This window comes from Pempheris klunzingeri, chromosome 8 (genome assembly GCF_042242105.1).
Source record: "Pempheris klunzingeri isolate RE-2024b chromosome 8, fPemKlu1.hap1, whole genome shotgun sequence".
NCBI lineage: Eukaryota > Metazoa > Chordata > Actinopteri > Acropomatiformes > Pempheridae > Pempheris > Pempheris klunzingeri.
The window spans coordinates 19,531,561-19,819,918 of NC_092019.1; the positions used below are offsets into that span (position 1 = coordinate 19,531,561).

At 42.7% G+C, this 288,358-nt stretch overlaps 9 protein-coding genes across 16 annotated transcripts; 3 read left to right on the plus strand and 6 right to left on the minus strand.

Moving 5' to 3' along the window:
• Positions 1 to 9,295: 9,295 nt before the first annotated feature.
• Positions 9,296 to 14,541, minus strand: rps19 (ribosomal protein S19). The gene is made up of 6 exons (XM_070835921.1): positions 14,519 to 14,541; positions 13,380 to 13,450; positions 13,053 to 13,153; positions 12,047 to 12,230; positions 11,291 to 11,345; positions 9,296 to 9,350 (listed from the first exon to the last, which is right to left on the minus strand). The coding sequence occupies exons 2-6, from the start codon at positions 13,448 to 13,450 to the stop codon at positions 9,321 to 9,323; spliced, it is 441 nt and encodes a 146-aa protein (XP_070692022.1). The 5' UTR covers positions 14,519 to 14,541; the 3' UTR covers positions 9,296 to 9,320.
• A 1,541-nt stretch (positions 14,542 to 16,082) lies between these two features.
• LOC139204674 (adenosine receptor A1-like) lies at positions 16,083 to 19,738 on the plus strand. Its single transcript, XM_070834628.1, has 4 exons — positions 16,083 to 16,147; positions 17,437 to 17,806; positions 18,883 to 19,624; positions 19,679 to 19,738. The coding sequence occupies exons 2-4, from the start codon at positions 17,439 to 17,441 to the stop codon at positions 19,736 to 19,738; spliced, it is 1,170 nt and encodes a 389-aa protein (XP_070690729.1). The 5' UTR covers positions 16,083 to 16,147; positions 17,437 to 17,438.
• A 3,897-nt stretch (positions 19,739 to 23,635) lies between these two features.
• Positions 23,636 to 164,185, minus strand: cadm4 (cell adhesion molecule 4). 5 transcript variants are annotated; one of them, XM_070835675.1, is made up of 10 exons: positions 59,698 to 59,843; positions 52,230 to 52,376; positions 45,933 to 46,220; positions 43,042 to 43,203; positions 41,268 to 41,358; positions 35,468 to 35,640; positions 28,419 to 28,529; positions 25,550 to 25,678; positions 24,500 to 24,578; positions 24,254 to 24,325 (listed from the first exon to the last, which is right to left on the minus strand). In XM_070835675.1, exons 1-9 carry the CDS (start codon positions 59,792 to 59,794, stop codon positions 24,538 to 24,540), a joined length of 1,239 nt encoding a protein of 412 aa, XP_070691776.1. In that variant the 5' UTR covers positions 59,795 to 59,843; the 3' UTR covers positions 24,254 to 24,325; positions 24,500 to 24,537. The 5 variants fall into 5 exon arrangements, with proteins under 5 accessions (XP_070691775.1, XP_070691774.1, XP_070691777.1 ...); XM_070835674.1 differs by lacking the exons at positions 24,500 to 24,578; positions 59,698 to 59,843 and adding an exon at positions 164,020 to 164,185 and having other exon boundaries at positions 23,636 to 24,325; XM_070835673.1 differs by lacking the exon at positions 24,500 to 24,578 and having other exon boundaries at positions 23,636 to 24,325.
• A 3,347-nt stretch (positions 164,186 to 167,532) lies between these two features.
• On the minus strand, positions 167,533 to 176,561 carry LOC139205368 (advanced glycosylation end product-specific receptor). Its single transcript, XM_070835559.1, has 7 exons — positions 176,439 to 176,561; positions 175,572 to 175,693; positions 174,806 to 175,004; positions 173,532 to 173,677; positions 171,278 to 171,422; positions 169,316 to 169,460; positions 167,533 to 168,308 (listed from the first exon to the last, which is right to left on the minus strand). Exons 1-7 carry the CDS (start codon positions 176,488 to 176,490, stop codon positions 168,221 to 168,223), a joined length of 897 nt encoding a protein of 298 aa, XP_070691660.1. The 5' UTR covers positions 176,491 to 176,561; the 3' UTR covers positions 167,533 to 168,220.
• Positions 176,562 to 177,916: 1,355 nt separating this feature from the next.
• taf12 (TAF12 RNA polymerase II, TATA box binding protein (TBP)-associated factor) lies at positions 177,917 to 181,430 on the plus strand. Its single transcript, XM_070835643.1, has 6 exons — positions 177,917 to 178,054; positions 178,679 to 178,910; positions 179,521 to 179,598; positions 179,758 to 179,872; positions 180,789 to 180,877; positions 181,056 to 181,430. Exons 2-6 carry the CDS (start codon positions 178,833 to 178,835, stop codon positions 181,089 to 181,091), a joined length of 396 nt encoding a protein of 131 aa, XP_070691744.1. The 5' UTR covers positions 177,917 to 178,054; positions 178,679 to 178,832; the 3' UTR covers positions 181,092 to 181,430.
• Positions 181,431 to 181,636: 206 nt separating this feature from the next.
• rab42b (RAB42, member RAS oncogene family) lies at positions 181,637 to 185,671 on the minus strand. Its single transcript, XM_070835642.1, has 3 exons — positions 185,339 to 185,671; positions 184,918 to 185,180; positions 181,637 to 183,944 (listed from the first exon to the last, which is right to left on the minus strand). The coding sequence occupies exons 1-3, from the start codon at positions 185,486 to 185,488 to the stop codon at positions 183,491 to 183,493; spliced, it is 867 nt and encodes a 288-aa protein (XP_070691743.1). The 5' UTR covers positions 185,489 to 185,671; the 3' UTR covers positions 181,637 to 183,490.
• A 1,346-nt stretch (positions 185,672 to 187,017) lies between these two features.
• Positions 187,018 to 197,854, minus strand: LOC139205543 (CTP synthase 1-like). Its single transcript, XM_070835793.1, has 18 exons — positions 197,750 to 197,854; positions 196,601 to 196,789; positions 196,167 to 196,337; positions 195,834 to 195,934; positions 194,340 to 194,456; positions 194,166 to 194,249; positions 193,821 to 193,901; positions 193,393 to 193,544; positions 192,809 to 192,941; positions 192,537 to 192,625; positions 191,884 to 191,978; positions 190,153 to 190,215; positions 189,970 to 190,013; positions 189,794 to 189,890; positions 189,644 to 189,699; positions 189,378 to 189,474; positions 188,993 to 189,137; positions 187,018 to 188,462 (listed from the first exon to the last, which is right to left on the minus strand). The coding sequence occupies exons 2-18, from the start codon at positions 196,764 to 196,766 to the stop codon at positions 188,384 to 188,386; spliced, it is 1,770 nt and encodes a 589-aa protein (XP_070691894.1). The 5' UTR covers positions 196,767 to 196,789; positions 197,750 to 197,854; the 3' UTR covers positions 187,018 to 188,383.
• Positions 197,855 to 238,957: 41,103 nt separating this feature from the next.
• Positions 238,958 to 241,923, plus strand: cited4b (Cbp/p300-interacting transactivator, with Glu/Asp-rich carboxy-terminal domain, 4b). The gene is made up of 2 exons (XM_070835367.1): positions 238,958 to 239,132; positions 240,139 to 241,923. Exon 2 carries the CDS (start codon positions 240,148 to 240,150, stop codon positions 241,000 to 241,002), a length of 855 nt encoding a protein of 284 aa, XP_070691468.1. The 5' UTR covers positions 238,958 to 239,132; positions 240,139 to 240,147; the 3' UTR covers positions 241,003 to 241,923.
• A 6,570-nt stretch (positions 241,924 to 248,493) lies between these two features.
• LOC139205617 (polycomb protein SCMH1-like) lies at positions 248,494 to 266,159 on the minus strand. 4 transcript variants are annotated; one of them, XM_070835887.1, is made up of 17 exons: positions 266,109 to 266,159; positions 265,310 to 265,442; positions 263,687 to 263,758; positions 263,310 to 263,387; positions 262,974 to 263,044; positions 262,592 to 262,826; positions 261,776 to 261,864; positions 261,272 to 261,515; positions 256,023 to 256,267; positions 255,660 to 255,851; positions 254,720 to 254,846; positions 254,346 to 254,546; positions 253,154 to 253,324; positions 252,239 to 252,361; positions 251,388 to 251,519; positions 249,504 to 249,637; positions 248,494 to 249,336 (listed from the first exon to the last, which is right to left on the minus strand). In XM_070835887.1, exons 3-17 carry the CDS (start codon positions 263,709 to 263,711, stop codon positions 249,217 to 249,219), a joined length of 2,187 nt encoding a protein of 728 aa, XP_070691988.1. In that variant the 5' UTR covers positions 263,712 to 263,758; positions 265,310 to 265,442; positions 266,109 to 266,159; the 3' UTR covers positions 248,494 to 249,216. The 4 variants fall into 4 exon arrangements, with proteins under 4 accessions (XP_070691988.1, XP_070691985.1, XP_070691987.1 ...); XM_070835884.1 differs by having other exon boundaries at positions 261,257 to 261,515; XM_070835886.1 differs by having other exon boundaries at positions 261,272 to 261,518.
• Between the last annotated feature and the right edge of the window lie 22,199 nt (positions 266,160 to 288,358).

The window sequence follows — 288,358 nt, forward strand, 5'->3', positions numbered from 1 at the left end:
CTGTTGCTTTGCTTCATCATGTTTCATTCTTCTACATCCGGTGCCTCTCTCTCTCTCTCTCTCACCCCCTTCTCCTGCCCATCTTGTCTAAATGTACATTCTAGAAAAAGTCAACTCCTGCTCATCTGCATGCAGAGCGCCTTGGTTCCAGCTGTGAACAGAGGATTGAAATGGAAATGGGAAGGAGAGAAAGAGCAGATTACGCTCCTCAAACGCATGCACTGCCTCCTGGCAGGCCCACCAGCTGAGTAGAGAGAGACAGAGCAAGAAAAAGGCACATAGCTGGGTGGGTGGATAATGGGGGCTAAGAGGGAAAATGCAGGAATCGGGGTTAGACAGCAAGAAGATCGAGAGATCGTGAGTAAATGCGCGGAGAAGTGAGGAGGAGAAAGGTCTGTATGGGATTCAAGGATTCGGTCGTTTGACTGTCATTTGCATGGATAAAACAAGTTTCACCGCACAATGAAATTCTTGCTTCGCCCTTTTGCCTTCAATGCCGCTTCAGGATTTAAAAAAAATAGATAAATAGAAAAAGAAAGGAGCTAAATAAACAGCACCTATACGTAATAAGACCTGTGAATATGGTCTCATGTTGTTGCTTGTCGTATGTCAGCAGGGCCTGACATTTTAGAAAGCTGCTTAATACAAAAAAGATAAATAAGTAAAAACACGGCTTTGAAGAGCGGAGCGAGCAAACATGTCTGCTACAGTGGGCGCCATCTTGCCATCTTATAATACATAATCATTTGGTGCAAAAGTAATAGTTAGAAAACAGACGATGTGGAATTATTGACTTTGGTAGCGGTGCAAAATGATGTAAAACTAGATCGAGACTGTCTCAAAGACAGAGTTCTTGCTAGGACAAAAAAAGTGCCCCCCTCACACACACACACACACAAGCTCTAATGGACCAGACAAGATTTGTGGTATAAACTCAGGCTGACTTTTCAGATGGCCAGACCTTGAACTTGAGTTGCTGGTTTGGAAAGGCAGGCAGACAGTGGCTGACAGAGATGATTAACTGTGTGTGTGTGTGTGTGTATCATACTGTGATACAAAAAGCACAGATAGACCTCACTGCATGCAAGGTTTATCTGATTGATAGAAAGTTACAGGACACTTGTTGCATTAAACTGGTGTTTAGGAAAGTCATTCATTTACCAGCTGAAAATTATTACATAATGCCGGGAAAATATGTTATTAATTTTTTTTAATCAAGTTCTTCACCGAACTGATTGATTACCGAGCATTCACAAGGTTCCACTTTACATTACAATCAAAATATTGAAATGAACTTCAATTTTAAACCTACTTTCCAAATGTCAGGGGGCCTGCCAGTTTGGTACATTGCTATTCATGAGATTCCTGTGTCCTGGTGCTACAGCGGAGTAGTGGGTAACTATTGACCTCAGCTGGAACAGCCAGATGGGAAAAAGAGGGAGAGGGGTGGGAAAAAAACTGTATAATGGAAACTGAAAGATGAAATAATAAGAAGGGAAAATGAGACAGAGAAACCATGAGAACAATCTCTCTATCAGGACCCAGAGAAACATGACCCTGTGCTTTGCTGCCTGCACATATGCGCCAGGCCCGGAGGCTAGTACATAATTTTAGCCCAGAGTTGTACCAAACCTCGGCCACAGCAGGACCCGGCCGTCAAATTAAACGCTCTCTCAGAAGATGGGTCTCTGTTGAGTGCCTGGACATCCATGGGGGAAGAGTGTGATTTCTGTGATTGTCGTCAGATGTCAAATACAGCGCTTGGTCTCAGTTTCTCTCTCACCCTGAAGCCATGAATCCAACAGGTCCCAAATGGTGCCTAAATCATGGCTCACAAACCAGCACGACTGCAAAATACTGTATCCGGAGTTATTATGTGAAATTGGAAAATAGTGTTTATTTTTTTGTGTGAAATGTGCAGAAATGTGCACAGTTTGCATTTGCGGGTGCTTTAACAGGAAAAGCACCATTTATTTCTGGCAGGGGCAGAGCAGAGAGGTTTCTCAGAAGATGTTTTGACGGAGAACTGTGGGTAAAAAGGACAGGAAGCTTTGAAAGCAGATCAGCAGTTAATTAAATTTCTGCTAACACAACCTCACCTCTCTCTGTCACAGTATTTCTTCTTCACACACATTTCCACAGTCAGTGTCTGTGGCTTTTTTTTTTTACTTCTCACTCTCACACTTTTTCTGTCTATCCTCGCGCTCTCTGACACACACACACACACACACACACACACACACACACACACACACACACACACACACACACACACACACACACACACACACACGACTGCACAAGGAAGACAGTAGCCCATTGACAACAGTGGAGGATAGGAAAGTTTATCTATCTCTGTTCAGAGAGTTAAGATACACAAACAAAAGCCCATTGACAGAGACTGAAGGTTTCCTGAGTCCAAGGACACATTTTTTTAAATAATTGTGTGCTTGGAATGAGCGGGCGGTAAGGGACAAAAAAGGAGTCCCATAGCAAGTATAGAGAATGAATACAGAAGTGGTACAGTAGGGGTGGGAATGTGGAGAGGAAAATGGGGAGAGGGAGGAAGAGACAGGAGGCAGGCAGAGGAAGAAGAAGTAAGACAGCGCGGATATCGAGAAAAAATCAGGAGCATGTTGGAATCTGTCCAGGGGGGAGGGGAGAGGACCGTCATATTGGGTTGAGGAGGTCACTGTGTGTAAAAGTATAGCAGGCAATTTCGCGACAGCCGTCTGAAATGAGTTCCGTGACCTCTGCAGCCCCTGCACCACAAACCCGTACGCACACTCACATGCGTGCGCACGTAAAGCACAACACACCTGGGTTGGTTGTCACGAAGGAAAAGTCCAGCTAAATAGTACATGTGCAGCAACTACAGCCAGTCTTGTACAATGCTGTGGCATGCAGCCGAATCTGTGCAGCTCAACAGCTTCATCTAGTTACTCCTCCAAAATTCAATTGAGAAACATGTTAGAAAGTCACAAGATAATCACACTGAAGCTATACACGCAAGGCTGCATGTGAGGAGTCAGTGTCTAGGGTTGTGGAAATACTGCTAAGGCAAAAAAGGACAGGTAAATCCCCCCCAGCCCCCCTAAAGTTAGCCATAGAGCAAAAGCAAATGGTATAAAAAAAAAAGACTCAAACTGTAAATTTCAAAAGTAAAAAACGTTAAAGCTTGACTTTCTGGTAGGTGTTGGAGCTACTCTACAAAGCTTTACATCATAGTTGTATATATAGAGTTTTCATATGCAGTGAGGGATTAATAGACACATTTAGGTTTCACTTTCCATATAAAGTGATTTAGATAATCTGGCTCAACTGTTGGCAGTGGCGGACAAAGTAGTCAGATAAATCTAGTGAATAGTAAAAAATGTGCCTCTGAAATGTAATAGGGTAGAAGCACAGAGGATAACCATAAAATGAAACAACTGAAGTAAAAGTAACAAGAATTGGAAGTCACTGACTGTTACTTTGTCAGGTCATGTTTCTTGTCCTGCTAGACATCACTACAGGTGCAATGCCAGATCTCAGCCATTACTTTGGTGAGTACAATGTTCATAACCAAGAGAAAATATGGACATGAAACTCCGGATTTAATTAAATTATTGCTTGAAACACTTCAAAACATTTGCAGCAATTTTGTCAGCAATCAATCACGGCTTCTTATTCTCTACCTCGAAGGAAAATGTCCACTCTGGAAGCTCATTTCTTAATCACACTTTACAACTAATTTACAAATTTACTACTATTTGGTTTTTGCTAACTGTTCCTTGTTTTGCTGTTGATGCATTCAGGAAATCTATTCCCGTCAAAGTTACGACAGGATTTGTCTGCATCCTTTGATTCAATAAAAACATCTTCACGCAAAAACTTCAATGAACTTTTCCCTCAAAATAACAGAAAAGGCTGCATTAGATTCCACTTTGATATGACTTAAAGAGGTGCGGGCACTTGCAGAACACATGGGATCTTTGTAGAAGAAAAGCATGACACAGTGGCAATGCAAGGAGCGGAGGCGCTTTTACTCCTGATGAGGTGAGGCTGATTGGTGAGGCCGGGGGAAGGGGTAATAGGGTAGTAATGGTGGTAAAAGGATAACAGCAAAAGGCTGATAGGGGAGAGAAGATAGGAGGAAGGGAGGGGGGGTCACACAGGCATACAAAAGGTAGGATGAAAACGAAAGATCATTAGAGCGATAAAGTGAGAGTCTGAGGGATTGTTTAGATTGGGGGGTGTAGGAGAAGAATAGGGCATGGATTCGGTGGAAACAGGAGGAAATGAGGGTTAGAAGTCAGAAAAAGTTTTCTTGCTTGACTGAAGCTTCTCTTCAGTCACGCTAGCACCTCTGTGAGTCTGCACTGGAGCTAAATGCTCACATCAGCGCGCTGCCATGCTTAAAATGAAACTTTGACCACACTGTGGTGCTGGATCAAAAATTGGGAGATCAAAGTTATTACAAACCATCCTCTGGGGGCCATGAATGTGTGCACCATATTTCACTGCAAACCATCCAGTGGGCAAAGTCAGAGGATGAAATATTACACAGGTATAGTGAAAACTCTGACGTGTTTATGGCACTGGAGGAAAGCTCCGGGGATCACCTGTCTTTACAAATAGTATGAGTATCTGAGATATTAACTCCCTAAGACGTCAGGTAGGATTCATCCTCTGGGGACCACGAATGTATGCGCAAAATGCCACGGCAATCCATTGAATAGTTGAATCAAAGTGGTGCACAGGGCAGCATTGCCATGTAGCCATGACACCAGCACGGATACAAACACAGCATGTCTGTATTTGTTATATCTGTGGAAGTAACAGAACGACATGAGCTATTTTACTAAATTTAAATTGTGCAAAGGTAAATTGCAGCAGACATCACCTGCTTTGCTTTTTGTTGTAGATTTATAGTGGTAGCTGATTTTCATTTTGATCATTCAGTTATTATTATATATATATATATACTATATATACAGTTTGGAGATATCTTGGCCCAGAATCAGTTTCCTCCAGATTGTCACTGCCATGAACCTGAAGTGAACAGTTTTCCAGTCAAGTGCTTGTGTTTACAGTAAATCCAACATAACATGAAACTCTGCATGAGGCCACAGAGTGACAGGTTACCATAACCAATCACTGTAACTGCGGGTGGTGAGAAATCTGGCTTGTTATATACTGAGCCTGGTAACTCACAACTAAGTTCATTCACTGCTTGGTCAGTTTCTGACACCTCTGCTTGGCATTTCTTTGGAGATTTTTCCTTCCTCCCACCCCCCACCCCACAGACACACGGGGGGAGGGGGGGGCAGTGAAAGAGATAGAGATGATGAAGCACAACAGAACTACAAACACACACTTCTTCCTATCTCAGTCTGTCAATGTGTCAACTATCTCCGCAGCCAGTGTTGGTGTCACACTGCTGTCTCCCTCTGTCACTCTTTTGTTCTGTCCTGAAGAAAGCGCAGGGCCGCCGCATCAAAGAACGGAGGACTTGAAAGCTCTGATCTCAATGTAGGCGTACACAAGCACAGCCACAACATAGATATAACACACACACACACAGAGAGAGAGAGAGGACACACTGTGCAAGTCAGTCAGTTCGACTGGCTTTGTAGACAGCATCTGTTCTGCGTCCTGTCATCCTCCCTTCGCACCCCACCCTCTATGACAGGTGGAAGGGATTCTGATTCACAATCTGACACACACACACACACTCAGCTCACAGAGACCCAAAAGTCACTGACACATGGTGAGTTTTTTTTTCTTGCCTTCACACACACACACTCTCTCGTGTATACACACCTGCTGTGGGGCAGTGCTGCAGTGCCCTATGGTGCCAGGCAGGCTGAGCGGCACGTTGCATGTTTACACCACCTGCTCGCGGGGCCAAACACAGGATGAGGGATTAGAGCTGACAGCACACAGAAGAACAGCAACACATACAGTAGACAGATGTATATGAAACTATCCAGGAAGTCAGCAAGGTCAAACTTATTCTTTCTTCCACACACACACACACAAAAACCCATCCATCAATCAGCTTTAACATACCCACTGGGACAGATAAATGTGAAAACCAGGCTTCTTGTAGCCGAGGAGTCTTCTCACTTACAGGCCTGTAATGCAGAGGGCAGCGGCTCAGCTCTCTACTAAAACAACATCGACCTTTTGGCCTTAGACTAATTTCTATAAACACACTCTCGCATAGTAGGGCCGACCCTCGCCACACACCATCAACACACCATACGTGGCCTCTGCAACTGCATGTGCTGTGTTGGTGTAACCACTGGCTCGTACAATAAGACTTTAGTAAGACTTTGCTACAGAATTATTACTACAGATTTTAGCGCACTCACACATGAGATGGAGGTTTTGAGAGCACAAAAGCTGAACGGGGGGGGGGGATCATGCTTTTGATAAGAAAGCAATGTAGTTTATGAAAAAAGCATTGTGTTCCGCGACAGGAAGGGCTGATGGTATCATGGCAGCGCGAGAAGCGTATTCTATGGGATCTCTGTCAGCTTTCCCAAGAAAACTCAGTATGCCAAAGACTAGGAATGCTGGGAAACTTTTGGAGGTATGTCTTGTCTTTTGAGGAGAACATGCCACAGGGCATGAAGCTGTGGGTTGACAATGTGTGTGTGTGTGTGTGTGTGTGTGTGTGTGTGTGTGTGTATATAACAGCCCTCCTGATAGTGGTGCTATTTTAGAAAGACTTATGCGGCAGAGACATTTCTTAGTTATCTGCTGTTTCCAGCCCCGAGGAGGTGAGAGGCAGGTCTGCATCCGTTCTCACTGCGATCAAGCCGAGCTGCCAAAGAACTGGGAGAGTGAGTAGGTGCAGCCACCTCCACACACACACACACACACACACCCACAAATAGCATGACAAACCACTTGGACGTGCATTCGTTGAAGTGGTAATTGTTCCACAGCGCTAATTGCTATAGTGACGCCTGCTGATAATTATATGACACACAATGACAAATCGGCACACAAACAAATCGACTGAGCAGACCTGAAATTGCCTTTAAAAACAGTGCACGTCAACACCAAATATGCATGCACAGAGTACACATACGTGACCATGCACACACTGTATCAAGTGAACAAACATGGCAGACCTCCTCTGGTGGATTCCAAACATTTCTTTCTACCACTCAAGGACATGTTTATCCTTCTCTTTTCTACCAAATTACAGGGTAGACGGGGTGAGAGAGAGAGAGGGAGGGATGGGCCATGAGAGGGAGAGACGGCGAGTTCAGGTGTTCAGAAACAGCTGGTCTTCAAATAAAAAAGCAGGGAGTGGGCGGGCAGGCAGAGGACAGAAAGATGGAGGACATGAGTGAGAGAGAATAAGGGTGTATCAAAAGACAAGATTAATATTTCCTGAGAGATGTGCGGAGTAATTGTTGGAGACTGCTCATGATGACGGACATCACACAAAAAGATGAGGCGGCCGTGTGCACAGGAAGGGTCAGCACACACTGCATAGCGTGTACTACGCTGTGTACTGTACACACGGATACAGTGGATGACAGATTGGCAAACACAGCAGGCACTCTGTCCAGGGATCTACAGCACACGCTATCTTGCAAACACAGGACCAAGCAAGAGCTCGTCCCCCACGCACACAGTGGGCTGTGTACAACAGCTCAGCTTTGTCAGCAAACAACGCCTTCTGGTTATTGTTCTTCAAATCTGGAAATGAATTGAGTTAATATAGAAGCAATCTGTATTATCTTAGAGGGGACACAGATATACATGAAAGCCGCACTGCACTCTTTTGCTCCTCTTCTCATTTAGTCGTGCTTGTAGTTTTGATGCCTCGAGGCTGGTTGAGGAAGGAAAAAAGCCGGCACATGAAGACCCACTTGGACAAATTAAAAATAATGAAAACACACGTTTTAAAGCGAACTGACTCTGCATGTAACATTTCTCTGTGAAGAGCTCCAGAAACTGCGGCACATATTATGCAGAATGCTAAAACAAATTTAGGAAAAACTGCTGGTAACTGCAGTTGAAGTAACCCTTACAAAAGACCTGCACCTCACATTTGACTTTTTTTAAATACTGCATCTGTTTGTAACAAGGCAAACTCAAACTATTCTTTGGGAACAGTGATGCTATTAGATGAGTAAATGCTAGTTCTTTGTATGTGTGAAGGCACTTCAGAGGCAATCACCCCCATGTGCATGTATAGCCATGATAGATATTCTATAGGCTTTGGCACCCTCTGCAGGATTTCAGAAGCACCGCCAAATTAAATCAGTCAAGTTGTCTCACTGATTGGGGCTTTGTGCAACAGACTGTGCAGGCCTCCCTCCTCAGGGAGGAGCAAGAAATATAAATTGTTAAATGGCAACAAAATATTCAAAATTTAAGCACTTTTGATTAGACAGATTTTAGATTCGGTCATAAACTCAAATTCACTACTTAGGCTGCTTTGATAAGACAAATTGGGCACATCTGAAGAAGCAGTAAAGCCTTGTTTTGAATAAGCGTCCCATTCACCCCCCCCCCCACACCATGAACAACTGTTAGGGCTCATTTCTTATGACACTGCTTTCAAATAGCACAATAACCTTGGTGGCATCAAGTGGTTAACATTCAATATTTGTTCAATGCCATGTCATTAAGTTGATTTAAGTAGCTGTTGTTAGCTGTTTAAGTCTCTAGGTGGCACTGTGGCCCTGAATGAAACCGCTAAATCATGACATCATACCTTACCAACTATTGAACTGCCAACTGTGTAGCTCGCGGAAATATAATCAGCCTTTATTAACTGAACAATTTTCTTTGGTCGTCATGGTATTAAGGTATTGTGGATCAGCCAGGATAAACTACATCTGATGCATGAACGCAGGAGAGAGAAAAAAAAAGTGCAAGTGGTATTGTGACAGAGCTTTGCCCACTGGATCGCTCCCAGCAAGCCTTTTCAAACTGCGTAATGAAACTGCACCCTGTAGCGAGCTTTTGCTGGTTAGACGATATGAGGATCTGAAAACACTACAACTAATGGCCATTTGCTGCCCTTTAGACTAAATGACATTTACACCAGGCAGCCAGAAACCAGCTTGGGATGATTTTTCGCAGCTGCCCGTTTTCCTGTAGCAGGCTTAATACCTAGTATTCCTTTTGTGAATTTGGTCAACACCTTTAACACCAGTGAAATATGAGTACAGCCTCATCTTTGTCAGATAAGGGTGTGCAGTGTACTTAAAATACTGAGCAGACCATAATGTCCTCACGTTCGTCATTGTTCACAAGTTAAAAATGAAAGCACACAGTGTTTGACTTTCTCCAAAAAAGATTTATTAAACAGTTTTCTTGTTTGCAGCTGCAACCTGTGGAAAAGACAAACAACAACATAAGGCATATTTGGAAGTCCTGCAGCACGTGTTGGAGTGCATCGTCTTCAAAGTCCAATTATTAGGTAGGAGATAAAATTGTATTTCATTGTTTGCATCATGCTGCTAGATTTGGTGCAAATGTTCCCAACTATTTAAAACCATTTATAATCAATCTCAAATAAAACTTCCCATAAGCTTAATATTCTGTTGGTTTACCGTTTACATTTCTCAATACATTAAGGTCCACCGCAATATTGTGTCCATCAAAATGCAATTTTATGGGGAAATTGTAGTGAACAGTTTGGAAGACTGTTCAAGTTGCTGCCAAAAACACCATGAATAGTCTACTGTTGGTACACGCAGAAATTTCCCTTTCAAGGGAGAGACCAATCTATTAAAAAGTCATCAGAAACTACAACACAAGGGGGACTCGTGAGAAGGTAGCAGAGCCACACATACATGCTTCCTGCCACTTTAGCGCAGCAGGTAGGCGGGGCTGGGCCCAGGTCTGCTCATCTGCATACTGCTCATTAGCATGGGTAAACAAGGAGAAAACTGGTGCCATACGGTGGACTTGCCAAGCATGAAATTCCCTCCTTGTGTTTACCCCTTTTACCCTTGGATTATCACAGTGCTGCTTCCTCTCTCTCTTGATTTTTGACAAGGCCCAACGCCGATTTGTTTTAGTGAAAGCGAACAAACAATTCCAGCAGTGTGCCACACAAGACAACATGTCCTTCGGCAAATTTCTCTGCCAGCCAAACAAGTGCTTTTAAAAAGCCTTGTATGCTGAAATGACACTGGGGCCGTGTACTCCCACTGCAGACGAGGTGTCGCATCAAAGCAGAGGGATGGTATTTCTGTGATCACACACGCTTAAGGCACCATCCTGAGTGGGTCTGAATGCCATATAAAATGCCGGAGTCTATCATACAGTCCCTGAAAACAATCTTTGCCTGGCCAGTAGGAGGTTGCAGTGATGTTCATGTAGCAGCTGTGGGGCCTGATATTGGATCATTTAAATTCTAGCAGGTTAGACAAGGGCTCTTAATGCAACTGTCATGCTAACACCTCACCCAAGGCCACAGTCAGACTACAAATAATTCGCTTCAGACCTGCATTAATTGCTTTAACGTGCTGTATAAGGCTTAGTGTGGATCAGTCTTTTACGTGACTGTTGATTCTGTACACAGGTCAAAGTTGAACCCCACATAAAGCAGCGTTCAGAATTCAAGAACGTCAAGGTGGAGGCAGCGAAACATCGAGGTACTGTGAGGGTGTTTAACAGGGATCAGCAAATCAGTATCATGTTACAACCAACATCACTAGTACAACAATGTCTTTGTATAGGGATTAGAGGCAAGATACTGTGTAGCCAAGAGTATCAGAGCGGATACTGTTCATTAGTATTCAAACACAACATCAGCAAGTGATTTGTCCATTTCAGATACAAACACTCATACTCAGACAAGGGCAATGTCATTCTAATGAACACTTTCCACTGAGTAAAGATGTCTGTTACAGCGCACTTCTGCTCCCGCCCATTGTCCTGTCAACACTAATCGTTTCAGTTTGTACGGCCTGGCCCCGTGTGCATCACAAGCCACGAGTGCTCAATCTCAGACAAAACTGACTAAATGCACGTAGTAATTGACACCTCAGTTTTTGGATGAACTACGGATAGTAGCATTTACCTATCCCTGTACTTTGATCGGCACAGTGCATCAGCTGATCTACTCAACAGTACGACACTGAAATACTGTCTGCAAAACACTGAAGTAAATGCTACCCGGGACTCACGCAATAACCGAAGTATTGAACTAAAATTGGGAAAGTTATGAAACTCTGCACGCATTTGCTCAGTCTTACTAAAATTCAAGCACTCAAGTTGCTTGTATACATGTCAACATAATTACTGAAGAGCCATTACTCACCTGGCCAGCGATTCTATCCAGGTCTCTGGTTCCCTGGGCGGTTAGTCTGCGACCACTGAGGGAAACAGAGAACAATTAAAAAGAGGAACACAAAATAGAATACATCAACCTACATTAATGACAAATCAATACACAAATTGCTTGTCTTCAAGAACCACTATTTTACACCACATTGACCAGTGTTACAGTCAGGGAAAGCCACATATACATTCTCCATCCATACAAAGGCAAAAATCCCTCATTATCCAGCCTGAAACAAGACAATTCAAAGTGGAATTTCATTTTCTTGCCCACTTGAAACTGAATAAAAACCCAGCCAATCAATTGGTCCTCTCAATATAGTGTGATTAAATATTTATTGCAGAAGAAAATTCAAGCTTTACATTAATGGATCTCTATAGATGAAAATGCAGACGGGGAAATCGAGGACTGTGTGTGGCAGTATTATGAGAATGAGTGACAGTGTAGAGTAGTTTTAACTACTCAGTGACAACATTCGCTAAAGAACGGACCACATCATGCATATGCCAGCTAACGGATGCAGGTAGCCTTGATTGGATGTACAAAGATTATGCAAACAAAACTCAGATTAACAATCCACATAGTACCTCTTCAAAAGTTACCTGCTGGGTAATTTCTTTTTAACCTAGTTGCATAAAGCGTGACACTTGAGTCAAACAGATTAGCTTGAACAAATTAAACATTTCTGGCTCTAAATGGGAGATGATACCCGGTACATATAATAGATGCACTCACCCATTGGGATCCTTCTCAATCATCTTAAGAAGCTCCAGCGCCTGCAGCACCTTACGAGCCACATTTTTGGACCCGACACTGTAGTGAGCAGGGCATACGCCGTTCCTCTGGCGACTTCCATAGATCTTGGTCATGGAGCCAACACCAGCACCTCCACGGAGATACAGGTGGCGGACTGTGGATGCTGAGGGAGCAGAAGAGGGGCAGTTTTATACGATGACCCCCAACAAGTTAAAATTGATGTTTGGATAAGTGAGCTTGTTGCCTCAGTAAGAAATCAAGACAGGAAATTGAGGTGATAGTGCTTTCATAATTCACGATCAAAACACTGAGGCCAGAGATCAAAAGTGCAAAAAATGTATGCATCACCACCAAGCAGTAAGAGTTTAACCCCACTTGCACCTTTAAGCTGGGGCATTGAAAGAATACATTTGACTCTTAGCTGAACTGGAAACCAAAGTCAATTGACTCAAACATTCCGTCCCTTTTATTTGGATTTCAAGGACTTTTCCATATATTGACCCTGATATTCTATCAAGAGTCGTCATTACATGTAAGGTCTCAATGACAACAACAAAAAAAGTTCAAATAATAAATTAACCAACTTCCATGACATGGGGGAGTATTTTTGAGGGATTCGGACGAACCAATATACTGTGCACTTCCTACACAGGCAGTCATTCTTGAGATTGCAAAAACCTTTAGTGAGCTACTTGAAGGCTTATTCAGTTTTGTATCAAATCACTGCAGCCTTCAGTGCTGACATTTGAGGTCAAGGAAGCTCCCACAGCATTCATGGCTGCTTTTCATAGCATGAGATATCTACAAATGTTTATACATCCTTTAGTGGTGGCTACATCTGCTTCCCACACCAGCATGCAGTTAAGTTATACTGTTGATATATAAATATCGTTCTCAACTTGAGGTAGTTAACATTTTATCTTTCTAATATACAGACACTATAGCCAGCGCTAACCAAGAATGAATACAAATATTTCTGACTTACCGGCTCTGATGTAGAACCAGTTCTCATCACTGGGGGCCAGCTCCTTGTGCTTACCCAGCTTAACAAGGTCCACCCAGTCAGGCACCTTCAGCTTTCCTGACCTGAGGACAGGCAAAGTGTCACCATGAAACCATAATAGGATCCCACAAAGGTGCTTTGTGGGGATATCCTATTTGTTTCTGTAAAACTGCAGTGTTTTAGCACCGCACACAACAAAACCAGAGGTACGTTGTGGTACAAAAAGGATGAAATCAAGTCAACTGGAAGCCACATTTACTAAACACTAATACCAAGACTAATACATGCATGGACAATCATAACACTCACTTCTTCAGGAAGGCCGCCAGGGCACGGACAAATTCCTGCTGGTTGACGTCCTTTACTGTGACACCTGGCATCTGTATAAGAGATGGAAGACACATCAGTATTAACATTACAATACACAAAACTACAGACATACTGGGAATAGACTGAGTTCAACTCCTGAATACAACTCTGTGTTCGCCATCCACTGAAAACCCTACCCCATCTCTAAAGAACAGTTTCTCACCACTATCTGATGAACAGATAGTCATGTAGTGTCAATGCCTCCAAGATAAAACACCACTTACTTCCTTTCTATGCACTTTAAGTTTGAATAGCACACCGTTTCAACATGCACTTAGCTTGCATGTTTACACACAGTGAACAGTTCTCTACTCCATGAATATCCATCCAGTACTTATTTCCTTATATCATTTGTGCTGCTTGTAATTTACAAGAAATCCTGAAAGGCCAGTGCCAGTTTAACTGTATGTCTTCACGTACTTTGCCAATAAAACAGATTTAGAAATAAGTGACCACACGAGTAAGTATTACTGACATCAGTTGACTGGGATCAACTTGTGAATTGCGGCTGTAATAAGTGGACGTGACTGACCAGCTCGTCTTTTCTCGTGATGCAGTTGCATAAACCTATAGCCTCATTAACTTCATACAGCAAACCAACAGTTTAAGGCTGATTTATATGTTGGTGTTCTCGGTTACACGCTCTCAACCGGCATTAGCTTCCCTTGCAGCGGGAGACTACGAGCTTATCAACTAGTTAGCTACCGTATCCGCATGTGGGCAAACACAAACCATTTAGGGACAGACAGTTCACGGAGATCACAATACCCTTCAAGTAATGTGTGTAGTAAATTCCCACATCAGCAACAGAAAAGCTACATCGGGACAGCTAGCCATCAGCTAGCAGGCCTCAACGAGGCAGCATGGGGGCAGCCATTACTAACAGACCTACTGTATGAGCGTAGCATTCAAGTAAAATCTTTATAGAAACAAATTAACACGTATGATAACCTCACGCAAGCCTAAACCATTTTGTTAACCTGTGCGTTACATGCTGCCTGGACACATTTCGAGTGTTAAGGGTAAAGATTTTAGGCTATTTAATGTCATATAAAGGAGGACCGCAGACAGCGCTTTACCTTGCTTGTGGACAGCGAAGGGAAGAGGGTGAAACGGGGTTTCCAACTCCTGTTAAAACGGGCAGATCTCGCTCAATCACGCGAGACTGAAGCGTTGTTTTTTCCACCGATGTCTGTCATCGCAGTCTGCCGACCACATTATTATTGTGATGGAGGAAATAATGGAGAAGCTTACACCTCGTTTGTTAATAGTTTATTTAGTCTCAGATATCCACCGACATACAGCTATTTATTTTAGTGGTTATATGCATATGAGCTTTGTTGAACTATAGGGTAGACATGCTGAATTTTAAAATGCAGAGAATGCACATGCCCTCTTGCTCTGTCACTACAAAGATAGATAGATTTGTGAACAGGCCTATACTCCAACAAAAGGAGAGAGGCGAACATATTGAGATACATGAGATTCTGCCACAAGGATTGTCTTTGAATTGAGATCACGCAGGAAGTATACATTTATTATAATAGCGTTGACTTATTATGATTCTACTTGTGCAATCTGTATTATCCCTGCAAACATACTGTGCATTTAGACTTGCAGCAGGCAAAAGTTACTTCGTGCACCTCTGTTTTTGATTGGTGTTGTGGTTATGATTTGTGTGCCCCTGGCTGGAGCCCGGCCCTTTTGGCAGATAGTTGGAGAATGATTTGTACAAACACTGAAACGCTTCGGTGATTTTTTTTGGAAATGCAGGCACATTTTCCACGCCTCAACCGTCTGCCCTACAGTTTAATGAAGGTCATTTGCATGTAAAAACTAAAGTAAACATTTATAAGAAACAAAACTGTTGTCGACCAATTTTCAGTGCAGTAGCTCCAGGCTGTGTCTCCTGGTTGTCAGTACAGCTTTATACTGTTTCTCATTTGCTGGAGAGTATTATGTATTATTGAATGAACTGTATAAGATCACAAGAACAACATGCATAATGTAAAGTAGAAGCCTAAAGGTATATTCTTTATTGAGTACATGCATTCCCTTTGTGTAGGTACACTATCCTATAGCAATACAGTTAATAGTGTGTTGTATGGTTTGTTTTTTTTTGTTGATGGAACAATCCTTTTAGATAAGACTGTGTAAAATGTCTTTGATATCTCTGCTCATCTCTATCACCTCCAACTCATGCTCACTCAAAAAGCACATTTCCTTCGGAATGAAGGGCCACTTCTTATTTTCCTTTGTCTTTTTGCAAAATTAAGAGACAATTGGAATAATCAAGGAAAAAATTGTTTGCTGTAAGAACGAAGAATAAACCTGTTATCTGTGTATGTGTGTGCGTCCATGCTCACATATGTGCGAGTGAGTGTGTGTGTACCTTATTTACATTTCTCCCCGGCTGGCAGAGGTGGTGTTGCCCTTTGCACATCTCAGTTGGAAAGGGCAACCATGCTCCAACATTGACACAATTGATATGTTTGCAGAGACAGGAGAGAGAGAAAGAAGGCAGGTGGATAAGCAGAGGTTTATGAATGAGGTTTATACTCTGTCAGCGGGGGCAGACAGTTTAGAGTGAGAGGTGAGAGGGAGAGATAGACATCCTGGAGGAAAATAAAAAGGCATCTGAGTCATAGAGAGGATAGATTATAGAGCTTTGTATAAACTATCTGTGTCATCGCAGGGCGTCACACCAGGTAACTGTACCTTTTTGTCCTAATTTACTTCTTTGACACCGTATCACCATCCAGGCACCACTGACTTTTCAACTCTCTAAAAAGCTGTGACCATACTGGCAGGGATGGCCCCATAGCTTGAATGTTATTCTAAAGAGATTAATTGATTCATTAAGGCAATTAATTTCACTGGAAGTGACCAGCCGCCAATTTGAATTGAAAACTCACACAAGGTGGATTAAACTCCATTAATTATTGCAGTAAATCAAATTTTCTGTGGCTCCTGAAGTGGCGAGACAGGAGACAACTGTGTAAAGTGATTATGAAGTTGTATAAAGAGGTTATTTCAGCCAGTTGTGATTATTAAGGAAAAGTGCAGACTAACACCAAATGTTATGAAAAGGTCAAACCAATTACGTGGAATGGACAGGTGTCATATTGCTGCAGCAATTCTGCTATTTCAATATTCATCCACTTCGCTTTATGTGAGACTATTGTTTGGAAACGCACTGAAATTAGCTGCCAATCATTTTTGAATGCATTTGCTAGAAATTACTCGTCAGGGGAGTGTTCGCTTGTACGAGTGTTCATGTATTCGAGCATAAATGCCTCGGCCTGTTTGTGTTTCACAGCGCATGAGTGTGCGAATGATGCATGGTGGGCCGGAGGGAGTGGAGAAGCAAAACAAAGACCAGAAAAAGAAAAGAGAAAAGAGAGTGTCAACAGTATGTTGCCACCTATCTTTGTGCGTGTTGCTCTGTGTTTGCATGGTGCTCACATCCTCAGCGGAGAAGTTCTGTCAAGTCTGGTCTGGCCTGACCTTTTCACTCTCCAGGCACGTTTACAGCTCTCCAATACCTATCAAAATATCTACTCTTTCCTTGCCCGTCTCCCTGCCCCGAGCACAAACTTGCATCGCATTCTCTATTTTTCCACATCTGTGCGATCTCCCCCTCTTGCTGATTGCATATTCTGACCTACACCCGCATGCTTAACCTAAAAATTTCCTCAACCCTTTGTCACTCTGTTCTCATTTGTATTCTCTCTATTCTTTGTCTTTCTGTATGTTTGACCATTCCTTTGACAATGCAAGTTAGCGCTGCAGGGGCAGTCTTTGCTGGAGGAACCATGTGGGAACATAGGGCAGGGGTGGCAACCAGAGTGGGAGTGAAGGAGTCTGTATTTGCATAACATTTTCCTTTAATTTTAGCTCTTTCACATCATTATCAGCAATGACTTTTTCCAACTGTGGCCGAATATGTTCTCTGCCCTTATCGGTCTCTCTGTCTGTCTCATTTTATCTCCACCAGACATGGAAGTGATGTGGTTGTACTCTCTGTGCGAGTGCATCCTGTCTGTGTCTGTAATTGTGGTGAGTGTGAGGTTGTGCATGGCGGTCAGTGGCAGCAATACAGTGGCTGACGTCGAGGAGAGAACCGGGAGTGCGCGGCCCCAACCCGGGAGTGTCTCATGCTGTCTTCGACTGTGCCTGGGCTGGGTGGGGGCCGTGGGGGGTGCAGTAGGCGTCCCTGTGACCGTGTTTCTCAACCTGCGAACCCCCCAGTGTCTGTACACCTGCATAACCTTGGTGTGTTGCCCTTTGCTGGTCAGGCAGTTTACTATGTTCCTGTTAATGCTGCTCACACTGGACGTCCACCTGCAGCATCGCTTGGCAGACAGGTGAGTGTAGAAGAGGGTTAAATCGTTTTTAGCATTACAAAAATAAGTATACGAATCCTCAGTGTGAGCTGAAGTGGAAAAGCGTCTCACTAAAACGACCATGGTGCAGAAAACAATGTCACACCTTACTTAAGATACATATTTACATCTCAGAAATACAATAAAGCATCACACACTGTAAATGACCATTATACAATGCTTTAATGCTTTCTTGCGTGTGTGTGGGAGAGGGTGAAAATGTGGGTGGCAAAAGTCAACCAACACTCTCAAGTGCGCTTTCAACAGTAAAGGAAGAAAATCAATATGAGGGTAAAAGAAAAAAGTAACAAACATGTCAAGATGTGTCATGGAATATTGTTACATCAAAACAGGCTGTTTGTCCAGTGCTCTTAAGGCTGTTTTTATCACATACAGCTTACAGTGCCATCCGAGAGACGGGGGTGACTAAATAACGATAGGCTCTGGGGCTGTTTAATGTGTGATTGACAGTGACATACAAATCCAGTCTCTCAGTGGAAGAGAGGCAGTATTATGTCTTTTTTTTCCTTAAAGGTCTCCAATTGTTTTACGCCAGACACTCGCAACGTTGGAGAAACTCGCAAGAAGAGCTAGATTTTGACAGTAACCAAAAATATCCCAGCTCCTCCCATAAGGCTTTTCCTCCCCCATAGCACACGAATGTGCTGCTGTAGCCTTGTTGCAGTCCTGTGACACCCACAGACAACTGTTTTTAAATTGATTGCTGCCAGGCTGAGAATTTCAACCAATGTAGTAAAAAGCGCTTCTAAACCTGTAAACCAAAATGGGGTTTTTGTGCACCTCATTCAGAAGTATTTTCAAGAGCAATTGTGACCAATTAAAGAGCTCACTTACATCTAGTAGACATTACAGCTGTCAGAAATAAATTCCTAATAGCATTTTGGTGTTAACGACGGATAAGTGTTGGTGCAGTGTAGGGCTGCAAAAACGTAATAACTACCCGTGCTCATTTCTTTCTTTAGTTTAGGGCATATTAGTGCAGTTTTAGTATTAACAGAATTCAAACATATCCACATCCACATGTTTGTGAATGCCAGGTACTCCTCAGTGATGACCCGTCAACGAGCTCTGTGTGTGGTTCTGCTGTGCTGGATGGGCTCTGTTCTGTCCTCCTTCGCCCAGTTCATCGGCTCAGACGTCCTCGACACCTGGACGAGTGGTGGGACTGGTCAGGGCACGGCTGGCCTCGGGCTGCATGGCAACTGGACAACCTCTTTACCCCATCTTACCCCTTCCTTTCCCCCCAAGTACCACCATGGCCGCAAAGTCATCGCAAAATACCTTCCATATGGAGGCTTCCTGTCAAAGTTTTATGTGGAAGACATGCATAACTTCACCTACGCTGAGATTCATAGCAGCCATTGGGCAGTGTGCGCCCCTGATGCCATTCTCAGTCCCCAGTTCTTAGTTTATGTCCAAGGGATGTCAGCGTTCATCCTCCCCTTGCTTTGCCTACTGACCATTTACCTTGACCTGCTATGCAAGTCCAAGAAGACTTCTTTTAGTCACGCCGACCCCCCTAAGCATGACTCCTGCCGGATCCGCTCCCTGGCTCTGTCCCTCTCCCTTTTAGTTCTGCTGTGCCTGCCGCTCCACATTATCCACGCTCTCGTGCTCTTCGCCCCCAAAACCAATCTTCCTGCCTGGGTTCATGCAGTTGCCATGTTCCTCTTCCAGCTATACAGCCTAGTGCCCCAGATCCTCTTCACTCCTCCTAAGGAACAAGTGGTGGAAGAACAGGCATCCTTTCCTCTTTCTGTCCCCCATCTTCCACCTGCAGTAGCCTCATCCAGAGGAAAATCTGTGGGGATGGCCCTGTGTGAGGCAGTGCAGGCAGCTCCATGGTTTTCAGCCAAACACTCCCTTAAAGCCAAAGTGTGCCCAGAGGTCTGAATTCATCATAAAATGGAATGGGCTGTTGGTTTCAAAACGAAACATTTGCCATCATCCTCAAGCAGTTACATTATTTTTTTTCAAACAATCTTCCTTCCATGTTTTGTTTAGGGGGGGAAAAGGCAGGATTTAAAACAAATGCAAACTAATAGAGAATAAATGGCATGCTCCTGTTTGTTTTTGGCTTTTTGACTAATCAGCAACCTTGTACACAGAAGTTATGAATAACTTGCAAATGAAAAAGGGCAGTTAATTATCAGGTCCCACACCAAATGTCAGTGAGAAAATGAAGTCTCCAGATGATGCCTACTATCCAGATCACAGATGTCTGTTTTCTTTGACTGCTCTTCCTGTGGGTCTCATTCTAAGCCTGTTCTAAGTCTCTGCTAAGCCAACCACGAGTAATGTTGATATATGAGTGACAGCGTTTAATTAAACATTCAGTAATAACATAGTGGTCCAGTGAGGACGCAGCATTGTAGTGAAAACATCATTAACCTGGTTATGACACAATCTTCATGGCTGTTCTGATTAAACTTGTAAATACAATGTGATGCACTCCTGTAATAAAAAGAGCCTTGCTAACACTAATTGGATTGCTCATCTTGAACCGCGCTGGTGTAAGAAATCACTGATGGAGCTGGAGACGAGAAATCCATCTTGCTCTGCATGGAACATGGCCATGTCAGCGCACTTTCTCTCTTCTTTTCTTCTGTTTCTCGTGAATCTAGACCAGCTCTTTCTGTCCATTCCTCTCTGGGTTTTCGATTTGTTGTTTGCTCATTTCGCTAGTAGATCATTTTCTAGCCTTTCACGTAGATCTTGTATTTATATTTCATTCATCCTCTCACCTGCCCTGTCTTTCCCTGCTTTCCATCTTCTCTATAAGTATTCAGAGAATACACACACAGAGCACAGTATGTCCTCCATCACTACAAAGAAATCCCTAAATGGAACTCATTATTGATAAAGAAAATTAGGTAAAAGGAAAAGGAAAGATTTCCCCAGCTTCCCTGGTGCAGCTGCCCATTCAGTTCTTCTGTGTGCCTGTCTGCCTCCTGATTATGTTCGGTCTCAACACTCAGGCACCTCAATCAATGCCTCATGCTACGCTGCCACTCTGTACACACCTCCTTGCCTCGCTAAGGTCACACTGCCAAGACCAGTGCAACATAAGCTGCGTTCACCATCCTAGCGTCATCACGGTTGGCTTTACAACTGGAAAGAACTGTGTCTAATCCACCATGTAGCCGCCAGAAATATAAAGAGTTTGTGTTTGGATGGACTGCGATATCTACTGCAACTCGTAGAAATGAAATATGACTGCCATAAATGGGTCATAAACGGGGTATTCTCTGATGTGAACCCGTTCCAGGATGTTAATCGTTGAAACTAGCATCAGGGTGATGCTGCGTGAGTTATTCATAGACTTCCTGCTGTCATTACTGGCTAGATTATGCTCCATTCACTGCATGTCATAAACTCAGGGAGGAATACAACTGGCTGTCGTCTGGCTTGTCCTGATCTCATTTTTGCTTATGTCTATTGATTTGATAATCACCCTCTGTGATCACAGTGGTGGTCTGATTGTCATCAGGTTTACAGCAGCTGAATTGTATCATTGTTATGGTCATATAATGGCCGCTTTCCCAGGATGCACCAGAGCACGCAGTAGCAACATTAGCAATAATTCCCGTGAATTTGAATGTGATTAAACTCTTTCTTTATGAAAAAAATACAAAGCAGTGTTTGAGCTAAAAAGTTTACTTTTGTCTTGAATTTTCTGTCAGAAGAAGCAGAAATACTGGTATCAAACGAGCGGCAGACACGACTAGACAGAGTGCTGTGAATCCCACAGGAAAACAGCAGATGAAACCTTTGTTTGAAGGACATTCACTTCTGTTCTGAAGGCATATAAAGGGACAATATTCTCTGTTTTATTAGCCATCGACCAGGCTCGTCTGATAGCAGGAGCTACCTGCGCTACCTTTGCGTCATCATAAACTGAAGATATGTCTGGTGTCGACTTGTGTATATGTGTGTGTGAATTGTTTGTTGGCCGGAGTGTCAACTCATGCTGGTAGCGCCTGGCAAGTCCATTACTTTGATTGCCGTTTGACAATCTGTCTTTATGACAGGCGACCGTGGAGCCTTGCCATCGATGGAAGAGAAACACATCGATCTATCACCCGGCGACCTCCGGCGGCTTTCAAATCCAGCCCTGCACACAGATGGACATGTTGAGTGCTTCTCAACAGAATCGGGTATTGATTGCATGGAAGTTAATGGCAGAGTCATATTTTTTCTGTGTGCATCTGACTCAACCCTCCTGTCACCCTTTCTTTCCCGCTATCTGTTCTTATGATTCATTAGCCGTGCCGCAGAACCTTCTGTTTTGTTTATTCTACTCATTCAGATTGAGCTGCCAGTTATATCTGGCTCCACAGCCTTCATCTTTATCTTCCCACCTATAACTCCACAATTCCCCATTGATCTAATCATATGCTCCGTCTCCTGTTCTCTTTTCACAGGATTTGAAAAACAGCACCTGCTAATTACACAGTAAACACATCCAAAAACCAGTCTGATCCAGAGGGTTATTTTTGGAGTCTTTTTTTATTTTGTCGTGCTTTGTATCTTTCCCCTATAAAGAAATAGTTAGCTATATATCAACAATGACACATGGACTCTAAAATAAACAAGAGTGAAAGACAGGAGAAGAGACGACTAGGCACAGGAGACGAAGAGAGAGAAAGATTGGGAAAGAGAGGAAAGGTAAGAGTGAAAAAAGACAGCAATTTCCCTACAGTAGAACCAAAAACAAACCATGGGAAGTGTACATTTCTTTAACATTTACAATTATAATAACAACGGCAATAATAATAACATTAACAACAATCATAATTGTTCAAATAATAACAATAATTAATAAAAAAATCAATAAGACCTCTGGTTTCTCATAAAGACAAATGAGTTTTTTTTTATTCTTTTGTTTATTTTCTTTAAAGATCACTGGACAGTAGTTTGTTCGGCTTTGCGCCTCTATAGGCTAATATTCTGTGTTAGTATAGTTGCTTCATAATGCATTTCAATAGTAAACTGTTTTCTTATTTCTTAAAAGTTTCCTTTAATTTATGTTGCTGTTCTTTTTTTATACAAATAAGGAGTTCAGAGATATGTATACTTGTTCTGTCAACATGTTTACTGTACGTATGAATGTGAGCATGTATCTGCATATGTGTGGTAGCATCCAGAGAAAAATATCCATCCATTTTATGTTGTCATTCACTCCTTTTGCTATCACTCCCTTTGCCCTTCTTATTAAGACTTTAGAACCTTTTTATCCTCTTAATGACATTCTAAAATAATTAAGCTTTTCGCTAATGCCTTAGCAAGTCATATTCATTTCTTCTTTGTCGGGAACGCAGCCCAACACTAATCCTTTCATTATTAGGAGCCAACAAAGGAGGAGCGATAGAGGGGGACAGACAGAGAAAGAGAGATATAAGGGAGAGGGGGGAGGATGGTAACAGGTGAACGGAGAGGAACGAGGAGATGGAGAGTAAATTAAAAGACAGTAGAACCATCTTTCTCTCAATGTTGCAGCGAGACGAAATATAAATACATAAAAGTAGATTTTTTTTCACAAATTATTGGCAGGACCCCAACAGGGAAAACAGGACAGTTGATGATAAACTTGTTCATAAAGTCTGGATACTTCCTGCAACTCTGGACTTATACTCTCCAGTGTTGTTAAGGAATTATATATGAGTTGCGCTCTGCAAGCAAGATGCTTTGGCAATCTTAAAAATTTAAATTTCCTAACATCTAGCGCTCAATATCTCCTGGTCAACACCCCCCCCCCCCCCCCCAACCCCACTCCCACCCCCCCACTGCTCCTGATGATGCTGCTAGTTAAAGATTGAGCTTTGTGAAATGGATGGTTTTCTCCGGGTATGGAATTACAGCAGTCATCTGCCGCTAATTCCCCTTCCACTTTGGCGGCTGCACGGGCGGAGTGCCACTTTTCTTTGTGCTCCCCGCTTCCCTCTCGATCAAAATAATTATGGCATCATTTCGTTTTTGTCTACATTCACCTCACCCTCTCCTCCCCCTCTCTCGCTCTCTCCATTTTCCCCGGTTTCTCCGACTTACAGTATATGGCACAATCAATAATGGCTGGTGGGTCTATAGGCTCTCTTTTTCCGCGTCTGTCTCTGGGTATGCGTGTGTGTGTGTGTGTGTGTGTGTGTGTTGGAGGAGGTGGAGTGGAATGGAGTGGGATGGATTGGCTGTGTGCAGTATCTGTATACAGCTGTTTTCAGAAGGCTGCCTGTTATGGCGTGTTGTGTAGAAGTGTGCGTGTGTGTTTGTGTGCGTGTGTGTGTGTGTGTATACTGTATGTGAGGTGGGAGATGGGGAGAGGAAGAGATAGAGGGATGAGGTCAGAAGAGAGGGGGATAGGGAAGGAGAGGGGCTACAGTAGGTACTCCTTCTTGCCCTGGCTGGCGTCGTTCCCATTGAGAAAGGCCTCCTGCACCTCACCGTGTTCATCCAACCCACTGGCCTCATGGGTAAGATAGGAACCTGAATGAAAAGAGATGGAGAGACAGAGAGACAGAGAGAGAGAGAGAGAGAGAGACAGAGAGAGACCAAGAGGGAGATTGGAGGGGGAAGGTTAGGTGGCAAAGCGTCATGATCATTTGCGGCGCCATGCAGCATTATCAAACCAATCAGCACTAATATTATTGAGTACCATACCTGTCACTGATTAATTCATTAGTTAACTGATTGTTAGGTCAATACCAAGCAAGAATAGGCTCTCGGGTACGGTACGAGCCTACCGGCGGAAATTAAAGGTAGGGAATGGATGTGTGAATAGAAGAGGCAGAAGAGGAGGGACAAGTGGAGAAGATAACAGCGAATAAAAGACAGGGAGGGAGGAGAGATTGGCAGAAAAGGGTGGAGGGAAGGTTAGGTGCAAGAGAACAATGGCACGTTTGTGTCATTCAGAAAACCTATTAAACACATTTTAACACCCCTCAGGTCTGTATGATTAATGATTCGGAGCAGTACAGGTTACAGAGAGCAAGAGCTGCTCAAGTCATCTTCCTGCATGAGTGTCCCCTCACTCCAGGGGTGAGTGACACTCTCATTCTCCTTACTGCAGAGGGTGACTGGCATGCTGACAGTCATGGCAAGTCGAAGACAAAGGCCTAATGGCCCTGTCTCAACACGGTATGGTTGTAATGGTCCCGTCTCCGTGCTGATTGGCGGTCAAGCCATACTGAATGTTGACTGACGGCTTGTCTAACCATAGGGTAAGTAATGGTTGGTTGCTGCCGGCTACACTGTTCCCGGATCATTTGTTGGCAGCTGTGGTGCACGGGCTAAGGCTGCCAACACGGGGGCACTTAAAAAGATAGGGAACGCGGAGAGGCTGCTTTTAATAGATGAGCCTTGATACACTAACATATAGTCATAAAACATGGGGACCACACCTACATTTCCCACCCCATCCTATCTCTTCCGCTGGCCAAGGTCGTCCATCATGGACAGTGCCTGCCTGGAGAGGAGTATCCCATCCTGTCTGCTTTGTGCTGACGATTTTACACCTCAGTTTAAAAGATTATTTTCTACGAATCTGGGTGTAACTGGCCAGCAATGATTTTTTTTTTTTTTACAGTATGTTACACCAGAAAGTGATGTAACATAGCAACAGTGAAAATGCAATTTAAAAAAATGGTTGCTAAAATATGTTCTCTGCATCTGAAAGAAACTTTTGTGCTACTTGGTGTGATTGTGTGTTACCTTTCTGTCGGACAGAGCACCAGATGGTGACAATAAGGACGCAGATGACGGTGAAAACCAGCAGTGCCAGAACGCCACCTATCACTGCATATGGTACTGCACTGTGAGTCTCTACCACTGCACCAGGATCTGAAACACAACAAGAGAGACAAATAGTGTGTGTGGGTGGAGTGTGGGGTGTATTAAGGAAGGAAATATAGAGATAAAGGGTGAGAAAAGTGCCGGCAAAGAAATGGAGACAAAGAGAGAGATGGATCAAAAATTAAAGCAGGTGAGATGTTGAAGGTTAAAAAAGACATTTAAAAGTGAGAGAAAGAAAGCACATTAAAACGGCAGTAAGACAGTACAGAGAGTGAGACGGGAGAAAAGAGAAGTCGATATCTTCCACCCAACTTGCATTATCACCTTTCATCACCCACCACTTCACAAAGAGCCAGAAAACAGTGAGAATGGGTGAGAAAGAGGTGGAGAAATGAGGAGAGTGAATAAAGAAATAAGTACGTCAGCCTCTAAAAATCCACTCCAGCTAAGCACCTGTCAAAACCACAATGCATTTGGAATGAGTGAAACTTTGAGTGTGTTTACACCCTGAGTAGTGCGGCTCTGGGAAATAAAATCAAACACTTCACCACCAGATGAGTAAAGAGAGATAGAAAGGTGACATTTTTGTAATATAAAACTGCAATAGTGGGAAGAAATTATTCATGTCAACCTCACCTTTTACCAACTTTACACGGATTTAAAGTAAAGGGGAAACACTAAAACAAAGACAGGGGAATAATAAAAAGTGCAGGTTGCAATGATTAGTCAATGAAGCAATTAGTAAGCTGACAGAAAAATTGACTGATGACAATTTTAATAATTGATTAATTGTTGAAGTCATTTATCAAGCAAAAATGCTAAATATTCATTGGTTCCGCGAATGTGGAAACAATCCATTGGCTTCTCAAATGTGGGGATTTGCTGCTTTTTTTTTTTTTTTGTTCTATATCAATTTATATTGAGTATTGGGACTGCTGGTCAGACAAGACAACCAATCTGAAGACGTGACTTAGGAGCTCTGGTAAATTGGGACGTTCATGTTTCAGAACTGACATTTTGTAGACTAAACAATTAATCAATTAGTCGGAAAAAAAAATCATTAATGTAGATCATTATGCAAACTTAAGACCAAGCATGTGTCTGGAAAGACTTTCAGTAAATACTGGCTGACAACAATGAAAGCAAGCAATTTGTAGAGTGCAGGGATGTGGTGAAAGACACAGAAATGGTTGGTTCGAACTAAGGTTATCTGTGCTGCAAAAAAAACTCTTTCACTTGGGACTTAAATACCAAGACAGCACCTCAGTCAGTGACAATAACAAGCTTTTTCATTTTATATTTGATGGCACTGAGGGGGTGTAGTGTAAGATCTGGTAAGGCCAATGGGAGGCAAGGACAAAGAGTTATTGATGCAGCTCTTGGACCTTGACAGAGCGGAATTAAAACATGAATCATTAATCGAGTGCTAACACATAGCGATCAGGAGAGAAAGAGAGACTGACAGAGGAGGTGAAGGAAAGAAAGAGGAGCAGGGATTGACAGCTGAAGGAAAGTGCATTAATTTCTTGGAGTACTGAAAGTGCATCGCATCCCTGCTTATGTGTATAACCGATCACTGGCAAGCGTATGATGAAATGAATATCGGCGCATCTGCAGGCACGCAGGACGTGTGTGACTTCACAGGGGATGAAGAATCAAAGATTCAAGGGGTGATACTTTTGCTACACATGCCACCCTGTTGTTAAACCACCGCAGCCCAAAGCTCCACAGGAAATGAATGACAGTAGTACAAAGCGTGTTGCTTCTCAAGAGCTCCTCAGATGATACATCGGCATCAACCAAACGTTCACCACACTTTTCAAGCCGCAGCTTTTCCTCTGACTCTTCATGACATTTCCACACATGCCCAGCAAGTGAACAGCGCCTACAACCACAGATGGCGGCAGCTGCAACAGAAGAACAAGAAGGCTGCCCCTGTTCCCTTTGCTTCATCTCTCCTTTTAAGTAACAGAGGACACAGAGAGCATCCAAAGGTATGGGAAGAAAGATACCAGTGAGCATGTGTTTGTGTGAGTGTATGTATGAGATAAATAGATTCTCTAGATAAAAAGAGAGGGGAAGTAGTGAAAGAGTGTGTAGTTTTACGCACTCACACACGTACACACACTAAGGGTTGCAGAGTAGTGCCAAGCAGTCTTTCTTTCTCCTGCTGTGTAACATTCATCTGGGAGAATACGATTAGACAACCACCTGGATCCCTGATCTTTCTTTCTTTCTTTCTCTCCCTCCCTCCCTCCCTCCTCCCCTCTGTCTCTCTCAGTATATGTGTGTGTTTGTGAATGTGTGTGTAGGCAGATAAATGTGTTTGTGTAGCATCTCCCAAGCCCTCCAGAGGCCAGCGTCAGTCAGCGAAAGGCTGGGTGCATTGCCAGTTCCTTAAACTCTTAACGCAGATTCATCAACAGTACCCACCAAGCACCAAGAGACCCACCCTAGACCATGCACACACACACACACACACACACACACACACAAGTGCTGACTGGGCAATGTGTGTGTGGGGAGCATCAAACAGCCAGTGATAAGGAAGAGGGAGAGAGTGGGTGGTTGCGCACGGTGCACATTCAAACGTAGATGCAGGGCAAAGGAAGGTTGCAGCAGAAAAAGTGAGTGTGTGTGTGTGTGTGTGTGTGTGTGTGTGTGTGTGAGGGCCACCTGAGAGTGATCAAATGGGTAAGGGAGTGAAAGACACCAAAGGAGAGCAGGGAAGGACGAGGAGAGAGATGAAGGGTAGCAGAGGCAGAATAGTAAAGTGTGTGTGTGTTACCTTTTGGGTCCAGGGCGAGGCTGGGTGTTAGGAGGGTTGGGGTGGCGGGATGGGAGGTGATTGGTTGGGTGGTAGGAGTGGGAGGGACCGTGGTAATGACTGACACATTATCTACAGACAGACAGGGAATGGGATAACACTTACAGACACAACCGCTATTATCTACAACATGCAGTGACATTTCAACAAAGACGTTGCAGGGTTTTACGGCGAGGTTACTACTGCCTATAAAACATGACACACGCTACATTATTGCTGAATATTAATTGAGCTTCCTGGATGCGCTCCCTCTGCATCCTGCTTGATAACCATTGGACGGTATTCTGAAAGACCGCTCGTCTCCTCTAATGACTTTTGAGAAGGAGAAACAGATGTAGAAAACAAGAGCTGGAGGAAAGACTTATTTCAAACATGCTGATCAGCAGTTGAGGCCGATACCACTTCGATACCAGAGACAAATGCTACTAATTATTTTCCCAAACTGAGTGTGTGTGCGAAATGGAATCGATCTTGACCCCTGACTAGTGAAAAGGACATGGACAAATGATATTCTCTGGCAGGCGTCAATGCTAGCTAAGGGGCAAAGAAGACGTTTTCAATGTGAAAGATATTCTTTAAAGCAAGGGCTGAAGAGAATTACACCTGGCAGACTGACATTCATTTACTTGGCAATTGGAATATATAGGAACACATTCTCTATCACTGACACATTTTCTATGGTACAATGGCAGGAGAGACAGAGACATTGTCTGTGACAGATGCATTCCCAATGGAACAGTGCCATGCTGGGACTGTCTCATTCAGTGCAGAACAATAGCTTGGATCTTGACACATTCTTTGAATCAATGGCAGAGACACAATGGTAGGCAGAGAGGTGGAAAGAGACAAGTTCATATTGGCGGTAAAGACAAAAATAATGGCCGACAAGACCTAAAAGGGAGATGGAGCAGCCGGTGTGTCTGCAGCACTTTAAGAGTGAATAACATGCCACTTCATCAAACAATCTCTATAAAACTGCAATGTAGTCTATGAGCTAGTCTTAATGTCTCAAGACACTTGCAGATACACGTGCACGCACGCACACACACACACACACACACACATAGACACGTACAGCTTGTGTTGAAATACATGCAGGTTTGTGTGCACACATAAACCCAGACCACATGTTCATGTTCATGCACACTTGTGTGCTCACTCAAATGCATAATTGGTCATGCGCATGCATGCACACACACACACACACACACACACACACACACACACACACACACACACACACACACACACTGCCCTTTCTGCTCGGGAGTAATTTATTGGTAAGTATTCCTCTGTCTCTTCTCTTCCTTTCTCCCACTGGCCCTGAGATCATCAATCTCTTTTTGCACTCTTCTTATGTCAGCACTATACCTCCCCCGTTCTGCTTTTTTCTGTCTTCAAGCCCAGTAAAGCCCTTTTCTCTTTTCTCCGTAAAGAAATGTACATGATGCGTAGTGTGTTTTGTAAGACAGACAAAGAGATGAGCAGAGTTTTCTGTTAAGTGAAGAGAGAGAGAGAGAGAAGGGGAATTGAAGACTTGACCAGAGAGAAAGAGAAATGATAGTTACAGAGTAACAATTATCTTAGCGTGTGTCCTCCGCAGCTCTTCTCTGTGAGTGCATATAGGTTGCATGTGTGTGTGGATACATGCATGTGTACATGTGGTTGTCACTTCAGCCTGAGGATTAATGGCTGAGGTTGCTTCACAAATTAACTGGACGCTGATTAATTTCTCTTGACTATCATAATTGACCTAAAAAATGTTCTTTCTCACCATTTCCAACTTTCTCTTATCTTACTACCAACATCTCTCACTTTTTCACTGTAAAAACTCTCTCCCCCTCATTTACAACACCTCCCCCCCTTCACTTTCCTTCGTTCGGCTGTGTCTCTGGTTTTATTCCTCGGTGACTACGTTCCCTCACCGCCTCTCTTCAACTTAATTAAGGAGAATGCCATACAGCTGTCGCTCTCTTGGCCGATAGCGTCCCTTTTTTCCCCACATCATATTGTTATTCATTAACACTATATGGCTGCCAATCAGGCGCACAGCCCATGTTATTTCCAGGGATGGATGTGGTGGCACTTGCGACAATGATGTTTCTCCTCGTATCTCATTCTCGCAGAAGTATGCCTGAGGATACTGTGCCACCATTTTGGACAAGCCCTGTTATTCTTTCATGTTCAGTGTTCCTGATTACACAAAGCCTGCCCAGAGCAGCGGTGGGCTGAGCTGTCAATCAGTACACTGAATGTTGGGCATTGGTCAGAGGTCCACTGCTGAGGCCGTTAAGGCCAACGTTGATTGGCTGAAGACTCATTCAAAATGTACTCGGACGTCAAAAGCGGTGCATTGTCATGTGTGGAGAAAAACAGTGCTCAAAACATTTTGTTCAAACTAAATTGACTCTGCATTATCTCTGTCTGGCTTCCTCTGCCACAAGCCCCAAACCTTTCTCCACTTTCATTCTCATTCTATGTTTTTTCAAAGTCTCACTTCATTAAATGGAGGTCTATGTTTTTCATTCCAATTATCCTGACGGCTCATTACAACAGCAGAAGAGACACAGACTAATCCCTGGTCACCTGGTATCCTTCTACATTTCAATATGTACCCATCCTTTCATCTTTTTATCACTCTCCTCTGACTTCCTTGAATCTTTCTATGAAACCATTAGTCTCTCTCTATTCTTCCCTTTGCTCACTTCGGGGTTCTATTTTGCAGAAATGTACAAGCACACTTACATAAACACGCATATAAGTATGTTGCATATATGCAAACTAACAGTTCTTATCTCCCCATCTCTCTCTCTTTTTCTTTCTCTCTCCATCTCCCACACTCTCTCATGCAATTCAATTCTAATGGGTTTTATTGGCTTGGCGATTCATCTGAGTGCAGCAGCTCAGTTCAATTACATAAGGGAGCCCTCCGGGCTTTCACCAGACAATCTGCAACATTCTCCTCCCTGTCACACGCACACGCATTCACGTGCACGTTTGCATACGCACACTCACACACACACACATACACACACACAAGAAATCCAATTTCTCCTTAACAATGGTGGCGCAGAGATGGAACAACCAACAGAGGCCACGTCCTTTACACATTCCACAGATACTTGCTCTGTGTGTGTGTGTGTGTGTGTGTGTGTGTAATGTCTAAGGCTTGTGTGCTCCAAGTTTCATTTGAAACAATTTCTCACATTTATATCATTAGTAACTTTCTGAAAGTTGCAGAAAGTTAATTTCATCATATTAAGTTGTGCACACACACATACATGCACGCAAATGAGAAATATCTCCCTCTCTCTCTCAATCATAAACACATTAAAGCACATGGGCGCACACACACACACACACTTACACACAATTCCATGTACACACAAGTGTGACCAGTCAAATAAAGCTCAGCTTCAATACATCACGTCTTTGCCACAGCCCAGGCTCCCTGGAGAGTTTCCCACCTCTCGCACTCTGTTCTCCCTTGCCAGTATTAAGCCTTCTTCCTTCATAAAGTGGCAGCACCTAAAGCACCTGCGACAAATTTGGCAGCCACTTTTGCTTGAATTTGTACCCAGCGTACAGACCCTGATGGCAGATAACTCTCACAGAGGGAAGGTTGACACGAAATGAGAGGTAGAGAGAGACAAGAGAGAGCACTGGTAGTTTTTCTGCACCTGCAATAAAATGGTTTATTTTCTGCTGACTCATCCTTTACAACACACATCCCTCCAGCGCTCCCTCTCTCCCCCCCTACCTCCTCCAGTGCACCCTGGGATTCCCCCTGGGAATGCTGGGAGCCAACTAAACTGACAGTCCGTTTATCTGACAGGCTGTGGTACTGAATGTTAACCTGCGTCTGACCTCCATCGTCCTTCCTCTCTCCCTTCCTTCCTTCCTCCCTCCCTCCATCTATCCCTCCCCAACTCCTCACTCAGTTACACTCACTTCTCTCCGTGCCATATTCTCGGAAACCGAGGCCTCCTTTGAGCTAAGAGACTGAACTGCAACTGAACCGAGAACAGAGGGCAAACTGGTGGCAAGGTGAAAAACAGTTGAAAGGGTGTGGGGCGAGTGGAGAGAGGAAGAGGAGGTGGACAGGTGGTGCAAAAGAGGTGCGAACAGCAGGCAGAGGAAAAGAAAGGAAGGATGTCGATGAAAGAACTGGGGGGGAGAAAAAGAAAAAAGACAAAGAGGAAAAAAAGAGGTGGCAGAGGACAGAGAATAACAGAAGAGTGTGGAGGAAGGTGGAGTGTGGAGGAGGCGAGTGGTAAGAAGAAAGAAAGAGTTGGAGAGGGTGAAATAATAACTCAAACAAAAAAATAAGATTACAGAGAATAAAAAAAGTCGACGAGACGAGCAAGAGAGAGAGAGAGAGAGATGAGAATGTATCGTTTTTCTATCACCTTTAATTCTTTAGGAAGAGTTGAAGAGCTCTGTTACAAAACACTATTTGAGAAAAAACAAAAATATGTGGGTGAAAAGCACACTGTGGATAAGTGTTAGAGTTTAGTCATCTTAACATATTTTCCAAAGCGGAGTCATATTTATTTTCAATACTGACTGAGGAACTTTGTATTTAATCACCAGAAATTAGCACTAACACCATATTAAATCATCCATGGTGGTTTATTTAAATTTCCAGTGATGTATAACAAACACACTGTCTCACAGTTATGTAGCATTTACAAAGACGCTCGTATCACTGAAAACATTACAGCCCGAATGCAAGGGGTTCGTCTGACATAGTTTGGGAGAGAATTAAGACCACGTTAGTCTGATTATTAGTTGTGACATACAAGAAAATCAAGAGTGACTTTCAGTCGTCTGCAGATTAATATGATGGCTGAATCAACATCCCTGAGCTCTTTGAGATAAGGTTTGAAACAATTTGCCCAGTGGGCGAGCACATATTTTTTTGAAGTACAGCAAACCACCACTGATGTGAGGCTGCAGCAAGAGGATTTAAGGAGCTGATTGCTGGAAATCCGTGGCGCAGAGCGGAGGAGCTGAAGCTTGGCTTATGTTGGTTATGTGGATTTCTGCTCTTTTATGGATCTTGGGCAAGATTCCTTAATTTAAACATACCCTTTATACACAATAAGAGAGGATAAGGGAAAAAAAAAAAGGGGGGGGGGGGGGGGGGGGGGGGCTTGGGTAAATCAAATTAATGACCAGCACAGAGCAACTGCATAAATTAAAGATGATGAAATGTAGGAAAGAAGAAATCGCACAGAGAAAAACAAATGAACAAGACAGCTGAAAAACAGAGAGCAAAAGGATGTTGAGGAGGAGGGAGAAAGACAGAACATTTTTCTACTGAGGTGGCTTTGCACATCAAAGCTCGACATGTCTAACCTTCTAGGATAGTGAGAGAGAGAGAGAGAGAAAGAGAAAGAGGTGGGAAGAGAGGGAGGGAAGTGGGTGGGGATGTCACCTTTCATCTTGCCACTGTTGCCACCCATGATGCCTGTGGAACGCCGCGTGGCGTTTGATGCCTGGCATGCTTGTACAAGAGTGCGCGACTGCTCATTGTGAGTGTACGTGCATGTAGGGGGAGACAGAGTGTTAATGTGATGGATAGATGAGGGGGCGCGAACCAAAAGCAGCCTAAAAACGTTACATAACATATCATGTCTCTATTCCCTCCATCCCTGCTTATGTTTCTCATCTCCAAATCAGGTGCTCGGGTGTGTTGACAGGAGCAGCCAGCAGGGGGGCGGGGGGGCCAGATCAAAAGGGCAAACCTGCTGAGTGACAGTAGTGTGCAAGTAATTAGGCCAAACCACAAACGTACTGGATGTGAAACCATAGAAACCTCTAATGACTAGCCGGCTTTGCGAATTAGCTTTGCTGCTGTCCCATTAAAAACTCACAATTCCAATTTTGGCCTTATTTGACAGCAAGTTTACTCAGTTGTTTCATGTGTGGATTACACATTACACGCATCAAAACCTTCTCTTCAAATGTGCTTCAAACACAGAGAGAAAGCTGGCCAATTTGTCACATTTCATGAAAAATAGCTTTGCGGTGATATAAGATTTTAATGTGTTATTGCAAGGCTCCACCGTCTTCCTCTTTGAGCCAGGGTGTTCAGTTTATCTGGGTCAACCTTCATTAAGAATTTACCACCCACCAGTGAATGTAGGTGCAACATCTTGGAAAACTTGTAGAATCTGACAACAGAATCTTCCATCCCCTCCGACACCTCTTCTCCAGAAACAAGCTAAGCTTATTTACCTGAATTTTAAATGCAACAGATGTTCCGCTGTTGTTTTTGCCAAGTGTGACCATGTCAAATTCAGCGTTCCAACAGAATCAACGTTGCAATAATACTTTGTATTGTGGGTTAACTTCTGCTGTCTTTGCCTCCTTGGTGTCTGTTTGTATCGTGAAATTCATTTTCGTGTCACAAGCTTGTACCTTTATTTATTGCACCTGAAGATTTAAGTTACTCTGAAATCCTTGATGAGAGGATTGGGTCACCGAGGACAAGATAAATGGGTTCTTTTCAAGGAAAGTCTGAATAATGATGTTGGTGACTAGTATCTCAGCACGGTTGCCCACATCTTCTTGTGGGATCAATATCTCTGTTGAATCAATTGCACAGGAGGTTTAGCAGAGGTTTCCTGCTGTGTGCCGAATCAGAAAAACAAATAAAGCTGAGAGACAGATGAGACAAGCATCACGATTTAATGGGTCTGTTGCCCAGTGCCAGAATAGCCAGACTCCAAAGACACTGGGAAGATAAAAGGATCAATAAAATTTAAAAGCTTTCTCAAAAAAAAAAAAACCCATCAAAACACAAGAACAAGAATGGTAACAAACAAAAGATTCATTGAACATAAAATTATTCCAAGCAGTTAACAATTGCCTGCGAAACTGAGACTGGAAGTAGAAAACAATAGAGGAAAAAAAAAAAAAATCGATGGAGCAAACTTTTCAAGCACTTGGAAATGTGAAGAAAACTTGCAACATATAATTAACTGTAAGCCATGTTTACTCACCATACACCAGCAGGGTGTAGTGATCGGCAGCACGTCCGTAGTTGTTCTGGGCCTGGCACAAGTACGTCCCGTTGTGTGATTGGCTGAGACGGGAAATCTGAAAAGTTGGGCCAGAAATCTCTGCCCTCTCAGGTAAGGTGTCATTGATCTTGGACCACTGAATGTTCCTGGGCCTGAAAGGAAGGGGACAGAGAGAGATTTCACATTACTTGAGTGGTCCACTGGCATAAAATTAACTTCGATCGATTAGTTGTTTAAGTCATTGATCAATAGAACAGGACAAACATGTAGTGAACTGCATTATTTGATAATGTTTTGACACTAGTTCATTCATTGAATAATAATCAATAGATTCATTGATAAATAAAATGCAGCCATATGATTGATATATTATTAGCCTCTGACTTGCATGCACACATAGATATCCAAATATAATATTGTTTGGAAAACCTGCACCACCATAACTTTTACCCTCTATAGTATGCTATTGAAACACTGATTGTAGATTTGCACATACTGTCGTTACAAAGGTTACATTAATAATTTGAAAGACCCACTAACGCTTTGAGGCGTTGACAATTTTGGGGTCGGCTAGTTCTCTGTTTTACCGAGAGTTTCAAGGAGGGGTGATCATTTGCATGGGAAGGATGGTGGTGGGGGGGGTATAGGGGCTGTAAGGGCTGCAGCCCCCCCCGCTGGTAAGAGTGGAACACAGTGGAAATAACATTTTACCCTTAAAATAATGTTACCGGTTTCCTTTCGAGTGCTTGTGGATGCATTATTCTGCTGTGCTAAAACAAGAGGAGCTGCTGAATCCTTAATTTTGAATTCCTGAATCCTGAATCTTAATTAAAGAGTTTGGTCAAGACCTGCTCTTTATGGAGAGCGTCTTGAGATAACGCTGTTATGAATTGACGCTATATAAATAAAGATTGATTGATTGATTGATTGATTGATTGATTGAACATCACTGGCTGTAGCAAATTAATGGCACAGAAAATAGGACAAAATAATTGCTTCAAATAGTCCATACCCAATCAAAAAATAGGCTCTATTGAAACGCGTCTAGTTGTGAGAGTGAGTCTGCATGTTATCTGTACGTTCAGCTGCATTTATTTAGAATTTACCCTGGCTTTACTCTGCCCCGAGGCTTTTTGCCTGTAAATCCAGTATTTTCTTGTTTTGTTGATACAGTTTGTTTGTGTCCTGTCCTGCACACAGAGCAGCAACTAGCCTACAATGAACCTGGGGAGGACATTTACACTACATTTTTCGAGTTACTTGCCAAGCATTGATAACCAAACCAACAGCTACCGCTCTCTCCAACTGATACCACTATTCGACTATGAGCCTTAAATACATTTAGTAAAAACTGAGGTGTTAACGGGTATTAAAAATGAAAAAGTGAAAGGAGACAAGGGATTAAAGCACAGGCACCGGGGGCTTCCATAAAAAGAGGTGAAAAAGGAGGGTAAAGAAGCCCACAGGGGGACACTGACATGAGAAGAAACTATAAAAGGAGTTTGGAGAGCGAGCCAATGGCAACAGAGGGCTGCATCCTGACAAATAATGAGGAGATGGATGGTCAGAGGGCAACAATGGTGTGAAAGGGTTGGCAGGAGGGAAAGGAGGGCAGATGAGAGAGAAATAGGCTGTCAGATGCGCAGAGCAGAAAAAAAGCAAGAGAACAGGCAGGCCTAGAAAGAAGGTTACTACAGGTAGAGGAAAGAGGGAGAAGAAGAGATGGGGTGGAGGGAGATGAAGAGAAGGAGCAGGCAGGCAAAATGAATTGGTCATGAAAGACGAGCAGGCAGAGCAGACAGGAGGTGCGAGGATTACAGAGACATCCTGGCGAACAAAACTGTGTGTGTATATGTGTGCGAGTGTGTGTGTGTGTCTGTGTCTGGCTGAGTGTCATAGCTCATGCCACCCTGGCCAGATTACAATCCTGACTCATCTGGGTTCTATAATCCCTCAGGACGTCTAATTAAACCTCTTTTTTGCTTAGTTACACGCACTCCCTCACTTATACTACACACACCAAACGTGCACAAACAAAGTGTCCCTCCGTTCCTCTCTCTCTCTCTCCAACACACATGTATACATACTTGAGCTCCCACACACGGTCATTCGCTCAAATGCTAACTCACAAATAAGCAGACAATTACGCAAACTGACACAACGTTGTCTCCATCTCTCCTCCTAATAACAGACAACAATGAGCGTACCCCTCCACCAAAAGGAAGTGGCATATAATTGGTCATTAATACTTAACAGGCAGTTAACAAGGCCAGGGAGCAAGCGGGAGGATGACAAGAGGACAATGATGTGTATGTGTGTGCAAGCATGTGCAGTCCAGTGTGAGATGAGGGTCAGAGTCCAGAGTGGCCTGCTCTGCCCATCTCTCACTGTCACATACGCGTGCATGCACCACACACACAGACACACACACACACACACACACTGAGTGTCCCCAACCAGCCGTTGCAAAGCTTTTGTGGGGCTATGGCCAATACGCTTCTCAGCCAGTCCTCACTGTGGGATTTCACTTAAATTATCACACACACACACAAACACACGCATGCACACCCTTTGGCTGCATGAAGCTTTACTGGGGAGATTTAGTGGACTTGATGCCCACAGACAGACGGAACATCTAGGGGAGGGTTTAGAAGCTTAGGATCCAATACCCTTCTGGAAAGTGCACAAAGGGCTGTGAACACACTAGGAAAAGGCTTTGTTTCAAAGCTGGCTCTTAAAAGTGTTGACTGTCGATTGGGTTTAGTAGCTCTACACACATAGTCACATAAAAGTTTATGATATGTCTACGCTTACACTCTTACAATTTCTGGTTTTCTTTTACACTCCTCTGCCTCCATCTGAAGCTCTTTTTCTTCATGTCCTTCATGTGATTAAATATGTATCAGTTTTACCCGTACGTCAAACATTAAATGTCAGGTGGTACCACAGGTACCGAACAGCTCTTCAGGTTTTCATTAAGCTTCGAAGCACAATGTGTCTCTGGGCACCATGCTCTCATGATTACAGAAACATCTTGATTGATCTTTCTTGACGGTGGTAATATTGTAAATTTACATGTGATATATTTAGCACCCCTGGTTTAACTTCCACTGTAGTTCAAGGGATTATGCATTTGGAATTGATCGGTACAAAGTGCGCCCGCACCATTTGTGGAGGACAGCATGTGATCGTATATTCAATTTTGATCCTATTAATTTCCTAGAAATTAGTTTATAGGAAGATGACGTTCATTTCTAAGGATAGTTCCTAGAGAGAAACAAGAGATCTTGCAGTAATTATAGGGGATATATTGAAGTTGGTGGAGATTGTAAGTACTTGGTAATTACTTGAGGTTTCAAAGAAAGAACCGTGGAATTATATGGGATGGTAATTACATAGAAAGAGGTCAACTTAGTAGTCATTTCAGAAACACACAATAAAGAGAAAAAGGGTAAGATCTCTAGCAGCTGGCTATTTAAGCTACTCGGGGTAGAAGCCCTGGCAGATTTGTCTCCGTTTTATTTATTTATTTATTTTTTTGGAACCTGTATTGAGGACCGATAAAGCGCACATGTTCTCCTTTCAGTGGTGCCCTGTTTTACTCTCATACATTTGGTAGCAGTCCAGGAAAACCACTGTTTTCTGCTGCAGCCAGTGAAAAGCTCCACTGGAGCAGGTAGAGGTTACTCAAGGACATTTCCACAGTAGCTATTAAAGAAGGAGAGTATCTCTGTGTGTAAGATGGGAAGTCATTATTTGGAATATAAACACTATACACGTTAAAGCTGATTCTGATTAATCTCTATAGCCCATTACTCAAATTTCAGGTAAACAACCCTTTGGTTGGTAACTTGCCAACTCATTGCTGTATGAGGGTGTTCATCTGTGTTTTTAGGCTCATCCAGACTGACCTGCTGCAGGTTTCTCACATTACTGGTATTATTTCCATTGTTTTTTAAACATTTCCAGATACTCATCAGTTTAACTGCTGCACTACTTCTCCACCTTGGGATGTGACTTTTGCAATCATTCTAGGATGCTCTATTCAAGCTTAGTCCAAATTTACCCTCAGAAAATGTGCTCTGGGTGAATGTGTGAACTGAACTAATCAAAGCCAGCATTAGTTTTACCCTCTAAACAGATGCCAGAATGAAAGTAGGGCCCCTTAGGCTTGTGGCTGTCTTCGTAGCTGCTACCTGCAGCAACCAGCTGTTTGGTGATGTTATGACCTTAATGTCATTGTCATAGCAGCTCCAAACAATTTTCCAAAACAGTTTTAACATGTACACCAGCTGTCCCGTCTTACCATTTTATGAAATTTAGTGTTTGTAAAGGGTTGTTGCTGAACTTGGCAACCTCCTATATGCTGTCTTCAAATGCTTTCTGTGCATTCTTAAGCTGATTTGTCAAGACTCACTGCAGCTTTTCAAGCACAAATGCTTTGTTGAGAGAAACCTTTTATACTTTCTGATTATTTTCTCAGGAATTCATTATGGAATGAGAGAAAAGGCATGAACACACTGCTACAGCGACCCAAAAAAGCTTCACAAGCAGTGTTTTGTGCCAGCTGGTAAATGTGCCAGTTTCATATCTCATGCAGCTGAATGCATGTATGATTCAATATCTTATTCAAACAACTTTTTCAAGTGTGATGACTAGGAGAAGTCATCATACCCCCTTAAACCATGACAAATATTCTTTGAACTATTTTTTATAATAGCAAAACAGGCCGCCATTGTAAAGTCGACAGTGGTGGAGGAAGTTCGGAGATCTGTTAAGCACTAATACAGCATTGTTAAAATAAAAGTATGGAGGTATATTCTGGAAAATAAACTTAAAACATAAAAGAAAAAGTACTTAATGCATAGAAGTGTCCCCTTTGACTGATATACTGTTATAATATTATATCACTAGATTCTAATTATAATTCCAATTAATTACTGATTATACATTAGTGTGTAAGCAGTACTTTACTCCATTGTAGTTGGTTGAGGTGGGGCAAGCTTTAACTAATCTCAACAGGACTGCAACTAATTATTTTGCTTATGGATTATTTTCTTGAGTAATCGTTTCAATTGATCGTTTGGTTTGTAAAATTTGAGAAGATGGCGACACCTTCACCGTGCTCATTTTGTCCAACCTAACCTCAAAATGATTCAAAGTAAATTAGAATAATTAAAAGGATTAAAACATAAAGTAGTAAATCCTCACATTTGAAAAGCTGGAGCCATGAAATGTTTTTTTCATGTAAAATGATCCTAATAGTTGCCATTCATTTCCCTTCAGTCAACTAATCAATTAATAAACTACTCACCTGTACTTGTATGTAGTGCTGGTAGTTTAATTTATTCTAAAACCTTATAGTTTATTAGTTCTTTGTATGTTCTGTTTTTGAAAATCATTATTTGTAAAGTAACCACTAACTGAAGGTGACAAATACACAAAAAAGTACAATATTTCCCTGAAATGTTGTCAAGTAAAGTAGTAGTGAAGTGGCATTGAAAGAAAAGACTGAAGTACTAATACCTCAAATTTGTATTTAAATACAATGCTAAAGTAAATGTACTTTCCTCCACTGAAGGTCGGTGACCTGGAGTCCAGTGCAGCCACGTTTCTCCATTGGCTTTTCTTTGTTACCTTCATTACAGTGAGCAGCACTGGTACATATGTTGTGCTGGATGAACTTTGTGTGTGTGTGTGTGTGCATGTCTTGTTTACCACCTTATCAGCTGTCATTATGTTATGTAAAAGTAGGGCGCAGAGACACGCAGAGACTTACAGAGGGTTCCCGGTGACAGAGCAGGTGAGGCTGAGCGAGTCGCCCTCTCGCAAAATGCCAGAAGGAGGAACAATTCTCACTGTGGGCGCAACTGTGTGGAGAGAGAGAGAGAGAGAGAGAGATGAGGGGGTTGATAAATGAATATTTATGTGAGAGAGAAAACAAGAAAGGCACATAGAGAAAAAAAAAACGGATCAAAATGGAGCACCAATCTGAGAGAACAGGAAAAAAAAACAGAGAGACAGCGAGGGAACAAAAAGGAAGAAAAGAGGAACAAGGAAAAAGTGAAAAAGTGGCAGGAGGAAGGGTCTTTAACATCTGTTTCCAAGGCAACCAGCCGACAATCCCACGGTTGAAACACCTGTTATCATAAGCAGCCCACCGCTCCAGCAGCTGCCGTACTACACTTACTTCAGTAACAGAGCGATGGGAAGCCAAATCTGCACTGACAGTTGGTCATTATTACCAGTTCTTTGGCTGGAGGAAGAACCAGCACACAGATTGACAAAACTGTTAAATATTAATCACTCTGACAAACATTAGTATACACGCGGCAAATTAATTGTACCCGAAGACTGATGCAGAAGTACTGTCTAAATATGAATAATGTCACAGACTGTAAATATCTCTATATATGCCTGTGAAATGCTTGCCTATCCAAATTATTGATATATTGTGGGATAGGAATTATATTAAATTGTCAGGAATAGTAATATGAGTAGAGAACAAATGCAGTAATTGAATACTGACTTGTTGAATAGCGTCAGAGTCACACTGGAGGAGGAAAATGTGTTTTTCTGAATTTAAAAAAAGGATTTGCAAACAAAATTATACAAATGAATACCATTATTAAATAGCAATTATGCTGAATTTTGAGCAAGTGACAGTTTCTTACAGTGACATCAAAATATAGAAGACAGAAATGTCAAAATATGTGTAGTGAGAGCAAACTTACCATGTTTGATAGGATTAGAAGCAAACAAAATGGATTTACATTTCATAGATATTAAATGATGAATCTCAGACTTTTTCAAAAGGGATATAGATTATAACTGTCTGACATTTTCCTGATTAATCCCTCTGAACCATTTACAGATTTGTGAGAATATTGAGAATTCATCTTAACATTAAAATGTGTTTCTCTCTGAACTCGTTGCCCTGAGTGAATTCTAGGCTTAAGCCAATTATAAATTCAAATCTCCTGCAGTATTTTTATGATTTGCTTATGCCTGCCTCAAATGGACATATGTGCAGAGATTTCAGAGCACAACAACTTGTGCAGACAGGGCAGCAAAGATCCACCGACCCCTGAACAGTGATGGGATCATTGCATACACTAAAACGACCCAGGTTTTCTCAGCTGATGCTGGTTAGGTCCTTAGACCACAGGCCAGGACCCTGAACTGGCTGCAGGCCTGATTCTGCCAGCTCCCCGCACGACAAGATTTGTATATATTAGGTTTTAATGAGAGCAGGTCTCACACAGGGCAGCTCTGAATATCACTCATCACAATATCACAAATACCGGTCTGTGTATAAATGAGCCTCATTCTGAAATGAGATACCTAGCATTTGAAAAATGAGGCTGCAGCTCTGATAAAAGTGTTGCTGGCATTAAAGTAAAACACTAATGAATAGCACTAAAGTAGCAACCTAAGTCTTTGAAATATTTGGCGATGAATGTTATGTTACTTCTCTTGTTTCCAGGACAAGTAAGTGTTTTGTTATTTAAGTGCACACACACAAACACACTTTGCCTGGAGGAGAGACTTACAATACACATCCAGCCGGTAGTGTCGAATCCTCTTCTGCCCGCCTAGTGCCGGGTGGAATGCCTCGCAGCTCAGCGCCGCCCCGTTGTCTTTCCTTTCCACCGGGATCCGGATGGTGCTGGACACGCTGAACGTCTTCCCGTTGTCCTGCTGGGATACCACACCTGGAGAGAGACAGAGGGGATGAGATGATGGAAAGAAAGAAGACAGGTGGAGCGACCAAGAAACAAGTTAGCAGGCAAAACACGCCTGCTCTTCCTTTTTCCCTGCCGAGACATCACACCTATGGGGGGAGAGGGAAAGAGACAGCGAGGAGGGAGGGAGGTAAAAGAAGAGGAGACTTTTAGAGGAGATCACAGAGGCGGACAGAAGAGGTGAGCACACTGAAAGGAAAAAGAAGTTAGAGGAAGTTAGTGACTGATGAATAAGCTTTTTACAGCAGCAGCAGGTACCTGTGGAGGGGAGGATGATAGGATGGTGGAGGACAGAGTGAGAGAGAGAAAAGAGAAAGCAATTTGCATCTATATTTCATGGCAATTATGAGCAGCAGAACTGTTTGTTTGCAGATGGCAAATCAACTGAATATTTTGTGTGGGTGCCTGAATGAAAGAAAGAGAGAAAGAGAGAGAGATGGGGAGAGCAAAGGATAAAAGAGAGAATATGCATAACCGAATTGAGATTTTAACTGAGCCAGACATGCAGAGAGTGGGGCGTCAAAGGACCAGGGTGAGAGAAGAAAGGCAGAGGAGAGAGGGACTCACAGACAGAGAGAGAGAAAGAGGGGGTGGGGGGGGAGATGGGGGGGCAGGAAAACGGGTGTGATTGATGGGGGGGGGGCGAGGAGAGCTGTGGCGAGACAAGCTCAGACATGAAAGAAGATGATAAGAGAGCCAAGCCAGATGCAGAGTGGAAGAAAGATGCAAGAAGAGGGGAGATGCAGAGACAGAGGGAGGGAGGAGGAACAGCGAGGTGACATGGTCACGTATTGGGAGTGTGTGCGCTTGTTGAGGCAGAATACAACAATGTTACTTAGATCGCACTGGGTTTTCAATTATTGCCGACCATCAAATGAAAGCAGGCCCATTCGAGGCGTGAGAGGAGAAGGCGGTGGGAAAAAGATGAGCAGGAATAAAGAAGCGGTGGGAAGATAGTGTCTTAATTACAGAGTGCTTTCCCATATCTGCTGGAATCTGCCTCTAACCTTTAGTGTCACAGTTCATTTAACTCAGGGCCAAAAGAGAGAGAAGAGGGGAGGGGAGAGGAGGGGAAACAGGAGAAGAGGAGAAGAGGAGAAAGGAGTAAACAGCAGGAGAAGAGAGGAAGCAGAAGAAGAGCGTAAGGAAATGAATGCGATAAGAGGACAGAAGAAGAAGAAGAAGAGAAAAGAAGCAATCGTAATCAAGATGAGATGAGAGAGACAAAGACGCGGCCCTCTTAAAGCCAGCCACCAATAACTACGCGGAGGTGCGTCACATCTTTGTCACCAGAGAAATGTAAAGAAAAAAAAAGGAGATTAGATGAAAAGAAAGGCAAGAGTATAGGGGAAGGACAGAGAAGGGAGAGAGACAGAATGACAGGCCTGTTCTGACGGAGAGAAAAAAAGGGGAAGAGACTGGATAAAAGAGACGTTAAGTGTCAGACAAAAATAGAGAGTAAAAGAGACAATGGCTGACATGAAGTTGGAAAGGGCAAAATATTCCTCCATGCATGTCCCAAAAACTGCAGACACCACATGATCTCACATCGTATGAACGGGTCCGTGCGAGTTATTTGAAGACTATAACTTAATGAATACAAATAACACATTTGACAGCCAAAAAATATTAGCCATAAGCTTGAGTCAGAGACGCTTTGCATAACTTGGTGTCTTTTTTTTTTAATTCTTTCTCAGTCAATTGAAAAAGGCTTTTGAGGAAATCAAAATGTAGCACATGATTAACGGCAAACAAGCGCAAAAAAGAAAAAAAAAAAATCTCAGGGGTCAAATAGACTGAAGACGAGGGGAAGACAGGTCTCAGATGTATTATTGAGTGAATTGTCCCTTTAACTGAGAGAAGCCAAGGGAGACAGGGAGTTAGAAAGAAGGATAGATCAAGGTAACAGGCTGATGGAGGCCTCATAGGTTTTTGCAGAAGCAGAGCCGGAGAGTTAGATGATGGTAATTTAAAAAAAAAGTGTGCCTTTGTGAGTGTGTGAAAGAGAGGTAGAGGGAGAAAAGCATAAAAATGTGGAGCGTAGGTGGCATCTGTGCTTTCATGCAATGGTGTGTTTGTCAGATTATGCGCAAATAACACACATTTGAATTAGAATGTTCGAGAGAGAGCGCAGAGAGTGATATACATGAGGAGGAAATGTGCATCTGTTTTGACAGGGAAAGACAGGGACTGACTGGTGGCCATGCTGGAAAGACAGAAAAGCACTGAAATCTTTTTAATACTTGCTCACTTCCCTTTAACGCACAGATCAAGACACATAGATATACACTTTTTTGAACTTATGCCTCTCCTTAACTGGAATGGAAACAGAAAAGTTATTGCTATTCACATCTTAAAAAGCTGGTTTGATCACTTGAAACTAGATCGTCGCCTATAAATATTGCAAAGAGCACTTGATCAAAATCAAGGAAACAAGAGGAAAAGAGAGATTTTGGCAGCCCTGCCGGCTAAACCTTCATATTCTCCATCCATCTTAACCTGCTCCCATCAACTGATCCATCTGCCATTCCCTCTGTCAAGCCATCAATCACCCATCCATTCATCCTTCTCTTCTTCAGCACTTGGTCTGTGATATCATCCACCCATTCCACTTTACCTGCCCTATATTTCCCCTTTAGTTTCCACATCTACTCTCATAATCATCTAACCATCAGTCCATCTGTCAATCAGGTAAGTACCTGGTATCTCCCGGCCGCTACGCATCCAGCGTAGGGTTGCGGCCGGCTTGCTGCGCGGCGACACACAGGTGAGCTCCACCTCACCGCCCTCCACGGCCTCCTGCTTCACCTCCACCGTGGGCGTCTCCGGGGGCACGGAAACCGAGAGAGTCGCCACCTGGTGGTGCGTGGCGTCCGTGTAGAGCTGGCAGAAGTAGCCGCCCTCATCCGAGACGCTGACGTTGGTCAACGTGATGCGCACCAGCCGTGGCGTGAAGAGCACCATCTGGAAACGGTCGTCCTTCAGGGCTGGAGGTGGACGAAGACAGTTGGAGGGAGTGGAAGTGGGATGGAGGTGAGACAGCATGGGATGGTGTTGTCGAGGAGGAGGGGAGTGGAGAGAGGAGGCAGGGGTGGGAAGGAAAACAGGGGGAGGTGTGATGGGAATGAAGATGGGGGGGTGAGTGACAGGAAGAGTGGCAAGACCAAGGAGAGATAAGGTCATCAGTCACTGGTAAAAATCACAATCTGTCTGTGAAGTGAGACTGAATTCTAATAAACACTAAATATTGTAGGCATGTAAGTAAGTAGTAAAAGTAAAAACAAAGGAGGAAAAATAGCAGCATTAATTCTTTATTTTCCAATACTTCAGAGTCAGACAGAGCATTTTTGTCATGGTGCTTTGCTTGCTTGAAATATACACCACACACACACACACACACACACACACACACACACACACACACACACACACACACACACACACACACACACACACACACACACACACACACACACACACACACACACACACGAAGACGGCCAAAGTAAATGTCACATTAAAGAACTTTAAAGAGGATTTAGCTTGGTTTATTTTAAATTTGTCTTTAGATGAAAAGCACCTTGGAGAGCAGGTTTGTACGTCACTGACAATCGTACGTTTTCACTGGCAGGTTGCAGGTTCTTGTCAGGGTGGAGCTGTTTGCTCATTAACAGACTACATCTACCCGTGCAAAGCTCCCCGAGATAATCTGACTGGATTGCCACGATATTGTTCTCACGTTAGCCCTTTTTACTTTTTGGAAGCCTGGTATTTTGCCTTAACCAATCAATCATATGTGATGTATCCTCCCTGCTAGTCATTTTCAAGTCATTTTCAGTCAACATGGAAAGCAGTAGCTATTTCTTCTTATTTTTCAGCTTTTTTTTTACATTCTTAATATCTGCTTTGTTGACTTGCATGCTACAATCAGGAAGTCAGTTACATACCCAGTGGGTTGTCGAGGGAGGAATCGGAGCCTCCCGCAACGTAATTTTGATTATGGGCCAAGTCAGTTACCAGGATGCCAAGGTAAGTGGCTTGGCAAATTAATAGCCTAGCTGGGAGAGTGAGTAGCTCACCTTGGAGAGTGATAAAGAAGAGTTGCTTTCTGTCTCTCATTTACCACTGCTGGTTTCACTTATCGGTGACTAAATCAGTTGTCGGCTACAGCACAGACTCCTCCGCCCTCTCTGTAGTCTTATTTTTGGTGTCATAGTAATTGGCTTGGTTCTTTTTTCCCACGGGGGGAATAACTGTCAGTGATCACAATGTCAGACATATTTGAATGATTGGAAAACTCTTCCGTGTGGCCACCAATTCGGACATCCGGAACCAGGCTAATGCAAACCTGCACCCCCTGCAGAGAAGTGAAGTAAGTAAAGCAGTTCAGACCTGTAGATGTAGGTACACTGATCTTGCCACTTACAGGCCACGAAAGTGACATTTGCTGCAATTGCTTGCACTTTTCTTGCAGATAAGAGCGCTGGTTAGATTGGAACTGCAGGTCCAGAGTTGTAGGGCTGAAAGTGCTTGCGCTGTGGCTCTGCAGTTGAATGACATTGCCCATTCATGGATGCAGGCACTTTGCATCAATAACACCATGTACTCTTGTTAATTAAAGTCTCTAATATATTTTATTCTTTTTATCTTTGAAAATGCATTACATTCACTTTTGTGGAAGCAGTAATTGGCAAGTATGTGAAACGGCACAAGAGAAGCAAGGCCTGCTTTAATTGAGTGGTTTGACATTTTCAGCTTCAGAATCGGTTGTTCCTCAAGATAGTTTGCTCTATATTAGCAAACACTCAGTTCTGTCTCCCACAGTCAAGTTTTTACCACCTTCTTATTTGTGATGTCACTCCCATGGACAGCTCTGCAGAGGAAAAAAATTGCAAAACATGGGAGAAATAGTGGCTGTGACAGCAACCCAGATGATTTTCTGCACTGGAATTGATAGTGCGGCGAAATCTTAAGCTCAGTTTGATATAAAAAGTTCAGAGGGAGTTTGCAAAGTCAGTCTCGATTGAGCAGCTCCAGGCTGTACATTGATACAACATAACAGATGTCTTGGTTCTCTCATTTCCAGCTTTGAGGGAAACTGTTGTTCATTTTCCCAAGCACAGATTGGACTATCCTAAACTAGAATGTGTTATTCATTCTCTTTGTAACCACTTGCTTTACTCCCCTGTAAGCCCATTTCTGATTAGTGTCTGGCATTTTTAGTGCTCATCTTATTAGGTTTTAATGATTATTATTTTACTTGCTGTGATCACTTGATTGAAGCACTTGGCAACTCTTTTAAAAAGTGCTATGCTAATAAAGCTTGTTGCACAACCAAAGATTATTTTGGGAAACCTATTAAACTGAGTGGTGCTGCCCTTTGAGTCAGTGAAAGATAGGTTAAATAGTACAATTGCACAAAGTGCAAACACTGCTTTCAGACTATGGAAAATAACCAAAGACTGAGAAGGAAGAGTAAAAATATATCAGCTTTTTAAACACTTAATTCTTCAACCAATCCTGGACCCCTGACCAGGGGCGCTACAACCACTAAGCCCATAATGCACAATGGAGAAAGAGATGACAGCACAGTGACAGGGAGGATAAAAAGAGGTGAACATGCAACAATTTTCCTTTTGTTACCAAAGAAAGAGCAGAATCAATGCCAAGAAAAACACTGCTAATAACAAATAACGCTAATAACAGTCTGTGGGTGACAGTGGCTCAATGTCCATAGATTCTCATTCAAGACTCACTTTGTATCGACTGTGAAACCTCTCCCTCACTCTCCATCTCTATTTTCTGCCCCTTCTCCCTCCTTTGTGCTGGCTTTGGTTCACAGCAGACACTTCCCTGATGTAACAACCAGCCATCTCGCAGCATAATTCATCGCAACACATACACTACAGTAAAGATATTGCCTTTGTGTGTGAGAGTGGAGGAGGAAGAGAGAATGAGACAAATAGTCTAATATAGTGCCATAACGCAGCAGGCGGGGGAAAAAAATAATATAGATGCGGACAAAAATCCACAAGGGACAGAGAGAGCGCGGCCTGGAGCAATAGAGTTAGTCCACTCTTCCTGGAAGTGCACCACACTAATCACTCCACCCGACCCCCAAAATTTCCCCCTGTACCGGATGGCAGCGAGAGCATTGTTAGAGAACTATTCCCCACTGATAGGTAAATCTTTTTTTTCCCCTCTCTGCACTAAATGGCAACTAAATGTCAGACTTCTGTTCATGTCCAAGTTCACCTTTATTGTCCTATCTCATTTGCATGCTGAGAAGAGTTGGCAATGGGGGGAGAAAAAGAGATATGGAGCAGTGAGGAGAAAGGGTCCATTTGGTTAGTTCTACCGCTCTATTATAGCTATCAGTCCCCACAATCTCATAAAACACACCCCTGGCTGGTTGTTCACTTGCAAAACAGGCAGCCTAATTCAGAGCACTTACTGCAGCGGCTCTATCTGGGCAGTTAGTGTGGAATGGCTCGGCACAGAAAGGCCTCAGTTTGTTAGTCTGATATCTGGGTGGCAGATGGGCAATAGGCAGAAATGGAAGAGCCCTACAGCGAGTGATGGAGCAAACATAGAGGCAGAGAGAGCCAGAGTAAGATGTAATGTCCCCAACGAGGCTTTACAGTGCTTACGGGAGCCAAATTAGTTATGGGAAGTCATCTATTCTTTATACCTTGCCTAACCTTTGGATCATTTCCCGGTGCTGTCTTTCTCCATCGCCTGACACTCCCTTTCCTTATTCTCTCTGTTGCTGTGTCTTTCTTAACCCTTCGCCCCTTTGTCTCGTTCTCCCGCACTCTTTTCCTTATTCTGTCTCATTTTCTCTTTCATTCTACCTTTCACACCCAGTCTTCTCCTCACTATGATTAGTCTTTGTCGTGCTTTCTGAAGGGTGCAAGTCCATGTCTCGTGGGAGAGCAGACAGGCGGCTCTGTTTAAATACTTAATGGAACTTAGAGGTAGTGCTGATCTGGTAGAATTGGGGGGAAAGTTGAAAGTGAGGTTTCCCAAAGCAGCGACCCCCAATTAAGGCTGCTCCGCGATGGAGGTGACTAACAAGTACGGAAACGTGTGTAGAACAAAAGTTTTTGAATGCTGTTTCAGTGAGCAGCGAAAGCAGCTCTTTGTGTTCAGTATTTTAGTCTAATCTTGGGTTGCTATTCAAATCTTCAGTGACTGTTAACTGTTGACGGCGCAGCAACTGTTCCCGAGAGGATTGTGGGAGTCATGATTATCAAATCAATGTAATTACAAGTGCCGAAAGACGCAATCATTAAAAATGTAAAAAGGTGTTCAAGTGCAAACTTTCACATACATAAAATATCATGCCATATGTTTGCTACCATGAAATATACCCTTGAGTTACAGGAGTTTTTTTTTTCTATTTTCTGCAGTTAAAAACACAGGTTCGAGTATATTCTAGCAGTTCTTAGATCTTTTGATCGTAGATGGTTTTCCTTCATTAGGCTAATGATGTGAAAGTATTGCTGGAGGTGTCCTCTTAACCCCTCCTCATCATGTGGAGGCTTAAATGCAGGGTCATCATCAGAAAACCTGCTCTGAATCTGGCAGCCATTCATTTCCTTGACACTTCCAACAAATAATTTCTTTAACCACAGTACTACAGTTGAAGATGTCTACCTACTTACTACAACACACTACTAGCACTTTAATGATTTACTTGCGGCCATTTAAAAAATTTTGCTGTCTGATGCTGTGGTCAGTTAAACTCAGGTCATATTTTTTAACTGTCATTCAAAAATTCTTGAATTCAATCTAACTAAGTAACCGTAGTAGATTAAAACTACCGCTAGCATACAAAACAATGTCACCTCACCTACATCCTGCACGCACGTGCAAACTTTGTGCTGCTCCTCTGTTAATGAGTAGCCTCAGTTTACTTAGAATAGATAGGATTTTGTTACCGTTTGCTGATTTTGTGCCTATTTGTGTTAGTTACTGGTTTGAACATGAGCCAAGTCTACTTAATCCAAACAATTTGTGTTACAAATATGCCATTTTTTTTTATCATGCAGTGCTTTGTGTATGCTTGTTTGCATATGCCTTGGTGGAAAGGAAGGCTCATTCACAAATTTTGCACAGCCAATTACTGGCGTACTGTATAAATGATTTCAAACCTCAACCAAAGCATTCATTGGGTTGTTAGCATGGTGTCTTAAGCTTGAACAACCAAAACTGATTGAATATATTCAAATTTACCCTCTTTCCCTTAACTCTAAACAGTTACAAACCACAGTTTTACACTGTAGCCTTAAACCCTGGCTCACATTTTAAGAGATTTATCACATATTTAACGTAGGGCATACATAACTATTGCTAGACCGCAAACCATAGCGTAAAATTTTGCTCCAATTAGGCTGCCCCACACAAATTTCAAAGGCAAAGTTTAATATCCTTGATTATTGTTCTTTTGCTCATGGGGTTCCTAGCAGCACTAGTGGAAAATCTGGCTAAGGTGGCAGCTTTTTTCACTTAATTAGTTAAGAAAAAACATGCAATGTTTGCCTACCCTGAGGCCTTCAATGAAATCTGCCTTCATTATAATATTGGTTACAATGATAATGTGCCATAAAGCTGCCTTTAAAAAAACATGTGATTGCCAAGGCCGTGCTCTAATGAGGAGTTGTAATAAGTTCTGATCTCATCACAGGGGTTAGCAGTGGATTACGCAGAGAGCTTCGAACTATGCTTTTAAAACCGTTAAGGCAGCCCCACAGTTGGGGCAGAGAATAAAACCATCTCCTAAATTAACTCTGGGGTTATCTGACTTTTTAATGTGGAATCGCTTCAAAGGCAAAGTGAGGACATCTGCAATAAGAAAAATGTAAAAGTGCAAGCGTTGGCGAGTCATTGCTAATGTGTTTAAAAGGCTGGTTTCAAATGTCACTGAGGGCAGATACATAGACACTGATAGATTAAGTTTGTCTGCAGAGCCAAGTGTGCACACACATACACACCTCGCGTTCCATTGAAGAAGAGGGTCTGCCGGCGAGGATTCTGAATGACCACGATTGATCCATCGTAGTTCTGAAGGCGGCAGGAGATCTGGGCCGTACCTCCCTCCAAGACTGTCACATTCTCCGCCTGCACCGCCTGACAATGGGCTGAGGGAGAGAAAGATGGACGTCAATTTGATGATACAGAGGATAGATGATGGAGAGGAAGAAAAACAGGGAGAGAAGAGGAGAGTGACACGTAAGAGGAACAGACGTGGAGAAGAAGAGATGTTCAATTTTCACCTCACTTGAGATAGAACCTTTCAAAATAAGGTACTTAAGGCATCCTTCATTTACTCGCAATTCATCATATGGACACAATGAGGGAGAAATGGAGAGGGGGAGGAAAAGAGAGGAGGAGACAGAGTGATAGAGATAAAGACATGGAAAGCTACAGAAACACACTGAAATAAAAGTGGGTCCTTATGAACAATGTGTTCTTATGATTATAATGGGGATGATTATAATTACTGCCATTCATCTTTTTACGTGCACAAACACACATACAGCCCCGTTGCCTCTGGCTAGTCTAACAGAATGCATCAACACACACATATGAATACATAATGCCTTATTAAATCTCTAAGTGGCTGTCGGTCTTGCATAAACACACACCCAGTAGACCCACATAGACCAACCATGGCCACATATGCACCAACACACTCACACAAACAGATCATGGGTCGGACTGCAGCCCTGCCACCACCTGTGTGTATATTGATAGTTTAAACTCCAGTCTTGTCGTATGGGTCCGTGATCGTCTGACCATACAGTGCAGAGCAGTGAGACACCGGTGGCAGCCTCGAATGCACCTCATGCATTCTTAGTGCCATTTCTCATCCAGGTGCAAGCTAAACCAATTGATTACACTCCATTATCCCGATGTAATGATTCTTATTACAGGTATTTGGAAAGTGCTAAAGAGCTAGGGGGGATTGTGCACCAGTTTCGACTCTTGTGAATGAATATGCCGATACACACAGACACCTGCACATGCACACACACACAGATATGCATGCATGCAGAGTTACGCACAGACAGCGAAACTTTCGCACGTTATTTTTCAAACAAACTTGTCTGGCCTGTAAACCCAATATTTTTAGATAAGGGGGCTGAGAAACAGCAGGGAGACGCTTTGATGTTGCTGACAGCCCAAGAGTCAGTAATGAGGAGGTTGATTATGCTCTGATTGGAGCGCCCTCCCTGTTTTTGGGTCGGGCTGTTGACACGGCTCGGCTGAGTCACACCTCCCGTTGAGCACAATGGACACAGATCCCCACCGCTTGAATTCAAATGATTTATACGCAATTAGCCATAAGGCTCCAGCCAAGAGTGGAATGTGATTGCCTTGAAGAGTGTACCAGCTTGCTGGGCTCCCCAAACTAGTATTTACCCATTTGCATTTCCATTTGCATTCCCTCTCACCCTGGCAAAGTGTTGGCCGTGGGGAGGATTTAGAGAAAGAACGACACCAGTATTGAAGCATGATGATGAAGCGGGCAATCAGGTGTGCCGATAAAGACGACAGGACTATATATATATATTAAACTGCTGGGTCTAGCAGTGTCTCTAAGCTCTGTAAGACACCTTCAGAAGCCAGGAAATGTTGTGAGACAAACAGATGGTGGCTGCCATAGCAGTTGCTGACTTGACTGCTTTGGGCCAAAATGAATGTCTATATCTGCAGCTGAGCGTGTCCTAAGTTTCAGTGTATGTGCATGTGTGCGCGTGTGTGTGTGTGCACACGTGCACAATAGGTGGGCATGTGGATTGGGTGCACATATGAGGCAGTTGGCATATTGCAATTAAGCTACTTTGACATCATCTGATCCCACCAACTTCATCCAAATTTAATTCTCCCCCCGATTTTAATCTCTTTTAATGAAATACTCAAAGCCTACATATTCATCACATCAGGGGAAACAGAGAGACACAGGGGAAATTGAACCAAGGACTGAAAGAATCCAAGAGGGGATAAAGACAAAGGGGACTCTAACTAATACTCTATAGAACAGAGAAAAAAAATCTTGACAATTACCACTAATTGTAGTCATTATTGCTCCCATTCTCTACATCAATATTGTGATTCATATCGGGGGCCATCAGGGCCTGCCACCACCATCCCAATTATTTTTCTAATGGCTGTTATTACTCATCACCGTGGCAACCGGGCTAGGCCGCCATTGTTTTAAACAGTGTTAATTGTAAGAGTGTTGCTGTGCATCCTGACATAGTCAGTGTAGCGTCTGTGTGTGATTAGTGACCCATCAGAACCAGCAGTGAAGGAGGGCTGCAAGTGGGAGAGCTCCGAAAGCGAGCGGTCAAAAGTTGGCTTCTGGGAGGAGGCCAGAAAACTAATTAGCTGTCCATTTGTACACCCACTTCTCCTGACAGCTGTCACCCCTTCAAAGGAAATTAGCTGCAGTGGCATGAATGTAAAGCTCAAAGAAAAGCGACAAAGAAAAATAAAAATAAAACACTGTTAACCGCTGTTATGAGTGGAATGGCTGGCATCCGCTGTCGCCTGCTGAGAAATGCTACGCAGAAACACCTGCTGGCTGCTGGTGGATGATCAATCTGGGCAAAGAGAACAGAGGGATGGAGAGACGGTGGGGTATTGAGGGCTCTAACCAGGAAATGATAGCAGGGAGTTAGGAAGTGATGGTTTGGGTATAATAATGCAGCTGGCAGGGGCTGGACAAAATATACGAGAGATGACGCATATTCTGCCTCTCCCGCTCATAACGCAGCTGGGTACAGCACTTTAGTTTGACTGTAGGTTTTTATAGGCTTCACATCAAGGCCATGAGCCTGTGCCTCTGATCCCCAGTATAGTACAGAGCAGAGAGGGAATGAGAAGGAGGGGGAGGGAATCAACATCTGTGACAGAGGTATTAATCTGGCCCCCATTAAAATCTGTGGCCATAATAAAATACTCCGTAAGCGTCAAATCATATTAAGAGAAAATGCTGAGAGCAATCGATACCATGGTAGTGCAGTGACGGCTGTGATGAACGCATAAGTAAAAAAGGAAGGAGAACAAAAGCAATCACTTCTTTCTCCAACCAAGCGGGGGCAGTATTTTACAGCAGTGAATTGGTGCTCCTCATCATTTGAAATGCCTCTACCCCCGCTGTCAAAGCCCCTTAAAAGAAGGAGCTTTTATTTACTACGGCAATAGAGATCCAAGAAGGGCCATCATTTCAAAATACATACACAAATAAATAAATAATAGGCGTGCAAATTCATAAGACAAGGCTGTTCAGGGGCCCCTCCTAATGGTCCAGCAATGGGGTTGAGTTATAAGCCAAGGGAGGCAGGGGATAGAGGGACAGAGGGAGAGGATGAAGGGAGGTGTGGAGAGTTAAAAGGGGGGGATTTGGGAGGCAGCCAGGTGGACTGCTGGCTCACCCTTGGTCACGGTAAATTCTAGAAACTGCCTCACTGGTGCAGGGTTAGCGGGCTGAATTACCGCCTTGCTGCGTCTGTCTCCCTCATCTTCACTCTCCCCTTATTTCTCTCTCTCCATGTCTCTGAGAGTGAAGAGAGGAAAAGATAGAACAAAAAGACAAGCCATATAAGAGATGAGCTGTCTCCATTTACCCCCAACAAGCCCTCATGTATCCTTGAAGCAGTGCAGTCACTGTCTCCCTATTCATTATCTCTCATTATCTTTCAATTGGAAGTGGGCCAAGAGCTTGTGTTTTCTTTGCATGCCGGCCACGGATTTACAAGGGAATCGATGCAGGAGAGCACAATGCACAACCCCTTGTGTTATTACTGCTCTAATTAAAACAATAACAGCAGCTCATAGTTTCCAATCTTATGGGGTCGTCCGTTGGCAACTTCTCCATCTCTCTTCCCATCTGGATGTACATTTTTTCCGTTATCCCCCGAGTCTGCGAAGCGAGCCTGATTCCACAGTATGTATGCAAATGAAGTTTGCAATGTTTACGTGTGTGAGGGTGTGTGTGTGTGTGTATGCACACTTGCTCCAGGTTAATCACAGAGTTTTGTGGTGTACTAACTCTATGAAATAGCTGACTTTGAGGTTCTTCTCTTCCATACCTCCCTCTGCAGACCCACAAGTCTCCCCCTTTTCTCTTCCCAGTCTAAAATTATCACTCCATCTCTCTCAGGGAGCCAGAACTCTGCCAATCATATCCAGTGCAAAGAAAAAATGATGCTCCCTCTATAAATAATACATAATCCTTTACAAATCTCGCTCTCGTCTCTCTCATTACCTTCTTGCTGTCGCTTTCTCCTGTCCTCCTTTTCTTCCCTCTCCTCCACTCAGCCTTTCTTCTCATTTTCTAGTGAACCCCCCTGCTTCCACTTAGTCCACAAGTCATAATTCTCTACTCCCTCTGCCTTCATGTCTAATCTCATTCTCACCATCTCCCTCTTTCTCCTTTTATATAAACCTGCAGTCTCCCATCCCTCTCCCTCCCCATCTTCTACCTGAGCTGGTCCTTGATTCCTCCCCCCCTCCTCCAGTTCCCTTCCATTTCTTCTTGTCTTCATCCTCCCTCTCTTCTCCCTTATCTTTTATTGCATCGTTTATCATTCATCTCCCTCATCAGCGCTGTCCTAAAGATCCCCTCTCCTCTCTTTCTCTCCTGGGCCTCAGGAGGAGAATTGTTGCAACTCTTTCTTTCTCTCTCCCATTAGCTGCCGTCTCTTCACTCCCGTCCCTACTTCTTTTTCTTTCTTCGTGCAGCAACCCCCCCCCCCCCCCCCCCCTCTCCCCATAGTTTCCTTCCGAGCAGCAATAGGCTTTCATTCCCCTTGCAATCTCTCCCTCGTTCTTTCTCTTTTTGTGACTCAGTGGGAATCTTTTCCTGCCTCTCCACTGGTTCCATCTCCACACTCTCCTTTGCTAAATGTGATTTGTTCTGCAGCTCAAGTCTGCAGCATAATCGCGCTGTTTTTATAGTGTGCCGGGAGAGCGGAAGAGAGGGAGCAAGGGGAAGACAGCAAAAAGGGAGAGGAGCGAATGGGACAAGAGGACAAAACAAATGAGTGGAGCGAGAGACTGAATATCTCAGTTTTTCCTCCCTCTTTCATCTTCTTCTGTACTTTCACTTCTTTTAATTGCCAGTCTTATAGCTCAGCTCTTTCTCCACTTTTTATCCCACTCTTTTTCTCTCTCTGTCTGTCTTAATCTCTCTCTCTCTCTCTCTCTCTCTCTCTTTGGCAGGAACTTCAGACCCGCTCTCATCCGACTCTCCCGCTCCATCACCCACTGGTGCACTGTGAGCACTGCACGGCTAATCAGCAAAATCAGCATAAAATTGTCTTTCTTCACTCTTGACCTCTCATTAGAAACATTTACTTTCATTCATATACTTTATTTATATCATTCACATCCTGTTTTTAACACTCTCTCTGTCTTTGCTCCCCAGTCAAAGTGCCTCCACCCTCGGCACTGAAATCCATTGTCTTCTTCCTCTCGTCACCTCTACCCTTCTTTTCCTATTACCTCCTCCTGTCCTCTCCCTGCTCCCACACCTCTCATTCTGACCTTTGTATCTTTATGTCTCTCCAGCCCTGGTGTATTTCAATCACCTCGTCCCTGTCCTGCCCCATCCCCTCTTCTTCCCTCTCCTGCTACATTGCATCTCCCTAAGCGCTCTCTTCTTGTCCACCCATGCCATCACTCTCTCTGCTCTCTCATTCACCTCTTCTTACCCTTCACAAAGCAACATATTTCTCCCTCTTTCCCTTCTCCTCTCTAGTTAAAGCTAGTTAGCTTTATCTACTGTGCAACATTTTATGGCCCGGATCTGTCACAGCACCAACAACACTTCAACAATGGCCACCACACACACCCCTACTGCGGCTTAAACGAAATTTAGAGGGTTATTATGCGACGGCTAACACACTGGAGATTCACCACAGCCAAAAGCACTGGTCCTAACACCCCTTCAAAATCCACCACATGGTGTGCATCTGTGGTGCCCTTGCATGTGTGATACTGATGAATGTGTATACAGGTGGGAGGAAATGTGCATGCATGCATTTCAAATGCATGCGCTTGTGTGACATCGCGATAATGTGCACAAAAGAGTATATGTGTGTGCAAACTGAAGCCTCAAGACAAAACTGCCCTACTGGCACTGAATCACATAACCATGCTGACTGCCAAGTCACAAACTCATTCTTTCTCTGTATCCTTCACTCCCCTATTGTCACCCCCCACCCGGCATTCCCCTCAACACACCACAAAACACAATGTCCTTCTGTTGATCTAATATGTAAATAAAAAAGATTTTGAGATGCTGGCTGGCACAGAGGAGAAGGTACTGTGCATAGTGGCACAACACTTGTTTGCCAATGAGCAGCACTTCATTAAAAGGGTAAAAATAATGACAGGAGGTATTGATAGCACCTAGCAGCTCTGCTATTGTTCCCACTCCACTTCACGTACTGCTTTTTCCTTACAATCTTTGCCTTTGCAGTCTTTGTTCAATCAATCTTATGACTCTTGGTTTCAAAATCTCGACCTCATGCAGGTCTTTTTTGGGCCTCGTCTCTTGTTTTATCTTCGTACCCTTCCCCTCCATCTCTGTCTTTCTTGCGCACACACAGGCGTTGTTCTCCATCTCTGTCTCACTATTTCTTATTTTCTGCCTCTGCTGCTCCCTCCCTCCCTCCCTCCCTCCCTCCCCCTCTTACGTACAGTACAAGTTTCTATCTGGCCAGGTCCTTCTTTTCTTTTGTCAGTCTGTCTCCCTCTCAATATGTATTGGTCTCTTGCACTGCACTTTTCCTTCCCCATTCTCTTTCTATTCAACAACCTCTCCATTTGGCTCACTATATCTCTCCCACTCTGGGGTCCAACTTTCTTTTATTAGCTTCTTCAGAGGGAAGCTGAGAAAAAGGCTTCAGCTTTCTGTTTTCATTTGTGACTGGTTCCCTTTAAGTCTTTTGGTCCATCCGTCCACTCTCTTTCACTGCCTTGTCTCTCGTTCCCTGGTACTTTCACCTCCCGGGCATATACTTCTGTCTTCTTATTCTCTCTAGTCTTAATCTTAATTACCAATTCTAGCTTAATTACCAGAATTTTGAACAAATCACCCGACACTCTCAACTCATGATTCCGTCGTGCTATTTCTCCCTTGGTTGTGTGCTCGCCAATGCAGCAGATCTCATTCTGTATCAATTTACACCAGTTAGTATCGCATTCAAAATCACGTTTTCTTCTTATTTAACAGAGGCAGGGACTTTACATTAAAAGAACAAAGAGCTTGTGCCACATCCTGGCTATTATATGAAATGAGTGTGTACATGTGAAAATTATGTGCTTGGTTTCCCCGACTTATTTGATGTGTAATGACACCTGTGTCTCCCTATAGAATCAATATTGCACGTCTCATTTAATCTGTGTGTGCATGTGCAGGTGAGCGTTGTTGCATGCATGACTTACGAGTGATGCAGAGCAGGACCAGGACCAGGCTGCGCAGGGCCAGAGAGAAGGGGGCAGGGAGGAGGCGGCAGAGGACAGAGCTCCGGACAGGCCTCATTGTGTATTGAGAAGCTGTGCGTGAACGTGTGTGTGTGCGGATGTGCACGTTTGATCAATGGCTCCTCTGTGACCCCGCTTGCACTGCTATACACACATTCACACTCTGATTTGTTTTCAACTGCAATGCTGCAGACACGTGCACACGCTAACAACCCAGCTTTACTTCAGTGCAATCAGACAGAAGTTGTTGTTTGAGGACAACACTTAAAGAAAGGACTCTTATGTTCTACGCTGCATCACAACACATGCAAAGAAACTGCTTTAGCTGCTAAGTCACACAGAACTGAATTGTAGCCAAGGCTTGCACGCAATACACAGAAGTTTGGCCAGAGCTCAGGGCACTAACAGAGCTAGCGATTTAGACACTATATCACAATGCTCACAGAGATGAGCTTAGAGCAACAACAAGTTCCACTGTTGACTTCTCTTGACATCTTGTGCCTACGCCATGCATTGTCTTAAATCCATACAGTGCAGAAGCTTTGCTACTACAAAGTAGTGCAGGAGTGCAGTCCCAGCTGAGCAAAACAACAACAGAGCCAACACTGCTGGGCTAGCTATTTTCTACCACAGTGCTCCAAGCCTCCTGAGACCAAAGCCCATGACTCTCAGATCAATAAGCCACAAAAACCAATACCAAAAATGACCAAAGCAGTCCTATGATACTGTATTATTTACCAGCAAGTGCATTCAGTAATGGCTCCTATGCAATTAACCAAAGGAGAAATAATTTAATTAGCTCATCAGCAACTGTACCCTGGAGTGTCAAACTCAGAGGTAAGCTAGTTGTGAGCACCAGGCGCCCCAACAATCAGCCACACAATTAACCACAACAATAGACTTCTTGTCTTCTGTAGGTCAAACCACAGTGCTCCAAGTAACAGAGAACATCGATAAAACCATATTTCTGCCAGATACAGGCTGAGAAACTAACATCCAAAGCAAATCAAGTTTACCTCTACTGATTTTGAGCGAATGCTTACTTTTGAAATAGAGGCACCTACATTGCCTTGCCCTCGAGGACAGTGAAATCTAGGACAACTATGTTCGTTCGTGAAAAGATTGTATTTTAATGAGTCAAACAAGGTTTTCTGTACTTCTCACCGGACAAATTGGCAGCCAGAAGTCAATGTTCCTTTGAGCTATAACTGTACTGGCCAGGCCACTGGAGACAAGGAGACACTATCTTACAACTCATCTAGAGATAGCTAAGGTTAAATAAAATCCATTGAGCTGGAGTGCTGCTCTATAAAGACTAAGAGTAGAAGTGCTGGCCTTGTGTAGAATAACCAACTTGCAAGAGGTGGAGCAAACTGCAGTCAAACACTTTAGTTTCAGATATTACACTTTCTGGTAGGCTATTTTACCCCAGAGACTTGCATATTATTCTCACAAGGTATCTACCATTATTCGCTTGAATGCTACAACTCTTTTGATACGCTATCATGTATACACTGTAGCGTAAATGGACAGTGATTTTACATGGTAAATTTAGACTCCTCCGAATAATCACAGGCTATCAGACAGTATAATCGTGCAGCATCGACCTGCCTAACTCTTCCTTTCCAACATGCTCCACTGGGTGCAGTCGGGGCCTGGGAGCACTCCAAATACACACTCACTCATACACACTGATCTGAAAGCCTGCTGTGTTTAAGGTCTGTACAGAGTTCTGCTGATTGTCAGGACCTAATGCATCGTCGGTTTCTGGGAGTGTGTAGCTCTCATGTGTTTGTAAGTGTAAGTATGTGTGCTTAATATGAGTGTGTGTTTGTAGTGCAGAGACAAAGCGTGACGAGCTGTGCTACACACCTCACTGAGCACTATCTGATGGAATAAAGTGCGGGTGTCATCCTTAGATTACTACACACTGCCCGCTCTCTCTCACTCTCTGTGCCACTGCAAACACAATGAGCTCTAACTGCGATGGCCCTGACACTTCTGGCAAAGACGAAAGCGGATCATCGCCAATCTTCCCCTACGGCGCTGACTTCACCGGTCAACTGGCTGATGCTGAGAAAATTACTCTGTGTTGGTGTGCACCGGCAGCTCTACTCTGGCAGGTCTGGGACCTGGCAGCAGACGGACGGAAACAAAGTCTATTCACTTGTTCAAATTGATCTCCTCAAATTGTGTTTAGTTTATCCGTTCTGCCCTATTTCTCTCGCCTCTTCCTTCAATCCTCTGGTCAGTCCGTAGTAGCTAGTTAGTTCCCGCAAGTTTTGGCTCCTTTCGTTTCACTTCTTTCCTGTTGATCTATGAAAATTGCTATAATCCCAATGTGGTATCGTTGTTGATCACATCCATCTGTCTATCCGTTTCCTGTCTTCCACATGTTTATATAACCCTGACCACCCTCCCCCTGCTTAAAATGTGTGTGTGTCAGTGTGGGATCAGTGTCTGCATGTTTTGCATACTATTTTGTGGAGGTTAGAGATGAGTGTGTGTGGATGGAAGCAACGACAATGGTCGTCTTTCAGGTCAACAAACAGTGGCGGTGTGTGTGTCTGAATGTGCTTGTCTGTCCAGTGTTGACTGAAGCAGAGTGTACATTTGGCTGTCTGTTTGGCCCTTTCACTATCCACTACCCATTAATTTATCCATGCAGGCACACACAGAGGCATCATAGGGCCTCTTTATGTTAACTGGCTGTTTTTATGGCTGTGGGGATGTGCGCGGCTGTCTGCTGACAAGAACATGTTTGTGTGTGGTATTTGTATTTTGAAGCAGATGTAGATAAAGCAGAAATGAGTGTGGCCATGACTGTCTTATGAGTTATGCTGATGTGAACCTGGCTCCATGTTTTTACACTGATGAAACAGTCATTGCAAATAGCTAGTCCAACCTGTCCTTATATATTGCATCAACACATTGTGCATAATGCGATTCCTTTGTTCATGCCCATTGCCACATGTACTATCATTACTGCTATTGGCAATAAAACTGGCAATGCAAAGCCAATTGTGGAAGCTAACTACACTAGACCCTGCGTCCATGACTTTCATTGTCCTGTAAAATGCGAAAGGCAACACAGTTTTGCTTTTATAATTGCACCTCTACTTGTTCCTAATCAACTGATCATAAACTATCAGTTCTAATCTGCCACAAGCTGTATTTACAAACATCTTTATGCATTCAATTTGATACATGTTGTTCCCTATTATCTCGTCAAATAAAGTCAAATTCATTTATCAAGTGCTTTTAACAAAATAGGGTCATCACAAAGTGCTTTATAGAGCAACAAAGGACATAATTACAGACAAAAAGAGGAACACATTGCAAACATTGCACTACTTGTAAGTGTGTGTGTGTGTGTGCGTGTGTGTGTGTGTGTGTGTGTGTGTGCGCGCGTTTGTGTGTCTACAAAGTCCCTGTGTGGGTAACCCCCTGATGGGTGTATTTGTTTTTATCACAGTATGTGTGGAAGGAAAGGAGGTAATGGCAAATTGTGTCCCCTATCCCCCTTTCCTCTTTTTTCTCTTCTTCTCTCTCTCTCTCATCCAAATCAAATTTTTAATGGGCTTCATTGGTGCCACCGTGGAATAAGTGTTGCCAAAGCACTTAAGGGGCTTAAGTCAGCGGCGTGCTGAAAATATTAAGCACTCAAACAGCCTTACAAGGATCCCTGCCTGCTTAAGTATGCCGAGGAGGTCGTGCCAGCATTTAATACCAATGGTATTAAAGCGCTCCGACAAGGGAGAGGAACAGAAATATAGATATATACAGTATGTACCTCAACTGGGAAGAGATGGAGCGATGGAAGCTGGTGGGAAGAATTGGAGGAGGCAGTGGAGACAAGGCATGGTCTGAGGAATAGAAGGACTAAAACGGGGGTAGGAGTAGTAGCGAGGTGAAGAAAACAGCGCGTAAAAAGGACAAAAGAAAGCGAAGAGAAGCGGTGAGGCAGTTGCAGAGAGGCAAAGTAGGGTAGGAGAGAAGAAGAAATAAAGAAAAAAAACAAGCAGTGTAGAGGAGGAGAGATGCAAGGGAATCGGGCCAAGGTGTGGGAGGTAAGGGTTGATGGGATAGCTGTGAACCAGCAGCAGAGGGCTAATGCAGAGATTCTATCAGGAGGCTTATCCAAGATTAAATTTCTCTTTGTCCTTAAGGCGCTTCTTGGGTAAGCGGAAGTGTCGAATTTATTTCTTATGTCTCCCTGGAGGTTGTGCAGGCGAGTGGGTGGGGGAGAATGCGCGTGTATATGTGTGTATGTGTGTGTGTGTGCACGTGCGTTGTGGGGGGTACATGTATATGTGCCTGTGTAGGCGTGAATCTTGAGGGTTTATTAGCTGGCAAAGTGTGAAGGAGGGCATGTGTTCCTGAAAGGTAAAGATAAATCACATGAACATCTCCCCAAGGGTGTTTCAGCGCAAGGGAGCCACCAAGTGTGGTTACATTAATGTAGTCATGGGAACACATACATACATATAGACATTCATGAATATAGATTGTTTATATTCTGTAATGCAATTCAAATAGTATTTTCAAGTTTTCTGTTGTTGTTTTTTTTATATACGAAGTTTATGGAGCTGCCACAAAGTCCCAGATTACTAGAAAGTTTAATCACTCACAGGAAGGTATTATCTGAACTGTCCTGATTGAGTAATTTCCTCTGGGATTCTCTCCAGTGTAAACAAAATACACAATATTATGCAACTACTGTTGGAGGTGCTGAAATACCAATGGGCTTCATTCCTTATCCTATCACGTTTTTATCTGCAACTTTTACAAGGAAAACAGCACAAATACCAAATTATAGGACATTTTCTTATCAAAAACACCCATTTTCACCCAGGTTTGAGTACATTGGCCAGGGTCGGCATGCTTAGCCCCACCATGGCTCTCTGCTCTCCTTCTCCTCCATCTTTACTGCTTCTTGTTTGTCTTGCTGACTTAGTGTTAATAGCTAGCCTAGAGCCATGCACTAGCTAATCCAACTGGGTTTTCTCTGAACTCTCTAATTAGAAAAGTCACAGCTCCTCGATCTATGGACACTATCAGTGACTGCATTTTCTGGCAGGCACGGTTCAGGCTACTTCCTGCTCACCTCACGCTCCTGGGGCCAAGGGATCAATACCGCTTGATCATTTGGGTACATTTCGAGTGACACCACACGTCTTTCTTCTCACAATTTAGGATTACAAAGTTTTGATTTGCTTTATTTTTCGCAGTCTGTTGACAGTGAGGCCTGAGAAATAAATACAAGTCAATATGGCTCGCATCATGACAAGCCAACAAGAATACAAATCAGATATTAGGTTCTGAATCACTGCCTGTCTGAAATTACATGGCTTGGATGTGAATGCATGAGCAGGCAGCGTGTTTTTCCATATACCTCTACTTTGCCTCACCTTTCTCTGTGTATTAAACCAGGAGATTAAACTCACTTTCTGGCAGACAACAGACTTGGCACTGTCTTTTCACTGGCTTTACGGAGTGGAAGGAAAGACATAAAGGCACTGTGGTAACCACTGTAGACATTCTATTATTAGTCTCATCCTATTATGCATTTACCATGCATCAACTGTGCATTAAAGGGGACAATTTTAGCTAATTCTTTTCAAGCCTGGCAAGGAACTGAGCATGCATTTTGAACAAAACACTTTCAAATGACAGACTGCAAGAACTAAAGATGGAGAATGCTATTGCTACTGAAGCTGAATAAGCCAGTTGAGCCTCACTACTTCAGGAGAAATGCTCTCCTTTTGTTTAATTCACTGTGTTGAATTCACTTAATCAGATAGAGCTGTTATTTATCGAACACAGGACTCTCATATTCACATGCTCTGAAGACTGTCAAGAATGCTTCTCTCTTGGGGCCATACATAAAATTGAGCCAAATTAGCAATTACATTTTTTTAAGGTTAAACACACTAAAAGGAGACACCTGCTCACACGAGGAGAGGTCTGAAAATGTACCACTTTGGTAAAAATAAGCTTCCAAGCATAGTATCAGATATTATTATATTCTTAGAGTATATTATTGTACTACAGTAGGACCGATATCCTTAAAGGATAACTCTGGTATTTTTAAACCTGGGACCTATTTTTACATATTTTGGGTTTAAGATGACTGGTGGACACTAAAACCTTTGAAATTAGTCCAACAGACCGCCTCCGCCGGCAGCTGAAATACATCTGGTGCACGGGCTGATGGCTGCAATGTAATGCTTGAGGGCAATTGTGCCTGATGAAAATGTGTGCTCTAAAAGTGTGTGTTTTTGCTACTGACAGGCTCAGATTGTTATCTGAAGTGTCTGACAACATTATTGAAAGGATCCCCACAGATATAGATCTGTAAGATCCTTTTTGATTAACCAGAAACAGGCAGTGTGTTGTGCTACTCAAACCCACCAGACTCCACTGACAGAAAAATGTATTTTATTTTGCAGGGCAAAAGATTGGCTGGTCTACTCCTGCCTCAATCACTTAGTTTGGATGTTGGATCCAACTAACCCAGTAAAACATCACACGATAAAACAAACAAACTGATTGAGACAGTAGAAAACCAGCAACTCCCATGTAAAACTACCCTTTTTTGTTAATGGAGTCTGTGGGCTTTGAACAGAGTCATAAAACAACCATTTCTCATGAAAGAAAAAGGATCTTACAGGTCTATCTCTGTGGGGACGCTTCAAACAACAGTCTAAACCTGTCATTAGCAAAAACAAGCACTTTTAGTGGATATACTTTGATTGGAGACAATTGCCCCAAAGGATTACATTACAACCATTGTAGATTGTTCGCCACCTGTTCTCAGCTGCTGGCAGAGGCAGATCTGCTGGACCAATTCCAAAAGTTTTTGTACCTACCACTCATTTTGAAACCAAAATATGTAAAATTGGGATCCAGGTTTTAAAAAAACATCCAGGCATTGTTGTTATTATATTGAACACATTTGAAAACTCTTTACAGAAAATGCAAAAAGTTCAAAATGTTTTCACACAAAATACTTACAGGTATAATTACTGGTCTGGGTTTAATACTGAAAAAGTCGACAGTGTTTATACAAACACAAGATGGTATGCATAAACTTTACCCGTATTTAACCAAAACCATAATCCTGCCCTAACCTATTCTAAACCTACCAGCACGACAATGTCTTCTGTGCTATACAATAAAGTCAAACTTACTTGACTGGAAAAACCTCGTCAGTAAACGCAATTCGGCAGCAATTACTTTCCCTACAAAATGTAATTGGCAAAGCAAATGAGTATATGTAATTTGCAGGAGACAGGGTTGCATTGTGAATGACTGAGTATGCCCAGACAGGGGCCATGGAATTATACTATGCCAAAGCTACTGTCCAGGGACCCAATGACATTTTATGAGATGGGATGAACATAAAAAACGAAGCAGCACAGCTATTGTACAGGTTGTGTATGAAGGTGACAGTCCTTGCCAGTGTGAATAACTAAATTCCAGCAGGATTCAATTTAGCAGCAGGTTGTCTGTTTTTCTCAGATAACGAGTGCATATGGTAACATGGCTGAAAGATCTTTAATGCAGACATGACACTTAAATGTGCTCCTGGCCCTTACTGTCTCCATACATGCATTCATATAAAGATACACAGTTTAAGTATGAGCAGCCACTACAGGCATATTTTATGCATAACCGTGCAACAGCCCCCTGTTGGGATGTAGCAGAATGCTAAGCTCAGTCATCCCTTATTCAGTAAGATAAATGCAAACAGTGTTACCTGCCAAGTTGAGAGCGTACTGTCTGAGCTTCCTAACAAGTGTTTCTGTGTGTGCTGTGAGCCACATGCTACACAGCTTCCTGCTGGGAGTAACTCTCATTATCCATGTGGCATCATACCTCCCAGTGACAGGCTGCGACTCTGCTCACTGTTTCCCCGGCTGCAGTGCATGTGTCAGTCTTTCTTCTTTGTCTTTTTTTTCTTCCTATTTTATGTGTGTGTTGTAGTGAGGTTGCCAATGTGCCCACATGTGCGCGCACTGGTTCATTATCGTGCTCTTTACGTTCCAGGTATACGTGCATGATGCGTTATTGATGTGCATATCAGCCTGTCAAGGCCGCCGCTCAAGATGTTTCATTTTTGTGCGCTCAGCAGGAGGATGGTTTGTATGTTTGAATGTGTTTGGAGGTGGAAGCCAGGTCTGGACCAGGTTAGCTGTGCGCTGTCGTAGCATAGTGTGGGTAATTAGAATTGAGCAGCTATGAGTCCCCTCGCTGAGGGGTACCTTGCCAACCGCCTTGCCCCCATTCCGCCAATTCACAAGCGCCTAACAAAGGGATAATTTCTCCCTCGCATGATATAATCTTTCCTTTCACCCAGTGCCTCAATGGAACCCTTTATGGCTTTTTATCACATCTCTCTTTACCCTCCCTCCCTCCCTCTCTCCCTTCCTCTATCTCCGTCTGTCTCTCTCTCTCTGTCTGTTGCATTCCTGACCCCTCCCTGCTCGCCTGTCTCTCTCCCTGCTTGCCCTCTCTGCCTCTGTTGCTTTTTTTCCAATCCTTTTCTTGCTCTACTCTTCTCTCACTCTGACCTTACAGAGGGTCTTTGCACTGAAGTCACTCTTGTTACTCTCTCTCTCTCTCTCTCTCTCTCTCTCTCTCTCTCTATCTCTCTCTCTCTGGAGGAAAATCACACACTCATCAGTTTGCCGGCTCTGTTCCTGACGAGCAGGCTTGCAAGGAGAATATTAACGAAGCTCCTCAGCCAATTAACACCTAAAGCACATAACAACCTTTTATGCCAGCAGACACAGCCGCATGCATGGGCGTGCACACTCACACACACACACACACACACACATATATGTGCTGCATGCAAACACTTGAAGGAAAACACACACATTGGCTGCTATACACAATACACCCTAAGCACGCATACCCATACAAGCAAATCACATAAACAGAAACACACACAGGCCTCAAAGCAAGGATATGCCATCAAACACACACACACACACACACTCACACGCGCGCACACACTAATAGATTGTGCTGATGAGTGTGGGTGTAGAAGGAGGGGGACATTTATAGGAGCAAGGGGAAGTAATGTAGAGAGGAAAGAGAAGCAAACAAAGTGATGAGCAGCAAAGAGGCAGAGGAGAGGAGAGAGGGAGGGAAGGAAAGAGAGAGTGAGGAGAAAGACAGATTTATGGAGTGTGAAGAAAGGCATAAAGGAAAGGGGGAAAATCAGTGATAGAAGGTTAACGTGGCTTGGCTGCTCCTGACATGGTTCATGCTAATTTGAAGGGTTTAATAGTGGGTGGGTGCACACATGCGCGCACTCACACACACACACTCACACACACACACACACGCGCGCGCGTATTGGACATTGTCGTAGACATACTTGCCTTCGACAGGACAACACGATGCATAAAACATGGTGGTAGAAAGGGCATTAGCGGTGAACCTTTTACACACACTCACACACATTTCTGGACACATGTGGGGCAGTATCCTCGTATGCATAAAACATGGCGAGAGGCAGCAGGAGCAGAGGGCGTGAGGGAGATAGGGAGAACAAGTGCGAATGGACAAAAAGCGTATGGTAATGACCCGGATAACGAAAAGACGGCTGCAAGGGGTAGAGAGTCAGCGATAGAGTGAGAGTGGGACAAGTGTGAATGTGTTAAAGTCACGGTGAGGAGGGAGAGGGAGAAACTTTCCTCACGGCCTGCTGCTTTTGGATTGAACAGCGTGCAAATGAAAAATGGAGATGAAATAATTAGACAGGCTGACTAGAAGCGCTCATCTAAATATGTAAATGCACTTAATTTTACTTTGATTTGCTCCACTGCTTCCGTATCACTCTCCCACTTCTATCTCTCCCACTTTTCTTCCTTCCATTCTTTCCCTCTCATCTGTTCCCATTCTACTCTCTCTTTATTTTTTTCTCCCCCCTCTCTCGGTCTCCCTGTCACATGCTTCTTCTCCCTCTCCGTCCTTCCACTCTGTTCTCTCTCTGCATATAAATTTACAGTATGTTAATATGCTGTAGGTAAGTCGGTTCAATTATTCACTGTTTTATGGACTTGCAGCAGTCAGATAAAGCGAGCGTGTTTAGTTAGTTCATTCACGCCTGTCTGACCCTGTGATGATGTGTGCATACCTGTGCACGGTTGCACATACAGTACAGAGACATGCATTTGCAAATGTTTGTGTAAAAGGATACCTTTGGATTTTGAAGCCCATCCTATTACAGCACTCCACATTCCATATACATATATATAAAAATGATTAGTTATTGGTCTCTAGAATAATTTTCTGCCCTCATTAATTTTAGGATTCCTAAGGTGTCTGCAGGCAGCGAGTGAAGCCGATTTTCGCTTCGCTTCATTCTTGTGCATTCGATTGCTGGACTGTTTGTGCTTGTTTGTTGCCTCTCTACATTGATAAAGCAGATTCATAAAGCCCACTGCAAATTTTGGTCATGTGGACGCGTCTTGGCCTCAGTTTGTGCCGCCACAAGCCAATTTGCGGCTAATCGTGTCCACTCACGCCTTCAAAACGACTTTATATGCAAACAAGCTGGCTCTAAAATTCACCTCACATTCTGTCCGAGCACACCTAACACAGCGAAGGAGGGCAGAGCCATACTATTACAATGGAGAAGAGGATTTTATACAGTGATCAATAACTCTGTCAATATACATACATTACATTATAGCACGTGAGTGTCACTGCTGCATGCCTGTGTGTCTGCATGTGTGAAATAAATGGAGGTAATGTGACACCAATGTTGTGACTCATAAAAAGTTGGCTCTTGTAGCCCAGTGATAGGAGGATAAAGCACAGTTTATTTCATCTATCTTGTTTTGAGCTTTTCTCTCGAAGCTGCCCATGTAGTTCACATCTCTACTGTCTTTTTTAAGCCCAATAATTATGGTAACAGTTCACAGATCCTGTTCTAATTAAATACATTGTGCATAAATTCAAAACATGGCTGGCTTCTGCACCTTGTAAACAAAACCGTCTGCAAAGCACTGTGAAATTAAAATCTCCCATCCTCTCATATTTTCCAAGAATTTCAATAATTGCTTTTTTAAGTGTATGTAGACTGAACACGTTATTAAATTAGATTGTGCATTTTCTTTGTCACTTCTATTTGTAAAAGTTTCTCTTGAAACAGAGATCTCCACTTTAATGAGACTGCTGTACCTGGAAGCAAAGCCGAAAAATGAAAATGCGAGCAAGTTTGTGGTTATGTATGTGTGTGTGTGAGTGTGTGTGTGGAGTATAGATTAGAAGAGTCACCACAGAAAAAGGCAGCTGTCCCTCTTAATGACAATCTGTCAGACCTCTCTCTAACTGCTCCCCCTCTTTCATCTGTCTTCTCTTTCTCCAATCCCGTCCTCGTCTCTTTAGTCCGACTTGTACCAAACATCCCTCCCTGGGACACACTCTCTTCCTGTTCCTACAAGGTGACTCTGACAGCAGTCCTCCTCGTTTTACTTCTCTGAGTTTTCCTTTTTTCCCTCTGCCTACTGTTGTCTCTCTATGGCAGTTCGCATATGTTTGTTTTTTTTGACTGGAATGATCTGACATGTTAAAGCTCTGATCTTGACACTTGCTGAACACTTGCTTTTACATCTTTTTAGTCTGAGCACCTTGATCAGTGATCTGTTCAGTAAATTTGATGTATACATAAGAATAACCACTGTTATACTATTGTTGAATTATCAATGATGATGCTTTATGGTTTTATGACGAGAAAGGGCTAAAACACACTCATATTGCTGGCTAATTCCCTCATGATCAATGAACTGTAGGATGTTTTTGTTGTTGGCGGAGTGGGTATGTTTGGTATGTTTTAACTTATTTTCTTTTGTTTTATCACTCCGTTCATCATTTTAAATTGCCTTTGTATGGCATCGTGCTCTAGAAAAATAAAGTTGCACTCATCTACCCACATTCTAACTTCCTATACATCACAGTTAAATGATCAATGCTGATAAATGAGGATCTCGCTAAGTGTGACACATGACGAGGCTGCTAATTGTGGTTTAAGAGGCACTTGTTTTTAAAGGCATTAAAGTAATGATTACTGATATAATAAGCAAGTATGATTTATTGGATCAGAACATTACCTCTTTTCTTCAGGCTATAACTTTGCTCTGCTCTCAAGTCCAGAAACACAAACTGTCTTAAGGGTTTTGATTTAATTTGATTTCCAGTCCTTTGCTGTTGCTGTTGTTTTCAAGGCTTTGTTTTTTCACTATTTTCATGTTTTTTTTCCCTCTGAGGAGAAAAAAGGGTGACATTCTTTGATTGAAGTTTGTTTCTTTTGCTGACATCAGATAGCTAAAGGTATCCAATGCAGCCTATTTCTTTCTCTGTCCCTCCTTCACTAACACTCACCACACTGCCCACATGTACTGAACAACCAGTTGGCATGTTCAAGGTACCTATCGCTGCCTCCACACAAGTGACCCTGACACAGCGCTGTTTTTATTCATGAGCCCTTTACTCCTCTTCTTCACGTCCTCCAGCTCTAACTACCCTCAGGCTGTGTTTGTTCATTTAAAATGCACCGCCACTGTTTTTACCTTCATAATCAGTAGCAGCGCTCTCTCGCTCTGGATTAAGCAATGAACATATGGTCACACAAACACACACATACACAAATAAATCAGTTGCTACTGTTCGGGAATAATTAACTTGACATATCTACAATATATTAATCATGCTTTTAATAAGAACGGGACAAACTCATATGCATGTCAGCCAAGCCTTTGCAAAGGAACTTGTCTCCAATCTGCTAATTGTTTTTCAGCTGGACTTTTGATTAGTTATTTTATGAGTTTTTGGTTAAAAAAGAAAATGCACGTGAAAAGATGACAAATTTTGACTTCGCCCTACCTTTTATGAGGGCTGTCAATCACACTCAGCATTCAGCGGATCACAGCCAAGGCCAATAGGAGCAAACTCTATTTCAGCCTCCATCCTTCTCGTGCCAAGTGAAAGAAAACATTTATCTATTCATCTAAGAGATTCTTTCCCTCATTTATTGTACAGAGGGCTACTGGGCGCCGTTTGCCTTTTACAAGCAAACACTTGTTCAAACCGCTCGCTTTAACGAGCTGATAGCACACCGTGCCCCTCAGAACACAGCGCACTGTGGATTTGACACACAAACACACACACACACACACACACACACACACACACACACACACACACACACACTCCTCTATTTATTCCTGGACGACTCAAAGTGGACGCAGAGTCTGCCAAGCCAGAGCAGAGGGATCCACCAAATGAGCTGAAGTAGCTCACAGCAATTAAACAGCGTAAATTTTATATACCTCTCGCCTCTTTCAAAAAATGTCAGATTTCACATTTCACTCAGCTTGAGGAGCTCGGTTGGTTAACAAGCTTCATGGGACTTGGGGGATTTGAGACTTTTCAGAGTCCAGCCACAAGAAGAAGTATTAAACCCCGACTAGCATGACCACCACTTGCAATACTGCTGCTATCAGGCAGTATTTTATCTGTGAGGCCCCACTACACCTGTTGATAATTCTAATGAAGAGAATAACATCCCCAGCAGGGATCCAAATTAAGCTGCAGCAGTCACAAACAGTCCTAATAAGGCACTATATGAGGCCTGCACACCAATACATAGATTCCAAGGGTGTGTGTGTGTGTGGGTGGGTGTGTTTGTGTGTGTGTGTGTGTGTGTGTGTGTGTGTGTGTGTGTGTGTGTGTGTGTGTGTGTGTGTGTGTGTGTGTGTGTGTGTGTGTGTGTGTGTGTTTGTGTGTGTGTGTGTGTGTGTGAGAGATAGATGGAGAGGTTCCAGTTATTACATGACCTGGGGAAACCCCTCATAACTGAGAGCATGTTTGCGTGAGTGTTTTATATATATTCATATGAGTACACTATGTACAGACACACACACACACACACACACACACACACACAGATGGACACACACAGTGTTTTATGATTGCTATGGGTCTGACAGCAGCCCTTCTTTAATTTCCTTTCAGTCTTAAATGAGAGCTTGAGCCCATGGTTTGGTAATGATAGTTATTACATTGCTCTATCTGCAGGAGGCTATCACACACACACACACACACACACACACACACACACCCACACACAATTTAATTGATACATGTACAACTGTGCAGTTCAATCATGGAGTTATTATGGAAGGAACGAATGCAGTAAGTGAACACACTCATGCATGCAAACAAACACACACAACCCCACAGCATCTCTGTCCCACACACCCACACACATAAAGATAACTACACACAATCATCCATTGCAGCTGGTCCTTCCTCCACACCCAGCTCCTCATACTAACATCCATTGCCTAGCAACCACCTATCAGGAAACACGCTCACCTCCGGACCCGAGTTGGCCGCCCCTGAAAGGCAGCCAATCAGGTGAGTTTCTCCCGTGGGACAAACTACTGTGATCAAGAGGAGGGGGGGGGGAGGGGAAGTGTGAAGGGTTAGACAATAAGGTTTCGGTGTCACCAGCACGAACCTCCCTCTCTTTTTCTCTGTCAAGCCTTTCACTCCATTTTTATGTTCTTTTGACACAGTTATTGATGTCAAAGCACTCGAGCTTCATCCTCCCCAGCTCTGCTCCTGCCCCCCGCCCTGTGTCTGTGTGTAGGAGGCGCTCTATGACTTAAACACCCAAACCTATTTTGTAAATATGGTGCATCAGATATATATAGTGACTGTGTCAGTATGCTCATAGACAGATCTGGATTTAAGAAAGATGAGGCACTGCTAACTCAAAAATGATTACTGGTGTCATTTACAGGTTAAAGATATTCACGTATTTCTATCAATATATTTTATTTGTTATATTGTTATATTATTTATTTGCAGAGAATTTGACTTTCTTGACATTTTCTCTTTTCTGTCATCGTCTTTCAGACGTTATCTTGTCAAATCTGGCTTGAAACTTGCTTCTATCCTGGCTAACAAAGATGCCTCAAACAACAAGACATGGCTGTGACGATATTTTAGATAGTGACAGTGTTTGTAATGCAACATGTTTTGAGAGGGATTATGTCCCGCCAGAGAATTTCATTTCTCCTCGTAGCTGTCAGGTGATTGACAGTAAGTGGAGCACAATGTAGCGCCATGATATGAAAGCACTCAACCTGGGGACTCTCTGGCACAATGAGATAATGATAAAACAGAACTCTAACAAGACCAAATCAAGGCTTCATTTTTTACTGTGATGGATTTTCTGTCTTAGGCAATTTTCAAGTCTGTGCAAGTTGTTTGTCAAGCGGAATAAAAATGGCAGCAAAAATGGTTTCATCTGAAAATCTCAAAATGAACTATTTTGTCTCCAGTTTTGTTTAAACACCACTGGGAACAATACAAAGAAGAGAGGCACAAACTTAAACAAACAGCAATATTATCTGTTAACAATAAAACTGAGATGATTCCGCTGGCTCCTTATATAGCGCTGACTTTAGGACCCCTAATCTCACAAGAACTCACTCCATCCAATGAAACCCCAGTCAAAACAACAATGGAGGCAGAGGATCAGACTGAGCTGTCTGTCCTCACACAATAATAAACTCTGCTCTCACTGGCTACTGTCTGATCTGCTGCTGGACTGATCCCTGTGCGGTACAGGATTTGGTCATACAGATGCTGGGTTATAATAATCGGACATGTTTGACATTGTTGGAGTATTTCAGATCAATTGGCAAGTTCACAGCGTTGGCTGAAATTGAATGTTAAAGCCCCTCACTCGACTGGATAATTTTAGGCTGACCACTGGTCCAGATCAAGCCTTTGATCTAATTGTCCGGGTGAGAAAATCTGCTGTAAATCAGCCTGATAATCCTCTGACATACCACCAGCTTTACTCTCTCTTACACGTTGCCTGACTTTTATTCTGCACCACACCTATATTCTTCTTCTGCTCCCGTGTTGTTAAATAAAGAGTTATTTTGGGCATACAGGCCCTGTTGTCTTCCTGCAGAGACTCTCTTACTGCAAGTGTTAGGGGCTCTGTTCCCATTGTGGGCCCTAATGCTAATAAAAAATGTACAGCATATGCAAATGTGTGAGGAATTCCAGCTACCAGCATCTGTCAAAGTGTTATTTTGTTACCTTGCCATCACTTTAGGCAGGAGACACTAAAAACCTCCTGCTTTTTGTCTCACTCCATCCCGCCCTCTGCCCTCCTCTACCACTGTGCCTCTATCTGTCTGTCCCTGCGCCTCAGCTGCGATCCCTCCATCATTTCTATCTCTCCCTAGTGTGCTGTGCTTTTTCGCCTCATCGCTTCACCAGCCCCCTTCCTCTCCAGCCCCCCTTTTCTCTCTTTCACCCTGCAGTTCTCGTTCAATACCCTACAGTACATCCCCTTCCTGTGCCACCCCCCATCGCACCCCGACCTCCATCATGCTACCTCTCCTTGACTCCATCGTTTCTCTCCCACTGCCACTCCCTCCTCCATCCCCCTTGTCCTTCTTCATGTCATCATGCATCATACCAGTTCTTATCAGTTTGTCACATTCTGTCTTGCTGGGTATTCATAATCCGTTACACTATCTCTCTCTCTCTGTTGTTCTGTCTTTGTGTCCTGTGTTTCATCTTCTCTACATGAAGCAATTATCTGGCTTTCATCTCTGTCCCTGTCTCTCTCTCTGTTACACGTTTGTAACAGAGACTGTATGTGCAGTGTCCACATCCAACACGTGTCTATACACTCACTGCTTGTTGAGGATACATTATCTTCCATTTTTGTTATTTCTCAAAGTCAACAATTTTTTCCACATTCCTTTTTTTTTTAAATGAGAGAAAATACCCAGAATGCAAAACTCTTGGTGAATACTTGAGTTTAAAGACAGCAATTGCAGAATCAATATTTCTCATATTATTGTTTATTACTTCCAGGGGCTCTTCGAGGGCTGAATTGCAGCAAAAATCAGCAGCTTCTTCATTTTTTGCTCATTTTTACTTCTCCATCTATTAGCAGAAACATCTTCGGAGTTGTCTTTGCCACAGGAGGATCTTAGTTTGCTGTAAACAGCTTCATCTGGCAGCGAGATATAGTGTATGTTTTTCATACACGGGAGCACAAAACTCAACTGAATATGAGTTTGAACAGATCTGTTGTGTTCCTTTCAATAAAACTCTGGCTGGATTTTTGGTGAAATCATTAAGGACTTAAAGTGATGAGCCTTGAGCATGTGTATGTGTGTGCGCTGTGTGTGTGTGTGTGTGTATGTGTGTGTGTTTGCAGAATCTGATTGGTATGGTCCTTGTGTCTGGCACTTGCTGTGGTGAGCACTGGGGCAGAGTTCAAAGAGAGGACAGGAGGGGGGAGAAGCTAAATAGGATACGCACACACAACCACACAAAGAGGAACCACGATTTTAAGTTATGGCTATATAAAATTGGAGCATGGGGACACAGACATACACACATTATAGCCGCACACAGATGCGATGTGAAGTAGTGGCTGCTGGTATCCTACAATATATTAGAGCATAGGGAGCAGACAAATGCAAATTAAAATAGCTAATATCTCTGTGTGGAGTCATAGCGTGGACACACCCTCACACACACACACACATACAAAATAACAAGCTTACTTCATTCAAGGGAGCACTTAATGTCACACCCCTTAGGCCAGAATTATCCCTAAAAGATCAACACCCTGCTGCTAAGAGTCAGCATCTTAAATTTGCGTGTGAGCATGCAAGTGTGTGTGTGTGTGTGTGTGTGTGTGTGTGTGTGTGTGTGTTTGGTTGCTCCTAAGACCGACGGTGATGAATGCTGCCTGCAGCGACAAGACAAGCTTCACCATGACACCAAACATACCCTTGAGGACTGTAGACACCCTGCTGCTCATAGGGGAGAGAAAGAGGGATAGAGGAACAGATAAGGAGGAGAAGAAAAGAAAAAGAGTATAGTAATGGTAGGCATATGAAAGTGCTGCGCTGAGAAGACGGACTGAGAAGACAGGTAATTTGTGATGACAGAATGAGAAAGAGAAAACAAAGAGGCAGCAAGAGGCAGAGAGAGGGAGGAAGCAGGAGATACGCGATGTGATAGATAAAAAACAGAAACAAGAAAAGATGAAAGGCGTCAGAGAGAGATGGAAGGAATCTTCATCAGGGAAGAGAAAGAGGTAGAAAGAGTATTTATCTAAGCCCTGAGGGGAGGAGAGAAAAGCTGAGGGAGTGGGAGACGCAGTATACAAGAGAGAAAGCAAAGAGAGGAGCGAGGGATGAACATGAGCAATGAGAAAAGCTGAAGAGGAGCTGCTTTTTGAAAGCTATTTGGTCCTGAGCCCCCATTAATTCTGCCTGCATTTAGCTCTCTCTGTGAAGTGCTTTGGTAACAATGGATTCATCAAGCAGCCTGCACGATTTGAATTTAACTTCAGGAAGGGAGACAGGGATGGGAGAGGGTTGGGGGGAGTCATAGTGGTGGCAGAGATTCGGTTAGGGAAGGGAGAGGAAGAACGGGCCAAGTGTGTGGCGCTCCTTCATTGTGTTGAGGGCTATTCATCTAGAATAGATGCTCATGGGAAGGATGAAGTGTCAACTTTTATTGTCACAAAGATGAGTTATTGTTTATTCACCAGGACACACACAAAAGGAGTCAGGGAGGATAACAGCGCTTTTGTGCGCATTTACGCACGAGTGTGTGAGAAAGTGCATGATGTAATGATAGATTTATGCAAGTATGTGTGTAAGTATGTGTGTGTGTGTGTGTGTGTGTGTGTGTGTGTGTGTGTGTGTGTGTGTGTGTGTGTGTGTGTGTGAACCAGTGGCAAGAAAATGCAGCGTTATTTAAAATTTAAACAATAACATGCAATTTATTCCTTTATTGGGATGTTTCTGTGTCCATGTGCAGTGTGGGTTACTATGCTGCCTTTTCAGGAGGCCACACATTTTTGACATTCCCCATTCCATACATAGTTGTCTTCCCACTCCTCTCTCCTCCCCTCCACTGTACCCTTTCTTTTATTCCTGACCCCACCTTTCCCTTGCTCATCTCCCTCTGGTGGGATTATTTACCATTTACAGTACGCTGCGGCATCATCTGTCACTTCTGTCGCCTGCTCATCTCTCTTTCCCTCCCTCCCATCTCGCTTGTCAAACACAGAGGTCATTGTGAGCTGTAAAATGACAGCGGACAAAAACGTTAAATCTTTTCTCTCCCCCATTGTCTTTCCCTTTCCTACTTTCTCTGCTCCCATACTTATCTACTAAATTTGAAACCTAGTACGGGACAATGGGGGCCAAATTAGCACCATAATCTCCCCTTTTATTCCCCTCTCTCTTGCTGACCCCCAAGGAATGAGATAACCACACTCAGCTAATGTGGGGACCAATAAACAACACACAGTAAACACTCTGCAGAGTTGTTTGTCCTGATTAACACTCAGAGCTTCCATAAAGTCACACAGTTTATCACGTCTGTGGTGCCACTATTTTACACACCAACTGAAGAAAGTCAGATATGCAAAGCTGATACATTTCAAAGAAAAACACCCAGATTTTTTCAAAGAAGAGTTCACACTGACTTTTGTCCATGCTTTGTGCACATTCACAAAAGTGCGTCCGGCAGCAAGAAGAGTTTGATCATTGCTGTTTACAGTAAATGAGATGCTTTTGTGAGGAGACAGCTCAGAGAATGTTACGGTAATAGAAAGTGAAGAGACAAATGGGGATAAAATGCTAATGAGCTACTGATTATGCACCAGAGTCCCTCTAAGTCATAGACGGATTATGAGATGATGGTCCCTTGGGCACTGGTGTGTGAAAAGCAGCCCCCTCCCCCGGCCTAACTTTGGTTTTCAAGTGACCACACACGTGTACACTTTTTTTTTTTAAATTTCTTCTTGCAGAGTCAAAGCACCCATATTGCCTGGTGTCACTACGGAGCAGAATACCTACTGTAACCATCCTACAGAAAACCTGAAGGGACTAGCACACACTAACCCTTTGAAGGTGTCACAATGGTTTCCTTTAGAAACTTCAAAGTGGATATTTGGGGCATTTCTTCAGTATGTCAGACAGACTTTTTGCTTTTTCACTCTGCAAAGTGAAATCTTAATGTCACTTCAGACAGAACCTCGGGCTTATAGAGGCCCCCTGCCCCTTTGGGCCTTGGGCCTGTGCACAGTCAGCCTGACTGACAATCACTCCATGGTCTAAATAAGTGAAAAAGAACAATGAATAGTTAAAGAACGAAAGCAGCAAACGTTGTTTTTGTCCTTCGATTTCAACAGGATTTTATATTACTGATTTCTTTGTCAGATATGCGATGATTTGTTAATACTTTCTATTACACAATTAAAGATTTCTCAACTCTCAGATGTTTTGTTGTTTTTAAATCAAGAATAAAAATGATGATCCTTGCAGATGTTTGGCTGTGGCAGGTGCTGTGAAAGAAATAACGTACTACACGACCAGTTTAAGTATACAGCACATGGACAGACACATGTACGGGTGCACACAGACACGCATGCGCACACCACTATCACTATCCGCAACGACGACAACAACAACAACAACATCAATGGAGCTTCTGTCCATTAATTGAAGCTGATTTGACAGTCAGTCCAACCTCCTGTTTTTTCTGAGCATTGGGCCCTGTTACGTCAGCCTATCATCACTCTTTGTTGACCATACACACACGTACACACACGTACACACACATATACACAGACACAGACACAGTCACATACACAGTCACAGACACTGCATGTCTCTGTGACACAAAAAGAATTCAGAAAACCCCAGAGACAGAGTCAGTGCATGAAAAGGCTCTCCACCAAATAGCTCATGTATTCAGCCTGGTCCCCCTGTGGATCTGCCCTATATTGACAGAGCAGAATGGAGAAGGCCCCTGTCAAAGGATGAGACAGAACAGTGTGACACAGTTCTCACACTACCTGAATGACACACCAAATAGAACAACATCAGATGCTTCCCTTTAAAAAGGGCATTTTCACTCAATTGTGGCAATAATCTCATTGTGTGGCCTAAAGGTGAATAAACCGGCTATAATTTGAGGGAATCAAGCAATATCTGAAATATGGATGTGTTTTGAAACTATAACCAATGCAGATAACATGACAAACGTGAAAAAAACAGAAGGAGCAGTGAGGTGTTATTCTTACTAAAAGCTTTAATCTAACTTGTCAACCTTGAGAGTCATACACAATGTCTCTCTATGTGTGATTCTTTTTCTTTGAATAAATAAAAGTCTGCCCTTACTTATTGATGAAACAGCAATACACCCCCACGCGGCACTTCATGAGAAAGGTTTTCATTTGTTGTTGAGTACCGTTAAAGGTAAAATGTATTTGTGTAGTACCTTTACATGGCGAGTGTCACAAAGTGCCTCATAAATCAACAAAGCTAAACAAAAGACAGACCTCATGCAGTAAAACACAATCAACAATAAAAGGCCCCTTTTGAACAATCCGGTGCTCAGACGTACTTTAAAACAGTCCTACCAACTGAAAGGTGATAGGGAAGCTCCTGCAGACCCTGAGAGCCACAACACAATGGATCACTCTATCGCTTATACTGAAAATTAACAGAGAAATGAGCATTGTCCATTATGTAACGTGAGGGGTCAAAAGTTCACCGCTATAACAGGGGATTCGCTGCACAGACTTTTAAATAGACTCCTTAAATCAACATTTCATGACACCAGCATTCAGTGACATAAAATCAAGAATAGAGGTGATATGTGCCCTGCGGCTGATTCTACATGAAATATCTTGCTGGTGCATTCTCAACCAGCTGTAATTTCTGCAGCATCGACAGCCAGCAGAGACCGAAGCATAGATAATCAATTGCAGTAGTTGTTTTGAAGCACAATAGGCTTTAATTTGGAAATATTTCTGGGATAAAAAAAAAAAAAAAAAAAAGGCAGCAGTGGGACAGAAGTGACTGGATGTGCTGTTCAAAGTTAAAGGTTATATTAATCATAACCAACATTGACGTTTCAACAACATTATTTTGAATTATCAATACTTAGGCTCAGTACTCATTAGCAGCTGCACAGTCGTGTACCACCGCTGATGTGGTTGTAATGAATTCTACAGCAGATAGCTGCATACCATCCATGTAAAAACTATTGGCAGGTGCCTGAAATTGTCGGGGTGGCACCAGTTTTATTGCATCAACAAATAAAATGGCAAATATTACAAAAACATAAAAGTAACCTGTCGACAACTGGTGGCATTTTAGAGCTGCGTTGGTTTCACACTATTACATAGTTGGAGGGTGTTTATACGCCAAAAAACATAGTATAGTGCCGACAATAGGTGCAAACTGCTAGCTGGCCAAAGGGGATGCAAATCATGCAGGGTTAAAAATATTCCAAAAATGAATTATGAAGAGGGAAATGACTGAGGTCTGCAGACCTGATGGGGATGCATTAAATATATTTTGGTGAGAAAGACTAAGAGTAAATATATATGTGTTTGCTTGCATGGTGCATTTCCTTACATAAATATAGATATAGCATGAGCAGGCCAAGAAAGATGAGAAAATAAAATCAATAAATACAAAAATAACAAACTCAGGGATAACCACTGTCACCATTCATTAGGCTCAGTAACTCCTTTCTTAATTTTAAAGTGTTATTGGAGTTAAATTGCCAGGGAGGAGGACATTTTTCCCGTTCTGTTTACAGTCTTCTTCATCATTTGCTGCTGATGGCCTGAGTGAACTGGAGTGGAGCGGTGAGGCTGCGAGATGGGAGGGAAGGACAGTGGGTGGGGAAAGAAAGGTGGTGCTGTGCTGATGGGACTTTTATGATGTCCTGTGCTGTTGGAGCGTGGAGCTGGAAGAGAGGAGGGATAAGGGCCAAGGGAAAAGAGCGTCAGCAGGGCCTCTGGAAGGATACGCTCCAGAGTGAGCGCCTGGTGGGTTTGGAAGGCTTAACAGAGTGGGACAAAGATGGTGAGAGTGTCTTTTACTGTGTGGGAGCATGTGTGATAGTTCTCCTACTGTATACTGTTATTTTTTGGGCATACAGAGTGAGAAAGTTTTTTCAAAAATATCTCTCCATAAGTTTCACTTGGGTTTTGGCTTCAGGTTACAATTACCAGGTTAGTCATGTACAAAGTTATGTTCTAAGACAAAAGTGAACAGCATTGCAATCAGTAATGCACTGCAGTTCTAGCTGAAACAGATGTTGGAGCTGAACATAAGGCAGGAAGGAGCACAGATGAACAAAACATTTCCAAAAACAAAAACAGCTCTTTGCATGAAATTGACTTCTTACACATTCAGATAAAGTTATTCAAGACACTCATTTGCGTAATTGGAAGAAATGGAAAGATGTCTCAAGACTTTTGACGCACGACAGTGTCAACGGTTGCCAAAATAATGGACAGTACCATAAGTCTGCTTGGAGAAAGAGAAATTACGAAGAGTGGAGATCGCCAACCTCTTCCAACCTCTGGAAAGAATGTTGTCACTCCACTCGTGGATGAGAGTAGAAATAAACAGAAATTAAATGTACAATTTATATTTATGTAAATGAGTCACTTAAGACACGATAGTTTCTCATTTCTCTCTCGTTGAGGGAAGTGGCCATTATTACAATGGTGACAAACTATCCAATCACACTGTGCAGCAGTCCTTGACACTGCAGACACATAATGAAATTCTACATGTACAAAAGGAGCAAAAACCATGCCCTGTGACACTGTTTTTCCTTAATCGGAAATGTGTCATTTCTGTCAAGACACATCTGTGTCAATCAATCACGCGTTCACAAATGATGTTTCGGGAAAGCCAGATGATCTATTGTTGGCTGGGTTCAGGTTAACGTAAGGGGAAAACACGGATTGATGAGAAAACGTCTCATGAAAGCAGCAAAACTCCACTTTTATGTCTTTTCTTTTATTTCCGTGACTTTAAAGTTGGTTAGGGCTTAGAGGTGGGTCAAGAGTCAGAGCTAGAAAGAAAAATTCTCTCTCAGTCACATGGGAGTTTCACACACGGTATGTGTAGGGGTCAGTAAATAAGGGTAATCAGCGAGAGGCATGGATGATTTCGCAGATACAACAATAAGTGTGCAACTCCAATTTACCCATCAAGTCATATTTGTGTGTATTTGTGCTTTCTGTCTACCTGTATCTGAATCATTTGTTTTTGTGTGCATGTGTGTTCATCCATGTGTGCATAAAACAGTGTTTGGAGGTGCCTGAGTACATCTCTCGCTGTGTGCAATCTGGAGCCGGTCTGTGGTTGTTGTATTTTTTTTCCCCCCCTCATCTCTCCGTTGGCTCCTCTCAAATGGCAATTTGTAAAACACGGCCCTCTGTTAGCCCTCTCCCTCGCCTCACAGCCCTTCCCTGCACGGCTGCTCCCCTCTCTCATCTGTCCTCCCCCTCTCCTCTTCGCATCACTCGTTTTACTTCCTTCCCTCACTTTCCTGTCTCTCTCCTCTCATTTCCATACCTCCTGTGCACTCTGCATCCTCGGCTATCTCCCTCTCTCTGCCTGTTTATCTCTCTCTCTGTCATTCGGTCTCTCTCTCTCCCTCTCATTTGCCCTTCTGAGTCCATGTTATTTTTCTTCTTCATTATCTCTACCTCTTTTTTTTCCTTTGTCCATAGTTGCTACGGCACTCATTATCTCCTCCATCTCGACCTCCTGTACTTTTAAAGGTGTTTTTTAGAGATCTCAATCGCTTCTCTCACATAATGTAATTAAGGGTTTGTTGCTCTGCATGCAGTGTCGTATTGATATGCACATAAAGATCCAGCCATTGTTGAATCTCCACTTTAAACTGCATACTTTATGAACTACTGCTCACTCTGGCTCCGGTCCCAAGGGGAAGTAGTTGGGAACAATAAAAAATTTGTGCTGCTTTCACTGTCACTCAAAGTTAAAAGAAACGACCTGCAGACTGGTTGGTTGAGTTGTTGTCAGTATAATACTTTGGCAGTATTTGAAGAGAACACTCAAGGAAAAAATACTGCTTGTAATGTCGCTGTAAGACTGATTCAGGGACTTGGACACGGCTACCGGTGTGCATGGGGGCTTTCCACTCAACAGTTATAGTAGCCTACCTGTCTTGCTTAATCGTGCATAGAAGACTGAGAAATGGCTGAGGGTCATTAAGCGTGGAGGGAGAGACAATGAAGGCTAATAACTGATGCATAAATGGAGGAGATGAAGAAAACCTCAAGGCCAACGGAGTAAAAGGTAATGTACAGACGACATTCTCAGCCTCGTCTGCTTCATATTACTTCCCTTCTCTCCACTTGTCTTGTCTCATTTTCCACCAATAATGTCAATTGTTTAGCCTTGCCTATTATTCAGTTCACCTCTATTAAATTTGTTCCAGGATTCTCGGGTATTTTGCATTGTTGGCCAGCTGCAGTTCTCCGTCCTCTCTCTCTCTCCTCAACTCTGAGGTAAACACTCCCTCACTCTTTCATCTTCATTAACTGTCCGTCCACCCCTCTTTTATATCCCTCTCTTCCCCCTTGACCAATCCATCCATCTAGCCACATCCCAGCACAAACACACACACGTGCGCTTGTGTGTGGCACTGGGCATTTCCATGACAACGTCAACATGAAAACCGCCCCTCTCCTACCGAGGTTCCGCTCATTTGCATTTCATTTGCATGTTTCTCGAGCAACCGGCGGCATTTGACTTTGACAATGGCGGGGAAACTGGCATGACCCTGTCCGTCTCTCTCTCGCCCTCTTTCTCTTAGTGTGTGCATTTCTCTCTCGCATTACCCTTTCACCCGGCAATTTTGTCATTTAACCTCTAAACTCAATCTCCACTCACCATTCTTCTTCTTTTTTTTCTCCCCTCTTTCTGTCCACTGCCATAATAATGTCAATCAGTGTAGCATTCCCTTTTTCCCCTCCCCTCATCCTTCTTTAGCTGCTGTTTTGGAAACAGATCACTTTCACTTTGTCAAATTACGCTACTACCTCCTCCTACTCTGTTTCTCTCATTTGTAAACATTTTTCATCTGAAAGGAGATGCAACTGTAAGTCTTTCATTCCTTCTCTGAATAAGAGTCACTCTTGCAGCCTATTTGCGATTGGACAAAGAGCTTTCCATCCATTTCCTCTGCAGACAAACACAGCTGCTGCTAAACACTCGTGCACACACACACTTCACTATTGACACGTTAAACAACGTACGCACACATTTATTGACAGTCTATAACAAGAAACATACTGGCGTGGTTGCACAAACAGACACACGGATGCACACATGAGAATCTGGAGAGACATCCAAGAGAAACACACACACACACACACACACACACACTCACACACTCATTGTAGCAGTAAACAGACATAGAAATGTTCAGACTAATGCTATTTACACTCCTGCACACACCCACATTCAGAAAGACGTCCCCAAGTAGCTGTGAAATTAAACTTCTTTTTCAGATCCAACATGTTGAAAAATCTTTAGAGTGGTTAACCAGACACAAAAGCACTCGCTTTTTTTTCTTATGATTTCTTCTTTTTTTTTTTTTTTGGCTCCATCATGAGGATTTCCAATTAAACAAATTCTCCATAACTGAGATTAGCATCACTAATTTGCTTCTTAAACTCAACAACAAATTACATGCCAGCATCAACAATGTGGCAAAGTCACCTCCTATTCCCCATGTTGTGATAGCGAAAAGACAAAGTTAAAATGATGCGAGAGTATGACAGAACATGGCTGTCTTGCGACTCTGTCTGTTCACATCCTCTGCTAGGGAGAATTCAAAAGCCGTGCTCAGGATGCCTGCTGTAATTGGCTGTGCTGTTGAAGAGCAGAACTGTTAACAGGCCTTATTACTGGCAAGCCTACATGTGGCATGTCAACAGGGTAAAAATTAGACAGCATCACCAGTCACTACACTGTCTATGTGTGATATTGTAAGAGTGAGTTTTGCTGTCTTTGTGGGAACCAAATGTGTGTGTATGCATATATAAAAGACAGAGTGCCACTTATGAGTCACCAAATGTATGTGTGTGAGACACAAAGGATGCGGACAAGTGTGTGCATGCTTGTGCGTGTGCAGAGGAACGGAGGAAGCATTCATTAATGTTTGTGTCTGCGTGTGTAGAGCCTATTTACTCGCCTTCATTTGTGCGTTCGAGAGAGACAGAGAAAGGGACATTGTGTATGTCAAAGAAAAGAAAAAAAAAAAAATCATCTGACATTTTAAAATCCAGCCAGTGGAGGACAGAGAAAGTTTTATGAAAACAGACTAACTGTCCAGCAGAGATGACAAACAGAGAGACAGCGAGAGACAGACAGGCGGACTGACAGAAAGACGGGGGCGAGAGCATTGAAAGAGAGAGACAGAGAGGGAGAAAACGCAGCAGGAGGAATAAGTATTCAGAGAAGAGAGAGAGAACAGTATTCAGAGAGTCAGGGGGAGAGGAAGGGCCTGTGCAGTTTCATTGATTTGAACCGGTAGGAGGGGAGAAAGAGGGTACAGGGGGAGGCTTGGAGACAGAGCGGCTACTGTAGGAAAATGGCTTTATAATACAGTTAAAGAGCAGCACAGAAGACACAGAGTCTGATGGACAGACTGGTAAAAAAAGGGACAGCATGGAAGTCAGAGAGCGGAAGAAACAGGCTAAACAGATGGAGAGCATTATATTTTTATATTTGTGCATATTGGGCTTCTAAAATTTTGTGTTCATGTAAACACCTGGGACAGTTATTAACACCTCCGAGTGACGACTAACTCTACATTTGCAGTCTGTGGTTTAACGCTTCATATTTCCCTCTCATGAAGTCAAATTACTGTTGTAATTGTCAATAGCCCACCTATTGGAATCAATTCTCTATGTCCCCACAAGGATCAATTAACAGCCATCCTTTTTCCATAAAGGCCCGTGAATCTACCTGATATTCCAAACAAATAGAAAACAGATCAAGACTTTAGCTGTGTATGACATATTTGTATCATTTGTAAAGACGTGCTCGGTTGCTTATTTAATCTAATCTAATATGAAATGTATTTGTGAAGTGATTTGCACATGTGCTTTAGCAGTGTGAGAAGGATTTGATTGGGCCAATAAAGCGACTTGAATTGATTTGAGCTGAGGTAAGACAGCAGTTTGAGAGAGAGAAAAATGATGAAAGGAAAAGTCAGGGAGATAAGCATGGCGGTGATCAAAGTGGCTTCTTGTTATTAATAAATTCTATGAAAAGAGTGAAAACAATGAATTGACCCCTCTAATAAGTATTGTCAGTGTAGTCAAAGCCTGATTTAGCTTATTCCCGTGTGGCCTTGCTGTCCAGAAACTGCTACAAACGGGTGGCACGATACTTCATTGCCGTGAAGATGGGCACTTTTTATTTTCAGCCAATTCCATAAAGGTTTACACCATCCTGCTACCGTATCTATACGCCATGGCACCAAATGTATGTTAATCCATGGCAGAAAATAACCCCTAAAAAAATGTACCATTCACTCTTGTTTGTTTAATGTTTGCTAAACACTACCAGTGCCCTGCCATCTTAGGAAATGACTAACATACAAAACTGCATATGTGCGAGAGCATTTCTAGAGGCCCAGGCTAATTTGCTAATTGGCTTTGTTTATTTGTTTAATCTGAAATTGAGATTTACTGTGATGTGATTTGTACTTTCACTTGAGCAAAAAGAGATTTGATCGTGCCAATAAAGCATCTTGAATTGAAAAAACTGGAGAGTGATAAACATAATGTTGATCAGCGTTTTTGGTTTTGATTGTTTCATATACTTCATTGCTTTGGCAATATTGTCTTTTTGCCAGGTAACAAAGCTTGTTCAATTAATCAATTATGTGCCCACAGTATGTAGACTTGTAGACATGCAGTGTGTCTAACTAGATGGAACGTAGAGAAAGAGCAAGGAAAGAGAGAAATATAAAGTGAGGAGAAGGTTGGATAAGTAAGTGGTGGAGAGAAATAGAGACGGACAGAGAGATGAACAGATGAGCTCAGGGAACCAAGGAGTAAACAAGCCCAAGCTCGCACTCTTGTCATGACCTGCGGTGACCCAGTGACAATGTGACTAATGGCCTTGAAACATACAAGGACCAGGAGAGCACTCACTGATGGAAGCACACAACAACTCGCGCAGACAATGTGCTGCAAGACCAGTGCAGCTCCCGAAGAAATCAGGGAGACGTTGGTAGAGTTAGAGCGGGAGAGATAGAGAGGACTTGGCTAGGAGTTAGATTTGTTTTCTCCTGCCATACTGCAGGAGAGAAATGTGCTGGAATATCTCTTTAACCCTCGTAGTTTAAAGGTGCTAGATGCATTATTTGAACAAGAAAGAAAGAAAGATAGAAAGAAAGCCCTCTACCAGCTTCTAAATTTGGCTTTCCTGTTAAACCATCAGGTCTGATGTCTTTACAAATCTGTTGCATTACTTTACTACAAAAGGTAACATGCTTTACAAAGAGCACAAAGAGGCGCCTGTTTATCCAGTGCAAACCAAGAAGAAGCACTTTACTGCACACTGTGTTGCTGTAGTGTACAACATATAATCCACTTTTATCTATACTTTGATTTTCTTTCTGATCTAGAGTCCAAGATAGACTACAATTACATTTTAACCCTAAATACAACTGAATAGAGGCAAGGAGAGACTCCTCGCTGCAGGTGGCTGTGTCAGAGGTAGAGTGGGTCGTTCGATCCCTGGCGCCTCCAGTCTGAATGTTGAAGTGTCCTTTGGCAAGACACCGAACCCCAAATTGCTCCCAAAGCACAGCTTTGGAGTGTGAATGTGTGTGAATGAACTGCCTCCTCCAGCCTGATTAGATTCCTCCTGATTGTGAATACAGTATTCAGGCACTTTGAGTGGAGAAAAAGACTAGAAAGGCACTACGCAAGTCCAGTCCAGTCCATTTAGCTTCACGCCTGACAAAAATGAAGAAACAATACGTGTGTGTCTGGGGCAGCAGGCAGTGAATTCAGGATTAAACTCATAAAATGATGGGGGAAGGATTGAGAGTAATAGAATGATTGATTGCCTGGACCCAAAAGGAAGACCTGAGGTGGCCTATTTTTCCATTATCCTCATCTTTTCTCTCATTGAATTTCATTCCTCCCTCTTTCTTTCCTCTTATCTTTCAATCTCTGCATCATTTTGCCACTGGGCTTTCTTGCTTCTCTCTTTCTTGTTTGTCTAACTCTGTCACTATGTGTCTCTTTGCATCTCTTTCTGTCTCACTGTATCTCCTTGAACATCAAATCCCTCTAACTTTTTACACAGCGTTTCCTCTCTCTGTGTCTCTGCACGTTTTTGTCATGTTGCTCACTTTCACACTGTACACCACTGAAATTATACAGTATTGACGGTGTCAGTTAGGGATGTCTCGCTCACCGCCCGCGCTCGGTGACAGTGAGCGTGAACGTGAACTGACTCGCACTTGCACACGAACAACAAGGTGATGTCTCGGAGAACACACTGTTTCACTCTCCACCAACAGTGATCCGTCACACACTCTTGACACACTCAATAGGACACATGCACATTCACCCACTCTTCAAGACGGTACATGTCAAAACATGCTTCATCAACATTTTCAAACTGCTGCCAGTGCTCCTCCTACTCCATAATTCTCTCTCTCTCTCTGTCTGTTCCTCAATCTTTTGCAGTTTCTTTCTCTCCCACTAGGCCTCTGTCCTCTCTCTTTCTCTTTGTCATCCCCCTTTACTCTTGGGAGGCAATTACTGTTGTTCCCTGGACTCAAACTAATTAGCTTAAAAACTCCCACAAATAAATAAAGCATTCTTTGTGTGTGTGTGTGTGTGTGTGTGTGTGTGTGTGTGTGTGTGTGTGTGTGTGTGTGTGTGTGTGTGTACTCTTTACGCACCTATGTGCTTGTGCTTGCGTGTAAACGAGTGTAAAATGAAGTTGAATATATAAATGCTAATATGGCACAGATTTAGGCGAGGCTAAAGCCTGTTAGAGTGTGCCTCCTAAAAAGTGATGTGCATACACATACATCCAAACACTCACACACAGACACACACACAGACACACACACACACTCTCTCTCATGACTGCAATATCGATCAAGAGCATGCATGCCAAAAGACATGCACATCTCTGACAGCTTTATTTTGATTAAATATGAAATGTGTACACACAGACACACACACACACACACACACACACACACACACACAGAGTAGCCTGTATACGATATCTGACAGCTCATTTTGCTCCGCTTGCAGGGCTGGTGAGATACAAAGCCAGCCATGGTAGCCAGCTCTGTCACAGAGACATTTCTGCTTGTCATTTTTAATGATTCACTGATACAAGCACTTCTCCTTTCAATCTACACCTAAGAAAAATATTAAAATAAACTAATGAAAAAAAAATGGAGCTGCAAACAGCTCCACACAGGCTCAGGCGCAGGTTGGTCTCTCCAAGGAGGCTAACTTATCACCCGGGGGCTTTTGTACAAGCCGGTAAATCGAATGCATGTAAGTAGGTAATCACCCTACTTATCTGGGCTGAGGTATGAAAAATTCACAAGCAAAACATTTAATAAAAAACGAGTGAATTTGAGACCTGACATACAGCAATGAGGGAAAACAAGATTTTCAGGGTTGTATTTCTCCGGCAGTTAGAGGTTTTTTGCAACATTCAGCCCACGCATAACAGGAACACATATCACACACACATATACACACAAAGTAATGCATGCGAGAATAAGCACACCTGTTTCTTGCACCTCTGAAAGATGTACTTACACACAGGCATGGACACACACACGGGGAGACATAATTCTTGATTCGTTGATTCCTCCAGGGAAATATGGCGTTACTCTTAGTAATAGCACTGTCTCTCTGTAGCCAAAATGAACATCAACACACACACATACACACAAAAACACGTGGCACCCTGGTGGCGGGGGGAGTGTGTCCCATTTTTTAATAACAAAAAAGCTCTGGGGAGCTGTGTGTGTTGATAGCTAAATGACACTTACAGGTTGATGTGCTGTGGATGTGGCAGGGAAAAATAACAGGCTGCCAGGCACAAGGGGAGTGAGGCCAGGCCTACATAGGGAATTCATGCAGCAATGAGGAGCTGATTAAAGTGCCTGGCAGAAAAACTGGCAGAGCTGCAACTAGACACACTAGATCAGGGCTAGCCAGGGAGTCTCAGTTCGCAGAGGAACAATACTAATCCCTGCAGGCACAAATATTGTGCTACTGTGCTTCCACTAAGGATCTAAAATAACATTTTAACTCAACATTTCCGGAGCAATTTGAACAGTTAACCCGTTCTAACCTGTGGAAGAGACTTGTTTGCTACCTGGCTGTCTTCATCACAGGTTCACTTCAATACCTGTGAAGTGAAACTCCAATACAACTTGCACAACTGAGGGAATTCCTACTCTTCTCGGAAAATAGAGGAAACATTTACATGTAAAACCATTATAAGCAGGAATACAAAACTACGACGATATCTACAGGTGGAAACAGACAGAGGGGTTCTGGCACAAGAAAAGCTTATTAATTGGGAAGTCCTCATTTTTATATATAGCATCATACGTTTCAAAGTAAAGTGTGTTCGAAGTATGCCGCACTAGATATGCACACACTGAGCTTTAGACCATTCCTCAGACACACCTCTCCTGTTCATGGACCAAATATGGTGTCACCCGTGTCCTCTAGTAAGCATTCCCTTGCCTTGCCAGTCTGAAAATGTAACTGACATGAAGCTACATGACCACATAACGAGTCAATCTGTGTATGTAGCGAATAGATATGACTGGTTTCTTTAATTTTTTTAAAAAATAAAACCTTTTCACTTTTTCAGCTGTATATTCCTCCTGTTTGAAAGCAGTGTGTTGTATGTTGACCCCGATGAAGGCCACAAACAGTATAAGGCTGGTCTATCAAGTAAAACTGTTCTGTATAATTCCAGGGTTGTTGGAGTTTTGACACGTTAATCTACAAGTGGCACAGTGCAAGCATACAAAATGATGGCATGTAAAAGGTTTTATTTTGTTTTGAAGGCCCTGAGGAAACAAGTGTTTGCAGATAAAAGTATTTTGCGTGTTACACTTTAGGTAAAGCAGCACTGAATGCAAAATCAGAATGAGCACACACTACTTTTAGACTGAAAAACAGAATTGTTTGCCACTCAGCGCAATCCAGGCTTTCCTGTAGGTATTAGCAGAGGCAGACTGCCTCCACTGAATTAATGACATCCCTCAGTAATGTCAGAGGACATTAACACACTTGTATAAAATAAAACCTGAACCTGTAAGGCAGTATATTTAATGAGTGAGGCTACTGTTTAGAAGTCCTCTGGTAACTGAACTGATCACAGCAGACAAGATGCCATCAGGATCTGTCAGACTCAGCTCAGAAGATGACATTGATTGATCAGGCTCGGACATCATACACATGCTTTCATTTTGTTATTATTAAAAGCAGCACATAACAAAAACAGAAAACCTCCAAGCCAGGAAATGATGTAAATAACTTAAACAGTGACAGTTATCTGGGGTTGTGTGACCTGTTATTATGGAGTTTAAAGATAACCCATGGTTCATGACCTCTAGTGATTCTGTAGAGCAATGTTTTAATGAGTGAAATTACCATCTTAATATTCTAACTTACCAACTCTGCAAATCAATTTTCTAAAAAGGAACATCCTATATGCATTTATTTTCTAGGGCTATAACAGCATTGCAATCCTGTGAGGGTTCTGTAGCAGATGCCCATGCTGACTTTATATCACCACACTGCCCTAAGAGCAGTGCTCTGAGAGCAAACCTCCACAAATATTGTAAGAAAAACTCCAACCACAATATCTCCATACCTAGGTGATTATGTTAGCTATTCAGTATTCAGCGTCCATTATTCTCAGTTCACATGTTTAAGCTGAGCAGCAAAAGGCTTATACAGTACATACTGTACTGAGTTCGGCATTGCGGCACAAAACATAAGGTTTATTGGTGCAGGGAGCCAAATGTGATGCCCATTGCAAAGAAGGCGATGTGTACACGTACAGCATGTGTGCATGTGTGTGTATATACAGAGTGTATGTGTTGTGACTGCTAAAAAGAGAGGAGTAGTAGTGACTTTGCCCAGTGGTGACAATGTGTATTACTCACATCTGATTACAAGAGAGAGGACGAGGTGGGAGTTGAAGAGATGGAGGAGGTGAAGTGAAGCGGTAAAGAGGGAATACAATGAAAGAATATAGAGGAAAACCAAGGCAGTGTACATATATGTGTGTGTGTGTGTGCATGTGTTTGCATGTTCCGTTTATCTTCATTCTAGTCTATGTACACACACACACGTGTGCACAGATATGGACAAACACAGTTACAGAGCTGTCAGTCCAAACAGGCTTTATTCCAGGGTGGAGGTACTCTGTTCAACAAACACTGGAGGAATTAGCCACATATCTGCCATTATGGATTTTTTAATCTCTATCAACATCACTATTATATTTAATGGCATTACTATCTCCATTTGAAAAATGCTTTTAATAGAGGGACACACAGACACACACACACACACACAGTCGCCCCATAGCCCCTTTTCCATTCTCTCCCTCTCCCACCCCCACCATATACATCTCCATGGAGACTGCCGCCTGGCAACAGCTGGAGGAGAGCCAGTTGCCTCGGCGACACTAACGCCCAACGTCCCCCCACAGAAAGAAGCAGTGATGTCACTGGGTGGCCAGGATGGGTGGACTATTATAGGCAGGCCACATGATGACTGTTGCGAGAGTTAAACACTCGTCTTCTCCTTTATCGCTGCCATCTATCAGCCATCGCTCCTCTTCAGTGACACATTCTCTCTGTTGTTCATCTTCATTAGAGGTGTTTCTGTGCTGTCTTTGTTCATCTCACTCTCTCCACCTTCATTTGTCTTTCTGCCCTGTTGTCTCTCTCTCTCTCTACTTTTTTTGAACTCATTTGCTTCTCTCTCCTCCTTTATTTCCCTCCTCAATTCAGTTAAGCTTGTCCCACATTGTTACATAAAAATGCAAAACGCATTGCCTATATGCATCTCAATTTAGATTAAAACAGGCACGCCTACATGCCTTGTATTATAAAATCTGCAGAGTGCTAACAAATCGAAGGATGACAACGTTTACTAAACTCATTCTCCATGGGTTTGGAAAGAGCTGCATTATAGTATATACAATTATAGCCAATTTATGTCTATTTATGAGTCAGGATAGTGTGTGCTCAAAACAAAAAGTGTACTCCTGGAAGCTCCCTGAATCTGTGTGTGTCTGTTCGTGTGTGTGTCTGTACTGACTGAGTATCCTTCAGTTCTAAAATGTTCACTTATGTTTAGTGATCTGCCATTCTGTATGTTGCAAAGTGGCAGTTCAACATGAAACAGAGCTTCACTCTACTGCAAATGCAAATGAGGAGGCGCTTGCTCCGGAGGTTTTTCAACTTGAGCAAGACTTTTGCCTGAGGTACCCAGTGACATGCAATCAACTTCAAACAGGACTCCTGACATCTTGTATTTTTGACCAATTATCCTACCGACTAACATCTCTCTTGTACACCTGCAGAGGACATTTGTCATATCTGCTGCACAGCTTGTGATGATGTAAACCTCTAGCACTAATCATTTTCTAGTACTGCTGTTTTGGTTGCTTCTGCTGTAGAGAGAGAAATCATAAAATGCACCTCCTCCTCCTCTTCCTCCTCCTCCTCCTCCTCCTCCTCCTCCTACTCTGTATTCACCTTTTTGCTTGTCACTACTGGCACTGCCACCCATCTCTCCCCTCTGTGAGACAGCTGTCCTACACTCTGCCTCAATGTTCCCAGCCAAGCCTCTGCTTTATCATATCATCCACTCCTCCTCTCCTCATCTATCTCCCTTCACTTATCCACTGTAAATCCCTTTCTCCAATCAAAACTGAGCCACCAGCCAAACCACATCGTATTCACACAAAAGATAAACGCAACTTGCAGAGGTAAACATTGCAGATAATAACAGAGCAACCCTATGTGTCCTATTGTACACACAGACACACACAGGAGGACATCAGTTTCCCGGTCCTTGACCTTATGATTAACCCTTTCATGTTACGTGTCTCACCCTTAACTTAACCTCAACCTGATTCTAATCTTGAGCCTACAGTGAAGTCATAACCCCTACACATTTCTATGACCAGGGGCTAAACCTCAATAAAAGATCTCACATGGACAGAAGTACACCACACATGCAACACACATACACGTATAGTTCTCTTCTTTGCTACGGTTGGCCAGTGACCCCAGGAGAAAATGAGAGCAGGGAAGGCAAGGAGATAAAAAAGTAAAGCCTAGGAAGAGAAACAGGCGTGTGATGAAGGAGGCAACAAGGCAAGACAAAGTGGTCCTGCTTCAGTTGGTGTGGAAACGTGATCTGAAATGCTCCACTCTCAAAACAGCCTTAATTAATTGGGCGGCGCAGCACCTTCAGCTAAGCTAATGCTAAATGTATTGAAGAAATAAATGCAGAGGCTAATGCTAGTGGATGTGCTGCAGACAGTAGTATCTAGTTACTTGGGTGGAAGAGATCAGTGCTAAATGGCTTGTAAATTAAGTAATTTGCTCTTGAGTAACTAATGTCCTTGACCTGGTGCAGCAGTCTGGATAAAAACACAAAGCAACACATACTGTTGCCATAGATCAAGCTACGTACAGTGTATATGCAAAAAGACACTCAAATGGACTTTAAGACCTGCTTCTAATCACACATGTAAGAGATTTAGTATTCCTTCTTTACATGTTTTCCAATCTGGCATTCTAGCAGTGTGAAGACTTTGCTGAAACAGAATTTAGACCACCTTGCAGGGAGATTTAATCTTATATATGTCTGTCTGTGAGCAGATTTTCTCACTGAGATAGCATGATAACTGTAAAAGATGCAGTCACAAACCTTTACAGGGTCGTAGTTCTGGTTAAAATAAAGACCAATTTAGCAAATGGGTGTGGAAGTAGCGGGGTAGGAAGCACTGCCTGCTTCCTTCTGGTGTCGATGTTAAAGGTCCCATATTCTGCTCATTTTAAGGTTCATACTGGTATTTGGAGGTCCCACTAGAACAGGTTTACATGGTTTAATGTTCAAAAAACACATTACTTCTCTCACACCTGGCTGCTGCAGCTGTTTTCAGCCTCTTTCTGCACGCTCTGTTTCAGAAGAACAGAACAATCTGCTGCTTTGCTCTCGCCGTGGACATCTTCATGTTTACCGGGAGCTGGTGTTAGTGAGGAAATAACAATGCTTGACAGTAGGGTGGATTCAGGAGGTTTTCATTGGCGGGGACAGTGGACCTGCTAAAGGGCTAGAGGAGGTCACGTGACCAACAGACCCCTTTATGACATCTTAAGGGAAGGCAAATCTAAACGGTGCGTTTTGACACACATTTGCTGAAAGATGGAGCATGACAAAAAGAGAGAAGATGGTCTTTTCTCATAGTTTGACCACCTCTAGGCACACAGACTATTTAAAACATTAAATAGTGCTCTGCATTTTCAATTTACATTCTTACTCCTCATATTTGTCAGCTGTGTCTAAACAGAAACCCAAGCAGACACACACACACAAGCAGACAGACAGAGAGGTAAGGGTGCCATATGTTATTCTCAGGCCAAATGGGAGACACAGGATGAATCTCGGTGGGCCAGGCTGATTGTTTGGCTGCAAGGGCTGGGGACAGGGACGGTATACACAATAATCATCTAAGCCGTCATATAAGGTCTGGTGAGGCCGGGAAGCTGAATGGCAGGCTCTCACTTGCCTCACAACCCTCCTTGGTACATGTAAGTTAGCATGATATGTTGTACAGTTTTGGTGTTATTGAACCCCGGAATCAGAAAATGACTTTTTCAATGGCAAAAAATGAGTGACCATGACTTTTGGAAGCTTCATCAAAAGTAATTTTTGGCTAATTAAAAACATCTGGCACACTTCACCTGTTTAACACTTCTCTAATGACATGTGTTCCCTTGGACCATGCACACAGATTTGGCATTGAAACTCATGTTTGTCACATGAGTCTGTTTTGATATCAAGTGAAATGTTTGGGGCTACGCTGTGGAGGCTTTTGACTCAGCACCTCAGTGTTTCTATGATCCTGGACACAGACCTGTGTCCTTGTCCATCACGGTCACCAGGTGTGCAATTGTGAAAATGTGTGTAAAATGTGTGCTCAGTAACACTCAGTGTGCATGAGAGAGCACCTCAACACGTGATATGCATGATACTGTATGTGTGTTTGTGTGGTTGGTAATTTGTAGATTTCTGGCTCGCCTGTGAGCTGCCTTGGGGATTAAATCCTGACTTTGACACTTTGGCCTCCTCCAACCCATCTCTTATTCCATTTTCTCACTTGGTCTAAGCCTCCCACCCACCCCACCCATTTAATCTCTCCCTCTTTCTTTCTGCCACCCATCTTGTTATTCTTTCCACTCCATTCATTGGTCTCTCGCTCCGTCTCTCTCTCTCTCTCATGACTCTTGTGTGACTCTAAATAGCATAACACAAATTAACAGAGAAGACCCCCCCCCCCCATTACCATTAACAGAGACACACACACACACACAGACTGACACCCCATCTCCAGGCTCCTCCTGCTAATGGGATAGTTGGATGATTGATTGCATCCCATCACCAACATTGGTTATAAGTAGATATGGCTGCACACAATCAGGTGCAAATACACACAAAAGCACATAAACAAGCATCTGCTTGCACATATTTGTCACATTTGTCATAAACATTGGATGCAAACAGAGAAATCACACTGGCTTAAAATTGTCATTGTCTTCTACAACTATTTGTTTCTTTTGCTCTCAGACTACTTCCGCACCAAGCAGGGAAAATCTGAAAATGCTGTTTACATGTAAATCAACTTAAGTTCACATTGATGTTTTTTAAAAATCTCCATCCTCACCTTACAATAAATGCTCCCTTCTTGAAGGTTAGAAAGTTATGTTTTTATCTTTAAGTGTTTCAAAGAGATATAGATTCAACTATATGATCATTTTCAGGGATGTAATTTGTGATGCTGGTGAACTGTTTTGCATTTTACAGAGAGGTGTGTTTGTCATTTAGCCTACTCTTACTGATATAAATGTGGAAGAATAATATAAACATCCACCAGTATAACACATTACAGTTCAACAGCACCACAAACTATATCCCCCAAAATGATCATACAGTAAAATCTACACCTCTCTAAAACAGTTTCATCTAGAAGTCACACAGTAGTCACAATTTCCCCCTCTGTTTCCGTTGGCTGACGGCCAGAGAAGTGTTCTTACAGAACATTATGATGTCACTGTGAAGTTGATCTTTGACATTTTACATATAAAATGTCATCATTTTATTTGATTTAGATATTTTTCATTTTATCCTATTAGACGGTATCATAATTTGCGGTTCTTGAATTATGGCCAAACGTGTGTTTCCTGAGGTCGAGGTGACTTGACCTTTGACCAACAAAATCTAATAAATTCATTCTTGAGTCCAAGTGGATGTTTGTGCCAAATCTGAAGAAGATCTCTCAGGGTGCGTTCACAAGAATGGGATGGATGAACAACCCAAAACCAGAATAAATGTTGCTGAAGTATATAATAATTGAAAGTTCCCTCAATTAGATTGTTTTGTTGTTGTTTTTTTAATGAATGTTCAACAGCCCATGGACAACATCCCCACAGTGGCAGTACAGCAGTTTAGCTGGCAGCAGCATCACTGCACTCAGTGGTGTGTCAACAGCCATGCAGCAGGTAGTGTTAGGACATCAATATATATATATACACACCGTTCTGTGAAGCTGATAGCAACCTGACAGCATTAACAGTTTACCGTTGCCAAAATTACACTGAACGCTAACTCTAATCACCTACAAATATTCACAGTAGTTTATAGGCAAGTTATCTAGTAGCTTGCCTGGTTGCTGGTGTGTGCGTGTTATACACAACGGCTATAGTTACATAAACACTCCAGGTTTTCCAGCTAGTTGGTTTATTAGATAACTTGTTCTTAAATTACCTTTTGTCAGAGCCTGTCCACGGTACAGTTAATTTTCTTTTTGACCGCCTTACTTTCCCAGTACAACAGCCTACGTAACTCATTCCACTGGAAAACCCAACACATTCTTGTGTAGTGCTAATGGTGTGTGTGAGTGTGTGTGCGCGTGTGTGTGCTTCATTGCAAATAACTAGCACGCACTAGGGCCCATCATAACTACCTTATGTCACTGACATTTTAAGTGACTGATTGCAGGGAAGGCCAGAGGCAACAGAAAGTCACATTCTTAACTTTATTACCATACAGCACCCAAACATGACAGGCTTACAATAACCTGCGTTTTCCCTGGCCACACGAAAACCTGGGGCCAGCTTTTTTGGATTTATTCAAGTTCAGTTCTTGGGTGTGAAAAATCAACTTATGGTGAAAATTATTCCAAAATAAAGAGTAACAGATTTAGCCAGCTGAAAGTAGCAGTATACTTAATTAGAACTCAGGTGGCTTAATAGCCTCAGAAACCCTCTCCCCTCAGTTTTTCCATGCCAGATTTGCAACTTTAAGAATAAGACACTCCAACACATCCACTTCATGCAGTGATTGCCAGTGTGGAAAGGGTTGGGAAAAATAATAAATAGATAAGTAATGAAACAGGAGAACTAGAGACAGAAGCTCTCTCTTTTCATTTGTTACCAGTGGATAAATTGGGTACATAGTATACTCTGTCATCAGCGGATGCTTAACCTTGCACAGCTATAACAATGTATACATATTTACACTTCTCAGTCTTAACTATTCAAACACTGACTAAAACATGTTTTCTTTTTTGTGATGAAGCTTTCCGTGACCTGTGCCGGCAAAGGAACACCGCCATGTGCCATTATGCATTATCCATGTGAGAGCCCGCTCATGTGCTATTGTGCGCCAGGCATAGTTGAAGGTGGAGAATAATAATGGAAATGGAGGTAGAATAAAAACAACCTGCCCTAAAGCTGCCTCTTCTCCAGCACAGGAGGATGATGCCACACATCAGTGATGAAACCTTCCAGGACCATGTGCCGGGGCAGAGTCATCAGCAACTATCCACGTAGGGGTCCGGTTGTACGCTCTTATGCAACTGGCACAGTTCGGGCACAAGTGAATGTGCACGATAATAATGGAAAATTACTTGCCTGCGCTGCTTGGGGAAATTACTGCCTCGTCAGCATGCAAACAGTAATCAAGAGTAAATTATAAAGGTCAGAGGTAGACTTAGTTTATCAAAAGGTGCCAAGGTGGAGCCTCAATGGGGTTAACCTATGCGCACCCATAGGACCCCATGGAACCACAGAAACCTTTAGGAGAGACTGTCTGAAAATGTGCTCATTTTTCCCAATATTAAAAAAAAAAAAAAAGAACTTTTCGCTCTGCCGTGACCATTCAGAACATTTTTAATTTCTAGTGTGGTCAGATAGGATGTTGTTGGAAGTAGAACTGATGGAGCATAACAAGAGCATTAGTGTGGATGTAACTAAGCTCTGTCCTCCTCTGGCCTGCAGGTTGGTATCTGGGTGAGAACTTGATGGTTTGTTGTGCTGTGAAGTCCCACAGAGAGCGAGGCCGAGGGACTGAGAGACCAGGGCGAGCCCATCCATCTACTGTGGTCAACACAGAGATAGATAGAGACAGTTGACTGAGCACACACACGCGCACACACACATGCACACGCGCACATTCATGGCTAGGTATATAAAAAATGCACACACACATCTACAGCTGCACACCTATCTATGGCATTCAAGCCTAATTGAAGTATAGTTGACACTTCATTTGAGATACATGATTATGCTTAGCCGCCCTGGTGTACCTGCGAGTGTGCATATGTCTCTGTGGGTGAGAGAGAGAGAGAGAGAAAGAGAGACCATTAAACAGAGAGCAGGGTTTTGTGTGTGTGTGTGTGTCTGTGCACTTAATCTTTTAGCCTGTTAATGTTTGAGTTAGGTGAATACACATGGGAGAGCCAGTCTGTGTGTAGGCAAGGCTTGAAGAGCTCATTACCGCATTTGTATGAATCAGAATATCTCTAAAAAGATGTTTGACTCCTGTCTTTCTGGGAATTTCTGTGTGTGTCTCAGTGTCTTCTGTGTGTGTTCTATTATTTATGAACTGGTGAATTATTGTGGCCTTACTTGAGCCTCTGCCTGTCTTTAGATGTGCGTGTGTATTTTTTGACTGACAAATTGATTTTTTTAGTATAATGTCTTATCTTTTTAACAACTTCTTTTCACTGTGTGCATTTCTAAACTGCTCTTTTACCAACATGTTGCTCTCAAAAGTTGTCCGACTGCGTGCTTGCTATCATGCTGAGCAGTACGAGGTTAAACTTAAAGCACACACACACACACACACGGAGTCTGGCTGAAACAATTCTCTAATTCAGGCTCCTCTCCTGCAACTGCCTGTCGCTGTCTCTCTTTCTCCTGCTGTTCTCATTCGCCCTTTTCTCTGTCTCCTCTCCCACTCCTCTTTCCTTTGCTTCGCTGTCTGACAGTCATGACAGAAAGACTGAAGGATGCACAAAGACAGGCAACCCCCTCTGCACATTTCAAAGGCCACACAGAGACAAGCACAAACACACAGAGACAGACTCGCAAAAACATGAAAACACACATACTGTATGCATGCACACAAATGCGAAGATACAACGATGGTACATACACACCATGAACAAACAAGATCCAGTATACAGTTAAATACACACAAAGAGGGGAATGAAGACACACACAGATATGAAAATACATGCACACACAAAAACTCCCACACATAGATACACACATACCATGTGGCCAGACTGAAGAAGCAAGATGAATCCTGGTGGGCTGCCCAGTGTGTGGGCTGATTGGAGCGTCAGAATGTAACAGCTTTAGAAACTGACCAACTTGACTCGCTAAGATGAACCAACTGCTGACCGTCTGTGTGGTTTCACCAGCCCTTTCCTTGTCTTTGAGTGTCAGACCGCTAACGGCACATGCACACACATGTGCACACACAAAATTTACTGCAATAATTGCCACTACCTTTGTGAAAGATTTGAGCATGTAATGTGCACTTCAATAGCACCTGCCAGTATGTGCGTACGACAGCTTAACAACACCAGAGAACCAAAAAGTCACAAACAGCAGAGGCTTCACTACAGTATTGCACTGGTTTGCTTATTTTTGAATGTTTTGAAATATTGCTTAATGTATCACTATTTGCCAGTCGCCATTCAAATTGCCAGAACACAAGTCCTCTTGTTCTGCTTCGTGCATTTGCCATGGTAAGCGAATGTTACATTTGATACGAATTCAACGCTGTCATCTGCTTTCCTCTTAAAGTGTTGACAGTGGTTGAGGTTAGCAAATGGCACCAGAAGATTTAACCATTACAAATGTAATCACTTTTTGTTTGGAAGTTGCCACATTGCAGTGACAAAATATATTTTATCCACACCTGTGAAGCATGATAATGAAGAGCACATCAGAAAAAAAAAACAGGGCTGGTGTTACAACTTATAAACAACATGAATTTTAATTACCTGGAACCAAATGACACTACCCAGGAACTATGCTGCTTAGTAGTTCGTGTTGCTTTGGTTTGTGAGAAAGAGGAAGAAAAAGATGAAGACCTGCAGAAGCCGCTTACAGTGTGGGTAAAGCTCAGACCACAGAGAGGGCAGAGAGGGCAGAGAGGGCAGTGTTGCTGCAGTATCGGCTCTAATCCCAGCTGTTCACAACAGCTGGGTGCCGTGTGTATCTGTATCTGTACACAATAGCTGCCAGTAATCTCACAGGGGGAACTGTGCGTGTTACATGATTAGACATTAACGGGCATGTTAATTGAAACAATATGTGGTAAAAACACTATTTCACAGGTGTCAATGTGGCTATGTTGATTCCTGTACACACTCAAGTTCCTGCTTTTTACCATACAAAAACAAAATCTGCCCAGGAACAATCAGTATTATGATTACACCCTCCTGATATGGACTTTTGCACAGTTTTGTTCTACTATGTTATTGGTCAGTTAATGACAAAATGCCAGGGAGACATAATTTAAATTGACCAAAATGCGTCATGTGCTTGGGAGCTTGCAGCAAGGGGACGTTAAATGATGATGCTGATGATGCTTAAACTGATATCAGTGGGCCGAAACTGAGACATATGGTCTAAAAGGCAATGCATAACTTCATTAGAGCTATTTTTGATGAGGATTAGCTATGTGCAATAAGTGCAATATTAAGTGCAGAATTGCATTACCTAGCCTCTGAACCTAATGTATACAGTGAGCTTCCAAAGACATTATTGGCCCATGTCGTATTATGTAAGAATCTCATTTACTGTTGTACTTGAGTCTGCCAGTAGTTATCGAGTAGCAAAGTAATTGATGAGGCAGTGCCGGGAGGATCCTTGAGGACACTGACAACTACAGTTGTGCCCTGAGCAGTATGCAAATTGCAACAACATATATGTCGGTACCACTTCTATTACTGGTACCATTACCAGCTGTTTAATTTTATTTTTTATTGAACAGATTCAAAGTGCAGAAAAAAAGAGGGAAACATTAGGGGAAAATGGGCTAAAAAGGCTTTTGTGAAAATATTCCAAAACTACCCATGTGGAATCATTACAAATACATTTTCAAGTTCAGACTAATAACACTAAGTAATCTAATCACACTCAGAGAGTAAGACGAGGCAAGTTTATTTGTATAGCACAATTTAAAGTGCTTTACATAATACATTAAAAACATAAAAACATTCAACTGCAAATGAGAAGAACAGAAACCCTTTTTAAGGAAATCAAACAGACATAAGATGGTTCATGATGAGTACTTAATATTCACTCAACGGCAACGCAGAATCCAACCTGGATTAGTTTATTCAAGCAAGTGATGTGTCCACTTTCCTTGGTTTTGGTTAGGACTCTAGCTGCAGCATGTTGAATGAGCCGAGAGGTTTTTTGGGGGAGCCCAGAGAAAAGAGCATTACAGTAATCTAACATGCTAGAAATGAAAGCATGGGTCATTTTCTCTAATTGGACATGTGATTCTTGCTATGTTTTTAAGATGATAGAATATAGACTTTGTAATTGATTTGATGTGGCTGTTGAAGTTTCCAAGATAACATCAAGATTTTTGACTTGGTTTTTGGTTTTCAAAGACAGAAAGTTTCCCTTTTAGACCTCTTTCCTTTATGCCAAAAAACAATTATCTCAGTTTTGTTTGTATTTAGCTGGAGGAAGTTCACATTCAATCACTTATTTGTTCAGAGCTCTTGCAGAGAGAATCTATGACATTGGCTAGGGGACAGAGCGAGGCAAGTTTGGATATCATCTGCATAACCGTGGCAGTTGATGTCATTGTTTTATATAAAGTGGTCTTATGGAAGCATATACATGTTAAATAGAGGAGGTGCAGAGACTGAGCCTTGTGGAACGCCACACTTCTTGTTCACATCACGGTCCCCTCAGAGCAGCTGGGTCCATGCTTGTACACTCTCATTCTCTTCAGATTCCTTACAGGAAATAGATAATGAATAGTACATGTGCTATTTTCAGCGGGGACTATCTTAGGTTTGAGAAACTGTCAAATTGGTTTAGTCTACATTATAAGAGGTACATTAGGTGCTTACACTCTCACACTATCCACATTGAGATTCTCAGTGTCTGACTACACCAAGTTGTATCAATGATAATATTCAGTGCTCTCTGTGCCAGAGAAGCACAATGACAGTGCAGTCTCTTATTCTCATCACTATAAACACATGCATAAAGCACATGCAAGCACATGCACACAGGGGCCCACAAACTCATTACAAAAGCAGATAACTCACTGTCTAAGCCTCTCTTCACACACAGTGCTGAATCCACCTATATCCTTATTTTCCCATCTAGATAGAGTAACGCTACAGTAGCCTCCAATTCCATTTTCTGCACTGACTCTCACCCAGCGCTCGTCTTCCTCACTGTCTCCCCCCTATCCACTTTCTCCCCCTTTCCCTTTCTACATCCCTCCCCCTGTCTCTGCAGTCCCTCCGTCTCCTCCAGTCTTGTAGGCCACTTCTTATTTTCTTTTTTTTCACTCTCAATCCCAGTCTGTTAACAGCTCCCTTGTTGCATTTCCTCCCTATCTCGCTCTCTCTTTCTCTTTCTGTAAGGTCCAGCGGGGCTGCTGACAGTAACCGCAGTACAGTAGGTTGCAATTAATCTTTCAAATAATTCTTTCTAACCACGGACAGTGGACACACATGCAGAGAGAGAGAGAAAGAAAGAGCAAAACAAAAGGAGCCACCAGAGAGAGCCAGTTTTATTCTTACATTATAAATATGATGAATAAATAAACTTGCTGCCCATGTGTAAATGTTAGCCCATTTATTTTCTTCACTTCCCATAGTATTCTGAAACTCCAAGCAGAGCTCAGTGTGAAGGAGTGGAGGTGGTGCAGTCTCTGGCTGCCAAATCAGTTTCAACGCGTCACAATCTCAGAGGGGATAATTAATCAGAGATTGATGCATTAAACATGAAGTCCACATTTTTAATACATACTACGCCTTCATTTTGACATTCATTGTTTAATGCAGTGGCAGCCAATATATTTTGTTGAGTTGTTGGTGAAATAAGACATTCAAAAATGTTTAAATTTGAAAAGCCATTTCCTGCAGTTGCAACAGGAGTGTACTGATTGACAATGACTCAAGGTTGGATGGGAGAAAAATTCCTCTCTTTTCAGTACTTACTGGGTATTTTACTTTTACAGCATTGTGAGCAATGCCTTGCAATCTTTATCGTGGGTCAGACAGTTGTTATGGTAAGCTCCTCTTTTCTTGCCAGATAAGTATTCTAGATCTCGGCAAAATGATTGAAGGTTATTCCATTGTTACACATTGTTTAACACGTTCTACATTTCTCAGGACATCAGCTAAATGTCTAAACGCTGAAGTAGAGTAATGCACACAGAAAGTGAGGATTTTAAGTAGCGACAAGGAGCTTTTAACCAGTTATGAAGCATTCTCAGTTTAATACTGATGCCGCTATATGACCTACATAAGCAAATGAGGCCATCAGCGAGAGGAATGGCTATTTGTATTTTGTTATTCAAAATGCCTTGTCCCAAGGTTCAATTCCCTGTTAAATCAGATGAAATGATTAAACGGCAATCAGCTTCAGATGACAAAACAAGAGTTATTTTTGGTTATATTTTGTGGTCATGAACGATACTGGGGCAGGATCAGTGAAGAGAAAAAGAAAAGTTTGAATAGAGAACAAAAAAAGGGAGATTAGTAGAGCACAAATGAAACCTAGACTCAACCTTGGTCGATAATTCAATAGATGGAGAGAACAGACAGCATTCAAAAACAGTATTGAATTGGCCCTCTTTCTCCTAGATAGGTATGTAATATATCTATTATATTTATGAAACACTATGCGAGACATGGTTTTACATCAATGTATAAATTTACATAAACTGGCTGAACTTGCTAACATCTTGGTGAAAATTAGTTGATAAGGTGTATGAACGATACTGAAGCAAAGTTTACATTGTTTCACTATCATCATATTACAATTATTTATCTTACATGTAGATACATTACGTCTTCTGTCCACAGGGGCCACTAAAGTCAACACAAAATGAAACTTTTAAGTGACACTGTGGTTAGCAATTTCACCTTATGACATTGTAGCATGACTATTAGTTAGCCCCTTAGTTCAAGTGGGCTACGTCCTCTTTCGGATTCATTTTAACTAGTGTGACCTTGAAACAGTCAACAAGGTTCAAAGTCATCCCCACTCTCACCACATAACAACACACAACTCCATAACTCCACATGTATAGGCCTGTTCACGGCAACTAAAAAAAACAGCGCTACCCAATACGATAATTAATACCAGTGTCATTCACAGAAACTGCGAACAAACCTGTCAAACTGGGCTTTTGTGACATGCTGAGCTGTGCTAAATTGTGCGTGACCATCTCCCTGACTTTGCAGTGTCTTTTAATCACACTATTTAATTAGTGTTTATCCATTTAGACGTACTGCATGAGTGTCTTGGCTTTTTGTTACACAAGTGAAATATGCCCTTGTAACACGAAGTCATTTTCCATGCTTGCCAGTAAAGGAAGAGTAATTAACACTAATTTTGATTCATTTAACTTAATTGGGGAGGTAAACATACAGCCAAGAGTGGATCTTGCAATAGGCTACATTAGATGAAAGCGAGGAAGAGTAGAAAAGAAAGGACAGGGGAATGGTGAGCGGCGATTTAGCTACGAAGTCAAGAGGGATGCAGGATGGGGAGAGAAAACAGCATGTTAGGTAACAGGGAAACAAGAGATAAAACAAACAACAAAATGAGAGAGAGAAAAATGGGGAACAAAGAAGGGAGGAAGAAGGAGGAGGGGTGAATGAGAAAACAAGAAAACAGATTGCCAGAGAAAAGAGTGCAAACAAAGAAATCAACTATAGGGAACAGAGCAGAACAAGACAGGAACAGTGGGAGAGGAGAGGCAGGTGTAGATGAGGAGAGGGAGAGATGAGGGATTACAGAGAGATAGTGTGAGACACAGAGATGCTGCAAGAGGTCAGTCTTCGCTCTTATTGTCTGCAGAAGACAATCATGGCTCACAGTAAGTCTGTATGTGTGATGCTGTAATGTGTAAACATCTGTGTGAATGTGTGTGTTTGTGTGCTGACAGCTCCTTCCTCACTATAGGGAATAGTGGGCGTCAGGCTGCACAGAAGGGAAAGGCTAAAAAAGCATGACGCCAACAGCCAAGGAAGGGAACAATATGGTGTTGTACATCAGCTGTGAATCAGACAAAGATACACCGAAAGAGACAGTTACATTCTAGGCGTCTGATCAAGGCTTTTGTTCAGGGTAACCGACAGTGGGCACACCTAGATTAGCCAAAAATCAAAACACCCAAGTATAATCTGGTGGATGGAGGCCAACAGAGCGGGACAGACACATTGTTTGCTCTAGGTGCCACAAATTTGGTGAGAATAGGCAAAAATTCAACTCGAGCAGGATTTTTGTCTGGTGCAATAAAGTGAAAGACAGTCACTGCCAATCAGGAAGCTTTCCAGGCATCCATAAATTCCTCCCTCCAATTAGTATTGTATACAGCAGACATTTGGGGCATGAGGCAAAAATTCTTTGGACAGGTGCATACCAGTGATGTGAAAAACAACAGGATGTTAGTTATTGTACTCTGGCCAGCTGATTTGGTCCAGAGTGGGACATGCAGCATTGGTGTAACATAAGGCATTTGTGACATAAAGCTCATGGAGACAATTATGGTACGTGAAAACACTTATTACCCAACTGCTGCAATTTTCATCAAAAATGGCGATGAGACAAAACTCAAATTTGAACACAGTGTGTCTCGATGTGGCATAAATCTTTGCCATCAAGATAATTTCCTACTGAATTTCCTGAAAAGGGAGACTTTCAGCGGCGACTGCCCAAACGGACATGAAACAACTAAACTGCATAAATGAATAAAAACTTAATTCCGAGTGGTTCTGACATTTAAAAAAAGGCACAAAAGAAATCAGCTATTTCTTAATTCAGATTTATAATGCAAGTATACTTTCACCCTCCTTCCCGTATGAATGCCCAGTCAGCTGTGCAAAGGTCAGAGCAACAATGACCTCACAAAATATGGAAAATCATTTTCTTGTATTCTTAGAGCAAGGATGAATTATAGAAAAGGTAGGAAAGGTCATTTTTTTCCAGCAGCAGAGCCAGAGACATAAGACAGGGAGACAGTGTCAGCAACAGTATGTGGATTGATTAATTAAAGATCTTTATCTTTCATTCTACTGGCGGAAAGAGAGAAAGAGGAGGCTGTGTTCCAGAAAAAGAGAGAAGGCTGGATAAATTGAGAGGGAGAGATGAAGGAAGCTGGGAGGTAAACCAATAGAGTAATAGAGAGGAAAAAGATGGAGAGATGGCTGTTCAGGAGGGCTAGGTAGATAGAAAGACAGCGACAAAAAAAGAAGAAGAAATGTGACGGTGATGTGGGAGCGAGGAGGGCAGATGTGAGTGGAGGGAGACAGAAACGTGGCGAGGTGCAAGGATGAGCGAATCTGTAAAATGATGGGATGAAGGTGTGGAGAGGAGGTGGGAGTCAGGGCGAGGGGCATTTTTACATCTTTGCTAAGATGGAGTGATGAGAGGTGGGAGGCCGAGAGGAGAACGGAAACTGTAATTAATGGAGGAGACAGGGATGGAGGAGGTGGGTTGAGCGCTCGCGTTGCTAAAAAAAGAATAGTACTTGTGGAAATCTTCCCCCTCTTGCAATGGAATTTAAGGCTGGCCACTGTATGTGATTTTTAATAATACTACCTCATTCCAATTATACACACACAACCTGCATGGTTGCTTGCATTTACATCATCATGTAACAAGTGGTTACAAATTATCCTCATTTGCACGGCAGTTTAAGTGTTCACCGTAATTCTGTTTGCATTAAAGTAAGCCAGTGTTCCTATGCAGTTAGGTAAATAGCTCCATGGGCACAAACACACTATATCATTGCTACAATTATCCCCTTCATTACGCTGTGATATTATTCCACTCTTCTGCTTTGTAGAGTGAGAGTATATTTTTCTCCGCTTATTCATATAAACACCTGCTGATGGCCGGCTCTGCATTCTGGCTCACAGTCCTCAGAGCTTTTATCCACGGCTGAAAATGTTGTTGGGTTCGTGTGATAGGAGCGATTTGCTCGTTGCAATACGCAGGACGTAATGTAGCCTAACACTTCCTTATGTCATCTTCTATGCCAAGCGTTAACACAACAATCTGCTCCAGATGATATAATAAGAGGTAAGACATGCTGCTCCTCGCGCTGCCATCACACGTTACAGATTCCTGCACAAACACACAATTGCAATGTTTGTGAAACACTCCACAAGCACTCTTTATGCACTCTCAGCGTGTCTTGCATTTACTCGTGCCTCAGCCCGCAGGATTGCAAAAGACATTTCTGAGCATCAACATCATGAATCTCTGTGCTACTTCTGGCCGACTTCACTGCCCGGGAAGTGCTCGCTCAGCAGCTGGGAAAAAAACCCTCACAATTATACCAACAATCAATGTCCGCACTGATGGTTGACCCTGCTGTTGAAAGAGCTCTCCCCTGATGGGTCTCTGTCAGAGATTTGAAGCAACTCTGCAAACTGTAGCATCTTCCTACAAGCATCTTCTATTCTATGAATAACTTGCCGTCACAGTATGGTCTCCTATGCTAGTATATGAGTAAGTATATGAATATGTGGCTCTCCATCTCCTCTGAGCTCACAGTGTGCTTTTTAATGAATGATTTTGTGAGATGGGTACAGAGGTGCTACAAGGTACTTAGGATTCAGGTCAACACCACTTGACCCACACGGTCAGGCGGGCTGAATAGCCCTGGTAATAAGACTGGAGGTTGAATGAGAAAAGTCATTATAAAAACTGGCAGGCTGATGGAGATGTTTTGATACTAAGACTCTTAACTCCTCTCAGCTGCCCCTTCCCAATTCACGCTCTCATCCACTTCTGGCATCACTCAACTCACTTTCATCATTTAATCCCTCTGCTCTTTTTCTTTTCCTCTCTAGCTTGTGTGTCTTTGGTCCTCAGGTTATCTAACCGCTCAGTTTTGCGCCACGAAAATATCACGTATTTACATCCCTCTTCGTCTTTTTTTTTCTCCACCTTTTCTTCTTCCTTTTCTAACGTTCATTAATCTCTCTCTGCCTCTCCCTCATTATACCTCTCCCTTATTCATTTTCTCCACCTCTCTCTCAATCAACTTCTGGCCTTGAGCCATTTTTCCCACCGTCTGCAACTGACTCCTTCGCTCCTTTCCGTCTTCGCTCCTTCACTGCCCTTCCTCTCTGGCTAAGACAGATGATGATGATGATGACACTCAACACTTAAATGCCCACGGGAAAATAAAAAAATCATTAGAAAGTCAAAGTGGCATTAGATATAAAGTAAGAAAAGTAGAACAAAGGTCGTTATGGAAACTTGAAATGGAAGAGGTGTAGATTGTCACAACATTTATGGAGCTGAATTGCACAATCAAATGGAATACTTCACTGCCCTGCCTTATTTATTCCTTCTTGAGTCAACCCTCTCTCCCTCCCTTTATCTCCACCCCCCCTCGCTGCAGGGCAGGTGCCAGGCTGCATTAGAAAGGTGTTGGCCAACATAGCTTTCTCACTAAGCTCCCCCACTGTTTCTCTTGCTCTCTCCTGTTCTATCACCTCCTGAACTTTCACCTGTCACAGTCAGAGATAACACGGCACGCACTACACTGCCTACGAGCTCCGATATCCGCGTTGGAAAATGTATACAGTGGTCCCAAGCGCACAGAACCTTCACATAATTCATCTAAAACCTCTGCTTGATCCCTCAGGTTCAGATAAAACTCCACACAGCCCAGCAGCATCGCCCGCACACGCACACAAACAGCAAATTGCTCATGAACAGACCTCTCTGCAGAGATCACATAAACATATGTGCAATCCGCTCTGCACACAAGCTCACACAAAACCTCTCAGCACACTCGTGACCGCAGCTAATGCTCGACCCCTCAGGCACAGACAGCGCACCACCAACAACCTCACCCAAAAAAAAAAACTAGTCTCAGATTCAGCTCCTCACACGCTTTCACTGTGGGCCACCTACTCAAATTGGAAGCCTGCCAGCAGCAAGGTCAGGGTGAGTCTGACATGATTACACAGGAGCAACATAAACACACCGTATCGGCCCATTACAGCGAGCCCACCCCCAACTTTTTTTTTTTTTCCTGTGAGCTTCTTTTTAGGTCAGGGTTCCTTAAATGCATCCTTGTCCACTACGCTGCAACGATTTTAAAGGTCACAGTAGGATTATGTCAGGATTAGTATCTACTCACCTGTGGTGTCTCTTGTGATGCTGCCTGGCTAACAGGAAGTCGTTGGTTTGATTCCCCAGATCGTACATGCTTCGATATCTCCCTGAGTTAAGGCGGAGTGGGGTGAAAAAAGCTTTCCCTGTCCTTAGTCCTATAATAACTGCTAAAGGTTTTTATTTTTGGTGAATCTAAGGTGCTTTCAAAGAACCTGGATAATAGCACTCTTGGCCAATGTATTGTTTTTACTTTAATTGTTTTGCATGCTAATCATCACTGGATATTGTCTACACTCTTGGCTGTGAGTATTTATTGTTGTAACAATGTTCTACGGTGCCCACTTGGCCAGGTATCTCATGAGCATGCACTCACTCATGATTCAAAAAGATGCACTACATTTGAAGCAGCGTGTGCTATACTGTAGGGCTATTATAGAGTGCTTTATAACTTCAGCGCAATTTTATCTATTTAAAGTTATCTAGTTAGTTTTTATTGTTTCCCAGCATTTTATTTTATTTTGTTATTATGTAACAAAAGTTCAGAACATGTGTTTTGTATGCAAGATACTTTGTGAATCTAACTATTGACCTTTGTTGAACGTCATTTGCTCTTCTGTGCTGTTCACTGTCAAATAAAAGAAATTCCTTTCCTGTCTATTGCATTCACAAGCGTTTCTCAGAACATTTCTCAACTAAGTTGAAGGATAAGTTCACATTTATAACTTGTCCACGGTGACAAAACCATCGGTCGTTGTATTGATCCTGCTTTTCACCCTGGATGTGAAGAAAAACTTTCCTAAAGCCATTTCAATGTAAGATGAGGGACAAAACTCACAGTTGTCCCTCTGTGCAAAAATGCCTTCTAAGTTAAGCTGAAGCTAAGATGAGTGGCTGTATGGACAGGAGGAATGATTACACTGACTAATGACTCATTCAATATTTAAATGGTTATGTGAGTATTGTTTTAAAACAGGCTTGGACAAATGTGAACTGATCCTTTAACCTAAACTTTGGCGAGTTAATGCACTGACAAGAATGAGCAGCAATCTCAGTTTAGAGCATCTAGGACAGTTCCCAAAAAAAAACGAGACAATACTTTTCACATTAGTTGCAAATATAGACGAGACTGACAACACGAAGCAAGAAAGGTTCTTGTAGAGGAGCACCATGTCGCTAGTAGTTAGTGTTCAGACTTTTGCTTAAAGGTTGTTCTTGTTGTTTCCCTTTCTTTAAGCAAAAATAAGACAGCTAAAAATATTTCAAATATAAACATCGTGGCAAAGGTTCTTCACCCCAGGCTTATCGGGTGTGTGTAGCCAAGCCAAACAGGCGTAAAATCTGACAAAAACACTGAGGGGAGGCTCTGTGGATGGGAAGAACTTATTTCATATACTAAAAGGGACAACATGTGAAAAAAGCTCAATATACAAACTATGTATTTTTAGAGATTTATCACGCCAGCAAAGGTCAATCAAAAGATGTAAGGGAGCAGAAGATGCATCTGTCTTACAATCACAACAGCCTTTTCTAGTTTTTCTTGTCTAGTTTTGAGTGTGAGCCTTTTGATGGACTATTCTTGTAAGTATCCTTTGTTTTTTCACAATGCAATTTTTATTTGTATCTCAGTCTGAGAGTGATTTTCACTTGTCTAAATTTTTCTTTATTATGATAACCTTGGTCTGCTGATTACATCATGTGCTGTACAACTTCACAAATCCTTTTTGATTTCCTAATTACTACCTTTCATGTATTCTTGCTTTTTCTTTTTTTTCTGTGCATAACATCTCTTCAATCCAGAAAACAGATTTCCGCCTTTGAGCCTTGCGAATGTAGGAAGGATAAATAACTAGATAATCAAAGAATTCGTTTCAGTGGCACAGTGAGTGAGATTTCGAGTGTATGATAATTACATCTGAAAAAAAAAAAAAAAAAGGCCACAGGCATCAGTGCTAGACTTTTGAGACTTGGCTATAATGTGATGTGGTTCTGGTTTGGCAGATAGGCAGGGTTTGGGTCTGTGAGCTTGTATCAACCCAAGGCTTGGTGGCAGCTCTTTCATGCCGTCCTCTGGCTGTCATCGTCATGCACCCACTCACGCGGAACACAAATTATAACAGCATGAAGCCATGTGAATGCATGGATTTGTGTGTGTGTGTGTGTTTGAGTGAGTGAGTGAGTGAGTGAGTGAGTGAGTGAGAGAGAGAAAGAGAGTTATCAGTGTGCGTGCCTTTTTTATGTGTGTCTATGTACGACACAGAGAAAAGGGAGCGCGAGGAAGATGACGAAAGGTTAGGGCTAAACCACATCTCTAAATTTGGCATGAGCTCAGATCAAAGGACTGCGATGGTGGAGAAAGGGAGAGAGAGGAGGGGAAACGATACCCAAGCAACAAAGCTCCAGAGTTCTCTGCTCCTCTCGGTTTCTTTCCTGCACCATCGTTTTCTTCTCCGTTAGAAGGCCTTGTTCCACTCTTTTAGAGTATTCCCCCACTAAGCCACATTTAAAAGCATCTTTTTATTTGTATTGGCCATCCATCCTCACTAAAATGGAGTATATCCTACCTGAAAAGTCTCCAGAGTAGACAAATGCTCCAAGTGCAAAAAACTTGCAGTGCAAAAAACTAAGCAGTACATTAGTAAACCTGCACAAGCCTAATTAAGAGACATTCAGGTGTCTGTTTTACATGTTCTTTTCCATTTCAAACCCACCACTTAACAGGACTTGGATCAACCGGCCTGTGTGACACTTAGAGCTTCTTGCTGATATTTGGGAAGTGTGGTGCAACCTATGGTTGTCCATAATATTCCTCCCAGCGTTGCTCTGCAGTGATGTTCATACGTATCTTCAGAGAACAATAATTCCACCCTTAATGTGGACAAGGAAAGCTGAGCTTTTACATGTTTCAGAGTGAACAGATATATTCATGAAAGCAGCCTGAAAACTGCTAGCGTCGTCGTCACAATTTGCCGCTTTCCCCTTTTTTTTCCCCTCTCTCTGCCTCCCTCCATCGTCTCTGTTCCCTTCCAACCTTTTTGCCCCTTCCCAACTCCCAAATGGTTATGTAATTCATCACGCCCCCTCTGTCTCTCCGTTTCCCTCTTTTTCTCTCTCTCACTCTCCGTCTGACTCTTTCTACACGGGTGGAACAAATGGAGATCAGTCGGACTAATGCTGAGTTAGGCCCCTCGTCGCTCTGACAAAGCTACAGCATTACCCTTCTCATTTAACCAGCGCTCTGATCCACAAGCTTACACAGACACACACACACATATATACACTTGAAAGGGCACACTTTATCTTCATTTCTCTCTTGAGCACTCTTACACGCATAGAGACATCTGCACAAATCGCATGTACACTCATGTCCAGAGATTTTCATGTGTTCTTTTCATGCGTAAGTGACATTTCAGCCCTAGAAAGGAGTTGGCTGCAGTGTTTCTGATGCTCAGGTCATCAGAACCAAATGTATCGAGTCTGGCTGCTGTCTGTCTTTTTTTATTAAGATCTCGAATCTTAATAAACTTAATTATGGTTTATAATGACGTGATACTTATCTTTGTAGTTTTAGGCCATTATTTCTATCGCTGATAGTAACATTCTCACCAAGTTAATTGAGAGTGAGATTTGGAAAAAAGCATTCTGAGAGGTGAGGAAACACAAGCAGTCAGGTGATCGTAGCCAAACTACTCAAACTGTATGTACTAACAATTAGATCCAAACTGTCTGTTTAAAACACAATCTACAGACCCACTTCTCTCAGCTTTGACCAGGAAGTACAGTACTTGCCAACAATAATGGATTACTAACATTTCAAGTTGCCCCTACTTCAGGTTTTGCCACCAATCAAAGTGGTATAGATAATATCGTTAGACTTGGTTCAGGCACGTTTACAACCTGTTTGATCAGACTTTGTTGTGAAAATGTCACCGTGCTCCCAGATCTCAGCAGTTATTTTGGAGCACAATGTTATCATAACCAGTAGAAACTGCAAAAAATGAGACCCATCCAGTAATAAACAAGAATTATCCCTTAAGAACATTCAGTGTGTCTGCACACACGTAACAGGATTTACCCTCATTATCACCTCTAGCACTGCTTTCTTTGTTTTAGCACCAAATCGCGTCCTTTTCTAACACGGCACAAGTGTAGGAAAAGGCACCCACACATACACACTGACACTCACGCTCACACATTACAGCACAATAAAGCATTAGTAGGAGTCGTGTACTTCAATCAGTCAATTAACCTGGAGCAGAGCAGAACAAAACATTTGGCATTTGCCAATAGGGCAGCAACCTCCCAGTGATAATTACTCTTTGAGAGAGCACACACACACACACACATGTACATATATATATATATATATATATATATATATACATATATATATATATATATATATATATATATATAGAGAGAGAGAGAGAGAGAGAGAGAGACACACATATACACACGTTCCCCCCCCAGCACAGCATCCATCACACGTCATGTTGAAGACGATGGCGGCTATACTTCCAGGGTAATCAATTATTTATCCTTGTCCACACATGAGCAATCTCAAAATGCTGCGTCCACACATAAACACACAAATACAGGCACACACACACACACACACACACACACACACACACACACAAAGCGATTGTTGTAAAAAGTTGACAACACCATGCAGACAATATGAATGGTGTGATTCTCAGCAACGCCTTAGGGCATCAGAGTACTTCGTGAAATGGGAGGCCTACACACATTCTTGAATAAAGGCAGTGTAGCACACACACACTCAAGCACATGAATAAGCCCAACATCATGTGTACAATTGAGACATTTTTCCTGGAGAGAGAGAGCGCCTCGGTTTTGAAATGTCAAGATAAAATGCCGTGACAGTGGTGGAGGAAAACATGAGAGAATGTTTGAAAGAAAGAGAACAGGGGGAAGGAGAGGGAGGCCTGCAAAAGCCCATGTATATTTGATTGAGAAAGGAAATGCAGAGAGATGAAAAAGGAAAATGAGGAAAGAGAGAAAAGATGATGGAGAGTTACAGTAAATTGGCAAGGCTGCTTCTGAAAGCACGCTCTAGGGGAGAGGGAGGGAAATAAAGTGAAAGACAGAATAAGAGGCAGAGGCTAGGGAGTCAAAGAGAAGTGCAGCAGCCAGAATGGATTGTTAGCTAGTAAACGACTGTCACTTTCTTTAGAGAGATAAACAGATTTGACACCTCCGCATTCTTCCTCTCCGCTCTTGTCCCTTCTTTTCTCTGACTCGACACGGCCTGACAACCCTTCAAAAAAAAAATCACTTTCTTACTCTCTCTCCCTCTCTGTTCTCTACTGTTCTGTACCATCTCTCCCTCCTCCGCTGTGTTTTTTTTTTCCTCTTTTCTCCTCTCAGATATGTGCGACAAACTCACCCTTCCGGCAATAAAGCGGAATATAAGAAGAAGAAAAGAGAGAAGTACATGAATAAAGACCCCATTTTCCATTTTCCACATGCTCCTTTTCTTTTCCTCACTTGCCAGGGCCTTGTGACAAGATTAGATGAGGAAGGAGGGGGGGGAAATAAAAATCAAATGAAAGAGAGATTTCTTTTCCGACATGTGGAAGAGGTAGAAAAGGATAGAGAATAGAGAGGAGCGGGCGAGATGGAGAGTGTAAACGACACAAAGAGGGGGATCAGAGAGGAGGTGCGCGTGGAGAGTCGGAAAAAGGGGGAGATCAGTGGAGAGATGAAGAACAGAGGACTTAAAGGAAGACATGCGTTGATGCAGAGTGCTTGTGATCAGCTGTCACTTGGGATCCGGCGGCCGAGCATTCGCACACACCTGCCCACACACAATTCATCCTTGCTCGGGAAAAAAAACGTAAAACTAAAAAAAGCTTTGAGACACACACGTGCGCGCACACACACACACACACACACACACAGAGTGAGGTGTTAATCATTACCATCACGACTGCTGTCTTCAGAATACAGTGTATGGACTGGCGCTGACCGAAGAAACAAACACACTAAAATAGATATGAGGAGTAAATAGAGGCTTGTTTTACCAGGATAAAAGAAAGGAGATAGGAGAAAAGAGAGGGAGGGAAGGAGGACCACAGACAGCAAGGGCGAAAGATGGAACAGCAGCAATCATTCGAATAAATGAGAAGTCAAGAAAAGATGGATTAAAAGGAGGTCTGAATGCATTAGAGCAGTATGGTTTCTGTGTTCACTCCCTGTGATGAAGGAAGTTGTTCTGCTGTGATAGTGAGGCCTCTGGAGGAAAGATGGGAAAATCCAAACAATGTGAAAATTAGGGCATGCAAACACGCACAGACACACACGTACACACACACGCTCTTTTTTTTTTTTTAACTCTGCACAACACATTTTACCAACTCAAAGCAAGAAGCACAAAACAAGCCTCCGCTTGCCTCCACTCCCCACTAACAGCCTCCCAAACACACACATGATCACATTCCAGCTGTTTATGTAGGCAGTGGTAGAAATAAATAAAAGCCAAGCATCTAACAAATAAAATGAATTTTTAATCAATGGGGCCATTTGAATTAGCTCTGTCATTAAGTAAACAGGAACAAGGCAGCGTTTGAAATATTCATGCTGGGCCCTGAATTCATTAGGCTGTTTGGAGGTGTGGTCCCCCAGGGGCCTTATTCAGATCTGGGACAAAACCAAGGGCAAGATGATATATATATACAGTATACATATTTCTATAATGGAGGAAGGGAGGGGAGGGGAGGGGAGTGGGGGGGTGAAGAGCCAAGACTGAGAAAAGAGAAAAGGGAAGCAAAATCCAAACTGTTCTAATACACTCAGAGGGCTTTTTATAGATTTTAAGGGAGAGGGGGTGGTTAGCAGGAAGATGAAGGGAAAATGTAGAGGAAGCCTGGGGAAACTGAAAGAATGACAGAGAGGAGAGTGAGGGATTAAAAGAGGAAAAGAAACTGGGGGGGAAAGGAGGGGGATTAAAAGACGACAAGAAACAAAGTTAGTTGAAAGGGAAGAGGAAACACAGACGTGGGATGGGCGAAGCAAGACACAGCAAAGAGCCAGCGAAAATCAAAGTAGCAGGTTCGGGGGGTAAAAATGGTAAAAAGAAAGAAACCAGGCAGAGTGGTAATTCATACTGGGATCACAGGCGGTGTGGATAACAGATAGAAAACAGAGGTGAGGGTGCTGCGTGGTGGCTTAATCTGTGGAGAATAGTGAGGGATTTACATGCACATCCCATGTTATGAAGGCAAGCCATGCACCGGCAGGAAAAGGTAAAAGAGAAGATGGAGAGATTATACTGTGAAGCAGACGGGGGTAGAGAGAAAAGATGAAAAAGACAGGAGCTTCGGAGCAATAGAAAGTGAAAGACAAGGGAATCTGCAAGACAGAAGAGAGAAATGGAAGCAGACTGAAACAGAGATGAGATGAGATGAGATGAGATGAGATGAGAAGCAGAAACTGAAGCAGGAGAGTGAGAGAAAAGCAAAAAAAAAAAAAAAAAGACTGGAGCAAAAACACAGAAAAAAATAAATATATTAATCTCCCGTGTTTTTCTTACAGCATGTGACAGACAGCAGCGAGTAAGAGAGTATGGCAGGAGAGAAAGAGAGAGAGGGGGATGGAGAGGAACGAGTAAACGATCGGGAAAAGGAGGAAGCGATTGCGTAATGACTTCAATGAAAGCACTGAATCCCCAACGGACACTTTAGATATGACTCCTGGGGAATGACGACTAAAAAAAAAAAGGCGGGAGGAGGATAGGTAGGATAGGAAGAGTGGGTAGGAAGTAGAAGGAGAGAAAGTACTGTGAATAGCAGGGAAGAAAAAAAAAAACCCACAAAAGCAGATATTGGGATGCATTTTTTGAATAACACATTGAACAGTACTGGAAAATGCAAGCTGTATGTGTGTGTGAGTATGTGTGTGAGTGTGTGTGTGTGTGTGTGTGTGTGTGTGTGTGTGTGAGTGTGTGTGTGTGTGTGTGTGTGTGTCAGGGTGGGATTGGCGAATACAACAAAACATATTATAGAATTTTAATATGATGAAAGCTCTAGGGGGTTTGGCACTGTGTCTTACAAATAAATCTTCCATCGCCTCAAGCATTTATGGGAGTATATAAGGTATTTTATTTTGCCTCAGCTTTCATTTCCAGTAGGGAAAAAAGAAGTCTTTTTTTGTGCCCCTGTGTGTATTTGTGTGTGCATTTTTGGGAGTGGACGCACAAAAACATCTTGTCATATTATTTCTAATCTTATGACAGCTCTCTATTGATTGCATAATTCCCTATACCTAACCCATTAGATGCCATTCTTAACTGTTGTTAGCATTAAACTGGCTCTCATAGCTACAGAAAATGACATTGAACAAATTCAGGCGGTAGAGTGAGTTGTCTATTAATCACAGGTTTGCCTGGTTTGATCCCTCTCCAAGTGTCCCTGAGCAAGACGCTGAATCGCAACCGCATGCGATGGTTGGGCGAGTGCGTTGCGCGGCAGCTCCACATCCACAGGTAGCCATAACTCAAATAAATCTAGGCCATCTGCTTAAGGATTTTTTTGTGCTTTTATTGTTTTGTCTCTGTGTTATTTGCTTGAACCCCTTTAACTGCTTTAACTATGCCCAAGTGCCTTGGATGGCCTCGCTCCCAAGGTCTAAAGTGCAGACCGGTTCTCACAAGGATAGAGGCAAGGGAACACACACATACACACACGCCCATTCACACTTGCGCCTAAACCCCGCTGCAACACAATAACATGGTTTGAAATCCTCTGTGTGTCTGACTCCCTCTTCGTCTTTCCCTCCCTCCCCTCCACTGCCTTGGGGAACAAGACAGACTGAAGCAGACAGAGGAAGGCTGGAGGTTAGACGGGGGTTAATTTAGTCTTTTAAACAGGACAACCGATTGGATTACCGGCCCGGCAGACCAGGCAGCCACTCTTAGAATTAAAAAGGACACACGCCAAAAACATGGACGACCCGAATTGGACTCCAACCCTCTCGCTCTCCGATCATTATGCAGATCATGGAGTGTTTGCAGGGGGCGCGCAGGGAGGCCAAACTGGGGTTGCTTTGTTTTATCAACCCCCTCCACCTTAAGCAAATATAAAGTGATTTGTTTTTAAAGTGGATGGGATTGAGTCTCCCAAAAAGAACAAGGCAGAGCACAAAGGAGGAAGGTTGAAAGAACCACCACCACCACCCCCCCACCACCACCACCACCACCACCACCACACACACAGACACACTCAGAAAAACACGTCACGACAAGATGAAAGAGGGGTGGATGGGATGGAGGGAGTGATTGATTTTCATGGCGCTCTAAAGCGGATCCCTCTGGAGGCCTGGATAACGTGAGAGAGAGGGAAGGAGACAGAGAAAAGAGAGGAAATTGAGAAACAGAGACAAAAAGAGAATAAAGAAGATAATAAAGAACAAGATACTTTGCCCTACTCCAGTTACCAGCAAGCTTTTTTCTTTCCCTTTCACTCCTCCGATCTGTCTTCATTTAGTTTTTCTATTCTCCCTCTTTTGAATTACACAGGACTGTCTTTATTTTGACTGGAACCATAATGGAACCTGAGTGCTTGCTGGGAGAAAAAGGAGAGCGAGAGAGAGAGAGGAGGAAAATGACTGACAGAAAGAGACAGGCAGATTTACAGTACAAGTGGGATGAATGAATGCATGGATGGAGAGAAAGAGAAAGGGCGGTGAGTGAAGAGGAAAGGTGTTGAAGTCAAGTGAAAAGTTGGTGGATCAGAGGGTCTGAAAATCACCACCGAGATTGGAAAGGAGGTGTACGTGTGTGTGTATGTGTGTGTGTGTGTGTGTGTGTGTGTGTGTGTGTGTGTGTGAGGGTGTTTGACTGCCCATCACTGTCAACATGTGTGGTGGAGGTTCTGTGAGCATGTCAGCTACAGAGAGGACGAGAGAGGTGGTGGAAGGGGACACACTGGGACTGGGATAAAGGGCGTTGCAGCCATGAATGTCATACTAATAAAGCCCAGTTGGATACTGAGGTTCAGCCTCTGAGGTGAGTAACGACAACAAGGAAGAAAGAATGGGAGAAAGGAAGATCAGAGAGACAGAGAATAGACGAAAGGGGAGCAGGAAAGATGGAAAGAGTGGTACGTGAGAAAAAAAAATGACATCACTCAGGCTGACACATTCACACAGCCGCTAAATCTTCCTCAGGAGGAACACGCTGTTACAAAGGAGGCGAGGAAGAGAGACAGTGGGGTACGGAGGGATAAGGTGTGTGGAATGGGGAGTGGAGAAAAGTGAGTAAGTGGAAAAGTTGGAGAATATGCGGGGTAGAGAAGAGGAGGAGGATAAAGGTAGGAAGGGGGGGGGGTGACTGAAGCAGAAAAGAAATGAAAGTGGGGCAGAATGAATGTTTGTTGATATCCCATTTTCCACGGGGGAGATGAAAGAGAGAAAGGGGGAGTCAGAACAGACTGGGCAGAGAAGAGAAATGACCTGGTGATAGGGAGAAAGAGTCGGGGACAGAAACAGAAAAAAAAAAAAAAAAAGGCCACACGGGAGGACACGTGAAGAAGGGTTAGAACGGAAATGTAGAAAAAAAAAGAGAGACAGGGAAGAATTTGACTCTACTAATCAGCTGTGTGGGGGATGTTTGTGACATGAGTTATCATCACTGCCATCTAAAAATAACATTGGCATTGGGCGGCTGTGGTCTGAGAGATGGGGAGAGAGCAGAGGAAGAGGTAATTACAGCAGGTCTATTAGCATTCACACCACCCTCATTAAATATTCACACAGGAAACTGGGACTGAGGATTAATGCTTCTGGGAAAGTGCCAGACAGACAGCCTGCCAGCCGGCCCCGCAAACTATTTGGACATGCAGACAGCGACAAAGACAGGAAGAAGCTACTTATTCATCCATCCATCCATTCAATGACTCAGATCAAAGTTCTGTGAGTAGCAAGATATCGGAATAATCATACAGGTGGCCACGCATTCAGGAGTCCTGACTTCTGCGTTCTGCAAGCTTTAGGAAACTAAAATTCAACGCGAGAGGTTCAAGGGACAAAACTAACCAAACCAGCCTATTTCCATTTATCTGAAATTAAATTTTAAACTATAAATTAGCAATATAAACAAAAGGAGGCGAGGGAATTGTTTAGGGACAAGTGCTATTGGTTTTAGTAGTGAAGATAAGATTAAAATGATGTTTATTGTACCACCAGTCCTTTTCTCTGTTACTCCTCCTGAATAAAGAAACTGCATGGGGACAAATTTGGTCTCTAAACTGTATCGAGGACGGTTTCATTTAAACAATTTAAGACATTTTCAGGCTTTCAAGCACCCACAGATACTGTGATTCGAGCAGCCAACAAGCCATAAAACCCATTAGCCAAGCAGGAAGACACGTGTCCAGACGGAGAGACAGTCTAATGAACAGCAGGGAGACACATGGCTCTGAGCCTGAACCTCGTTGTCCCAATCTATCAATTTACTGACATGATGTGGCCGCCGTGGACATGCATGTAACAAGTGCACAATGGCACATTCACGTGCACGTATGCAAAAGCACCAACTTGTGCATTGTCCTGCAAAGACACAAGGACAAACAGGTGAAAATAGAAACTAATAACGCTGTCGTCATACACATGCGAAGACTTAAATAAAGACATTAATCCAAACAGACATTTTGACATAAAATTTCACCAACACTCAAAGCCATAAGCGAGACACAAGACACTCACCCCTAGTGTGCTTAAAGACTTGCTAACCCAGTGACGTTAATCCTGTCTGACATTTTGACACAAATGCAGAGCAATATAAATAAACATACGTCCACAACACATCTCACACCCAACACTGCACCTGTGGCACTGATACGAGCAGACAGTCTGACACAGAAACACACTTTCTCCTCGACTCCACAAATAGCACATACACACATACACACATACACACACACACACACACACACACACACACACACACACACATAACCCCTGAAATAGGGGGAAAGAGGGAAAGACGCATAGTATCATGAGCTTCTTTCACACATTCAGCCTGTGCTGCATGTGTGGAAGCATAATAACATTTCATGTTCACGTGTCGATGATTTTCAAATAAGGAATTAATCATTTGGTCTATAAGGTATCAAAAAAATGTGAAAAAATGCCAATCACAACTGAGCAGAGGCCACGGTGACGTCTTCAAATATCTTGGTTTATGTGACCAAAAGTCCAAAACTCAAAGGTATTTAATTTAAAGTCACATGTAACAAAGAAAAGCTGCATATCCTGCTGTTTGATACGCTGAAACCTGAGCACGCTTAGCATTTCTTCATTATTTCTGCATGACTGCAATTATTCATTGATTATCAAAATAATTGCTTCATCCAGGTGCAGAATTTCTCTCAAATGGCTCTATACAGTAATTGGAAATTGCTCATATTTTACACAGATATAAAGCATATTTAATCTTATTGCATGTTAACTCTGCAATATTCAATTAAATATTAACAATAGATAAACTACCTACATGTGTGAGTTGGAATAAAATGTTTTTTTCCCTCTTCTCATGAAATGATTGTGACAATGTGATTTATTCTTGATAAATAAAGTGTATATCTTCTCAACTTTATTGATCAAAGTCTTCCAAACATATCACAGTGAAACTTAAACCACAATTAACCTTTGCAAACTGTGTATTCAGGCTTTAACAAAATTGGGGGTATTGAACAATTATTCCAACTTTATGGGCAACAGTGTATTATGAAAGAGGTCACTCATAGTGACGAACACGCAAAAAACAATATCACAAACCGCTCTGTGGTTCTCAGTTTTACAGTGTTTTAGATCTTTCAGCTCATGGTTTTGGTCTAAAGGCCTGCAGCTTTGCTCGTGTGTTTCAGTTCCACTTCCAGACACAGCAGGCATCTGTTTTCTCCACAAAAGGTCTGATTTATCCACTGTACCATTTATGACCTGCACCCCACCAAACAACAGACAGAAAAATTAAAAACTAGCATTCAGGGTTACCATTTAGCAGCTAAAGAGCCAGAGACGTCCATCTGAAGTAGCTGGAGACCAAGATAAGCTAAAACTGGGGTAAATATGGGACATAACATCAAGTAAATGCTACCGTTGCTCCGTGTCCGCTGGAGGTCAAAGTTTGTTCGCCATAACAACTTACAAGTTAATAATATGGCATTGTTGAGCTGCTTCCTCAGCTGTGCCAACTCTGCAATGAATTAATTAAGCATGACAGAAGTACCTGGTTCTTCACGTGGTGCAGAGGGACTGACTGGAATGCTCTGTAACAGCACACATTGCTGCTAATGACGCATACATGCCCTAATTCTATAATGTAGATTCTTCACATACGATGTTCTGTAATATTTAAAGCATTCAAGGATTTTAGCAGCGCTGTTTGTGGTGAATTGTAACATCATGTCAAGATAAATTTAAAGAAAAGCTGACGTCATTATTATCATGGATGAGGAAATTGTGGTTTTCCAGCTTTTGCGGGAACAGAAAGAGATACAGACGACAACAACAGAGGGACAGACACATGTTGTCAATAAGGCAGACAGGCTCACATACTAAATTACCCAGAGTCACACCTTGGCACACACTCACAGCCGGCTTCCCGAAACTAACAAGTACAAACATGACCTACCCTTGTCCCCGAGAAAAATCACACTGGTGAGCTGGCATACAGTGAATCAGCTCTGTGCCAGAATTGAACACCCACACGCAGCGTACCTGCAGCACAGTGACACAAGCATGCAAATAGAGGCTATTCTGAAATGGAGAACGCTGGACATGAATAAGCAATCAAAGTTGAGATTGCAGGGGTGAGATCTGTGTTGTGGGATCTGGGTTTTTACATGTGTACAGCTGACACTCTGCTGCACACGCGAAAAGTTCACGCACAAACCTACACAAAGAGCACTGTCACACACAAAGAACTTTTAGCCAACTGACAAAACAAGTTTCTATTGTAATATGCATCACAAAATCCTTTTGGTTTCCAGCCCTGAAGCACCATGACCTCTGAATGCTTTCACCAAGCCCTTTCCGTTAGGGCATGTTCACCTGCAAGTGGTTTATTCATTCTCTGCATCGTAACTCCTTCGCTTTGATCCATTTGTGTAGGTGACAACAAAGCTGATTTAACTTTGGTGTCGCTGAATAACTGCGCCGACAGCACCTCAAAATGCAGGTCTCAGTATTCGTCTAAATGAGCACCAGTGAAAACAGCTATGAGAAACTGTAACAACTGCAACAAATTACAGTTGGATGGATATATGGGAAGAGATGCTGGTATCTAACAGCAAACTCTTAACTTGGAGAGGCCAACAAAACAGAACAGCCTACTAGAAAACTCATTCATATTTTATGTTTCGGTATTTGTTTCAATGTTCTCAGAGGAAAAACCTAACAAATCAACATATTATTCTTAAGGTAAACACAACTGGCTATGTGGTTTACAGTTTAGGTTTGGCTTTGTTAGCACATTTTTTTCCTGAGTGAACGTTATTCTTACTCCCACATTCTTACTCTTCATCAAATATCGATTGTGTCATGTCACATGTGTCTTTCAAGAGCAGAATCATTTAAGATACTATGAACAATCGTATTCAGTGGAGGGATGTGAGTATGTAAACTATACCAGTTAGGTAAACGGGCACTATACATGTCACTGAAAAGCACTTTGGCAGTTATTTCAGTAAAATTAAATAAAATTGATGGTCCATTTTACAGCCGTGTGCCCCCCTTTTTACTGCAAGTGTTACAGTTACTGTCTCTAGATTAGACAGGATCTTTGAAAAACAACTAATATGACAGACATGAGAGGATATAAAAACAGCTTTTTTTTTTTAAGACAAAAGTGGAAGGAAAAGTAACCTTGAGCCAACAGTTCCTCTCCGAACTAAATGTCTGTCTGTACATTTGCTCTTGTATGACTAGATACAGACGCTAAATATTACTTATGTGTTTAACCAAGATCAAACCAATTAGGGTGAAGGGGGTCAGGTCATGCTTCTCACTGCCTTTTGAGTGCTACAGTTGTCCTACAATTGATAATGCACTCCATCCAGACACAGACTGACAGTACAGCCACAGTCTCAGACTTTGATTACGCAAATCCCCTTATGTAAGAACTCTTCAAGGATAAGTGTTTATTAGAATGCCGCCTGAATCAGTCAATGTGTGTGTACATGCATGAGAATGCTGTCATATGAGTCCTCGCGTGTGTTCACGAGTGCCTTTGTGTCCTGACATTCGCTGTTTAGCTACTGTATGCGTGTGTGCGCGTCTGTGTTACATCTGTAAATCCCCGTTCGCAGACACAGACAGCTGCGCCTCAAATGTCTATCCAATAAACAACGCGAGCAGAGGTGCTTCAGCTGGAGGAGCGGTGAAGGTCAGTTGGACACTTTTGGAAAATGTTAAACAACAAACAACAAAAGAAGCTCCAAATGAAATTCTCCTTCTTTCCAGTTCATGAAACCCCAGAGAGAGAAAGAGAGGGAAAAATGCGGTATGTTCTTTCAATCTATGAACAACAGTCTGGCTTGTTCCCCTGGTTTGTGCAGATGCACGCAGTGGCTGACTGATGGTTTGGAAGGACAGTGTAATTGGGTTTTTGGAAGCGTCTCTCTCTCTCCTGGGGAATGGCTTCATGTTCCTCTGTGATATTTGTGACACAGGAAGAGCTTCCTGTTGCAAAACCACTGACATTTAGGAAGAAAAAAACAACACACTGTCAAACATGGTAATCAGCACCGTGGCAGATAAAAGATGGGTAGGCTATGATATCCACTCCGAGATTATCAAGGGTAGCATTCATTAATATAAAAAGAATCATTTGTTTCCAGGGAAGTGTTACTTGTGCATTATTGCTTCTCAGTCAAGCTTTTCATTCACATTCACAGTTAGGTGCAGTCACACCGGAGACCTCCACAGCATAACTGCAGTCCTGTATTGAACACCAAACAGCTCAGCTGGAGCGGCTGAGGGAATATAATGCTATGCTCGTGGTGATTTTTAAAAGGTGAGGACAGCTTTTTTTTCCACCAGGATGTTACCTAAAGGTCAGACTCAAATGCCTCATATTGTCAGATAAATTGTAATCTTAAAAAGAGGTCAGATTACTGCAAAAAAAATTCAAGTGGTGATCAAACACTGGAGCTGCAGGTTTTTTTCAGCCGAGAGGAAGGTTTAAGAGTCTTTGCATATGGCTACCTGCTGCTCATTAGATAAAGAGTTAACAGCAGCCCGCTGGTGTAATGGCTAAATGCTACAGTTATCATATCTGGTCATACAAAACGCATGCTTGTCGCCTTTTAACGTTATTTCGATAAAGCTGTGGGGCATTGCAATGGCCAGAGGTGTGGGCGGAAAGAGAGAGCACACAGGAGGGGAAAAAAAATCAGGGAGAGAAAGAGAGAGAGTGTGAGAAGCCCCCAGATATAGAGAGAAGTGGTTGTGTTTGCATGAGATAAGGCCAAGGACCTAAATCACATAGTGAGCGAGGAGGTATGCTATTAAGCAGGACAAATATGCCTATTCAAACAGCAACTTTCACAGCCCAAATGAAAATACGGTAGGGCAAGAAGGAGGGTGGAGGGAGGAGGGAGGGAGCAAGAGGCAGAGAGGGAGGGAGAGAGAAACAAGAGGGAGAAGACAGGGAAGGGTAAAAGGGGCAACGGAAGGAAGGAGCCAGAGATGGATTACGCCCAGCAGAGGGAGAGCAAAGAGAGATAAAACACGGAAGGTGCTATTTCATTTGTCTAATTATATTTATCTATCTCTCTCGCTCACAAACAAACAAAAGAGACAAATGGTGCTGACTGAATAAACTAAAGCTGAATGGGTACAAACAGGCACTCAAACACACGAGCACAAGCGCACACATTAACCAAAGGCATGCAGCAACGGCAATAAAACAAATCCAAGGGGAGGGAATACTGAGAGCGAGAAGAAAAATACGGGAACTGAGAAAAAGTGACTAAGAAATGAGAAAAGCTGAGAGTGGGGAAGATAGTAGGGCTGAGGGCACAAGCCAGATTGACACTGAAAAATTAATGTGCAATTGCAAAGAGGGATGCGCGTGAGACTGAGATGGAAAGAGAATGTGTGAGTGACACAAGGACAGAGGAGGAGAATATTGGTCCCACCACTGACAGATTTAAGGTTATGGTCTATGCACTCCTGCTCAACCGCACACACACATATATATACACACACACACACACACACACACACACACCAGAGTGGGAAATTAGCACCAGTCAATTGCTGGTAAAATGTAAGAGTGGCTAGTAGATTACAGACACAAAATAATGATTTACTATTGAGTGGCTGGTGAATTTGAACATTTATGTCAGTGGCTGGTAGATGTTCACATTTTAAAAAGTTAATTTCCCATCCAGAGACACACACACACACACACACACCTTCACTCGTTCGCCTCCCATGTCCCCCCCACCCCCATCGGCCGTCTGTCTCTTTTCTCTTTCCGTTCCCATTTCTCACATCCTCTTCCCCCTCCTCCCCCCCCCAACTCCTTCTCCATGCATGTGTGTAGTGATTTGGCTATTTGTCTTCTATATGTCACACACGCGCACGCGTACACACACACACACTTCATCTTCGTAGATCTGATTGTGTCAATTTGTCTCAGAGTCACGCCACTCTCCAATTTGCCATCTGCCTGACAGGATCTTATTGATTGGCCCACACACTTGTCATTCTTCCAGTCTCTCACGCTCCTGTCCAATCTCCACATCTCCATATGAGAATAGTTTCCAGACACCCCCTCTTTCCACCTCCATATATCCCTGCCTCCATTCTTTCATTATCACACCTCCTCTAACACTTATATCTCTTCATCTCTCCACCCTTCTCAACACCATTCCCACATCCCACTTCACTTTTTCTTTCATTTCATTCCCTGGGCTTTATAGCGCACACAAATCAGGGCTATGGGCTTTTATGCTGTGATCAGTAACCCAAATGGAAACGCTGGCATAATAGTGATTACCTGTCATAGCCTGGCTTAGCCTATAAGCAGTGCAGGAGCATCCATCGCCGACTTGAAACGGCAGACTAACAGTCTTAACAGCCTCTGTAATTCAGCAGAGGTTCCCAGCAGTCAGAAACTGCGTTGCTCTCTCGCAAGCATCTGAATGCCCGAAGAAAACTTTGGAGCCATTGAGAAGTTTAACTTCAAAAGATGAACATGCCAAAAAAGAAAACTCAACTTGAAGGAAAACACAGAGGTTACTGAATTTTCTTTTTTTTTTTGTTTATCTCAACTAGTTTCTTGCTACTTTTGACCCACCGTCTTCCAGTGGGGTGCAATTCTACGTTTTCATATTTTTGTGTGCGATTTTGACAGTGTGTGTGTGTGTGTGTATGTGTGTGTGTGTGAGATTCAAAGTCTCCTGGGAACACACACAATTTGGAACTCCATCAAATATCGTCCTGACAGACAATCTTGTAAATCTGCAGCTACAATCCATCAATGTAAATGCAGCATGTTCATTTTATTCCAGAGGAAAAACCTTTTTCAATTGCTCATCTCAGGCAATGACTTTGATCTGGCAGTGAGTTTTTAGATAAGTACCGTTTGAAACAATGTGCTCTGCAGGAAGCTTATACAATTTATGTTTGTACAGACAGACTGGCATAAAGATAGTTTTTCTGCTCATATCTCCTAACAACTGTCATTTCCTGATCTTTTTTTAAAAACCATTTAAGTTAACAAACAATCATATTTGTATCTTTGTTTTACCTTTGTTTGGAGAAGCAAAGGATGATGCAATGTTCAGATATACTGTTCCTGCAACAGAAAGTCCCGAGGTTCAGTCCCCACAACATGTCAAGTGTCGATCAGCTGCCGAGCATCTTATTGATGTGTTTCTCTAGCAAGGATCTGACTCAGTCACTTAAATCTTCTCATGGATAATGCATGGAAATGTAGAAAAGGCTCTGTTGTTCACATAAAACAGAATATGAGTCGTACTCTGATGTTTTTCCTTCCTTTTCCATTTTACCAACATTGCTTAATTGTTAAATATACTTGTATTGAGTAAACATCCACAGTAATTACTTCTTGGTTAGGTTTTGTGTCATTTACTTTTTACCACCAAGTTCAGAAGTGCTTTTGTCATTTGGTTATTTTGGTCCATTGCTTTTGGAGTGTGCTGTTTTATAAGCCCTGTGCCTTTTATTATTTTCTTTTTCTATTAATGTTACCTCCACAATCCCTTTACCGCTTTGTTCTCTGCGCTTTGTCATATTTATTTGCTGAAATAAAGCCTACCTCGCTGTTTCCTGTTATTTCCAGGAATATTGGGTTTTAAAGCCAAAAAAAAATCCCCTGCCATGATGCAAACCCGCACCCTCTGACTCTGACTGCAGCTGCCATAAAGCACAATGTAACCACACAGAAGAGACGCGCAGGAGAAGGCATGTCATCATGATCAATCAGAGTCGGGTAAGACGTGCAGGAGAAACTGATGTAGATCCACACGGGACTGTCAAGGCAGCGGAGTCAGATGAGTGCAAGGTCTGTCTGCAGTCAAAGCTCCAGAGCTGTCTGGGGACTCTTCAGACCCAGGCCGACTAACCAACCAGCACTCTGCCTCTACACCGACCAATCTCTGCTTACTCTGTCTGCAGAGCAACGCTCTCTCTGCAGTTCATCACTCTCTCTGACAAACCCTGTTGTTTCCATTCCCCACACATGCGAGGAGCAGTTCTCTGCATGCATGCACAAGAATATGCACTGGATTTATTTAAATGGAACTTTGCCTGTAGATAATGCTTACAACAAGCACTAATGCACTTTCCCACCCCCTCAGGTTATTACAAGATTGGGAACAAGGTAAGTTGCCTTTTTAAGACAGGCTAGAGCGCCAATGTGCATACCTATAAACTGCAAACACTTATTATTGATATTACATTGATTCATTTGTACAAGTTCTGTGTAAGTGATGGACGAATATATAACTGTATTTAATATGTAAAGCCATGTCCACAGTCTACAATCTACATCAAAAAGAATTCAGAGCTACAATATCTGGAAATTAGATTTGTTGGTGTGAAGAAAAAAGAAAAAATACAATTTTTACCAGAGGGAGCACCGTCTGCAGAATCTGCACTTTTCAAATAATGTAGGAATTACATTATATTATCTAAAATCTGACGCTCTCCACATCTTACACTGCTCAATAGGTGACATCGTGGTTTTAGAGAGGGAGTAAGTAAGACTTTTGCTGATCAATAAAGAAAAAAATCAACATATACTTCTGCAGGGGTTTAATAGGGTTGTTGATCAATATTAAATGCCTGTATTCTTCACCAGGTAGAGAGTTGCAGGGTTTTCAAAACCAATTTCTCTGGTTTTTCTAGTTATTTCCCTGCTTGTAATTTCAAGACACCGCAAAAGCATGTTCTTTGTTTTAACCCACTTCTGAGATTTTTCAGGCAATCTTTTCTACCGTATCCCTGGTTGGCGGAGCTTTATGAGAGAAACACTGATTTCAACTAAGAGGAAAAGACACAGCTGTGCATCTCTGCATCGATCAGTCAGCAGCACGCGGTGAACTGCATTTGCTTTGCAGAGCAGCGACTGGAGATAATCACACATCCTTCTGTGAAATGTGAGTGTTTTCAAAAAAAAGCTTCAAACATTCACAGGGGTGTTGAGGTCAGTGAAGGGGGGGGGCTTTAATATGAAAGGGCGGGGGGGAGAGTGGGAGGGAAATAAAAGATTAACTTCATCGTATAATCAATCACACTTGTTCCTAACCATTAATCAGCTCTTCTCCATTCCTCAAGTGCCTCATTTTCCCCTTCCAAATTCATTTCACAAGGTTTGTTGTGCATGAGTTACTCTGCTTTTTGGTTCTCACAGATCAAGCCTTTTCATTATATTTCAGGCTCTGCTATATTTCATCACATCCCATGAAAGTGAAAGCCAAACCTAAGAATAACCAGACACATAATGAATTGTTTTCTACCTGCTGCTGCCAGATCGGATCATCCACAATAACAGGAATTTTAAATCAAAGTCATCCTACAGAATATGGATATGCACACCTGGCAATGGTCAAAGTCAGTTAACTCAAATACCTCTCACTGAGTACAGCAACTGCTGACTTTGAACTGAACATCATCTTTTTGCCAACACTTGCTATTTATAAGTCACATTTGCATGAATGTCCAATAGCACCCTCATCCTATGCATAATGAATAGGCTCCTTCATTCTCACCTATAATAGCACCTTACCAGCAGCAGAAAGGAACACACAATGGACAATCTGTCTTCAGTTATACCAGGAAATAAGACCAGGCCAGCATCCCATCTGTAAATGTAAATACAACAAATCCTCCATTGCTTAACTTTTTTTGCCTTAGTTATCAATATTAAAATCTGAAAATCTATAAAATCTCCTCTCCCTTTGAGACCCTGGAAGGTTCCTGTTGTCAAATCTGCTGTTTCTTGTTCCTCACAAGACAAACAGGACTTGGCTTGGATCAAATTGGCTTTGAGCTGTTTGCAGCAGATTTCATCTCCACCGTTAGTGGAGGTTATGTTGCCCAAGGCAGGGCAGCTGATCAATATTATCAAGGTGTATCTTCCAATGGAATCAATCACATCTGACGGCTTTCCAATAGAAGAGCAGAAATGAAATGTGCCCGTCTCTTGTGAGGAAGTGATGAAAATCACAGTGGTCACAAATGCGGCTGCATCGGTCGCTTTTCAGGTCATCGGTCTGGACTTTAACCTAGGTTTTGTCTGACTGTGTTCCCAAGGTTAAAATTAAATTATAAAAGACTACTGCTAATCCATTTCTCCTTTACTTGTTTCTTTTGCCCTAGTTCCACGTTGCTCTGCACTTTCAGGGACTAAACAGTAATGATGTTTTCATGAATTTCACTGTAAACCAAGCTATGCAATGCCGTTTTATCTAACTATACCCTCAAGCCGAAGAATATTTCACATGATACAAAAGAGGAGCATTTACTTAAGATTTTAATGCTTCACTCAAACACCTAAGGGCTTTGATTGCTGCCTGTAATCAGTCCCACATTTTCCTCCTTGCAGAACAAACGTCACACTTGCAGGCTTCTGAAGAAACAACAGGCTTTCTAATTTGGCATTTAATGTGCCAGCGGGTGGCAAATGAGTCTCAAAGCCCGGGATGGCAGCTACACCAGCATGGCCACCCACTCCAAAGAATGACCATGTTTGATGTAAGCAGCCAGGGGTCTTGCCATTGACCTGTGCTGTGTGTGAGGTGGCCAAGATTGGCTGGCTCTTGATGGGAGCTGCATTTGATGACAGCAGCACCACTAAATGGGTGCGGCTCCAAATTATGCCTTAACTACCTCTTTTATCATTACTTAACCATCCTTATCCCCCTCTCCTCACTTCCCACAGGGATCTGCCGTGATGAGAAAAGAGCCCGGCCAATCGGGAGACTCAAGCATGTCTGAATTATCTAATTTTATGTGAGTGTGAGTATGTGTGTTTGAATGCACGCAGGTGTGCATTTGTGTAGACCGGGCTTCCGTTCATCACTGGGCTCAGCTCTTAAGGATCTGCTGGAGACATCGGTTGTCTCGGAGGACACTGATTGGCTCAGTGGGGGGGCCATGAGCTTGAGGTAGATGAGGTGGAAATGAACTAAACCTGACCTGCTGTGCAAGTACACACAGTCACTCTCGCACATACGCACCACTCATGTCTTTTCATATACACAAGCACTCTCACATAAACTCTTGTACAGATAAAAGCTTTTCAGATATGCTTGGATACAACATTTCATTTACACTTAAATAAAATGCATACAGACCCTCCTCAGCTTGACGACACCATGCGATGGCTCACCGCTCTCTTGTTTGTATTCCCTCTGGTCTTGCTGTGTGTGTGTGTGTGTGTGTGTTTCCCTGCGTATGTTTGTGTGTGATGTACTTACATTCTTTTCTTAATTTTCTACATCCCACTGTGTACATGCACGGCAGGTTCACATTTCTGTCTGAATTTCTGTATGTCTGAGAGATTTTTCATCTTTACGTCCCACTGTGTGTGTCCCTATTTTCATGCAGCATGTTTGGCTACAGATAGTAATGTGCTTTGATGTTTATGTATGCACAACTATGAATTATAGGAAATATAATTTCTACCTATGTTTGCCAGTGCCGTGCTGTGTCTTTGCTCCCTTGTGTGTGTGTGTGTTTATGCCTTTCTGAAACCCTCAGAGGTCTATCATGGATATGACAGATTATTTTTAGCACCCTTTGGCTTTCCAAATACTGGGACGTCATGTATATCACTTACATCACCAAGAGTGAATTCCTGCCAGCACAAAATAAATTTGGGTACCTTCCCAGTGTACCTGCACAAAAAACAACTGCACAATGTGTAATGAAACACATACATTGCTTTGACAGTGTGGTTAAGGCACATTTAAAGATTAATTTAGCCTTTTATATAATACCTCATGATTAATGTAGAGCCAGTACTTTTATACTTTACGCAATCATAGATCAGTATTTCACAAAGTCTGAAAGTCTGGAGGGGATTTTTTGTTACGTCTCCCCTCTGGTTACACTAGTGGCAGAATTTGTTTTTTTTTTTCCCCTCAGCAAAGCAGGAAATCCTCACGGCTATCTGCTAGGCGACTCATAAACTGTAGAAAAACACAGACATGGTGTTTTGGGCGCATTGAAAATATGAAGCTGGGCCGACGTTGCGAGTTAATTTGTATGCCTGCAAAAGTGAGGGGGATTTCCTACTGTCTTCAAAACAGTTTCATCATGGACTACAGCGAATATAACACATTCAAGTGTGACATTTGTCCACTTGACACTGTGCAGCAGGCTGTATATTTGGTTAAATCTGAGCATTACTCACTTGTCAGACAGATCGTTTTGACAAGCTGACTGAACTCAGTTCGTGTTATATAGCTTGTTAATAATTTTACTGATAGAACCAACACTGACAAATCAAACAGCAACTGCACCGCTATTATACTGACTGCATATTAAGTCTTCCTGAGTAATGCTAACCCATCCATCCTGTTTGGGTGGAAGTACCAGGTCTGAATCATGGCGCGATCATCCTATAGTGTTAACATGCTTGCCTGGCCAGCTTCGCATTAAGTGTGACAGTAACCGATAATTCATGCTGACCCCTGCATGGCACAGCAAGCGGATTCTAGGCTAACTCTGTGCCATTTGCTACTACTGTGTAATGTCTGTTATTACAGCTACCCTGCCATCCAGCGACATCAATTATGTCAATAAGACGCCTCCTCTGCCAACATCTCACATACATTATGGAGTGTTGACACATCAGTTTTCACCCTATTGTGAGTGTAGAGGGAGGTGCGCTGCTCACTGCACAGAGGAAATGCGGTAACAGCCCTCATGCAGATAATTAGTGTGAGCACAAGGATCAGTGTAGCTCAGCACCACATTCAGTAGTGGTTTTGTTTATTTGCACTGTGATAAGTGTTATTTCACTGCGAAAAGCACAGGTTTTTCCAATGTATAAAGGTCACCAGTTAAAGAGCTACCACTGAATGGAGTTCACATTAGGAGAAATAGATCACTACCAGCGTTCAAGAAAAGGAGCACCAAAGAGCAGTAAATCTTTAAAATGAAAAGAACCCCTTACAGCTGAGGTGCTGTCTGTCTTACGAGGCGCTGACATTCAGACATTCTACGACGAGTTAGCTAAGAAGAGTCAAACAGCCGCTGTACGTGAACTTGTTCTCTTAGGTATAACGACGATAGGAAAGATTGTTTGTCAAGCAGACTCTGCTCTAAGCTCACTGCTCTGTGGTGTTTATTTCAGTGTACTTGTAATGATAGTAAATAAAGTAATTTTTAAGCTGTTGGGAGTGTTTTTATTCACCTAATCAGAGGCTGTCCTGAAACTGCCATTTTTTATACATTCATATTTCATCAATATTTCATCAATATTTATGTCGCTCTCTTGGCCAGGACACTCTTGAAAAACAAATTTTAATTTCAGTGAGACTTTAATCTGGTTAAATAAAGCATATGCGTACTTCCATCTCAATACATGAACAAAATTTCAAATGTTTTCATAGGACTTACTTCACCCCTGTTCGCTTCCAAAGGATGTTCCCCAACAGCTCAAACCTTTGTTATAAATGTAAAGTTCATAAGGGGTCATTTATCCATTTGTTCTGGTCATGTGATCACATCAAAATGTTTTGGAAAGGTGTACACTCTGTTATCCAGGAAGTGACTGGTAAACGTTTCACAATGTCATCCTCTTTCTATTTGTTAAACCATGCACCTGGTAATCTTTTTGACACAGATACAAGGTCTCTATTAACACTCCTGTTATTCCTTGCTAAGAAATGCATATTACTGCGATGGTCGGCCCCCCAGGTCCCTACGGTCAATATGTGGATGTCTCAGATATCGGCTCTTCTTCCTTTGGAAAAATTGACCCACGATCTGAATCACAAATCAGAAAAATTTTGGAGACTCTGGACACCTCTGCATACTTTTCTACAAAAACTTTTTTAAATACTGTCTGATAAGTATATGTGGTTGCATTTATTTCTGTAAAATTCTGTATATTGTATTGCAGCACATGAAGTTAGTTTTGTGGTGGGTGGGTTTGTTTTGTTTTTGTTCTTGCCTTCCTGTTTGCTTGTTTGTTTGTTTGTTTTTTAGTTTATTCTTCTTATTATTACTATTATTATTATTTGCACATACCATAAAACTCAATAAAAAGAATATAAAAAAATAAAAATAAATAAAGCATATGCAGTAGGTAAACACAGCATGTACGAGAAATGCCAACCTTGGGTGGAGTATGTCTGAACCAAAGTGAGAAGTTTTGAAAGGCAGAATCAGAAAATTAGAAAATCAGAAAATAGTGAATAAGGCCCGTTTTTAGTTTGACCCACAGTCCACAATCTGAAGATATTCATCTCACTATCATATTAAACTAAGAAAAACAGTAAATTTTCACTTTGCAGAAGCTGGTGCAGGTGAATTTTCAATACTTTTGCCTAAAATTACTTAAAAGGCAATAAATTATTAAAGTTCAATCCAATTAACTTTCAATTGCTTTAACTTTGAATTGCTTTATGGAGTAGTTGTATCAAATCTAGTATTCATTATTCAACCTCTCACTTTGCAGAATATATTTCAGATTCTGGCTATAGTTTGCACCAAAGAGCGAGTAACCTTACCCAACACTGATCAGCCAGCCAGTCAGATGCTAGTCACTCGACTGAGAGGGACCACTTCCCAAAAATGAGTAGTCTATACTTAAAAACAAACTTCTATTAATAGTGTTATTCCTGCTCTGAGTTTGTGTCTGTTCTGTGGCCATTGTTGTTTAACACTTGACTAAAAGAGGTGGCTCACTAATAAGCTCCTGCCTCAGTCTGTGACTGTGAAGTGAGTAACGCCATAAAAATCCGTCCATGGTGGAAAGATTATCAGTGAGAGAGCTGGCCCCGTGAGCAGAGAAGATAAACCAACCATGCCCTCTGTCGCTATCAATCCCTATGGCCACCAGCCCTTCACAGCCTATCATCCCTCTTAAAATACTGGTCACACTGAAGCGGAGAGAAGAAGAGGAGTGATAAAATGAGCAGAGGTGGAGTCGAGGTGAAGGTGAAGAGTCAGCTGGGTTGAAAATGTAGGAGGGTAAGGTGAAAGAAAAGGTCAGGGAGGCAGAAAGAAATAAGTGGGGATGACATGAAAGATGCAGGTAGAAACCCAACAGGAAGACCAATTCAAATGGTTGTGAAGCCCAGGTAGCCACAAGGGAGGATGAAAAAGAGGAATAGTTCCACTGTGAGGAGGAAGGGCTGAAAAATGATGGGGGGAGAGAATGATGCCCATCCTGTGGGCTTAGAAAGGCAGAGAAGAGAGACGCTGTTAGGCACTGAAGGAGAGAGCAATTAGATTTATCTGCTCATTAACAGAAGGGATAATTGACTACAAGAGTCTGCAGTGATACACTATGAGACAGAGGGAGAAGGAGAAAATGAGCCAGGAAGAGAAATGAGAGCAGGTGGAAGGAGAAATGACAGGAGGCAGGCAGGGAGGGATTGGGAAGAAAAGGGAACAAGGCAGGGGGAATAAACAAGGGAAAAGTTAAAAATGAAAAGAATGGGGAGAAAGGAGAGAGAAGGATGGAGGGGCAAGAAAATCAGCCCACAGAGAACACTGAGAAAAAAAGGATTAGTGAGGAGAGAGGGAGAGTAGGAGGGGGAGGCAGGAGGAGTAAATGAGGATAAATGTACAGTGGTGTGTGTGTGTGTGTGTGTATGTGTGTATGTGTGTGTGTGTGTCCGCACTTACACACATCTCTGTGTTTCTGTTTTTAGGCGTCAAGACAGGTTCTTCCTCGTATGAGTGCGTAGTCTTGTGAGGAGTGCGGGACGTTACAGAATATGTCTAAATGACAGATGGGGCTGGTTTTACAGGACCGTGAGGAAGTTCTTTGGTTTCGTGGCACACACATACACAAGTGGATGAACACTGGAAACCGGAGCCAAACTAAGCCACATCAATGTCCACCTGCTGATATGTACCCATTTTCAACAACAGTTGCAATCAAATCCTGACTCACTGCTCAGAAAGACCAGCAGATTGGCATGTATGTAATTAGCCCTTTGTGTTTGCCAATCAGTCGCTCACATGGGCATGCGTTAGTGATTGAAGTCACAACTGCGACTGATGATGGATAACACCTTCATTATTCTGTCCTGAGGTGCCTAAAACACTTTCCTTAGACAATAAAGTGTTGCCAGAGTGAAGGCAAATCTCACGGGTTTTATTTCTGTTTAATCAACTGGCCGTGATTTATTTGGATAGTTCAGTCATGCAAGCTTGTCTCCTGAAAATGTGTTCACATACTACTAATTCTGGATGAATCACATTCATTAGCATAAAAGTCTGATCTAGGAAGAGTGACATTATACAGTATATAGCACAAAGGTCTCAGGGAGATCAGGGTGGCTTTTCCGGAGTGAAGAGATGACCTTTGATACTGGAAACTGGGGACTGCATCCTGCATCCTGCATCCTAAGTGCTATTCAGTTAAGGCGACAAAAAACTTAGTTAGGAAATGAATGTGGTTTTGGTTAAATTCGTCAAAGTCAAAATGTCATGTCTTGTGTCTTAATTCAGCATTGACTTATTTCTATTTCATCAGCCACATTAGTGGCGTGGCTCTAGGGATGGCACTATGTCTCTGCCCAGTATTCAGTCAGTCCACCACTTTGGTCCACGACTGAAACATCTCAACAACTATGGGATGTATTGCCTAATAAATATCACTGTGAGCAAGTTAGCACACTGGCATCTGCAAGTATACTCTCAGTCTTGTTCACTGTTGACCGAGACAACAATCTTCCCTTAACCTTAACGATGCACTTTAGCGCAAAACCATTAATCGTGCTGTAGTTGCCAAGAGCAGAAGCTGTAGGGATAACAAATGAAATGTGCTGGCGGTGTTTGCAGATAGGATCAACAGAAAAATGTCATCATTATGTTGATTAAATACATACGTAATTAAACTTACCATTTCATAAAAACAACATATGTGCTAATGTGAATTAGTTGTCTATCTACATCATTTTTAGGAGAAAGGGATGAATCATGGCAATCATCTGGGCCCATTTATGTATTCATTTATTAATACTGAACAAACATGCCCCCTGAGATCTATGATAGCCCTCAGCCACCCATAGCCTTCTTCAAGCTCTGTGGGATTTAGGATTTAAGAGACAAAAGCTTCCAACATTTGACTCCGTGAAGCAGCAGCCTGACTCTGAGCCAGACACGCAAGTGTTTCTGGGATGGCTAAACACAAGTCAACGTGTGACGTACCATTAATGCAACATCATGCCTTTGATCCCACGGAGGTGGACTAGATCCACACAAAGAAGGAAGCAGAGACAGGGAGAGAGAATAGGAAAGGAAAAAAAGACAGAGAGAAAGCCACCCTTCGTCACCTCCTTCATCGCTCGTTATTTTAGTCTGATGATGACTCAATGAATCACTAAGTAAGGCAGCCATTGCCCTCAGTTGCATCATGGATATGGTAAAGATGAGAAAGAAATAAAACACATGGGGGAAGGTGTATGTGAGAGGAGAGAAGAAAACTCTTGACTCTTAACCACTCCTCAACTTGCACAATTTCATTTTCAGTTTTGCCCCCCCTCCCCCCTCCCCCCTCCCCTCCCCCCCATTGTTTTACTCACCTTCAGCCTTTCTCTTACTTCTCCTCATCCCTAAGGCGCTAAAACTGTGCTGAATTGCTCTCTAGTCCTGCGTTCGTATGTTCATTCATTCTAAATTAGAAAATGTAATAGAGTTGCATCATTCTACTGCAGAGAGAATGTGTTGTGATGGCAGTGTTACATGAATTGGATTTATTCCACTAATACAATTATGCATACTGGTAATCAAGAGTTATTTATAGGGCTTTCATTATGAGACTATATTCCAGCATTTAATGAAATGCATTTATATTGCATTATATTTATGTTTGAGCCACACTTGAAAAGTCTGTTATATTCAATCGGCGTCTATGTTTTGGTCTTCTGAAAGTTCACTTACAGCGACATTTGAATTTTTGCTCATTTTTTATCATTCTATTAAATCTTTTTAGTGTCTTTTAAATGCAATGTCGCTCACTCCCATTCATATCCAGCAGCAAAGACAACAACTCCGGAAACATCTTATTCAGCCTGCACAGATAATCCATCACTGAACAAGAGGACATCAATCATGCTTTGCAGAGCTGTATAAAATATGAGGTTTCAAACTGAATGAATTTTCACTCACTGTTTCTTATTAATGTGAGAATTCATGTGGGTTTTTTTAAAAAAAAAAATCTGAAAACATTTACAGTCTCCTACTTTCTCGTTTTGATTCTGCCTTTGATGCAGCATTTCTGTATTTCCCCAATTCTTCCAGCACGGCTGCAGTTTAAGAGGTTTTTAGGAGAAGTGTGATTGTGAAAGTGGGAGCGAGGTTTAGCTTCCGACAGTTGGCCTGCTCTCAGCCTATAAGACTGTGAAACTGCCTGACAACGCAACTATCCATCCAAACATAGGTGCACACCACAGACGTGCATGCACAAACACATACTTGCACACACTAGTATACCTCCATGCTTGACAGGAAGAGGAAATGGCTTTTCTCCATTTGGAGAGCCACAAACAAGAGGTGCTGCCGGCCCATTTCAGATAGCAGCCCTCTTAAAGGGCCCCTCTGTCTATGAATATGGAGATGAGGATTTAGGAAAGAGGGGGAAAAAAGTCGAGGGAGGGAGAGATCAGAGAGTGAAAAAGAGGGAGCAAGAGAGAGATTCTGTGTCTCTGAGGTGCTTTTCCTGCCTGCCCTGTGGCCCTTGGCTGGATTTACGCACTGGATTTAGGAGAGAGTGTGTATGTGTGTGTGTTTGTGTGTACGTGTGGTGGAAATGAGAGGGTCTATGTAGATGCAGAGCCAAAGGCGACAGGTCACAGAATAATCACACTCAGACATGCCTATAGTCATGGGACACAGAAACACAGAAACACTCACACACACCTTAATCAGCTCCCCTCTCTTCATCTATTCTCTCTTTCACACAGACGCCCCCCCCCCACACACACACACACACACACACACACACACACCTGCTCCACCCCGTTAAACACATCTGCAATCACACACTCACAAACAGAGCACATACACCTATGCATCACCTGAGTGCACAGTGCTGCACCTCTCCACTTGGCTCCCTCTCATCCTTCTGTTCATCTTTCCCTTCATTCACTGCCGAGCCAGCATCCGTTGCACCTTAGATAAGCCTATATGGGTTTCCTTCCCGCCTGCGTTCATTTATATGCAGCTCTCCAGCAAAACAAACAGCCGTCCGTGTACAGCAGATAGCATCTCAGTATCACCATCCAGCAGCCACTACACACCACATGAATTATGGATTGGTGTAAGCGTGTGGAGGGGGTCAGACAGGAACGACAAAGGCCAATCCCACAGGCCCTGTTAGATGACTGATGGCAGCCAATGTAACAGTTCATTTTCATCATTAACATTGATAGCACAGTGGTAATGGTAGAAACACTTAGAGAGCTCACAGACTGACTCACTGTCAACATGTGAGTGAGAACATCCTTCACGCGTGGGGGTCTGACTTGTGATAAAGTTCAATTACATGCAAATGCTTTGAGTTACATCATTGTCATCATCACAGGTGCTCACGCCACTGTCTGACTGATCTTACAGCATGTCGACATCACCGCCTCTTCTGCAATTCTCACCATTATGGCAGCTTTTATCTGCATCGTGGGGGAGGGTTGCTGGCTTTAAAGAATAGATTCACATTTTTTTTAAGTCTCTCTTTTCACACTGGTCACACGTCCATATGCACGTTGAAAGTTATTGGTCGCCGCAGTTGTTCTTCTCTAAGTAGTCAAAGAGATCCCTTCCTAAAATGACACTGATAAAAAGTGATGACAGAAAATATTGCACTTCAAAATTCAGCTACAGCAGCTTTGAGTTTTCAGCGCTTTGAGTTAGGCAAATCAAGTGGCCATTCTCCAGAGTTACAGTCTTTTTGGTATGAAATTCCCTCCGGGGCAGCCTGGTGGCTTAAGGGTTTAAGGCACTGAACATGAAGTGCACGCCACATGAAGTGAACTTTCATTGCATGTTGTCTCTCTTAGTTCACTTGTCAACTCTCTATTAAAAGGACATCATTTAAAAATAAAAATCCCTCTAAGAAAAAGGATGTAACTTTACTTCCAACTCTACTAACCATCTCAGACTGCTGGAGCCTCGTATTAGATTCAGTTGAACGTTAGAATCCGTTTTTGCACAGAAAAAGGGCTATGGATTTTGCCCCCCTTCTTTTACATTATAATTGCATTAGGAAGGGATCCTTTGAGAGCCGGTATGGACAGGAGGAATGATTACAGCGACCAATAACGCCTCCAATGTATATACAGGCATGGGAGTTTTGTAGTAACATAAGCTTGAAAAATCTTGCGCCTATACTGTGAAGTACACCAGATTTTTCAAGGTTAATAATAAAATAGAAAATTAGGGCTCAAATGTCAAACATTTGCAGATACCAGCTTCTAAAATGTGAGCATTTGCTGCTTTTACAAATTGTGCAAATGAAAAAAAAAGGAAAGACTTGAACACTGCATTTTAAAATACTACTCAGAACCGTTCTGAACCCAAAGAGCACACTGTCTTCTCAGACGCACAATTAACTGGAACGGCTGAAATCACATTTTAAATTTAGCTTACAATAATTAGCAGAGAGGGCAGCACAGGGTCTCCAATTCTATCCAACGGTCCACCGACATGCAGCTCAGGTGAATTGGAAACTCTGAAGGCGTTAATGCGAGCGTATGACTCTACTGTATGTGATAACCCCGTGATACGCTTCTCATCCCTCGCCTAATGCATGCCGGGAAAAGTTCCAGCCCTCCTGTGACCCACCACAGGATAAGCAGCCATAGAAATTGGATGGATGGATAATTAGCAGAACTGACAGCACGAGCAGCCATGACACTGTCATCACATTCATCATCATCTCCATTACCGTAATCGTAATTCCAACGATCATAATCATGATCAGCTTTACACCAGCATCTTCATCAGCCATCCAGGAGGATGGTATCTAGTACTATTACCTTCATCATCGTCATCATCATGGCAACACTAAACGACGTCACCGCCGTGGCCGCCTGCAGCTTCATCATCCTCCTCCTCGGTGGTTTCACGGACCTTGTCAGGTCTCATTTCTTAACAGCGGCACCATATAATGAGAGCTATAACCATTATTGTCCAAAGGTCTCCTGTTCCAATCCTTTACTTTACCAAATGACTTTTCCTTGCCCCGGCTCTCTCGCCTTCTCTATTTCCCATTCCCCCGCTCTAATTACACACTGTTTATTTGGCCTCCTGGCTGCCCCCTAATGCAGAGGAGAGGCGTCATTAAAATGATTTACAGATGTAATCCCCCCTCCCACCCTCCTCTCTCTCTCTCCTTCTCTTTTTCCTTTCTCCCCCCTCTCTCTAAACTCCCACCCCCTGGCACCCCCCAAATATAGCTCACCCTAATATCACCGGCGGGATTAAAATCCGTTTCGATTAATCCCCTTTGCTCACTGCCTCTCTGTTTTCATGCTTTCTCCCTTACTGCCCTTTCCACCTCTGCAACTTTCTCCACTGTCGCCCCCCCATAACTCCCACTTCTTTGGTTAAAAGAGTTTTTTTTTTTTTCTATGAGCTGACATTCTGTCTCCTTCATTCTTCCTTTCCTTTCCCCTCACCCTTGCCCTGTCTCTCTTTCTCCCTTTCAGACACATGAACATTATTCCTCTCTGTAATTATGTTATGGTTAGAAACTGTAATCATTTTGGTTGCCTGACTCAAATGTTATCTCCTTCCATTGACTCAAACACGAAGAAAGGAAGTGAGGCAGATAGTTTCCTTCCTCTCCTTAATCAGCCATCATTACCATGATAGCTTTTACTTTTTCTTTGCCTTATTTGACCTCCTGGAACAAGCACAAGAAAACATAAACCCTTTAGATGTAAGTATAAGACATATACAACAACCAGACACAAACAGGAGGATTAAAATCAGATTCAATTAATCTCTTATTCCCATTGCCTCCTACTCAGTGATGCTCCTTTTCTTGCATACTTTCCACATCACTAACTTGCTCATTTTATTCCTCAACCCCTATCTTCTCAGGTTAAAATGGGTTTTTCTCTGTGCGTGCGTGCGTGTGTGTTCGTGTGTGTGTGTGTGTGTGTGTGTGGGCAGGTAAATATTTTTTATTCAGCCCCTTTACTTCATGTTATCTCTCTTACCTGATTTTCCCACACCTCCACTCTCTGCTTTTAATTAACACTCTTTATTTCACAGCTCTGCCTGCTAATCTCTTCATCGGAGGCCTATAGCACTGGAGGCTGAGCTTTCACTCCCACCTCGGGCTCTTTGTGCTCTTTCAAAACAGAAAACGGCAACAAACGCAAGTGTAAGCACACACATGCAGATGCTTCCCACACACACTCACCCACTCACACATCGCTTCAAACACATTAATACACTCAAATGAAAAAAAAAAAAACAAGGCAAAGATGCGCAGGCAAAAATTAAATGAAAATAAATTTTAAAAATAAAACATAAGCCAGGCTGATTGCGTGACTTCATCCACAGTTTTTTTTTTTTCTCACTTGCATTGTTTTTCCGTGCAAAATATAGCACAAACAAGTGCAAACAGCCCGCCTCTATGTTTGTGTTTTTCTGAAGCCACGTTTGAGCACACAAGATTCTGTCAGATCTCAAGTCACTGGAATCACACATAAATCGTTAAATATACCACCGAGTGTGCGGTCTTGTGTCTCGACTGAATCGTCAGGTGTCTGCGTTTCTATGATTAAAATATAATTTTTTTAAAAAACGGTGAAATTTAGCGTTATGTCTACGGTCTCCCACGTAAGATTTGAAAATCCTCTAGTGTGCAATAGCATTACACCACTATTTGTGGCACTTTTCGTGTGTACAGCTGAGTGTGAAATAGCAATGTGGCAAAGAGAAAGATAACATCAAAGAGGAAATTTGGGCTTTGGGCGACATTTTATTTGGAGGCTTAATCTTTCCAGCACATCGTGCTGTCGGTCTTAACAGATTCTAAGCACAGCTCCACATCACATTAATACGTGAGTGTATTAACATCCTACTTTCTACATGATGATTCTATTATTATGCAAGTAGATTTGTTAACACACAGTACGTTCAACCAAATTGGGCAGTAACATGCCTGAGATTATACAGTACTAGGAACACATACACCATATAGGCTGTTATGGCTCATAACATATCAGTGTGTAATGGATGTGTATAATTACAAAAATGACTGCTGTGTAGCTGTCAGAGGATGTTGCCAATGCCAGCTTAAGGGCAAAATACAGCTGGTTTATGTCCAAATAAGGTCAAACAGCGATTTGCTGACATCCATTATTGGATAATTGTGTGAACAGGCATTACCCTTGTGCCCTTGCACAAAATTTCACACTGACTTGAGATGAATTTCACAGAACAATGCATACACAGGGGTTAATACATTTGGAGGAGAGGTTACGCATGCATATTTCTGCTTTTGTGTGTATTCACAGACTTTTCGTTGAGTATCATCCGGCTCCAAAAGCGTTGGTCGCACACTTGTCTACACCTGTAAACACCTGCAGGCTAGATTCATCAGTGCTGACAGTGCTCTGCACTGCTCAATAGACTATGTGCAAAATGGACTGAGCTCCCACTTAGGGAACTGAGCTTGGTGAACTGCTCTCAGGTGTACTTGACAATTCTGTTATTAAGCCTGAGGTTACACTATTCTTCGTGACAAGCACTTACACCAAATATCTGACGTTTCTGTTGTTGCTGCTTTATGAAGGCAATCTTTCTGAACTGTAAAAATAGCTCACTGCACAAGTGGAACACAAGGACACAACATTATAACTTAAGCTAAAGCTGAAACATCTCTCTCTTATAGGATACTGCCATTTTCCCCAACCAATCCATTTTCCATTGCTTGTCTATTTATTTGTTATTTTGCATTTCTTGTTACAGTGCTTTGTATAGGATGGACATTTTCTTCCTCTGTTGGCTGCGTAGAGCAGTGCGGTGTAGAGTTTGTATTTTTTTTACTTACTGGACTGTTTTCCTATCAAAAGCCAGAGCGTTTTATGTGCCAGAATGTAATAAAAGTGTCTACTGGTTATATAGGTTTTTTTTTTTACGAATCATTAATAGTGGCTGAGTGAGGCTGGTGATGATGTCACCATATCTGGCTTCTTTTCAGAGGAAAAGAAAGCTTAACAAAAATTGTACGTTTAATTTTCTGTTGACCAGTATCAGTATTTGACTTTTTTTTTAATCTAATAACGATACATTTTTATATATTCATCTTTATACATAAACACATAAAACAAATATTTTCGATAAGGATCCCTTAAGGATACTGTTACTTAATGACCTCAGACATACATTTCTGTTCTGCAGTTTCATGCTAAATATCGGCCAACACATGATAACTGATAACAAGATATTTGCAATAGGTTTTATCATTCTTACCCTAAAATAAAAGTGTTTCTGGTAATGCACATAGACAGACACACATACACACATTCCCAAGGATGTTTGCACTGTGCAGACAGGATTCTGATTTAAAAAATTATATATTCAGGGCCTCTTGGCCCTTTTTGGCCCTGGTTTTATGAGGAGAGGAGAAAATAAGAGCAGGTGAGGAAAAAAGGAAAGAAGGGCTGATAACCCACACTGAACTAACACCATGCAGACGAGGTTCTATGACTGCTTTGCTCTATCCATCTTTGTCATCCACCCCTGAGATGTCTTTATTATGGTGAATTACATTACACCGCTGTGCTATGTGTACACAGGGGAAACACATCACATAATTGAATGAGTGTCACACTCGGATCCAGACAATTGTTAAATGTAAATATGGCATTGCCAAAGTGGCTCTGAAACCCATGTTGCATTGCTACTGGTCTATGAATAGCTCAATATTTGCGCTTCAGGCTGCGTGTAGCCGTTAACCACAGCTGATTTCCTACAACTCTCCTCAACTCTAATAGCAGAAGCACACATTGGTCTATAACAATAGCACTGATATGATACCGAGGGGTAAACAGCAGTGCAGGGAAAATGTGATGAATGTGAAGACATCAGGTGTGTAACACCGTCGCACACTCTCTCTGCCTCTTTTAACGTGCCATTCTGAAAGCTAGTCCACTCTTTCCAATCAGACCTTTATTGTCCTGTAATGAATACATTCTCATAAAATAAGGGTGCTGTGGGAAAAGGGCACAGAGGGAGGAAGAGAGATAGAGAAGAAGACCCAGAGCAGAGAGAGGTACATGAGCAGAAAAGTGGAACAAACGACAAGCACAAGTATGAGTGAGCGTGAGCAGACTGGAGGGTTTGGGCGTAGTTGTTTGCTTTTACCAGCACCTTCATATTTCAATCCAATTCTTTTCAGTTTTGTTTCCAAGGACTTTTGTCACACATGTCTGTACTTGCAGTTGCAAATCAGCATTCAGTTTGCTGGCTGCGGTGTGTACCTGTTTTCTGGCCTGTTAAATAACCCTCATTAAAGGGCAACAGCAACTAATAACAGTGTCCAAGCTGCACCGAGTTTGTCCCTGTACCCTGTCCCCTTCTCTCCTTGTTTAATTTCCCTGTAAGCTCGCTTATTGATTTCAGCCCCTCCATTCCGTAACTCTTTTTATTAATAACACAAAGCAATAACAAGAGTGTCACAACCCCGAGTTTCGCACAAGCAATTAATAAGATTAATCTAAAGCTGGCGGATGTGTGTTTGCGATGGTCTTTACAGTAACGCGTCTCTCCCAGAGGCTACGCCTGGCCTCACTACTACTTTCTCTTCCCCCCCTCCTCTCTGCTTTCCTTCCACAACTCTCTGCCAACTCAAACTTCTGAAAGAAGTCGCAAGGGGGGGCAGAGAGAGAGCAGCTGAAATTTGGGCCAAGTACAAAAGAATGGGACTTGATACTGAGACCGAGCAAAAGAGACTATGAGGGAGAGAAAGGGAGGCAAAAAGGAATAAGAGGGAAAAGACACAGAGGGGGGAAAAGCAGAGGGCAGGAGAGATGGAGGAGGAAGTGCCAAAAGGCAGGACTTGGTGGTAAATTCAGAGGCGGACAAGGTGGAGAGAGAGGGAGACAGAAGAGGAAGCAGAGAGAAATACGGATGTGCTGAGGGTAACAGAAATGAATAAAAGATGGAGGGAGGCAGATAGGATCGAAAGGTAGCTGAGGTGAGTGAGAGAGCTGCTGGAACTATTAGATTCTCAGTAGGCAGTCGCTCCATCTCTGTACCTCCGCTGTAGTTATCAAGTCTGGCTTCGTGCAATGCTGTTAATGCAACTACTAAACTGCCACAGTTTGACATGAGCTAGTTCAAATAAGTGCTCACTCATCTTCCCGCATTTATGCACATTGCCGGTACGCAAAGTCACAGAACTCCATCTGTTGGCGTGAATCTCTATGTGTGAGTGGGAATGCACAGCATGAAAGAAACTTTCCAGGACTGTGTGTGTACATGTATGTGTGGGTGGGTACATGGCAGAACATCCCCAACTACAAGTACGTGAAAGTCTGTTAGGTCTATTGACAGCCACAGACTGTGCTATCTGGATCGTACAGACACATTTACCTTTAACACTTCAGGTAAATTACCATACCTGCATTATTCAAATATCCACAGAGATTACGTGCATTATTTGACATAACCTGGCCACTTGTGCCACACAGATGCTGTTACAGCTGAGATAGATTTTGTCAGCTGTCTAGCTCTTTTTTTTTTATTTCATTATTTTTGGTAAGCCTGCCAGGTGTAACCCACTAACAGTCTGTCAGTTTGAGAACATGCCCACGGCTGCCAAATATCAGAATCACTAGCATATTTGTGTCCTAGCTCAGTAATATCTGCAACGAGGCATTGGAGCCTACAGGATCATTTTATTATCTTATTTTTGTAGCTTTGGCCATCATTTTTATTGGTTATGATGATATTGTGCTCACCAGAATCCAGAGCATGAAAAACGAGAGGTCAGATGGTAAGGTTGTAAACGACAGAGAGACGACACAGCTATTTAGCCAGATAATCTAAACCACTCATTTAGGGTTAAAACTTGACATGAGTGTGCCTGAAATGATTGCCGTAGCCTGCGTTCCTGTTAAGTTTGGCTAACCTCAATAATCATCATTTTTGAAATATTGGACTTTTTAGCAAGGTTGCCGTGTTCCCAGACCTCGACAATTAACTTGTACAACCTTTTCATAACAATAGAAGTGACAGACTAGACCTTGAAAGTAAGATCCAAGTTGTAATAAACCAGAATTTTCTTTTATTCAGTTTAACAGAAAAAGGATCATCCATGTCAAAGGTGCAACCCATCTCTTGGGTTAAAACTTGTCTTTCATTTGCAAAAACAACATCAGCAGGGTCATGAATTCATAGTTGTTGTTTGCAGGCTAGGCTTGTGGAATAGCTGACTGTAAGGTGGTGCAAGGCAGTCCCATGTGCATGGTGTCCAGAGTATATTCAACCGCAACTGCATTAATAATGGTAGTTACAACAGTTACATCAGCCTCACACATAAGCCCACACACACAAAAGGGAAAAGGACAACAGATGCATCCTGGGCAAATCAGGCATTATCTTGTGATTGTGCTGTTGGTCCTCTTGTGTGGGTGGGTGAGCAAATCATGTAGCTATGCTACAGTGCCAGTGACGATCAAGTGTGTGTATGTGTGTGTGTGTGTGTGTGTGTGCGTGTGTGCGTGCGTGTATGTGTGTGTGTCCACAGGATATAACTATATGTGTGTGTATGCTGAGGGCTGAAATGAAGGTGGGCTGTTATCATCTCCCACAACCTCCCTCCCTCCATCCCACCTCTCTGTCCTCGCTGTGGCATGTCCATGTAAGTTGGTTACAGCCACATAATTTTCGGGAGGGTCGGATGGCAGCGTTTTGCTCCTCTACACCTCCCTGCCTCGCTCTATCCATCCACCACCCCTGGCCATTCCCGGCACTTCACAACTGGATGAGCAAAGCGGCAGCGGCTACCTACCTGGCTCTCTGATTGACTGCAGTGTTGCTGAGCGAGCCTCACTGTATCTGTGCCGTGTTTATTGCTTCTTTCACCTTCACCGTAATTGAGTCCCTTCCCTATGCGAAATATGCACCGTCAGACGGGTGGATGTGTGTGTGAAAGGAATCCGTCAGGGGTGTGTGTATGTGAGGGACCTGGGAGTTGACTGACAGGCTACATAACTCAATTCAGCAATTCTAAGCGAACCTGATGGCTGTTTTCTTGTGTGTTTCTGTGTGTGTGTGTGTACACAAGTCAGTGTGCAGCTATCTGACAGTCAGTGTCTGACTGTATATATGAGGAAGTATATGTGTGGGCTTCTATATAGCCCTATTGAAATTTAAAGATGAAAACCTGGCATATCTCTAATAGGGGGGTTATGTGTATTGAATGTGAAAAAATAGCCAAACGGTTTAAAATATATTTGTGTGTATAAGCACATGCTTGCTTATGCACTATTTAAGCTCAGGCTCAGGCTGAGCCAGTCGGGAGTGTGTTTGGCATGACAAAAATGCCAGGACAACGATGCATGTGTATGTGTCTGCATGTGTGAGCTGAATACTACTGAGCCTCTTTCACACGCACACACACACCTACACAACATCACACACAACTGTAAACTGGCCAATATGCCAACAACAGACCAGTAGAAGAGGTAAATCATGATGTATATAATGGATAAGTGAGATAACGTACCACAGAGGTTAAGGACGAGAGATGAAAAAGTAGAGAAGAGTGGTTGTGTATGTGTGTTTGGGTGTGAGGTCTGATCTTAAGAGACTGGTAGGAAGTACATGAGGGAATTAAATATGAGGGAGCTAAACTCTTTGCTGTGCTGCAGATAATAGGAACACAAAGTTATGCACAGGCTTCGGGAGAAATACAAAGAGTGGAGGAGGTTGCTGTAAGGGAGAGAGAAGATATAGGGTTAGTTAAAAACAGTCATGGGAGCAAGAGAAGGTGGGTAAGAGATGAATGGGGATGGTTGGGAGGGACTACATGGTCTCTGAAGTGCATGTATGGGGAAAATAAGCCTTCACCAGAATATTGCAGAGCAGCACATAAGTAAAATGCACAGTTCAGCAAGCCCAGAGCGAGAGAGATGTGGAGAGAAGGTAAAACTGGAAGTACAGTAAAATGGAAAAAAAGACTATAAAAAGAAAACAGAAAGTTAAAAGAAAAGGAAGGAAGTGAAAGCGTAACTTATTCGGAGAAACAAGAAGAGGGGCAAGAGGGGAGTTGGAGAGAGAACGAAAATAATATTGGGAATGAATCGGTGCTGATGGGTGTAAATGGAAGGAGAGAGTGTGGAAAATAAAGAGTCAGACAAAGGGGAAAAAAACCATTTTATCTATGCAAATGAGATGGGGAAAGCAGAAGCACGGGCATTCAAGCTGGCCACCTGGGCCCTGTCAATCCTCCTTTTCTCTTTTTCTCTCCCTCTCTCTTCCTCTCACTGTCTACCTCTCCACACCTGGCCCTGGCAGCCCTCTAGCCTGCGGCTACAGTATAAGAAGTAGATGGGAAGAGAAGGCAGGAACGAAGTGCAAGCAGCAGGGGGGCAGGAGAGACTGTTAGCCAAAAGTTCCATCAGCAAGCGATCCTGGCAACGAAAAGTCCCCCCTCGCCCTCCCCGAAATCTGTCCAGCTATCACCGAGTCCCCTTCTCATTGCAAACGGTCAGTAACAGTTGGAGCACATTCATATGGGCGCATGCACCTGGAGCACATGAGTGGATGGTGCGCATAGGCATGGGCATTTAAATACCAACAAGGTTAAATGCAGGCACACTGGGAGGGGTAGTACGGATAAAAAACGCTTTTGTGCGATCATGGCGAGTACAAACAAAAAGACAATGCTCAGGCCCTTGAATCGACTTCACACTGCGGGAGAATTGGGAGTGAGGGATCAGAGAGGCGGGAGGGGTTGAAGGAAAGAAAGACAGATGGGAGTGGGAAAGAACAAGACATAAAAAACAAAAAGGCAGGGGGGGGTGAACCAGCGCAATGATCAAGACTGAAAAAAGGTTTTGTTTGAGAACAAGAGGCAGCAAAAGGGTGCTACATGGATGAAAACAAATCTGAAACACACTGTACATGTGCATGTCTGGATCCGTTTGTGTACATGAAACACGCACACACTCACCAGGTGTGTCCCTCCGTTTGTCTACACCATCCTGGGGAAGCTCATGAAAAGGAGGCCAGAGAGGGAGCATGGCATTTAAAAAGCAGAGAGCATCAGGACACAGCACGCCGCAGTAAATGGGTTTGGAAAGGTCTCGACAGTCTCCAGAGAGCAGTGTAATGTTTGTATTCCTGCATATGCAAATCTGCATACCTGTGTGTACGTGGGTGTAGGTGCTCGTGCCAACTCGCCATCCCGCCCAGTCTGATCAGCCCCAGATTTGTGCAGACTTCGGTAACACGGCTGGAGATTTATACATCACTCATCATTTGGGATCAACCTGCTTTTTAATTACCTGTGGTTTATGTTTGTTTTTAATTTTCCCAATAAGCTCATAAATCGCTTTCCCCACTGCACAACTAAAATCCATCTCCGCATCAGTTATAATTGCATATACAAGTAGCGCTGTCACAAAAGTAAATCTGACCCTCCTACCGGCGCTGTCATGTGTTCGGTAATTGCTTTAGAAGCTGAGGGAAAAAACGTATAAATAAGTAATCATAAATATATGATAAAGTTTCAAACTGCCATTATAATAGTGACTCTGCACTCCTAATCAAACTAGGATTTTAAGTTTTTGATTTTGTTGATAGATTTCTTTTATGAAGCAGTTAAAACACGTTTTGCTGATGTGTTACTTCACTGACTCATAACACCAAAATACCACGGTTGGCAGATTTAACTGATATCATCTGGACCAGAACTTGCTGAATTTTGTGGCAAATTTGTCAATATTGTTATACAATAAATTACGCTCATGAGCATGACTTTTATTCAAGTTAATGATAAAATGATGGCAAAGACAAAGTGGCAAAGTCAGCATAATAAACTATAATCTTGGTAGCACAACGTTATTTCAATATTTGCACTCTGTTCACACATAAACGAATAGTGTTGTAGTGGAGGAAGGAGCGAGCTGTTTTCTAATGAGCTTTTAATGGTTTTCTTTTTTTTTTCCCCACTGTTGGAATTTGCCTCTCTATACTAATTGAATGTTTAAAATTTTTTGACATAAACTGAAGAAATTTTCAACTATCTAGATTAAAATGCATCAAACAAAGTAGTCCATGATGTCAAATTACACTTGCTTCCACAGCGTTATCTAACCAGCAGTGGCACATTAACTAAATATGGCAAACTTCTCCTCCGTTATCTCAGCTGATCTGCTCCTGACGTTGACAAATTAACTTTGTCTTCCGGTCATTTTTGCAGACTGCACATTCCTACACTCCTCGGACCGTTAAGCCTTCATCTTTGTTGACAGCCTCAATTTTCATTTGCATTATAGCGAACATATCTTCACTGCTTCATAGTGACTTAATGTAACCAAAGATTCATGCAGTTGAAGTTTACACCCTTATGCAAGACTCATAAGAGTGAAGCCTAGGACTCTGAAAATCTGTCAATTTATATCTTTCAAACTCTGAATAGAAGAAGACGTATTATATTCCCCAACATCTAATGCATATTTATTGCAGAGCATGAATTTTAGTGACAGGAAAAGCAAATTTTTTAAAACTTGTGTCATGGGTCATTTTGGATCCAAGTTACAGCAAGTCTGGTAACTAAAACAGCGGATGGAGTTGCTCTGATAAAAGGAGGACAGATGGCTGCCATCTTGGCCCTGGGGAAGAGAAAAAATAATCAAGAATGAAAGCCCATTCCCCCAAAGCTTTCTTTTATTAGTTTTCTTGCAATAAACTATGTTACTGTATATGCAGTGGAGAGGCGACAGCGTCGTGCTGTGTGTACTTTGAGGCTCTCCACAATGTAGGATCTATATTGCACACACAAAACCCACTTGCTGTTCAAGGCTAAAGAGTCCAAAAGCTAAAAATGACTTTGGTACCAACCACAGAACCCCACTGGCTTCTGCAAGCTGCTTCACAGCTCAGTTAACCAGTATGGCCCAGCGGGTGACAGTTGCTATGAACCACCGTTTCTCCGCAACTGCACCCAATGCCCAAGGCCTGTGTCAAACTCATTCAGTATCACAGACTGTACGGATGTTCCACTCTTCTACTGCAACGGCCAGAAAGGAGAGACATGGTCCTTCTGCAGTCCACGATAACATTCTTCACCCGACAGATGGACACAGAGATAGGAACACATCTATGGACATGAGTCAAAGCACTCTAAGGGAGGTGAGGCGAGGGGGGGTGTACCTGTTAATGGCCATAAGGCGAATCAGCAGTCGTGCACTTAAATGCCCCTCAGCTGCTCAGGAGAAAATGAATCCTGGGAGAGAATCAGCCGGAGCTTTCCTCAAGGTCGTTGGTGCTTGGCCACTTTTTAAGTGGCCTTGCCAACTGTAACAATCTCTGCAGAAACAATCGCAGCACCAATCCAATTTGGCCCGGTTTCTTTTCTTTTCCCTTTACTTCAGTGCAGACTCTCACTGCATAGCTTCACTTTTGTTTTGCCCTGCTGAAAGCAGAGCAGAGCCTGAATTGATGACCTTATGAATCTCAAAAGAGCTCAGCAAATCATTGCGGTAAATCTCGTCCCAGCACATTAAGCATGACCGCAGGCTTTTCCCCCCCTTCAATTTTTTTCATTTCTTTCTTTTTTCTTTGTCCATCTCTCCCTCTCACTCGTTCCTTCCTATAAGCACTTGAGGGTCTTTCAGAGCGGCCAACTTTTCAAGGATTGTTTTCATGTGCAGCTAATTAATTGCCTATAATTAATGGTTGTTTACGGTTTGCTAATGAAGTGGATCAAAGCTTACTACTCCTGATGTTGAGGCTCTTGTCTCAGGCCTGAGAAACAGATAAATAGAAGAACAGACCAAAGGAGAGGAGTGGCTGGGAGAGTGTAGGGATGTGTCGGGGAAGTATCATGAAAGCTGCTTTCTTTTTTTTTTTTTCCTCTCTCTCAGTAGCTGTGTCAACAATCGCTTGGCATCTGTCCAGAACGGAGCCGGGCAATCTGAGTTTGATCTATTGGCAGCTGCTGTTATCACTTGTCATCCACTGAGTGATAGCATTTGGTATTTAAAGTGCATACAGTATACGAGGATGTGTGGTTTTCTGTAACATTTGCAAAGATAATCTGGGATAATCTTGTGCTTACTAATGCATCCTTTTTAGGCAAACATCCTCTTTTTTTTTTTTCCCCCTCCTAACTACAAATGTCAAAATGCTTTAAACATTCATGAGCATAAGCTAATAAGCTCTGATTTTACTGTACAAAAGAAAAAGTCCTTACTGAGATTTCTGGAACCACTGCAGGTGAAGCTACCTCTTTATCCATGCCAGCCATGGTCATAGCTCAAATGAATTTGCCACTCATAGGAGAGACATTTTGAGAGTTTTCTAAGATAGAAAAGTCATCTGAGACCTCTTGAGCATTGTTGTGTCTGCCTTCTGAAAATCTCCATCTGATTTCCCAGTAGATAGTGCAGTGCTTTGACTGGCAATTTTCAGCATCTGACAATCTCATCAAAGCCAACCTATTAATGGCACGATACGAAGAGGGATTCTAAATGGCAGCCAGATGAATAGCCCAGTGCGTGTGTGGGTGTTTAATTCTCTGAGCCGAAGCACTGTGTAGCTCCTCTGAAAGTGGCATGACTGGCCACGAGCTGCTGGGAAACAATTTCAATACTTGTTTGCTTGAGTCTGTGCATGTGGGAGCGAGAGTGTGTGTGCGTGCCGTGACCTCATCGATCACGGCACCTCGTCTCCCGGGTGTGGTCACCCACACAGTGCTTGCCCTCTCTCACTCTTTATCTCTGTGTATCACCATCCATCTCTCTGTCTCCCGTCCTCCTCCTCCTCTTCCTCCTCCTCCTCACCTCTATCCTCTTCTTACACTAGCACCCTGTACTTTTCTGCGCTGGTCCCACCTTCTTAATCTCACCCTTTCCTCTTTACTCACTTTGTTTTTACCCCTCTAAATCCGTCACATGGCGCAGCAGGGGTTGCTCTCTCTCTCTCTGTCTCTCCCTTGTCTTTTTATATATATTTTTTTTTTCACACCTTCCATTTTAGAGCTGAAATCCTGCAATCATTCACTTGTTTGTTGGACTCCTCTCTGCCTGACTTTCTCCTCTGCTCCGTTCCTCCCTGCTTCACTGGTCTGTGACGCATGCCCCTGGCGCTTTTCCCTCCTCCCCTTGCTCCCTTCCTGCACTCTTTTATACACTGTGCAGCCAGCCATCTCTCCCTCTCTCTCCCCCTCTGCCTTTCATCCTCCTTTTCTGACCCCATCAGTCCCTCGTGCCCTGGCTAAGCCTGGTCACTCTTCATCAGCAAGCCTTCAGTGGACACACAGACCTCCCAAGGGTAAAAGGAAATAGGGTCTTGTTGGCAACCTCTGTGCCCAGCCTTGACAGTTTCACCTGGGTTTAAGTCTTTAACTGATCCTCCTTACCCCTGAATGAGCACCTCATTACCAGCCGTCCTCCCCTCCTCTTGTCTCTACATCAAGCTTCCCAGATGGGATGTGTACAAGCCTCTGCACTGGTAGAGTATAGTTTCCAGCTCCTCAATTTTAGGCACTTGCCCTTTTCAGCTCAATCAGCCTCTCTCGTCCAATCAAGGCTAGTGAGGGCTCCGTCGCAGCGCCTGAGTGGGGATAATCACCTTGGTTACCAGCGTTACCGCAGGCCGCTGTCTGGCCAAGTTAGCGCTGTGCCCTGCGGGAGGTGCGGAGACAGGTGTCACAGCAGCAAGGGAGGATGTTAAACAAGCCCAGGGCCAAGCAGGAGGTATAAACGTTTACTCTTAGTCATGGAAACTGTGTCACCAATAGCGAAGAATGCTCACCCCATGGCGTTGGTGTTTTAATGTTTTCTCAGACTCATGATCCCCTCTTTCTCTCTCTCTCTCTCTCCCTCATTCTCTGTTCCCCTGACCACAATTCAACTTTGACTGGCTTTAAACACAAGTACACCTTGTACCCCAGTAGAAAGAATACATAGCAACTGCTTTTGTGTGTAGTGGCAAGAAGCAGCGCAGAGGGAAACGCTGTTTACTGATTTCACACTCCCATGGCAAAGACAAATATACAGCGAGAGGGGTCAGCGACTGGAGAAAAGCTGCTGGCTCAGGGGACATCAGGTCACAGTATGGAAAGCTGCACCCGAGGAGGGCGTTTCGCTTTTGTATTGAGCCAATCAGATCAGATGGAGTCAAGAACGCTGGATTGATTGGCAGGCTTTGGATGCCAGCAAATGGAGGAGACGTCCTTGGCATCCTACTCAGCATTAAAAAACTTCAGCGGCAAAGTTGGTGAAACGCCAGTTGTTCTCAGAGAGCGACACATAAGGACGACATAGATCACCATTATGATAATCACAAGCGGCACTGTCTGGGGAATAGTAATGGGAAGGAGATGAGGTGGCAGCCATAAAGAGTGTTTCTACATTAGTGCTGGCCTGATTAGATTGACAGAAACTTTCACTAATGGACAATTAAACAAATGGTCAGATGAGATATAAGGCTTCAATTGCCAATTGGTGTCTTTGTGTGCCCCTTTCAATCACTGTGCCTCATGTATTCTGTTTACCCATGAACTTCTCCGCGAGGACAAAACATGAAGTGAATCACAGTGCTGTAAACAGGATGTGAAAAGGGATATGCGATGGTCTCATCACATGATGTGTCCTTGCAGTGAAAGCACACTGAGCTGTCGTGTCTTTTTTTCCACCCCCGTTATTTCTATTCACGTTTATGTAAAAATAAAATCTACTCTTGACCTGGTCTGTAACGCTGGAGGGGTTTATTGAGATGCAATCATTATGTGAAATAACAGCTCAAAACAAGGAGTTATGGATTGCAATGAAGACTGGGGGGCAGATTATGAGATAATTGCTGTAAAATACATCACCTGCACTAAACGGTGTGGCTAGGAACTTCTAATGCTTCTGAGTAATGGACCCTTGAAGGCCTAGGGGAGAATAAAACCAGCTCACACTAAGCGCCGTAGCTTTTTCAGTCATGACTTGCCCAAAAAGCGGCACAGTCCAATTTGTTTATGGAGCTTATGCTGAGGCAGTTGCTCAGCTGAGATAGTGGGCCACCCTGTCAGGACCCTTTAAGACTGCATCAGTTGATCAAACAGGGACGTGCACGACAGCAGTAGGCAGCGTATTTTTAAAAAAGGCTCATTTCGGCTTCTCAAGTGCTGACGGGCATGCCAGCACTGTCTGCCAAGTTCAGGTTGTCCAATTATTTAGACCTACGAAAGACAAGGAATCACAGAAAAAAAAAAGTGTAACACTGAAATCTGATTGTGCATTGGGCTCAAATTTATACCGTGAACCAGCAGATGGCAGGCCAGAGAGTAGGGAAGGGAGGTCTCGCTCTTTTTAATTAAATTGTCGACAAGTTTATTTTATTTTGGGGGCGAATTATCCTCCAAGGTTTGGATCAAAGGATAAACCTTGGCTTACGACGGAGGCATTTTCAGCGCATTACAGAACAAAGAAAGACGCTGAAATAGCAAGCCCAGCGCTATGTGGAAGAAAGTAAAAAGGCAATCTTAACTCTGGCATGATGCAAACTGCGTCTGACAAGCATCAAAAAGTGCAATTGGGTTCAGACAAACTCTTGCATTAGCAGTCCTATTCCTATGTTCAAAAGAGACTCTAATGTACTACGTAAGCTGTCTACAGGCAAGGTGCGTGTGTGTGTGTGTGTGTGTGTGTATACGAGTGTGTCTGCACCTACGTGTGTGCTCATGTGCCTGTGTATGTGTTTTTTGTGTTTTTGTGTGTACAGCATTTCCCTTGATGTTTGTGTTTACACGCCAGGCCTGCCTTCTGTGACTCACAGCGACATTGATTTATGCATGGCCTCTCTGTGTGTCTGTGTGTGTCTGTATGTGTCTGTATGTGTGTGTGTGTGTGTGTGTGTGTGTGCACACATATACCAGCTATAATTGGTATTCAAATCTCCTCCCACAAGTACGTCCAACTGCTGCCGTTTTTCAACAGCCGGAGCCCCAGCCAAGGTCCAAACAGGATGATGGGGAACAAGCTCAAACGGATGGCTCTCATTGCACACATTCAAATAAACAAATGGAGGTGATTTAATGCACACAGCGATAAGGCAGGTGGTAATGGAGGCATAGGAGAGGGATGGGGAGGAGGTGGAGGAATGGAAGTGATGGAGGGGTGTGTGGTAGCGATTAAGGATGGGCAAGCAGCAGAGGTGGAGTTTACGGCATTTGTTACTGTACGTGGTGTGTAAGTTTGGCCCACAGCTGCTGCAGATCAGCCACCCCCACAAAGTCATGTACCCAGCACACAAACAGCACCGAGTGAGTGTGAGTGATTGTGTGTGTGTGCGTGTGTGTGTGTGTGTGTCCCTCAGGCCTGCCCGTCAGACACACTGTGAAGTCTTTCTGCCTTTCTTCTCCCACTCTCTCTCTCTCCCTCCCTCGCTCTTTTCTGCCTGTCTTGCTCTCTCCCCCTTTCCATCCCTGTCTCTCCTCCGTTCTTCACAAGGAGGGCCAAGTCCCCCCCCCGCCTCACAGTCCTCACAGCACCCTCTCAATCTATCTGTCCACTCATTCGTCTATCTGTCTAATCAATCTGTCCATCTCTATCTTGGCATAACAACAACCACCAACCCTCATCCTCTGTGACCTTTTCTCTCCCTTTTCCTTTCATCTAGATTAGTTTTGCCATTTTTCTCCGTGGAGGAAAAAAGGGACGAGACATGCCGATTTGTTATCAGAAACACGATTTGCTTTTTTTAAAAACACAACACATGCACAGTATGTGTGCATGTGTGCAGGGTTTTTGGAAACAGACCATCATTCCCTCCTTCCTCCATCCAACCCAGTGCCTGGAACGCCCCTCCACCCCCCCCTCCCCTGGCCCCCCCGTCTCTCCCGGCCCCTGTCAGTGGCTAGATTAATGACAGTGATCAGTGAGCAGCCCCCAGCAGAGGCTGCCTGCAGCTCAGGCAAAACCCAACACCGTAAGCATCACATACGGGCATGAAGCACATTTACATGCAATACAGAAGCACATTCAGAAAAAACACACACACACACACACACACACACACAGACCTTGTACACAGTACTCCAGTTAGACTGACATACAAACGCCTACACGCTTAAGCATATAAATCAACCCTCCACTGTTACAGGAGTCTACATACAAACAGATGCACACAAACACTCAAGGGAAGAAATCAATACGCAGGCCATGGTGAGGACTGTATCAGTGCAGCCTGGAGGATGGCCATAGAGCAATGTAGTGCTCACTATAGAAAAGAGACATCATCAGAGCAGCACACCACCAGTCCTGCTGTGACAGTATCCAACCTAACACTTAACCCTTTAACTGCCTCAGGACGATGTAAACAAAGCGCTTTAGAGTGCCAACAGCCACAGGACACAACTTGGTAAAGCAACATCTGGTTACCATCCGTACTTTGTGAGAAGCTATGGGTGGAATTTGATAAGGTTACTTCTGTATATCTGTATAGTCTGTATATCAGCAAATCCAAGCAGATGGCACAGAATACCATGACGCTGAAGTTGCTCAGAGTAATGATTGAGCCTAATCCAAATCCCTGTTTTTGCAGCAGATGCACTTGTTATAGGGTAGTGACCATGAAATATGTTGTGCCTATGAGGGAGCGATGCAGGACTATCCCAGACCGAGATGTTCCAGTGGGGAAAATAATGGCAACAAACGCACTGCAGGTGTCATCACAAGGCTTTGTAATGGACTGTTGGATGCAACTGCATATGATAAGGTGAGGTCTCAAAGGGTCCTTTTCACACCGCTGCAGAATACAAAAGCAGTAGCAAACACACACACACACACACACACACACACACCGCTGGCTCTGGTGTGTGTGACATGCGTCTGGTCCACTGCGGGTATTTGTTATGAGCCCTCATGTGGCTGTCAGAATACTCAATCGGAGCTCTCCACATAAACAATAAATCCCAATCACGGTCAGTCCGGAGCAAATCAAAATGCTGTGACGCACGAGGGTCAACAGAGCACAGGGTGATTTCATAATGCATTTTCTGCGTGGGCTAAAAGTGACAGCGAGCCTGCGCTTTTCACTTTTCTTTTCGTCTGGAGGTGCTTTGGGGTCTTTCCAGCCGCCCAATTCCGAGAAGTGATCAACACAATGACTCATACTAAAGTAGCAATACGGATGTGGACCACACTCGCGCAAACGGCTTTGGTTTCAGTTACCCAGCGGTGGACACTAACAATGTTCCGCAGGATGATTGTAAAACTGGAATGAAGGCACGTGCTTTTTGTCCCGCGGTGAGCTCCCCCCCACCACCCCTTCCTTCAACCTGCCTGACAGTTCAGAGCAGACCCGGAGCCTTATCTTCTTCTTCCCCTTCTTGGAGGACTTGGGGAAACTTGCAGGGGGAAAAGCCTCGCCACGCCGCGGCGGCGTGACACTCTTCTCATTCACATCACACTCATTCACTCTGAGCCTTACCAGTGCGCACCAAGCAGGCGGCCGCGATGATGGCGAGAGGGACGCGGTAGTTCCACACGGACGCGAAAGCCATCTCTGTCGCTGATATTTCCCCCCCTGATCTCGTCCTCGGTATTCCTCTTCCTTGGAGAAATCAGAGTGTCATGAACCCGCAGGTTCACTCTCCGACGGCGCCTTCAGCGTCTGCGTGTGTGCGCGCGTATGTGTATGTGTGTACGCGCGTGTGTGTGCGTGTGTGTGTGTGTGTGAGAGAGAGAGAGCCGGAAAGAGTGCGCGCGTGTGCGGTTGTGCGTGAGCGAGTGTGTATTTTATCAAGCGCTCAGTGTGTTAACAGCAGGTCTTTGCATAGTAACGCTCCCTCTCATTCACACCCACTTTCTCTCCCTCTGAATGCCTGGGATAATGGCTTAGCCGGTTTTTCTTGGTTACTTTACATTGTAAATATATTTAAAAGCGTGCCAACAGGGCGGGCCCGTGCGCCTTCCTGACCAATTGCGGAGAGCCGGAGCAGGTGGAGGGGTGTGAGGATAAGAAAGAGGGGCCGGGCTTCGAGTAGAAACAGGCTGCGCAGGAGGAGAGCAGGGGAGAGAAGAAGGGCTGCACCTTCCAATTAATTGAAATCAATTCGCCCTAAATGTGATTGATAACCATGCGTTAATTTTCCGACGCAAATAACCAATTTATTCCAAATTCAGTTCCACGGACCGAAAAGGATGTGTGGCACAATGATTAAGATGACGAGCATGAAACAGATGTTTACTGTTCGCAGAGACAATAATGTTGCAGCCATTTGCTGTATTCAGAAGTCGGTTGGAAAAAGCTTCATCATTCGTGTTTGTATTAGTGAGTCATTTGCATGCCATTATTATTTAGGTGGACTCACCTTTGCCATGATGTAAGGCTGATGTAGTGGCAACTAATCATTTTCAGGGAGATGCTTTTTCTTTTCTTTCTTTTTTTTTGCCTGTTTGGTGATCAAAACTGGAGGGAAGGTTCCATATTGACCCACAGCCAAATCACAGCAAGGACAGGAGCCTTTGGGTGTTTTGAGATTAGGGGCCACAATGTTGCAGAAGCTGTTTTGTGTCCTAAATGCGCACAGGACTCGTGAAAGGGAACAGGGAGCAGACCTGAGTGTATTTGGTTAAATAACCGTTCACAATGACGGTAATGGCCCGGAACAAAAACTAGTGCTCTGGACGAGCCAGTGTTTCTGCTCATCTGTAGTCAGGGCCTATTAGGTCCTGCTAAAAGGGCTCTTTAACTTTATCCTCATGCTGTGGCCACAGTTTGCCCATAATTGTGTTTTCCAGTCAGAGAGCGCTGCTCCATTATGAAAATTGTTTCTCTTTCTCTTTTTCCCCCCTAATCTAGTGTTATACCATAGGCTTTTAGCCTCTAAGGCTTGAAGGCATCTTTTCGAAACTCCATCTTTGGCGCCCCCCTCAGGTAACTTTAGGGATATCATGTCATGGCTTTCAGATCTGCTTTCTCTTCTCCATCTCTCTCTCTCTCCTGTCACACATGTTCCAGAGACTTTGGTCAGTTAGGCTAAAAGAGCCAGAAGAGTTCGAACAGACAGTAAATGATCAAAGCAGTATTAGCATTAATATCAATATTTCTCCCTTGGACATCCATAAAGATTTGAACCATATGTGACCTCGACTTGTGGATCTGCGTGGAATTTTTAGAGTCTCAGCTTCAGGCTGTCTCCGCTCAGTGATTTTCTTTCTCTGCACAAGTTTTAACCTTGTCGTTTTGGCGAGGATAATATCTACCCCCACTCATTCCCCCAATTCCCATCCCATCCCATTTTTCCCTGTCAGCCTCTCTGCGAGTGTTTGTTCCCCGGTTGGCAGGGAGTCGGTGGCAGCAGCTCCCCCGCACCAGATGGGGCATTGTCAGAAAGTAATGAGGGGAAAACACCTGCCTTTCCAGCAAACTCTAGTTCTTCATTTTCTGCCATTTGACACAACATATGCAGCATGCACATACAAAACCAAGTGACCGTGACGAGAACAGCGCTGTGCGATGGCACACTCTTACAAATGCCTGGCACTTTGATGCGTTAGTCAATGAGGTGTCATGTTTGGTTCAGCTCAACTTTACATGCAGGCTAGTGCGCTGAGGGCTACCAGGACTGGTGCCTACAAGACTAACTGCTGACACGCTAGTGAGGAGGTGCCACAGTGTCACAGATCTGCATCGTTGTCCTCTTAAGACCCTGCTGCCCCAGACAAACCGTTTTGGCTGCTCTGTATTCTCTGCACGGCTCCTACATCGCCCTAAGCTGTTGTCTCGTGGTTTATCCATGAGGCACTATCAAGGTCAAGATGTCACTGTAAACTACACTTCTCTCCCTCCCATCCAAAAGCCCTGTACCTCGGGGACAGCTCCACTGTGTGAATTTCCTGATACATAATTTTGTCTTTTCTGGCCAACCAGCTGAAGCCCCTAGGAGCAAAGTCCACCGGGGAGCATACAGCTTTTCACTCATGAGTGTCCCAAAGGCCAAAACAAAATGGTGCTCACTGGCATTTCACATGCAGGAGGGCATTTCAAATTTAGCCAAAATCATTGTTTGTTTTTTTATTATTTTTTCTGCCGAGCGTGAGAATTTTAAAAAGTATTTCTATTTTGGAGACAAAAACCTGTTGTTTCTTTACTCCTGGGCTTGACCTAAGACATAAAGTTTGTGGAGTTGGAAAGAAAATACACGGAGTCTGTAAAATACTCAACAAAGAATGGCTGCAGTGGAGGCGAGCTGTACAGGGGGCTTGAATAATCAGTTTAATAACATTATCCTGGCTGTGCTCTGTGGCGCATGCACACGTTAATGGAGTGTCATTGTTAAACTGCCGCTTCGCCCATTATTAACGATGGCCTACGGTCAACCACACACCGATAATAAAACCACATAAAACCCAACATAACTTCAACAGACAAGCGTAATGAAATTCTCTGCATTATGAGCACGGTTATGGTAATAAGCGATGGTGCTGTGGCACGGCGTTAAGGGTTACAAGGCAACAGAGGAGAAAATTAAAAAGATGAAGTTTTAGTCTATGATGGTTATTTTAGGGGAATCAGAATAGACTCAATTTAGTCTATACTGAAGTAGAACTAGCAATAGCTAACCCCTCCTGCTCTCATAATTGATGGACAAAGTTTCAAGGTTACGTGACTTCACTATTATTTAAGTGCGAGTCTTTAGTTCATGCATGTGTTTGTGAGCTCGACTGCCTGAGACGAGGGTTTTGGTGCTCACAGGCAGATGGAGAAAAACTTAAGCACAGTGCTTTGAGTAAAGGTCATTGCTTCAGAGTAAGGTCTTACAGACCGAAGGGAAAGGTTGGTAAACAAACTGATGTAAGCCTGAGATGGCAATGGATCAAGAAAATGTGCGGCCAAGCGAGCATGCATGTCCGGCTTTCACCGAGTTGTCAATACTCTCCAACCTCTTTTGTATCTCTTAAATGGAACAACATCAATGGCACACGGGAGGACAGTAAATAACATTTTCTGAAAGGCATTTATTAAAAAAAAAATACAGTAAAGTAAATGAAGTGCAATGTGCTTGAGAGCAGCAACAGCAAAGAGATTATAGCGACCTTCTCACAGATACTTTGAGCTCGTTCTACTTCAAAGAAATGAAAAGGAAACGAAACAAAAAAAAATAATAATAAAACCTTGTCCTATCGCCCAAATGGTTCATTCATAATACAGCTGGGCAATTATGTTTCTAACAGAAAGGACAGAATTGCAAGTCTTTACAGCTCTTGCAATACACAAGGCTCATCCCCCAACATTTTGCTAAGAATGAAGCCCACCATTTTCCACACTGCAGAATAAATGAAGAGAAATTGCCCACCTTTTGTCCAAGGCGCATAACTGCAGAGTACACCCACAAGCAAAGCAGCTTCTGTGTTTCTAAAGCAATCACATGCCCTTCAGGTTTTTCTTTTACACCCAGCTTGTTATTACTTATTTTGATTTTGCTCTCCACAGAGTCTCCAAATATCCCTCTTTGCCTCCCTCCTTCTCTCTTCTCCCCCAATGTGGCCACCCATAACCCTGTAACATCTCCTCCCTCTTTAAGTATCCTCTCTATGCCATCTCTCCTTTTCTGCCCACTTTCCGTTTTTTCTCATCCCTCGATCCATCTTCCCCCCCCCCCTCATCCTTCCACCTGCCTGCACGGTCACACCAGAGGTTGGCTGTCTCCGCAGGTGGAGGGTAGGGACTCCACACTGGTTTTGTAGATGGGCTTCTTCTGAGACCGGTCATCACTGGAGAGAGGGAGAGGAGGGAAGACAGAGGAGCATGATTATCAGTATATCGACCTCCCAGTCGGCACTAGAAAAGCATAAGTGAGGAAATTATAGACTAGAACCAAGCGATGGAGCCACACCTGGCTGTTGATATGAAAGTCTGTTTTTTTTCTCTCATTCACTCTCTATCTCTCTCTTTTTATGCACACACACTTCTGGTAACACATGCCCAGCCACATTTGTAGTGATTAAACCTTTTCTTCTACGTCTCCGCAAAGACACAGAAATCATGTATGAAGCGGGCTCTAATGGAAATCTCATGTTTTGAAAATGGCTTTTTTTTCTGTCCATATGTAAATTAAGTTAATGAGCAAAGCTGCACGGGGTCACAGTGCACATTAAAATATTGTCAGCAACAGATTTAATGGGACTTCCACTAATGCTCTTATCATTGCTGCAGTCTTTTTTTTGTACTGTACATACTATCACATAATTAAACCTGGTGCCATCAGGCCAAGCTTTTCACAAAAGGAGAGTGAGCGGCAACACATGAGAGAGGAAGGAGCATGAAAGAGATCAAGGATGGGGTCAAGTGGGTCAGAACTGCTGAGATAAACTTTAATATTCAGTGTGGAGAACGCCTTTTAAAACATATGAAATCACACAGGCACTGGTCTGCACGCGTGCGGAGAGGCTGTTTACTGGCGCATACACACACTGTAACTGAAATGGCCTTGGTTCTATCATATGAGACAGAATGAAATATTGCAGCAATAACCATATCCATTATATAAAGTCAAACTGCAGGAGGAGAGACTGGGGCCGACTTGAGGAAAATAGGGAGGTGAGTGTGGATAAAGTGCAGTAAAGAAATCAAACAATCACGCAGGCAAACACACAATCACTTGCATTCAGAGGTTGCTCATCAGATTTTGAATGCGATTTAAATTTCACCAGCAAAGAGAAAAGCGATTGGTTATTATGACAGAGGAACAGACACACACATTCAGACGGTGGTTTCTTACATGGGGCCCTTGCTGGTCCTTAGCTGTTTGATCCTGTGGTACAGGAACACGCTCATGGAGACGATGAACGCCAAGAGACACACAGCCATCGCCACGGTAATCAACATGAGACGGCCATTACTAGACTCGTACCAGGGGGCATCCTCTGTGGGACAAATCAGTCAGACATAAAAGCAAACGTGCATCATACAGACTGTGAAATCAGCAAAACTACGAGTTTCCCGCCTCCAGGCAAAGCTTCTAAAGGCAACCTTCCTGTTTATTTGTGGAAGAAACGAGTGAGCTCAGATGGTTATACTGTCGTACTGTAGGCACCATTGATCTTCAAGAAGTCAGTCTTTTGCAATTTTAAAAACCGTCCAAGTATCCCCCTTTGTATGCATACATTTCAAAATTATATACAACATTTGTGGATTTCGTGGACCTTTTTTCTTTAGCGTAGTCAACAAAGTAGAGCCTGAGAAAACGTTTATGAGGATTTGAGGCTGCAACAAACACACGCTGTGTCTGTTCACATATCCACTAATTCCGTATGTTAAGAGGATTTCTTGGCAGCTGGAGTCACACGGGTTTGCACGGAGAATGTTTGCAAAAGGTTTCTACTGCTATTGTGGCGCAACTTCAAAGCAACCGCAGTGACATGCAACATTTGCTCACCATACCTTCAAGGATGAGCAAACATTATTCCAGCATCTAGAAATGATTACCTTTTTAATTAGTACATGTGCTTGAGAGGAAATACTGGAGACAATGTGGAGAGCAGTGACCAATGAGTCAATTGCAGCAGTAATAAGATAACTCTACCATAATAAATAACATGCATTGGCTTAATTGCATTTTTAGAGGTTACATAATTTCAACGATTGAGATCAGAAGGCTCATGAATCCTACTGGGTGAGAGGGTGGCGTTTAAAAACTGCAGTGCATTGACACAGTGCAGTCGTCTCACAGGTCACTGATAAAGATGATGAAGACAGATGAAGTGCTGTAAATTGGATTAGCTATAATGTTGTAATGAAATTAGTTCTCCACTTGAATACAATCTTCACGTTTCATGAGAAATAAGACATTTGTCAGTCATACAGATCCAGACAGAGAAAAACTGTCACTCCATAGACATCTGTGTACAAAAGCTCGCAGACGACCTGAATTCTAATTACAGAGAGTCTGCCGACGTTCCCTCATTAGTGTTATCTTCGAAAATGTACTCTGTACATCCTGATCGATGAAGCTAGTCCCGTGGGTGCATGTAAATCTGAAAGGACCGTACAATATCATTCAGAACATGTACGATAAAGTGAAATAACAAAAGAAAATCAACCCATTAGCTGCTCACAGATTTTAGTTTATAATGGCTCCTGAGTGTTTTTAACTTCTCCTGAGGCTTTGCCACTTTCCTCTGTGAGGTCATCAGGTAAAATCATTACTTCTTTTACTGTAAATCTAATGATTATTCTCTTATCCTTAAGTCGACGCAGTTCTGTCATTGCACTGCTGTGTGTCCTCGAGTACCAGCTTACCTGTTTTCATTTGACAGTTGATTTCATTTGGAACATCTTTATCACCCCTTTTTTAAGTGAGGTGTTTTTGTAAATGTCTTAACCTCTTTATTACAACATCACAGTGTTTTTTTCTACTCTTTTATCATTTCTGCAGGCAGATAAATTTAACCTCAACCCTGCGCTGCTTCTTTAGAAATTCAGGGTCTTGATGAACTTCTGCATATTTTCACGACGACGTAATTGCACCCAAACGCCTGACCTTTCTGCTCACGTCTGAGTGGCTGATAGAAGAGGAATTAGAACACAGTCTTTGTTGTTTTCGCTTTGGGGATTTCAGCAGCTGAATTTCCCAACAGTTACAAAGAAAGCCCAAGCCAGTTTTTAAAAAGAGGAAGAACAAGCTCTGCGGACTATGAGGGACAACAGGACTCGTCCAGGTAGATCTAAAGTCTCTTCTTACCAGGCAGCACGGTGATGCTGATGGTGCGTCTCTTGCTGAGTGACGCCACAGAGGGATGCTCGGCCATGCAAGTGTACTGTCCTTCATCCGTCAAGCCCACCTTCCTCAGCGTCAGCTGAGAGGAAGGCAGGATCCAGTCACCACCCTGAGAGAGAAAGATGAAGACATACGAGAGAGCAAAGGAGAGTGAGACAAAAAGAAAGCAGGGTAGAAAGTAGAAAAAAGTATTTTATTGGCTGGATTGTTTGCAGCCCTAAGAGAATCAACAAAGTCCTACAAATTAAAATTTTGCTGAGCTGAGAGCACAAGGGAGATGGAGGATAGATGAGTCGGGTTAGCAAAAGAGAGGAATACAAAGGCTGTCGGCATTATGAGCATGAAATAGAGAAAGAGAAAGAAAAAGGACAAAAAGTGTTATTTTGGCTGATTTGTGTATGAGTGAAAGAGGAAAGCGGCAAAGAGAGAGCAAAGCAGAACAAGAGTGACTGACAACGGCAGTGGGGACACACAGACAGACAAAAAATATCTGCTGCTGTGTGGCCTTCAGAGAACAGTCCCCCAAAGTCCCAAATGAAGTGTATTTACCTGAGCAGTAATCCCACTGAATGAACACACATCGACACTAGTCAATAACCCAGATAACACCATCATCCGCAAAGAATGATGCCGCAGCAACACACTGTTAACACAACACATAATGAGATGGCAAGGGAGCAGGATGAATTGTTGACACAAAAATAGCAGCACTATTATGAGATAGAGCTCGTCATGGGAGGAAACAAATAATAGGCCAAACACAAGGATTGGAAAACAAGCGAACGTGGAAGAGGGGGTGAAAAAGAAAAAAAAAAGACATTACACCATGCAAATGATTTGGCTCCTGGGAGCTGAAGCCCCTGCCAAGAAAGTCCATTTCAATTTGAATGGATCTGAATTAAGAGGATTTCCCATAAAGGCCAGGTCTGGCCAAAGCAGCATTTTGTATGCAAATCCACTGGCTCCCAACGCAGTGGCCCGTTTCTGCCTCTGTCCTGCTGTCATTACCGGGGGCCAATGTGCCCACGGCGGCTGTCTGTCAAAGTGGGCCACTCTGAAGCCACTTTCTGCCCCATATCCATTCCTGTCATGCGTACAGTGGGTTTACACACAGAGAGACAGACAAACACGCTCCCAGAAACATTCCATCTCATCTCACCATTTCCATGAACGTGTCATTCCTCTCTTTCAAAGGTCTTGTGACTTATTTAAATGGAGCACGAAGAGGCCGACAGGTGAAATAGTTGCAACTCCGTGCAGTGACTGACCTGTGAGCCCCGCTGGCAGCTTTTCTTCATCTATTCTTCATCACAGGCGAACAGTGCTGTACAATCAATGAAAACCCAGAGCGCCGCATATGATCATGCAGGGGACAAACAGCATTAGTAGTATAAAATGTCCACTGAATTGGATTTGCACTTGTAAGCCCATTTAAAACCCGGATTAGCAGTGACCCTTTAACAAGCACATTAACCCCGAGCCGACTTATCAAGAAGAATAACAAAAGGGGAAACTTGGCAATTACATCTGCCTGTCCCCACGATATCCTCACAGTTTCATAGCTTCATTACACCTGTGATTCTGATGGCACCTTCACAGTGTTAAAGCATTTTCTCACCACATGGACACAGTCAACATCTCCTTCTTCTATCTACCCATTGTTACGATGGCATTTTACACTGAGACATCTTAATTTCCCTCAGGCAAGGGTTCCTTAGCTCAGAGAAGAGCCCAGTTGAATAATTCAATACTGGTTAACCAAACACTAAAAAAATCATTAGAAATCTATCCACATAATTGTTTTCAGGTTGACTGGCTCTTGTCTAGACCTCATTAAACTATTAATCCTCTGTAAGTGGGCAAGCTGCTATTCCCAGTGAGCGGTAGGCCTATGCCAACCGGTCACTTAAATACAGAGCACCTCTTCAGGGGAGGACATGACCAAAAAAAAAAAAAAAAGACGACAGGCAAGGGGGAAACAAGTGGCTTGAGAAAGTCAGGGCGAGACATAGATGTGACAGAGGAGGAGAGAAAATTAAGAGAATGCTTGAGCAAAACCGAGAGAGAAAGACTTAGAAGGACCTAGAGAGGGCTGGAGCAAGACGGGAGGAAAATAAAGAGGTCACACAGAAAGTGGAGGGAGGGAGGAAGAGAGTGACAAGTTTCCAAAAGCATAATGAGGACACTGCCACTGTGCACATTCCTAAGGCTTTCTCACGTCTTTATTCCAGAAGTAGTTCGGCTCCTCTGACGAGCTGGCAGAGCACTTCACCACGACGTCATCTCCGAGTCGCACCTTCAGCTCCTCTGGGACACCCAGGTAGCGGCTGTAGCCTTCCATGGACAGCGACAGCTCCCCCATATCTGCAGCCCAGCGGGAATAAGGAAGCATGAAGCAGAATTAATGAAGCAAGAAATGTAATACACGCCGGAGCTTCCTCTTCAAGAGTTTTGGACGTGACTGAACATATGTTTGCAGTGACAGCAGCTGGTAAACACTCAACGATCTTTCAAGTATATTTGAGTATATAGGTTCAAGTATGAATAGAGACTGTACCAAGCAATCAATAATAATGATAATAGTCTTCATCTTATTGAAGTCTTTAGAGAGGCAGTGTTGTGAATAATGGCTCATTTTCTCTTCCATCTCAATAGATGGCCCACGTCCATCCAGCTCCTGGCTTCTCTTCCCCCTCTGTCTCTTTCAGTCCTTTAGTCCATTCTAATCTTTGCCTCATATTGATTCCCCCCATGAGGCTGAGGAGCCTATCAAACAGCATCACGGTCGATTTGATGGCCACCGAGAAGATAGAGGACACTGATAATCAGGCGCGCTACGCCATGGAACTGTGTATCCTACACCGATAGTTTCAGACTTGAGCCCCCACTAGGAGAGCGCGTCTTTGTTTGCTTGAAGTGCAGGGAAAAAAATGAAATAACTGTAGTCAACCTATCATAGGTAACACAGTGTGTGCACTGGCTCTGTACTTTTTGCAGTTGTTTTGTTGTACACCCTGTGCAGCTGCACTGCATAGATATGTCTTTTGTTATTAACTATTCATATGTTTTTCTATCCCTCGCGATGAAGAAAGCTGTGTCCACAGTGTCTGAAAGATTGTCTTTACCTCCTGCTGGTTGGAAATATGAGGAAAATTGCCAGGTTTCTGAGTCAGTTGTGTCTTCTTACCTAGACTATTTACCAATGTACATTCAGGTGTTTTTTTGCTTTTGTGCTTATTATGCCTTCTTTCTTAGTCATGTCAGTATTCTCGGGTCTCTGCCATGTATTTTATTATTGGAAGCTGAAACTCAGAAGCTGTGCATCTTATTTGCAAGTCATATTTTTATCCAGCTTATTGTCAGCCTCCTGCATAAATCTCTTTGACCTCTGCAGGACACGTGGATTCTTTATTTGGAAAAAGGGAGTGTCACGGAGTCATTGTTCCACAGAGTTTGAGCCCAGCTCCTACTCATACCAACACAGGCACTCACAATGCACTTTGAAGGCCAGTGGCAGGGAGGAGTTGTCTGGCTCGGTCACATTTTCAGCGTCAGACACACAGCGGTAGGGCCCCTCATGGAACCGTTTTGCGTGGGGGATAGACAGGACCAGACTGTCTGCAGTCCGCTTGATTTCCATCGAATAGTAACACCACGATCGCTCCCAAACTGGATGCCAAAGATGGATGTACTGGTGAAAGGAAGAGAAGACAGATTGTTCATTGAAAGATCATTGTTGTGGGTAATGGTGATGGTAGTACTTTGGATGTAAATATCAGATACAGGAGGAATCGAAAAAAATAACATAAATGGACGACATTCATTTGAGGAGCACATTTCATGTGTTTTTGTTCAATTCTCCACCATGTTAACCACGCAGCAGTCAGCTGCTCCATGTGATGTTTACATTGAGCAGCTGTTTGCCCATCTAGGAACTGGCATCACAAATTACTTTAGACTATAAATGTTATGACGTGACAACATTCACTGAGCATTATTTACTTACTAACAGTATCAGCCTATACACAGAAAAAACAACATAATAAAATGATTAATCAGAGAGTTACTAAACCCTAGAGCATATTTTACATTCATTTTACAATAATAAACAATGAAAATAGAACACGTTGGCGTTTCTTATCACCGCTGGAGGGTTGTGAGAAGCCCACATAACGGTGAGAGGAGGGTCCTGAACTTTTGAGTCGTACCGCTTCTTTCCTCTCACACCCACCCACGCCCATTTGTTGCCACGGCTCACCTTGGAGAAGACCTCAAAGTGGACCTGGCTGATGTTGAGCTCAGAGTCTGAGTAGAGACACTCCAGCGTGACGCTCTCTCCCTCTAGAAGTGGCATTGTTGGCCCTTTAATGAGCAAAGTGGCTGCATGTGGACAGAGATTATAGATGCGGGTTATTGATCACAACATGAATAGGCAGGGGGCTCGGGAGAGAAGGCGCTCTGACCCGCACTGGGGATCTAGCTGCTGTTCTGGACAACACTTTGAAAATAACCTCTCTGGTTTCCTGACATTTGATTCAGGCTCCTGCTGGAAAACTGCCAATACTCTCAAAGTCACCACGGCCACATGACCAGCAACAGGTTCTTCCACTTTACTCACAACAGAGGCTGTTTGTCTTTCACTTTCAGGCAAGAATTACAGTACAGCGGGAGCGGTTTCCCCGGTCTCTTCACGGTGAAGATGTAAATGGTATGTAAACAGTATACAGAATGTACACAAAGAAGCATTTACTTGTTCTTTTCGTCGGTCCCTCGACAATAACACCAACATTTCCTGTTTCAGTCTGAGTCTCTTAACCACCAGGGGAAACCCATCAGTGTGACAGAGGAGGAAATAAAGCATTTCGTCTCGAGGACATGATGACAAACACACAAACAGAGGACAAACAGACACACACACACGCACACACACACACACACACACACACGAACACAAAAAACACAGGAACAGCAACTGTATGAATAAATTCATTGGGGAAAAAAAGACCAAACCCAAACTTGGAAGTTTAAACCAACAGCTCGTTACAAAGGAGAAATAATATTAAATGGTCATGTGAATTGTACAGCAGTCCCTGAGGAAAGAAAAAAAACAAAACAACATATTTACCATAACTGCCATGAATGAGGGCGACCACTGCAACAAGGAAGAGTCCTTTCATGGCTGTGACCTTTTCAGTGTGAGAACAATGCTTGACCAGTCTTGTGCAGCTTCTGCTCTGAAATGAAAGTTTGCTCAGTATTTATGCACAATGGGCTGTAGGTGTGGCTTTCGTTTTTGTTTTTTTGAGGAAGTGCGTTCAAAATAGTGTGAAATTCTGAGATGAAATATCCACAAAAATAATCACGCAGTCGAAAATAAATTGCTGAGTAAGGCTCACTGCAAGTCTGCTGGTGGTGTGACTCTCTTACCGAGGAGCGTTTACGCCTGAACTATTGTTTATGTGGACTGAAGCCTCAAAGTGATCAAATTCACCCCCGCAGCGTCATTAGTCTCCAGGAGGAACCAGGTCCGTCATGTTTACAGCCTGAGCTGGTCGCTGATGTCGGGGTTTTTTTTTTTTTTTTTTTTTTTCTTCCTCCAAAGAAGTTCAACAGAATTTGAAAGAGGTCCTGACATGTTGCCGCAGAGCCTCTGAATATCCCGGTGTGATATGTAATGCCGAACAAGCAAACATTTTACGCTTCATTGGCTTTGACCTTTGATTGATTAGCTGTTAACCGGAGCTGAACAGGAGGCAGCATGTAGAGAAACTCAGTCCGTCTAAAGCCCTCAGAGATCGTTGGCTGCACGCCGATCATCTTTATTCCAGCTGACGTGACCTCTAAAAACATTAGTTGATCACTTTCAGTTACGTGCGTGTGTCTCGATGGCTGAACTACGCACTTACATAGCAACATTAAATAAAGAAAATCCTAGAGAAAATATCAAATACTTCTCCATGTGTTAAATATTTAGGTAGTTGTGTGTTCAAACAAACAGTACGCAGATTTAAATTGTGAAAGAAAGGGAGAAAAAAAGAAACATTTAACCATTTGCTGACCTTTAGGGGCCTCTGTTAGTGGAAGAATACCCTGACCATCATATTAACTACTTCACATAAGTTAGATTTTGCCTTACTGTAAGATGTCTTATATGAATATGACTGTCACTGAAGACAATGTGTGACAAATGCTGGTGGTTTAAAGTTTTGTTGCATAAAGAAACTATATAACTACGGTAATTATTTCTTTAAAGTATCTTGGCTTTGTAAACAGGCTTTATCATCAATGTCATTATCATTAGTTGTACATATTTATTGTTGTTGTTAGTAGCAGTATTAGTAGTAGTAATATTAGTATTCATGGAATAAACCTGTATGTAATAATATTTAATTGCCTGTGTGTTTATAATGTTTTTGTCTGTTTAATTAATAATAGAGGAGACGCTTCTACACCCTTCCTGTCCCAGTATGTTTATCTAGTTTGTACATCCCCTGCGAGCGAAGCACCATTTTATTGTTTACTTCTGACGTAGTTCCGGAAACTGTCCAGCAGGTGGCAGAGCAGAGGCGGCGTGTTGTCACCGGAAATGGACATAATCAAAGCGGAAGTCGAGTAAAAAAATTTTCCTCGCTGATTTTTCTAGCTCTACAGAGTCAATTTGAGGGAGTCTTTCTGTATCAAACTTACTCGTTGCTGTCGCAGCGACGCCGAAACATGGACAGATAGTGCTTGTTTAATTGGGTAAGTTGGCAATTCATCGCGTAATTTTAGGATGGAGCGCGCTTAAAGCCGCGCCGCTGGATTAGCTGCTAATGTTAGCCTGTCTGACTAAATCCAGAGCTTGGTAGCTGCTATTGTTTTTAGCACGTAACCTTATGTTAGCGCCGGTATTTTACGTGTTCGCTTCAGTTATTGAAGCAGCACAGCCGCTTATTAGATACTTGGCTGATCTTTCTATTTTACCAGTGTGGTGTTATTTTGCTAATGCAGTTAATATTTTGAATAGAGACCACAGCGAGGTTTCACGGCTAAGTTTCTGCATGTGTCCTGCAGCTGATTGTAATGATGATGGCTGTCAGCAAACTATTTATACTGCAAAATAAAGTTCTTTACATGCGAGTAAACGATTAAAACATGTGCTCTGTAATTGATTAAATTGGGGAGGCACAAATAGAAAGTGAAACAAAATTAAATGCACTGCAATTGACATTAACATAATTGCACAGAGCGGCTAAGGCATATTAGGACTGCAATAAGATCAACTTAAGGTTAACATGAATAAATTACTTTTCATAAATATGGTGGAAGCAGATTTGAGAAACTATGATGCTAATTGTTTGACTCATTTCTAATTATTTCCCCCAGAGTTACGGACGTGGCCCCTGTAAAAGATAATCCATCACATTTGTGCCCATCTCGGACGGTCTCTCAGGACGCTGACGGATTCAGGTACAGAGAAACAACAGTTTTTCCTCCTGTGAAACTCCAGAGTCCCTCCACTTTTCCTGAGGCCACCAGCATGGCTAACAGCACCACAACAGTAGTGAAGGGTCTGCCCCCCGGCCCTGCTGGCAGAAGTAGTCCAGAGGGATCTCAGGTCAGTCCACATCTTACTCATCAACCCCAAAGATCCTGCTGCTGGGCTGGTTAGCTGCACTGGCATCAGTGTAGAGTCCTGTTGACTTCACTGATTTCACACTGTAGCTTAGAAGCAGCGATATTTCCCTTGAGCTCCAGAATTGTTGTAAAAAGGTTTAACAAAGATTTTAAAAAATTGTTTAGTAAAATGGAATAACTACCCGCGTGCTGAATTACTGCATCATTTTGATCATAGCTGAGGTTGTGCAGTTTTCTACCACACAAACAGTCTTTTAATTACAGTCCCGTCGTCTTTTTGGCATGCACCATTAGTTCATTAGCAAGAGGAATACATTTTTTTTTTAACATGAGAGCTACCTGAAGTGTGGTTGATCTTATTAGACCTGTAACGTTTTTTTTACATGTGTGAAAAGTAATGATAAATCTCAGTGTCAAACTCAATTTTCAGCTCTGTAACCCATTTTGTGGGTCTTCACTGTAAATGTTTTAAAAAAAAAAAAAACAATCCTCACCCTCTGTTGTCATTTTAGCATTCAGGAGCACACTACACCTGCACACCCATATTCTCTTTGTAACTGAGTGAATGGACGCGTCTGCTTGTTTCCCAGGTGCTCAGTAAGAAGAAGCTGCAGGACCTGGTGAGAGAGATCGACCCGAATGAGCAGCTGGATGAGGATGTTGAGGAGGTCTGTCAGTGGTTTTAATTGCGGTTTCAAACCCAATCTGTACTTTAAATGTTTTTTCTATAAATGTAGAGTAAACATGGGCAGCAGTGGAATTTGTGGAGTGTTGTTTCCCTCTGCTGCACAGGATTGATGGTTTTCAAAATGCCCGTCTCTTCTCAGATGCTGCTACAAATTGCAGATGACTTTATAGAGAGTGTAGTGACAGCCGCCTGCCAACTGGCACGTCATCGCAAGTCTAACACTTTGGAAGTGAAGGATGTTCAGTTACATCTTGGTAAGTTGATGGTGTCTTTTTTTTAAGGGTTTTTACACTTAATATTTTCACGGTGATGGGTTTAGTGTCTCTCTATGGCTCCCACAAAAAGTGCCAAGTATGCATGATGTCATGGTCACCCTGTAATAACTGGGGGTAATTATGCTCAAAAATTGTGTCAGGATTTATAGCAAAATGATGACACTTACATGGCAGATTTACTGTGTTAATCACTTATTACTAAACCTTAAATGTTATCTGATTAATTTGCTCCACAATTAAAGTAATTTTCAAATAGGACTTTGAATGTAAAAAGTTACGTATCAAACTTTCTGTGCCTTTTCAAAAAAAATAAAAATAAATAAATCCTATGTGAACGTAGAAGGGAGCGAGCTTTTTTCAAAGCTTCTGACAGATGGCACCTCAAAGGGAAGCCTACATGGATCCATGTGCCGTGTAGGAAATACAAAAACAAAAGATGTTTGAAAATGTTATGCCCAAACATGAAGGAATCAGCATATTCTCCATCCTTGAGTTGTGCTTATCTCCTAGAGTGACCACAAACATTCCCAGTCAGAATTACAAGAGGTTCCTGAGACATTTTTAGAGAGATAGATTTGTATAGTTTATATAAGTTTAGGGCTCACATGGCAAACAAATAACTGGCAGGTACATAGTAATCACTGCTGCCTACTGTGTTCACCTTTAAAGCACAAATGTCTTTGTGGCGCTGACAACATTATTAACTATTTTTGGAACTGAGATCAAATTTGGGAATGTGACACTTTGTTGATAGACTGAGTTACTAACAAGGAAATGACGGCCCTGATGGCGCATGTCCTGGCTGTATATGTAAAGTGTTCAGTCACTGAACGTGTGTTGGAAGCCCTGCCCTGTTAATACAGCCTGTGTCCTGCTGACATTGTGCTTTTGTCAGAGCGCCAGTGGAACATGTGGATTCCTGGTTACGGCTCCGACGAGATCCGGCCGTTCAAGAAGGCGTGCACCACAGAGGCTCACAAACAGGTGAGCAACAGAAGGCTTTGTTTCTATCAGACGTGTCGGAATATTTAATATTAATGAATAGTGCACGTAGAGAAACGTGACAACTGATGATGAGCGAATAATCTTTTGTCAATGTTACTGATTTTGTTTTATATTGTAATGAAGACACACAGCCTAACTGTGTTTGCTTTACTTTCAGAGAATGGCGCTGATCCGCAAGACAACCAAAAAGTAGCAAGACTGCACACTAAGATGGTACACTATGCTGTACCCACTCTGTGTATCGTCTTTTCTTCGTTTTTTTGTTTGTTTTTTTCCTTTTCAACTGGGATTTTCTGGACTAGTGAATAAGAAAGATAAGGTTGGTGTGGGGGGGGTTCTTTTTATGTTTTTTTTTTTTTTTGGCATAAGGTAGTGTTTCATCATTATGGTTCCCTAACTTTTGAGTGTTTTGCCAGCACCATCACAGATTGTAATTATTGTCTGATTCTGTTTTGTTGCCATTAAGCTAAGCCTGGCAGAACTCTATTCATTGCATTTTTGTCAATAAACATTTACTGGAGTACTTCTTTTGGATTATGACTAATGCTGTATCTGGTTTACCTTTTTATACTCTGGAGCATTTGGATGTAAACGTTACAGATTTATGCCTCTTTTTTGAAATTTGTTGTTATTTTGCCAATAACGGATAATTATAATCGTTAAGTGTGTAAGAGATTATAGCACCGTTTACCCACTCACACGTTGCTGTTGATTATAGGCTTTTTTTTTCCCTTTTTAAATAGTGGGTGTAAAATGCCTAATTCCTACTGCAAATCGTGACCACAAATACAGTTAATCCTAATTGTCTCTGTTGTCAGGCATGTATGCGCTGTTATGTGTTGTTACCGAATATAGCAAGTTTTATTACATTAACAAATTTATTTTAGCCCCTCGTGCACATTTTATTTTTGTCTATTTCAACAAATTGTGACAGAAGCATTTTCACAATGTCCAATTTAAAAAAAAATAAATGATATTATCAAATGAGGAGACATTTTGGGATTATGGCATCTGTTGCCAGACTTAACTGAGAACAGTCAAGGGTTCTGCATACAGTACATAGGAGAGGGTTATATCTGAGTTTGTATGGAGGGCTTTTACCTTGCATGTAGCGTAAACAACAAAATTCATTCTTTGTGCTTGCAAGTGGTTCTGCACATCTATGACTGACAGTCCCAGGAGTTTGCTTCCTGTATATCTGTAGAGAATCAAGGGCACAAACTAGTCTATAGTTAAGGTAACAACCTGTCTAATTCTTTAACCTGGGTGTCTTTAAATAGCAAAATAAGAAAACACAGGAGGCGGTTCACCAACCAGATGAACACTAATTGTTAATGGAAGCCTGTCACAACATTTCAAAACAACTGTATTCAAACATACCCGAGAGTTTTTATGTAATCATTTCAACAACAGCCCCTGACTGCACTCACTTGCAGGGTGCGTTCCTGCTGCAGCAAAGCCTTTTTCTAGAAAACTACTCAGCCCCAAAAGATACATTTAAATAGAGGCTGAGGGTCATCTTTCTCATCTCCACCATGGGACCCCCACACCATAACTGCTGCCAGTCATGGACAGAACAAGCAACGTAGACAAAAATCACAGATTTATGTCCAGAAATGGACTCTGTGGTTTTTTTACACAACCATCATTAATCATCATGCAACTCCTTGGGGCAACAGGACCACCTGGTTGGCACTGTAAAGGTCATGAGGTCCAAAAATCAATAGTAGAGAAGATGTGATTTGTATCCATTAATCTATAGTCTGCTGTTGTAGAGTGAATGTGGTAATAGCCTTTGATCAATAAGAAAAAAAGCTACGGGATCTACATCCCCTGCCCCACTGATCTGAGGTAAGCAATGATCTCATCAGTCCGAGTTAGTCTGATTAGCTTTGGGCCTAGCATCTCACCCAAGAGAGCAGGAGACTCTGTCGACTTTTTCAAGGCCCCATAAACACAAAAAGCTATAGATTTTCTGTAATTAATTTTGCAGGTAATATTTTTCAAGGTTTACCATCTTAGAGTTGCCTGTCAGCATGCTATCATTGGCCAATTAGCACTAAACACAAAGTACAGCTGTGACTCACTGGACTGTCATTGAGCACATTGAAATATTGACCTGATGAGTGTGCTGGATTAAAAGTTAACAGGCCTTGAACACCTGTGATAAATTTCACAGCAATCGTCAAGACTGGATGCTGGATGAAAAGATCACTAAACTCAGTGGGAAATAATCATGGAAATCCATCCAAAAGGTTTTAGGTTTTATCACGCTGGATCAAAGTGGTGAGTGACCCGCTGACCAACATCCTAATGCCGCTTGTAATGCTAAAGCCATCATTTAAACAAAACTTTTATTTCTAAAGTTAAATCTTCACCCACTTCGGGAATCTCAAAGTATTTTACATATAAAGTCAAATGTTTCCTCAAATCAGTCTCATTGGAAAATAAAAGGTGCAAAAGATGCGTGTCAGTGTTTCACGATGGTCATGTCATTACAGTAGAACCCCTGCACGAATCCAGCTCCCTGGAGGCTGGGTTTGGTTCTGCAGTAACATAAGGTGCATATGGGCGACCACCACCAGTCCATAGTTAACCACAGCACTTCTTGTTGTCGTTCTTGGGAGCTGTGCTGGGCTGTGCCGTGCTGGCTCTCTGTAACTGCAGTGCCTGTGGTGCGGTACACTTGACTCCGTCCCAGCCCTCTTGCAGCTCCACCTCTCCACTCAAAAGACCCTGGTAGACCCGCCGAGTGAGCAGCTCAAAGGCATCCCTCACGTTCTGGCCGGTCTTAGCAGAGGCCTCCACATAGGGCATCCCCAGCTGCCCGGCCAGTTTCTCAGCCTGTTCCCGACTCACCACCCTCTCCCCATGAGCGTCTCGGTCGTTCTTCTGGCCCACCAGGACGAACAGGACCTTGTGCGGCCTCACTCGCTCGCACACCTCAGCATGCCACTCCTTAATGTGGTCAAAGGAGGCTCGGTTGGTCAAGTCAAACACCAGCAGGCTTCCGACTGAGTTGCGGTAATAAGAACGGGTCACTGACCTTAGGAAACAAAAAAGACACGAAGGGGGGGGGGGTGAGGAAAGAGGGAGGAGGTTTGAATTTCAACACATTAACACATCCCAGATCCCTCACTGGGCAGTGCAGAGTTCAGACTTTGCTACCAAGTTATTTCCTGTTCCAGTGAGCAAATAATCAGCTGATTCTCTGCTCTGTTTGTGTTTGACTGTGAGCTCTTTTAGATAAGCAGATTGACAGAGACTGTTTCTCGATAAGAAACTGATAGCCACTATGTTTTTCTCACCTTAATCATGAAACTACCAAGAGACATCTAGTTCCCCAATGAGTCACCGAACGTTTAAACTGAAGCAAAGGCTTAGTAAAGGATCTTCCCAGCAGCCGGTTGGTCAAACTTACTTCATCATTGGAATACTTCTTAATGAAAACAACCCTGATTTGTCTGAGCTTTTAGCTGACTCATGTGGGATTAGCGGGCCTCAGATATCATGGAGAGGAGGTGAACACAAACAGGCATAGTTTGCAATTTGCCACGGTTCATTCAACTGGAGAACTGAAATAATGATTTCAGAGACAGAATAAAACATGTTGCTGCTAGCCTTTTCATTAAATATGCTGTGCAGGAAGAATAATGCATTTCCAAAGGTCTGCCTCCTCCACTTTGAGCATTACACACAGTGCATCTCTGTACACACTGCCCACTGATCTTGTGAGGGTGACAGGGCGGATACACAATCATAGCTGAAAGCAAACAAAGATGAACAGCTCCTGTGTGAATGGAATCACCAGTGGGAGTTTATTTGAATGGTATATTTGCATGCATGCTAGTCATTTCTTTAATAATTATCTAAAGAATGGAGTTCTTTGTTTAGCTGTCTTACACAAATAGGCACCTTGCTACAAGGCCTGGTGCATGAAGAGGGTGACTGCCACTGGAGGGATGTTACATTTCGACTGGCACCAGCGTAAAAAAGACAGACACCTTGGTCGTCCTCACCTGAACCTCTCCTGTCCAGCTGTGTCCCAGAACTGCAGCTTGACTCGGACTCCCGGTTCCACCTCCAGGAAGTGAACATAGAAGTCCACGCCCACCGTCTGGTTGATGGACTCCAGGAACAAGTCTTCAGTGTAGCGCTTCAACAAGGAGGACTTGCCCACCGTGGAGTCCCCAAGCATGATGATCCGGAACTGGTACTGCCACAAGGTCAGGTCCATTGTTACTGGCAGTGGGAAACGTGGGGTGAAGACAGTGAAGACGGCCTGTGGGGATACAAAGGTGTATAGAATAAGTAAAGTAAAAAATAAAATACACACTGCAGGAATTTTAAAAGGGGTTGTAGGTGAGGTTAGGAATGGCTGAGAGGGAATGTATCGAACAGCCTGAGGGTTAGAAAAAGAGAGAAAGAAATAGATGAAACCTGCAAGCGACCAGCGATCCCCACACCAGCTTCCCCACCAACTGGTTCCCTGTCTTTGATGCTCCAAGTGTTGAGAAACAACCGCAGCAGCCACTTGTCATGAACTTCACAATCAGTAGGTAGGTAGTAGGAGTCTGTGTTCACAATCATCCAAATCTCCTACGCTGTTGATGGCAGCAGCGCAAGTCTCTCAGTCTCATTTCCATGCTGGTACGTCAAATCCTCTAAAGCAGGTATACAGAGAACTCTGTCCAACAAAGTAGATCCCAGTATCTCTGCAGATTCGCATCTGAGCTGCTGATCTTAACTGTTACTGTAAAGCATGGGCATGAGTGTGCTGTGCAGGGGTGTGGACTTATAAAAGTTTGCCTGTTGATACTTGACAAAGGGTTGGGCAACAGCATAAGGACACAGGGAGGACTGCTTTGGAAAGGGGGGGGCTGGATGTGGGAGGGAAAAGGGGAGGGATTATAAGGAGGTATTAGTTGAATTTAACACTATATCAGGGCAAACAGTGCAGTTTGCTGCTGTCACCATCTCATAACTGCATGTCACCATTTACAATCATAGTAAGTGCAGGTGAGTGTAGGCAACTATTTGCCCGTACAGTTTGCAGCAGATCTTATCACTTTATGGTTTCGTCTGTAGAGTGAACAGTGGCACCTAAAAAAGGGAAGTTGATAACAATAGGGCTTTACATTCCCTGGGAAACACTAGGGAAAGGCTCAGGATGTGTCTGCCTACTGTAATTCAGCCATTGTGGCTATTTTAGTATTTAAAAGAACAAAAGTGACATAAAGTAACAAAACAAAATTAAAAAAAAAAATTAAAGATCATCAAAATCTGTAGCAGCATCACGGATTTTCAAAAGAAAAGTCGGTCTGATTTAGATTGCAAACGGTTCATAAAGAAAGCAGAAAATAGCCTGACAGCATCCATCCCCCTACTCCCGGAGTTTCAGACCTTGTCATTGGGTTCCTGCTTCAAATACCCACTGAAAACCAAATACAAACCCTCCTTCATACCCTCAGCCATCTCACTGTAAACTTCATTAATGAAAGGTAAAACCAGCTCAACCACCCAACCACACGTGGTGAGTATTGCTGTAATTTTAATAGTGCTTAATCATAGAGTACTTACATACAACCACTTGCCTTTCTGGGGACAGATTAAGTTCTACTTGACTTGATTACCTGAACATAGGTGCCTGTCATTTAAAGGCACAATCTGTAAGCCAAATAAAAACACTATTAGTATCCTTTCAAAAAGCAGAAATCAACCACAGTAAATCAATATTCTAAATGCACAATTAGACACTGGCATTACCTCAAATTGACTGACCTTTTTAAGCATAATCACCACTAGACCACAACTAAATGTAAGTAATTGTGTTTTGGTTCTGTTTAAGATTTAATTCGTTTCCTTACATAATTGCAGTAAATCTCAGCAGCCACCTTTTCATATTGAGGGGTGTAAAGAATAGGACAGGCTCTAGGGCATGCTACAGCTGTAGGACTCTATTTTTGTACAGAAATAAATACACCAGGGGCCAATGTTCAGATGCTCCTAACGCTCAGTAATCAGTGAATATAAAGATGTGTGCGCATCAATGCATGTCTTTTTACAGAAGGCCAGATTGTCAAGAGGAATAAAATATGTTTATTCAGAATGACCAAATATATCACATCACACATGCATCTGAACTTCATAAATAGTGTTTGACAAGACCGTAAGAGAAAATGCAACTTGGAAGCTTGATGCTTATCATCCACAATTGGCAGCTACTGATGCTTTGAGATCAAATCCAGCTTTTTGTTTCATATGTCAAGCTTTGTTTTTCAGTTACCGTTGACTTGAGGGTCACTTTAACTTGGCCTGATTGTCAGATGACTGTGCATCAGCATAACTCATTTTAGGAAGTTCTGGCTCAGATTTGGCAGTAAAACTATGTCTGCTGATGTCAGCAGGCAAAAGGTCCCAAACGAAGAAGCCATGCAACCTGAACTGGTGAGTTCGAGTTTCAGGGCGTAAAAAAATAACTTAACACCCCAATGGGTTTACCTATTGCAACTTTCATGCAGAAAAGAAAACTTGTAATATAGATTGATGCCTAAACAATTTACTTTACTATGAAAGAAAATTCATATACAACCCACAGTCCCAAAAGCACGACTTTTTGGTGTCATACTTGTACAGATTTGCACACACACTAATAATAACTGTGATACAGTGCAAGATTACTTGCATGTGGTTTACACACTTTGGTGCAGTGACCCTCAATGAGTGTTAGGACGTGTAAACCGGCATCAAACCTAAAAAGACAAATACATTAAATCCAACAACAAACATTCAAATGAGGCAACTGTATCAATTTATAAACTGTCATGGAACACAGGCAAAAAGTCAAAAAGAACTGTGCGAAGATATAATGTGTCCCTCAGTGTTTTCATCCATCGGACTGGATTGATTTGCAGGGTACCAACCTTGCACGGTCCCTGAGTCCTACTCTAAGCCCTTTGTCAGTGTTGCTTCCTGCAAACTGATCTGCTTTTTCTGAGCTAGTAACAAGTTTCTGTACCCAGCTGCAAAATACACAACCCACCTCCTCACAATTTTGCGCACGCATCATGATCTTTAAGTTGCGAGACACTGCACATACTGTATATCAATACGCTGAGGTCTTCTCATTCATGTCTCATGCTCTTCTATTTTTTCATTCGACACAAGTTTTCTATACAGGTACTCCACAAAGTCAACATCTTTTCTTACAGTTCCTCCATTAAAGACATGATTCCCTCTTCTGCTTACTGCAGCAACTCTAAAGCCCCACAGAGTTAACGTCAAGACATCCCTTTACTTACACTGAAGGCATAATATAGTCAGAGTATAAATTATTAACACAATGTACCAATCAGAATGTAAAAACTTAAAAAAAAAAAAAAAGCTTTGCTTTTGCAGTGTCAGTCAAGGGCAGACCGAGATTTTTTTTTTGTGGGCCTTGCCTTTATCTGCATGAGTGACACGAGCACAATATGTGCATTAGTCTCACGACAAAGAGGGGAACTTCAGCTCAGAGAAGTCCGCTTCAGGGGAGCTGCTGCCGCTGTGATCGCTGTAAGTATCCCTGCAATGGAGGATGAATACAGAAAATTAGTATTATAGCAGCAAAGCCCAACAGGAATTGATTTGGTGTGATTGCAGGTGCAATGATGACATGGTGTCACAGTAAATTGCAACGGCTATACCCACAGGGCTTTTGATGTAATTACACTGCATAGTAATATAGGAGTGTAAATGATGCTGAATAAAAATAGGCTCATAAATTTCCATTCATGTTTACACGTCAACTAAATTTGAGTAAATTCAGTGATGCATAATACATACTTTATAAACGATGGTAAAAAATTGCTTAACCTCCTACGTACCCTGTTAACCAAAGCTACGGTAAAGAATACATTTTAACCAACCAGCATTTAAGTCGCCACTAATTAAGCTCTAAAATAACAGAACAGTTTACTGTTGAAATTATTGTTTAAGAAAGTAAAAAAAGTGGAACATCAGAATAAGCTAAACCTATGAACTACTGGAGAGGTTTCATTTTCACTTTCAACAAATGCAGCTTGAATTAACACATTTGCTGCGGCAGAGTTTAACCTGGGAGAGAGGCGACAGCCCTTGGTCAGGTAGTTCTGGAGTTTTCCTACAGCAGCCAGCAGCAGACCAAAGTATGGAGGAGACGGCGTGATGGGCCTTGAGGTGAACTCTGGATGGTACTGCACTCCAACAAAGTAACAATGATCTGAAACAGCAAAGATGGGTCGATTAGTACATACGTATTAAACTCCATCACTCTCGGCTGCATGTACCATAGTTAGCATTTGATTTGTAAGAGAAAAAAAGTGTACATTCATATTTACACAGATGTTGGGAGAGTACGTCCTCAACCTCAGCCGGGGTGAAAGCTTTTAGGTGATATACAGCATGCTGTATATCATATATCATGCTGGATTCTTGCTTTTAAATAATGCTTTCAACTCACCATCCAATTCAATGACCTCCATTCGCTCTCCTTCCACATCCTGGCCGACAAACTGAAGGCCCTTTTTCTCAAAGTGGTGCTTCAGCTCAGGGTTCACCTACAATGAAAAAAAGGGGTTTTCGAAAAATAAGGCTTCTCTTAGGATACTTCTACCAAAAAGAAATATGAAAAGGTAATATCAGGTCCCTACGGCATGTACAGGCAGAATAAGAGCATTCGTGCTGCCAGGTAAAAACACAACTTTAAAATCTTGTTTTGGCCTGTACCTCAAATCTGTGTCGGTGCCTCTCCTCAACATATTCCACATCTCTGTACAGTTTTCCTGGAAGGAAATACCAGTGATCAGAAACAAAATAGTTGGAAAGACCAAAAAGCCAGTAGCACAATATTAATATTAATTGAAGAGGGATACACACTCAGCACACTGGTGTTGGATCTGAAAATGGTTCTCCTCTTCCCTAACCTCATAGTCCCACCCATCTGCCCTGGGTTGTGCTCCGGCATGTCAATCACCTGTCGAGATCAAACAGGACGTTAAAGACTGTGCTGCTGAAATGATGTGATATGAGCATGGCAGAAAAAGATAACCTACCACGGGGTGTTTGGATTCTGGATTAAATTCTGTGGAGTTGGCATCTGAAAAAGATAAGCGAAAACTGATCTAAGCTGAAATCAACTTCCCAACAGGCCTAACGTTTATTCATCATTAAATTAGAAACCATGGGGATCAAATGTTTCTTAGCAGTGTCCCCAGCTGAACTGCGCAATTACTCACCTTCCCATCCGAGAACATTGCGGGCGAACTCGCACACCGCCAGCTGCATGCCCAAACACACACCTGCACAAAACAAGACCAGCAGGATTCTTGTATAATACGAACTATTGTAAGGATTCATAAATAAGGAAGACTGAACAAGATCCCCACTGTGCGAACCACTTACATGAATAGCACTAAACTATTTGCATATGATTATACAGTGCCTATAAAAAGTATTCACCTCTCTTTGGACAATTTTGTCTTTCATTATTTCTACAACTGTGAATGTTGTAAGTGGATGCAATTAAACTTTTTTCTGATAAAAAAAAAACTTTCTTTGATGCCAAAATGAGAACAAATGTCTACAAATGCATCTTAATTACATACAAATGTAACAAACTAAGTAACTAATTGCACCAGTGCTCATGCCCTCCAGGTCTATATTTTTTAGAGTCACCCGTGGCAGCAATTTCAGCTTATATGGATAGAGTAGGTACACCTGAACACAACATTTTTACTCATTTGGCTTTGCATAATTGCTTAACATATGTAATGTTGCATTGAGATTGAGCATTTTTTTCCCCACACTTTCTCAATTGGTTTCTCTTTTTCATTCTGTGTAGCTTTGGCTTTATATTTTAGGCAGACGTTGATCACAATTTACAGCTTTCTGACAGACTGTGGCAGATTTTCCTTAAAGTTTCCTTTGTATTTTGTCAGTTAAATTTTGCCCTTCACAAACCTTTCAGGGCTTCCCCGCAGCACGATGCTGCCAGATAGGCGAAGGGCACTGAATTTAATATGCAGCTTCTTCTCCAAGTTACACCAGCAGCAATTTAAGTGTGTCAGCACAAACTGCTGGAATATGTATGCAATTAATTGTGCAGTATTTTGTTTTCTACATTTGTACTTAATTTATGACATAGGTTAATAGAAAAGTGAAAAGTGATGGTGTAGATATTCATTTAGTTGTTTTATCCACAGTAATGCAAGTATGAATCAGCACACCAATATATATGCTATATCTTAAACAAGAGTCAACAGGTTTGCTCATAGCATGAAAACTTATAATATGATATAGGGCTGTGCAATATGATGATATACGGATATTGCATGATAATACTATTTAAATGTGTTACAACAATATTTTTTTATCATTTGGATGCAGTCTTGTGTTCTTCCACACAGATAAAGACAGGAAATCTGCATGAAGGCAACACAAAGAAGCATGGAGGAGAGAGAGAACATGACACAGAGCAGAGTAGCTCTGAACAGGAGAAAGACCAGCCGAGACAAAACATGGAGCTCGTACCTGAAAGAGGAGTTACTTCTGACAAGGACCAGAAAACTGTACGTTGCCAATTCTGCTGCAGACTGATCCATACAACAGACTCAAACACCACTAACCTCTTCTGCCACCTACACAAGAATCACGTCCAGCAATACGGAGAGAGACTACTGATGAGGTACAACCAAGTGCTCAAGACAAACCCCAGACTGAGACGCAAAAAGAGGCAGAGTAAGTAGAATTAATTAAGTATGTAATTCAAAATGTAATAAGAAACAGGCCTTTCCATGTGGTAATTTTATGTAAACTATTTATTCATTGAATTTACAGAAAATGTGCTATATCGCCACGTATCATCATCTGGCGATATTGGAAAATATGATTTTGGTCATATCACACAGCCCTATTGAGAGAGAAGGCAGAATTTATCAGTATTATTAAGTATTTTGAAGCTCTCTTACCCAGAAATGGCTTATTCTGTTTCCTCGCCCAGTTAATAGCCAGCATCTTGCCCTCTGTCCCTCTCACACCAAAACCTCCTGGTACCAACACCCCACTGTAAGGACGAAGAGAGGAATGACAGCCTCACTTCATCTTATCAATGAGTCCAGACTAACTTTAAGAAAAGTTACAGTACATTTTGTACGAGACATCTATTATTTGACTCAACAGACACAACTCTTGACAGTACAAAGTAATTTTTTACCACGCAGAGAGGTGCGCAGATCTGTAATTTAAGCTGATGATGAAAGTACTGCCTATACGTGCTTGTTAGCTTTGGTGATTAAATACAACATCCAGATCCACACAAGACAATTATGTGTACCAATTCACATATATAATTGGGAGAAATTCAGTTTTTTAGTCACTTCTTCACACATTTGGAGAAATTACAGTTCATTGCAGACATAATCTACATGAAGATGTAATAAAACCATGTGAATTTCTACAAAGCACTAAAATCCACTGACCAGTTGATGAAGCTGTGTTTACTAGTGGGCACAGCACTCTACTGCCATCATGTGGCATACATCCCTGCCTCACCATAGTGGAAAACTTTTTTCAACATCACCCAAGTGTACTGGCACCTGTTCTCCCAGGTTTGTTTACTCACTGAGAACTGCAGAGTTTCTGCCAGGCCTCGTGATATTTCACTGGCTCGTCTTGCAGAGTGGTACTCTCCAGGTCTGCTGAGTCTATGTACTGTGATAATAACAGCAAACAGCATAATTTGGAAGATCAGTCAACATCACAGCCAACACGCTAACTTCTGTATAAATACAGGCTATTTTAAAGGTGCTATGTAACAACAGTCAACAGAAACTGCAGTGATGCTCAATCCAGAAATCAATACACAAAATGTTAAAGTGTGAAATGTTTCCATACCTTGACCTCTAGTTTGTGATTAATGGCCAGGGCTGAGTGCTCTAGGGCCTTGATAACGGAGGTGTAGGAGTCAGATAACTTTGTGTATTTCCCCACCAGCGCTATGGAAACATGCTCCAAGAGACGGTCAGATCTGAAAAGAGAGGGGGATGATTCAAAGCGGTGAATTGGTGCGTCATTTAATCATGACTTCACAGCTATTCAAAGAATAATTTGATGATCAGCCTCCAAAATATGCTTTAATGACTGAGTCATTGTTTTTTCTAGCACAATTCCTAGAAGTGACAAAGTGTCTCTGTGATTAAACTGACTGAAGAGGGTCTGATTTTAGATTAGATTAGATTAGATTAAACTTAATTGTCATTGCACATGTCACAGGTACAAGGCAACGAAATGCAGATTGCATCTAACCAGAAGTGCACAAACGGTAGCTATATACAAAAGTGCAGATATTAAATGATACATAATATGTGTATAATATGAATAATATACAGTCTGTACAGTGGTGCAAATTGTGCTTATCAAAAATGTGTCCCTTCAGGAAGATGTAGACTTGTAAAGGTTAGCGGCGAGAACCTCCTCACCTTTCAGCCATCTCCTTCCACTTTGCGAGCGTCTTCCTGGGCCTCATCTCGACAGTTAGCATCAGCCGCTCACAGAAGTAGCTCACAACACCCTGGTTCTCCAGCAGAAGGGGAACTCTGTAGAGTGATGAGACATCATGGACACAGATCACCTGGAAAGAAATACAAAACATGTTATTTCATCTTGAAGGGATAAAAACGCTGAGCAATGTTAAATTGTTTATATGTGATATACAATATAATAGTGCATCTGATTTAAAACAAATCTGCAGATGTTAATTACAATTATTACAAACTAACCCATATATCCAATTACACTATTGTTGAATTGGGTTGGCTTTTGTGATATTTTACCCCCTCTGTTATCAAATACAACAATACAACATCATAACAGATGTAGAGAATTACATCATGACACGGTACTTCACCTGTGTGGGCTCCACATGACAAAACATGGAGATCTTCTCCTTAACAGCCCTTTCTAGGGGCGTTGAACAGCGGCACATAATCTGTCAAAAACAAATAGGTTTAGTTATATCGGGACATACAACAACAGGACCAGGGTATAGTTTCAAAGATTCCAATCTTAACATAACATGATATATTCAATTCTATGTCAGATTTTTGCTTGGTTGTGCACACCATGAGATGCATACGTAACCAAGAATTATTGGTCGTAGATTATATAATCCTAAAGGGAAAGCAGATACATGACCTCTTTATGTCTGGGCTGCAGGAGGGAAAGCTTAAAAGCAAATTGTAATCTGACTCACCAAATCTGGAGACAAGCCCAGCCCTCTGAGCTCCCGGACACTGTTCTGGGTCGGTTTGGTTTTCTGCTCTCCCGTGGCGTTGGGCTGAGCGTACAAAAAGATCATCTCAAACTTGTAGCATAAATGTGTGTGTGATTAATATGTGACGTGTGTGTTTTCATCAGCGTGTCGTACCTGTGGTACCAGGCTGACATGGATGTTGCAGAAGTTCTCCCTCTTCACCTTGAACTGAAACTGTCTGAAGGCCTCAATGAAGGGCATGCTTTCAATGTCCCCCACTGTGCCTCCCAGCTGTTGACAAAACACCAGCTCAGACCATAGAACTGCATGCATGAACAAACACGTTGTTTCTCAGCGCCTTACATAACTCTGACACAGCGTCATATAAGTACAAAATGTCATCAGCCGCACTGCGCCCTTAATATAGTCAGAGCCAGTTTTGATGTGTGCAAAATGAACTGCTGGAGGCAAAGCAAGGCAAGGCAAGTTAATTTTCATTGCACCTTTCAACAGCAAGGCAATTCAAAGAGCCAGACAGAAAATGTATTAAGATAAGATGTAAGAGAGAGAAAGAGACTAAGCCTCTTAAAATAGGATTTTTAAAAGACTGAAATTCAATAAAATAGAAGTTAGAAATAAGATAAGTATAAGAAGTGCAGTTACACTCAAGTTTGCCTTAATAATATGCAATGGAAAACAGAAATGTTTTAGATAATCTGTGGTCTAGACAGTTCAGAACAAAACAGCAGATCAGGAAAATATTCTGTCTCCAAACCATTCAGTGCTTCACAAACCAATAGTGCTCTTTTAAAACAGGAAGCCAGTGAAGAACTGTGGAGTGATGTGATCCACTACCCTGGTCTCAGAGGTCTGACTCAGCTGCAGCTGTCTGATCGACTTTTGAGAGAGACTTCTGAGGACGGCCTTACAGCAGTCCAGCCTACTGAGGATAAACGCATGGACAAGCTTTTCTGAATCCTGCTGAGGCGCAAGTCGTTAAAGTGATGGTAGGATGATTTTGTAATTGTCTTGATGTGAATGTTCGAGTCCATGACTACACCAAGATTTCTTGCTTGGTTTTTGGCGTTAGCGACTGGAGTTGGACACTGACTTTGAATCTTTCTTCTTTGGGTACAAAGACAATTATTTCTGTTTTATATCAGAATAATAATTCAACTTCTTCATGAGTGTTTTAGACCCCAGATATGCTACACATTAAACACTTTAACAGTAATATTGTCAAAGAAAAACTTTTTTGCCAGGGTTGGAAACAGAGGCAGGCTTACAGGGAAGGATAGTTTTACAGACACAAATCCATTTTTAATCACTCGATTTGTCAGTTTTTCAAAATAATGTTTGTTTTCTGCTCCACTGACAGATCCATATGTGCCAGTTCAACAATTTCTCCCACTGCTTGCTGAATAGTGTCAATATTTTTGTTGCTTCAGGCAACATGCACGGCTTCATTTCTGATTGAAACTCCCTCCATTTCTCTTCAATGCACTAAATACATTCCCTGGTCACAAATCCATTGCAGTTGCTGAAGTATTTGACACTTTTGATTTGTCCAAGAGGGATTTCAGTGTCCATTTGCACTGAATGCAAAACCCAGCTTCCTGCTTGGTGAGAACAAGAGAGACAAGAGACAAGTACCTCAGACCAACTTACCTCTATGACACAAACTTGAGGCTCCACACCATCATCATCTACTGAGATCTTGGCCTGCTTCACCACCCATTCCTGGATGGCATCTGTGATGTGGGGGACGACTGCAAACGGATTTACAGAACAAAAGTCATATAAAACCAACACTTCTATCTGGACATACTTAGGGAACAAAATACAGCTCTCTAGCTCTACAGACACAAACAGAAAAACACACAAAATATAGATACAGTACAAACAATCATGTGACTGTGATGTATGTATTGGGACCAAACTTCCACTACTTTTGGGTAAAGTAAAGGGGAGCTTTCATGTTTAGGAGGTGCACCCACTCACCTTGCACAGTCTTGCCCAGGTAGTCTCCCCTCCTCTCCTTGTTGATGACCCACTGGTAGATCTTCCCAGTGGTGAGGTTGTTGTCTCTGGTAAGACGGATGTCCAGGAAACGCTCGTAGTTCCCCAAGTCCAAATCCACCTCACCGCCATCGTCGAGAACAAAAACCTCACCTGCACAACACAGACATTACATACATGTATCATAAAGTTTGTGAAACAGCAGATCCAAAACTGGTAGAAAAGCAATGCTTTGCTCACTGACACAACACACATCTACTGAGCTTGCCTCAAGCCACCCAGCAAAGGGCTGTCTGTGTACCGACATGCTACAACACCACATATTGCCCGCAAGACTTGACCGCACAATCAAATAAAACAGCAGATGATAGATCAAAGATAAAACGGAACCTTGTTTAACGTCCTCAATTACTCACCATGTTCATAAGGTGAAAAGGTGCCTGCATCAATATTGATGTACGGATCAATTTTTATGGCTGTGACATGAAGGCCGCATGCCTTGAGGATTGTTCCCACGCTGCTGGCAATGATTCCCTTACCAATACCAGATATGACACCGCCAGTAACCAAGATGTACTTCATAGTGGTATCTAAAGATTATATACCTAAAAAACAAGAAGACAGGTATTAAGTAAATAGCAATAATGCAATAATAGTAGTACTCCTCTACATGTATGCAGCGGATCTCCAACCGCTCAAGCTGCTCAAACACGTGAGATGAAGCATTATGAGCTATGGATGCGCTCTACTACTCATGTGGACAACTAATATTTAAAGCCTCAATCTGTTTAATTGACAGGTGCATTTAACATACAACTATCCTTTTATTCTCACTAGATCACAAGTGAAAATAGAGGTTTGTTTTGCTCATTTTATTTCTGTGTTTTCAGACCGCACCCATGTGACATTATGAGCCTGTGACAACATTAGAAAACATTAAAAACAGTCAATCTGGCAGTGGTAGCAGCTCAGATTCCTGCGTTTTAAAACTTGGAGGTGGGGCTGGTCATTTGTTTACATCTGGATGGCGGACTAGGTCTTTACTTTGTCCGGACACATAACGCACAGCTACAGTGAACGAGACTGGGAGTGTGTTTAAAGCTGCTCATGTGTTATAAATGCTGCAGGTTTGACACTGTGCTCACCAGATCACCTTATTTTAAATGGCGGGAAAGAAAAGCGCGCAAATAGGAAGGAGGGCATCCCTGAGGGCTTTCTGGGTTGTTTCAACCTTGACATTACAATGCCTGTCTTACTTATGAGTAAATCATCGCTCAGTACGTCATTGTACAAAGCTGTTAAACTGGAACTGCTGGTAGTTTGGTCGAGCGTAGCTATCGACCCACAAGTTAGACCCAAGAACTGCTCTGCCACAACTCGTTATGCATTTTGACGATTAACATTTATTATTATTTTTTTAAACGACATGTTAATGAACACCGAGGGAACGTCAATATGTCCAGCCAGTGGAAAACAGCTGTTAAGTTAGCTCGCTAATTTCGACTAACTTAACTTTGCAGCGTTTTAAGCACACCGTGAATGTCTTTAAAACCGCCCAAACTTACCTAGCAGCTAAAGAAAGGAGGCGGCGTTGGTGAATCTCTAGCAGCTGTTGTTGTTGAATTTAACTAACTGCGCAGCACCAGGCTCCACGTTCCCGCTGCAGGAGAGACACGTGTAGGAGCGGAAAGCTGAGCCACTGCTTCTCGGCACCACTACCTGGTTCCTTCCGCTTCAGCGTTGCCCGGGTAACTGTATGCCCTCTTCTCAGCTTGTCAGGAAGACGTTCGTGTCCCGCCCCCGCAGGATCCACCAATCAGCTGCACGGATTCAGGGTTCGGGGTACCGGAAGAGTCTCACTGATTGGCTGAACTCTGGGCGGTGCGTTTCCCACTTCTCTCGCGTTTTTACCGTTTGACGTCACACGTATTGAAGTGAATGAAGTATTTCAAGGTCAACGCAAGTGCAAGTTATTCTAATAAGAAAATTAAATAGCAATTAATAAAAAAAATCATCAGTCCTCTCTAAACATAATCAGTTAATCATGTGGTGCTGTCCTTGTACAGTAGATGCACGTCTTTGCTACAACTGTTCACAGATATATGTTGAGATATCCTCATGTATTATATATATAATTTTTTTTAATATTTTTTAAAATCCCATGATTATGTTACTTGCTCTTCTTTTTACTTGTATTTGTTCTGTCAAGCAGTAGCCTCACCACTAGATGGCACATGAGTTCTATGCTGCATTATTCAGCATAAAATCTAGGCTAAAGTGAGCTTTTTTACATGCATAGGGTTATTCACAAATATAGAAACACAGTAATTTCATGGAGGGAAGAGTGGCATCAGATGGAGCAAGAAAGAGCAAAATAGCAGTGTATGCAAAGGTATTCTTGTAGATTCTGGTTTGCTGGATTGAGACACTACAAAATAGAGCAGTGGTCCCTCAAAACCCCATTTATACTGTAACACTGTTATGAGATATTAGAGTTTTCCTTCTTGTATTCAATGTCGTGCTGCTCCAGTTTTGCTGTGGGTAATGAGAGTGGTGATTCTAATTCATTTCTGTCCATGATCTTGATCTAATTAAAGACCTCATCCCTGCCACCTCATTTTCATAAGCTGTTCCCTTCAATTACATCTGACAAGTGAGCACAGACACACATTAACCTCCTGCGTGAAGAGGTTCTGTGCTTTCGTTATCTCTCTGCAATCTCGATATAAGAGAGAGATGGCAATTCAAAGGTAATTCCACGTCCTTGAATGCACCTTTTTGGAAACCACATCTGTGGATCACAGTACCGACCTACAGTATGTACAAAGTAAAGCCTCAGCCTGCAATATTTTGGTCATATCTCTCTGACTGTGGCCAAAGTGATTGTCTATATAATGTTTTTTACCCTCCACAAAGAGTAAATAGCTAAGTCTTGAGAGATCTGGAGACTGAATGAAATTTTACTCAAAATAACTTATAACAGGCTATGAGTCTATCAAAGGGAGGGAAATGGACCTGACCTGATTTGTCCACCTAAATCATATTAGCCCTCATACAAAATTGATTGACTTTGCTACTATTAAAACAGGCATAAAATCCTATATCACACTGCAGGCTTGGGACAGTGACAGCTGTGTCAGTGACCATAAAATGAAAGCCCAAAGTGACACGTTTATGGACTCATACTTCAGTTTGGTTAGGAATTTTTGAATGAATACATTGACATTTTGGAAAATACGCTAATTTCTGCTCTTTTGAAGTTAGCTGAGAAGATTGATACCATGGAGCTAGAGCCAGGAAGTTGCTGTACTTTGCTGCTGTTTGCCGTGAAATATTTCCTGCATGTAATTCCTTTTCTATTTCCATTTTTATGGAGATTGAAAAAAAAAGATACTTTATAATAAGTGAGCTTTACTGGTGTCGCTAGACTTATTTTTGAACTTTGGACAGCGTCAGCATCGCAGTTTCCTTTACCTCTTTACGCTGAGTTAAGCTAATTCCATCAACTCCGTACTCAACACACAGTCATTACTTCCTGTATCATGTATGTCAATAATAATTGACTATGGTGATTATCAGCAGCAGAAATCAGAAGAAAAAGGCTGCTGACTAATGTTTCCTGGAACTAATGTGATGGAGTTCTGTTAAATAACCCAAAAATATCTTGGTCATTTAAATTTATCTTCTCACTTTTCTCTCTTGACTAATTATTACGTTTTAGGAACAACACCGATACGACCCTCTAAGACAACCTATTGCATGTAATGTGGTGGTGTAACAATAAACTAAACTGGTTCATAACAAAAGTATAAATACAAAAGTAAAATTGTCTGCAAGCTAAAAGGAGGATAGAAACATCCTATAAAAGTAAAATATCAGTTCATGTTGGCAGCTCTTTCTTCGCCTCCACTCTGTGAAGTTAGATAGCACCAGGGTCAGATGTCACGAGCTGCTCCGCTCTCCCAGGCCTCCAGTGGGCTGGAGACGTCCAACTCCCTGCTCAAACAGCCGCACAAAGAAACAGTAGCCCACATCCCCCGCACCCCACACACATTATTTATGAATGGGAGTGGTGCCTTTCCTATCCTTTTGTAGTTTTGGAATGTGCAAGATAGATCGATTTAAGAAGGGAACACAGATGGCTCTTAAGGCACAATGCAGTACACAAGCACTCAGAGGAAAAGTGAGCTCTTGGGCAATTAGTGTCATTATGGCTGCTCATGTGCTTGGTGGGCTGGATAAACAGTGGCTTTGGCGGCAAATGGTTAGGCATGTGGGTAGCATGGATAATGATGATCAGAGTAGTACTTGCAGCAGAGCAAAAATACACACTGAACAATTTTAACCAGGTGATGGACAGAATACAAAGGGTTTCTCTTGAAACAGGGACAAGCTGTGATTTAAGTGTATCAGGTTTTAAAGGTATGCGCTTAAGGACCGAAGTCAATGTTTTTAATTAATCTACAAAATGATCATTTAGTCTATAAAATGCCAAAAAATGGCCATCACAAGTTCGCAAAGCTTCTGTCATGAAATTGCTTGTTATTGACCAACGGTCCAAAACCCAGAAGTATTCCATACTGATAAATGATGATAAATGAAATGAAACAAATACGCTTTTGTTCATCATTATGCAATACCTTGATTATATTTTGCGAACACTATTACATGAAATCAGAGATATTTCTGTAAATGTACAAATTCTTGAGAGACACACACACACACACACACACACACACACACACACACACACACACACACACACAATATGACAACAAGGTCAGGTGCGGTTGTGTGAACAAGACAATAGTCTCCCTGATAAATCCAGCTCATAGACCACTGGGGAAACCCACACTCTGAGTTAGTTGTCATTGTCTTAAACCCACTTAATACTCTGTTTACGCTATGTGCGTGTGTGCGTGCACGCTTGTGTGGGAGTGTGACATCTACCATTTGCTTCTCATTGCCTAAGCCACAAGTTATTGAGAAAACAAATGTCAGTTGAAGGGCGTTGTCTGTTTGGTGTCTGCACTGAGAGTTAGTCTTTCTTCCCGCTACTTGGAGCAAATCTAATTTGATTATGAGCACCAGTGAGGAAAGGCACTGAGGGAGAGAGTTTATTGGATAACATAGGACCAAGGATGACAATAGAGAGATGGGAGGGAGTGAAATGGAGAGAAATAGAAATTGAGTGATTTTGTGAGAGAGAAGGGTAGAGAGACGCTCAGATTGAGAGAAAGAGAGTCTCTTCCCATGGGGGATGAGAGTCTGGATCAGCGCCCGGTATGCCACTGCACTGTCATCTGCGAGCTGCCTTTGTACACGTATGGAGGCCAGCATATCCCATGATCCTCGCCTATTATCCCGACCCAACTCCTAGCATGTGGCCTCCTGCTCTCTCCAGCCTACTTCTTCCCTGCCTGCTCCCCTCGAGCTCACTCCATTCTGCACCTTTCCTCTCTCCCTATTCTATCCTTCGTCTCTCCTCTACCCCATAACCCCCTACTCATCCTCACCATCACTTCACTCTTCCTTTCGCCACCTCTCTTTTCTTTCTCCCAGCCAAAGCACAGCTAGAGGCTGGGCCTCTGCCACCTCCATGAAAACAGATGACAGTGTTTTGTTTTTTGCCGCCCCACTGCTGCAGACCCCCCTCCAGGAGAGGTCTGTCTGCCTAGGAGGAGAGGGGGAAATGAGAAGGATTGATTAATTTAAAACGCATGCTCTCCTCTTTTTTCTCCACTGAGCCCCCCTTTAAGAGAACATGCTTGCTCAATAAGTGATTGAGAGGAAGATCATGGGAGCTCATTCATCAAGCCATGTATTCCATTATAAATAATGTGTGTAATGTGCAAACAAGCCTGGGTACTTAGGGGTTTGGCCTTTGACCAGGACAGCTATTGTATGTTCTGGGAAGAGTTTTTTGATGGTGGAATGGTGACAAGATCAATATGCCAAAGCCAGACCAAACAGAGAGGGATCCTTTTGTTGTTTTTATAATAAAAGCACTGCTCCATGTTCTGTTTTAATTAAAAAGCACATAGAAATGTTCAACTGAAAACAGGGAGCCATGTGTCGATGATTGTCACACAGCTACATAAATGTGCTCTGGCCTTATTTAATGTAAAAAGAGATGATACCATTCAGCAGTGTAAATATTTTTTTTCAAATCAAGATACATTGAGAGATTATTTCCCTTTCCCGCATTAGATGAGGTTCCTATTCAGTGTTGCTTCTCTAAATAACTGAGGTGGCATTCACAACACCCTGGACATCAAGTACTTGGCCTGATAACAGATCATACCAAAGATAAGGAAGAGATGCACCCTGATGTCTTGTGACCATGTGCATTAGAACTTCAAGACCACATGCCATTCTCAAGTCAGATGCTAGGCTAGGGTGCACAAGCAGTCCTTTTATCACTAACTCAGTTATTCAGTTATTTCAACCTTTTCATGCACTGACGCCTGTTCAGCTGGCTCGCACCACTTAGCTGCGGCAGCATCCTTCACGGGCAGGAGAAGTGCAACTGGCTGCTGATACCTCAGATGGCCTCGAGTTCTAAAATAGTTCATGACCATAAGGTTTGGTGGCATTTAAGTTATTTCCGCGTCATAATTCCCTAAGACACACACATGCCCTGAAATTATTATAGCATGTTGTCACTGCTGCACACAGTTCTTATGTCTGACCAAAGTACAAGAACTTTTCTGTTCATCGCAATGAGAAACGTTTCAATTGAAGCAACATTACCGTTTGTATTTAAAACTGCTGATTGATTTTCTTTTCTGTAATGTTGAGCCACTTGGGCTAGTAGTAGAACAAGCTGTTAACACAACACTAACATATTATCACTTTTCAACGTTGTTTTGGTAAAAGCCGAACTGTTGCCAATTTCCACTCCTAACAGAAAATAAGCAACATCAGCGTTCATTTGAGGCTCCTTTTCGTCCCCACCGACTCCTGAGGGAAATATCCCATTAACGGCTAAATGCTCCACCGCGGTCACTAGCTAGTTGCTAACTTGTCCATCTGCTGTTGCGTACAGTGGATTTATTTGAGCGTTTTCACTGAAAATACATGGTGAGCAGGACTCAACCAAAGCAATAAAGTTGAGGCCAAGAAAACCAAAACAATGAGCTGAAAGACGCTAAAAGCTAGTAGAGCTGAGGAGAACTGCAGAGTCGGAGGATAATTCTTGTTAGTTTCATCCCCACAAATGTCACATTACACATAGTTGTTTGACCCTTTGTTCACATAAAAATATTGATTAATGGAGCTTTACATTTTTGTTCCTGACTTCCCAAAACTGGCTACATGATACAGAATATCAGAATACTTTTATTACTAGCATCAGCGCTCTTCCACTGCTTTTTACCCTGTTTGAGATATTCCATAAACATGCAGTGTTCCCAATTCTGCACACGAGTGGTATTTTGCTAGCAGGATCCCTTCATCAGTCAAATAGCTGTCCCTGTCCTGTACCTCATGTGCACTTATCAGTACATTATGCCCACAAATGAGCTACAATGAAGTGTTTTACTTTGGTTGCCTTATCAATAGAGGATCTGTCTGTGACAGTATCTCACCCCCCCTGCTCCTTATGTGAGAAGTCTTCATGAAAGAGTGCAAGGACAATGGATGACTTGATTGGAGGACGTATCACTTTGGATCACATGTATGGAAGAATGCAGGGACATGACCCGACCAGAACCAATGTGGTTTGGCCCTTGTAGATTGTGAGCTGTTTGGTACCGAGCCTTGATGTAACGCTGAATCGCTACAGAGACCAAAGGTTGATCAAGGTCCACCATGAGAGTGACTCAAAGACTTTTATGGGTCTTTCCAGGCAGAAACACTGAATGTGTCAGTTGTTATCTGTAGTGCATGAAACATCAGAAACAAAAAAGCTATTGACCAACATTTGCGGTCCCTCTGTTGTTTCTCTGTGGCAGATCCCCTTCCATGCCTTAGCACTTCATGTTGTGCTTCTATGTTTTCCCACTGTATGTACTTTGTACACTGTATAGGGCTACAGTGCCGGCACTCCTCCATCCAATATATGCTGGACTAGATTCTGGCCTCCTTTGAGTCAGTACAAGGTACACAGGATCTAAACTGCACACACTCTCTTTTTATCTCTTGGTCAATGTTTATCAAAGAATCATCAGTACTCACGCTGAGGCAGGGGTTAATTCTGCAAGGAAATAATCCACTTAAGATTGTTGACTCTAAGGCATCGTGGAAGCTCAGCAGGTGCTCGTGAGTTTGAATCTGACTCAGGGCTTTTGCAGCATACTTCCCTCCCTCCCTCCCTCCCTGCTTTCCCTCTATCCTCACTGTAGACAACCTAGTGAAGCATGGCTGCCATAAAACTAACCATTAAGGAAAGATTATCTCTCTCTCACCTCACTCTCAGTTTTCCTCCATCTCTCATTGAGTTTGGAATGCACCAGTGCAACCACCCCCACTGAGAATAACACTCATGTTGGGTAATTTTGTCTTACATAAGGGAGAGTATTACACACAACAAGACATGTAAAAACAATATCAGGCAAGGCCAGAGGGAGAGAATGCAATCCTCAGCTATTTGTAATGGAGAACAGGGGAGGGGCAGAGGGGTGGAAGATGGATGTGATTTCACATTAATTGTGTGGGTTCACAGGAGTGTGTGTGTGTGTGTGTGTGTGTGTGTGTGTGTGTCCACATGGGGTGGGAGGTGTTAGCGGAATTTCTGAGAGCTATGCTGATTTTACAGGCACAGCAGGGATTGTGTGCATGTTTGTGTGTGTGCACATGTAAGTCAGCACGAATGCATGTGAGTTTGCATGTGTGTCTATATGTGTGTTGGGGAACATGTGATCTTTTGGCTGTGTGTGTTTAAACGAGTAGGTATTTGTGCGTGTGTACGTGTGTCTCTGTGTGTTGTGGACCGCCACACTTGGCTGGGGGTAGCGAGTGGAATCTTCAGAGTGTGATGTTAAATTTGCAGAGTCTGTAGAGCCAGAAACAGGCTGGTGAATCTTCCACAAGTCAGTTGCTGTACAACAATATTTTTGTTGCTACAAACAAAAGTAAGCCACAGAGGTAGGTAAGTTAGCTTTATTATTAGCATTTGCTTTTTCAGTCACTTTTAAAGCTCCATTTATTGCCAGTTTTTGTATAATCGTCGGTTTAATTAGGCATGTCATGCAGGCGTTACAGCCTCTTTTAGCCCACATTTTAGTTTTAGATGTCACACAATTAAGGGAAACACACCTTGGGATCACCTAATAAGCATCAAAACGCACACAATCATTGTTTGTAAGTCCACACACCAGTGGCATTGTAATGTGTGGCATCAACTTACACTGTCCTATTTCTAAGTATTGACAGTCTTCAACACTGCTCAGAAAGGCTGTATTTTTATCACATTCACTCTATGCACTTTGGCAGTACATTCAGGCCTCTGTACCCTGTCTATTCTTCCATTTGTATGACGTGTCCAGTGTGATATGTGTTGCACTTCACTGTCTGGTTCAGTCTCACCTATCTCATCAACCCCTACAGCAGGAAGCTGTTTTCAGCAAACAAGTTCAGATAAACCGACTGCAGGCTGCCTGCCCTGAACTCAGACAGCAGAGAACTTTCTGATGAGGAAAAGTCGAACATATACACCCAGATATTTTTCTCAGGGGTTGGTTGAGACAAAAACAGAACTAGACAGATATTGGCCTTTGTTAAGTAACCAGAAACGGGGCTTCAAAATCATGCTTTCTGTCTCCTGCACATGTAAGAAAGCAACTTAATGTTTCCCCTATTTATATTATATAATAATGGTATTGGCCTGTGTGTTGGTCAAACTTAACTGGAGTTTCACCACCTTCGTCTATTTATAGAATAGGCTGAATAGGCTGTTCACAGTTAAGTTGTCTACACCTGTTGCTACATACCTTGCATGCTTTGCAAATTCTGCATTGTATGCATGTTTTGCTAATAGGTTAACAGCATACTAACATTTGTGACATGGGAAACGTGTGCAGGTGAACAGGTTGCTTTTGTTGTGTCAGTTTTTATAAATGATTGTTTCCTGATTTGTATTCCTTGGTTGTGTCTTTTATTTCCTTGCTTTCGAAACCTTAAAGCTACTTTTTCCATGATCTTGCAGAACAGAGAATGTGATTGCTGGCAATTCTTGAAAGAAGGGACAAGAAAGACAAATAGACATGGGGAGGAGAGTGGTAATGTGTGCTGTCTGTCCGTTTGATAACCCATATCTAGTCTCCCACATATCCACTTTGCCAAAATGGAAAATCAGAATTCAAAAATCAGAAACAAATCTGAAATAGTTAAAAGTGGTTACCCATATGATCGTTATATTATCATATGGAGCCCAGTGTTTCTGTATTAAAGGAGACCTATTATGCTTTTCATATTTAAAATGTCACAATGTCAGCTCAAAAAGTAATCACTGTGAGCACAAAGGTCAGGCTTTAGACAGCTTTAAACACCTGGTTTCCAATCATTTTATTCACTTCCATCACTAGCTGATGTCAGATAGACATGGATTTCCTTATATGGTCATCTGCTCCAAGCACAGCGTGCCCATTTATTTCAGTCTGCCAGTAAAGCCTGTAGAAGTTTTACGGCGGCTAGTAATGGTACAAGCCCAATGATGGACTTGGCCCAATTGCTAACTTGGAAGCTGTAAAGTAATGTTTATGTTGATTTACTGTTTATTTTGTAGGTTAGCCAGTTGAACTTGGAGTTCGTATGTTGCTCAGCTAAAGCGGGTAGCATCTATTGCACCTTGTATGTAACTTAATGTTGTAACACTGAGGGACAGTCATGAGGAACTGTGTGAACGTTGAGCCTCATTTGAAGCAAACCAAAACACTTGAGTAGTAAGTTGGATGCAGGCAAATGTTGATCATGTTGCTTTTTACAAAACTTTGTATTCGCTGTGCTGATAGATGACAGCCTGTTCTGCTCTGTGATCCTCGCCAATTTTTATTGGTGTGTGAAGGTTCCAGGTTTGAATGTGCTGGCCGGCAGGTTTGTGGTTTGAACCTGGGGCCTTTCTGTGTGGAGTTTGCATGATCTCCTTGTGGTTGCGTGGGTTTTCTCCGGGTACTCCGGCTTCCTCCCACAGTCCAAGCACATGCAGGTTACAGGTCATTGGTGACTATAAATTGTCCGTAGGTGTGAATGTGAGCGTGAAAAGTTGTCTGTCTCTATGTGTCAGCCCTGTGATTGACTGGCGATCCAGGGTGTACCCCGCCTCTCAATGTCAGCTGGAATTGGCTTTAGCCCCACCCCCGCGACCCTTAAGGATAAGTGATGACAACGGATGGATCTTCAAAGAAAAATTTTGAATGCTAATAAAAAAGGCTCAGTGCATGAACTCCACAAGCTCTATGGAAGTGACACTTTTCATTGCGAGTCATAACCAGGCAGTGTTTCAGCACCAATCAGAGGTCAGGTCAACTGCTCTCGTAGACCTAATCTCTGAGTGTTGCTGAAAGAGGCAAAGCAGTCAACTACAGAAGTGTTTCCATAACCCCAAACTGTTTAGCAATCACAAGTTATGTAATATAGTTGTTTGTCATGGTATAAGACTGATAAGCTTGGCTAGAAAAGGGATCTTCACATTTTGACATTTTTGACGAAACAGCCTTTGAAACGCATACGCCTTTTGATTGGCCAGGCACATCCATGTTAGGGGCATAGAAAAGAGGGGACGGATGTAAAAATACTTTAATAAACCAATTTTCACAAGTCCACCCACAGGATAATGGATTCAGGTTGATTTTTTTTTGCTTTTGTGGTAATGAAAAACAAGATATTTAATGAATACTTGGAATATTAAATGATGAAATTAAATAGATTTCAAACAAGATAATCAGAATCAAAGAGACAAAACACAAATGAGAGACAGGATACATTCAGGGTGAAAATTGATGAGATGGCCTTTTAAATGTCAAGTGGGTGGGATTTGTCATATGCGGGTTGTAACTCAATTAAGTATAATCACCAAACATTAAAATGTTTGTGTGGTAAACTCTGGCACTTCAAGCTGCATCAGATACACACAAAAATCAGTATACTCAGGTTGACCTAGATAGTTTTTGACCCAGTAAACACTGCGGGTTGGCACCCTTTTGTACTTTGACGCCTCTGACACTGGCCTGGGTGATACTCTGTTTTTCTAACACCCATAAAAGGCTTATTCTGGACTCTAAACAGTGCTGCTTAACTGAGCTACAGGAAACATGGTGTCATTCTTGGAATTATATTTTATAAACTAAGCTTGCCTTGTATTTTAGGAAAGCTTAACTGAAATCAAGCCATAAAAGTTTGGCCTCTTTTAGCTAACAATTAGTCTTCCCCTACATCTATAGCTGGGTTTAACTTTGGTTGTGCTGTAAGTGCCAGCACCCTGCTTTACTTTCTTGATTTTCAAAAAGCAGCTTTGTTGTTTTAGGTCACATTCATCCAACGGAGCATTGTGTAATATTTCAGGCCTGGCATAACCTGTCTGCACTCTTTTTAAATCTAACCTGCTGTCTCATGAGATTATTGCGACAAAGTTTCAGCCCTGCTCCCTCAGAAATCATTAAACCGAGTTACTATTGATCTTGTTTTCACTTTACTGCTCCTCTCTCATGCTTTCTGTCTCACTGTTTATCCATCACTCAAATGCCCTCTCGCACCTAGCCTTTCTTTCTCTCTCCAAACCAGAGGTGGATCAAAATGCCCAGCCCAGCATGCATAATCCACAACACTGACCTGAATTCCCCTCTTTTTCCTTTGCTTCCTCTGCTTCACTGTTCCTCTGTCACCGCCGCCCCACCCCTTCATTTCCTCTCTCTTTCTGTCCTCCCTCCAGCTGTCCTTATCCTCAAAGTGAACCCAACACATAAGGTGGTTTTTCTACTTTTTTCATTCTGCTGTGAGTGTAATCATCATATTCCCAGCTCTTCACCTGTTTATCAGGAGCTCAGTTTGTGAAAACACTTGTATGCAGGGTGGGTGTTTCCAAGGTTACCGCAGAGGCACTAAATAACTGTGACAGCTGTGGCTGGGGACTCTAGTCAAGCAAAACGATATCGCCATAGATACAGAGTACTAGTAAACAGAGACACTTATTCCCCATACTCTGAAAACAAACAACTTGGTATTATGAACTCAAACAGGCATACACATGATTTTTAAACAAGTGGAAGCTTGTGTCGTGTATGAGATAGGGTATAGGTATTAGATTGGGTATTAGATAGCCTAAATAAACTGCACTATGACAAGGTTTCTGGAATGCGGGCCAGTGGCTGCCAATGCCAGCTCATTAGGAGGAGACCCAAAATTGCAAACATCATTGCATTAACACAAACCTGTCATCATATTATATCCACTTTACTGAGAGGTTAGAGACAGTGGAGAATGCCCGGTTTGTAATCGCCACAGTAGTGTGTCTCTGGCCATCTGTGCCGCAGTGTTAGTGTGTGTGTGTCTAGTGGTCTGTGTGACGTCTGTTCTGTGCCCATGCGGCTGGTGCTGCATTCATCTTTCAGTCACCCAAAAGCAGATGTCACCGGGACGATGGGGAGCGGCAGATTGCCGTGGCGACCGACCGGTGGCAGGTTGAAGGTGTCTCCGCCCCGCGGTGCCCAGCAGATGGAAGCTGAGGTCATTATCTGCTGCTCTGTTCATCTCCTTACCCCTCACACCCCCTCTCTGTGTTACTGCGTTACTGTACTGCAAAGACGCATCAGATCTGTTACTGTGTGAGTGGCATTAAGTGCAAACACATTATTAAGTGCTTTACATCATGCAAACACATGAGGCAACTTAAGCTGTTCGTTCTGCTATCAATTAACTCATTATCATGGTCTTCTCTACGGGTGTGAGAAATCTTTCCTTGTTTACAGAGGCCCAGCATCACAATTCTGATACCAGTGATGGAAACTATTAACAGAGGCACAGCAGTAGGCCTAAGTGTTCTCTGCCCCTAATTGTAGAGCCACTCCATTTCCTCATAAACAGCAAAAGTAAGAAAAAAAAATAGCGATAAGTGGCCATTCAGAACAAATAAACCAAGTCAACAACAGGCAGAAAGTAGGGCAGCCTGGAAAGAAGTACTGTGCCACAGCAAGCAGCAATTCCTGGTTTATTATGTTGCCAGCATCTTTCTATAATAAGCTGTGCAGACAGTATGGAGGGCATGGGTGAATTCATGTTCACATGTATCGTGGCATGTCCTTTCTGTGTGCTTTGCTTCAGACAGCTGTCAGTAACAGAGGGTTTCCCTGACCACTGCAGCGTCGAATGGCTATCTAGCAAACTAGGAGTGTCAGCAATTATCCCTCAAACTGCCGCAGGCTGCAGTATATTGAGCAAATTTCACTTCCTCTGTGCCTACTGCTGCTGCTGCTGCTCAGCGGTACTCTGCTGTTGATTTTCTCCTCTCTCACAAATATGAGGCAGACACACGCTCCAGATGTGTGATGTTGTGCATTAATGAGGCCGTGGAGTATTTTGTTTGTGTTAGTGCAATGATGTTTGCAAGTCTGGCACCTGTCCAAATGTGCCGAGTTATTCTTGTTTGTTTGCTCTCTTGGTTAAAGCAGCATTCTAACTATTTAACTACATATGGGCAGCTTCTCCCGCGAGTGAGCGAGTCAGAAGTGTTTTTCCAGTCGTGCACACATGTGGCACACAGACGCGCCGAACACCAGCTCACTGGGGCGTTGCTGTCTGGCCATAGGCTTCATTTTATAGAGCTACTGAAATGATCAAAGGTTAGGCTTGTATAATATGGCTTTCCGTACAGTTCATTTTCCATTTATTGTTGTATGCAACAGTTCAAAATACCTGTTTGTTGATTGTTGTCATTCATACACTTTTGGAAGTTGAAATCTATTGTGTTTTTAATTTAGCGTCTTTGTGAAAACACTACAATGTCACATTTGTTTGATGCACTCTTCTTAATTTGCCTGTGTCACTGTCACAATGCCAAGGCTGTCTAACTTAATTGCTTTATTCATTATACATTAGCATTCATTTCAAATACATGGTTGACCATATTTTCACTTAATCAACAACAATGAGATTAAATCATTTTAGCAACTCTAATTCTCCTTTACCTTGCTGTAGTTTAAGTGTATGGATCACCACAGATTTCCTGTTTAGAGGCAAGGCACTCACTTGTCTCCCATTATATTGTCTGACAGTATTCAAATCTCCCAGTGTGTGATGAAGGCTTATTGTCTTTGTTTTTAATGAGAGAGAGCTTTGCAATACTGAAATACTTTCTTTCAAGAACAGATTAGCTTAAACTGAATTTATGTCTCCATTCAGCCAAAAGACACTGTGTTCCATGAGCCCTTTGGCAAAATCAATATTTATGGTTCTGTTTTCATATTTTAACAAGGCTACTATATCTGCATTTTACATAATTATGTGCAAATCTAAAGTTGTGCTCAAAATTGTGATCAACACGATCACACACGCTCATACTCGCACGCGTTTTCCATCTGTGTATCAGTACAGTCTTGTACAATACATACGCACATTGATACAAATATATACAGTATGTGCCCAATATGTCGTCCATTCTGTTCACTCAAAAAATTAAAATGAATGTTGAACCAAACGGGGAGCAGGGACTACAACATGTTATAGACAAGAATCATGGCATCTGTTGCAGTTAACGAATGAATAAAATGTTACAGTCAATTCTATTTATTTTGTTACCAAATATCACAAATAGTCTCCCAAAGGGCTTTACAGTGTTTACAAGCTTTATGCAACTGCCCACATAGTGGGTGCCCATATCATCCGTAAATAATTCTATTAGGGTGGAAACTGTTTGGCGTCCAGACGGAAGCTCAATCATTAACATAATTCCAGACTGTGAGGCACACTTCACAGTCTGCAGTGAGGCTGTGTGTGTGTGTGTCCCCCTCCCAGCGGTGCATCTCAGGGAACCGTTTTTGGCCCCTGTAGCATTTTAGTGAGTAATCGTGGGCTTTGGAGCTCTCAGGCCTCCATTTACATGTCAAAACCTCCCCAGGCTCTGGGTGTAAGGGACCCAATTTGGAATGACAAAGCTCGGCCAGAGACAGCTGATCCACAAAGGAGGCCTGGTTAAGTTCTTCCTTCCAGTCACCAGCTGCTCCACTGACCCATAGTACCTCTATTCAGCAAACACACACATGGGAGAGAGAGGGGAATGCTGCCACGCGCACTCGCGTGTAGCTGTGGTGAAAATGAGAATGGTGCCTTATTCTTATAAATCACTGAACAATTGCTATCAATTCTTGCTCCATTAATAGGCCATGCTGCTGAAACGCTGTAGTTACGATTCAATCCCCACAACGGAACATCTCAGCATGTATGTAAGAAACATGAAATATATAACGTTGCTTTTCCTTTTATTCACAGCCTGGTTTTAAATCTGTTACACAATGAGCTCGACTTTTGCTTGCTGGATTTCTTTTTTCCTAAAATACCAAAGTGCTCTTACTACAAAAACAGGTCACACAAACAAATCCTTCCATGGCTGTGTCTTTGGGGTGTTTGTGACATTACTGCTCACTGATGAATTCCAGTGCTTCAGACATTTCTGTTTCAACTGCTTTATTCATTTCACTTATTTATTTTTTTGGAGAAACAAAGCGTAGAACATCAGGTAAACTGAACTGTCATTGATTTTTTACACGGACCTGCATGTGCAGCATCTGTCACATGGAACCCCACTCTATTTGTGTCCGCCTCTGACACAAAGTGGCTTAGGGATTTGTCACCTCCCTCCCTGCATTGTGCCCTGGAATGACAGGATACTGGCTGGAACTTGTAGGTCACACCCGGCGTGTTTTCTTGGATTTGTGCTTGACATCCAGATGGAAACACGTTGCTCCTACTCCTGCAATCTCACTTTCCACCTCATACACCTGACCTCCAAGAACTGCGGGAGAAAAAACACAGGTCTGAGGCTGTAAGAGGAGGAGATAACTGCAGGATCGGGCCCAGATGGTGAGGTATGGCCAGCTCCTGTTGATGTAAGGAAGATTACATAAGTAGATTTAAACCAGCGAAAAGGGGGACGTGTTTCATTAACGTCACTGGTGCCAGATCTATATTTGGAGCATGAGCCCACAGAAACAGACGTACAGGGATGAAAATAGCCTTTAATAGCCCAGTTTGGGAGCTTTATTCCATTCCACTCTCCTGCCACAAGGATAGTGACAGACGGAGTACACTCCACAGAGAGCAGCTCCACTCACCCAATCACAGCACTCCCTCGGGCAGGGAAGGAAGGAGGAGAGTGTGGGAAAAAGGAGAGGGGTGGAGGAATGGGGGATGGAGATAGAGAAGGACGAGATGTGGCGACAAGAAAGAACTCAGGGCTGTGCGTGTTGTTTCGGAAGCCATTGAGGAGTGATACTAAAAAAGAGCTGAGTAGCTTTACTACCAGGAATATTTAACGGCCAACTGCTTTACATTCATATTACATTCAAAGGGATGATATTGCTGCCTATGCAAAACATTTTTTTTAAAACTCCACAGAATTGGCCAAATTTATTCCATGCTTATAGCTAAAAATGCAAATTAATTTTACAGTGTGTTACTACAAATCCCATGCAATACAGATTTATAGTCTGTATAAGTATTTGCACTTTACATTTCTGAACTTGCTTGTAATATAAAGTTATTAGCTACGTGTCTTCCTCTCATCTTCACACTTAAGTGCAACAGCAAGGTTTTATTCTAGTCATGAGAATCCAGAAGTGACCACAGACAGACGGACAGACAGTCACAGTTAGTGCTGCTGCAGATGCGTAGGGGGCTGGGAGGGAGTGTGGTAGAAACCCAATCTCCTCATATTGGGTGCCCATTGCCCCCAGAGAGAAAGCAAGAAACAAGAGGCCCAGCTGTCCTTAACAATGGACCTGCCCCTCACCAGCCAGGACTCAAAAGGCCTCATTCAGTCCTCGGGCTCTACAAAGGCTGCTTCCAGGGAGACTAGCCAGGACATGCTTACATTCACGGCAGACATGTCTGCGTTTGTGTGTTAGTGTAAGTCTGTGTCCACGCATGCTCAGCCAAGTACGAGTGTATTATCATTATTATTACCAGAAATAAACGAACCCTTTGCAAATATAGCGGTGTGCCTTGTATTTCTGGATCTGCTTTGCTGTGGCTCTTTAACACTTTATAGTGTTCAAAGTTGACTTGTGTCAGAGTGTTATGGAGCCAGCTTTGAAACCTACAGGGTGTGTTTGCTACTCAAACGATTTAAAGTGTTGAAGTTTAGACTTCAAGTGTTGTCATAGCCACGCTTCCTCAACCTGCATCACATAAACTGGCTCAGTTAATGATTCATATGAATCATTAACAGAATGTGTTTCCCCTGAGACTGCACCTGGAATTGCAGTTCAGGGGTTGCAGCATATTCCAAATGAATTCATGTTTTGTGTAGAGTTCTGTGCTTAAATACCAGCACACAAATACAAACATTTTCCAACAACCGTTTATGTCTACTGGGCTGCTGGATTGATTCCCAGTGGGGGGTTTTTTGGCAGCACCTTATGATGAACACACATGCATGGGAAGCTCTTCAGAGATCACATGCTTTTTTATTGCACTAGCAAGTTCTGTCGGCTGGTCAGTGTTCTTGCCTAAGGGTGGACCAGATCAGAAGACGAGGTGAACCTCCCACGTTGCAGTGGGTGAAATCACTGCTTTACAAGGCTGAGCATCCAGGCAGACAGCTGCGTCTTGCTGACTTTTCAACATGCTTCAATGGTTTACCAGTCATCACACTGGGACACTGCAGAAGCCACAGGTTATGGTCAGCTATACATGCACAAGAAAAGTCCAACAGTGCCAGCCAGGAGACTGTGTTAGAACTCTAAAGTAGATTCCATGAACCACCCAATGTCACCGATGATATAAAGGTCATTTGGGATATAAAAATTGGGCTGCAAAAGAACTCAATGCCTGATACAACAATATTTGATTGATCCAAGTTCTTCCATGTTCTCTTAAATTACAACACTAACGAAAGGGAAACTCAAGTTCACATGGATCTTCTGGTGACCATGAGGTTACCGGGCAACCAGTGGAGACTCCAGGAAGTCATCGGATCGTGCCAGTAATAGTTATAACTCACAACCTGTGACCCTAGTTTTTGTGTTTGCGTGTGGATTAAGCAGACAAGATATAACAGCGGTGCTGTTTCCCACTGTTTACAATCTTCTCACTAACCTAATCTAATTGTCTCATGGCTATAGTTTCATACTTAGTGGGCAAATAGAAGAGTACTATCAATTTCTCATCTAACTCACAGCAAGAAAATTTCCAAATGTCAAACTGTTCACTGACAGTAAAAACTCTTTCTATACTTGTACCATGACTGTAAAAGTAAGTCTAGAAGTCTTCACACCGCCTTTCACACCACCTACGCTGTGTGATGAGCATTATCAGAGGAAACATGTATCTACATGTGTATCAGCAATATGGCAGCTGACCAGCTGTACATTTATTCTTATCTTGTCCATTTTAATTACACAGGAAAAACAAGCTTCTGTGCAAAACCGTGCCTAGACACCATATGTAGTGTCTTCAACATAGTGTACATTCCAACTGTACTCATCCTAAAACACTTTACCCTTTTTTTTATCATGCGAGGGAGGAAGAGCAACTAAATCTGCCTGCACTGCCAGATCCTGGCAGTTGGTCCAACCCATCCCAACCCAGAAATCCCAGGTCGATGAAGGCCATATGTTATGATATTTCTTTCGCTAATGTCACACATGCATCTAATTCAAAGGAACTGAAAGCATTGTGATCTTTAAGCCCAATTTAATGTCGCATGGAGGTATCTACAAGTCAATTCAGTAACAAGTACTTGTTGCAATTACCTGACACTGTTTGCATTGTGAAGATGTATAAACCCAACCCATCTGTTACTCCGAGCATGTTGTTAAAAATGCTATTATTTATTTGCAGATACTTGATGATCGGCATCTGCTCTCCATATTCATAAAATATTTCTTTCCTGATCACCGCCTTCGGCTGTCAGTTTATATTGTGTGGCAGCAGTTAATTGTTGATGCCGATGGTGTGTCATGATAAGTGTGTGCATGAGCACATGGAGTTTGAGTGAATACATTCGGGAGATAGACGTGTGGGCGAGACAAAGAGAGGACGACGTTGTGTGTGATGGTGTTTTGTGTAGGTGACGATCCCCCGGGTATTCCCCCAGAGCGAGGTCTTTATTCCATGCAGCACAAACACAGCCAGCACTCCACAGGGGAAAAGCACCAGTCAGTCAGTTCCAGGGCTTAAAGCGAAGGCTTCCCCTCCCCCCATCACAACGATGATCCTCACACACACAAACACGCACGGACATAGGCATGCATGCAAGCTACACATATGCTCAAAGGCATATAGGAGAATGCTTCCACACACACACATGCACAGGGTTGGCCTCTTTCTCCTTCACACACTCAATTGTCCTCAGTGCCCTCCCTCTGTTTATTCATGGCGACCCCAGTGCTGATACCATCTCATTCTATCTCAATTACATCAACCAACTCCCTATCCTCCTCAGCAAGAACTGTTTTTCTTCTTCTCTTACGCTCGCACTTTTACCCTCTGTCAGTTTTTTTCTGCCTCCTTCAACCAGTGTACGGTGTTATATAATAGAAGGCTCCATATCCAGACAAATACAATATAAAAATAAATATGAACACTATGATTGGCACCTGTGTCAATAGTTTTTCAGGCATGAGTTTGATGGTTTAAAACCCAAACAAATAACAATGTGGATTTAAAGGCATACACAAGAGGGGTACAGAAACATGTTCCTGGGGAAATGATTAGGCGGTTGCATTCAATTGCATCACTGCTCTTGGATACTCTAAATAATAAGCCACACTGGTCACACATTATAGACTCAAAGATTTGTGGAGCGTAGAATGATGTAATATGACAAACATCAGGCAAGATGCAACAATGCCTGTGAAATATGATTTATCACTTATGCCCTTTTGTTCATGGCTATGTGCTCCTGTAATTACATGTTCCCCCTTTTCTCAGCTTCGTAAATAATTTCTAAAGCCTGAGAAAATCCTAAATATTCTTTACCTGCTGAGGTATGTCATTTTCAGTGGCAGCAGGGCCATAAAGTGAAGGATTAGGGTCTCAGTGTGTCATAAATCACTTTAACAGATTGGATTTTTAAGTCCCCATAGCAGCTATGGGTTTACCCTCACATTGTCTTTTTCAGTCACATTTACAAGTCGCAGGTGTCTTGCTGCTGCAAACAATATTGTCACATCATCCAAACTGCTCTATTGCTAACCCTTCTGTGTAGTATTTCATCACACCTCCAGTGTGAGGCATCAGACAAATAGTGTGATGATGCAGATTGTTCACATCCCTTCTTCCTTTTATCATGCTTCCAAGGCTGCTCTCCTTGTTCCCTGGTCAAGTGCTCCCATTGTATTTCTCGCAGAGCACTATACTTAATCAGCTGCCTTTTGAAAGTAACCTCTGAAGGATCTTCTCTAAATGTAGTATGGTAAAATTAACTGCGATAACGATTAAAGCTGCTGTGGGCTATGCCGTGGAGTCTATTACCCCCCTGTGCTGCTTTTGATGCACAAATGATTGTTCTGTTGCTTACTAAGAGGGGTATTTTGGAAAATTGGCCCTGATTGCACATAATAGGTTGAATAGTTGAGGTTATTGTTTACATTGAAACTGGTCACATTTTGTTTGTTTGCGCCTTGATCTAGTTGCTTATGTTTTTTTGTCTTGTTTCCTGAATTTGTTGGGTAAACTGCACCTATGTGTGTCTGAACACACACAGGAAAACTGAAAGTCAGCCATTGAACTGTTGCAGTGCAGCGGCCATACACGTCCTGTGATGGACAATAACAGGAAGTGGTTAACAAGGTTCCAGTAGTGGAAATGCATGCAATTCCTTCCACAACAACATGGTTGTTTCAAACTGAATGTCCGAGAGCACAGAGTCACAACTACAGGACACTCCTACAAGATTTATTTTGCTCAAAAAAAGCAGGATACAAACTGTGAACAGCAGGAAAGGGTGAGGTCTCACTTTTGACTAAGCCATTCATGTGACCATGGACAAACACGTAATAAAGGGAGTGTCTGTTTTAGTTTGGCTACTATGAAATATGTAATAATAAAAACTTAAAAATCTTTAACATATCTTATTCATTCTTTTAATTAATGATTTTCTAAATGTGCATAGAAATACAGATTTTATTGATATATCTGACTTTCTGGATTCATTTTGTTGTTGAATGGGGTATTAGTTAATCCCAGCAAATAAACAACACATCTTTTCAAGATATTTTCAGAGCAAATTTAGTTTGCTCTTTTGAAAATAATCAATGTAAACCATTGGAGCTTAATGTCAGTGGTTTGGCGTTGAAGCAAACGAACCACAGTAATTGCTCTGCGCGGCTTTTCTTTAGACACTGTGGTGCTTTTAACCAAATGCTAACATGCTCACAATGACAATGTTAACATATTGATGTTTGGCTCATACAATGTAACCATTTAAGTTTAATGTGTTTGCATGCTAAAGTTTGCTAATTAGCTTTTAAGTACATCTGAGGGTTTTGGGAATTGCTTTCATTTTGCAGGCATTTGGTCATAAACCAAAGAACTGGACAAATTCTAATTAAACTTTTTAATGGTGTTGGATGAAAATTTAGGGCAGACTGTCCAATAGTAGAGATATTTCAGAAAAGTGACCAAAGTGGTGGGCTGGCCGACTGACAGACATCGCCATTCCTTGAGTCATGTCACAAGCATGGCTGAAAATTCATCACTCTCCCTGTCAGCCCTGTGTCCTGGGAAGAGCAATCTTTCCCTTACCTTATCCAAGTTCCTAAACATATCCATAAAAAATGTTTATCATGGTGTATTTGCTACAGCAGCAATAGTGGGGGAAACAAACTAAATACATTGTCAGTATACGTCAGTGTCAACATTTTTTGACTTAGCACTCACAAGTTCATTAAAATATTTACTAATTATATTGATTAGAAAAATAATTCTGGTATCATTTTGTTACTGCAAATTAGTAGTATATGAACATTCTTTCTAGGACACAAGATGGCCCTGGGGAAAAAATCCATTGTAGAGGCAGACACACCAACATTATCATTGGCAATAGTCTCAATGATGCAATGTAGCCAAAGGAAAACTTTTGTTTTTTTTCTTGATTGCTCTTTTGTTCCCACTGCTTTTGGTATCTCTCATTTCATTTCTCTCTATATTCTATGGGTGACTGCAACAGCTTAGACCTGAAAGAGCTGTGGCTCCGTAGTTGAGCGGGTCGCCCCTAGTTGGAAGTTCGACAGTTCGATTCTCTTCCAGTCGGTATGTCAAAATATCCTTGGGGAAGGTACTAAAGCTATATTTCATCATGTCAATGTGTGTCTGACTGATGAGCAAGTCGGCACCTTGCATTCAGTGTGTGTGAATGGTGTGCCAATGGGTGAATGTGTATGCAGTGTCACGGCGCTTAGAGTGGTTAAAAAGACTAGAAAGGTGCTATACAAGCCCATTTCACCATTGTCAAAAACTGGCAGCATTGGTTGATAAGAACATATCAGTTGTCATTTATGATTTTAATGTCAGATTTAATATTGAATCCTCGTATGTGCAAGCGAACAACCATGCTTGATCTTACACGGTGCCATAGCAAGTGTATTATCCTTAATAAGCATTCATATGTGCAGCTACCAGTGAAGTGATGATACTTCTTTCTCTCTCTCAGTCCGTAATTAATGTTCTTCGGGGGATGTGTAAATATAGTTGCTCAGACTTTTAGCCAATTACGCAGAACAAAGACGGCGGATGTCAGCAGAATCCTCAGCGCTCTGGGAGCTCCCAGCACAACCAGGACTGACCTTCAGGCTTTCACTTCTCCGCTGCTCCTTATCAGCACGCATTACTTTGTTATTGTCATCCAGGCTCACTGCAGTCTTCCAAGGACAATTCGGGGTATGAATCATGTTGGAAACAAACTTTGATTGTCAAGTTTTTTCGGCAAATGTTTTCCAGTTTTCCCTGCCAAACAAAACTGTTGTTGATGATTACGATGTTATGATCTTCATTTTTTAAATACTGCAACAATACTCTTATCTAAAGATATCTCTTTTTCAATCTATTATCCTGCTATTCTATTCAGTGGGACTGCACCTTACTTTTCACTTTTGTCACAATATCTCACTTTAGAAGATTGTAGAAGATTGAATCAATCTGCCGTTGTTGATCTGCTGCTGAGATGTAAGTGTATTTCATGTCATGTGAGCCTTGTTAATACATGGGGACGAACATTATCTTTACTTGCTAGACAACAATATGGTGACAGATGTCTTTGTCTGATATTGTGATCATGAGGTGCTTAGCTTGGTCACCATTGCCAACCCTCACTGGATTTTGAAAGCAAGCATGCTGGGACAGTGCACTGCTAAGGGGTTACAGTAGCTGCTGAAGAGCTAAAGCCTTTTGTAAAGACTTGTGTTTCTTTTCCAGAAATAAAACATGTAGCAGTTAACAGCTTTATAAAGCTATTTCTCTACCAGCCTAGGCTTGTACATTTGGCTCTCACAATGAATTTATCACCGCTGCCACTTAGGTCAAGTGGCTGAGCAAGATGAGCAAGCTACCTGCTTGTTTCTCTGCTCAGTGTGCCTCCACGGGCTCCATTGTAAGGATGGTGCCTCCTCTGCTGCTCTCAGCTCAGCAGTGTGCAAAGGTGGCAGCCACTTCTTGTATCTTCAGCATGTTCCAAATACTTACAGCTTACTTAATACTTACAAACAAGCACACACACAATATGGTCTTGCTTTTCCATTGTTTAGGCGAACTGGTTCACTTGAGTTAAGTGTTTTGTTGATTGATTCCCTGACAGCCAGTCAGCGAGCTTATGCTACAACGAATAAGTAGGAGGCAGATTAACCAGGCTGGTTAAGAAGGCCAAGTTCTAACTGAAGGAAAAGAAGGAGGCATGTACTTAATATTTGTAAAACAATGCAGTAGGACTAAGGCATACGCAGGACATTTAGTGAGATATTTAAAAAACTGATTTTGGTGAAATATTTGGTGTAGGTAAGATTAAGTCGCTCCACGGTGTACAGTGTGTCAATGTCACCTTGTAGCAACATCCATGTGCATTATTATTCTGTGTAATTAGTTTCATTGACAAAATAAGGAATAGCTCTACCCTTCTAGCAGCTGGCCTTGCACAGAATCCAGACCCCACAATTATTACTAGTTACAAAATGTGACTATATTACAGTTGAATCTCTGATGTTGTTTCTTATTCTCCAACAATGACATAGCTTCTTTGCAGAATATGCGACACAATGACAAACGTTTCATTATATAATTATGATTTAATATATTCCATACTATATCTCACAAACCAAGATATGTGAGGCACATTAGATGGCCATGTGTCAGTTCCAATAAGGACAAAGCCTCCATAATAAAAGGGCATTGAATCGAACAGGAAAAGGACACACGGACCCTCTTTACCCCTGTCACTACTTCACTCTGCATTGATCCATTTCCAATTTAGGCCTGCCCTCATGACTAAAGACGATCTTACCACAATGACAAAGAGTCAATGAGCACTGGAGAGGCTACAATCCACAGGATCCATAAAAAAGTGCTCTGACCTGTGATGAAAAATCTGACAAGGCAGCCGGAGGTGTGGCTCATTGCCTACAGGATGTCTGAAAAATGGGTCACACGTGTGGGAGCACTGATCCTTGTGTCTGAGTTACAAAAAAACAAAAGGATTCATGCTTGGTATATTCAGTTTAAACAGGGACCATGACTTCCTCCGTGCTGATGGGATGGCATTGGGGGCAGGGAGCTTTGGTGGCCTCATTTAATTAGATTTAGTCTTGGTTGCATCCAACCTGAGGGGGGATGAATGTGCTGTGCAAACAAAGTGGACATTCATCAGTGTTGCCAATCACACCGGACGTGATTAAGTTACACACCCTCTGGCCGCGGTGCTGGGGCTAGCGTTACACTGGTCGCCAAGACAAACATGAGCACGCTGCACTCACGGACTCAGAGGTCAAAAGGTGTTGGGCTCTGTTTTTACATGAATACCCAAAGAGGTCACATTAACATCTAAGTATTACACCAAGGTTAAATTATCATTTAAGAGTCATGACCAGGTATGTGTTAAAGGATGAAACCAGAAGACTGAAGAGCTCCGTAATGGCAAAACGTACATAAAACGTTCTACGACCCATAAGCTGTGAAAAATGCTGAGTTTCTAAGCAACCCACTTCTTCTGCTCTAATAGCAGTAACAGAGAATGCATCACATGGACTGATTTACCCTGAAAGGAAGCACTCTTTATTCATGACGAGCTATGCCTTTTATCAGCAAAGATTCTAACCATAAACATGTTTTCAATGTTCAATTAAAATCTAATTTACAACATATATTAAGTATCCTCATATAAATGCGTGGTTCAGTCATTTTTTGTTTTTTTATAGGCAGTGTCTTTTTACATGTGATGATGTAAGCATGTGCTGAATTCCAGTCAAGCAGAGTTGCATCACTTGAGTTTAATTGCTTTCAGCATGAACTGTTTGGATCCCATCCACTGAAATCATATTTGCATCATTTGAATGGGAGGGCTGACACTGCCTGAAACTGCGTGCAATACTGTGAGCACACCTAGTTTGACTCTAACCTTGACAGTAACTGATATAACAGCCTAATGAGTCAGAGTACTCAAATTTACCAATAATCATTTGGGTAAGGAAGAAGTGGAGTTAAAAAATGTTAAAACGTGACTTGACAGGATTTTTATAACGCTGACAACTGTATGTCTTGAGGAGCCAGTTAAAGAGCCAACTTCAAACCAGATACTTCCCTCTTCTCTTCCAGTTGTATCAAGAGTAAACAGGAAGCGTGTGGCATGTTATAAGAGGGGGAGGGGAGGCACAAGCTCAGAAGGAGCGCAAGAAAGAAAGAAAGAATACAGTTTTAAACACATGTGTAATATGTAGTTTATATCCATCTTTTTGTTTCATTTCTTTAATTAAAAAAAACAATAGAGATGGGAATGGAAAAGGTGACAGACAACAAAAGTCTGTGGCCACAAAGCATTTTGTGATTGACAGCTTCTGGCATTCTGTGTGTTTTAAAAATAGTGCTCTGAAGAGGAAGAAAGAAACATGATGTGCAACATTTTGTCACTGATCTGTCTGACACATGACACTGAAACGACACTTTGAGCAATCTACCCAACACACCAGCAGCCCTCTGAAGATCAATAGTGAAGATAATTGAAAAGATGAGTTAGCTCTATGAGTTTCTTCCACCAGTCTTAGCCGTGGTGTCACAGATCTGCCTGGTATGTGCATTCAACTTGTTGGCTGGCACTTAATTGATCAACAGCACACATTATGCAAAAAACCTAAAGACCCCAGGCCGCCTGCCTCTCATCACTTGGCACTGACACACCATGTAAATTTCATGACCACAGCATGTTACCGCTGCCAATTCTTCGCTTTGAGTCGGATTCACTGGGACACCCACAAAAGCCTGGGGCATTCATCTTTTATAATGCTGTTTTTGTCTCTATTTGACGGTCTCAATGAAAGATTTAGGGAGATGCGTAATCCTATGGGCCTAGTCAGGTAGACGTATGCTGCTATTGCTGCTGTTGTGGCGATGAGACCCGCAGTGGAGGGAAGCAGGGTGCAGACTGACAAGCAGACAGACAACCATGGCTGCTAATATAGCAGAGAGGGAGGTGCTGATGGCCTGTTGCCAAGGTGACATGGGCCAGCCGGGCTCTGTCTCATTTGCAGATGCAAACGAGACCTCGCAGTTCCTACCGTTGCTTGCTAAGCCTCCTCTGGAGATGCAAACTGAACCCCCCTCCTCCCTGGAGAACAGCTCCCGCATACACCTGGGCTGAGGAGAGAGGGGATGCGCAACTATTTATTTGCTTTTCACGTTTGCTTGTGATGTGCCTCCTTTGTGCCATGTCTGTCTTGGCTCCTTTGGGAAAGAAGGATTGTTCATAGTTTCTAAGTGTCCAACGACCCCCACGTTGACATCTTCCCTCCTTGTCTCCTTTCCTATTCCATTGATTCCCTGTGTTGAATTGGCCTTTTCAGAGAGGGGGGCTTGATAGCAGCATGCGCTGTTGAATAACAGCCCTCAGCCGACGCAGCACTCCACCCCAGCGACAACAAAAAGGCAGACTCCTTTGTTTGGCTGGAGGTAAACAGCTGGGAACAGATGATGCTGGCCGGGCTGATTTACGTGGCCTCAGCTACCATGGTGACAAGGTTTTGTTGTGATAAGGACAAACAGATGAGGGGAGAGGGAGAGACAGGAGAAAGGCAGAGAGAGAAAGAGCATGGGTCAAGTCAGATTAAAAGACAAAAAAAAAAAAAAAAAAGATTGGAAAGCAATTTGAGCATTTGTTTGTGTTTGTGTGAGTCTGAAATCCCCTCAAGACTGCTTCCTGAACACACCTGAGAAAAGACAACAATGGAGATATCTGTGTGATGTCACACAGGTTTGAGAAAAGAAACATCCAAACTGCAGCAAATTACAAGAAAATCATAAAAAATAAGGGTAGAGGCAACAAACTCCATTCATGTTGTGTTTTCCCCCTTTCAACAAACACAAATATATTTTGTCTTGGATTATAATAACCAACAACTGGTAGACAGAACAACATTATTTCATACTCTGTTGGGATAATTTGGAGGTACAGAACACAAAACAACAGTAATGAAAATGCCATTAACAAGTGTGGCTGACGCGCACTTATGAGAAACGCCACATATGCCGCACAGACCAAATCCTGAATGGTTAAATGGTCATGAATAATTAGGGCATTCTCTCACTGAGCAGATGTCTCTTTCTGCCGAATGCTGCTTCTCGCAAGAATGAACGGCTGGGCAAGATAAGCCTGGTGGAGAAACAGAGTGGGGGTCTCATTGGATAGAAGAGGAGAGGGGAGGAAGATTGGACGCTGTGGCCTGTAATACAATATACCATGTGTGCACAATCACACCCGTACGTGCATATATATAATGCAAAGTCTCACAATATGCACAGAAAGCCCTGATCAATGCCTCAAGCCCTCCTGACCCTCCCCCAAAACACATGAGCACACTGCACTAACATTATTTACGAGCATTCCCACTTGAAGCCCCCGAAGTCTGGAGAGACTAAGGTGGCAAAGCTCCACTCGGCTGCACAGAAGCTGTGTGAGTGAACCCATAAATTACTCACCTTGAGTCTCAAATATTGATAAGGCGATCACCATCTCACCAATACAGATGGGACACATTTTCTCCACTTTATTTCTGAGCTAAAAAACATGGTTGTGGAAAAGATTGCACCCTTATCTGTAATACTTGTTGTTGAGTGCAAACTTACCGCGGATTACTCATTAGCTTCATTTGTTTCCTCCCATGCTAAGTAGTTGCATCACACTGCAAAAGAGTGTGGTCTAGGGGAGTGGTTTAATCTATATAGCAGAAGGGGGGGGGGGGGGGGGGGGGACTCCTCAGACTGATAAATGAGTCAAAGTTCAATCAGGAAGACATTTTTTCTTGTTATTTTTATATATTTCATATATATTGACAAAAACCACAAGGCCCACTCATCAGCTGTTCTGGACCATTTTGATCATATCACATGATCGTCCTCCGCAGATGACGCTGCACAGCTGTGATGAAAACATGAATGTTCACGCTTCCATTTTATCTTCAAAAGGGACATCTCATTTGTGTCATCTTAAAAACTGATATTAAAAGATGAGATTGGTTTTGCTAGTTTCTGTTTCCATGGTCAGTAAACACCCTCAAATATCAATTTTCCAGATGCTCGCCCTCTTTTATATAAACCCACTCACATTTTGACCCCTGTTAACCAATTATCTTATTACTGTCTGGTTTTCACATATTTCCTCCCTGTGCTGCTGTCTGTTGTCATTTTAGCGCTTGGTTGACATTATCTGCTGCCACCGCCCGACCTCCTGTTTTAATCAGAGCGAACCCGAGAGTGTGATTGAGCTTCTGGTCACATCCATTTTGCTTTTCAGGCAAAAGCTTATGGGAATATTTGGGGAAATACCCTTATTTGTTTCCTTACCAAGAGGTTATAGAAATAATCAATACTACTCTCATGTCTATGTGCTAGATACGAAGCTAGACCAAACGGTTAGCTTAGCCTATTGTTGGGAAACAGCTTGCCTGGCTCTATCCTAAGGTTCATTGATTTATTTGTTTTACTAGAGCTTGGCTAGCTGTTTTCAATCTTTATTCTAGGTTAAGCTAATTGTCTCCTTGCTGTAGCTTCATATTTACATACAGATGTGAGAGTGGTACCAACCATCTCATTTAACTCTAGGCAAGAAAGCAAATTAGCATATTTTCCAAAATGTCAAGCCTTTAATGTTGTCAGGGCGTTCCGCACCACCACCGTCTACACTCCATCAGGGATATTCTTATTTTTCTTTATAGGTTCATATCACCCCATGAAGTATGGAGTGTAATCATCAAGGGCTTGTATATCTCCCCAACCTTTAGCATATTGCGCAGTGTATAGCACATATATTTCATTAATAACTGTCTTTCAATTAGTCTGTGCTAGTTGAACTGAACAGCAGCTCTCAAATCTGTGCTCAATGGCCAGCTGCATTTTTGGAGCCACGGACCAGTGGTTTTATCATGTATAAATGCATTAACAGAATTTAAAGGTCACATCATGCCAGGCAGAATGAAGGGGGTTCAGTGGTGCGGCACACTGATTCGAGTCAACTGTGGACAGTTAGAACTGTCAACAGCCAGAGACACGACTTTGACGGCCAGCAATGGTGGTTCATGTGTAGGTGTCCTGCCACCACTTCATTCATACACATTCATGCACAAAGTATTCAATACCACACCTGTAAAGGTCAACGTAGGAAAACAAGCGAGGCATCAATATATAGATTTGTCCCTTTGGAATCAAATCAAGGCAAGGCCTCGAACTCTGGGATTCAAAGCGGCAGAAACAATAATTGGTTGTTATTGGGCGGATTGAATTACACAGATGTAGATTCTACACAATCAATTTCTAGCAAACAATTTAGCACTTGAAGCTTATTGATTTCTACAGCTACTCATACATGCTGTAGGGGCTTTGAATAGCATGGATGGCTCCAGGTATGGCTGTATAATGACAGGGAACAAAGAAGTGAGCCAGAGGGAGACACTGGCAAAGACTCCTCTGCTATGCTGTGAATTCTTTCTCTCCAGTATTGAACTCAGTTGTGCCAAAGAAGACGCTCTAAACTGTAAGTCTTCTGCTGCCTCTTTGCTCTTATAGAAACTGAATCATCTGCCTGTTTTGTAGATGAAATTGTCTGACAGCGAAACAGCTCAGCAAGAGAGACACTCCTGTTTGTCATAGCAGAGTTGTTGTGACTAGATAAAAGAAAAGTGTTTTGCGCTTACAGACTTCATTTGGTTTTCTGTCAAACGCTGCCTTCCTGCCATCCTCATCTGTGTATAGAAACTGTCGCTTTATCAGTCACTTAAAGTTTGATGTCTGAGCGAGAGAATGAGAATTATGACTCGATCTGAGTATGAATTTGTTCATGACTCACACGCATCACATGTCAAACAGTGATGTTCTCACGCCTTGATAACTGCCGGCAGGGCTTCTGTGTTTGTCCTCCCGGCTGAAGCACAATTTAAGTCCATCAAAGCCCATCGAACATGCAGCGGTAACTATGTTTGTGTGAGGAAGTGTGTGTCCTGATCACCACATCGCCAGGAAATCCCCACAGGAGGCAGCTTGTGACACCTCATCCCATTTCAATGCCATCGCTGTCCTTTTGGAAAGAATGGAAATTACCTATGGCCTGTTCTTATAGTTGAATTGCTGCCATTGTCAAATTAGGATGTCTTTGACCATCCTGGATCCTCAAATCTATTATTGATTTTTCACTTCTTATCATGTACGTGTAATGCTTATGGGATGGCAGCGTGCTTATGAAAGATTAAAAGAGAACAGCAGCATTGTAGCAGTGATTTTTCACAGCTCTAAACCGCAAAACATCTCAAAAGTGTTTTTGAAATTGCTCTAGCACATCAACAGTGTTGTTTGGTTTTGTGTAGGTGTTCCAGTTCCTCGTGGCAAAATGGCACATCACAACAGGTTGATCACAGTTTTTTCACAAAGAAGTGGAGTTACTAAAGCTGACTTGGGAATGGCTTCTACTTGTGTTCCTCCCCTTGGCAGAAATGGCAAACTGACCTCGTCTCACCATATTTGAATAAACTTCACACCTCCCAAAATGCAACTAGAGGTGTGAAGTCATTCCATCCTCTGCTTAAATTTTTTTTTCGTTGAGCCAGCTGGAACAAAAAGTAAAACTGGGAAATTGTTAACTGGAAAGTCTTTGCTAGTCAGTGACTGATTGATGCCCATTTTAATTTAGCAAACATTTGCTTCAGTTACGTCTCCACAAGCATAATTAATTTTTTTTTACCTTCCCTCCCGTTGAGATTTGGGATACGGAAGAGTCAAATCAAATCATAGTATTGATTTTTCACATTTTGGTTTCGTTTAAGCCTGAAATGTCAAAGCCCAATAGTGGTTATAGTGATTATGATGGGAATAAAAGAGGAAGTCAAGTGACATTTTTATGGAGCGACAAAGTCCATGTAGGGAGGAAGTCGAGGTGGATGGATGGGTCAACAAAACATGTTTTCAGCGGACAGTTCGTATCATCACATCATACAGCAAACGTAATTTTCAACAATGATTTGTAACAGATTAGAGATGTACTGATAAATAATGTCATACTGCTGATAGTGGTGTCAGATCAGAAAACACTTTTATGTGTCATTATACGTGCATATATAACTTTAAACATACATACAGATATACATACTGCAGTAGTTCAAAACATTACGTTTTGCTGCATATGAATACTTGACTGCCTGACACTTGATGAATGTGACTGATACTTGACCTTTTTTTTTTAACAGCAAAAGTCAGTTACACAAGAGCTTTTTTATGATTTGAACTGTGTTTAAAAAAGAAATCTATATGAACAGTCTCTTATTGCTTGTCACTCAGGCAAAAGTCACCGATGTGACTTTCAAACACAACCACAAAATTATACAAGATCTTGTCACTTATTATCAGTAAAAGTTAACTTGACCATAACTTTTTTACTCAAACACTACTTTGGAGCTCCATTTTTGTAATCTTTACATTTGCAACATCAGAATGTTTTTTAATATAGCAGAGGCACTGCCAGTGGAGGATGTGACATCACTGTATGTCAGAGTAAATTAGTTGGCATTCTTTTACTCAAATCAGTTACAATATTTAGTAACATTTTAATAATATGTATAGCTCATTGTGACAGACATAATTATGCTTAAACTTTATTTAAGGCTGTCAAACAAGAGATATGCTCTGTATATTTATTTAACCATTTCTTTATGTTGTGTTGCTCCACACCATTATAGATGCGGATAGCTCCCTTATGGCCCTGCAAAGTGATATAGAGGTTGATAATAATTCAATGGGTTGTACACTGGCACTGAACTTGACTGTATATTATACTGTTGTCAAGGACAGCACTGCAACCAAATGCCTGTGAACTCTCTGCATTTCAGGTCGATTCACATAATAACACTCCGCACTGAATAGAAATCATGGCTTAACTGTGACATAACGGCAGACACAGTGGCTATTTATGTTGTCCCTGTTTGCACAGTTAAAGTTCAGTTGCTTCTCACAACGACAGCAGGTCAACCGTCTGCATTTTGTACAGTAGCAAGGGAATGAAGGATGCAAATAAAAATTAATAATGAAATACAAAAAGCCACCAATTATGTACAAATGCAGATGGATAGTAGGTGATGTTATTCTGGGGATGTATAGAGTATAAAGATTCCCATTCAACGCAATCATTGTAAATTTATCAAAGGCTAAAGTGCGGCACGGTGTGTTGTGCTAGAGCGTATAGAAAGCCGTAATAAAAGATGAGTCCAGCCACCAAACATGCCAGTTAAAATGAACTGTATTGCTGCAGTAACACTGCCATGAATCAGAGATTGCAAACAATGTACATCATACTTCAAGTGCTTTCATGGAACAGTGTCCACAAAACGTTTTTCCATATGTTTTCAGTTTACGTCTTCAGTATTAAAAAAAATCCTCAGCATGAGTCTCTAACAGCCTTTACTCTGCTAGCCAATGGAAGCTGTCTATTATGCAACAGATTGTTAGCTCTCTTTGAACAAATGTAGAATGAAAGCATGAACTTTATTTTTCTGTGAGAGGAGTGTTCTGGGGAATGTTTAGAACAGTGTTCACTTGTACTTGTTCCCGTCCCATGCTGTTTTCTCCCCTGACTAAACACCATGCAGCAGGGTGGAGGTCAAGACAGAGGCACCAGATAAGAGGGACAGGGGAGAGGAGGGAGAATGGAGGAGGGAGAGAAGGGCGTACTCCCTGACCGCAGAGCACAATGTCTTATCTTGTCCTCTGTCCTCCCTGTCGTTATCTGCGGCACATGGACGTGGAGACTGTGCACAGCTGTTTGCTGCCTGTAGACGTGGAAATAAAAGTGTTTCAGTGAAAGTGTATTCAAACAGCCGGAGACTATTAAGAAAAGAAGATGAACACTACATATAGTGTTGCCTCTTCAAGGACTTTCTGGATCGCTTTATGCAACAGATAGACACAGCAGGGTTATATTTTGGTGTCTGTTCATTCAAAGGTCAGCACTGTTAAGATGGCTCGCAATTGGTCAGCACCCAAATTTGAATCCACCAAAGTTGAGCCGTGCAAAAGCTCAGCGCCACTTTAGTTGATTCCACTGAAATTAACTATTCAATTCTCTGCTTCTGACTGCCAGTATCTGCTGTATGTATAAATTACAGCTAAAAACTGCACTATGTATAATATATGGACTGTGAAATATTCATATTAGCAAAATGCTTGAGCATGCAGGTCCACTAGATCCGTAAATGTTATAGTTTCTTGCAGAGGATGGATATTGTTATGGATATATGACAGCGGCCTTTTGGTTTTTATTCTGTATCCTCTGTTCTTGATTCATGGTTTCAAACAGCAATATCCAAGGATGAGCCTAGAGTGGATCTTGGATAAGCCTCTAGCCCTTGGCTTAGGTCCCCACCCCCATCTCTGTAGTGCTCGTTCTCCTTCTCTCTCGCTCTCTCTCTCACTCTCTCTCTCGCTCTCCCTCCCTCCCTCCCTCTCTCAAACAGATACACACACATATACAGGGAGTCCAAAAGCACTACAGACACTCTGCCAATTTAATAAAGAGAGACTTTGTCATGCGTATCTCTCCCACAGCTTCCTGGCCAAAGTGACAACAGTGTGGGTGAGCGGAAAAACAGGAAGAGGACAGGCGGACTATAGGCAGCTCTAGTGAGCAGTGGACTGGCCTGTGTGCGTGTTTATGTTTGTGTGTCTGCACTGAAGCCTGTGCATGTGTCTGTACAGCATATGTGTTAACCCGCTAAGACATTTGCTCACCAGGACATTGCTCAACATTTAGAGGCGATGGTGGTGTAACACAGATAGTCTCCCCGGTCAGGAAGGAGGACTGGCTGCTTCCTAGCGGGGACGTCTAGCTGTCAGCGCCTGCATAGGAGCGGGATATGGCTTCACCATTAACTGACCTTATGATGGGAAGACCAATGAACAAAGGCCACAGGGGGAACTTCATCCAGGCACAGAGCTTTTGGGATAACTCAATAATGCATGATATGTGTTTACTTGGTGGTGCAGCATGATTGCTCTCTTGAATGTCCCTCTGGAGGATGAATATCTCTGAAAATGTACAGATCCCTCAACTGCTATTGAATACACTCTAAAATATGCAACATTGTGCCTTTTAGAACTTGGCTGTACTTTTATCAACACCCCAGACACCAAAGGTAGCCTATTCTACTAGCACACAAGCATTCCACCACTATAATTTTACAACATATTCCTTATTCACCCACTTTTTTCCTCCTAATTATTTTGCTGCTGTCAAAGATGTTGTAACCAACTGCTTGAATACTAACTGTGTGTCCAAACAGATTTCTGCTGGGGGTGAGTCATTTGGTAAATATAGGGAATGACAGCACTGACTTTCAATTTGGGCTCAGCTGTTTAGCAGTCTAGTTGGAACACACAAACATGTGAATTTAATGACAGATGCACACACACACACATACACAGCTGTCAGTGGTTTGGGTGTTAAAAGGAGGCGATTGAATTTTGCGGTACATACATGGAGGAGATGAAATTGCAGTGCGCAGTGCAAACATGGCATGACATGAAACCTTGGCTCGAAAATAGGTCATATCATAGGTTGTACAGCGTGTGAACTGCCTCGAGTGTTATTGCACCAATGTATCTGTAGATGAGACCTGCTTTAGTTTGACAGCCACAGAGGCTCCCCAGATGGTGAGCAGAAAAAATGAAATTATGCCCAGAACAATCCAGATTGTAAGTGTCCACAAAAGGCTGCTACTTCCTGGTGTTTTTGAGCTACAGTCAGAGCTACCTTACAGCTCACTGTTATATTTACGCCTTCAGATTTATGTTGAATAAGTGGAAAAACACAACACAGAGACATATCTGTTTACTGATGAGGTGTGTGTGAGAGGAGCGGAGGCCACAGGTCCATGTGCATGCATGTGCGTGGGCCATGTGCACAGTCCATGCCCGCGTGTGCATAGGTGTTATGTTTGTTTGTGGAGGGGAAAAGTGTCCCCGGGTGCTTCAGCCCCGCCACAAACCCGACTCCTCCTGACATCTGTGAGTCAATTAGCTGACTGAAGAGAAAACATCCCTGCCCCCCCCCCCCCCCCTCCCCCTCCCCCCCTCCCTCCATGTATCCCTTCCTCCACCAAACAACTCCAACCAGCCAGCCAGCCAGCCAGTTAGGTAGTGTAGCAAAGCCGCTCCTGTCTGCCCTGGCTGGTGTGAGGCACTGGGGGAGGGGCGCGAGTCAGGGCCAGGGGGTGGGAGGGTAGTGGGGGTGATGAGGTTGGATGTCAAGAATGTGGCTCATGGTCTGCTCTTTTGTGTGTTTTGTGCAAGATGAATAGGCCCATGGCAGGCTGGGGTGCTAGCCGGCCGCAGTTCCCCGTTGACTTGTGTGTTAGAAAAGCCTGAAGGCCCTGGCCTGTCCCTCTTGAAATGAGCCACACAGATAATGAAGGCTGCTGGGTGAACAACTTAAACGCCCACTACATATAGACATAACTATTTCAATGTGTTATTTCCTCCATGGTTCATTCTTGTCTCAATATTGCATATAGCTTCATTATCTCCCCTCTCCTCTGTCTATCTCTATCGCTCTGTCCATGCCTCCCAGAGCCCCCTATCAGAATAGTTATTGTTTGCTAAGCCGGTGTGGGGGCTGTTCTTTTTTTGTGTCTGGTGCATCCCATATTCCCTTCCCCACTCGTCCCTAATGCCCTCCACGTCCTCAGGCTACTGCTATGGAAATATGCTTCAGTCACATTGCTAATTATTTAAGAGTCGTCACCTCATTAACAGTGCTGGGAGATAATGAATGATTAATAGGTCATTCTTCACGTCGTCACTGTGCTCTCCCACTCTCTCCCACTCCCTCCTGCCATAGTAGGTACTTGTTTGACAGGTTGTGCCGGCTCTTGTTGTCCATCCAGTCTGTACGTCCCCCCTTGCTCCTGCGCTGCGTGTGCATGTTCCTGGAGGTAACTGGAAACGTCATCAGAAGGCTGGAAGGCAGGAAGTGCAGTGAAGGGGACATGATTAGTGTTTGTGTCGACAATGATCCCTCAGGCTAGTAAATGTTGAAGAATGGTGTTGCTTGGAAATGCAGGCAGTAGGCTTGTGGTGCTGACTGTAAATGACAGACACTGCTTGGTAATGAGCCAAGACTGGATACATGAAACCAGGGAGAACTCTAGTCGTATTTGTATAGCTTGCATTAAGTCAGCGTTGGAGTGGGCTTGCACCTGCAGGCACTAATACTACTTATCATGTCTTTGCTATCATGATAAGTACTTTGGGAATTCTCAGCTGTAGTGGGGAATTTGTTTCAGTGGTTATCTGGTGCCTCAGACATCCCTTCACGCTCTCGACTTTCTCTGCTAACAGGAACTTTGCGTTCTTAGAGATATTATGACAACTCTTTTCCCTTCCACCTCTCAAGGCGTTGAACGTGTGCTTGAACAAAGTCATACAACATATCATCTCTGTCATCGTGTCTAAATGACAAAGTGTTTATGTCTATTGAGAATCACAGCACTTAAAAGTAAAAAAAAAAACCTTGCTGTTACAGAAAGAGGAGGAGCTGGAGAATGAAGGGTAAATGTGACAAATGGCTGCAATTTAGCACAGTCTCCTGCACTTTGTATGGAAGTGGCTGTGTAAGGAACGACAAAAGAGAAGTTCAAACCCTGCCTTACTTTGATATCTCATCAAACCTGCACAACTTTTGAGTAAAGTTTGTCAGATTATCTGTTTAAACTAGAAAAATTGTTAACAACTATTTCTGTCACTTATTCTGTGGACAGCCAGCTGCAACATTATGTGTGCAATACACACCAGTGGAACAACTGCACTTGAGTTTTGATTGTTTTTTAATTTAGCATACGTTGGTCTTATTTTTATATACTGTATAATGATACTGAAAAAATACAAAATATATGACTTATTATTGTAATACTGATTCTAATTATATTGCTCAGCCCAACAGGGCTGACCTAATTTTCTCCACACAGACAAACTATGGGCAAGATCTTCTTTATTTGTCCTTTGTTAGAAGTCATATAGAGATCAGGCCTACTATGACTTTCCAAATAAGTAATATGACAACAGAGTGAATCACCATCAAAAAGTGACAGAGCAGATTTGCTTTAAAGGAAAAAAATGTTCATTTCCCTTCAGATGCAACAGTCACCAAAGATGTTGGAAAGCGGTGTTAATGTTGTACCTTCCCATCAGCCCGACCCCACCAAATCACTACTTTCACTCGAGCCTCACCCCCACTTGTGGCCTCAGGTCTGTGAGTTACCTCCCTTCAAAAGTCCCTCACCCACCTCTCCACCACAGTATGTTTGAGTCAGACCCTCCCCCACTCCCTCCCCCGTTAGCCTTGACTCAGGCTTATTGCTCTCTCTCAGCTGCCCGCCTCACCAGTGACTGTTGATTGGTGGTTGAGACAGAGAGGGAAGCCTTGGGAGTATTTATAGAGACTCTCTCATTTACCAGAACAATAACAACCCTCCCCCACAGTGAGAGAGAGAGAGAGAGAGAGCTGCAAACTGACTTTTGGTTTCACATCTCAGGGGAAATGTGCAAACTAGGACGTACTTTGTCCTGTTGAATAAGGTGAACGTCCATTCATGTTGATGTTGCATAGCAACGATAACAGAGTGGGTTGAAAGTTAGTGAAAATGACTCATCATGTAAGTAGTTAATTCATCAATCCATTCTTAAATTAAGATCTAGAGAGCAAAGTTCTGGGATTATTTGGAAAATGTCGTCCATTTACACTTTATGTTTCAAGCATTTAGCTGATTTTGTAACGCAAAGCAAAGCATATTTTTGTATATATATTGCACTTCAAACACAAAAAAGTGCTTTACGTTGGCAAAGTTAGTTAGTCTGGTTGACTTCTGTGAGTGCCTCAACTGGAAAGACATAAAGTCATAAATGAGCAGCAGAAAGTAAGTAGAAGTATCTGTATTTTCATTATCTGCTCACAGGTGTACATTGTCCTATAATGTACCATGTGTCAAATATATATATATATATATATATATATATATATATATATATATATATATCAGGAACACTAATACCAACAGTCCAATGATACAAGAGAAACCAATTTATTTTAAAGATGTGGCAGGATTTCCTGCAAATTCAGTCATATGGCTCCACCTCTATAAAACCCACATGTCTGAATCAGCCCTAAGGCTATAAACATGGGTCTATACATTGCTATCATTGGCAGTGACTGCTGGCAGAGACGGTGTTGGAAGGATCAGGTAGGTAGGATTGAGTCTTCTAGATTTAGATCAGTGGCTGTTATTTGATGGTGACAGAGATGAAAGATATCTTGGTTTACCTGTACAGTCTTCACTGATATATGACGACTGTGGCTGGAAGTGTGAGAGGTAGCTGTCCATCTAATCTCCTAGTTTTGTAGACTTAGGGTAAGTCATTCACCTCAGCCTGCAAAACAGAAGAAAGTAGTATTACTGCAGAGAGTTTGTTCAGCCACCAGCCTGGATTCAAATTTAGCGATACTATCATCAGAATGCAGATTTGGTATAAAGACACACCAAATAAATGTGGTAGGATGACTAGCTGCCGGATGGAATATCTGGGTGTTGTGTTTTTAGAAGCTCCACCTCCGCTAGTCTGCAGAGCCAGAGATGAAGTTGGTTGTTGATGCATCATCCAGCAGGCATCATTCTTCCGCCACACTCCAGCGGGTGCCTTTGCTCCAAGGGGGCTCTCCACACACTCCCAGACACTGCTGAGGAGCAATGATTATTGGCTTCTACATCGCCACAGACTGTCTCTTGGCTCCCTTGATGTCTGACATTGAGGGCCTAGAAGGGGCAGCTAGATGTTTTGTGGTCTTAATGGCCAACTTCATAGTGGCTGGGAAGTGGTCTTTGGGGGTAGCTTCAGACACCAGCAGAGTGCCTGGGCACCGCCTGAACAGGCAGACAGCTGCAGCCATGCAGAGTTTTAAACGGTCATCTTACAAAGCAATTATTGGCTACATTGTTGTCTGATGTCACTGAAGTTGATGTGAAATGCTGAGGCATTTTAAAGGGGGTGCCCATTGAGGGAATATGTGAAGCTACAAATTCTTCAGAAGTTAGAAGTTAGAAGTTGAAACGTGTGCAAAATCAACCCATCCTGCAACAGCAACATTTTTACTGCATGTTTTGCAGTGTGGCACAGGGGTGTGTCCCGAGCTGGGAATGGAAGCAAGCCTATTGCTGCCATAAACACAGTCACATGAACTCTCTCTCTCTCTCTCTCTCTCTATCTTGCTCTTTATCCCTGAAGTAAAAGCACATATGCACACTCACACATAAGCAGAGAAATCAATAAATGGCCCAAGGCAAGGTGTGTGGAGGCTCCTCCCCCAAACACAGACCACAGTCAAAGATGTGGATATGTCTGTGAAACATACACAGTGCACAGAAAAATAGCCTTTAGAGGATACCACAGCAGTGTGTCCTCCATTTAATTACAATCACACCAGCCTATTCAATGGATACATAATTACAAAATGCATATCTTCCACCACAATCATGGCTGATTAGGATTTCATGCAAATATCTTGAGTTTTATACAGATGCGCTGATGTGATTGGTGAGCTCCAGAAGGTTTGGACACATTGCCTGCGCTCTCTAATGCAAATGACACCATTGGGAGCGTTTGGCCCTGGGATAAGAATAAAGACAGTTTTGATGCATTTTAAAATGCTTGTTTTTTTTCATACTGTCGCAGACTGCAGTAACTTTGCACACAACACATCACACAGCCACACAAAAAGAGCACTCGTCACAGCACAACAGAAACGTATGTTGATTGTGTTTTGTTTGGACTGACTGGCTGGGTGACTTTCTCAGATAGTATCCTCACCTAGGAGTGGCTCATTAACACTTGCTTAAAGTGGCCGGACAATGTCAAACAATGACAAACGTCTGCCAGTGGTTGCCCATTTGTAGACGAATTCCCTGGACAATAGATTGGCTCGCTGTCCCAAAGTGGCTCCATTCATTTGCAATTGCAGGCAAGAGGTTGTTGTCCTGAAGTGGGCAATCAAGAGACGTGTGCAGCTGCAGAGTGGAGGTGCACACACGGGCACGCAGACCGAGAAACATACACACATGGCTGCACCCACAGTCCATGCACATAAACGAGGTGAACACACATCCACGCGCAGCGGTAGTTACTGCAGCCAGTGTGGCCTAGAATAGCACGCAGGCCACATTCCTCTGCCCTCCCTCCACTGCCTTCGCTGAGGCGAACACACAGCGGGCTGGTGGGTCACATGGACCGACGGTGATCTCAGTGATCTTGGAGATGAAGTGTGCATGCACATAGCAGGGCAACATTGTAGCCACACACAGACACTGGCCAGGTAGATAAGTAGGTGCACACGACTTGGGAACACACATTTCAGCACCAATATTATGCTCATACACAATTGAAACATGTATGCTGACTCCTACATACATGCATAAAACATAGATCCTGTCTATCTATCTATGTATCTATGTATCTATGTATCTATGTATCTATCTATCTATCTATCTGTCTATCTATCTATCTATTTATCTGTCTGTCTATCTATCTATCTATCTAGAATTAATGAAACTTAATGGTAGCCTGTGTATTTCCCTCATTCAACCACAGCAGCAGTTACTTATAAAGACAAACAAGATGTCCAAATAGTCTTTCAAAAAGAAACAGTGGGGAGGAGGGTATTTAAATTGGCTACTGTGTCACAGCTCTCCAACAGCCCTTTTTTTTTTTTCTACGCCCATGCACAATTATATTAAGTAGGGCCAATAGGAACAAAGAAGAGGCAGGACCGAGGCTCCACCTCTCCCCGACTGCCTTCCTCTGAGCTTTTTAGATGTACATAATCCCTGAGTTGACCCAGAAAATAGGCAGTCGTTTCAAGATCTGATGCGGCAGTCTTTGTGCACACCGTCCCCGCTTGAGCATGAAGCGTAACCCTGTGGAATACATACTGTAATTCGGAGGAGCTTCGCCTTGCAGAGGAAAACTGTTTTAAAAGACGGAGCCCAAGCAAAGTCGCGCAACTTTGTGAAAACGTAGCGGATACGGGTAAGTGATTTTTTTTTTTTTATCGGATTTATTTGTTGGAGAAATTGGGGTTTGGGTTCCGCGGTGGTCTCATCGGGGGCTGCTGCTGCTGCTGCTCTCCATTGTTTGCATTCCCGTTTAACAAATTAGATGATATGTGGCTGCGATGGACGGGTTGAAATGCAAACATTTAAAAAAAAAAAAAACAACAACCCAGAAATCGATACAAAGTGATCGGAGAAAAACCGAAGCCTTTTTTTTTTTTTGGTTGGATTTTTCTGCCTTGTTAGAAATGTGGTGATTCAGCTGTTGGGGAGATGTTGCATGATGTCAGTGTTCTTTGTTGCAACCTTACGTGCGTAAAATGTAACAGATTTTTCTGCCTCAGCTGACATGCAACATAGATGGGGATTTAAACAACGAATTAAGCGATGCACGCGTTTTTTTCTCCCTTTTGTCGAACCCGTCGTGCGGGAATCATTCGGCCGAAAAATGGACCCAAACAATATATGTTAACCTGTAATTCCAACCTGGGCGTTCATTCATTTGGCACAAAGAGGGGAGGTTTTTTAGGAAGACTAAACACCAGAGTGAGGGTTTCAGGGCTCGCAAACAGGCAACCTTGCAGATATTTTTTTTTTTCCGGAAGCGTTTTTCGGTGGTTTAACTTGAGGTGGATTTGTGACATTACAAGGAGAATTGTATCTTGTGTTGTATTTTTTTTCCCCCCCCAGTGAGGATGAAGCGTGTGGTCACTAGAAAATATGTCACTTGGCTGGGAAATGAAATTGGTTTGGACCACAGCAGTGTAAATCTCCTGCACTGCACATCTCACACATGGCAGCATTAGCACAATGTTGTGTGTGTTTAAACTAGTTTGATTCTGGTTCCAGTGGACTGGATGGAAACACGTCCACACCGTGTCAGCCATAACCCTGCTGCTCCTTCCCATGAATGTTCTTACCGCTTTCAAACATCTTGTCTGCCTCCCGCATTGTCCTGACAGTGTCTTCTTCTCTGCTCATAGACAGGAGGCATGGCAGACCATCTGATGATGCCCATGAATCACAGCTCAGCGGGCGCCAGTCTCCACGGTTACAGGATGGGCATGAATGGCGGTCTGCAGGCAGGTCACCAGCAGCATGCCAACCAGCAGGGCATGCGAGCACTGCCCAACGGCCAGATGATGCACTATGGTGGCGCCCAGGCCAACATGGAGACGGCCATGAGGCAGCGGCAGGGCATGGTGGGCGGGCCCATGAATGGACAGCTGAACGGGGCCCAGATGGGTCACCACCAGATGACCTCTGGTAACATGATGTATAATGGCCAGCCCCAGCAGCAACAGCATCAGCACCACCCTCAGCAGCAGCATCACATGCATCCGCAGCAGCACCAGCAACAAGCCCAGCACCCACAGCAGCAGCAGCACCCACAGCAGCAGCAGCACCCACAGCAGCAGCAGCATCCACAGCAGCAGCAGCATCCACAGCAGCAGCAGCATCCACAGCAGCAGCATCCACAGCAGCAACAGTTCATGAACGGAGGGTTAACGTCCCAGCAGCTCATGGCCAGCATGCAGCTGCAGAAACTCAACACCCAGTACCATGGACACCCACTGGGGCCTATGGGTGGGAACCACATGGGGCCCACAACCCAGTACCGCATGAACCCGGCCCAGCTGGCTAACATGCAGCACATGGCCGGTCCGGCCCTGGCCCTGAACGGCATGGATGCGGATATGATTGACGAGGAGGTCCTGACCTCACTGGTCATGGAGCTGGGCTTGGATCGGGTCCAGGAGCTGCCAGAACTCTTCCTGGGCCAGAATGAGTTTGACTTCATCTCAGACTTTGTCAGCAAACAGCAGCCCAGCACTGTTAGTTGCTGAGAGGACCTGATTTTCAGGGGCACAAATGGAGACAGACGAGTGAGAATTGTTCAGGATGAATGAACGGTGCTCATCTCTTCACTTTTTCTTTAGTGAGCACCTCCCTGTACTAAGCCCAGTTGTGGCACAGGGTGCACAGAAGAGAACTCTGGATATCCACAGGGAACACGCAGTGCTCGAGTCTCACATGTGCTGGTGGCCAGAGGGTGACTGGCTTTAAGGTCCAGCTCCACCTCTCCCATTTCCTGGACATGAATGTAATATGCTGAAATTCTTAAAAGCCACTCTGAACACTGCTATGACACTGTGTAGCCTACAAGCCTGGACTCCATGACAGTTTACCAGTAAAAAGGTGTATTTATTTATTCCTATCTGAGAAAACTGATATAAGGAACAACCACCTTCTCCATTTTGGGAACCAAGTGGTTTTAATTATTTTTATTTTTTTTCCTGAGAGTAGGATGGGGAAGAAAATTTAATTTTTAAGTTCTCTGCTCATGACTTATTGTCCCATTTTATTTGGCCTAGTATTAAAAATAAGCTGAGATGACAAGGTCGTCTAAATAGAGCCTGGATTTTTTTTATCGCAAAAGTCAGACACGACAGAAGTACAATGTTATCTCTATTGAATGGAGTCTCATCCAGATCTCAAAAATGGTTCACTTTTGGTGAAGTGATGCCTTTTTTAGATGTGATGTTCTCGAAAATCTACTGCTTGTACTGTATGAAGCTGTATAACTCCAACATGTCCACACTGTTGTGTTCTATTGGAGATGTAGAACCGCCTTAATCGCGCAGATTCTTATTTATTGGTTGTTTATATTGTCCCCTTTTTGTGGTCAAGATGGGGGGATGGTCTTTGTGAAAGGGGGTTTTGAGGATCAATAAAGATGGCCTGAATAGAAATGTGGCCTGCTTTTCCATTCATTGCACAGTTTTTCCCCAGGGCAGTGGAGAGCTAGCTAAGTGTTTGAGTTAACCTGTGGGTGAAGGGAAATCTCCGTATCTTTCAAGTCTGGGATGGAAACGTTTAAACAGATAAAATATTTATGCTATTTGAAATGGATATACATTATAAACTCTACTCCAAATCTCCTGGGTTTTCAGAATCTTATCTTTCCCTTAATTTGACATTTTCGTCACTGAAAAGGCACAGTGTCAATGACAGGAACATGATCGACACGGTTGGCACAAGAGGAGCTGTATTATGTCACTGTACACCTGATATGACATCTCAGGTAGTGATATCCAAATGAGATTTACAATTCAACATTTTTTTTTTTTTTTTACTTGGTGGTTATCTAAGCAAATGTCATGCACTGACATTCTAGGTGGTACAAATATTTGTGGTCTTTCAAAGGTTGTTGGGCTTATAAGAAGCAACATCTGAATAACTGGTTTCTCTGCAGAACCTGAAACATTTGTTTCTTTGCTGTGTGTTAAGAGTAATGTGTGTGTGTGGTAGGGGGAGGTGAAAATGACCAAAGAATGCTTACCTTGATGGGGGTTTAACTGACTCAGACAGCGTTGCTCCCCCCCCCCACAGCTCTCCCAGTGGATGGCTAACTTAACTTTGAACAAACGACTTATGCGACTCTAAAATAACCCCTCTCCGGTGAGCCACAGTTAGTTGGAGGAGTAAAACAATTTTCCTCATATAATTGCATTCATTATGAAATGAGGGTAAAGAGATGCTCTGCGGTGGCTGAGTTTGTAGGATTGTTTTGTGGCCCTAGGCTATGAAAATGCTTGATTGAGGTCACGCTGGGAATGGCATCACCATGTTTAGCTTTTCACATTGTCAACAAAGGCATCGTGAGTAACCAGGGGAAAAATGGGAGGACTGTTGTTGCTCACAACCGGGGATGGTGTTTGTTGATTGCTCAATGTTTCGAAGTCAACTCTGCTATTAAAGCGGCCTCATCTATTTTCATTAGTCAAGTTGTGTCAGGCGGATGTGTTCAGTTTGAAATTTGGTATCACGGACGATCCACACTGATATCTTGGCCTGAATGCGGCTTGTTTCAAGTAACAAAGGCTCGCTTGAGGGTGTGTGTGTGTGTGTGTGTGTGTGGATTTTCTTGGCTTGACACTATCAAGAGAATGGCTCATAAGTAGGCCAACAGCCTTGGCACAGTACTCGGTAACGGTTGCAGGTCTCTTGCTACGTGCCAATCTGGTGAGATGGTGTTCTGGTGTGTGGCACATGGAGTATGCTGGCACACTGTCAGAACTCTGTCTCCTCATATATCTCATAATTGTATGCTGCACTGTGAGTTCCTCGTATAGCCCCAATTAAACGCAGAGGTTTTGTTTCCTCATTGTTACTCCATAGACGAATGGCTAACAACGCCACAACAGCCCTGTTTGCTCTCCCAATCCCCTGTTTTGACTGCCGCCTGCCTCACAGAGGCCAGTCTAGACGTAGGCTAAGCAGGGTGGGACGCTCAGAGACGTTTACAGTTACTTCTGTTTTTCTTACTCTCTCGTTTTCAGCCCACCCACAGCAACTGCTCGATACAACGCTGCGTCTTCCTGTGGTAGCTTGCTGTTTTCTCAATGTAAGTCAGAGAGCAAAAGCCACATTGTGATAGACGGGCAAAGTGAAAGAGACAAGATATTGAAAACAAGGGGGAGGGGGGTAGAAAACGTAAGGATTGCTCTAGTGTACAATTAAAAATCAGGTAGAGGGTTTTTTTTTTTTTTGTTCTAGTTCTCGGGGATTTCTTAGGTGGGTTTTCCCAAAACACTTTTATGATTCCATCAAAAAGCCTTCAACATCACGCAAGGTATGCTGAACGCAGTCCAGATTCCATTCCTCCCTTCTGTCTCATATCTGTATGTGTCAATGCATTGAGTACTGCCTAGTTTTCTCTTTCCAGGCTTTGGTCCAGCTGGTTCCAAGCCTGAGCTCATGGTAATCTCAGGCCCTAGCACCAATGATGGATAGGTGGTCATTTGCTGTTGTCACGCATGGCCGGGTCTTCGCATGCGCTCACACACACTCACAGCGTCAGCACACAATCTGATCAAACAGGCTAACAGGGATACCTCAATATCAATGTGGAGCCAGGGGAAGATAAAGGTTTTATGTCTCCTCTGTGGTCATCGCGATCCACACACCTACAATATGTTGGTAGATTATGGTGGCTTTATTGTCGGTGTAAATGAGAAAATCCCATCTGTGAAAGAACAGCCAGAAAATGCTACTTAATAAAGATGTACTGGAAATTTCTGTGACTAAAGTGAGCCTTTGGTCTTTTCATTGGGAGTGTGAATTTTGAGATTTAAAAAAAAAATATGTCAAGAATTCCCCAGTGTGAAAAACAGTGAAGCCAAGAGTGAAATACACAATGAAAGTGAGAAACAAAGTGAGGACTAAACCTGAGCTTCCCAGGGTGAGTGGATGAGTTATTTATCGACAACAAGGGGCATGTTTCTATCTCAGTGTGTGAAGACAGTACGTGTTTGAACTTGTCTGCACTAACAAGAGAATTTGGAGGGTTTTTTTGTTTTGTGCTAACCACGTGCGTATGCGTGTGGCTGTGTGCAGTGTGTGCTGGCAGGGGGTAAATAAACAGCAGATCCCTCAGGGCAGGGTTCACTCAGTGGACATGTTGCTCAAGCCAAACTTCCTGATTTTCGAGCTGAACAGTCACCTTGTATCTCCACTTGACATGTAGCCTTATTGGACGCTACTCCCTCTCCCCCTTTGCTTTAAGTTGCCATCATAAAAAGATATTTCAACGCAACAGGCCCTCCCTGGAAAACATCAGTTGTCGCGCTGTTGGATTCTGCGCCCGTTCTCAGCATCTTCTAACCAACAAGACCCTTCCTCTTTCCCACATGAGGGAAAAAGCAATATAATCACATCACACTTTCTTTCCCAGAGCCACACAGCTTAACTGTGTCTCAGCAGTTGTTTTGTTTTCCATATGAGCCCAGCCAAGGAGGCTTTTAAATGCAGCCATGTACCTTGTGAATGCAGCCTCTAGAGGTAAATGGCTGATTTCGGCATGTCGGGGCAGGTGACACAGAGGTTGCCTAGTGACTAGCAACTCCTCCTCCGACCCACCTCCCCAAATCTGGGGTTGAATGGTTTGCCAGCTCTTTGAAGTAGAAGGAGGGGGTGTAAATAATTTATTTTCCTGCACACAGCTGACACTTCTCTGTCGAGACAGCTCAAACACATCGAGGTGTCCCAACAGTGTCTAAAGGTGGTAAATATTTAAGGGTTGTGTGATTTACACAGTTGGGCCAAACTGAGCAGAGCTGCGGTTTCGCAGTAGTGGCAAAAAGTTAACCTTGGTGTCAGCACATATCCAGTGGAGCTGAACTGGTAGCAGCCCTTGTTAAAATGTTTAGTATGTTTTGTTAGTCTTTTAACTGCATGGGTGACCAGATGGTAAGGGGTGTTATTATGTAATCCAAGCTAATTCAGCCATAGAAATACGATTAAATTACCTTTCAAACTTGTTATTGTTTCGGCAGTTCAGTGTGTCAAAACCTGCCAAGCAGATTACAAGGACAAAGTGGCACATAACAGCAACACTTTTGCAATGTAATTTAACCCGTAACAAATGCCCTGGAAATATTACCCTTTTGAAGCTTAAAATGTTAAATGTAGTTGACACTGTGTCGGTAAGGTGTTAAATCAACCAAGGTGTTCCTTTTATTACACCCCACTGTACAATATAATGAATAGCACAATCTGACAGTCTCAACAAAGATTGAATATTATAAGCTTCAACAAGGCAGTATTTCATTGCAGGGCTTTTTCAGATCTCAATACTGTTGTGTTCACCTCCTGTTCTCGCAATTGCAGTTGACTCAAGCCTGGTTAATGTGAGCAAGGAAAAGATTTTGGCTGCGCTAGGAGACTTACAGGTTTGTAGGTTAGAATAGAGGGAAACAGTATTAGCACAAGCTATGTTCTGTACACAGTGTCTTTGTGAGCAGGGCTTTAAGCCTGCGTGCTAATCTGGTGACAGTGGCAAGCACATGCTACCAAAGACAGAGTAACAGGCTATAGGCTGGGGGTGGAATTAATACAAGAGAGCAGTTCTTGTCAGGCTTTAAGAGTGTTTTCCTGCTGCCATACACTGTATCATCAATGTGTTAATGTCAAGGAAAATCACGTGCACGTTATTTTCTCCTGTGTGTCTGTTATACCTGGGCCTTCCAGTATTTGTGGGTTTTTTTGTGTTTATGTGTGATCACTGCTTTTTTTTTTTTTGCACTCATGGATAGTTAATACCCACACTGCCATGTGACCAAGATTTTCCTTGCAGGAAAATCCTGACATTAGCCAGCCCACACCATCTGCAGGCACAGGGCTGACAGGGTGAGCGTGTTGGGGTGAGGGCTGTCAAGTCAGCGTTCTCAGCAGATATTATTTCCCAATCAAAAGTCAGTGGAGACAAGCAAGCAATGCAGACCTGCACTGCTTGCTTGAAGGTGATTAAATCAAATTTGATTTCAGAAATATTCGTAGCTAGCTGTCAGTGTCATGTATAACAAATTTGTTATTTTGTTTAATAAGGGCTTTGGGCCTACTTCTCTGAGATGTCACAGTTCTGTTTGGATATATAAACCCTCAGACGTTTTGTGCTACAGCTGACCAATAACAGACTAGAGTGTCCTGAACTGCAGAATGTTGTGTGCAGCTCACTGCTATGCAAAATGAAATAAAAATCCAAAACAATGACAGTTTATTTCTGGAGTATCTGAAGTGTGATCCCACGCTTTTTCTTGAAGCATTCAGATAATGTCCGCAATGCATTGTAAATCAGGAGTTTGCACCATCTGGGCACGATGCAAAGATCAACCTGACAAAGAAATTCAAAAACATACATAACATACTGAGGTTTCAGAGCTTTGCAGGATCTGTGGCCAGCAGGACCCTCACCCCCCCCACTGAAAGTGCCTCAAGTGAGAGCCCAAAGGCATGCTGGGAATTCAGGCACTAGCAGGAGAGAAGGAGGTGGACTGAGCACTTCATTTTTCTATTGTTTCTCTCTAACCTTGCCTACACTTGTTTGCCGAGAGCAACATGCCAGGCTGGTTCTGCATTGTTACAGCATTTCTTTGCCATAACATGAGACCTGAAGCAGAGCCCTGTTTTTTTTCTCACACTTATGACTAATCTGCAAGCCCGCAAAACTTCCTTTCATACATACTGAAACTCTTTGAAAGCGAAGTTTCGCTGCTCTATGTGGTGTACAACTGTTGGGGCAAAGACAGTATGTCTCAGGAGTAAATATCAGGGGGCCGAATTTCCCCAAACTACCTCATACCATTCTATGTTATAATAAAGACAAACTATCTTGCTTATCTGTATTCATAAGACCCAGCCAGAGATGTTGAATACTCACCTTAAGCATAAAGAAATGTGCCTGCTATCAGCCAAACAGGAATGACACCAGATAAAAATCCCACTGTGGTGTTAGGAGCGCAAGCAAAAACCTGCTTCACAACCTTCACAAACACAATATGAAGCACAAGGAGCTGCTATTTCTATAAATAGCACTGGATTCATGCACAACACTTTGGCTACTATTACACATCAACAAGCACAGGCCATCAGCCACGAGCTCTGAGCTTGTCACATGTGCCTGAGCATAACACACAAACACAGCACAGATTGTGTGCATGTGTCATATGCTCACACACAGAGACATGCATTCATACTCATCAATGTCAGTTAGAATCAGTGGGTTTGGTCACTGTTTTCAACCCTACATGCTGTTTTCCTGTTTTCACTGGGAGGATGTGGTTAGATTTTCTTGTCTTGTGCTATGTTGCTCCAGTTGACAAGTCATTTTTCGCCCACAAGCCTAATAGCCCACTCATGTGCTGACAGAAACAATGACAGCAATATTTACCAGAAACAGCATGAACAATAGGCCCACATTATCATGAAACAGAGGGTCTTTAAATAATGGAAAGTAAATTAGATAACCACAGAGCGTGGCAGGAGAAAAGCTGTAAATGGAACAGCACAATACTAACAAACCTATAAAGAAATCTTACATGCTGTAAAAAACATATCAGTGAGATCATCATGCGGAGTCTACCAGATGGAGCTATGGCCACCCATGGTAGTGGATGTCAGTGAGTCCCAAGGAGAAACGCCAAGGAGACATGACTGCAGAAAGGTAAGACAGGGCTGTGCTGCCTTCTGTTGGTGAACTTCTGTAAATGGCCTCAAAATGTCAGATTTGTCAAACTAACCTTTGTGCGCACTTCATGTAATGAGTCTATATGAAAAGGTCAGGAAAATTAAAAGGGACAATATGTTGTTCTCATTCAAATAATAAGTGAGCAAAGTAATTTATGTAGCCACTGAGCGTAAAAACGAGCGTGTAAACAAGATGCTCTCACAGATGAAGGCTTTAAAGGTCGACGTAAAAAAAAAAAAAAAGCACAGAAAGAAATTAAGCAACAAATGAATTATTATATATTTATTGAACAATGTTAAGTATGATAGGGCTCTCCATGTAGGAACTCTAATAATATAGTATAAAAAATTAAAAAAGTACAAATAACAAAGACAAGACAAGGCATTGTAAACAACATCCAGAGAAAGAGAAAAGAAAGATTTCCTCATGGCAGTACTTTCAGAATAAAGTGTTTTTCATAAAACATGTTTTTCTTCCCATAATTAACATTGTTGTAGTTGAAAAATCGTGCCTCAAACAGAGACGTTAATCAGAAGCATTCCCAAGTATAGGGATGAATGTAGTGTTTTCTTGTCTTCCTTTAGGGTTTTCTTTCTTTTAGGATGTCCCACACAAACCGCTGAAAAAGGCAAACATACGAGTCCATATATCCATGAAGTAGAAAATATGAAATGTACAGAATAAATGTAACGTAATAAAAGCAGGCCAAAAAAGCCTTTACAGTTAAAATGGCCACATATGACTCTTCAAGTTATACTGAAATGCAAAACATATGACGGACGAGTGGGTGAACCTACGTATCCCATGCTGCCTTAGGGCTGGATTGTGCTACACAAAATAAACATTCCTCATTGGATGAGGTCAGTACAGGGTGTATGTAATACCAGACGTGGCGGTCTGATGGAAGTTGCTACAAGTAAATGGTCAGAATATGTCCAATAAGCAGTGCATGATATATACTGATCCTAGAGCAGGGAGGTGGTGCTGGAGTTTAGTCCTTTGGAAGGCTGCGGCTGCTCGGCTGACCCCCCCCTCAAGCCCGTTTGAGCTTGTCGATGTGGAAGGTGAGTTTGAGAGCCGGGCCGAGCTTCAAGCCCATGTACTTCATCATCATGTCGCTCCGCAGCAACAGGAGTGCTTTGCCATCAATCTCCTGCAGCAGAGGGAAGGAGGGAAAATTGAAAGAACTGTTTTTTTTTTTTGTTCTGTTGTCTGATGTCTAGTGTTATCTAAAAAAATGTTTACAGAGGAAAAAACGCTCAAGTTCATGTTTTCAAATGCAGAATATAGTTATTTTAAGCACTATGAGAGACTACGTACATGTTTTCTGAAAAGGTCAGCATGCGGGGCCAGCACTGGGTCGATATCTCGGATATATTGCATGACATCCTCCACTGTCCACAGGTTGGGGTCCTGACCGCTGGGCCTCGGGCTCTCCCGGAAACTGCCAGAGCCTGAGGGGGCAAAAGCACAAACTAAATCCACGAAGATGGTCACTGAGTGGATATTTCATCTGCCTGCATTTTCCCAGTGTCTTAAAAAGTGTTCTGGTTGAAACAGTTCTTTCAGTGTGATTCTTCTGATTCTGAGGTGTTTGGCCGCGCTAACGACCGACAACAGCACTGCATGGAAAAACACAACCCCCTCATTCTTTTGTGGAGGACGATTTCTACTTATGTAAAAGATGGAATTAGATCTTTCCCGCCCATGGCTGATACAGAGATCTAACTTCACGCCTTTGTTTTATCCAGACTTCATCGTTGTAATGTTTTGCTGTCTGGTCTGCCGCTTATTAGCACCAAAAGTCTTCAAATTGTCCAGAATGCTGCTGCTGGAATCTGAACTAAAACCAGAAAGTCTGATTAATTACGCCGATGTCAGCTTCACTCCACTGGCTCCCTGTTCTTGTCAGATCAGACTTTGAGGTGCTTAAGATAGCTTAAGGTGCTCCCCGCTCTCACAATACATGACTCCTATCTGTACGCAGAGTTAAAAAGAAGTCAGCTGGCTGCAGGGCCTCTGGAATAACCTCCCTGCTGTCATCAGACCACTGACGCCTTAAAGTCCAACCTTAAAAGTCACTACTTCGTCTTAACTTTTAATTCGTACTATTCTTCCATTAGTTCAGGCCTCACACCTGTTACCTTCATCCAGTCCCAGTGTGCCAGAACACCACTGACATGAAGCTAATGTTACTATATGCTCAGAAACACTGTAACGTTACTGTTACCACTACATTTGTATACATCTGAGTATTTGCTAAATTTGACCCTCATTTCAGTAGTTAAGTCCACTCTCTTCTCAATCTTACCAACTGCCCTGTTGACGGGAATAAACTATGACCTCTAATAACCGCTGCATTTCTTCAACCCTCTGTTTTTGTCTATGTTCCCATAAGCCTTCAAGCTGTGCGAGTTCCTCTTCCCCCCCCCCCCTTCAAGCTCTTTCTTTCTTGCTCTCTTTCTGTGACCCGTCCTCTTCTCGGTCTCCACGGCGATGAGGAGATCAACATGTATCACAAATTCAATTTGTTCATACTGTAATTGTGTTGGGTCTGTTTTGCACAAGCAACGTCTATTGCGCATCCGTCCGTCCTGGGAGAGGGTCCCACTTCTGTTGCTCTTCTTATGGTAGCTTCCATTTTTTCCTGTTAAAAAGGCTTTTTGGGGGGCGAGTTTTTCCTTATTTGAATCGAGGATCTAAGGCCAAAGGGTGTTGTGTATTGCACAGACTGTAAAGTCCCTTGAGGCAAAATGATCTGTGATTTTGGGCAATACAAAAATAATTGGGGCCTTTCCAGTGTTGCATTAGAAGTTGACCGCTAAGGGCTCCAGCGAAAAAACATTCGGGGTCATCATGCTGGCTAATTAAATATGTACACAATCCCGGTAGACTACAGTGTAACATGAACACTGTATTTCTACAGATTACCTCACGATCCTCAGCGTCAGAGGATTACAAATTGCTGTGCAGTGTATTGGTGTCTGATGAGCCTTCAAACTCATTTTTTATTCACTCTTGGATTGTATTTCATTGTCTCATTGTTACCTGATAGAACACACCTGCAGCACTGCAGTCCCTTGCATTTTTTTAAAGACAGCGCTGTGTTTTTTTTTGTTTGATAGGCCATAAGAGCATTAAAATCGCTACGTGTTAAGCGAAAGCAGACTGCCACAGTGTCCCGTATCTGTGTCTTGTTCTTACCTGTAGAGTTGTTATGATGCAGCAGCTTGGAGGGAGACCTCAGGCCTGGAGTTTGTACTGTGGAGTTTGGAGAGAGGGGGCTCTTCTTTAAGTGCTCCGATACAGCAACACTGTTCTCCATGAAGGACTCACCTGAGGACACAGAGGACTCACCAGTGAGACAAAATACGCTCATAGATACACAAACATTACCAAAATGACAAAAGGGGCCACCAGCCAAAAACAAAGATAAATATACACTGATTAAAATGCTACTCTGCTCATGCCATTCTCATGATATATTTCACAGTGATTTGCCCGTAGCCCTCAGAAAGTACCACAGTGATTTGAGTGTGTTCTGGCGTTCTGTAAAACGTGAAAGGGGATATTGCTCCGTTACATAAATCTCTTCAAATATTCCATTAACTTAATTAAAATCTAAGGAAATTGAAAGATGATTAAATGATTAACCTCCTGCCCCTGAACCTAATACCACTCACTCCTGAGGCAAGAGCTTCTTCTGCTTTACTGCCTCCTTTTATAGGACTATAAGAATTTACTGGACAACTCAGAGTGGTCAATTATTACAATTAAATGTCTCACATAAAATGTGGCGCAGCATTAGAGCTTAGAGCCACTGATTATATAAACAAATACGACACGCATGAGTGGAGGGCTTGTTTTAATCAGTGGAATCCTATGATTTAAGTGTATTTCCGATTCTTTCTTTTATTCATAAATGAAGTATAAAGAAAAATTTATTCATTTTCAAAAGCAGAAATCACACTTTTATAATTTCAGATTCAGGAGTGAGACACAGGATGCATAAAAAGAACAAAAAAAGAAAAAAGAAAATCACAAAAGTAACACACCATCAGTGGAGTGCCGGGAGATTTTGGCTAATTTCTGAGGCAGAGGACTGTTGTAGTCCTGAAGGAACCGCTTGTTGCCTCGGCCCGGCCCTGTCGTCAGGCTGTCTCCGAAACTTCTCCTCTCTAAAACCAGGAAATACGGGGAAATAGATCAACAGTTACTGTTAGACGTGATATGGATGGTGTAGAAAACGGAGTTTCAGAGACTAAAATGGCATCACCAGGAAACCACTAAGCCTCCTCCATTGTAGTAGTTTAACCCACCCATGATCACACAAGAAGGTTTTGACTTGCAGGACAAATGATAGGAGTTGATCTACCGCATTCACAACAATTACCATGGCGATGGCACAGCATATTTCATGCAGCTTCTTTTATTCTACCCCAATAAAGAACCTTGTTGTCAGTTCTCTAATAAATAAATAAATGGCTGTACAGCTGGTAGCCAACACGATTTATTTTATGTCTGATTTATCTTGTTCCCAAGACATCTACACTCAAGATATGGAATTTGAAGTTGTAAAACATTACTGTACAGATACTCAGGAGACGGACATGGTGCAGCTCCCTGGAGTGTTTACAAGATCTATTTATTAGAAGGTTACTGCCAACATCTCCGTAAGATTGGGGCAGACAGATTTGCTTTTGCTGTATGGTGTTTTTATGTCCTAAAGAACAAAATAACACAATGAAAGGACCAATACGTAGGTGCTAAAGTTTAGTTGAGTAGAATCTAAATAAAATGTAGTACATAGCACTGTTTTATTCTTATATATCTGTCAAATTCAACAGTATGTAAACATCATCAATAAGGACAATGGCTGCTGTAAATTAAATACGGCATTTACATTCACCAAATATCATCACGGTGTAGATGTGCATGTGAGCATGCAGCGAGAGAACAGCGGCACTGACCTGCAGTGTATGTGTGACTGTCGTAGTGCAGGCCTCCTCTGGCTACGGGCTGGCTGCCGAACAGGGGATCGCAGTGAAGGTTGTGGCAGAGTTTTTCCAGGAAGCGGAGGACGTAGGTGACGCTGCTGACGGTGGGCAGGGTCAGGGTGTGCTGCTGCTGATCAAAGTACGCTAGACAGGACCGACAGGGGCAAAGGACAGAGCATCAAATACTGTTCAATGAAGTGAGCCGCCTTTTTGACACAGAGAAAATGAGTAAAAGCAGCATGGTCACTGATGTGAAAGTGAGCTTTGTTATGGGTCCCTCAAGAAACTCGAGGAACTCAACTGCTGGCCACGGTGGAGACACTCAGTGAACCAGGAGAGATGAGTTACATGAGTTGACGACAACTGTGCTCATTACTGGAAATGCAATAAACCTTTTTGAGTAAAAAATGTAATACTTTATCAATGCACCTGCTCAACAAGCATGAGCATGTAGAAAAGTGATATTTCAGTCTGCTCTGCCGGCAGTCTCTTATCCACTGCCACCTCGTTTCAAGCACAGTGCTCTAGCTCGGCTAATAGCAAATTGTTACAAACAAGCGGAAAGCTGTCAGTAAACTGTTTTGCTTGGATTGCCACACGTCTAAAAATTTGGCAAATTCATGTAAGGCGAGCTGCTGGCTCAGAAAAACCAGCCCTCCTCCCTCTACAAGCTGCACCTGCATCAGCAGTGCTTTAGCAAAAAGATTTCTTAAAACCCAGAATTTAATATGCCCCTTAAACGGGTTTAGTTTTCACAGATTATACTGTATTCTATGCAATTTAAGCAATGCAAATGTTGACTTTCCATTTTAGGAGACATGCCTTATTTCCTCTTTTGTCTATTTACTATTGCTCTCTAATAAATCACAAGAATTTTTTATCTGATATCTTGACTTGATTAATTGATGGAATAATTGGCAGAATAGTCAATTACAAATGTCACAATCGCAACAGAATTTACACATAACAAGGCAAGATCCTCACTCTGAAATAAAGGCTTTTTGAAAATAAATGCTCCATATGACTGTTGACGAAAGCGCAACATTCTGCTAATCGAAGATAACTGAATAAAGGGATGCTAAATAATAAATAATAAAGTAAAATCGGACGAGGACAAGAGTGACACAGGGAGAGACATCTGATTCCTTTTAAGACTAATTCCCACCTGAAATAACTTCGCCTCCTTGTCCAGACTTGAGGCAGGAGAAGACTGTGCCTTGGTTGTGGGCAGAGTCCACGCAAGCCTGAACACACTGCTGAAGCACCGATGAGGCCCTGCCTGGCCCAAAGTGGTCCGGGAGCTGCTGGATACGCCGCTGGTCCAAATGGGGTCCCACCTTGCCATACTTGTTTAGGTACACACAAACTGGGGTGAAAAACAACAAGCAGAGGAGTCGGTATTAAAGACTGTATGACTTATTTAATGCTTGTGTGTGTGTGTATGTGTGTGTGTGTGACAGCATGTGCATGCCAGCTTGAGCCATAGTCTTACACACTCTCAGAAAGGTATATGTTCAGGTCTGTGGACGTGTCGTGTACCTGTGGGAGCCTGTAGTGCAGAGTTGGGGATGGTGGCGTTGTCCAGAGGCACGGTGCTGGTGTCAGGCTCTGGGGTGCTGCTGGTGGGAGACGTGGGGACTGGATTAGGAACCACGCGCGGTTTTCTCTGGATGCAAACACACACATTCGGACATTTTACAGCATTTGTCTCTTAACTGGTTCACTACCATTCGTACATCTGGTGGGAGCAGTTCATAATATAGCATCAAATGTAGCTGTTAGGTTATACTTATGCTGTACAGTTAATATTTCTCTATTATGACTCATACAACAAAGCACCTTTCGGTAACATGATGTAACATCAGAAAACAAAACAAAGATCAAACGGAAAATGCATGACTCTGCCAAGTACTTCCTTTCATCCCTCTTCAGTACATTATTGGGACCTGGTGAGTTCAGCTACCAGCTTTGCCAACCGGATGCTGCCAACATTTGTTGTGGACAACCACTATGCTTTTCTAACTGTTGGGGCCTTTGAAATGGAAACCAGCTCAATTTGCCTAATTAGAAAAACATCAACAAACAGGATGGCATTCATTTAGAAATTCTAACCCAAGAAACAACCAAAATGTTGAATGATGGGCCATTGTTGGATTTGCTGAGTATTTTGAAACATACTCTCTTTTGGTTTTGTCCTAACTAACTGGACAGAAATCTTGTAACAACATAGACGAGAGCGGGATGCAGCAGAGGGGACATAAATATGACAAGCTTACCAACAGATGTAGCATCAAAACAATTGTTATGTTTCATTTTATTCTGGGACTAAACGGCTTGTCCAAGTAAAGAGGGAGAGAACTGTATCATGTGCTCTACAAAGTATATCCAATGAGTTACCTTCTCATGCAGCCAAATGCTAAAATGTGATATTCTGTGGTTAAATGGCAGCTGTATCTATGCTCGTGTACTGGAATGCTACCTTGCTGCCAGGCTTGGGCCCTCTTTTCTTTGGGATCTTGATAGGTTCTGCCTGAGTCTGTGCTTGCTGCAGAGCTATCCTCTGCGCCCAGTTGGCAGGCAGTCTTCCTCGGGTTCGCCCCGGACCTGTCACTGGCCGCCCTGGGCCAGCCATGGCATCTTCCAGCCAGCCAGCTCTCTTTGCCCAGCCCAGCTGCAAACAAAGAGCAAAATAGAAGGAGTCATGTGTGGCTAATTCTTTATGCTGTGATAGTCTACAACGATAATGCTCCCTGAGGTCAAAAATGTCAACATGCTCCAAGGCTTGTGAAATAACTTGATGCTGTAAATGAGAAAGTCTCTTTCTGAACCAGTTCGTGCCTACCTTACTGCCAGGCTTGGGCCCTCGTTTCTTGGGGACCTTGATGGGCTCCAGGCCTTTTCCTGGCTGAATGCTCTGTGGTCCCAACACGGAGCCCTTCTGACTCCAGGGCGCCGTCACCTTGGTTTTCCTGCGGCCTGGCTTGCGTCCTCTCTGACCTGGAGGTCTGCCCACCGTGGGTGTGGGGTGCATAGCTGGGCTCTCCACACTCCCGTCTGTCAAAGCCCCAATGGTCTTAGGCAACACTACTGCATGGGCAAAGACAGACAGATACACAAAAGAGAGGGTGGAGTGAAAAGCTGTGCACAAAAGCAAAAATTCTGCTTTATGGCTCCAGACTTTAATCACACAAGTTACACAGAAATGTAACACTTGTTTACACAGTCAGAGTAGCTGAGTTTATAAAAATATTTTTTCATCAAAGTATTCATTCTGAAATCTGAACTAACACAGAGCAGTAATGTACCCAACGACTGCACACACATCCAAAAAGATACGACCCTTGCTTCAATGTCCCTGTTTGACTATAACTGCAAGCCAACCAAAAAGAAAGATGTGTCACACACACGCACATTACACACTCTCGGCACAATCGGCTCATCAGGTATTACCACCACTCACCTGTGCTGTGCTCAACAACAAGAAGTACCACTCCATTTTTCACACTATGTAGCGCCAAACATTTCAGAAATCAAAAATCCTTGAGTTTGTTTAGGGTAGAGCTAAATCCAGACTGTCTGGAACACCTGCGCCCGAGCTTCTCGCAGCAGCACAACGGCAGAGAAGGTCAAACGTTCTGAGCAGTGAAATAGTTTTGCTCACTTGAACCTCCTTCCTCAGTTATAAGCCTGAGGACACACTACGTCTCTCAGACTGTAGTGTGCTTCACGACGAGAGTGTGAGCAGGTAGAGAGAGAGAAAAAAAAAGGGTGAGAGGTTGCATCAAGAGGTGTATGCGCTGATTCACTTCATGAGACTGCTCATTCTGTGAATGTTAACCTTTCAATGAACTAGAAGGCTTTTTTTCTGCATATGAACTTGTACACTAAAACTAAAATTCACTACATAAATCTGTGCTTAGTAGTCAGATTAGTCACTGTATGAGCTCTCACGGTAAGAGATCAGCACACTAATTGTAATGCAATATTAAAAGTTCAGTCACATTACAAAAAAACCTACTTTCCAACATCCCTAATAGCATTTAATCATACATTAAATTCAATGTTTTTTTGCCGAGGTTTTAGAGAAATTTGTCAACACAAATGATGAGAATGGAATGTTTGTGTTACGCAAAACTCAAGCAATCAACAGCCACATGTCCTCTCAGATATGGTTCCCATTACTCTGGATAATCCACAAAAACTGTTTTCTTTTGGACTATTTATTAGGTGGAAAGTAGTTCCTGTGAAAAAGGCTCACAGCCAGGTCTTCCGATCCAATTAACAGGAATGCTTCTGTTTGCTTTTTAAGGCAATTTTTCCTTTTTTTTTTTTTTTTTTTTTAAGGACAACAACCAATGTTCGCTTCCAATTTATTGTGGTGGATAATCCCTGGGACTGACATCTTAAAACGTAAACCTAAAAATAAAGCCGACCCATTTACATAGCCAGATAACACTAAAAGTAAGATAGTGCGTGTGTCATTATAAGTAGGTATATGGTGGACAACTATGTACCAGTAGTGTATTGTAAAATCAAACAAACAGGCATAACCTGCATAAACTGTGATCCATAACAACCAACAAAAGATGAAGATGAAGCAGAGGATAAAACAAGAACTGAAAGATGGCAAGAGGCAAAGGAGCTGTTTTGAAAGAAAAAACAGAGGTAGGTGATCAAAAATGATTTTCTTCTGGTCTACCTTCGAGTCCCTGTTGGCTAGAGTAAAAAGAAGAAATGTGTGAACATCTTAAAAAAAAAACCAGAGGAATAAAACCTAATAAAGAAGTAAAATGCTGACAGCTGTGGGACACTTGAAATTTATCTCTCACACTCCCACCCATGAACACACAGCCTCCCTTTCTTGATGTGAAGTACCTCAGAAACCAACGAGGCAACATGCACATGGTAAAATCATTAAGAGCAGGGCCAGTGTTTCTTTTTTTATATATATAAAAACAACCAAATAAGCAGTGTACTTTGTATAAGCCAACACAGCTGGCAAAACTTCAAGAATGTGTGCATGAAAACAACCACACAGGGGAAAAAAAAAAAAAAAAACCCACGGTATAGTCAGGAAAGCTGGCTTCACATGCACCTGCAAGCCTACACACACACAGTGCACAAGGTAAAATGCACTGGTATTCATCCTGGATCAACCCAGGACAGGTTTACGAGAGGAGCGGCCACGTTCATTAACACAGGTCTTGGCCTGTGGGGCTGCATTTATTCAACCCACTTTCACATGGGCACAGCAATCAATGCAAAGCCCAGTCTGCAGGCTACAGCTAATTTTCAAAGGGGGAATCACTGTGAAACGGAAAAAAAAACAAGACACCTGATTGATCCTCCACAGACTGGACAGGTCTTAGATACGTTTAAAAGGTTTAAACAGCTCCAGGTCATGTGTTCATTGATCAGTGGCAGTGCTCGTGAATATAGCCAAACAAACACGTAACAAGCGAACCTTTCTTTTTTTTTTTTCCTCTCCCCTGAGTGCACGGAGTTCATTGAGTTCACAAAGCCACCACTGCCAGCCTCATATTACAGGGAGATAACTTCTCAAAAGCTTTTAATCTATCACTGCCACTGCTTTCTGTAACTCCATTCATCTTTACTCACCTCTCTTGCCCAAACGAAAGTCAAAAAGTGTGTAGTTGTCTGCACAGCTGTCCTCAGATTCACCCTCTCTTCCTGCCCTCTCCTCCTCCACCACTCTTTCTCCGTGTTGCTCCTCCTTTTCTCTTTTTCCTCCCTTCTCTTTTTCTCTCCTCCCACCACTGCTGACAACATAAACAATCCACCTTTCACAGCATAGGTCTGTCTTTTCTCTTTGTTTCTGTCCCCCCCTTAACTCAATCCTCTCCGAGGTGTCTAATCAGACCGTTAGCCGGGGTGCCAACGAGAGGCCTGTGGAGGGGCACCCGGGCTCGTTTCAACCACGTCATGGCCTGACCCTGCCAACTGGGTGAGTGCCAGGCCTTCATAAAACACTAGCAGGCTACAAAGACATGTCCTGCCTCCCCACTTCCCTCCTTCCTTTTCCACTCCCTCACAAACTGTGGATTTTAACAGGGGTACTGCTGACTTTAAGGATGATAACCTCGTATCCGCGTCTTCCTTTTATGCTTCTTGTTTAAGAAATTGCTTACTCTGGCTCCCAGCTCTTCGTTCTCATGTTCAGAAAGTAAGCATGGCTACAACTTCTGGAAAATTTCTTGTTCGCTAAATGGAAAACCAATAAAACTATGTACTGCGGCGCATCGTTCACATACAATACCACAGGCATGCCTGACTTAACGATTTACAAAGTGGACTGGATGTTGGGAGTCAAACAGTTCAAAAGAACATGTTGTCTGCAGACAGATTCTACACTATCAGGGAAATAAAAATAGCAAACTCATGTTGATGACTTGATCAGCTGCTGCTAATGATGCCTTCAGGCAGATGATGAACCCGCTCACACTTCAGACTGTGATGCAACAGCCGAACGCACAAACGCCATAGAAACTAATAGCATAACTCTGGTAGATTATGATGATGAAATCTGCTCACCATTCTGGCGCTAATGAGCAACAGTTCTTGCATCTAAAAGCAAAGCTGAGTAAAAAATAAAAACGCTACTCTGTGTCGTTGTAAAATATGCAGCCTTTTACCACAAAGTGCTCGTAATGCATTGGACTTGCTGTACAAACGGATCTCAGATTCTATCGGCGTGAATGAGAAAACTCAGTGGGTGGACAAACTAAAAGCAGCATCTTTACGGAGTAATGCAACCCCACACATAGACCCGGAATAAACAGCACCCTTATGAAGGTTATGAAGTTAATTTCTCCTTGAGTCATGGATGTGTTAAGTCAAATCGATGTATATGATTTAAATATTACAGTTTGGGTGTGACAGATGCAATATGACTATATATTACATAGTAACAGAACATAGTCCACCGTGTAGAGTAACAGATCTAATTTTAAAAACCCTAGTTTGTTAAAGGTGCTGCACACCCACACAAGCATTTTAAGGTAACCATACTGATTGGACCTTAAGTTTTGTGAGGTCTCAAGTGCAGGCTGTAACTGGAGAGGGACACGACAATCGAGCACATTATGTCCACTTCTCCACTGCTCTGAGGAGATATGCAATCAGGTGTGAGAACACCTGTGTGGGTGGAACATGAGTGTTTAGAGTTCAGTTCAGACAAACTGCAAAAAAAAAAAAAAAAAAAAAGCATTTTCCTCATCTACTCTAGTTGAATCCAGTCAAGACAGATTTGGTTTAGCATGTTTTGCTGTGATATATCCATCTCTGATCTTTCCGACTCTGCAATAATACAGAGGAGGTGAAGGTAATTTTGTTTGTAGTGCTCACGGTGGCACAAAAAAAATAAATCAACACTAAGGAAACAAGGATGATCCACTGACTGAAGAAACAGACCCAAGGAAAACTGCGGTCAGAGCGTTCTGTAGATTATCCAGAGTAACAGGGTCAGTGGTTCTGGACAGACATATGGCTGTTGGTTGTTTTAGTAATTTTATAATAAGGACCACAAAGATATTTACCTCCACTGTACAGCAGTGGAGGCAGAAAGAAAGGTTATGTTCAAACAGAACTAGTTTGTACGCCGTGTTGTGTTACCACATCGGAAATCAAAGGGGTTTATAGCTGTTCCAGGTTGGCCAAAATCGAAGGTGAGGTTAAAAAGCCGGTTGCCACAGAGAGAGGGGAGCTGCAGTATTGCTTAAATATGGGGATAACAGCGCAAAACAGTTTCTGCTGGGAGGCATTCAGAGTGTTAGACTCTGACAAGAGCTGTTGTGTAAAGAATGAAAAAAAAACGAGAGCTTGAGAGAGAAGTTCAAACACTTGTTCCTTTGTAACAGCTGGCCGATCGCTGCATTAAGCGTGTGTGAGGAAAGCGGTTTAGGAAAGTTGCAGAAATGGTTGGACACAGCCTCTCCTGCGCCAGGAGAGGGTTTCTCGAGCCATTCATGCAAGGATATAATTAGATTCGGATGACCAGACATTTTTTTAAAAAATGACCAACACATGAAACCCTGTTTTATAAAACCTCCCGCCTACTGTTAAGGTCCAGACCTTTGGTGCCCGGCGGCTGAAGGTTGTCTCCGGTGAGGGTGCACCAGCCGACAGGGAAGATGTCGCGCGAGTCATAGCGGCAGTAGTAGTCAAAGGCTCCCCGCCAGCCATCAAAGGTGACCAGCACCTCGACGCCTCGCAGTGCACCCACTGTGGCCGGGCAGATAAAGTGGGGGTTTTTACGGTCCACCGCCTCCAGCTTCATGCCTACCTGGAAGGAGTTCTGCTCCGGGGCGGGAGGCTCCTGCTGGGGAACAAGGGGCCAGGAATTAACTTGGCATGTGTGAGTATCCGTGCATTCGTTTGTACCAGGGGAGGTAAAGTATAAGGAACAAAATGCTGGCGGAATTTTAGCTAAGGCCTTTGTGGCAGTCAGGACCCTGGTTACCTCTAGTATAAATGAGTATCTGTGACTAATAAATAAACATGCTTATCGTCTCACTGACACGGGACGGCAATTAGTTTATTCAGAGCGCGCTGAGCTTGTGAGCCTTATACAGGTACCTTGTGAAAGATGCGAGAAGGCGCCATCTCAGCTCCATTTAGTGTTTTTAGAAGAAACATGGGCCAGGAGGAAGCATTGAGGCGGAAACCTGAAGAAGAGGACAATTATTATTATCATAAATACACCAGCTTTAGATCCAAGGTGAGGTTGTGTGAGGAACACGGAGACACTGACGGAGCACAGGAAAAGGATTAGAGCTGCAATGATTAACTGATTAGTCAATCGATGGGAAAATTATTCTACTACTCTGACAACAACTTATTGTTTCAGTTTCATTATTCAAACAACCGTTCTCTGTCTCCAGCCTCTCAACCGTGACTTACTGCAACTTCCTGCTACAGTAAATTGAATATACTGGAGTCTTGGACTGTTGGTTGAACAAAACAAACAAACATAAATGAAGAGGTCACCTTGGTTCTGTAAAATTACGGTGAGAATTTCCTTCACTATTTTTTTGACAGACCGAACGATTAACTGAGAAAATAACTAGCAGATTAACCAATAATTCAAGGACCCGTTAGCTGCAGCCCTATGCAGACAACAGGGTGGTTTTATGTCTTTTCCCATGGGTGTTCAAGACAGAACCGTCCCACTAGGAGGCCTACTAAGCTGTCTCAGGAAGTTATTTATAGGCATTAACATGACACATTGACATTTTGTGCTGTCAGTGTCTGACACCTAGTGGACAAAATGAAAAATCCCTAAAAAAAAATGTAAAAAGGAGAAAAGACAGTAGGAACTCTTCAGAAAACCTTTAACATCCCCCCCCCGTGACTACAAGAGACGCCGTCATGGTGACTCGTGTCCGTCCTCACCGAGAGGCGGCTGCAGCATGCCTCCGTTCTTCTCACAGTTGCCGATTGGCTGGATCTCCGAGGAATCCACCAGGCGCCAGAAGTCGTTCTTGTTGTCAGAGCCGTCTAAGCGGAGCCGCAGTCGCGAGCCCGTCAGGCCCACCACTGTGGCGATGCAGGTGGACGTGGTGTTTCGCGGGTCCTGGGCCTCCAGCTTCATCCCTGCCTTGAACTCATTAAGTGGAGGTGTGAGGCTCTAGACGGTCACAACGGGGCAAGTGTTAGGTTGGGGAGTGGCAGCGTAATAGCGGCAGTGGAGGCAGACATTTTTGTAATGGAGAAATCGCAGGAGATGAGGGTTTTGATAAAGACAGTCAAGAGCACACCCATCAGTCTTGCTCACCTGTCTGAAGCAAGACGAGGGTGCAGCGTTGGCACCCGTCTCTTTCAGGTACTTCTCCCAACTGAAATGCCCTGTAGAGGAACAAGAGGAGCAAATAATTCATGTCATAATGCAATTGTGTGGAAGTTTTTGTAAATTTTAGTTGAATTTTACACGCAATGTTTTGTGAGCTCCAACACAAAACAAAGGCAGGCTTCAAATCTATCATCAACATTTGTAAGAACCTTTGTCCTGATGATTAATGAAACAACGCTGAGGCAAATCCTTGGGCTCTGTTTCGTGTTGGAATTGCCCAACACTTACTTCGTATATCACTGGCTGCTGTGGGTTGTTTACCTTGGTACTGTGAGGGCACCCGGGAGGGCCGTCCACTCCGGGCGTGCTTGATCCTTCTGGCATCTTTCCACTCTATAGCTGGAGGAGCCAGGAGAGACAGAGCACGCTCTCAACTACAGGTGATTTTCGCATCAGTCAGTACCTTGCAATACCTGCCCCACTCACTGCTCCAAACATTATCTGGGATTACAGGACTATTAGGGCATAATATATGAATTTGACTGCGCAGGAAAAAACAAGAGGATTGGTTGGAATGAACTCCAACAAAAATGTGCCATACCTCCAGCTTCAGATAGATTTTTACTTCATTCTTTATATTTTATTCAAATATATTTTAAATACTGTTATGGTAATGAGGATAACAAAACAAGTCTTACCTTTCTGTGGCACAGGTTTCCTCATGCTCCAACAATACTGACCAAGCTCACAACACAACAGTGGCCTCCACTCTGAAGTCAAGAAAAAGACCAACAAACAGTAGTTCTGTTACAGCTGTGCTGAACCACACAAAGCTGTATCAAATACAAGGAAGAACTTAGTGAATGGTTTGTTACACTGAACCACCTGGGAAGTCGTCCAAAGGAAGCGTTTGTCAAGGGGCAAAACAATACTAGGCAGATGATTGGATGGCCGTCCGCTTGGAGCGGACTTATCTGGACATTGAGAATATTTCCCTCTGAACATGAAGTGAAGCCATAAATTGAATATTTCGCTCAGTTTAAACATAGTTTGAACTGAGTACATTTCTCCACCTTTACACCCCCTTATGAGCCACGCATTTGTTCTGAAAGTCCAAACGTAGTAATCGGTCTCCCCTGCTTGTTTAGAGAGGTGGCTCAATGATCCGCCTCCGACTCTAGCTGTAAATTTCAAACAAGATTTAGAGTCCCGTCATTGATTGATTGATTGATTATATCAAAGAGAAACTGATAAGCGTGTAACTAACTACTGTATGCTGATTCAGCCGCTCCTCGGGCGTGGTTTAATGTACAGTTTATCTTTATAATCATACTCATCATAGACTGACAGGGAATGGATAACACTGGAGGGTCAATAAATCTGGGCAGGCATGGACAATTAATTGGCTCTCTGACAAGGTTTTATTCCATTTATTTATTTTCTTGGGTAGGATGAGTGTGGGGGCAAAAAGGAAACTTTTACATTATGTTAGCGACAAGTATAAGAGTTTTCATTAACTGATTTCACCTATTAAAGTGATTAGTATTCAGACCCAAGGTGAAATCGTACTGTGTTTCAAAAGGAAACCAGAGAGCTGGCCTTGGTGTCTTTGTGGCTCGCTGGCCTTCTCTCCAAGCAGGGGGTCACCATGGGAGGCAAGTCCAGCACAGAGAGCCAAGGTCATGCAGGCAGTGTACTACTTATGGATTTAATTTGCTTCTTCATACAGTAATTGTTAGAAACAGAGGGGACAAAATATTCAGTCACCACAAACTTCAGCCTCCACGATCACTTCAAAATTGAACCAACATGCTTCTGAAAAGTGTGCCAGCATCACTAAGCTGGATTTGCCAGTATTGTTATTCCAAAAAAAAAAAAAAAAGATTACCAAAATCAGTACAAAGTTCCTCAGACCTCAGTCAGTGGTTTCCAGGCTCAGTGGCTCCTGTAACCCAAAGCCTGGACTAACCAGCATGAACCACCCAGACACAACACACAGGTCAACAGGTCAAACTAATAGGAACAAGTGTTTCATGGGGCTGTCTGCAGTCTGGCTTTTAGCACGGGCACAATATAAACCACTTCAGGTCAGATTTAGAGACTCTGAGCAAAAGCTTTCTTTCAAACAGCCCCGAGAAATCAGGTGAGAAATCATGTTGACATAGTGAAGCAACACACCGCTCAACCATCTGCCACAGATTTTAAATCTGCCGAGAAAAACACTCCAGATTCACCGCGAGTTTTTTTTTTATGAAATAGCTCCCGTTAACCTCTACAGAGAAACAGCAGCAGTGGGCAACTTCAGTCAGAAACAAACCTACCTTAAAACTTCATAACCGTTCAGCAGCGTCTCTCCTCTCCGGATGATTTCCTTTTCAATAGAAGTGCGCCTTTTTCCTCCGCCGAGGGGGATGGCGTCCAAATTAAAGCGGTCCGCTCCCCGTTTTGTTCCGTCTGGGAAAGTGACAGGGGGACTGGTGTTAGAGAGCCCCGCAGGTTCACCTTCCTCCTCCTCCTCCTCCTCCTCCTCCGGCTGCTGCTGCTGCTGCTAACACAGACTGTCGGACACCCAACCTCCGGCTACTGTCGCCCTCCGACACCTACACGGGCCGCCGCTTCCACTTATTGACAAAAAATCGCGCCTCAAGTTGCCCAAATTCGTTGCGCTCCATTCAAAACACAAAGCCGACACATGGGACTCCCCCTCCTCTCCCCTCCTCTCCCCTCTCCTCCCCTCTCCTGTGCTACATTTGCATGCGCGCTAGAGGCTCGTTTTACGTGACAGCATGGCTAATTGTGTTGCTCCGGAGTTAGCCCTGCCCTGACGGTAACTCTGGGCTGTAAACCGGACAAAAGTAGCAGTGAGCGGAGCGCAGACTCGCATGCAGCCGTGCAGACACCACATCCAGCACGCTAGGCTACGCACGGCCACACAGACACATGCCCGCTGCCCAGGACGCTAGCTTAGCATGCTAGGTGGCTCGCTGGCCTGATTATAAACATTAGCATTAGCAAAACGGGAGCGTGTGAGCACGCAGAGGCGAGCCGGTGGAGATCAGGACTCAGCGCCGGAGCCGAGCCGATAAGGAGACGTTGCTCGGTGTGTCCGAGGATGTTTACCTTGCTTTGTAACCTAAGTGTTTGTTTCTGGTGTGGATTTAGCGCTTGTCCGCCATTTTTTTCTACACGATGAGGAGGGGGTGTTTTGCCAACATTTCTTGTTGGGCAGTCAGTCAGGCAGAGGGACAAGCTGGGGGATGGAGAAAGGGCAAAAAAACGACCCCTGGCGGCCGACCTGCGGTACTTCACGCTTGGGGGGAGAAAAAAAAATATATATGAAGTGTAAAAAATGTATTTTTTCAGTTTAACCCCAGGGTAAATCTACATCTATCTTATAACCCCCACATCTGGTATCCTTTGCACTGCAACACCAGCATATCCACTATCATCCACTGTGATATACAGAGCAGTTTGTGCAATAGCAAGCAACACATTAATATACTCTTATTATACTGTTGTCCTGCACTGAACTCTACCAGCATATGATGTTCTGTTTTTGAGAGGTGTTGATTCAACATTATGCAGGCTGCAGTTTTTAGCATTATTTACTAATAACACAACATTATAAATAAATAAATCTATATGTAGTAGTTACTGTGTGTATATAAGGTCAATTATAGCCTGTCTGAGGTGTAACTGCCATTTCTGTTCTGTGTAATAACAGTATACCAATATTGATAATGATATTCATTCTAATATGTCTTGCACTCCCACACCCTGTATGCAGTGCAGAGTGACACTTTGGTGTGTAAATAGATATGGTACACAGTTTTCTATTTGATGTTTATATAAAGTCTATATATCTTCTTGTCTGTATATACAGCAGTAGTCATATGATTATGTTGTCTTACCTTTGTAACCTCTGTTATGTTATTTGGCTGTTATTTTTGGCACTGTGTGTAAATACAACAAGTGCTACTGGAAACCAGAATACAATTCCTTGTATGCTTAAACATACTTGGCCAATAGAGCAAATGTTATTGTTCTAATAGTGTGATGACTTCTATATCCCTCTGTAACCCTCAAGATCCTCACGTGAAGAGATGTTTCTGAAGTTTGTGCAAATGATGTGACATAAATCAGTTTTGTTCTTCTAATATGAATTGAATCAGGTGAATATGTATTTAGATACACAGCAGAACAGAAAAAGTGCATAAAATCATACTGTGGTTTTGTTTAAAAAGATTATATCAGCTGAGTTGCTCACAGGAATGGTGCAGCCACTGAGTTTTTCAGTTCTTATGCAGCTCTTTCATTTGAAATGAAGTCTCATTAATAGTAAACAGTCGTTTTATCACAGAATGTTAATAACCATGAGCATTAATTTCTCAAATGAATATTAAAAGAAAATGACTAAGAATGAAATTTCAGTAAACATTGTTATTGCAGCATTACTGACGCACAGAGCGCTGCTCTAGTTTCATTTCATCTGTGCTCTAGTTTCGGGTGTTTGACTAAAATTGTGGGGTATTTGCCTTGAGCATAACATGAATAAAATTTGATTATCAGTGCACACAAAGCTTCACTTATTAACCACTATTTGTTTCAGTTAAGACTTTTATAACATCGTGAACAGAATTATGGCACCGTCAAAATGTATCACGCATTGAGAAATGTAATATTTCAAACATAACATAATCCATGTTCCCAGTGAGTGAAATCTGAGCGAAATATCACTGAAATACAGTAAGCCCGCAGTAGTGTAATAAACCTGGCACAGTACGATATCTCTAAAGATTTTCCAGATAAATTGTGGAGGTGTGAAAATTAGAAATAGGGCCCATTTGGTAATGCCATGCCAATTATGTCTGGGTGGCAAGTCTAACTATGTCATTTGGAGAAACACCCAGCTGTTCAATTGTGTGTAATGGTCACCTGGCAGCACTGCTAATGCCCATTTCAGCCTACGCTGGGCAGGCCATGGCCCAGTGGCCCCTTGCACCCCAGGCAATTATGTTTGGTTTCACGCGGTGAAAAGGGTTAATTGGCAGCGCCCACGCGCCTGATTGGACCTGTTTCACGCCTGTCGGCCTTCATTGCATCAAAGGAAGCCCCAGTCCACCAGGCACCATTATTAAAGCACACACACACACACACACACACACACCTCATGGACACGCACTGTACAAAGACTCTGTTCTTAAATCTGTGTGTTCTCATGATTGTACGTATGTGTTGGAATTAACACACATGCACATAACCTGCACACATAGTAGGCACACACACACACACACACATGAAAAAGACCAGCACAAATGCACAATATACACCAACCGAAACACATCATACAGAAAGGCTGTAGCACACTTAAGTATTCATCGTCCTCATCAGAGACATAGGTGTAGTCACACTTGCATGCACACAGGCATTATGCAAATTATTTGTGGATGATCCTGCCTGATATCACTAGGGGTCAGTGTTGTTTAATACAAAGTAGGACCAGCTAATTCTGCCACTTTTCTCTCCCTGCATTCATTTCATCATGACGATTTTGTGCGTTCCTCTGAGCACAGCACAGTAACACTCAAAGCCCTCTTTAAACTCTAAAACTTCCAGTGATGACAATGGATTTTGCTTCCTTTCAAGGAATATTTTTTTTTGCTTTTATTATGTAAATGTTTTGGATTTGTTTCCTTTTCCTGAATCAGATGTGTTTGAGGACCAGCTCTAGTTTCTCTGTCTGTGTTGTGCAGTGAAGCCGTGCCTACTGTATATGGTGTGCCCGTCTGTTTGTCAGGGTCTCCATGTGGTTCTAGTTTTTTATTAATAAGGCTTCAACCACTGAGCTACCAGCAGTCTATGAAAGTCCATCAGCCATTATACGAGCGAGCTTGACAAGCGAATAACAACACTGACAATGTGTCTCATCCAACAGTCCACTGTTCTGCAAATCATACCAACGCACAGCAAATTAAACACACAAAACACAATGTGGTAGTCACAATTCTGTGTGTCTTGCAAAATGATTCCATGAAAGAGAAACTCATGAGTGAGCTAAATAAGTAATAAAGTAGTAATTTTCAAGATTTACCAAAATGATCTTTACTGATCCAATAAAATCACCTTATAAAGAAAAAATATGGAAATTACGAGGAGGGAGATCCAGCATGTGACTAACCACAGGGCAAAGACAAGCTTTGGATGAAGGTATTACAGACAAGATCAGCAAGATAAGTTGGACGTAATTTTTAATAATATTTTGAGGGTTGAAACACACTGACAATGTCGGGCAAAAAAGCAATTCCACGCACTCAAAACACACGCATGTCATTTAAAGAAACTTGCAAATGCCTTTGATAGCTGTCATCAGAAGAAATTTCAGAGGTAATTTCCTCTTGTCTTGTTAGCTCGGCTCCACAACTACATACAATACAGCTATACAAAGAGCCTGTAAATGTGCAATTTTCGGGACAGACCTATTCAGTCAATGCAAATGTAGATTCTCATATTAGTGTTTGCTCTTTTCTTTTGGCAGTGCAATCAGTCTTTGGTCTGTTTGAAATGTCTTAGTCGCTCTTTTCATTTTATCACACTAATTGAATCTGGCTCTCTTACTTGGCAATGTGTTTTTGGATTTCCAAATATGTTGCTGTAGGTGTCCACTAGCCAATGGCATGGCTCCACCGCCGCGGTCTGTTTCTGCACATACAGACAGTACAGCAAGGATCTTTTCCCACTGTGCCTCCTTGTCACTTTCAGCACTCTGGCACGCTCCAACAAAGTCGCCCCTCTCACACATACACAAATACCCAGACACACACAGGCATAAATAGACACGCACACACACACACACACGCATGCATGCACGCGTACGCACAGCTAGAGTCAGTTTGCGTGTGTTCCATCCCAACTGTGCCTCAGAGGACTCTGCGCTTGTTCCACAGACGAGGATATGCACACACACACACACATGCGCGCGCGCGCACACACACACACACACACACACTGTCCTGATACACACTTCCCATCTCTGCTGGCATCCTGGGAGGGACGTGCAAGAGAGAGAGCAAGAGCATATGTTGGATAGACGTTTGTTGAGGGGGGATATTTCGCTTTGGATGTTGTCTTACAAGCTCTGACGGCGTGGCGCAGAAAGAAGGCATTTTTTCGTCCAATTTATTAATCCTTTTAGGCAATGTTCTCTGTTCAGAAATGCAAATTGAATCAATCTGAGGCTGACTTTAAGACTTTTCAAGTGGGATTTAATTAGAAGCCAGGGCCTGCAGTTTTTAATGAGAGAGGGGGTGGAGAGATGGAGAAAGAGAGAGAGAGAGAGAAAGAGAGAGGCATGGGGAGGGAGAGTGGGTTGCGGTTTTGATCTGGGGGTCCTGCTGGAGAAAGGATACACAAACACCCACAACACAAACACACAAAAACGTACAACACATGCGCGCACGCACGCACACACACATGCACCCTGTAGAGCCGAGTATGAGGCGGATGCCCGCTGTTTGGTTTTTCTTCACTTCCCTCATTTCTGTCTTGTGAGAGTTCAACCAGAGATCTAGTTACTTCAGTGTACATCTCAAACTCTTGCACCAACCCAATATATCTCGGTATAGATGCAGTGTAGCTTTATGCTGGTCCTCCATGTTGGAGCTGCTCAATAGTAAAATACCACAGGTTTTCACCGGATAGCTCCCAAGCGAATTTGGTCATTCAAACAGCAGGTCAAAAAACAATTAGTCACCTGTCCTGTATGAGCAAAAAATTTAAAAACAAGTCAATGGACAGTCTAGTTTCAAGACTGGTAGGTCTCAATCACAGGGCACACACACACACACACACAGATAAGGAACAACACTGAACACCGTGTGAGTGTGTGATCCAAGGGCACCGGAAGTAGGGGGTCCAAGGGGCTACTGGTCTCCCCGTTTTACATTCCGGCTTCGCCATGAAAGGCGCACTCTCAACCGTGAAAGTCTATGGAGTGAGGTGTGTGTGTATTTGTGTGTGCATGTGTGTGTGAGAGAAAGAAAGGGGTAGAGTACATGAATGCGTCTTTCCTTGCTGAAGCTGCGGTACTGTTCATTTTCTCACATTAGCGTAAACAAAATAACCCTCTATTATTCAAAAATGTTACAAATGTTGTCGCATGTTCTTCCTCTACATTGATGAAATCATTTTTACGTGTTCACCATTCAATCTAGCTTATGTTACGCTTTAGGTGCTTATACAGTTTATTAAGGAATTTAACTTTGACTCTTTGACTTTTCTGTCTGCAATTAAATAAAGCACAACTTGCAAAATCAATCAACTCCATAAACTGAATTTTAAAAAGTTGTTTTGTCAAATGTTACTTGTTATTCAAAATTAACAACTTCTATAAATGACCTGTTTGTGATTGCAGACGCTGTTGCATTAGGTACTAACAACAATGACCCCTGTGGCGGTTCTAGGAGGTGTTGGAATTGTGACGGCTCTTGTGTTAGTGTTAATTAACTTAATAAGTGATGTTATTTAATTTGCTTACATGATATTTCTTATTTGTTTAAGGTTATATTAACACCCTCCCACCTTCCTTTCCTCACCAGTTTCTTTATGAGAGGGGACCAGCTGATGTGCTGCTGCAACTTTATTTCTAAGTGAAATGTTTCTTAATTGTACACTTACACCCACAGGCGAAACCCATTTGGCACACACGGGCACACACACACACACACACACACACACACACGTTTTGGGCCCCTCCACTTCAGAAATGAATCTGGTGCCCTTGGTGTGATCCATACCTGCTGCTGCTCAGAATTCATTTATACCAGTTAAAAGCGAAGAAAGTGCATTGTTGCTCATGGATGAATTACTAAATGGGACTTCCAGGCACAGGTCCAGCAGGTGAAGGGGCTGTTATTGCCATTTCTTGCTTAACAGTCAAAAGCAGATACAGTATGCCCTGTTGTCAGCTGCAGTTTACACCCAACAATAGCACTTTGTTATGCCGGCTGCTGCATATGAGTGGGTGGCCTCTTACGTTTCATACCATACCATACACATCGTCCATCCGTGTGGTTGATGCTGTACTTCCCAACCTTTTTGGCTTTTCTGACCACTTCAAATGAATCTAAATCGAGAACCCAGACTGAACTGAGAGCAATTAAACCAAAGAGTGAGTTTATTCAATTTGATTCATTTTTAGAGGCCCAAAGAGCTCTATCTATTATTTCAAAAGAATAGACACTCACGTCTAAAAATTACTATATTTAATGTACCAGCAATATTTTTTTTGTCTTTTTGCTTTTGCAGTTACTCATCTTTTAACCCTTCAGATGTATCTTGAAACCCCTTACCAGATCCTGATCTCCTGGTTGGGAACCATGGCTGTAGCTGATTTAGTCTATTCTTGCCCATTTTACAGCAGGTGAATGCGTGCGCTTGTATGTGCATCTATGTGGCTGGCATGTATGCAGACCGTGCGTGCCAAGATGTTCGAGTTATTTTTAGTTATTAATTATGTGAACAGATCTTCTCATCAGTCCCTTGAAAATGATTCTAGCAGACAGAAAAACTGGTTCCTGGATTTATCAGACTTCACTGCCATTTGGCGATCACATGCCACATCTGATACATTTTGGGGCAATGTGGTGCTGTTAAAAAGGGTGAAGTCGGCCTGTGGTGTCGGGATGTGGTTTGAGAGCTCACGCTCTCCTCTCTACAGCGACTCTCTGCCTTCTTTCCCTCTCCCCTCGCTGTTTCCTGTCACCCTCTCAAATTGGGGCCAAGGTTGGAGAGCACTGCCATTTTTTTTCAGGGGCTGTGTGGCATCTTCACAGACACTATGTTTGATTTTTCTTTTTCTATATTTTCACTTTTGTGTCGGCATCCACCAGGAGAAAGGAGGGGAGGGGTTTGACTTGTTAGTGCTTCTATCTTGACCATTTCCACTTTGAGAGTTCTCTCTGTGCTGCTGTCTGTCATAACATCTGTGGGTTGCCTATGTGCTGGAAAAGCAGCAAAAGCTAAAAGAGTATTTCAGGGTGGCAAAGCTTAATATAGGTAGGAATAAACATAAAATGATATGCACGAAAACAACAATTTCAGATGCCAGCGGCGTTGATGTACAGTATTGAAGGAGCAGTGGAAGGAGGGAAAAGATGTGAAGAGATGACTTTTAGGCTGCCACGGAGAGACATGAATTTAGCCATTAAAGTGAGAACTCTAGTGTGTGCCTCGTAAAATGCTTGACGTCTAGTTGATACTGTCAATGTTTAAATAATACTAATTAATCTCCATTATTGAAACATGTAATTAATCTCTCGCTCACACTCTCTGGCTGTCTCTCTGTCTCCTTCTCGTGCACATTTAATGGAACATGAAAGGGAAACCCAAAGAGCAAATGCTGTGTTGTGGTCCTTCGGGGAGCTCATTGAGGGATTCACATCAGAGGAGAAGACAGGCAAAGAGACAGACGAGTGGACATGTTTTGACAAACAGACAGTTGGTCCAAAACTCCTCCCCATCTTACCACTGTGTGCCTCCTCTCCCTCTCTTTCTCTCTCTCTGTCTTTGAACTCAGGCCTTCATTAACAATCTGCTGATTAACAGGCTTGGGAACACGGGGGGGTTGCCGGATCAGAGGAGGAAAGATAGAGGGAGGGGAGAAAGAATGAGAGGGGGGATACAAGTTGGAGTATGTCCACAGTAAGGCTAGATTCAGACCAACATAGCACTGCGTGACAAACGTAGCACCCTCGTTCATTTCGGTGAGAACGCTGTTGGCACAGCGGTGGTACAGATGGTACTTTCGCCGCAACACAATGCAACACCACCCAGCAGCAGAATGCAGTGGCAAAGCAATAACTCTACATTCAAGCAGTAGATTGCTATATAACACAAATGCCATATCTCTGCTGTTTACCTCACGGTGTTTGAGATGAGCGATGAAAGAATCATCTGTGTGATAACTCTCTAGTCAGAAAATCCTTCCTCATACTATTATAAGCTTCCTCAAAGCCCTTACCTCAACCCCATTGAAAATCCCCCAATTTGACCAGTATCGGGCCATTGCATAGATGTTAGCAGTACACAGCTGTCCCAAATATCTGTTCTAGTGTGAGCCTACTAAGTCTACTAGTAGGTTAAGGAGGCTGTTATAATCCAAAGCTGAAGTCAGGTGATGTAGTATAAAGAGCAAGAAAGTCTGTGTTAGAACAAGGCCGGGGTGATTGGATGGGTCAAACGCAGGATTTTCACCTGGAAGACCACAGTTCACGTTCGTGTTCATAATAATAGATAATGAAAGCACTTTGAGTGGTTGAAATGACTATAAAGACGTTATAAGTACAGCCCATTTACCACATTAACCACCTTCTGGCCTACTGGTAGGTGCATTAGGCCCCATGTGAAGCGTTTTAATGGTATTGATAAAAACTAAGAACGGCCCATTCAGTGCATCGAAAAGGTGGGCTGCACTGAAAAGATGAGTTCATGCAAGAAACCCAAGAAATGTGGTTAAACTCTACATGTAAAAAAAGTGCTCTGAGGACACACTGTTGAATTGATTGTGCTGCGGCATAATTCTGGGTTGTTTTGAGTGCTGTAAACACACTGTTGGGTCGCTCATGCTGGGTCAGTGGGGTTGTAAGAGGTTCATTCGCAGCTGAACAAGTGGTTGTGTTACTTTGACCCAGCTGCTGGTTTGTTAATTTTCCTGCTCTTCTATTATCGAACTTCCTGGATCATCATGTCTTGTGCTCAGGTGTTCACACAGCACAGGGTGGGCAGGATTATATGAAAGGTTTATATGAATTATTTACTCAGTGTGATGGTTTTGGTGAATTTTACTATGTTTTTGTGGAGTTTAAATGAAGTGTGTTGTTAGTTAACAAGGTAATTAGCGAACGTTAAGCTAGTCTCAGTTTGGTAAAAGAGAGAAACCTGAATTTAGAAGATGTAAGGTTGTTTTTTTTCTGTTTAAGTAAATGGGTGTGTAAGAACGTTTTGTTTCTTGACATACTGAGTAACATTAGAGATACAAGAGCCAATGACGGGACGAAAACATTCTGTTGCAATCAACGTAAGTGAACGTGAACTTTTGTGGAGTAAAACACGATGAAACATATTTCTGTCAATAATTGTGAAGTTTTACAAAGACTGTTGGCATCTTCTGCATTTCCAGACCAGCCGTTCAGCTCGGTTACTTCTACACTGAGAGTGAGGAAAATCCACAAACCTAACGCAGAGGTTTTCCAGAGGGTAGAAGAGTCGGATTCTTCATCAGTGTTGAGACACATACTCACAGGACACAAGGTGGTGAGCCTCACCCAAGGAATTGTCACCCCAAAGGACCGAAGTGGCATCCAAGCGGCCGGATCACCTGCATACGGCTCGACCTACCAAGATACTGCTTCGCTACTGTTGTGGTTGGACTGTGGATTTTCCTCACTCTCTGCATGGAACCAACTGAACTGAAAACATGGAAGTAAACGCAACATCCAGACTGACGTTGCATTTAAGGAGTTACATGGCAAATGTTGTACTTTAGTGATGTTTATGTAGAATGGTCTTGAGTGCGTTTCTCCTGTAAAGGTTTTAACATTGAAAAGGAGTTTTAATGGGTTTAAAAAAAACACAAAAAGAGTTAACTCAAAAAGGGACGATTGCAAGATTAAATCGGTCTAGATGTAGGTCTAAATGTAGGTAAACACAGGTCCTGACCGGTTTGAAACTTTACAAATGTCATGTCATTAAATGCACATTTACAAATATAAATGTAAATATCATCATTCAACTAAAAAGCCCAGTATTGAGACAAGAAATACCAGTGTATGGTTAATATTTTGTCCAGCAGTAGAGTTACTTTCACTCACTAGATCGGGTCAAATGAACAACCCAGCACTCTGGATTAGATAATGAAACCCAGAACTCAAACCGATCCAGCGCCTGTTCGGTCCCGTACTTATCCAGTAGTGGGGTTAAAGCTTTTAGTCTACCAGCTCTGCCAAGAGGAACAGTGAAATCAATCAACAACAAAAAAACAGCTGCAGAGACAATTAGAGTACCAATAAGTGTATGACAACGTTGGACCTCAACTGTAAATGCAAATGCACAATCCTGGTAGATTACTTTGAAAAGTGAGATAGAGATTAAAATGATTGTCTTTTCAGAGTCGTAAAATCCTCGTTGTATTACTATGTGCGGTCTCCTGGCATCGGATAAGCCATAAAAGTAATCTGCTCGCTCAAACCGACCATCCTGGATCAAATTTCATCATCACCGCTACCTGCAGTCCCTTGTTTTTTTTTTTTTTAACGTGGCCCTGTTGTCAGTTTGAGTGGTCCATTAGTCAGCTAAACTAGTAAGCCAGACATTTTTACACTTCGTCCATACTAAGCTGATGTTTCTCAGGCCCAGAATGGATAAATCTGAAAAATCCAGCATCACATTTTAGTGCGGATGGAGAAAACTGAGCTTTTAAAGAACACTGACGTAAGCCTGGTCTGTGTCTGTGCAGCGTTAAGATAAGAAGACAACTTCATGCGACTGAATCTCTGTTTTTATGCTCGTTCAATCGTCTGGCTTCATTAAAACATAATGTAGGTGATGACAGAGAGCAGTGGAAGACAGAACAGAGGTTTAATAAAACTCAAATTCAGCAAAGTAACCACGCTGTGTCTGTCCCAGATGTTGACTGTGATGCACAGTTGTGCTGTTTGCCAACTGACAGAAGACGGTGAAGAGAAACGGCATTTTAGAGCTTTAGGATATCTTTATGAAAATGATCTGAAAGCTAAACTCGTCATTTTCAGACGTAAACAGCGTTTTCATAATTGGTCCACTTAGCGTGGGCATGGAGAGAGAAAGAGGGAGAGAAAGAGAGACACTGACCGAGACGATGAGAGACTGGAAAACACAGAGGGAGAGACAGACTGACACAGAGGGGGAGACAGTGGCAGAAAGTCAGGCTGATGGGCAGACAGAGGGAGAGAGAGACAGAGAGAGAGAGAGCCTGTCTGATGGACAGAGAGAAAGAGACAGACTGACAGAGGGAGAGAGCGAGGGATGGGCCTGTTCTGAATTAATGACTGCTCTCATCAGAAGATGAATGTTCTCCCACTCTCCCCTCGGAACCAAGCTCGCAAATAAGAAGAAAGTCAGTCCAACGAATAATGAATACACAAATAAATAAATAAGCCAATAAATAAATGAATAAACGTGACAGAACTCCTGAAAGACAGATTATGATCGATGTACAGTCGGTATCGTGCAGTTGTGTGTGAGTTTCTCTGAATGTGTTTTTACTTCTGCGTGTAGCACGGTTGTGTACGGGTGTGTATCCGTGCTGCGTGTGGTTTGGTGTGTGCTAGTTCGGAGCTGTAAACATGCATGTTTTAATTGTGTCTTTCCTGCCATGCACATATGTGTCCATGTGTGCGTGTGCTGGTATGTCTGAGTGTGTGTGTGTGTGTTGGCGCTCATGGCTCTGAGCGTGTTGTGAGTTTGTGGTTGTGAGTTTTTATGTGTGTGTGTGTGTGTGTGTGTGTGTTGGTTTTTACTTGCATGTGGGTTTGTGAATGTAGCTTTGTGATGGTGTGTGTGCACATATCCATTTTTATTAGTGAGAGTTTGCGGGCGTGCATGTGTGCGCGTGTGTGTGAGTGGGGGGCTCTCTGGTGAGTCTCCTTAACATCAAACAGCTGGAAGTAATAAAATATTTAGGAAGCGCTGGGAGTCTGTGAATATTAATACTGCCTTTTCCTTCTGTCTCTCAAATCTCCCTCTCTTTTTCCCTTCTTTTCCTTTTTTTTCCTCTCCCAGTTACTCCCTCCCTCCACCCCGACTCTCACGTCCTCTCGTACCTCTCTTCTTCCGCTGTTACATCTCTTAGCTTGTCCTCTCACCCTTTTCTTCTTTGGTCCAAACTCATGCTCTCCCCAACTCTCTGATTCTGGTCTCTTTGACCTTGTTTATGAGGGAATCACATCATTTAATTGGGAGTCCGCTCCGTCCGCTGGCACCGAGGGTGATGGAGGGAGAAGAGAGGAGTTGACCTATGCCATTCTGTCTTGCTAGCGGCGTCGGCATCTCACTGTGTGGGGGATAAGCAGTGTCACAAGTCCTCTGCGCCACCAGGCAGCAGAGTTCACCATGCTGCACCCTGCCATGTCAAACACGAAAGTGGACCAACGTGCAGACGGACGCGCCGGCTCCTGAACAAGGAGGGCCACGGGACCTTTTGGCCCAACCACAGTGGAGACCTGCACCTCTAATTTCACAAGATTATGTTCAGTTTAAAGTTTTGCACCGTACTGACACATCTAGCGGCATAAAACGTACACTGCATCTACTGCACTAGAATTACTAAAGAGTACTTATTTGGTGAGTATTTATTTTCAATGAGAGAGAATCGACGCTACATAAAATATCTGTTCACAGCCATTTTAGATATAACGAGTGCACCACCAGAATAATTATCTACTTTAATTGTTTAATTATAGTCAATTAATAAACTGATAAATTTAGAAAAGCAATTATAAATCAGTTAATTAAATTTGCATTTGATTTATGCATTGGAAAAACTCAAAGTAAAAAAAAAGATAATTAAATTTGCTATTAATTATTCAATTTCCTAATTCTGCCTTAAAATGGTAAATTAAAAATTGATTTTTTAAAAATGGGATTGCAAAATTTATTATTAAAAGGATTTCAATTCCGTGTGTCTGCCTATCTTATTCCATCTCACGATGTATGCTCAGTCCAGCTCACACAGTATGGGGACTCGATAAAGTTCGATAATAAATAAATAAATACGACACAAAGTACAGCAAAATAGTGAAATAGTCCAATAAATGTTTTAACTTATTATGACTGAATGTTATTTCCTTTTGCTTCTTTTCACAACAGAGTTTACTGCAGGTAATTTTCTATTTTGTTTCAGCAGTCCTCTCCCAAGAGTTGTCATTCTTAGGGTTATTTACTTCATAATAGTTAACTCTGAACTCCTTTGGGTCTCCATTATTGTGCCGCCACACGTGATCCCAAACCATCAATACGTTTCAATGTGTTCCATCCAGTTTTGGTGTTTTGTGAACCTCATTGTTTTGAGAGGCAGACTCACAGGCAGGTGTTGTAAAAAAAAAAAAAAGATGCACAAGGTCCCTCATTACAACAGATAATACAGTCATATACACAAGTAAGACAGACACAAACAAGCGACAGCAGACACACACACACACACACACAGGCGGGTCAGAGAGGAGGCAGGACGAACAAACTTCGGCAGAAGGTTGTAAATCGCATCAAGGTCATTTGTTGTTGCTGCCATTCCGAGGCTGCCATGCGCTTTGTCCCTTCTGGCATAAAGCATTCTTGTATGTCTGAGTCAGAGGGACATGCAAGGAAACGCGTGATTACGTCGCTTATTACATGGCGATTCAAAGAAAGAACATGCTTTAAAACAGGAAACGCAGCCAGACAGACAGTGAGGCAGGTAGCAGGTTCACAGAGAGGCAGAGTGAGAGGCAGGCAGACGGACAGTGAGACAGGCTTCGTGCAGGGAGACAAAGAGATATAGTCATACTGAAGGACAGGCAGATAGGAGGGCTGGTTGTTGTCAGCATCAGTGACAACAACAGCAGCAATGTAATTACAGGCTCTCTGATTAAAATCAATCTCATTTCTGCCACTCACAACCCACTTTGCCTGCTGAAAAGATCTCTGCCTCCCTGACACCCCAGCTGGGGGAAGAAAAGAAAGGAAGTCAAGGGGGACGGAGGGGGAGGAATGGTAGCCTTCTATGTTAAAGTTGCACTGCTGTGGCGTTTTGCTCAGATATCACGTCTCAAATCTCATTTGTGCACTGAAACAGCGTATCTACTCTATATGCTGTGGTGCATTGTTCTTATTTAGTCACGGTGGCAGTAGCTGCTCACGCTCGCTAACCAGCCAGAAAAAAAGGGAGAATTGGGAGAAAAAACTGAGAGATATACTGTATATGCCATGTCACAAAGCTCAACCTGGCTCAGATAGAGCGACCTTGCTCTGAGCCTCCACAGTGTCAGGGCGCTGGATGAACCACGGCACACAGGTTTTAGTGCGTTGCTCCACAGGTTTGAGTGGGTAAGCCTGTAGACTAGTCCACTGGCCAATTTATGTGTTAATGTGTGTATTTAGTGACGCTGTCCTCACTAAGTGGACAAAGTCGAACTGGATGCAGTTCATTTGACAGTCAAAGCAAAGATGTCTGAGTGAATCACAGTCAGCAACCGGCGCCCCTCACAGACAAAGGTAGCCCAGTGTAGTCTTAAAACACTAGTCTAACCACAGCAGTTTTCCCCGACTACTTTTCAAACTTAATTTGCTGTCAAATGATTATGCTAAAACAAAGGCACTTCTCAGGAAATATTTTGTTAAAATGAAACCCATGAAGATTTAAAGGACTCAAAGCTTTTGGATTTTGAATCCAGGTTTTTCCAAATTTGAGGTTCTAGACAACCGTTGGAGTGGCTGCACAGTAGAGCACAGCCAGTGTGGTTTGGTAATTTGCAGGTTTATGGACATCTAGGTGCCTGTTAAAACTTGAATTTTGGTGATTAACTCACCAAAATTAGGTTTTTAGACACTCAGTTTATCAAACTAGTACAAAAGTCTTATCTCAATGGCATTCAAAGGACTACATTTCAACGAGTAACAGGTTCTTCAGGATCTCCTACATGTACATGTGTGAGTTTCTTCTGCGTTAAATGTGAAATTGAACTACACCCAATCACCTCAAATAAGCCAGAGCCCATGCTTACAAATTGTTCTTATGCGAGACTCGAGGTTATTGATTTCACAAGTGAAAAGTTCTTTTTCCCAGCTGAGGAGAGAAACGCCAAACGGGTGAGTGAGACAAAACACACACACACGCAGGCACACACAGTGGAAGAAGTAGAGAAAAGGCAGAGTGACGGAGAAAGAGAGAGACAGAGGGGAAAGGCGTCAGTGTGGAGAGGATTTATGAGTGGGGCCTGTCTGTTGGCTGTGGGCCTGGTCCCTCTGTGGTCCACTCCTCTGTAATATTCACCGCTCCTCAGGCTCCCATGTGTCTGCCTGTGGCTGCAATGTACACACATGCACACACGCACACCCTTACACGCACACAAATACTGTACAAACAGTGATGTATGCGTGCACATATAGACTGCTCACTCCAGAGGAATCCAGTCACTGTACAATTACCCCTCTGTTATGTCACTGGACAGTTAACATCTGCTCCTGCTTTTGTCTTTTTCTCATCTCCCACCTCTTTCTGTCTGTACATCTCAGTCTGCTTATTATCCTGACCATCCACCTGACCCTACGTGCAGACATTGCACCACAAACCTCCAGTCAGAGCATTTAATGTCAATGAAGTTGAATTTCAAAAACAACAAGCTGCTTTATTTCAGTATGGTTTGAGACTGGCTGGCAACATTGCTGCAACAGATCTCAAAGAACAAAACAGTACATGATTCAGTCAGACACGGTTATGTCAAGGAATTGGCCTTTTAGTGCAAATGGATATACAGTTGAATTTGGTGGAAAAGACTTTGTTATATGAAGGAGGTTGCAAAGAAGCAGTGGTTGTGGAGGGAGCTACAGCAGCAGACAGCATTGACATTCTGCAACTAGTGAGAGGTGTCAGGTTCCTCATACACGATTCATATATGAATATGAGTCAGCTGGTAGCCAAGCAGCTCACGAATGTGCCACTGACAGTGACGCATGAATAAAGCAGCTGATGCCAGTCAAGGCACAGCTTCGGTACCCGGCCTGAACTACTGCACTGCTCTTTCTAAGCCACGAGCAGCAATGCAAGTTTGATACAGTTTCAAGCGAATGTTTCTGTGCAGACATGGATGCTATGGGTTGCTGCGGAGCTGATGAGAATACCTGACCTAAAGAATGTCTCTCTTGTGGACTGTGCATGAGGAAAACTGAAAAGGACAGGAAAAAACACTCAAACATTACATCCAAAATCTGTGGAAGTATTTAAGAAATAGCCCTGTGTACGTTTTCTTGTGTGCAGCCTGAAGAAGTATGTTCCATCCTTAAGGCTAGGGCCTCAAAAGACATTGCTGAAAGCCAACTGTCTTTCAGGCACTTATGAACTGTAGACGCTGTGCAGAGAATCAGGTCCAGACATTGTCCTGAGTTGACCTTTGTACACATGTAGCACACAACAGGACATTATCCTGAATAACGGTTTCTTACTGAAAACACTTTATCTGGTTTAGGCAAAGGGTGGTGCCTGGGTAGAGCGTGCAGGGGGAGAATCACAGTAATGCTGATTGTTTTTCATTAATATCAATGCTACATGTATTTGGATGTATCCACAAAATCAACGAAAGGCTGGAATTCAATATACAGGCCTGCAGAAAAAAGTAAGAAGCAGCTTCACTCCCTCCAGACATTCACACGTCGGACATTGCACAGGCTTGCACAGAGCCCTAACCCTAACCAAAACTGGGGAGCTAGCAGGGTATAGTCGGCTTAATGTCCGGTGCAACATAAATGTCTAGTCCAGTGCATGTGTTCAAATGAGAATCAGTGATGTTAACATGAATCCTGAGGTGAGTTTTGCCTGCAAATGTCTGACACAGGGTTTTCATAGCTGGCTGTCACAGTCGCAAACACACTGTCAAAATACAGTTTGATGTATTTGAAAGCTTCCAGCAAAAATAAATGCAGTCATATATGTATGCACATAAAAAAAACTGTATATAGATACATATACACACACACAATAGTACTTCAATCCTCAACAACAGGAAATACCTTAAGCTTGTCATTTTAGCCTTTCACCTATGTGTACACTTCTCCTAGAGATGTCCATCTTACACTGATGGGGGTCTGAATGGAAATTCCTCTCTGCTGTGACCCTGGTCAATAAGACCACAGTAATCTGCGACCGACACAGAGAGAGGTCAGCCAGATCAAAGATAGAGAGGCAGCAGGGAAAGGAAGAGCAGCGAGGGAAGGAAGCGAGGGAAGGATGGATGCAAGAAGGAACAAAAGCATCTTACGGGTCGTTTTAAGGGTTAAAAAACAAAGGGAGGGCAGAAACATTTAACAGAGGCAAAGAAGAAAAAAGATCCGATGGAAGAAAGGTGGAGGAAAGGTTAGGGGAGAGACAGAGGGGATGGGGGAGATGCGTGAGGGGGTCAGGGAGGGAAAAGTATATCTATGAGTGTTTGTGATGTGTGCTTGCGAATGTGAGTGTGCGTCCACACAGTCAAAGAGAGCGCATGAGGGATTTGACAATAAGAAAGACAGGGAAAAAAGGAATATAAAAACACCAGTGGCATCAAAACAACAAAAGGAAGAAAAAAGACAGAGGGACAACAGAAGACAAAAAAAATAGAGCAGGAAGGATGAAGAAAACTTTGGAAATAGCCCCTAAAAATGTGTGTGTGTGTGTGTGTGTATGTGTGTGTGTGTCACATGCAGCTGCTCATGCTGAACATCTCTCTGCCCAGGACACTTCCAGAGGACAGTGAAAGACAAATACAGTTCTCTAGCAGATTCATGTGTGTGTGTGTGTGTCTTTTTGTTAGAAGTCTGGGACAGTTGATTTGTCTTTATATTAATCTGATGCAGTGCAGGTTTTCCTGCAGGGTTTTATAGCAGACATGGGCCACCTGGCCTAGAATTAGGACTAATTGCTCCATCATTGTAAAAAAAAAAACATGTGAGCCATTTTTATGAAATGGAAAAACAAAAACAGAACAGAAGCATTATTTCTTAAATGAATGTAACTACTGTTTAGACCATCGTCTGCAAACTACATTGATCAGGTGATGAGCAGATAAACCAGGATCAAGGTAGCTTACCACAGTTTCCTGGAGGAAATCCAATCCGTCCATTCATTATCTATAGTGCTTATCCTTAAGGGTTGCGGCCCAGCTGACACTGGGCGAGAGGCGAGGTACACCATGGACTGGTCGCCAGTCAATCACAGGGACAGCATATATAGACAGACAACCACTCACGCTCACACTCACAGGCAATTTAGAGTCATCAGTTAACCTAACTTGCATGTGAGAGAAACAATGTAAGAGAACATGCAAACTCAACACAGAAAGCTTCAAGGCTGCATGGAAACAATTTCAAAGACAATATCCATATATTTTAGGTCAAATCTCTAAACGAATATTTCCACTAGAAAATGCCATAACCCTAAGTCCATAAAATATTAGTGCTAAGTTTTGTCGCTGTAACTTCAGTTATCATTATCAATACAATTATTCAAGTTACCTAAAAACAACACTTCTCAGATATTTTATAAATCAATCACTAATATCTCCAGGAAAAAAGCACTATATTTGACCTTATAACTACTAGCTAGCAAGTTTAGGTTACAGTGGTTTGACTAGCATAGCCATGTAACTTCAGTATTACAACAAACATTAATATTAGAAGTCAGTCCCAGTGTTAACTGGTGAAGTTAGAAACTTAAAAACATATCCAACCATTCAGTACAGGCCTCATTACACAACTGGCAATGTGCTCTGGAGACATAACTGTTTGATGGATATTGTGTAGTTTAACATGATTGACTAACTACCAATTCAGGGTCCCAGTAGGACACCATTGAATTTATTCAGCGCTATTCTGTTCCACGTATCACATCCTACTCTGTGTACTCTACTTTAAATGAAAAGACAGACACTTTTGGGGAAAGCCGTGTTCTTGCAGTATTGTATTTTCTAATTCAGCAAAGTTATTGCACATATAAACTTGACAAAGTGGCCGTTCTCATCAGGCTTCAGCTGCCAGAAACAAGTAAACACTGTTATTGCGCTCATGATATCGTCTGTCTTTTATGGCAGGCCTAATGCTTCAAAGTCACAAGTATGTACACATGATTCTAACACACCAGCTGAGTCATTGTTGTATGATTTATTATATAAAAAATATATTAAAAAGGCATATCTGCTTTTACAGAAATTTTAGCCAAATTAACGTTGCGGTAATATGCAGGTCTACAGAACATTTCAGTCCTACCTAAAGCATATTGTGCGGCTTTCTTTTACCATCACTCTGAGTAAAGATGAGTAAGTCGGCTAACTTTTTTTTAGTTTTTTTGATTTTAGTCAGGTACTTTATTTCATTACCATAGCAACAGTGGCACATGCAGATGCGGTGGCCAGTAGTTACACATGCACAGGCATGTGCGTGTTCATGTGCAGTTGCAAGATGCGCGCACAGATGTACATACACACTCAGGCCTGTGTGTTAGGAGTCAAAAGCATCCATGAACGGGCGCCTGCATGGCCAAGTTGAACTAATCACACACAGACGGACACACATACATACATATGTGGGGATTTTCACCCCCCATAGTGTGTGTGTGTGTGTGTGTGTTTGTGAGTGTGTGTCTGTGAGTGCGCGCGTGCATGCATATGTGAAGCTGGGTTCACTTATGTAACAACCACAAGACACAGACAGTGGGAGGTTGAATTAGGAATTACAAATGAAGGAAGAGGGCAAGAATAAAAGAGAATGAGACAGAAAGGAACCACAGTAATACAAAGCATAGGCACGGTGCACCTTTTTGAATTATTTAAAGAAATTGCCTGACAATCTCAAAGACTTTCAAACTTCATTTGGACCTCACAGCCATGATAACGGAAGCAGAAATTTGAGATATTTCTCATGATAATTGACAGAAAGATGGTCACACAGACAGCAAGCCCGTGCAGCGAGCCTGTGCTCAGAAGTGGCCTTCTGTGATCCCTGCCACTTCCAAACAGCATCAGGAAAGAGTGCTGCTCTGGCCGCCAGCCGGGCTGTCGCCATAGGGACCCAATTCAAAGAACTTCTGGCCAAACCATCTGAAAGATGTGGAAGGGGGGGGTTTGAAGATGCAAGAGACACAGCAAGAGCGTGGATTCACTTCTTTAACACCCCGTATACTGCTATCATCCAGCACTCTAATCAAAGCCCCCAATAGCTCTTTACTTTCCCTGTGTTTTTGTCTATGACTCTTTGTCTATTATCTGCATTTCTTTCCTTCTGTTGCTGACTTTGAAGTTGTCTAAGTGAGATGAGAATCCCAAATTGTCTGAGTTAACGTCTGTCTCTGGCTCTCCCCTTCCCTCTGTGTCTTGTTTCCCCCTTTAGCTCACAGAGAAGAATTCAAAGTGTACTCTTAATGGCTTACATGTGTTTCAATTAAGAAGCTGGCATGCACTTCCCAGTTTAATGGGATTTCTGTGCTCTTAGTTCACTGCTGGGCTAGGTTATGTGGTGGGGATTTGGAGGTAGAGGCTTTTCATTGCTAGACTATGGCAGGAATGTGGTTAGTCAGATGGCAGGAATGTGGCATGGCAGGCACACATATTTTTCTGGCTTTCAGACACATATGTGGCCACAGATGCTCACACGATACGGGCACCATATAACGTGATTAAGCACGCTCCTCTTTTAAAAAATCTGTTCTTTATCTATTCAAGAGTTGGATTTTGAATTAGCAGGATGAGCAGCAGTGCCGTTTGTTTTGCTGGCAGGCGTCTGGACACACACGTGGCCTTGAGACTGAGTAGAGGCATCTTGAGAGAGGAATCTACTCCTTACAAGCATTAACGACACCTGTACAGCGGGTGTTTAACTACCAGCACTGAAACCCATCGATGTTTAACGTGTGAAAACTGAAGCTTAATTTAACTCAATACTGCGTATGCCTGTGTAATAGAGGAAAGTGGGAAAAATTTAACTAGAATGACTAGTCTGACATGTTGATGTCAAACAACATTTTTTCTGCCAGATCAGTCATGATTTACATTTACAGTCGCTAATTTAAAATGATTTTGTATGCTTTCTATTTGTTAATCCAAGTATGAGATATTGCTTACAGAGTAATAAATGCTGGAAAAGGTGCTTGAAATGCCAATGCCAATTTTGTGAGAAGCTGCTGGTTTAATAGAAGCTAAATTAAACTTGCCAGTTTACTGTAAGTAGACACACAAAGAAGGCATCCAAGAGTTTGTCCCTTGGAGCCTGGGAGAATTTGTAAAATATTATTTTTCTTCTCTTTTCTATTTCACTTATTTGTTTCTTTTCGTCTTCTTGTTTCATTTCATGTATCAACCATTTTCTTCTTATTAAGATTTCTTCGATACAACACAGTTATATACTGCGTGTATATGCTTAACTACGCAAGTCCTCTCACTCACTGTCTCTGTTTTTCTCTCTCCTCTCTCTGTAAAATGCTTCGCAGGCCCAAACCACCCTGCGGTTAAAGAAAAGAGAAAAAACACACGGGGTGTAAAATGATCCCAGCCCTGTAAAATTAGAAAAGGGGAGGAAGAAAAATGAGCACACCCAATGTGGCATGTGAACTAATGATGGGTTCGTGGGGTGTTGGTTTTGGTGGAGGAGCAAGAAGTCCGTCGATGCGTGTGATGCAATCATCACCTTGCGTCCAGCGTATGGTTACAGTGGGCCGTGCCCAGGCATTTTGTGGTGTGCCCACAGGGTCATGCCGGGGCATGTGTGTGGGTGCTTGGTCGATGGAGGCAGGATGGGGCAGGAACACAGTGGAGAGGAGGAGCACAGGAGGTATATGTATGTGTGTGTGTGTGTGTGTGTGTGTGTGTGTGTGTGTGTGGAGGGGGGTGGTGAGATGAGACAAGGATGGACAGATGAATCGAGGGAGGAAATGGAAGGGGCCAAGATGCACATAAACACATGCGTCCAGACACACATACACACTCACAACCACTCTAAGTCACCCTATTATTATCATTATGCAAGTGTGACTGCAAATGGTCCCCCTGAGCAACAACAGGACTGAGCAATGAGCCCATAAACAGATATGGGCTATGGTGTAGCAGTGTTGGCATTTTTGATGAGGCAGCAGCCACACACACACACACACACACACACACACACACATACACTCCTCTTTCCCTTCGACCTCTGCTCTCTAAGGGAAGGCAGTGCGAGCACACAGCCTGCCGTAGGGACTGAGCGACAGTGTGCCCAGCTGCATGCCAACTGAGCCCGCGGGCTGCCCTAACCCATGCACCCAAGGGAGCAAACAGCCTCTACCGCTCTCTATATCACCATCTCTCCCTTTCCTTCTCTTGTCCTCCCTCTCAGCCTCTCACTGTCCTTCTCCATCTCCCAGTTGTTGTTAATCTCTCGTCTTTCTCCTGCTGCTCGGCCTCTCTTTCTCTTTCTTTCCCTCTCCACCCCATCCTTCTCTCCCTCTCACTCTTACTGCCAGTCCCAGAGAATGAGTGACAGGCCGTGAATTGCTCTGAGGCTATACCCAGATAAAAGGCAAGGAATGCACTAAGTACACACACACTCAGACACACACATACACATACTTCACTGGGAATCAC

Bases quoted from the DNA above. Each gene is read 5' to 3' on its own strand.
- LOC139205368 (XM_070835559.1), bottom strand. From the start codon at position 176,490: ATGAAAGGACTCTTCCTTGTTGCAGTGGTCGCCCTCATTCATGGCAGT. The intron at 175,694-176,438 runs GTAAATATGTTG...GTCCACATGCAG, and splicing joins CCTCATTCATGGCAGTTATG to CCACTTTGCTCATTAAAGGG. The intron at 171,423-173,531 runs GTGAGAAAGCCT...TTTCTCTCTCAG, and splicing joins ACTACTTCTGGAATAAAGAC to GGTGGTGACTGGATCCTGCC.
- LOC139205543 (XM_070835793.1), bottom strand. From the start codon at position 196,766: ATGAAGTACATCTTGGTTACTGGCGGTGTCATATCTGGTATTGGTAAG. The intron at 193,545-193,820 runs GTGAAGTACCGT...ATTTCTTTCCAG, and splicing joins GTCATGTGGAGCCCACACAG to GTGATCTGTGTCCATGATGT. The intron at 190,014-190,152 runs GTGAGTAATTGC...TATCTTTTTCAG, and splicing joins CAATGTTCTCGGATGGGAAG to ATGCCAACTCCACAGAATTT.
- LOC139205617 (XM_070835883.1), bottom strand. From the start codon at position 263,711: ATGAGGAAACCTGTGCCACAGAAAG. The intron at 255,852-256,022 runs GTAGGCACGAAC...CTTTGTTTGCAG, and splicing joins GGCCCAAGCCTGGCAGTAAG to CTGGGCTGGGCAAAGAGAGC. The intron at 249,337-249,503 runs GTACGTAGTCTC...CCTCTGCTGCAG, and splicing joins CTGACCTTTTCAGAAAACAT to GAGATTGATGGCAAAGCACT.
- LOC139204674 (XM_070834628.1), top strand. From the start codon at position 17,439: ATGGAAGTGATGTGGTTGTACTCTCTGTGCGAGTGCATCCTGTCTGTG. The intron at 17,807-18,882 runs GTGAGTGTAGAA...TGTGAATGCCAG, and splicing joins CAGCATCGCTTGGCAGACAG to GTACTCCTCAGTGATGACCC. The intron at 19,625-19,678 runs GTAGCCTCATCC...GAGGCAGTGCAG, and splicing joins TCCCCCATCTTCCACCTGCA to GCAGCTCCATGGTTTTCAGC.
- rab42b (XM_070835642.1), bottom strand. From the start codon at position 185,488: ATGATTGTGAACACAGACTCCTACTACCTACCTACTGATTGTGAAGTT. The intron at 185,181-185,338 runs GTTTCATCTATT...GTATCCCCACAG, and splicing joins GGATCGCTGGTCGCTTGCAG to GCCGTCTTCACTGTCTTCAC. The intron at 183,945-184,917 runs GTGAGGACGACC...TTGTTTCCTAAG, and splicing joins GCTGGACAGGAGAGGTTCAG to GTCAGTGACCCGTTCTTATT.
- taf12 (XM_070835643.1), top strand. From the start codon at position 178,833: ATGGCTAACAGCACCACAACAGTAGTGAAGGGTCTGCCCCCCGGCCCT. The intron at 179,599-179,757 runs GTCTGTCAGTGG...GTCTCTTCTCAG, and splicing joins TGGATGAGGATGTTGAGGAG to ATGCTGCTACAAATTGCAGA. The intron at 179,873-180,788 runs GTAAGTTGATGG...TGCTTTTGTCAG, and splicing joins GGATGTTCAGTTACATCTTG to AGCGCCAGTGGAACATGTGG.
- rps19 (XM_070835921.1), bottom strand. From the start codon at position 13,450: ATGCCAGGTGTCACAGTAAAGGACGTCAACCAGCAGGAATTTGTCCGT. The intron at 13,154-13,379 runs GTGAGTGTTATG...GCCTGTCCTCAG, and splicing joins CTGGCGGCCTTCCTGAAGAA to GTCAGGAAAGCTGAAGGTGC. The intron at 9,351-11,290 runs GTGAGTAATGGC...TCTTTTCCACAG, and splicing joins TGGATAGAATCGCTGGCCAG to GTTGCAGCTGCAAACAAGAA.
- cited4b (XM_070835367.1), top strand. From the start codon at position 240,148: ATGGCAGACCATCTGATGATGCCCATGAATCACAGCTCAGCGGGCGCC.
- cadm4 (XM_070835673.1), bottom strand. From the start codon at position 59,794: ATGAGGCCTGTCCGGAGCTCTGTCCTCTGCCGCCTCCTCCCTGCCCCC. The intron at 52,377-59,697 runs GTAAGTCATGCA...TCTCTCCCTCAG, and splicing joins GGTCCTGCTCTGCATCACTC to CCCATTGTCAGGCGGTGCAG. The intron at 25,679-28,418 runs GTAACACACACA...GTTGTGTTTCAG, and splicing joins CCTCGCCCTGGACCCAAAAG to ATCCTGGTGCAGTGGTAGAG.